The sequence below is a fragment of the Poeciliopsis prolifica genome, unplaced genomic scaffold (assembly GCF_027474105.1).
Source record: "Poeciliopsis prolifica strain line A6 unplaced genomic scaffold, Auburn_PproV2 SCAFFOLD071, whole genome shotgun sequence".
Classification (NCBI taxonomy): domain Eukaryota; kingdom Metazoa; phylum Chordata; class Actinopteri; order Cyprinodontiformes; family Poeciliidae; genus Poeciliopsis; species Poeciliopsis prolifica.
This window is the reverse complement of record NW_026562446.1, coordinates 272,117-560,474: the sequence shown is the minus strand read 5'-3', so window position 1 is coordinate 560,474 and position 288,358 is coordinate 272,117. Positions and strand designations below refer to the sequence as shown.

General features: G+C 40.9%; 10 protein-coding genes, 1 long non-coding RNA gene and 4 pseudogenes across 11 annotated transcripts; 5 read left to right on the top strand and 10 right to left on the bottom strand.

Moving 5' to 3' along the window:
* Positions 1-53,015: 53,015 nt before the first annotated feature.
* LOC129352045 (uncharacterized) lies at positions 53,016-54,019 on the bottom strand. The gene is made up of 3 exons (XR_008604843.1): positions 53,974-54,019; positions 53,227-53,358; positions 53,016-53,092 (listed from the first exon to the last, which is right to left on the bottom strand). It is a non-coding gene; the product is annotated as an uncharacterized LOC129352045 (long non-coding RNA).
* Positions 54,020-57,696: 3,677 nt separating this feature from the next.
* Positions 57,697-58,682, bottom strand: LOC129352027 (lys-63-specific deubiquitinase BRCC36-like). Its single transcript, XM_055020844.1, has one exon. It carries the CDS (start codon positions 58,524-58,526, stop codon positions 57,744-57,746), a length of 783 nt encoding a protein of 260 aa, XP_054876819.1. The 5' UTR covers positions 58,527-58,682; the 3' UTR covers positions 57,697-57,743.
* On the top strand, positions 58,408-62,394 carry LOC129352029 (protein FAM240C-like). Its single transcript, XM_055020845.1, has 3 exons — positions 58,408-58,505; positions 60,625-60,764; positions 62,187-62,394. Exons 2-3 carry the CDS (start codon positions 60,643-60,645, stop codon positions 62,302-62,304), a joined length of 240 nt encoding a protein of 79 aa, XP_054876820.1. The 5' UTR covers positions 58,408-58,505; positions 60,625-60,642; the 3' UTR covers positions 62,305-62,394.
* Positions 62,395-65,630: 3,236 nt separating this feature from the next.
* Positions 65,631-69,568, bottom strand: LOC129352028 (cryptic protein-like; annotated as a pseudogene).
* An 11,876-nt stretch (positions 69,569-81,444) lies between these two features.
* Positions 81,445-87,477, bottom strand: LOC129351988 (uncharacterized). The gene is made up of 5 exons (XM_055020830.1): positions 87,375-87,477; positions 87,144-87,294; positions 83,348-84,070; positions 82,925-83,267; positions 81,445-81,804 (listed from the first exon to the last, which is right to left on the bottom strand). The coding sequence occupies exons 2-5, from the start codon at positions 87,278-87,280 to the stop codon at positions 81,445-81,447; spliced, it is 1,563 nt and encodes a 520-aa protein (XP_054876805.1). The 5' UTR covers positions 87,281-87,294; positions 87,375-87,477.
* Positions 87,478-88,756: 1,279 nt separating this feature from the next.
* Positions 88,757-91,863, top strand: LOC129352023 (dnaJ homolog subfamily C member 25-like). Its single transcript, XM_055020842.1, is given in 6 exon segments — positions 88,757-88,977; positions 88,980-89,062; positions 89,832-89,984; positions 90,169-90,539; positions 90,617-90,716; positions 91,184-91,863. Coding segments are annotated over 6 exon segments (1,050 nt in total). The 5' UTR covers position 88,757; the 3' UTR covers positions 91,307-91,863.
* A 2,832-nt stretch (positions 91,864-94,695) lies between these two features.
* On the top strand, positions 94,696-109,121 carry LOC129352021 (ferrochelatase, mitochondrial-like). Its single transcript, XM_055020841.1, is given in 12 exon segments — positions 94,696-94,959; positions 100,824-100,914; positions 101,865-101,984; positions 102,063-102,211; positions 102,952-103,086; positions 103,170-103,276; positions 103,358-103,456; positions 104,183-104,290; positions 104,959-105,061; positions 105,064-105,122; positions 105,688-105,747; positions 106,904-109,121. Coding segments are annotated over 12 exon segments (1,206 nt in total). The 5' UTR covers positions 94,696-94,922; the 3' UTR covers positions 107,042-109,121.
* A 12,751-nt stretch (positions 109,122-121,872) lies between these two features.
* On the bottom strand, positions 121,873-148,290 carry LOC129352020 (one cut domain family member 2-like). The gene is given in 5 exon segments (XM_055020840.1): positions 121,873-122,003; positions 122,006-122,254; positions 147,093-147,878; positions 147,881-148,021; positions 148,024-148,290. Coding segments are annotated over 5 exon segments (1,323 nt in total). The 5' UTR covers positions 148,133-148,290; the 3' UTR covers positions 121,873-121,965.
* A 4,744-nt stretch (positions 148,291-153,034) lies between these two features.
* LOC129352035 (sia-alpha-2,3-Gal-beta-1,4-GlcNAc-R:alpha 2,8-sialyltransferase-like) lies at positions 153,035-161,197 on the bottom strand (annotated as a pseudogene).
* A 21,011-nt stretch (positions 161,198-182,208) lies between these two features.
* LOC129352031 (WD repeat-containing protein 7-like) lies at positions 182,209-238,318 on the bottom strand. The gene is given in 37 exon segments (XM_055020847.1): positions 182,209-185,131; positions 186,051-186,155; positions 190,632-190,731; positions 191,452-191,534; positions 191,610-191,759; positions 191,837-191,954; positions 196,407-196,593; positions 201,707-201,786; positions 201,788-201,932; positions 211,473-211,554; positions 213,865-213,905; positions 215,993-216,116; positions 216,622-216,740; positions 223,501-223,598; positions 225,722-225,918; positions 226,099-226,392; positions 226,490-226,723; positions 229,450-229,539; positions 229,541-229,573; positions 229,575-229,669; position 230,168; positions 230,795-230,989; positions 231,252-231,472; positions 231,705-231,837; positions 231,920-231,946; positions 231,948-232,036; positions 232,553-232,700; positions 234,680-234,729; positions 234,732-234,781; positions 234,853-234,998; positions 235,399-235,521; positions 235,669-235,742; positions 235,823-235,997; positions 236,295-236,373; positions 236,449-236,555; positions 237,143-237,305; positions 238,176-238,318. Coding segments are annotated over 36 exon segments (4,356 nt in total). The 5' UTR covers positions 237,302-237,305; positions 238,176-238,318; the 3' UTR covers positions 182,209-184,927.
* A 1,216-nt stretch (positions 238,319-239,534) lies between these two features.
* On the top strand, positions 239,535-249,128 carry LOC129352032 (TATA box-binding protein-associated factor RNA polymerase I subunit C-like; annotated as a pseudogene).
* An 870-nt stretch (positions 249,129-249,998) lies between these two features.
* Positions 249,999-257,930, bottom strand: LOC129352025 (cyclin-G2-like). Its single transcript, XM_055020843.1, has 8 exons — positions 257,571-257,930; positions 255,433-255,570; positions 255,222-255,359; positions 254,219-254,469; positions 253,392-253,470; positions 253,212-253,310; positions 252,329-252,528; positions 249,999-250,890 (listed from the first exon to the last, which is right to left on the bottom strand). The coding sequence occupies exons 2-8, from the start codon at positions 255,535-255,537 to the stop codon at positions 250,770-250,772; spliced, it is 993 nt and encodes a 330-aa protein (XP_054876818.1). The 5' UTR covers positions 255,538-255,570; positions 257,571-257,930; the 3' UTR covers positions 249,999-250,769.
* Positions 257,931-260,380: 2,450 nt separating this feature from the next.
* Positions 260,381-266,958, top strand: LOC129352052 (cyclin-I-like). The gene is made up of 9 exons (XM_055020854.1): positions 260,381-260,540; positions 263,515-263,649; positions 263,974-264,048; positions 264,186-264,326; positions 265,036-265,161; positions 265,236-265,337; positions 265,845-265,980; positions 266,275-266,423; positions 266,787-266,958. The coding sequence occupies exons 1-9, from the start codon at positions 260,427-260,429 to the stop codon at positions 266,949-266,951; spliced, it is 1,143 nt and encodes a 380-aa protein (XP_054876829.1). The 5' UTR covers positions 260,381-260,426; the 3' UTR covers positions 266,952-266,958.
* A 5,129-nt stretch (positions 266,959-272,087) lies between these two features.
* Positions 272,088-275,779, bottom strand: LOC129351979 (uncharacterized). The gene is made up of 5 exons (XM_055020825.1): positions 275,039-275,779; positions 274,129-274,353; positions 273,456-273,793; positions 272,963-273,150; positions 272,088-272,428 (listed from the first exon to the last, which is right to left on the bottom strand). Exons 1-5 carry the CDS (start codon positions 275,442-275,444, stop codon positions 272,191-272,193), a joined length of 1,395 nt encoding a protein of 464 aa, XP_054876800.1. The 5' UTR covers positions 275,445-275,779; the 3' UTR covers positions 272,088-272,190.
* A 3,604-nt stretch (positions 275,780-279,383) lies between these two features.
* LOC129352048 (protein Shroom3-like) overlaps positions 279,384-288,358 on the bottom strand; it is a 36,265-nt pseudogene continuing 27,290 nt past the window's right edge.

Sequence of the window (288,358 nt, the reverse complement as noted above, 5' to 3'; positions counted from 1 at the left end):
CTGGGTTCTGGTTCTGGTTCTGGTTTGAGTCTCTGATGGATCCTGACAGAAACATGATGATTAAAACTAATCAGCAAAGAGGAGCAGCAGCAGCTTCATCACCACGTCTGTTCTGGCCTGATATAGTGAACGCTGTGTGAAAAGGGCTGTGGACAGTTAGAGATGGTGACCTCACCTCTGACCTTTGCTCTGGCTCTCATCTTCCCCACACAGAGTGGTTTTAGAGGGAGGGACTCCCTCCTCTCTGTCCTCACACTGATCCATGCTGAATCCACATCAGCTCACACACACTTTCTAGCTTCACCTGCAGAGGAAACACACATCATTCATCTGCACATCAACTCTGATCATCCTTTACATCATTAGTGCTGGAAAAAGATCAGCTGCTCCTCCTCTGATTGGCTCTTCTTCTCTGCTTCATGTCACTATAAAAGTGTGGCTTTTCTTGTTTTATTTGAAAAATAATTATAATTTAAATAAGCCAGCTAGACTGAAATTGTTTTTGGTGCAGTAAGTATTTCATTTTCAGGCAGAAATGTTCTGAAAGATCAGCTTACAGTTGATGCATTGAGAATGTATAAAGCTGGTAGTGTGCACAAATCACACCTCTGCTGCCTCATGCACTGTTGTGTTGCATCTCTGAAGTTTACCTCGGGTGGTTTGCGTATCACACTTTCACTCAAACTGGACACAGTTGACTGTGTGGACATTTATATTAGTCTCCTCTGAGGATTCATGCTTCTTTCTAGAATTATTCATTAAGGTATGAGGAAAGTTTAAATGCCACCACCTTGCGAAGCAGAGCAAAGGTGATGCATGTTGGCCATGCAGTGAGAATGATACATCTTTTGAACAAAGCATTATGTTCGGCCGTGTTGATATGTGTGCACTGACATTTTCTTTGGTGACAAAGTTTATGTACACTTAACAAAAATGTAAACACCCCTTGTCAAACGTGAGTTTTATGAACATTTGGGTAATGCAATATATAGAGAAACTCAAAATATATTTTCAGTAATTACTGATCTTCATATCAGCATTGATAACATTGTGGTTTGGTCATTTGTAGTGGATTGATAGTCCTTTGAATATGAGGGGTCAGGTTGAGGAATTTGATTTTGACCTAGTAGGCTTCTAGCAGGCGGTATTTGTGAACAAACAGCTCAAACTTATAGAGTAATGTCAGAGCATCAGATTGTTGATAACAAAATAATAACAAAACATTTTAACTATGACGATTGTTCTTTGTACTTTTACACAGTAAACTTGTCAGATCCTTGATATCTAAAATGTAAATGTTAAGCAATTTAAAATCTTTGATTTTATCAATGCTGAAACAAAACTCATTTAACAACATTGACATTTTCAACAAACAAATGTTACATTTCTATATCTGTGGTCTGTGTTAAAATGTTAGCACTTAAGCGGTTCCTGAAGGCCTGGGGGCCATAAGTAGCTGCTTAGTTCATTTATGCATCACGCCTGCTCTCAATGTGATCAGTGTGACGTCATCACCACTGACCGCTGACTTAATTTGGTAATGCAGAGAATTGACATTAATTTTAATTGTATTTTCTATTTGTTGTTTTTAAGACTCTTTAATTGTGGGTTCAAGTCTTGGGATGTCATATCAGTGTGAGGTGAATGCAGTCAGAGAGGCAGAGGAGGCTGCAATCAGCTGCTGTACGTCTTTCAGTCCACTAGATGGAGACATGGAGCAACATTTTCATACACTGACTGAATATTAGGGGCTATTTTAGTTCACATATATTAATTTCTACAAGTAGATTATCTTCACCATCAGAGGTTAACTTTTTAATGTGTTTAAATCAAACATTTGTTTACAATATTTTATTTTGAAAGTACGCAACAGGAAACCAGCTAAAGTTAATGGTGGATACTGGACTTTGATACCAGAAAACAAAATCATAAATCAGTATTTTTGGAGAAGAAAACAAATAAACAAATAATAAGCTGTTCATCCTGTTGTTCCAGTTTCCAGTTCATCAGTAATTTAACAGCCCTGTAGATCAGCCTTCAAACAGCAGAGACATTGAACTTTGAGCTGAGATCAGAAGTGAACCTGTTCTCCAAAAACAATCAGGAACGTTCATGGAGACAAAGGTTGAGTAGGAAACAAAGAAAACTTACAGTTTGTTCAGATGATCCAAAGAGTTGAAGAAAAGTATCCGAACAACAAACTGAGACACAACAATCGGACTGAGGTCGCCCACTTTCAGTCATGTTCAAACAGGAAGTAAATGTAATGCTACATAATTGATGACATCACAGCTCACCTGGTTTGTAGTTCTTTCAGAGCAACATAATCAGAAAGTGGAATGTCTACAGTGAAATCAGGCAGGTTGATAAAATCTTCATGAGGAAGGAGAAAAGTATTTAATAGAGTTCAATTAAATCTAGCTTTTACTTTCCAGTCAAACTCTTTCCAGATTTGGTTTCGAATCCCTTTATGGCACAAAAATGCACAGAAGATAACTCCACTCCATGTTTTATCAATCTCCAGTTCAATCCAGTAAATTGATGATATTAGATTTCCAAACAATTGGATTGATTTTCCTTCCTGAATGTGTGTGTGTGTGTGTGTGTGTGTGTGTGTGTGTGTGTGTGTGTGTGTGTGTGTGTGTGTGTGTGTACATCTACACTGCACATACAGTAGCAGAATGTGGTACTATTCACAGCAGCATATAAAGACTGTAGTAGAAGTTAAAATCAACAGTTTCCTATTGCTCCCTTTCAAAATAAAAATTGTTAAAATGTGTGATTCAGTCAGATTATTAAATAGTTAATCTTTTCCACATGTAGAGTTTAATGATTGTGAACTTAAATACTTCCTGTTCAGGTTGAATCAGTGAATGTAAATGTTTCTCCATGTCTCCATCTAGTGGACTGATAGTAGAAGTGCAGCAGCTGATGGCAGCTTCCTCTGCTAATTTCTTTTTTAGCTGCTGTTGCCAACAACAACATGGCTCAGTTTAATGCGCCATTTCTGAACCATGTTGGAGAAAGAAGAGAGGAAAATATTCTGCTTCTCTGACCTAAAGAACAGGCCTTCTGATGGTTGTCATTTTATTATCAATTTGCTCAGAAAAAGTTCATATTTTAGTAAAGACCGTCACCGGTTCTGTAAGAAGGAATGGACCAGAACTCCAGCAATGAATCATGAGAACCTTGTGGAAGGAAACCAGAACATTTGACCCAAATTAGACTGAAGGAGATTCTGACCAAACCTGAGGATATGGAAGCAAACCTCTGAATATTAAGTTATGAAACTGTCTCCAATTTATACTTTATATAATTATTCTCTTTCTTATTTCTGAATCATGATTTATTTCACATTCCTGCATATAGTTTACTTAAGACATCAAAATATACAAATAATATGAATTATAATTTACTAGAAGTTACCTGTGGAAAACCACAAGGGTCAGAACTGGATCCTAAACTTTTATGACTTTACATAAATGATTTATGCAATGAATCTAATTTGTTAACATTTACTTTATTTGCTGATTCATTATTTTGATCTGGTCAGTTTGGAGCAGCAACAGTTTAATGGAAGGAGAATTACAAATATTAATGATGTGACAAAAATAGATTAACACTAAATTATGGGAACATTTTTAACATTTAGTAACAATAAAATAAAAAAAGTGAAAGTGCAAACTTTAAAATGTTATGATTTAGTAGAGATCAGAAGAACATTATTTACTAAGTCTATAATAAACTCCTTTCATGGTGTAAAGAGACATTATTATATGAAGGAAACAAAATATAAACTAATAGGAAATGATTTATTTAGGATGAATATTAAAAATTGTAGTTCAGTTAGAGGGATAGTTTGCAATAATTTAGAGAACGATCATTCAGTTCATTCAGACAGTGGAACAGATTGATGCTTTTCTCTGCAGACTCTTCTCATTGATCTCTCTTTAAAATATTTGCTAAACAAATAAAATAAGAATTTTTATGTTTTTGTGAGCTTGTCTACAAACTTAAGCCCACTTCACACTACACGATTTCTGGGACCTATTTTGCCCTCAAGACAATCTTAGAACGTTCTGAGTTCTAAGATTGTCGCTCCCGACAATCGTAACCGATCATCCTGTAGTGTGTTACGACTGATCGGGTCCAGTCGGTGGAATGTTGGGACCACTTTCATCTAAAATGGGGGATATTGAATGTGTTTAATCATCTTGGTTCATTCATCGCAATCTGTGGTGTTCCCCCGACTTTTTTTTAAATAAAAGATAATTATAAAATTATTGCACAGAGTACATCTGGTTGAGAAGCGCATTCCAATCTTTGGTTGAAATGGTGCATTTGATTTTATTCTGCAGTCATAAAACAATTTTAAACAATATAATAAGTTTCAATTAAAGGAGCTGGAATAGGCTACGTTAAGCTTTCGCGGCCAGTTGGGGGGGAAAGGAGACTCCCATTTGATTTTCTAAAAACGAATATGCAGGAAATGCTTTCTTCTACTTTAAGCTGCTCTGATGGTTCAGTCATTCTGTTTTCTGAAACAAGGTACAGTATATGCATAGATTCTACAACAACATAAACACAGCAAAAAATTATAAAACCATACGTGTTGAAATTGAATTTTAAATTAGCACAATAGTACACAGGCTAATCTTTACTTAAGACAAACTTAGATAAAGATCCAAACTAAAACAACTGGCCACTCTAAAAGTTTTACATGAATTGTATAGGGAGGATCTTAAAGAAAGACAGACTGAGACTTCCTTAAATCTCTTTAGACAGAGAGTCTGTCTGCCAGACAATTAACAAATTCCTTAGCGTGGTTCAAAAGTTCACTAGGATCTTAAAACTTTTTATAAATGATTTTATCTATATTAGAATTAAATATATTTATTTAAGCATGTTTTGAATTAGTTACTTCTTAGATCCAAACTTATAGTCATTATTTAGCATTACATTTTGTGCAAGCTTGGTTAAAAATACAAACTACTTTCTTGTGGAATCATTTGAGGCAGAAAACTAAAACAGACAGAGGTCGTAAATTTAGCTCAGGGAGAGTTGCAGGAGATGCCTGGTACGGCAAAGACCCAGTTTGACAATCCATATATCTGCCTTTGGGGCTCTTTAGCAAGAGGTAATAAATTAACATTAAGACAGCCCACACAAAGGAGAAATGTATATATTTAAATGAGGAGAATACACATTCGTATAAAATGCTTTCTTTTACATCAGAAGTCCGAATCTCTTTGTGCTGAGTGAGAGTTTGCCAGAAGATGCATCTTTTGTTTGTGTTTGTATTTCCTTTTTACTCAGTTAATTGTTTCTGTTTTGTCATGTCTTGGACTTTTGATGATCTAGGTGAGATGCTTATTGTAATATTCTTCTTGCATTGATGTTCTCTGGATAAAACTCTAGATATCTGAAGTCTGACGTCGTATGATTGTTCTTTCTCCCTGCACACGTATACAGATACAAGAATTCGGGACAAGAGGAATAAATAAACGAGCTAAATCAATTTAATTCCTCTTTTTAAATCTTAACAATACGTAAACGGTAATGATTAATTAAATGACAAAACTGAAAACATTAAAAACAGTATTTTTATGAAAAAAAGAAAAAAAACTCACGTCCATGTTGTGATGCAACAAATATAATCCTTGCTCACGATCTCTCCAGTTCTTAATCAAAAGCTTTGATTTTTGGTTACATCTTTTTTGGGTTAACATAAGTCCGCAAACTAAAGTTTCCACTTCAACGTTGTTGTCCATGTTTGTTTGTTTACTCTAAATTCAGCTGTGGTAGCGCAGAATTTTAATTTGAAGGGATTTCGTATCTGGAATTAGAATATCTCCGAGTGAAACCTCACACTCTACGATCGAAGCCGTTACACCTACGATTTTACATCGGCTAGTGTGTGATCTCTCTCTCACGTTTTCAGAATTGACAGACTTTTCTAAAATCGTGTCGTGTGAACCGGGCTTTAGCTGGAAATCCTTGAAGATGAATGAAATCATTTCAAAACTGTTTATTGTATTTAATCAGTTTTTCTTCATCAAATATTAAAATCAGTTTGTTGATCTGAAACATTTCAGGTGGACAAAAAGGCAAAAGAAAATACTTGTCACAGCACTTTATGTTTCAGGTCCAAAGAAATCAAGCGGTCCCATTTGGATTTAGAACACAATGTTCTGTTTAAGGTGTGACTGGAGTCCAGTTGTTCAGGGTTTCTGGATGAATCCAGAATCTTCTGGATCAAACAAACCAGACGCTCAGATCTTCTCATCTGGAACATCTGGGAGAGATTCTGACTGAAACTACAGACATCCGGATCAATGAGGATCTGAGATCTGAGAACATTATGAAGCATTTTAATCATCCTGTCTCTGTTTGGTGGACAGTGGAGAAAAAGAAGCAGAAAAAAGCTGAACTAAAAACTGGAACATGATGGAAACCAGAACTTTCTGATCTCAGATCTGGAAAACAAAGTTTAACTGAGAGATTACTGAAGCTTGGTGTTCAGTTGAAAAATATGTATATCATTTTAATTATTAGAACATTTGAAATGTTGACCACACAGAAATTAAAATAAAAAAATTAAATTAGATATTTTCAGCTAAATTATATTGATAAAAATATCAATATGATTTAGCTGTGGTCTTAAAAATGTCATGTGGTGCAACCATAATTTATCTGAAAATAAAGTATTTTCTATGATTTATTAAAAAAATTATATGTTTATATTCAAACCAGTTTTTAATTTTCTTTGTATTTTTCTGACAATTATGACAGTTTTCCCCAAAAAATGAATCAGTTTCATTTATAATTGTCTTATATTTTCTTCATCATTTCATCAAAGTGTGTTTAAAATAAATAATCAACATTCACTTGAAGATACTTAATTAGTGATTAATATTTCTGCTCCAGAAATTAGATATTCCATTTTTAGTTCAATACTTTTTAATTGGTTTCACTAAGTGATTTATATAATAAATGTCGGCCAGTAAATGGGTCAAAATCCTTTAAATAAATAAAAATATCATTACATCCAGTAACAGTACATTACAATAAACACAAATCAAACTCACCAATTTAATTCACATAAAAATTAATGCAGTATCAACTTTGTAACAAACATTTCAATCAGATCCTCATAAAATCAGAATGTTCAGTTGATTGATTTGATTTTCTGAACTTTTTAAAGTTTTAATTAAAAAACTTAATAAAAACAGAAATGTTCAATCTCCCAACTGTAAGTACAATAATGACAATATAATAATTCAGTTTACTTTAATTATTCGAAGCAGAACCAAGTATGATCAATAATGTAATCAATAATCAATAATGTAATGTAATAATGTAATCATTCACAAGTTCCCCAAATGTTGCTTCTTTCAAAACAGAAAAGATTTCAATGAACTCTAAACCATCATATTACTCCTGGGTAGCGACGCTCCCATCAGGGTTTTTCCTGCCGGTTCTGATCACCATGAGGTCTGATCAGTGCTGATCACAGATATCGATCACATGGATTGGCTGTTAATGTTTTGCTTTAGAGCCATAAAATCACCTAATTTAGACAAAAACATGTTCAATACTTGCAGCTCATGGCTGATTGTTCTGGTTCTGATGGGTTGGTTCTGACCCAGTAGAGTAATTCAGCAGAACACAGGGAGGAAGCAGAGGAAGTCCATTTGTTCTCTCAGATTATCTCATGTTAGGACATAGAGAAAGTTACATTAAAACTGTTTTAAATCTTCCTACTCAGTACAGCATAGCGGTGGACCAACAAAGAATTATTGGGTTAGGATTAGTAGGGTTAGGATTAGGATTAGGGTTAGGGTTAGGGTTAGGTTGGGGTTAGGATTATGAAGATTTTTTTATTTAACCATTTATACCTTTTTTATACATTAAAAGATACAAAACCAGATAATTAAATCACTTGTTAGAATATATTTACAAAATTACAGGGTGAGTCTTTCTTCATGACTCTTTAAGGCAGGGGTCACCTACCTTTTTGAGACTGGGAGCTACTTCACATGAAGGGCTACTTGTTTGATATAGTCTTTATATATATATAATAATACTGCCTGATCATATTAATGTCAGGACCACTAACAATAGTTATCAGTAGTAATTTACCATGGCAGCTATAATTAATTGCTATTATGTGATCAGAAGTTTTTCGCTCACAGAGTTTTGAGTTTGATTCCCTTTTGGAGTTTTTCTTTGTGATTCTGAACTGGCCACAAGTGACTGAAATAAACCAAAGCAAACTGATGGATTGTTGCAGTAACACCTGCAGTTGTACAGCACTGAGTACCTTGAAATTTTCCTTTGAATAAAAAAAAGAAGAGTTATAGTTTTATTATCTAACCATCTGTTCTATTAGCAAAATTGTGGAAAATAAAATATCTGTTGTGTCAAAACATATTATACACACACAGCTGTCAGTCTGAGGATTGAGGTGGGGAACCCCAAAGCCTCAGTCTTATTGGTCAGTTTGCTTTTATTTATTTCATGGCTTTGCGTTTTTCTGCAAGCTAAAAATGAACGAGTTGGGTTTGAACCTCCGTTGTTCTACGTTCAGCCTGAGATTCTGACAGTCTGTGCGGTTCTGGCGGATCGCCGGTTTATTCGCTTTTTCGTGGTTTCGCGAACCGAACAGCTGACGGGTCACCCGCTGGCTGACACCAGCAGATGTGGGAAAAATAAAGGTCCGACACAAAACTATCACTGAACCTGAACGGCAAGAGCACAAGCACCTCTCCAATGCGCAAAAATCAACACAAGCCTAAACCAAGAGCAGCGGACTTTTTCCCAGACGATGCTAAATAATAAAGACATGGAAGCGAAGCCTCCCATCACAGAAAGAGGAGGGTGTTGATTCCCAGATGTGCGCTACGAATAAGATGTTTTCGCATAATTATTTATTATTCACAATTTTGTTAATAGTAAACAGGATTAAATTATAAAAACTCCAGAAGTTATTCTTCTCTTTCTTCACTTAAAGGAAAATGTCAAGGTACGCAGAGTGCAGCTGCAGGCGCTGCTGCGCTCCGGCAGTTTCCTGCAGGCACCTGCATGTATTTCTGAACATTAACATCAGGAAAGAGTTTTATACATAAAGCAATTTATTTTAAATGTTTTTATCATTTCCCTCTTTTGAACTCTAAATATAAACAAACATCATTACTTCAATGTAAAACCATTTAATTAAATTATTTTTGGTAGTTCTTCCTAATGATAATGGCTATTTTTAGAAGTGGCTCCGCGGGCACCAGGTTGGTGACCCCTGTTTTAAGGAATTTTAAGCTCGGCGTTTTTATCCATCTTGTTATTAATCGGTGAAATAAGTTGGAGGAGAGACGTTTGGTTCCTGTTGCAGCTCAGTGTTAATCTGTTTAATCTGAGAGATTAGCTCCAGTCTAACACTGCAGTGAGGATTAAAAGCAGCCAGACAAGGTGAGGGACGGAGGAGAGGTCACCATCAGGAAGTTTGAACCTCTGCAACAAACTGCATTTTAATCACAACCAGCTGCTGATTTTACTGTGTTTTGGGATTTCCAATGAAATCCTTTATTTTCCACTTTGGGTGGAATCAGGTGTGGCCCACGTTGGCGCTGTGGCGGGTCGTATCCATGTTGATTTATTCTCAGCTAATAACAGGTTTACTTTCTGTTATCAGATGTAAAATATAGCAGAGATGCAGGGATCAGACCTTTTCTGTCCAGCATCGATCTCCAGTTTTCATTCTGCTCTGATCTTCCAGTTCCTGGGATTTTTTCTCCAAAGAGAAAAATGTTCTGCAGGTTCTGTGTTTCAGGTAGAAGTTCTGAATGAGACAGAAAATATTAAGATTTTCCTTCTTTATGCTTCAAACCATTGACCTCTGACCTTCATGAGATGGTAATGTGTTACTTTAACTAGGACTTTCCGAAAGGCAGAGTTGATGAAAAAAATTATTTTAATGCAAATATTTAAATTAAAACAGGAAAAGAACAGAATGAGCAGCAAATGAACCAAATGCAGAAGAAAAATGTTTTTATGCAAATTTACAAAAGGAAGATTTAATATTCAAATCTGACATGTTGAGAAAAATAGGAGCCGATAGAAACAAAAAATGATCAGATTGAGAAAAACTGATTAATATTTCAATGAAATCTGATAAATGAAAGGAAAAAATAAGAGAAACAACATCTTGATATTCAGAGTGAAATTTTGAATGGGGAAAAAAACTTAAAAACATGAGGATCCTGGAATAATCCAACCCATTCTCACTCCCGACTAATTATATAGACACTTTTCCTCAGCGTTACATGTTGACGCTTCAGGTACCCCCTTCACATCAATAACTGACGAGAAGGGTTCTGTCACTGAATGCTAACCCTAACCCTAACCATAAGCAGTACAGCGTTCAATTGGAGGACCCTTCTCATCAATTATTGACGCAAAGGGGTACCCAAACCATCAACATGTGACACTGAGGGAAAGCATCAATATATGACAAGTCAAGAGTGAGAATGTATTGAATAATCCCAGCTTCCATCTTTAAAGGACTGGAAGAAGAAAAAGTTTCCAAGGACTCAATCAGAATCGTTTCAACAAGAAATAGATTGTAGAGACTGAACTATCTGTTCAACAGTGAGAGAGTTTCTCTAACAGGAGGAAAAACTTTAGACTCTTTAGATTCAACTCAACACAGAAACGCTGAAGAACCAGAACTGAACCGGAACCCAAATCCAGGAATCAGAGGTTCAGTGAATGTGGTGTTGAAGGTGTGGAGGAGGATCAGTGAGTCAGAGGAGACTCTGTAGAAGGACAGAATGCCAGCAGGACAGTCCACATACACTGCTACTCTGTTAGAGTCAGAGGAGGAGGAGAGACGAGTTTGTCTGTAATTGTGACTGACAGAGTAACCATCATCAGAGCATCTCAGACTCCAGGAATGATCATTCCATCCAAACAAAGAGTCTCCACTGATTCCTTTCCTCCTGATTCTTCTGTAACTCACTGATATATTAACTGTTCCTCTCCACTCAACCTCCCAGTAACAGCGACCAGTCAGACCAGTTCTACACAGCAGCTGAGGAAGATCAAATCTGTCTAGATGATAAGGATATGACTGAAACTCCTCCACACGTGTCACCTTCCTGTTGTCTTCAGACAGTTTGAGTTTTCTGTTCACTGTGTTTGTGTCGATGGTGAGTTGACAGGAATCTGATGGAGAACAAACACAATCCAGCTGCAGTTATTGATCATTTATTGACACTTTGACTCCTGAATGAGTGATGTGACAGTTTGAAGATGGTTGAATGTGAGCTGCTTTGTTGTCATGAATCAGATGAAAAACACACTTACATTTCCTCAGACCTGGAGTCAAGAATCGGCCTCCAGCAGGCTCCACCCTGAAAGGAGGAGGGGGTCAGACCATCAGTCTCTTTCAGCAGCAAACATGGACATTACATGTCTCTCAGACACTGTTAGAATTGTACATAATGTCCCATAAAAATAATCATTTTAGGAAGCAGTAATCATGCCAAATTGGAATCATTTGTTGTGGAAACATTTGAATGAGGTCACATCTGCTAGTCGTATTGTTATATGTTTCGTATTCTTGTATGGTTCCATCATGATAATGCTATGTGGGATTACATGTACAAGGTTGTAAGTTGTTTCCCATGGCTGCATGGGAGCCATGACTGTTTCCCATGCTTAGGATCATTTATCTTTGTATAAAACTTATGTGTAGTCTTTGCCTGGCGGAGTTTTGCATCAAGACTTGCTTCATTACTGATTGGTTGTGTACAATTCATGAATAAACCTGATTGAGTGATTTTTCCTGAACAGTGCTTGGAAATACTGCTTTTTCCATGACACATCAAATATTGTAGATCATAATGGAAATCTAACTAAACTAGTTTAATAGTCAGAGTCCCTATTAAATTAGTAAACCCATCCCACTCTTAAATTTTCTTTTGAGCCGTTCTTGGTCAGGAGAATATTTAAAAAACTGGGTAATGATCTCTGCCTCCAGATGAGGGGTCTAAATAACTAAATGTTTCCCAGCAGACTGACTAAAGACATTTCTCCCTCTTCCTCCTCTATCAGACCTTCTCTGCTCCTGCAGCAGGTTCCTCCATACCTGAGAGCTTCCAGTCTCCAGTGTGGATCCTTCAGTCCAGCCGACAGCAGCTTCACTCCTGAGTCTCCTGGATGATTGTAGCTCAGGTCCAACTCTTTCAGATGGGAGGGGTTGGAGGTCAGAGCTGAGGCCATAGAAGCACAGCCTTCCTCTGAGAGCAAACAGCCTGATAAGCTGCAGACACACAATTCATCACATGATGAGAAAATGAGAAGATTGAGGTAGAAACCAAGGTCTGAACGGACGGATGGCCCAGAGTTACCTGAGAGTTTCCAGGTTGCAGTTTGGACTCTTCAGTCCAGCAGAGAGAAGCTTCACTCCTGAATCCTGCAGGTTGTTGTTACTCAGGTCCAGTTCTCTGAGACTGGAGGACTGGGAGCTGAGAACTGAGGACAGAGCTTCACAGCTTCTCTCTGAGAGGTTACAGTAACTCAGTCTGAGGAGACAAGGAGGAAAATTAAACAACTGCTCAAAATTGATGTTCTTTCAGATCAACAATGTTTTTATTTGACTGACGAGGCACAATTCTATTTTACAAAAACTGTGTATTTGTTGTGAACTGGTTCATTCTATAGTATGAACCAGTATTAAAGGACAGAACTACAGGTAACAAGGAAGTTGGAAAGAGAATTATAAAATTTTACAATTAACTTTACTAATCCAATTTCAATTTTGACATGAGGTGGAAGAGTTATGCTGCTTGAATATGTAGCATTCTGTTGAGCTGATGAAGGAAGAGCATTTCTTATTTGCATACAACCAACCCTGGTTGTACACTTTGACAATGGACCAATATATAAACTGAAACATGATTAGCAGATTTTCATCGATCAAAAATAACTGCAATAACTATCTGTGTCCTTACAGAGCTTTGTTGGAGGCTTTAACCACTGGCAGCAGCCTCAGAAGAACCTCCTCTGAAGCAGAGTATTTCTTCAGGTCAAACACATCCAGATCTTTTCCTGATGACACTAAGATGAAACCCAGAGCTGACCACTGAGCAGGAGACAGTTTATCTGTGGAGAGACTTCCTGAACTCAGAGACTGTTGGATCTCCTCCACTAGAGAACGATCATTCAGTTCATTCAGACAGTGGAACAGATTGATGCTTTTCTCTGCAGACACATTCTCACTGATCTTCTTCTTGATGTACTGAACTGTTTTCTGAATGGCCTTTGAGCTACTTCCTGTCTTTGACAGCAGACCTTGTAGGAGTCTCTGATTGGTCTGTAGTGAAAGTCCCAGGAGGAACGGAGGAACAAGTCCAGGTGTCCATTTGGACTCTGTAAGGCCTGGTCAACAGCTCTCTGATGGAGAGACTTTAGTTTAGGTTTATTAAATAATGAAGATTTCTTAGATGTTTGTGTTTTTTCCATCAGGTTGACTCCAGAGTTGATGAAGGTCAGATGAACATGAAGAGCAGCCAGAAACTCCTGAACACTCAGATGGACGAAGCAGAACACCTTGTCCTGGTACAGACCTCTCTCCTCTTTAAAGATCTGTGTGAACACTCCTGAGTACACTGAGGCTGCTCTGATATCGATGCCACACTCTGTCAGGTCTGATTCATAGAAGATCAGGATTCCTTTCTGCAGCTGATCAAAAGCCAGTTTTCCCAGAGACTTGATCATCGTCCTACTGGTTCGACTCCAGTGTGGATCTGTTTCAACTCCTCCATCATACTTGACCTTCTTCACTTTGGTCTGAACCACCAGGAAGTGGATGTACATCTCAGTCAGGGTTCTGGGCAGCTCTCCTCCCTCTCTGGTCTCCAACACATCCTCCAGAACTGTAGCAGTGATCCAGCAGAAGACTGGGATGTGGCACATGATGTGGAGGCTTCGTGATGTCTTCATGTGGGAGATGATCCTGCTGGCCTGTTCCTCATCTCTGAATCTCTTCCTGAAGTACTCCTCCTTCTGAGGGTCATCGAACCCTCTGACCTCTGTCACCATGCCAACACACTGAGGAGGGATCTGATTGGCTGCTGCAGGTCGTGTGGTTATCCAGAGGAGAGCAGAGGGAAGCAGTTTCCCCCTGATGAGGTTTGTCAGCAGAACATCCACTGAGGTGGACTCTGAGGCATCAGTCAGGATCTCCTTGTTGTGGAAGTCCAGTGGAAGTCGACTCTCATCCAAGCCATCAAAGATGAACAGAACCTGGAAGTGTTCAAAGCTGCAGATTTCTTTGGTTTCACTAAAGAAATGATGAACAAGTTCCACCAAGCTGAACTTTTTCTCTTTCAGCACATTCAGCTCTCTGAAGGTGAATGGAAATATGAACTGGATGTTCTGGTGGGCTTTGTCTTCAGCCCAGTCCAGAGTGAACTTCTGTGTTAGGACTGTTTTCCCAACGCCAGCCACTCCCTTTGTCATCACTGTTCTGATTGGTTCATCTCTTCCAGGTGGGACTTTAAAGATGTCTTCTTGTCTGATTGTTGTTTCTGGTCTGTGTGGTTTCCTGGATGCTGTTTCAATCTGTCTGACCTCATGTTCATCATTGACCTCTCCAGTCCCTCCCTCTGTGATGTAGAGCTCTGTGTAGATCTGGTTCAGAAGGGTTGGACTTCCTGCTTTAGCAATCCCTCAAACACAGACTGGAACTTCTTCTTCAGAACAGATTTAAGTTGATGTTGACAAACTGCAGCAAAATGTCCTAAATTAACACAATAACAAAAATCATATATGAATGAAAATAATCTTTTGAAATTCATTACATCACTTCGGACATCAGTAAATGTGTAATTTATCCATCTGGTTAAATCTTTTTAGAAATCCTCTTACTGCTCTGCAGACGGTCAGCCAGCTCCTCCTGCTTCATCATCCTCAGGAAGTTCAGTGTGATCTTCGTCACTGCGTCTCTGTTGTTCCTCCTCTGTTCTTCTTCCTCACCTTCCAACACCTCATCATCATCATCTCTCTGACTCTCTGAATGTTCTGGGTAATCTGGACTCAGAACTTTCTGGATCTTCTTCAGCTCATTCTTCACAAAAGTGACAATGTTGTCCTCCAGCAACTGTAACAGAACAATAGATGAAGGAAACATCAGACTGAAATCACTGATCCATTCACCACATGGATGTTGGACACACTGAAAGTCCTCTGGTCTACAAAGTGGAGCATGAAGGTAACTTTGAACAGAACTAATGGAAAAGTAGTTGTTCATTTACAAACCATAAATATGGAGTCCAGCTGTGTTTGATGCTTTTGGGCAGATGGACCACTGGGAACCTCTGAGCTCTGCTGATCCACTCTGTGGAGGAACCAGGAACAATTAGGAAGTCATAAAATATTCATTCATCAATATTCACAGATTGAATCACAGAGATTTCACATTAAAAGTCCTTAATGTAGAAAAACAGACAATCATCTAAGATTTAGAAGATCCTCTGATGGTCCACACCGGCTCAGCTTTGTTGAGTTCCAGCAGATCTCACCAACCTCATTATGAAGCTTTCTTTCCCTGCTGATCTGCTCTCACAATGCACACAGGAACCAAGTCCTGATGGACCAGACTGTTTTACCAAATATTTCACAGTGGGTTGTGGAAATGTGTCCACCATTAGTCTGACATGGAGCCAGGAAGCAGTAGATCATCATCATCATCAGCACCCATGAAGATATGAAGGTGTTGTCAATGGGGTTTAGGTCCAGTGAGGAAGGGCACCACTTCATTATTCTTTCATCTTTAAGGTCTTTCCTGGCTAGACATATAGTGGAGTACTTTGATGCAGGCTATGGAGTATTGTCCTGGATAAAACTCATGGTCTTCTTGAAAGATGCAAACTTGTTCCTGCACCACGTGTGAAGAAACTGTCTTTAAAAATTGGCAGTAGTTTAGGAGTTGATTTTGAGTCCATCTTCTACCAAAAAGGCCCAACTAGCTCATGTTTAATAAAACCAGCCCATACTAGTATCCCACCTCCACCTTGCTGGCATCTCACGTGAAGTGTGGCAGAAGGGAAATTGCCCAAAACGTCCAAGGCAAAGGGGCCTTGACTGGAATTGAGAAATGGTGATTTAGCGTGTTGATTACCTCAGGCCCCACCCTTCCTCATTACACAAATGCACATCAGCTGATATTCAACAATCATTCCATGTATACTGCTAGGAGTTGAAAAATGTTCATAAAATGTTATGGTCAAAACTAAAACTTGCTTAATAATTGTGCACACAGTGTAGATGTAGTGAAGCATTCAGACCAGAGTTAGTTTGTTCAGTTCTGCAATGTTGTCTGAAGCTCAAATATTTTTATTCCAATTATATATTTAAGAAGAAAATGCTGCACCTTTAAACTCATGTAATGAAACAACCCCAAATCACTGGTTATTTGTGATTGTTCAAACTAGAGCTGAGAATAACTGAAACTCTTCATCACTAGAACTGAGGAAGACTTTCAGATAAAATGACAACAAGTTAGGAACAACAAAAGAATGTCCAACTGGTTCATGTGAAATAAGATTAAATCATTATGAATGAGAGGGATTGCACAGTGTAGTTATTCCTGTAACATGGAACAGAGAACCAATCAGAGAGAGCTACAGTACAGACTAATTATTTTACCTTAAGAAGACGAAAGTTTTTAATGATAGCAGCTAATCAAGGAGGCCCAACTCAACCTGATCATATCTGTTAAACATGATGCAGCATCATCCAGGATGCCTTTAACATCTATTCTTTCCACTTTGGTTCACTGTAAATGACTTTGTTTAGCACTTTATCTAGTCCAGAGGACCCCAAAGTGCCTCAGACTACATTCATTCATTGATGGTGGTAAGCTACTGGATAGTAGTGTTGAAATAGAATTTTAAATTAGCACAATAGTACACAGGCTAATCTTTACGTTAAGACAAACTTAGATAAAGATCCAAACTAAAACAACTGGCCACTCTAAAAGTTTTACATGAATTGTATAGGGAGGATCTTAAAGAAAGACAGACTAAGCCTTCCTTAAATCTCTTTAGACAGGGCATCTATCTGCCAGACAATTAACAAATTCCTTAGCGTGGTTCAAAAGTTCACTAGGATCTTAAAACTTTTTATAAATAATTTTATTTATATTAGAATTAAATATATTTCTATAAGCATGTTTTGAATTAGTTACTTCTTAGATCTAAACTTATAGTCATTATTAAGCATTACATTTTCTGCGAGTTTGTTTAAAAAACACCAACTGGTTTCTTGTTGAATCATTTTGAGGCAGAGATAACGTTCCAGATCCACGCCATAAATCAGGGCGCCTAAAGGAGCCTGGTACGAGAAGAGCTGGGTTTTTCAGTGGGTCTCAGAGGTAATAAAATTAACATTTAAGACAGCCCACACAAAGGAAAAAACACACCTCCTAATGCATATATTTAAATGAGGAGAATACACATTCTTATAAAATGGTTTGTTTTAAAGCAGAAGTTGGAATCTCTTTGTGCTGAGTGAGAGTTTCCCAGAAGATGCATCTTTTGTTTCTTTTTCCCTTTTTACTCAGTTAATTGTTTCTGTTTTGTCATGTCTTGTATTTTTTGATAATCTAGGTGAGATGCTCATTGTAACATTCTTCTTGCATTAATTTTCTCTGGATAAAACTCTGGATATCTGAAGTCTGACATCATATGATTGCTCTTTCTCCCTCCACACGTATACAGACACAAGAATTCGGGAAAAAAGAGGAATGAATTAATGAGCTAAATCAAGTTATTCCTCATTTTAATTCTCAACAGTAGCTACAGCTGCCTTTGGGCAGTCTGAAAGAGGGACTGCCAGGCACTGGTGCCACTTTGCCCTGTGACTGGTCCAATCCTCCAACATGTTCCTGCTGATTGATCCTACTGAATAATGACCAGCCTGGTTTAAAGAGCAGAAATATCAGTTTCTGAAACAAACATGTTGGTTTGAGATGACAGAGAGGATTTGATTTGATGGTGCTTCCTTCAGAACCAGATTGTCAATTAAAGATCATCTGGTTTTGAATGAGATCCACATGAGATATTATTTAGATGAACTGTATAAGTTATCGCCAAGTTGAAAATGTTTGAAACTCTGAGATAAACCTGAAATAAAGAAAATAATTAAAACTTTTTTCTATAAGTAATAATCTGTCTGAATTTGTCTTTAAAGAGGTCTGTCGTCAGATTTAAAGATGGATCCAAATATCAACCTAGAAAAGAAATTCACCTCTGCCTTCATGTTAGTGTGTTAATATTAATATTAAAATAAATAAGAATCCATTTCATCTGGGAGAAAATAGTTTGATGGAAAAAAGGATAAAACACACTTAATATTTGTGCTTCAAGAGTCATGTTAATGTAATAATTAATATAACTATGTCCTTATTTGTTTGTTCTTTCGATATATTTTAGAGGTTATAGCCGAAATGTATCTTGATTCTGGTTAAATAGTTTGTTTCCTGTAATTCACCAGCAACATATTTTTTACTTATGGTCTGAATATCTGGTCATGAGACTTTAAACTTTCTCCAAATGATCCGGCTTTTTAATATTTCTTAAGATTTTCCATGACTGTGATTTAAGTTTTATGCAGATTTTTTAATGCTTTCAGGTTTACAATGCAATCCTGTGATGGAATTCTTTAATAGTTGTCTTATACACAAACACACACACATACATACATAGCCCAGTCACAATAAAGCAATCATTTAATCAAATGATAAATGAAAATTATCGACCTCATTTTAATTTATCACTTCTTCCTGCCTTTTTGTCTTATAGAGCAGATGGTTTTTCTGAAAGTTGTCATATGATTGGATGAAAAAAGGCTCAACTCCGGTTCTCTCCACTGACCTCCTCCTTTCCTCATTTCCTTAGTGTAAGGGAGGAGTGAACTATTTCATCAGGTAGTCGGATATGTCCATCTGCTCCATCTAAATCTGATATTTATCGAGGGCAAATATTCTATACAGACTTCATAATCCGTGCTCTTTTGGTTGAATGTAGTTTTTATTCCAACTTTAGTTTCATGTGTTTAATTTTTATTCAAGAACAGTTTTGTTAACGCAGACTGAGACTCCATTTTATATTTGTTTTTATTATTTTGCTTACCAGTTCCAGTGTTAAGTGTTGTTTTGAAAATAAAGTAACAGTAATGATTTATTTTTGGCAAGATGTGCTTGCCTCATTATATCATTATCTTTACATATTAGTTGAAAATGGTCTTCAAACAATATCATTATTTTTATCACAATAATTTTTGATACAATTAATCACACAGCAAAATTTGGTGTTGTGACAGGCCTATACACACATGCAGACACCCACAATCACACACACACATCTACATATGTGTGTGTGTGGTTGTGTGATTATGATTATTTTAACAGGTAAAATAGTACATGACATATTTCTCTTCATTGATCCCCCTGAATAATGTCCAGCCTTGTTTAAAGAGCAGAAAGATCAGTTTCTGAGACAAACATGTTGGTTTAAATGACTGAGAGAAGTTTGGTGATTTAGTGTTGAGTTCTGACATGGAGCAGAACCAGGAGTCCTTTCTACTCTGACCATTCAAGGAGGATCTCATGGAACTTGTGAAGAGGTTTCATTCGTATTAAATGATGTTCCTTTATGTATCATATAAATGTAATGTTTTTGAATCACAGTCAATGTGTTTTTCTGTGCATCTGGAAAAGGTGTGCAAACTAATGAGCCATGATGTGTCTACTGAAGTAAGTTTCCAGGGTTGCTGAACTTCCCCAGACAGTTATTTGGGAACTTGCTGTTTCTCCCGTGGCCTTCCCTGCATGGAGATAAAGTGTTTAGTTTTCACATCTCATAGACATTACAGTGAATGAGCATACAAGGTTTCGTATGTTTTCCTTTGTTTCTTTTGTTTGGTCTTAGAAGATTGAGTCTCCGCCTCGGTAGTAAAGAGAGAGGAATAAAGTAACTATGCGACTCTGGGTTCCTCAGAGCGGATCCTAATTTGTGCCTAATGCAGTTTATTTCTTGATCTCCGTCTGCAGATGTATTAAAGATTGTTTTTGCTCCCTGACTTTTGTCTGGACCTCAGTCTCTGAATTGTGCACTTCACAAACTTCAATCAGAACCAGATAGTCCATTAGAGACCATCTGGTTCTGAAAGATATTAACATGAGCTATTTTTTAGTACAACTGTGGAAATGGTTAATAATATGATATGTTGGATGATGCTTGAACCACAGAGATTAAACTGGATTCATAAAATTAATTCATAAAAGCCTTTTCCTTTCAGCATTACACTGTCTGGAAAATAAATAGCATTACATTTAGACAACAATCTAAATCTAAATCTAAAACTCAAACTCACTTCTGCTTTTTGTAATTGTGTGTTAAATTAATATTGGATGGCCACAATGACAGATATAAACAGAAGTTACAGCAGGTAGAGACATCTCACCTCTCTGATGGTGGCGATCCAGGAGATTTAAAGTCTAAGAGCCCACCCTTTGACCTGTTGCTCTTAAAGGACACACAGCTGGGTTCTGGTTCTGGTTCTGGTTTGAGTCTCTGATGGATCCTGACAGAAACATGATGATTAAAACTTAATCAGCAAAGAGGAGCAGCAGCAGCTTCATCACCACGTCTGTTCTGGCCTGATATAGTGAACGCTGTGTGAAAAGGGCTGTGGACAGTTAGAGATGGTGACCTCACCTCTGACCTTTGCTCTGGCTCTCATCTTCCCCACACAGAGTGGTTTTAGAGGGAGGGACTCCCTCCTCTCTGTCCTCACACTGATCCATGCTGCTGAATCCACATCAGCTCACACACACTTTCTAGCTTCACCTGCAGAGGAAACACACATCATTCATCTGCACATCAACTCTGATCATCCTTTACATCATTAGTGCTGGAAAAAGATCAGCTGCTCCTCCTCTGATTGGCTCTTCTTCTCTGCTTCATATCAGTGTCAGGTGAATGCAGTCAGACAGCAGAGAGGCAGAGGAAGCTGCCATCAGCTGCTGCACTTCTACTATCAGTCCACTAGATGGAGACATGATGTGCAAACCACTTCAACAAATTCAAACGCACAACATTAGTAATGGAGCACAATTACAACTTACAAAAACACAACAACATGAACAAAACGGAAAGAGTATATCTCAGTTGGAGACCTGAGAAATCGCTGATTGGATGACACTGCTTTTGAACCAGAAGTTATTGCTTGGTAACTTCCGGTCGGCCCGTTGTTGTGATACTCTATTGCATCCACCATACTGAAAGTGGCTTATCTGCCAGCAAGCTAATACAAATAGATGGACTGAACTTTGTAAATAAACTTTGCCGTTCTGCAAAGTATTTTAAGATAATGAATGTCACTGAAACAATCTCTCACACTATTATAGGAATGACATTAAGGACATTTGTCTCAATGATCCAGACGGCACAGATGAGCAGAGGAAACGTCTCACATTGGTAGTAACTGGACTCGACTTGAAGACACCAACAGAATAGACAGCTTCAACAAGGACCCGACAAAGACACAGAGACACATATGATATTAAATACACAGTAATCAGGGAATGAGACACACCTGGGAACAATCAAGGGGAAGACAGGAGACTCAGAAGACACAGAAACCTAAAATAAACACAGAAAAAACTTTAATTGCAACAATTCTATAATTCAATGTGCATTTGCTACTTCAAGATATGAATAAAAAACTTAACTACAATAACATTTTCAGGCATTTTATTGTAAAGACAAACTTTGATACTGGTTGTCAAACTTTAGTTACATATTTTCACTTTAAAATAATATTTTATGTCCAATATGCTATCAGCAGCAGTGTGAAAAAATCTAACAAGCTAAATTATTTTTTATTTCTTTATATAAACTGTCATAATACACGAATACTTCAAATTGAGATATTTCACTTAAAATATGCAAAAATGTAAAAAAAAAGTGTACAGTACATTACAAATGTATTTATATTACACTGGCAACACAGAGACAGGCAGGGGTTCAGCCTACTGAACCCCTGCCAAACTGGTCCCAGTTTGGTGACTGGGCCTTCTGAGACATCTGGCTAGCCACAGGCTAAAGCTAATGATAACAATCTAGCCACAGGCTAAAGCTAATGATAACAATCTAGCCACAGGCTAAAGCTAATGATAACAATCTAGCCACAGGCTAAAGCTAATGATAATAATCTAGCCACAGGCTAAAGCTAATGATAACAATCTAGCCACAAGCTAAAGCTAATGATAACAATCTAGCCACAGGCTAAAGCTAATGATGATAATCTAGCCACAGGCTAAAGCTAATGATAACAATCTAGCCACAGGCTAAAGCTAATGATAACAATCTAGCCAAAGGCTAAAGCTAATGATAATAATCTAGCCACAGGCTAAAGCTAATGATGATAATCTAGCCACAGGCTAAAGCTAATGATAACAATCTAGCCACAAGCAAAAGCTAATGATAACAATCTAGCCACAGGCTAAAGCTAATGATAACAATCTAGCCACAAGCTAAAGCTTATGATAACAATCTAGCCACAAGCTAAAGCTAATGATAACAATCTAGCCACAGGCTAAAGCTAATGATAACAATCAAGCCACAGGCTAAAGCTAATGATAATAATCTAGCTACAGGCTAAAGCTAATGATAACAATCTAGCCACAAGCTAAAGCTAATGATAATAATCTAGCCATAGGCTAAAGCTAATGATAACAATCTAGCCACAGGCTAAAGCTAATGATAACAATCTAGCCACAGGCTAAAACTTATAATAACAAGCTAGCCACAAGCTAAAGCTAATGATAACAATCTAGCCACAGGCTAAAGCTAATGATAACAATCTAGCCACAGGCTAAAGCTAATGATAATAATCTAGCTACAGGCTAAAGCTAATGATAACAATCTAGCTACAGGGTAAAGCTAATGATAATAATCTAGCTACAGGCTAAAGCTAATGATAATAATCTAGCCATAGGCTAAAGCTAATGATAACAATCTAGCCACAGGCTAAAGCTAATGATAACAATCTAGCCACAGGCTAAAGCTAATGATAACAATCTAGCCACAGGCTAAAACTTATGATAATAAGCTAGCCACAAGCTAAAGCTAATGATAACAATGATCTAACAGTCTAATAGAAAATACATCCCTGATTCTCCAACCTGATTCAAACAAAATAATAGTGTTAGCATGTATCAAATGTTATTAAGGTGTAATAGCAACTCAAATGAATATATCCAAACATCTATCATTAATACAGAAGGAAAAATAAACATTTGAATATAAATGAAAGTATTTCAATGAATTATAAAATGTTCCTCTCCCCAGTGGAATGAGTAACAAAAGGAAAAAGGAAATTAATAACTTAATATTTATAATAGTCCTGGAGAAGCCTGAACAAAAGAAGAAGAAAGTAAGGTGGAGCTGGAGGACCAAACTACTTATAGCAGACAGAGGAACACAAGAAGAGTCAAGTGTAAATGGAGAAATACATTAAAGAAAACATTTTGTGAAAATATACAACTATTAATAGAGACCCAATTATCCCTGTGCTGACTGGTTTATGTACTTTCAGTCTGTTATATCAAATAAATGATTTTAATCTACACAAATTGTAAGAAACAAATTACAGACAAAAAGTTACCATGTTTGATCATAAGAGCAACTTGTCTTGCAAACTTCTAGGTAACCATGGCAGCAATAAACAAATAAACAAAAGCTCCCATTGCAGGTTTCTCGTTGCCTCCCCCTCTTCAGAAAAACAACACAGCATAAAAAACTTAGCTAAGAATCAGAGCAGTTGACTGGGCCAGTTTAGTTACAAAGGTAATATCAGGAAGTTTGTTTCACCACTAAATGCACAGAACTGGTCACAAAGTCAAGAAATTCTGCTCCTAAATTTACATTATTATTATTATTATGTTGAATTCTTACCTGTGAAAGGTAAAAGCAGTGGGTCCACATTGTGCTGTAAAACCGTTGAAATGAATCTTTGCAGCATGTTCTCTCCACTGCCACTTTCAAGATGGCGGCGATGTAAGTAGGACTCAGCATATTCATATTAATGCCTATTGTCCAATCAACAATTTCTCAGGTCTCACACTGGGACACACCTCTCCCGTTTTGTTAATGTAACATTTTTGTAATTTTTTTCCCCAACAGGACATTTGAATCCCTGGGGAAGTGGAAGACTGAATTTTTGATAACAGGATTTCTCTTTTTTAGACTTGCCAGTTCTCTGGTATATCATACAATTCAGAAAACATTGGCAGCTGTTCTGCCCATTGACATGCTGCCTGTCTCATATAAGGAAATGCCTTGCTGTGAATAATCAGACTCAGATGCTGTGTGAGCAGAACCACAAACAAGAACTGGTTCTTACTGAGAGGAACAGTTCAGTTGCAGTTCCTGAACCCTAATGGCAGGAGGAACAGACATTGGAGAATTTACAAGCTCAGCTCAGCAGGACTGATCATAAGTTTGGTATTGAGGTGAATCAGTGAGAACAATTATTGTAATCTGAGTCTGGCTCCCCACTGAGATGCTGGTTCCCTTCCCTCATCCTCCCTCAGAATAACCCAGGTTGCTGCCTTGCTCACTGACCTCACACCAACTCATTTCTCCCTCATTTCTCTCTCTCCAATATGACATGTCCTGTTTATTATATTGACACCAAGTTGCTTTTCAAATGCAGAGGTTTTTTGCAACCTCACACTGAATCCTTAGACAGTTAGAACATCAGTCTTCAGAAACAAATGAACAGCAACATAAATCTTTTAAAGCTTGATAATAGTATTTTCTACCATCATAATGTTAAAAATAATAATAGTACATGACTGAATACCAAAATGATTCACATCATTTTATTTCAGGAAGGGAAAAAAGACCAAAACATGCAGACAAGATGATGTAATGACTGATAAACACTTTGGTTTCTGATGGGTTTGAGGCAACAGGCTGAACTAAGAGCAGCAGGTCACTGGCAGAGGATAAACTGTCATGTAACATATTTGCTTTTGCTTTGGTGAAACCAAATCAAGGTTTAATTAAGGCAGAATATCTGATAAATCATGGATTAATCTTCTGTCCTTATTTTGGGAAACAACTCAAAGTTTGAATCCAGGAAACATGAAGTAATTTATTCAGAGAAAAACCAAAGAAACATCAGCTGTTCATCACTAATCTAATAATCCTGAAGATTAAACTTTAAAAGGAAGAGAGATGAAACTTTGACCAGAAATCAAAAGTGGATCTTTTCTAAAAAACACGAGAGAGAAAAAACAAATAAGAAAATCAAAGTTCAATTAGAAAAAACATAAAACTTACAGTTTGATCAAATGATCCAAAGAGTTGATGAAGAATATATGAACAACAGTCTGACTCTAAAACTGAAAGTAAATGTGAGGGATGTGGTGGGACTGATGACATCACAACTCACATGATTTTTAGTTTCTTCTTTCAGAGCAGCAGAAAATCTGCAGTGAAATTAGAGACATGTTGATAAAACCTTCATGAGGAAAAGAGAAGTTCTGATGAAAATGTTTCATGATGGAATCATGAGGAGAAAAAAGTCCAGAGAAAAATAACAGCTGATTCCTGCAGAAGAACTGAACTGATTATAAATACAAACAGAAAATAATCAGAAAGATCCAACAAAATAATCAGTAGTTATTTCTGAATCATGATTCGTTTCATAATCCTGGGTAAAAGTTACTCAAAACATCAAAATATACAAATAATATGAATTATAATTTACTAGAAGTTACCAGTGGAAAACCACAAGGGTCAGAACTGGATCCTAAACTTTATTACTTTACATAAATGATTTATGCAATGAATCTAATTTGTTAACATTTACTTTATTTTCTGATTCATTATTTTGATCTGGTCAGTTTGGAGCAGCAACAGTTTAATGGAAGGAGAATTACAAATATTAAAGAATGTGACAAAAATAGATTAACATTAAATTATGGCAGCATTTTAATATTTAGTGAAAAGAAAATAAATAAATGAAAGTGCAAACTTTAAAATGTTATGATTTAGTAGAGATCAGAACAACATTGATTATTTACAAAGTCCATAATAAACTTCATGGTGTAAAGAAACATTGTTAGAAATGAAAGAAAAAAACTAAATTAATAAAAAATGAATTATTTAGGATTAATATTAAAACAATTCTAGTTTAGTTAGGGATTTCTAGTTTGCAATAATTGAGTGAAAAGATTAAAGTGTTTTTGTCTCTTTAAAATATTTGCTGAACAAATAAAATAAAGTTTATAATGTTTTTGTGAGTTTATCTACAAACTTAGCTGGAAATCTCAGATCTGGAAATCAAATTTAACCGAGACTTTACTGAAGCTTGATGTTCAGTTGGTCCAAATCTGAAGTTGATCCAAATCAGTCTGATGCTGCAACAGAAGTCAGAGTCATCAATGGATCAGAACCAGAACCAGAACCAGAACCAGGCCTGTGTGTTCTGTGCAGTGAGAGACTGGTGTATTCAGTGTTTCTGGGATTTGAACCCTCATCCATTTTACTTGTATGTCAGCGGTGGAGCAGGAAGAGGAAAATCCCAGCTGATTAAATGTATTGATCTGAAGCAAGCACTGCTCTGGATCATCAGATCCATCAGTCGCCTCTTCTACTGATGGAGAGGAGGCTGACATATCAGACCAAACTGTCATGTTGACGTCATTTACAGGAACAGCAGCTTTTTCTATCAATGGCTGTTTGTTACATTCACTGCTCAAACTACCCAGGAGTCTAAAACCTCCATTCAACCACTTGATACTCAACTAGATGAAGTCAGATTTCAGCTTTTAGATGCTGAAATTGTTGCTACTGATGATATTTCAGTGTTTCAAAACCTCTTTCTGCTGATGTGGATGCAAGACAGAATGAAAAGGAAATCACTGAGATTTTGGAGGAAAATCTGTTTCAGGGTCGTTGATGTATCAGGATTTCCATCAGGGGACATTAAACATGTTAGAATATGTTTATCCATTGCAATTATTAGAGCATTTGAAATGTTGTGCACACAGAAATTATAATTAAATTATAAAATGAGATGTTTTCAGAGGTAAATATCAATATTATTTGGCTGTTGTCTTAAAAATGTCATGTGGTGCAACCATGATTTCTCTGAAAGTATTTTTAAAAATGTATGTTTAATTTGATTTTAGGTGTTTAAAAACAAATAAAGTTTTTAATTGTCTTTGTATTTTTCTGACAATTATGACAGTTTTTCCCCAAAAATGAACCAGTTCCATTATATAATTGTCTTTATTTGTTTAGGTTCTGTGTTTAATTCTGAGTTTCTGTGTCCTGAGTCTCCTCGTTGTCCTGTCTTCCCCTTGATTGTTCCCAGGTGTGTCTTGTTCCCTTCATTACCCTCAGTGTATTTAGTCCCTCCTGTGTCCTTTGTTCCTGGTCGGGTCCTCGTTGTATTCTTGTCATTGTCTGCCGTCATTTGTGTGTTTCCGCCTGAAAGACCAGTTGCTACCGGTGTGAGCCCTGGCTTCCGCTCAGCCGTGCTGCATGGCCGCGGACTAAGTGTGTTGACTGTTTTTGTGGACTTTTTGTTATTAGATTACACCTTTCATTACACCTGGGTCTCCAGCGTCTGCCTCACCACCACCAACTCATGACAATATTTTTCTTCATCATTTCATCAAACTGTGTTTAAGATAAATAATCACCAGTCACTTAAAGATACTTTATTAGAGATTAATATTTCTGCTCCAGAAATTAGATATTCCATTTACTCCTCCTTCAATACATTTACTTATTTATTAGTCGCAACAAATGATTGATATAATAAATGTCGGCAAGTAAAACGGGTCAAAATCCTTTATAAATAAAAATATTATTACATCCAGTAACAGTACATTACAATATTCACAAATTAAACACAATTAATTAACATAAAAATTAATGCAGTATCAACTTTGTAACAAACATTTCAATCAGATCCTCATAAAATCAGAATGTTCAGTTGATTGATTTGATTTTCTGAACTTTCTAAAGTTTTATTTTAAAAACTTAATAAAAACAGAAATTTCCAACCCCAATGTAAGAACAATAATGACAATAGAATAATTCAGTTTAATGTAATTATTTTAAGCAGAACTAAGTATGATCAATAATGTAATCAATAATCAATAATGTAATCAATAATCAATAATGTAATCAATAATCAATAATGTCATTATTCACAAGTTCCCCAAATGTTGCTTCTTTCAAAACAGAAAAGATTTCAATGAACTTCTAAACCATCATATTACTCCTGGGTAGAGACGCTCCCATCAGGGTTTTTCCTGCCGGTTCTGATCACCATGAGGTCCGATCACTGCCGATCACAGATATCGATCACAGATATCGATCACAGATATTGATCACATGGATTGGCTGTTAATGTTTCGCTTTAGGTAGAAATGCTACTATGTGATCTGGCAAAATGGAGCCATAAAATCACCTAATTAGAGAAAAACATGTTCAATACTTGCAGCTCATGGCTGATTGTTCTGGTTCTGATGGGTTGGTTCTGACCCAGTAGAGTAATTCAGCAGAACACAGAGAGGAGACAGAGGAAGTCCATTTGTTCTCTCAGATTATCTCATGTTAGGACATAGAGAAAGTTACATTAATACTGTTTTAAAGTTTCCTCCTCAGTATCATGTAGCGGTGGACCAACAAAAAATTATTGGGGTTAGGGTTAGTAGGGTTAGGGTTAATCATGTTAAAAATTGGCTCATTATGAAGATTTTTCATTTAAACATTTACGACTTTTTTATACAGTTTTATACATTAGAACGGCGGTTTTCAAAGTGTGAGGCGCGCCTTCCCTAGGGGGCGCCAGACCAGTTTAGGGGAGGCGCGGTGCGAGGGAAAAAATAAATCGGAGAAGAAGCTATCTGCTTGCGGTCTACTGATGTGAGAGAAAAAATGGACACATTTTTAGTAAACGTGTTCATCTCCTTCATTTCAACCTATCTCTGTGAATGTGGGTTTTCTGCACTCGCAATGATAAAAAGCAAATCCCGGTCAAGGCTGCTGGTTGAAGTTGATCTGCGGTTATACCGCTCCACAGTGCAACTCCGCATTAACCGGACTTGCGCATCAAAAACACAAGCACATTGTTCCCACTAAAACGAAGGTGAGCTGAACAGTAATGTTGACAATTTAGTTAAAATCATAAATAAAATGAGTTACACATGATTCAGGACCGTGATAGAAAAGAAAGGGAGCGCATAGCGTGCGTAAATGTTTGTTCTTTTGTATGCCTCCGCTCTTTCATACTGCACGCTCTTTTAGCTCGAGATAAATTGTTTGTTTAAATTGTTTAGATGAGCCACAAAACGAGCTCCACAATTTTGCAACTGTTTAGGTTTTTGATTTATTTTTTAAATTTCAAGTAAATGTGCAACATTTACAGATGTGTTCCAAAGATCTGATAAAAATGTTTTTGTTAGATGTGAAAACACTGTTGGTATCTCAAACATTAAACTCAGAATCTCAGATGTAACGTTTGTTTGAAAAACGGTTGAAAAATGAGTTTGGGGTTGTTCTTCTCAGTAGAAAAATGAAAAAAGGGCATATTTACCATCCAAAGGCCCTGATAAAATACTTAAAATGGGAGGAAATGTTTTAAAATGTTCATGTGTTAAATTTCATTCAGATAAAGTGTCATTTTAAAAGATGAGATGGTTCTAAACTAAAAGCAATCAGAAGGTGTTTTATAGTGGCATTTGTTTGTGTGTGGGTTGATTATTGAGGGGGTCACAGCAGACATTGTGCTCCTTGGAGGGGGGGCTCAACCTTTCATACTTTGGGTTGAATCAGGTGTGGCCCACGTTGGTGCTGTGGTTGTATCCATGTTTATTTATTCTCAGCTAAAAACAGGTTTACTTTTTGTTATCAGATGTGAAATATAGCAGAGATGCAGCGATCAGACCTTTTCTGTCCAACACTGATCTCCAGTTTTCATTCTGCTCTGATCTTCCAGTTTCTGGGATTTTTTCTCCAAAGAGAAAAATGTTCTGCAGGTTCTGAGTTTCAGGTAGATTTAATATTCAAATCTGACATGTTGAGAAAAATAGGAGCTGATAGAAACAGAAAATGATCAGATTGAGAAAAACCGATCAATATTTCAATACATATAATGAACGAAAAGAAAAAATAAGAGAAACAACATCTTGATATTTAGTGTGAAGATTTGACGGGAAACAAAGAGAAAAACATGAGGATCCTGGAATAATCCTGGAATAATCCCAGCTTCCATCTTTAAAGGACTGGAAGAAGAAAAAGTTTCCAAGAACTCAATCAGAATCTTTTCACCAAGAAATAGATTGTAGAGACTGAACTATCTGTTCAACAGTGAGAGAGTTTCTCTGACAGGAGGAAAAACTTTAGACTCAAATCAGCTCAGAAACACTGAAGAACCAGAACTGGGCTTCCAGACCCCAAATCCAGGAATCACAGGTTTAGTGAATGTGGTGTTGAAGGTGTGGAGGAGGATCAGTGAGTCAGAGGAGACTCTGTAGAAGGACAGAATGCCAGCAGGACAGTCCACATACACTGCTACTCTGTTAGAGTCAGAGGAGGAGGAGAGACGAGTTTCTATGCTATTGTGCCAGACAGAGTAACCACCAACATCAGAGCAGTTCAGACTCCAGGAATGATCATTCCCTCCAAACCAACAGTCTGTACTGTCTCCTTTCCTTCTGATTCTTCTGTAACTCACTGATATATTAACATATCCTCTCCACTCAACCTCCCAGTAACAGCGACCAGTCAGACCAGTTCTACACAGCAGCTGAGCATAGTAATCAAATCTGTCTGGATGATCAGGATATGATTGAAACTCCTTCATACATGTCACCTTCCTGTTGTCTTCAGACAGTTGGAGGTTTCTGCTCACTGTGTTTGTGTCGATGGTGAGTTGACAGGAATCTGATGGAGAGAACAAACACAATCCAGCTGCAGTTATTGATCATTTATTGACACTTTGACTCCTGAATGAGTGATGTGACAGTTTGAAGATGGTTGAATGTGAGCTGCTTTGTTGTCATGAATCAGATGAAAAACACACTTACATCTCCATGGACCTGGAGTCAAGAATCGGCCTCCAGCAGGCTCCACCCTGAAAGGAGGAGGGGGGTCAGACCATCAGTGTCTTTCAGCAGCAAACATGGACATTACATGTCTCTCAGACACACATTGTCCTCCACTGAGACAGGAACAGTCCAACATCTGGATTGCAAACTGCAGTGGATGTAGGAAGGACAGTTGGTGCTGCTGCAGCACAACTCATTTCTCCAAACACAAGAAAAGCTCCAACAGAGAGGAGAAAGGAAATCCCTCAGTAACAACCTGAAGAAACTCACTGAAGCCTAAAAGGACATCAGGAAACTAAGGAAACATTTCTGGAAGCTCCACCTGATTTAATAATCAGCATTAAAATACAATCAATCTAAACTCTGATCAACACCTGGATACCTGATCCATCCACACTCCCACACACAGATGAAGGAATGAAACACTAAACAGCCCTGCTGCTGAAAACCTGCTGTGGCCTCACTGTAATATCCAGAAATACAAACATTACAAAGGAGAAGCTGCATCACATTCAACAAAGATTCAAACTAAATGTTTCCCAGCAGACTGACTAAAGACGTTTCTCCCTCTTCCTCCTCTATCAGACCTTCTCTGCTCCTGCAGCAGGTTCCTCCATACCTGAGAGCTTCCAGTCTCCAGTGTGGATTCTTCAGTCCAGCCGACAGCAGCTTCACTCCTGAGTCTCCTGGATGATTGTAGCTCAGGTCCAACTCTTTCAGATGGGAGGGGTTGGAGGTCAGAGCTGAGGCCAGAGAAGCACAGCCTTCCTCTGAGACCAAACAGCCTGATAAGCTGCAGACACACAATTCATCACGATGAGAAAATGAGAACATTGAGGTAGAAACCAAGGTCTGAACGGACAGACGGACGGACGGACGGACGGGAGGCCCAGAGTTACCTGAGAGTTTTCAGGTTGCAGTTTGGACTCTTCAGTCCAGCAGAGAGAAGCTTCACTCCTGAATCTTGCAGGTTGTTGTTACTCAGGTCCAGTTCTCTGAGACTGGAGGACTGGGAGCTGAGAACTGAGGACAGAGCTTCACAGCTTCTCTCTGAGAGGTTACAGCCACTCAGTCTGAGGAGACAGGGAGAAAAATATGGTATTAAACAATTCTGCAAAATTTATGTTCTTTCATATCAACAATGTTTGTTTTGGACAGAGAAGGAACTGTCTTATTTTACACAACTTTTGTCTTTTTGTGAACTGGTTTATTTTGTAGTTGGGCCTCCAACCTTAAAGGGCCGAACTACAGGCAACAATTAGGTTGGAAAGATCATTATAAAATTCTACAATGAATTGCATTAATCTCATTTCAATTTTAACAAAAAGTGGAGGATTTTTTTCTGATAGAATATGTAACACTATGTCCAGCTGATGAAGGAAGTTTGTTTCTTTTTGTGCATCTCCCCCCCACGGGACACTTTGAAGAGACAACGCACCAATATATAAATTGAAATATGAATATTCACTTAATAATTAGCAAGATTTATATCAATCTGATTATTTGGATGAATATGACCCATCCAAATGGGTTGTATTTGAATGCAGTAACAATGTATGTCCTTACAGAGCTTTGTTGGAGGCTTTAACCACTGGCAGCAGCCTCAGAAGAACCTCCTCTGAAGCAGAGTATTTCTTCAGGTCAAACACATCCAGATCTTTTCCTGATGACACTAAGATGAAACCCAGAGCTGACCACTGAGCAGGAGACAGTTTATATTTTGAGAGACTTCCTGAACTCAGAGACCATTTGATCTCGTTAACTAGAGAACGATCATTCAGTTCATTCAGACAGTGGAACAGATTGATGCTTTTCTCTGCAGACACATTCTCACTGATCTTCTCCTTGATGTACTGAACTGTTTCCTGATTTGTCTGTGAGCTACTTCCTGTCTGTGTCAGCAGACCTTGTAGGAGTCTCTGATTGGTCTGCAGTGAAAGTCCCAGGAGGAAACGGAGGAACAAGTCCAGATGTCCATTTGGACTCTGTAAGGCCTGGTCAACAGCTCTCTGATGGAGAGACTTTAGGTCAGATTTATTAAGTAATGAAGATGTATTAGATGTTTGTTTTTCTTCCATCAGGTTGACTCCAGAGTTGATGAAGGTCAGATGAACATGAAGAGCAGCCAGAAACTCCTGAACACTCAGATGGACGAAGCAGAACACCTTGTCCTGGTACAGACCTCTATCCTCTTTAAAGATCTGTGTGAACACTCCTGAGTACATTGAGGCTGCTCTGATATCGATGCCACACTCTGTCAGGTCTGATTCATAGAAGATCAGGTTTCCTTTCTGCAGCTGATCAAAAGCCAGTTTTCCCAGAGACTCAATCATCTTCCTGCTCTCTGGACTCCAGTGTGGATCTGTTTCAGCTCCTCCATCATACTTGACCTTCTTCACTTTGGTCTGAACCACCAGGAAGTGGATGTACATCTCAGTCAGGGTTCTGGGCAGCTCTCCTCCCTCTCTGGTCTCCAACACATCCTCCAGAACTGTAGCAGTGATCCAGCAGAAGACTGGGATGTGGCACATGATGTGGAGGCTTCGTGATGTCTTCATGTGGGAGATGATCCTGCTGGCCTGCTCCTCATCTCTGAATCTCTTCCTGAAGTACTCCTCCTTCTGAGGGTCATTGAACCCTCTGACCTCTGTCACCATGCCAACACACTGAGGAGGGATCTGATTGGCTGCTGCAGGTCGTGTGGTTATCCAGAGGAGAGCAGAGGGAAGCAGTTTCCCCCTGATGAGGTTTGTCAGCAGAACATCCACTGAGGTGGACTCTGTAGCATCAGTCAGGATCTCCTTGTTGTGGAAGTCCAGTGGAAGTCGACTCTCATCCAAGCCATCAAAGATGAACAGAACCTGGAAGTGTTCAAAGCTGCAGATTTCTTTGGTTTCACTAAAGAAATGATGAACAAGTTCCACCAAGCTGAACTTTTTCTCTTTCAGCACATTCAGCTCTCTGAAGGTGAATGGAAATATGAACTGGATGTTCTGGTGGGCTTTGTCTTCAGCCCAGTCCAGAGTGAACTTCTGTGTTAGGACTGTTTTCCCAATGCCAGCCACTCCCTTTGTCATCACTGTTCTGATTGGTTGATCTCTTCCAGGTGGGACTTTAAAGATGTCTTCTTGTCTGATTGTTGTTTCTGGTCTGTGTGGTTTCCTGGATGCTGTTTCAATCTGTCTGACCTCATGTTCATCATTGACCTCTCCAGTCCCTCCCTCTGTGATGTAGAGCTCTGTGTAGATCTGGTTCAGAAGGGTTGGACTTCCTGCTTTAGCAATCCCCTCAAATACAGACTGGAACTTCTTCTTCAGGCCAGATTTAAGTTTATGTTGACAAACTGCAGCAAAATATCCTATATTAACACAATAACAAAAATCATATATGAAAGAAAATAATCTTTTGAAATTTATTACATCACTTCGGACATCAGTAAATGTGTAATTTAGCTATCAGATTAAATCTTTGTAGAAATCCTCTTACTGAGCTGCAGACACTCAGCCAGCTCCTCCTGCTTCATCCTCCTCAGGAAGTTCAGTGTGATCTTCATCACTGCCTCTCTGCTGCTCCTCCTCTGCTCTTCATCATCACCTTCCAACACCTCATCATCTCTCTCACTCTCTGAATGTTCTGGGTAATCTGGACTCAGAACTTTCTGGATCTTCTTCAGTTCTTTCTTCACAAAAGCGACAATGTTTTCCTCCAGCAGCTGGAACAGAATAATAGATGAAGGAAACATCAGACTGAAAACATGGAGCCAAACACCTGTTGGATGTTGGACAGACTGACAGTCCTCTGGTCTACAAAGTGCAGCATGAAGGTAACTTTGAACAGAACTCAGGGAAAAGTAGTTGTACATTTACAGACCATAAATATGGAGTCCAGTTCTGTTTGATGCTTTTGGGCAAATGAACCACTGGGAACCTCTGAGCTCTGCTGATCCACTCTATGGAGGAACCAGGAACAATTAGGAAGTCTGGAAATATTCATTCATTAATATTCACAGATTGAATCACCAAGATTTCACATTAAAAGTCCTTAATATAGAAAAACAGACAATCATCTAAGATTTAGAAGATCCTCTGATGGTCCACACCGGCTCAGCTTTGTTGCGTTCCAGCAGATCTCACCAACCTCATTATGAAGCTTTCTTTCCCTGCTGATCTACTCTCACAATGCACACAGGAACCAAGTCCTGATGGACCACACTGTTTTACCAAGTATTTCACTGTGGGTTGTGGAAATGTGTCCACCATTAGTCTGACATGGAGTCAGGAAGCAGCAGATCATCATCATCATCAACAATGGGGTTTAGGTCCAGTGAGGAAGGGCACCACTTCATTATTCTTTCATCTTTAAGGCCTTTCCTGGCTAGACACATAGTGGAGTACTTTGAGGCGCATTATGGAGTATTGTCCTGGTTAAAACTCATGGTCTTCTTGAAAGATGCAAACTTGTTCCTGCACCACTGTGTGAAGAAACTGTCTTTTAAAAACTGGTAGTAGGTTTAGGAGTTGATTTTGTGTCTATCTTCAACCTGGAAAGATCCAACTCGCTCATCTTTAATAAAACCAGCCCATACTAGTATCCCACCTCCACCTTGCTGGCATCTCACGTGAAGTGTGGCAGAAGGGAAATTGCCCAAAACGTCCAAGGCAAGGGGGCCTTGACTGGAATTGAAAAACGGTGATTTAGCGTGTTGATTACCTCAGGCCCCACCCTTCCTCATTACACAAATGCACATTAGCTGATATTCAACAATCATTCCATGTATACTGCTAGGAGTTGAAAAATGTCCATAAAAATGTTATGGTCAAAACTAAAACTTGCTTAATAATTGTGCACACAGTGTAGATGTAGTGAAGCATTCAGACCAGAGTTAGTTTGTTCAGTTCTGCAATGTTGTCTGAAGCTCAAATATTTTTATTCCAATTATATATTTAAGAAGAAAATGCTGCACCTTTAAACTCATGTAATGAAACAACCCCAAATCACTGGTTATTTGTGATTGTTCCAACTAGAGCTGAGAATAACTGAAACTCTTCATCACTACAACTGAGGAAGACTTTCAGATAAAATGACAAGTTAGGAACAACAAAAGAATGTCCAACTGGTTTCATGTGAAATAAGATTAAATCATCATGAATGAGAGGGATTGCACAGTGTAGTTATTCCTGTAACATGGAACAGAGAACCAATCAGAGAGAGCTACAGTACAGACTAATTATTTTACCTGAAGAAGATGAAAGTGTTTAATGATACCGATTAATCAAGGAGGTCCAACTCAACCTGATCATATCTGTTAAACATGATGCAGCATCACCAGGATGCCTTTAACAACATCTATTCTTTCCACTTTGGTTCACTGTAAATGACTTTGTTTAGCACTTTATCTAGTCCAGAGGACCCCAAAGTGCCTCAGACTACATTCATTCATTGATGGTGGTAAGCTACTGGATAGTAGCTACAGCTGCCCTTGGGCAGTCTGAAAGAAGAGGGACTGCCATGCACTGGTGCCACTTTGCCCTGTGACTGGTCCAATCCTCCAACATGTTCCTGATGGTTGATCCTCCTGAATAATGTCCAGCCTTGGTTTATAGAGCAGAGAAATCAGTTTCTGAAACAAATATGTTGGTTTAAATGACTGAGAGAAGTTTGGTGATTTAGTGTTGAGTTCTGACATGGAGCAGAACCAGGAGTCCTTTCTACTCTGACCATCCAAGGAGGATCTGATCAGAACCAGATGGTCCATTACAGACCATCTGATTCTGAAAGATATCAACATGAGCTGTTTTTTAGTACAACTGTAGAAATGGTTAATAATCTGATATGTTGGATAATGTTTAAACCACAGAAATTAAACTGGATTCATAAAATTAATTCATAAAAGCTTTTTTCTTTCAGCATTACGCTTATTCAGATAACATTTATATTTAGACAACAATCTAAATATAAATCTAAAACTCAAACTCACTTTTTCTTTTTTAATTGTGTGTTAAATTAATACTGGATGGTCACAATGACAAACATAAACTGAACAGTAGTTAGAAACATCTCACCTCTCAGATGGTGGAGATCCAGGAGATTTAAATTCAGTGATAATATCCTTTGACCTGTTACTCTGAATGGACTCACAGCTGGGTTCTGGTTCTGGTTCTGGTTCTGGTTTGAGTCTCTGATGGATCCTGACAGAAACATGATGATTAAAACTTAATCAGCAAAGAGGAGCAGCAGCAGCTTCATCACCACGTCTGTTCTGGCCTGATATAGTGAACGCTGTGTGAAAAGGGCTGTGGACAGTTAGAGATGGTGACCTCACCTCTGACCTTTGCTCTGGCTCTCATCTTCCCCACACAGAGTGGTTTTAGAGGGAGGGACTCCCTCCTCTCTGTCCTCACACTGATCCATGCTGCTGAATCCACATCAGCTCACACACACTTTCTAGCTTCACCTGCAGAGGAAACACACATCATTCATCTGCACATCAACTCTGATCATCCTTTACATCATTAGTGCTGGAAAAAGATCAGCTGCTCCTCCTCTGATTGGCTCTTCTTCTCTGCTTCATATCAGTGTCAGGTGAATGCAGTCAGACAGCAGAGAGGCAGAGGAAGCTGCCATCAGCTGCTGCACTTCTACTATCAGTCCACTAGATGGAGACATGATGTGCAAACCACTTCAACAAATTCAATCGCACAACATTAGTAAAGGAGCACAATTACAACTTACAAAAACACAACAACATTAACAAAACGGAAAGAGTATATCTCAGTTGGAGACCTGAGAAATCGCTGATTGGATGACACTGCTTTTGAACCAGATGTTATTGCTTGATAACTTCCAGTCGGCCCGTTGTTGTGGTACTCTATTGCATCCACCATACTGAAAGTGGCTTATCTGCCAGCAAGCTAATACAAATAGATGGACTGAACTTTGTAAATAAACTTTGCCGTTCTGCAAAGTATTTTAAGATAATGAATGTCACTGAAACAATCTCTCACACTATTATAGGAATGACATTAAGGACATTTGTCTCAATGATCCAGACAGCACAGATGAGCAGAGGAAACGTCTCCTATTGGTAGTAACTGGACTCGACCTGAAGACACCAACAGAATAGAAAGTTTCCACAAGGACCCGACAAAGACACAGAGACACATATGATATTAAATACACAGTAATCAGGGAATGAGACACACCTGGGAACAATCAAGGGGAAGACAGGAGACCAAGAAGACACAGAAACCTAAAATAAACACAGAAAAAACTTTAATTGCAACAATTCTATAATTCAATGTGCAATTGCTACTTCAAGATATGAATAAAAACTTAACTACAATAACATTTTCAGGCATTTTATTGTAAAGACAAACTTTGATACTGGTTGTCAAACTTTAGTTACATATTTTCACTTTAAAATAATATTTTATGTCCAATATGCTATCAGCAGCAGTGTGAAAAAAATCTAACAGGCTAAATTGTTTTTAATTTCTTTATATAAACTGTCATAATACACAAATACTTCAAATTGAGATATTTCACTTAAAATATACAAAAATGTAAAAAAAAAAAGTGTAGAGTACATTACAAATGTATTTATATTACACTGGCGACTGGACCTTCTGAGACATCTGGCTAGCCACAGGCTAAAGCTAATGATAACAATCTAGTCACAGGCTAAAGCTAATGATAACAATCTAGCCACAGGCTAAAGCTAATGATAACAATCTAGCCACAAGCTAAAGCTAATAATAACAATCTAGCCACAGGCTAAAGCTAATGATAACAATCTAGCCACAGGCTAAATCTAATGATAACAATCTAGCCACAGGCTAAAGCTAATGATAACGATCTAGCCACAGGCTAAAGCTAATGATAACAATCTAGCCACAGGCTAAAGCTAATGATAATAATCTAGCCACAGGCTAAATCTAATGATAACAATCTAGCCACAGGCTAAAGCTAATGATAACAATCTAGCCACAGGCTAAAGCTAATGATAACAATCTAGCCACAGGCTAAAGCTAATGATAACAATCTAGCCACAAGCTAAAGCTAATGATAACAATCTAGCCACAGGCTAAAGCTAATGATAACAATCTAGCCACATGCTAAATCTAATGATAACAATCTAGCCTCAAGCTAAAGCTAATGATAACAATCTAGCCACAGGCTAAAGCTAATGATAACGATCTAGCCATAGGCTAAAGCTAATGATAACAATCTAGCCACAGGCTAAAGCTAATAATAACAATGATTTAACAGTCTAATAGAAAATACATCCCTGATTCTCCAACCTGATTCAAACAAAATAGTAGTGTTAGCATGTATCAAATGTTATTAAGGTGTAATAGCAACTCAAATGAATATATCCAAACATCTATCATTAATACAGAAGGAAAAATAAACATTTGAATATAAATAAAAGGATTTCAATGAATTATAAAACGTTCCTCTCCCCAGTGGAATGAGTAACAAAAGGGAAAAGGAAATTAATAACTTAATAATTATAATAGTCCTGGAGGAGCCTGAACAAAAGAAGAAGAAAGTAAGGTGGAGCTGGAGGACCAAACTACTTATAGCACACAGAGGAACACAAGAAGAGTGAAGTGTAAATGGAGAAATACATTAAAGAAAACATTTTGTGAAAATATACAACTATTAATAGAGACCCAATTATCCCTGTGCTGACTGGTTTATGTACTTTCAGTCTGTTATATCAAATAAATGATTTTAATCTACACAAATTGTAAGAAACAAATTACAGACAAAAAGTTACCATGTTTGATCATAAACAGCAACTTGTCTTGCAAACTTCTAGGTAACGATGGCAGCAATAAACAAATAAACAAAAGCTCCCATTGCAGGTTTCTCATTGCCCCCCTCTTCAGAAAAAAAACACAGCATAAAAAACTTAGCTAAGAATCAGAGCAGTTGACTGGGCCAATTTAGTTACAAAGGTAATATCAGGAAGTTTGTTTCACCACTAAATGCACAGAACTGGTCACAAAGTCAAGAAATTCTGCTCCTAAATTTACATTATTATTATTATTATCTTGAATTCTTACCTGTGAAAGGTAAAAGCAGTGGGTCCACTTTGTGCTGTAAAACCGTTGAAATGAATCTTTGCAGCATGTTCTCTCCACTGCCACTTTCAAGATGGCGGCAATGTAAGTAGGACTCAGTATATTCATATTAATGCCTATTGTCCAATCAACGATTTCTCAGGTCTCACACTGGGACACACCTCTCCCGTTTTGTTAATGTAACATTTTTGTAATTTTTTTCCCCAACAGGACATTTGAATCCCTGGGGGAAGTGGAAGACTGAATTTTTGATAACAGAATTTCTCTTTTTTAGACTTGCCAGTTCTCTGGTATATCATGAAATTCAGAAAACATTGGGCTGTTCTGCCCATTGACAGGCTGCCTGTCTCATATAAGGAAATGCCTTGCTGTGAATAATCAGACTCAGATGCTGCGTGAGCAGAACCACAAACAAGAACTGGTTCTTACTGAGAGGAACAGTTCAGTTGCAGTTCCTGAACCCTAATGGCAGGAGGAACAGACATTGGAGAATTTACAAGCTCAGCTCAGCACAACTGATCATAAGTTTGGTATTGAGGTGAATCAGTGAGAACAATTATTGTAATCTGAGTCTGACTCCCCACTGAGATGCTGGTTCCCTTCCCTCATCCTCCCTCAGAATAACCCAGGTTGCTGCCTTGCTCACTGACCTCACACCAACTCATTTCTCCCTCATTTCTCCCTCTCCAATATAACATGTCCTGTTTATTATATTGTCAACAAGTTGCTTTTCATATGCAGAGGTTTTTTGCAACCTCACACTGAATCCTTAGACAGTTAGAACAGCAGTCTTCAGAAACAAATGAACAGTAACATAAATCTTTTTAAGCTTGATAATAGTATTTTCTACCATCATAATGTTAAAATAATAATAGTACATGACTGAATACCAATATGAATTCACAGCATTTTTTTTCAGGAAGGGAAAAAAGACCAAAACATGCAGACAAGATGATGTAATGACTGATAAACACTTTGGTTTCTGATGGGTTTGAGGCAACAGGATGAACTAAGAGCAGCAGGTCACTGGCAGAGGATAAACTGTCATGTAACATATTTGCTTTTGCTTTGGTGAAACCAAATCAAGGTTTAATTAAGGCAGAATATCTGATAAATCATGGATTAATCTTCTGTCCTTATTTTGGGAAACAACTCAAAGTTTGAATCCAGGAAACATGAAGTAATTTATTCAGAGAAAAACCAAAGAAACATCAGCTGTTCACTAATCTAATAATCCTGAAGATTAAACTTTAAAAGGAAGAGAGATGAAACTTTGACCAGAAATCAGAAGTAGATGTTTTCTAAAAAATAGAGCAAAAACAAAGAAGACAGTTCCTAAAGTCAAAGTTCAATTAGGAAAAAACATAAAACTTACAGTTTGATCAAATGATCCAAAGAGTTGATGAAGAATATATGAACAACAGTCTGACTCTAAAACTGAAAGTAAATGTGAGGGATGTGGTGGGACTGATGACATCACAACTCACATGATTTTTAGTTTCTTCTTTCAGAGCAGCAGAAAATCTGCAGTGAAATTAGAGACATGTTGATAAAACCTTCATGAGGAAAAGAGAAGTTCTGATAAAAATGTTTCATGATGGAATCATGAGGAGAAAAAAGTCCAGAGAAAAATAACAGCTGATTCCTGCAGAAGAACTGAACTGACTATAAATACAAACTGGAAATAATCAGAAAGATCCAACAAAATAATCAGTAGTTATTTCTGAATCATGATTCATTTCATAATCCTGGGTAAAAGTTACTCAAGACATCAAAATATACAAATAATATGAATTATGTGACATGTTAGGTTTTAGCTTTCTGACCCACATGCAGAAACCACACGTCTCTTAGAAAAAAAGTGAGTATTTTTCAACAGGACACACAATATATCAATCCGCAGGACTTCAGTGAGGGGGTGAGAATGACTCGACCAGGTGGGCCTGAAATGAGAAGCGGTTTAGACGGCTGGGAGTGAACGGATAGATTTGAGAGGGAAGTGGAACGGGCTTACTTCACGGTGGTTTGCTGTAGCGTGGGGGAGGTGCCAGGATTCTGAGTGGAGGGTAGTTCGGCGGTCCGAAGGTGAGTGCGAGGAGGGGGTGTTCGGAGAACCGGAGGCTTGCAGGAGTGAAGCTGCGGCGGGGAGAGCAACGGAGCAGGCAGGCTGGTGCTCGCAGGAGAATTCACGAGCGGAGAGACAAAAAAACCCTAGAAGCGGCAAAAATACAAAGGTCAGGTAACTTCTGGTAAGCTCAAACACTATTCTTAAGCAACATGCAACGACAGGAGACGACCAGAGTGACTACCGATGAACGTAATCATCTAGCACTGAAGGAAGGATCTGCCGCTCCTAAATCCCCCGCACGCTCTGATGAGGCAGATGACTTCCACCTGTGCAGACTCCTCCGGCTCCTCACCAAGATCCTCTCTGGACGAGATGTGACACTCGCACTCACACACATGCACTCACACAGAAACCCTGACATTATGATTTACTAGAAGTTACCTGTAGAAAACCACAAGGGTCAGAACTGGATCCTAAACTTTTATTACTTTACATAAATAATTTATGCAATGAATCTAATTTGTTAACATTTACTTTATTTTCTGATTCATTATTTTGATCTGGTCAGTTTGGAGCAGCAACAGTTTAATGGAAGGAGAATTACAAATATTAATGATGTGACAAAAATAGATTAACACTAAATTATAGAAACATTTTAATATTTAGGAACAAGAAAATAAATAAATGAAAGTGCAAACTTTAAAATGTTATGATTTAGTAGAGATCAGAACAACATTGATTATTTACAAAGTCTATAATAAACTTTCATGGTGTGAAGAAACATTGTTAGAAATGAAAGAAACTATAAATTAATAAAAAATGATTTATTTAGGATGAATATTAAACAATTGTAGTTCAGTTAGAGGGATTTCTAGTGTGTAATAATTAATGAGGAGTTTAAAGTTTTTTTTCTCTTTAAAATATTTGCTAAACAAATAAAATAAAGTTTATGATGTTTTTCTGAGTTTATCTACAAACTTAGCTGGAAATCTCAGATCTGGAAATCAAATTTTGACCAAGACTTTACTGAAGCTTGATGTTCAGTTGGTCCAAATTTGAAGTTGATCCAAATCAGTCTGATGCTGTAACAGAAGTCAGAGTCATCAGGGAACAGCCTTCAATTGGTCCAGCTGTGTTACACACAATGGATCAGAACCGGAACCAGAACCAGGCCTGTGTGTTCTGTGCAGTAAGAGACTGGTGTATTCAGTGTTTCTGGGATTTGAACCCTCATCCATTTTACTTGTATGTCAGCAATGGAGCAGGAAGAGGAAAATCCCAGCTGATTAAATGTATTGATCTGAAGCAAGCACTGCTCTGGATCATCAGATCCATCAGTCGCCTCTTCTACTGATGGAGAGGAGGCTGACATATCAGACCAAACTGTCATGTTGACGTCATTTACAGGAACAGCAGCTTTTTCTATCAATGGCTGTTTGTTACATTCACTGCTCAAACTACCCAGGAGTCTAAAACCTCCATTCAACCACTTGATACTCAACCAGATGAAGTCAGATTTCAGCTTTTAGATGCTGAAATTGTTGCTACTGATGATATTTCAGTGTTTCAAAACCTCTTTCTGCTGATGTGGATGCAAGACAGAAAGAAAAGGAAATCACTGAGATTTTGGAGGAAAATCTGTTTCAGGGTCGTTGATGTATCAGGATTTCCATCAGGGGAAATTAAACATGTTAGAATATGTTTATCAATTGCAATTATTAGAATATTTGAAATGTTGAGCACACAGAAATTATAATTAAACATTAAAATGAGGTGTGTTCAGAGGTTTTTTATCCACATGATTTGGCTGTGGCATTAAAAATGTCATGTGGTGCAACTGTGATTTATCTTAGAATGAAATATTTTCCATGATTTATGAAACATTTTTGATTGTTTTTAAACATCTTATATAAAATTAAACTAAGGTTTTCAATTTTATTTGTATTTTTTTGACAACAATGACATTTTTTTTTCATCACCATTTTATCAAACAGTGTTAAAAATAAACACCAGTCACTTGAAGAAACTGTATTAGTGATTAATAAATTAGATATTACATTTTTATTTCAATACATTTACTTTTTAAGCAAACGGGTCAAAATCCTTTAAAAAATAAAAATATTATTACATCCAGTAACAGTACATTACAATAAACACAAATTAAACTCACCAATTTAATTCACATAAAAATTAATGCAGTATCAACTTTGTAACAAACATTTCAATCAAATCCTCATAAAATCAGAATGTTCAGTTGATTGATTTGATTTTCTGAACTTTTTACAGTTTTATTTTAAAAACTTAATAAAAACAGAAATATTCAATCTCCCAAATGTAAGTACAATAATGACAACAGAATAATTCAGTTTAATGTGATTATCTGAAGCAGAACCAAGTAAAATCAATAATGTAATCAATAATCAATACTGTAATCGTTCACAAGTTCCCCAAATGTTGCTTCTTTCAAAATGGAAACGATTTCAATGAACTCTAAACCATCATATTACTCCTGGGTAGAGACGCTCCCATCAGGGTTTTTCCTGCCGGTTCTGATCACCATGAGGTCCGATCACTGCCGATCACAGATATCGATCACATGGATTGGCTGTTAATGTTTCGCTTAGGTAGAATGCTACTATGTGATCTGGCAAAATGGAGCCATAAAATCACTAATTAGAGAAAAACATGTTCAATACTTGCAGCTCATGGCTGATTGTTCTGGTTCTGATGGGTTGTTCTGACCCAGTAGAGTAATTCAGCAGAACACAGAGGAAGCAGAGGAAGTCCATTGTTCTCTCAGATTATCTCGTGTTAGGACATAGATAAAGTTACATTAAAACTGTTTTAAAGTTTCCTACTCAGTATCATGTACGGTGGACCAAAAAGAATTATTGGGTTAGGATTAGTAGGGTTAGGATTAGGATTAGGATTAGGGTTAGGCTTAGGATTAGGGTTAGGATTAGTAGGGTTAGGATTAGTAGGGTTAGGGTTAATCATGTTAAAAATTGGCTCATTATGAAGATTTTTCATTTAAACATTTATACCTTTTCATACATTAACAGATACAAAAACAGATAATTAAATCACTCGTTAGAATATATTTACAACATTTTTTCCATCTATTTTAAGCTTTCTAACATCTTTCCTGCAGTTACAGGGTGAGTCTTTCTCGTGACTCTTTAAGGAATGAGAAGCTCAATGTTTTATCAACCTTGTTATTAATCAGTGAAATAAGTTGCAACCAGCTGCTGATTTTACTGTGTTTTGGGATTAAATCCTTTATTTTCCACTTTGGGTTGAATCAGTGTGGCCCCAGTTGGTGCTGTGGCAGGTTCATATCCATGTTGATTTATTCTCAGCTAAAAAACAGGTTTACTTTTTGTTATCAGATGTAAAATATAGCAGAGATGCAGCGATCAGACCTTTTCTGTCCAACACTGATCTCCAGTTTTCATTCTGCTCCGATCTTCCAGTTCCTGGGATTTTTTCTTCAAAGAGAAAAATATTCTGCAGGTTCTGAGTTTCAGGTAGAAGTTCTGAATATTAAGATTTTCCCACTTATGCTTCTAAGCATTGACCTCTGACCTTCATGGGATGGGAATGTTTTACTTTAATTAGGACTCTATGAAGGCTGAAAAGTATTTCTTTAAAGAAATATATAAATTTGAACAAAATACAGATTAGAATGAGCAGCATTGAACCAAATGCAGAAGAAAAAAGTGTTTATGTTTCACTAATGAAAGTAAAGAATAGCTGCCAGCTACTATAACAGAGATTTAACATTTGAATTTTGTGAGTGTAGAAAATTAAGCTAACAGAAACATTTCAATAAAATCTGACGAATGAATGAAAGGACATAAAAAGTGGAAACAATTTTCTGACAGTCAGTTTGAAGCTGTGAGTGGAAAAGAAAATCAAATCTGGATCCTGGAATAATCCCAATTTCCATCTTTAAAGGACGGGAAAAAAAAAGTTTCCAAGAACTCAATCAAATCGTTTCACCATGAAATAGATTGTAGAGACTGAACTATCTGTTCAACAGTGAGAGAGTTTCTCTGACAGGAGGAAAAAACTTTAGACTCAAATCAGCTCAGAACCACTGAGAGGAACCAGAACTGGCTTCCAGACCCCAAATCCAGGAATCGAGGTTCAGTGAATGTGGTGTTGAGGTGTGGAGGAGGATCAGTGAGTCAGAGGAGACTCTGTAGAAGGACAGAATGCCAGCAGACAGTCCACATACACTGCTACTCTGTTAGAGTCATAGGAGGAGGAGAGACGAGTTTCTATGTTATTGTGCCAGACAGAGTTAACCATAACGATCAGAGCATCTCAGACTCCAGGAATGATCATTATATCCAAACCACAGTCTCCACTGAATCCTTTCCTCCTGATTTTTCTGTAACTCACTGATATATAAACTTCTCCTCTCCACTCACCTCCCAGTAACAGCGACCAGTCAGACCAGTTCTACACAGCAGCTGATACCAATCATCAAATGATCTGGATGATCAGGATATGACTGAAGCTCCTCCACACGTGTCACCTTCCTGTTGTCTTCAGACAGTTTGAGGTCTCTGCTCACTGTGTTTGTGTCGATGGTGAGTTGACAGGAATCTGATGGAGAACAAACACAATCCGCTGCAGTTATTGATCATTTATTGACACTTTGACTCCTGAATGAGTGATGTGACAGTTTGAGATGGTTGAATGTGAGCTGCTTTGTTGTCATGAATCAGATGAAAAACACACTTACATTTCCTCAGACCTGGAGTCAAGAATCGGCGTCCAGCAGGCTCCACCCTGAAAGGAGGAGGGGGTCAGACCATCAGTCTCTTTCAGCAGCAAACATGGACATTACATGTCTCTCAGACACACATTGTCCTCCACTGAGACAGGAACAGTCCAACATCTGGATTGCAAACTGCAGTGGATGTAGGAAGGACAGTTGGTGCTGCTGCAGCACAACTCATTTCTCCAAACACAGGAAAAGCTCCAACAGAGAGGAAAGGAAATCCCTCAGTAACAACCTGAAGAAACTCACTGAAGCCTAAAAGGACATCAGGAAACTAAGGAAACATTTCTGGAAGCTCCACCTGATTTAATAATCAGCATTAAAATACAATCAATCTAAACTCTGATCAACACCTGGATACCTGATCCATCCACACTGAAAGTTGTGAGTTTTGTTTAAAATCTAAAGTTCTTTATTTTTCTCTCCCAGAACTTTAAACATCCATCTGAACAACATGGAGTTACTTTTCTTCTCATCTTTGCTTTTTGGGGCTGATTGGTCTGTAGCTCCATCAAATATTGTTTTAAAGTCTTTCTGCCATCAGTAGATCATCATGGAATATAACTGAACTTCTTTATTCATTTAGTCTGAGTCTCTATTAAACTATTAAACCATCCCACTCTTTAATTTTCCTTGTGATCCGTTCTTAGTCTGGAGAATATTCCAGAAAACTGGTGATGATCTCTGCCTCCAGATGAGGCGTCTGAATATTTAATTATCAAACTAACTATTCAGCTTCAAACTAAATGTTTCCCAGCAGACTGACTAAAGACATTTCTCCTCTTCCTCCTCTATCAGACCTTCTCTGCTCCTGCAGCAGGTTCCTCCATACCTGAGAGCTTCCAGTCTCCAGTGTGGATCCTTCAGTCCAGCCGACAGCAGCTTCACTCCTGAGTCTCCTGGATGATTGTAGCTCAGGTCCAACTCTTTCAGATGGGAGGGGTTGGAGGTCAGAGCTGAGGCCAGAGAAGCACAGCCTTCCTCTGAGACCAAACAGCCTGATAAGCTGCAGACACACAATTCATCACATGATGAGAAAATGAGAACATTGAGGTAGAGACCAAGATCTGAACTGATGGATGGATTTGTAACATGTGGAATCAATAATAAAGCAAACCACTGCTAGTGTGTAATTATGTTTCTTTTTGCACCTTAGATTCATCAATTTGTCAATAGCCCAGAGTTACCTGAGAGTTTCCAGGTTGCAGTTTGGACTCTTCAGTCCAGCAGAGAGAAGCTTCACTCCTGAATCCTGCAGGTTGTTGTTACTCAGGTCCAGTTCTCTGAGACTGGAGGACTGGGAGCTGAGAACTGAGGACAGAGCTTCACAGCTTCTCTCTGAGAGGTTACAGACACTCAGTCTGAGGAGACAGGGAGGACAATATGTCATTAAATAATTCGACAAAATTTAATTTTTTTCCAATCAACAATGTTTTTCTTAGACAAAGAAGGAACTATCTTATTCTAAATCACAAAGCTCTGGATTTAAGAGAAATGTGAGCACTTTTGAGAGCCACTGAATGAAGCCAAATCCCATTCATCTACTGGATGGATGGCAATCTTCTGAGTAGGAGCTTATAAATACTGATCTGAAACCAGTTTATTGATTTGGGAAATTAAGCTTTTTATGCCTGAAAAAAATTACAGGTATGTTGACATGTAACACACGTATTACATGTCAACAAATGATTCATTTTATAGTTGGACCTCCAACATTAAAGGACAGAACTACAGGCAACAAGGAGGTTGTAAAAGACAATTATAAAATGACACAATTATCTATATTAATCCAATTCCAATTTTAACATAAAGATGAATTTTGCTGCTTTAATATTCAACATTCTGTCCAGCTGCTGAAGGAAGTGTGTTTCTCTTTGCTCATCCACCCACAGTAGGACGCTTTGAAGAGACAATGCACCAATGTATAAACAGAAACATGAATAAATATTATAATATAAATCATCATTAGCAGATTTCTGTCTATCAAAAAAACAGTAACAATCTTTATCCTTACAGAGCTTGTTGGAGGCTTTAACCACTGGCAGCAGCCTCAGAAGAACCTCCTCTGAAGCAGAGTATTTCTTCAGGTCAAACACATCCAGATCTTTTCCTGATGACACTAAGATGAAACCCAGAGCTGACCACTGAGCAGGAGACAGTTTATCTGTGGAGAGACTTCCTGAACTCAGAGACTGTTGGATCTCCTCCACTAGAGAACGATCATTCAGTTCATTCAGACAGTGGAACAGATTGATGCTTTTCTCTGCAGACACATTCTCACTGATCTTCTTCTTGATGTACTGAACTGTTTCATGATTGTTCTGTGATCTACTTCCTGTCTTTGTCAACAGACCTTGTAGGAGTCTCTGATTGGTCTGCAGTGAAAGTCCCAGGAGGAGCGAAGGAACAAGTCCAGGTGTCCATTTGGACTCTGTAAGGCCTGGTCAACAGCTTTCTGATGGAGATAATTTATATTTGATTTATTAAAAAATGAAGATTTCTTAGATCTTTGTGTTTCTTTCATCAGGTTGACTCCAGAGTTGATGAAGGTCAGATGAACATGAAGAGCAGCCAGAAACTCCTGAACACTCAGATGGATGAAGCAGAAAACCTTGTCCTGGTACAGACCTCTCTCCTCTATAAAGATCTGTGTGAACACTCCTGAGTACATTGAGGCTGCTCTGATATCGATGCCACACTCTGTCAGGTCTGATTCATAGAAGATCAGGTTTCCTTTCTGCAGCTGATCAAAAGCCAGTTTTCCCAGAAACTTGATCATCTTCCTGCTCTCTGGACTCCAGTGTGGATCTGTTTCATCTCCTCCATCATACTTGACCTTCTTCACTTTGGTCTGAACCACCAGGAAGTGGATGTACATCTCAGTCAGGGTTCTGGGCAGCTCTCCTCCCTCTCTGGTCTCCAACACATCCTCCAGAACTGTAGCAGTGATCCAGCAGAAGACTGGGATGTGGCACATGATGTGGAGGCTTCGTGATGTCTTCATGTGGGAGATGATCCTGCTGGCCTGTTCCTCATCTCTGAATCTCTTCCTGAAGTACTCCTCCTTCTGAGGGTCATTGAACCCTCTGACCTCTGTCACCATGCCAACACACTGAGGAGGGATCTGATTGGCTGCTGCAGGTCGTGTGGTTATCCCAGAGGAGAGCAGAGGGAAGCAGTTTCCCCTGATGAGGTTTGTCAGCAGAACATCCACTGAGGTGGACTCTGTAGCATCAGTCAGGATCTCCTTGTTGTGGAAGTCCAGTGGAAGTCGACTCTCATCCAAGCCATCAAAGATGAACAGAACCTGGAAGTGTTCAAAGCTGCAGATTTCTTTGGTTTCAGTAAAGAAGTGATGAACAAGTTCCACCAAGCTGAACTTTTTCTCTTTCAGCACATTCAGCTCTCTGAAGGTGAATGGAAATATGAACTGGATGTTCTGGTGGGCTTTGTCTTCAGCCAGTCCAGAGTGAACTTCTGTGTTAGGACTGTTTTCCCAATGCCAGCCACTCCCTTTGTCATCACTGTTCTGATTGGTTGATCTCTTCCAGGTGGGACTTTAAAGATGTCTTCTTGTCTGATTGTTGTTTCTGGTCTGTGTGGTTTCCTGGATGCTGTTTCAATCTGTCTGACCTCATGTTCATCATTGACCTCTCCAGTCCCTCCCTCTGTGATGTAGAGCTCTGTGTAGATCTGGTTCAGAAGGGTTGGACTTCCTGCTTTAGCAATCCCCTCAAACACAGACTGGAACTTCTTCTTCAGACCAGATTTAAGTTGATGTTGACAAACTGCAGCATGATGTTCTAAGTAAACATAAAAAGTAAAATCAGCATAGAAAACAAATCTTCTTTTTAAATTAATTTGAATCAATGTAATTCTGCCTTTTAGACAATAATAAATGTGTGATTTTTCCATAAGATTAAATCTTTTCAGAAATCCTCTCACTCTGCAGACGGTCAGCCAGCTCCTCCTGCTTCATCCTCCTCAGGAAGTTCAATGTGATCTTCATCACTGCCTCTTTGCTGCTCCTCCTCTGCTCTTCATCATCGCCTTCCATTATCTCATCACCATCTTCCCACTGAGTCTGTGAGCATTGTGGGTCATCTGGACTCAGAACTTTCTGGATCTTTTTTAGCTCGGTCTTCACAAAAGCGACAATGTTTTCCTCCAGCAGCTGGAACAGAATAATAGATGAAGGAAACATCAGAGTGAAATCATGGAGCCAAACACCAGATGGATGTTGGACAGACTGACAGTCCTATGGTCTACAAAGTGCAGCATGGAGATGAAAGTGAACAGAACTCATGGAAAAGTATTTGTTGTTAATTTACAGACCATAAATATGGAGTCCAGCTGTGTTTGATGGTGCTGGACAGATGGACCCCTGGGAACCTCTGAGCTCTGCTGGTCCACTCTGTGGAGGAACCAGGAACAATTAGGAAGACAGAAATATTCATCCAGCAGTTTTCAGTTGGTAAAGCAGAAAAACATCACATGAACATAACAAAAAGAAGTTATAAAGAGTAAGATGAACTACAAGGATGAAGACCAGTAATACCAAAACCACCCAGTAGACATTGTAAGAAGTTGATGATGAACCTGGACTTCAAACAGTGCACACAATCATTAGATCTGATGCTGGTGGAGACAGTTTTCCAAAGGTTGGGGACAGTAGTAGATCTACCCAAACTGACTGAAACCTGCTGGCCTCAGGTTTACAACCAGCTTCTGACTGAGAAACCAGTAACCTGCTCCCAGTGTCAGAATCTCACTGAGGAAGAAACTGCACCAGGCTTTCTATGACATTTCTGATGTATACTTCTGTAAAAAAAAAAAACAGAGCCAATAAGGCTTAAGTTACAATTTCTATGTCTTCGTGTCTTGAGGTAGAGCTCAGCCAGCCGGTGAGAGAAAAGTAGATCTTGGTCTCAGAAAGTTTGAGCACCACAGCAATAAACAGATTTGAAATAGAACCATTTTAGACTGAACAGGTTGTAGAATTACAGCATTAGAAACATCTCACCTCTCTGATGGTGAAGCTCCAGGAGATTTAAAGGTAATGATCTCATCCTTTGACCTGTTGCTTTTAAAGGACACACAGCTGGGTCCTGATTCTGGTTCTGGTTTGAGTCTCTGATGGATCCTGATAGAAAAACTCTTATTAAAAATCTTCTGTGGAATAGATTATTTTTTATCTACTTTTTATCTAGATCATCAACCAGATTTTTTTAATGATTCCATCACAACAGGTCCAATCCTCCGTGTTCCTGATCATTGATCTCCTGAACAATGTTCTCCTGAAGGAGGATATTATTCAGGAGCAGATATATTCATTGTTAAAGAGCAGAAAGATCAGTTTCTGAGACAAACATGGTGGTTTAAATGACTGAGAGAAGTTTGGTGATTTAGTGTTGAGTTCTGACATGGAGCAGAACCAGGAGTCCTTTCTACTCTGACCATCCAAGGACAACCTGATGGAGCTTCAATCAGAACCAGATGGTCCATTAGAGACCATCTGATTCTAAAAGATATCCACATGAGATATTTGTAGCTTAACTGTGGAAATGGTTAATAATTCACTATGTTGGATACTGTTTGAACCACAGAGATGAAACTGGATTCATAAAATTAATTCATAAAAGCCTTTTTTCTTTCAGCATTACTGTGTCTGGAAAATAAATTACATTATATTTAGACAATAATCCAAATATCAAACTAGAAATTAAATCCACTTCTGCCTTTTGTGTTTGTGTGTTAAATGAATATTGGATGGTCACAATGAAAGAACAATTACATCATTAGAAACATCTCACCTCTCTGATGGTGGAGATCCAGAAGATTTAAAGTCAATGAAATCACCCATTGACCTGTCGCTCTTCAAGGACACACAGCTGGGTTCTGGTTCTGGTTCTGGTTCTGGTTTGAGTCTCTGATGGATCCTGACAGAAACATGATGATTAAAACTTAATCAGCAAAGAGGAGCAGCAGCAGCTTCATCACCACGTCTGTTCTGGCCTGATATAGTGAACGCTGTGTGAAAATGGCTGTGGACAGTTAGAGATGGTGACCTCACCTCTGACCTTTGCTCTGGCTCTCATCTTCCCCACACAGAGTGGTTTTAGAGGGAGGGACTCCCTCCTCTCTGTCCTCACACTGATCCATGCTGCTGAATCCACATCAGCTCACACACACTTTCTAGCTTCACCTGCAGAGGAAACACACATCATTCATCTGCACATCAACTCTGATCATCCTTTACATCATTAGTGCTGGAAAAAGATCAGCTGCTCCTCCTCTGATTGGCTCTTCTTCTCTGCTTCATATCAGTGTCAGGTGAATGCAGTCAGACAGCAGAGAGGCAGAGGAAGCTGCCATCAGCTGCTGCACTTCTACTATCAGTCCACTAGATGGAGACATGGAGCAACATTTACATTCACTGATTCAACCTGAACAACAGGAAATATTTTATTCCATATTTATTGAACTACCAGCTCCATCAAAGATTAACTATCTTAAAATCTGACTGAATTTAACACATTTTAAAAATAATATTTTTTTTTAAGCTGTTTTGTTTAACTTTAATAGTGAAAACCAGAATTTGAATCCAGGAAATAAAAACATAAAACAGTTTGTTCAGAGAAGATCATTCAGCTCTTCATCAATTTGTTGGATTCTAGTTTATCATTAATCTAATAATCCCTTAGATTAAACAGCAGAGATTAAACTTTGGGTTCTAGTCACTAGTTTTCTGTTCTCCAAACATCAAAGAAAAAAATAAGAAACAAACATTAAAGTTCCTGAAGAAACAAAGAAAACTTACAGTTTGTTCAAATGATCCAAACAGCTGAAGAAGAAAATCTGAACAATAGAGACTCAACAGAACCGCAGTAGAACCAAACTGGTACCACAACTGAGTTTAAACTGAAAGTGTTATGAGGAGAAATGAACCCAAACTGGTTTAACTGGTCAGACTGACTGGGAGTCAGAGGAAAGTTTACTGCTGACGACTGAAGACATGAATTCTTCTCACAACGCCCAATTTAAACACAAACACTCTGTTGCTGTTATTTTAGTGATCCAGGTTCTGTTCAGCTCTTATGGAACCAGAACCTGTTTGAACTTGGTACCAACTGGAATCTTCAATGGTGGGAAATTTATCTTCCTCTTGAGGTGAAACTACAACCTGCAGGATGTCTGATAATTAAACCCAGATTAAGTTTTTAAATGATCCAAACATGTCAGTGATTATATAAAGTGATCAGAACCAGAACCAGTTCTGAGGTTTCATTCATCAGGATGTGAATTAAACATCATCTGTTCCTCTGCAGCTTTTGAAATGAACTCAATGCAACAGCAGTAAACATTATATTGAATCATAATTTATTAAAATGAATCAGAACCAAAGTGCTGAAGCAGTGAGTAAAAAACTAAGTCCAACATTTCTGCTTCCACAGCAGGTCAAAGGTCAACAGTAAAACTGCTGGTCAGATTTAAATCTGTATGTTAATTATTTTCATCCCTTTGACACTAAATATAAATTAGTTTATAGTTTAATGCAATTATGGCATGAAAAACACATAAAAACAAGAATCTATTAAAATATAAACTAAGAGAAAATAATCTGAAAACTGAAACAAAGGAACAAACTCAACTGTATCCTTAATATCACAACACGACTGCTGCTGAAACCACACAGAAAAGTACCGTCTCCTAGCAACCTCTCAGCCAATAGAATCCAAGTGTTACATTGGATTTTATAACATTGGATTATAGAGATTATAGACGGGTTAGAAGGAAACTCATTGTGTGTCTGATGAATCTGTCTAGATAGAGATTCTGTCTATTCTAACAATATAGGAACAATCTAGATAGATGTTAGAAAACCCATAAAGCTGATAAAAATCAACATCTATTCTTTTGATAGAATCCTGTGACTCTTTAAAGTTTAACTAACCTCTGAAATCTAAACCAACTCATTGCAAATATTCTGTTCCAAGATGGATCAGAAAATGATTCACAGGCAGGAAGAGAGTTTTGCAAAGATTTGATTCAAGGAGAGAAAAGTTTTGATCATAAGAAAAAAGGTTTGAGAAAAAACTGTGAATATTTGAAAGAGAGCAGAAGTTTTGAGTTCAAGCATTAAATGTTTTTAGAGGAAAGACACGACTTCCTGCTTTCAAACTGATAATTATGGCAGAAATATTCCTCCATAGCCTGGAACAGAATGTCCCTGAGTCATAACATTCAGACTGGATGAACCGGTCGCTGGTTTTGCTTTTATTTCCTTGTTTCTTCTTTTCTCCTCAGCTGTCATGTCAGGTGAACAGCCAGTAGGTGGCGCTAGAGTCACCTGATCTGTTTCCAAGCAGTCAGAGTGTAGAAGTTGAGAGCTGGAGAAGTTTCCTCCTGTTGCTGCAGCAGCAGAGATGTTCTGCTTCATGGACTAAATCAGGTTGGAAAGAGGAGAGATCTTTACTGAGCTGCAGGATAAAAGCTGCTGAAACATTTCAACTCTTTCTGGAAACTAATGAGACAGAAAAACAATGGATGTTTTTACCATCCAGACCTTTAGAACCAGTTCAGCTCAATAATTCAGTTGTATCTGTGGAAGATGAACAGATTTGATGTGAAATGATGAAATTCTTCTTTTCCATCTGATGTTCCAGCAGATCTGTAGAAAATGGAGCTGCAGCTCTCAGATATTTCATGTTTTCTATCAATGAATCCACTGATTAGCTCCAACTCCTCCAGAAGAAGCTTAGCATCTTTTTCATAATCCTGCAGATGCTTCTTTGTTTTTTGTTGTCTTGGCATGCATTATTTGTGTCTTTCTGTCCTTTCTGCTGCAGCAAAGATGATGGAATGGTCTTAGTAGGAAAGGTTTTGGGGGGCAGGGTGATCTGTCTAAGGCCCCATATTACCTTGGACCGGCCCTGGATGACTCCCCCCCCACCCCCATGTCAGTCCACTGATGCTTTGGGGACTTTTTGATTCATTTAATTGTGGCATGTTTGGCTTTATGCTGCAGTTCTAATTATTGCTCCAATATTTTCTCTGATGATATTTTTAGGTAACTAAAATGCTTTGGGCCGAATCTTCCTTTAACACTTGAGGTTCTGCAGTAATTTCTATTGACAGCTGAACCTGCAGCCCAGATCCGTCAGCAGCTGCTTACCGCCATTAAACATTTGATCATTAAGTTTTCCCCAAACTTTTATTTTAGTTTTACTGTGTTTTTCCACTTGTAGACCCGGTTAAATTAGGGACCAAAATTCCAACATTTGTTATATTTTCAGGCCTTTTAAATACAACACATCTGGAAAGTTTTCATATTGATTTACTTTTTCCACATTTTGCTATTTTACAGCCTTATGTCAAATAAAGCCCAGGCGTAAATTCAAGCTGGGAGACAAAACACAGCTGATCCCCATCACTCACAACAAGCCGCAGCCAACCAGGATCGACGCCTCGCTAAGCCGGTCCCTTTAAGGAGCCTAGTCACCGGGTGTCTGCCTGCTCGTCAGCCGTGCTTCATCCCGTCTCCTCCCCATCTCCACCTTCAGCCTGACGAACATCCTCCAGGCCCACTCTTTGTTCCTCCTCCAAGGCTCCGCTCCATCACCAGGATTCGGACCAGGGGCAAAGACTAGTGAGCTTCGCCGGACTCATCATCCACCCTCGGCGATCCTCAGCTCACTAGTCTTCTGCCGGGTTCGAATGCCAAAGAACTTGTTCATTAAAATCTTCTAACTGCTTCTTTTCTCTGTGTGAGTCGATACAGATTGAAATTGTAATTGTACAATATTCTACACACAAATACCACAATATGAAAAAAGTAAATATTCTAAGACTAAAGTCATAATTCAGTGGAGAAAAAATATATAATTCTGAGAAAGAATTTCCGAGATTATTTTAAATCTTGAGAATTCAGAGAAAAAAGGTCAGAAATTAGTAAAGAGTCATAGAAAAAAATTCTGAAATTAAATTCAGAAAAGTTGTGGTATTTAAGTTAGAATTCTAAATTTCAAAAGTAATTTCAGCTTTTTAAACTGTAGAAATTTTCAGATTAATCAAACAGCAAAAGAAAAGTTCCACAAATTTTCAAAATATTTTTCAGAGCTCAGAAATTTTTTTTCCCAGAAAATTTTCAAGATTAATCTCAAAATGTTTTGTCTCAACATTTTTGGAGTTCAAAAATTTCCACATTTTTCTTAGAACATTTCTCGCTAAATATTGTCTTGCAAATTTTCGAGCTCAGAAATTTTCGATTTTTTTTCTAGAAATTGTCTGAGCTTTTTCTGGCTGTTGTTACTTTTCAAACCGAAAAATGTCTGTTTCTTTCGAGACCAGTTCTGAAATAATTCTCAAAATTTCCTCGTTTTTTTTGCATAAATTTACCCTTTTTATGACCTGTATATTCATCGTAGGTGAGCAAAGACTTTTGCACAAGCCAGTTTAACCTTAAATCTTTTTATTTACAGAACAGTACATGTTTTCAGGAACAACAACATAAAGAGGTTCGAGTCCTGCCTGAAAAGCGGCAGACCCCAGCACCATGATGAGCCCATTATCGGACAGCCGTCCCCCGGCTCACAGCTCACCCAGCTCCCGCTGCAGCCGCTCCTTCTCCCGCTGGAGCTCCGCGATGCTCTGGTGGTTCTGCTGGAGCCGGTCCTCCAGCCACTGCAGCAGCGGCCCGCTGACGGCGGACATCTGGCTGCACAGGTTCTTGGTGAACACCGAGCCGTTGTGGATCTTGGTGACCGGGTCCAGGTGGGACAGCCCGTGGATCCGGCGGTACGTGTCCTGCTCCTCCTGGCACAGGATCCGCGGCAGCTCCACGGCGGACTCCAGGCACGCCTTCCCGATGGCCTCGCGCGGCACCACGTGTACGGGGATTTCCACTCGCTCGTACTCGGAGCCCTTCTGCGCCTGCGCGGACTGGAAGCAGGTGTAGAGGACGCGGCCGGTTCTGGTGTTCTTGTCCTCGATGAAGCAGGAGAAGATGAGCCCCACGAAGCACTGGTCCAGCATCTGGTACATGGCCTGCGTCCGCACGTCGACGTGGGACGGCCACACGGTGATGTGCGGGTGGGAGTGGTACCAGCCCACCACCCGCATCGGCCGGCCGGTGGAGTCCGCCAGCCGCTCCGCCTCGGTGGAGGCGGCGGACAGCTGCTCCGGGGAGATCTCCACCCGGTCCTTCCGCTTGTCGGAGCGGCGGAGGATGATGACCGAGTGGATGTGGACGATGCGGGACGCCTCCACCTCCCCGATGCATAACCCCATCACCTCCTCCTTCTCGGTGCTCAGCGCGTGGTTCATGCAGACCAGGAAGGCGTCGGACTCCAGGTGAACCGCGCTGACGGCCATTTTCAACCCAAAACTCGAGTTTCTGTCGCCAAGAAGAGAGGAAAACAAAGTAACGCCAAGACGCGCTCACTTCCGGGTTCCTCTACTTCGTTTCAGCTCGCTGTGCTTCAGCGCCCCCCGGTGGCCCAGAATGGCTCTGCAGTGACGTCATCAAAGTTTAAATATTTAATAAAACTGAAAATAAATACAGAATTTTTTTATATCATCGAGCATTCCTCATTCACAAAATATATAAAATACGTAGAATTGTGGAAAAACAAACTAAATTGAACTTTTTATTTTAAGTTTTTAATTAACAGAAGATGGAAAATTCCCCACATTTATCATTTATATAAATAACAAACCTAAAACAGAGACATATAAAACAAAAATCCAACTAAGGTGTTTATTTACATTTTAATTTCATAATTTAACATTTAAAATATCTCATATATACAGGGAAAAAATCAATGAAGTCATTGGTTTGCTTCATAATGTGCTTCATTACAGGAACAAGAAATATTTTAATCAATCTTGAAATAATTCTAGTTTTTAAAATTAAATCAAAGCATTTAACTGAGGCACATTTAACGTAATAAGTTATTTATTGTAATTTGTCACTGTATATATGACTCATCTACATATTATCAACTACAGACATATTTATTTTTAACTTTCATGACTTAATTAACCAGATTAAATAACTGAAATCTGAAAAGTGTGGCATGCATTTAGCCCTTTATTTTGATGCCCATAAATGAAATTCAGTGATTTATGGGCGACCACCTCCTAAATGTTTTTGAAAATCAAACATTTCCAGCAACAATAAAATAAATGAGAGTTTTCATGTTTTCGTGTTGCTGCTTGTTTCTTGACCTCTGGTCCCGACAAGGTGACCAATCAGGGTGAGAGGGTCTGACTGTGGCTCAGATAAACACCGCTAGGCTGGGCTATGCTGGGACTGTTAAGACCTCTGAAGCTGCCGTTCCGCTCAGCAATGCGAGGGTGATAATCCTTCCTCTGACCCATGAGCAAAACAGAGAAAATCTGAAGAAACTTTACTTTTAACGCCGGGCGGCATGTTTTTATGTTTGTTCCATCATCATGTAACATGTTTCCAACCTAATGAAACAAGGTGAAGTTTTTAAAAGATGATGTTTGAGTTTGGAGGAGAAACCAGTGAATCCAACAGCTGAAAGTTTTGTTTCTTCATTTGTTTTTCAGCTTCAGCATAATGTTTAAAAAGTTAAAGTTCAGGAGGATGACATTACAAATACATCACAATTTTTAAAAAGGTGAAAAAAAAACAAAAATTCAGGCAGTGGCGCCTTCAAGAGGGGGAGATGAGGGGCCCTGGGCCCCCAAGCAGCTCATACAAAGGCTCACCTGCTTCAATCAAGACACAAATATAAAACTCAGTAAATACATAAAGACATAAAAAAAATATATATATATTTCCTTGTGTATTATTATTATTATTATTTATTTTTCTGTTCTGCCACTAAAATTCTATTGTTATTTCTTTACAATAAACTTACAAACAAGCTACATCAATGAGAAGTTTAAAAATGGACCAATTATTTTATTTACTTTATTTATTTTCTATTCTGTCACTTAAATTTCAACTTATTTTTTGTTGGTCAAAAGCTTATAAACAAACTTTCTGCGTCGATTCAAAGTTTAAAAATCACCTAATATTTATTTATTTTTAATATTCCTGATGTGATCAGAACACTGAATGTTTTCTGGGAGTTTTGGGCCAGAGTGGGACCCAACATGTGATTTCAAGACTATATTTTCTGTATTTAACAGCTTTTAGTGTAATTGATCAGATCAATAACAGAAGCACAGCATTGATTAGGCATAACTGTGGGAAGGAGACATAAAACCCACTGAATAAAACTCAGCAGTTAAAATCCCAGCAGATGTTTTACTGAAATCCAGCCAAAAGCACGACTTTAAAGAAAAGAGTCAGATAAAGTCAATAAGAAGGAAGAGAGAGAGGAAGAGGAGGAGGAGTTACAGGAGATGAAGAGCTCTGCAGAAAGAAACCAAAGCTGCCAGAAATCGGTCAGCTCGTCCTCACTGGATTTGTGGATCTTTGTCGGTTCTCCCGCAGCCTTCCTGTTTCCAGGCGATGAGCGCGGCTCGGATCCATGACAAGCAGAAGCTGCGATGGTTCTGGGAGGAGAGGATCGTCCAGCACAGCCGGCAGATGGACCAGGAGGAGAACCGCATGCGGAGCAGCGCCCTGACACGGTCAGAGGACGTTAACGCTGCGAGTCAAAGGTTTTATCCAGGACGAGTCTGACTGATGCCAACAACAGGTCTTAGTTAAAAACGACGTCCTGCTGAAAGACAGCAAAACATTTTACAACTAAACCAACAATACAAGGAGCCATCAGAAACTTAAACAGCAGCTTCCATCAGATTTAAAGGTTTTATTCTTCCTTGAACAAGTCAGACAAAATCACTGCTTAATAATTCTCAGATAATGAGATTTTCTGCTCCTGTTTAGGGCATCTGTCTCTTTAAATCCAAATTAGCTGCTGCCAGCCACGCCCACCAAATTCAAGCTTACACATCTTTGAAAAGCAGAAGTGTAGCCTCCTGCACAACCAACAAGAATCAAGCAAGTGGCTTATGGATGGAACATCAACAACAAAACAGTTGAGTTTTCCAGCAGCCATTGTACAAACATGCTGGAGCTCCGCTTGGGTTGCTTGGTAACGGGGCTGGGTTGGATGTCGTTGCTAGGTAACGGGGATGGGTTGGATGGCGTTGCTAGGTAACAGGGATGGGTTGGATGGCGTTGCTAGGTAACGGGGATGGGTTGGATGGCGTTGCTAGGCGTTATTACACTAAGCAGTTTTATTTGTACTGTTTCAGGAGTGAAATAATGGATTTACTGTGTTAGCATCTTGGCACTAGCATGCTAGTTACCTTGCTAGCTTAGCAGCTAACTGGTTGTTCATAGCAGCGGCCATCACTTTTCTATACAAACATGTTTAAATAAAAACCTGAAATAAAAAAGTCATTTAAAATAACAAGTTTTGTTTATTGTTATTAAGTTATTATGGGATGGATTTGAGATTTCTCTCTCTGTTTCTGAACTTTGCTTTAGTTTCATGGACGAACTGCTCGCCCTGGTGTCAGACAGGAAGGGAACTAAAAATAACCTTTATTAGCCAGGGATCCAGAGACGGACGGGTTCATTAAATGCCTCGGCCGTGTTGGCAGCTTGTTTGTCTGTCATCGCGTCGTTGCCTGAGAATGTTGATTAGAGGCGGCGCGGCCGCAGGTTTGAATCCCGGAGATCAGCAAGACAATCACTTAATTAATCCCTCAGTCAACACGGCTTTCCTCTTTCCACAACAAGAGACGTCCTGCTGCAACGACCCGGGGTCAACTCTGCAGGACAGAGCGAGAAAAACACAAAAGCAGCAAATTTTCCACTACATATTGTTATAAAAACACTTTAAAAATTACATTTATTAGCCAAATCACTAAGCAACACAATTAGCAAGCTAGTGGAAATGTACCTGCTTCCTTTTGAATATGTTTTATTTTCCATCCATATGATCCAGTAAATGGACGGATTCCTGCTTTTGCAGAACAATAACTGTCTGTCTGACCTTCCTGACCTTCCTGACCTCCAGGTTGTCTTTCTCTCCTCTTCAGGCTCAGGGAGCAGTGGCTGCTGCGCCTCAACCTGAGGAACCAGCACCAGCAGCACTTCTTCGAGGAGAGGAGACAGAGACTGCAGAAAGCGTCTCAGTTTCTCCAAAGGATCAATTAACCAACAGATCAACTGATTCCATGGAAACGTCTGAATCTTTGACAGCAGAAAGAGAAAAGATCAAATAAAAAGTACTGACATCAAAACTTCTGTCATTTTCCAGTCTTTTTATTTGTTCCTACATGTAAAACTCAAATCCACTTTATGAAATATTTAAAATAAACAGAAATTAATTATTTAAAAGTTTCTCAAACAATAACTTTATTCATGCAGCACATTTCCAAAGTTATCCAGCAAAACGAAACGTTCAGAATGATCAATTATTATCTAGTGACATGAATCTTAATGTTAAAACTGATAATAAAGTCAGAATGTTATTAAAGCTGAATTTAATTTTATGTGATGAAAAACTGCATTCATCCTAAACAAAGTCCTGATGTTATGAGCAGTGACTGACATCATGGGAGGTTTTGCTCAGGAAGAAATGCATGATGGGAAGCAAACTGTCAGACTGGGTGTGTGCAGCTGAATGGAGACCAGAGGACTGGACTAGTTCCTGGAGTTTATTTATCTTCCTGCTTCTTCTCTGGAGAGAAATGAATCCTTGTTCCAATCAGTGGAATCCAAGTAAACAATGTTTTACTTGCTGTGACAAAAAGCAGTCAATGAAATTCAACCTTAAATAATTGTCAATGTGGTACAAACTTCTCTTTACAATAAAGTTGAACTGGAAACCAGTGAGGTGGAAAGAATTGCTGTTTTCTGACGCTGCGACGCATCATTCTTCAGAAAACTATGAATAAAATCTTAACTGGGTTTATTGGCAGATATTTACTCTGGTCCTGTATAGTCGGTCTAGTCAAAGTACTGCATAGAGAAAAATGGCCGATTACAAGAGTATTCAACATGAGCTTTTCAGGGATTGTCCTGTAGATGTCAGCAGAGAGCTGATGAGATCAAATCTCATCTTTAGATATTTTTACAGAAGCTTTGGGGAAATTTGACCAGGTTGTTTATTTTATGGAGAATTTTCTTTAAATCTTTTATCATTTTTATCTAAATTAAAATGTCATCTTTTTGTATCTTTACCCCTGTGTTACATGTACTTTTGTAAATGCTTAATAATTTTACTTTTGCATATGTTTCCTTATTTCTGACTAGTTTTAAAACTGCAAAGCTTTTCAAACACAATTGATGTTAGTTTAAGTAATTAAAGGGTTAAAATGATTCATGATGAATTCAGTTTAATTTACAGCAATTTGTTGAGAAACTGTTTGTTTTATATTTTCTGTGTTTTCACATGCATCCCTTTTCTTTGGCAGAAACAGTCAGATGTTTTCTGAGCAGTTTTTCTGTCTTCCTGGCAGGAGGAGACGCAGGAAGTCGTTTTAAATTCCTCCTCATTCACGTCTCCATTCATCTGTTTTAAATCCACTTTCTTCAATCCGCTGCAGCTTCTTCTCTCCTCTGCTGCAGTTTGAGTCTCTGGTGCAAAAACACGGCTGGACGTCTGACCTGCTGACAAACTGAAGCTAAAATCACGTTAACAGCTTTTCATCGACTTCTTCCACTCAGACGGTGAAGCGTTTTTAATTAACTTGTTATTTGGAGTCGGCTGGGTGACAATGGGGAGATTACACTCTGATTACTCTGGGATTAAGAGTAGAAAACCTTCCTGATCATCTCCTCATCCCGACATTAGTTCCTGGTATGGGTGATTTTTGTTGAGGTTAAAGTCAATCAAGAATAAAGTTGAATTTTTGGATATTATTTTGGTGGAAATAAGAGATTAAAGTTAGTTTCATTAACCCCAAAGAACTAATTATAAGTTACATTCAGGCTAACCTGCTGCTACACCAACAAGGTACTTAGCAGGTGCTAATGCTAAAGTGCTAACTTCAATTAAAATTTTATCTGCCCTTGAAACTCTGCAAAGCTGGAGCACCAGTTTAATTTTGATGTTCAGGGTTCGGGTTCATATCTTCTCTATTGTTTGCTTTACTTTATGTTTCAAATTTTGATTCAGGAAAAAAAACTGTTTTCACCCACTTCAAAATAAGAGCATGAATATAAACATCAGCGATTCTTAGCAGTAAGTCAAACCTTTAACACAGATGTTGAACTTTATTCAGCTGAAAGTGAATAAATTGCTGCAGAATTTATTTAGGGGAAGCAAAGTTCACTAAACAAAAACGTTAGCTTAGCTTTTAGCCAAATGCTGCAGCTTTATGTGCTTGAATACCAAAATATTGATACAAAATAAACAAAAAATTAAATGGGAACATTTAGGTTTTCACAAGACATATTTTATTTAAATTAAATAGACGCTCTGAATCACATTGTTTTCTTATTTTAGTGAAATGAAGCTGCAGATGAAAGTAAAAGTGACTAAAACGAAACAACAGATGAGACCTTCACTGACTAATGACTGGATGCTCCGGATTTTATTTACAGCCTCAAGTTAACAGATTAAAATCACATACATGCCACACTTTACTGCAATTTTTTATTATTCTCCACCATGAACCAAAACACATTGAATTTTATGGCTAATTAATTGAAATAAACCTGAAAAGGTTGTTTTTATTTTTATTCTTTTTAACCATTGGGAGTTTCAGAAAACCAGGCAACGGACTGCAGAGCAGCTCCTGTTTGTTTTAGATAAGAAAGCAGCAGATAATCAAATCCAAGCTCATCAATAAACTGCAGATAAGAGGCAGGAGAGAACGGCTCCCCTCTGGAAATACCTGCAGATAACAGAGAGGCTGGAAACTGCAGAACCGCCGAAAACAAAACCCTGAGCATCAGCAGCATCAATAAAGCTTTAATTAAACAAACCAGGTGAAAGACAAAACGTCACATCGGATCAGTTTGGAACGAGAATCAGGAAGGATTTTCTTTCACAAAGAAAAAATAAAAATGACTTTGAAACATTTTTTATAAAAATCATATATACAGCTTCCTTCATTTCATTTATACTGAAGAGTATTAGACCCACCGAACAAAAACTTTGATCCGTTTTGAGAACTTTGACTTTAATGTCACATGAATGTCAAGAAAAGAAGCCAGAAGTCAACATGAAAATTCTGAGCCACAATTTTGGGAAAAAAAAATTAAGAAAAAAAAAACATTTTTGGATTTTAATTCTCAGAATTCTGAGAACAAAAGTCACAATTTTGCAAAATTAACTTAAAAGTTCCAGAAATTTTAAAGATTTGTTAAAAATTCTCAGAATTCATAATTCTGAGGGGGGGGGAAAGTCAGAATTTGAGGAAAATGTTAAAATTTTGAGAAAAAAAAAACCAAAAAGTGATTTTAAGAAAAAAGTAAAATCTGAAAAAAAAAAGTTATAATTATGAGGTAAAAACATCTAATTTCTGAGATTTTTTTTATAGTGGCACTAATCTTCTTCCATACATTTAGATCTTTCAGACAAACAGGCTTTACTTTGGAAGAACTCTTAAAATAAATACTGCAGCATCATCAGTTTTATTATCCACGTCGGTTTGGAGCCGATTAGAGAATAAAGTCCGGTGGCGTCAGAAGACCAGGAGCACAGGAAGTAGCAGCAGCAGAGACAGGAAACAGCTGGGAGGAGTCAACCTGACCGCCGCCGAGTGATACCAACGAACCTCTTCATCCGAGTCATCTGGGAGAAAATGAAACAGTCATTAAATTCACGTCTTCAGAGCCATTTAATGTATTTTAAGCTGTTATCTTGTTCTTTCACTTTCTCTAAACTTAGCTTCCCTTATCTCATCTTTCAGCTGCTCTTAAAGAGACACGATTATCTCCAGGCAGGACAAGGAAAACGGTCACTCTCTGCACTCTGCAGCTCGTTTATTTTTGGAAAAACGACACAAGTGAGTGACTGTGTTGACTTCAGATAAAGTACGACCGTTTGCCTTGTCTCTTCTTTAGCTCCAAGAAGAAGATTTAACCTTCAGGATGAAACTCAGAGCAACACATGAATTATCACATGAATTATCACATGAATTATCACATGAATTATCACATGAATTATCACATGAATTATCACATGAATTAGGATGGAGAAAGTTTTACATTATCTGCTGGATGTTTGATACAAACTTTAGTTAAGATATTTCTTTCCAAAAATGTTCTAAGTCTTTATTTAATCATAAATATTTGTGACTTTTCCTCATTTTGAACATGAATGAATGAATGAATGAATGAATGAATTTTTAGGAGAAAAATACAAAAGTAGATTATTTCAGCATGTGTAAGAAGTTGCATCTTTAGACAGTATTTCTAACAAGCTTTAAAATCATAATAACTTTTGGCATCATTTGATTCTCATACAATGCTAACGTTAGCAGTAGCATGTTTGGTGGGACCAGATCAGTTCGGGTCGGTTCTGGTTCAGTTCTGCTGACAAATAAAACAATTTAAGAGGAAATTCAACATATAAACTTTTGACATTTTGCTTTAAAGAACAAAGTTTTGGAACGTCAAACAAAGATCAAACTTGTGTTTCTTTTCTTTTCTGGTTTCAACAAACATCCCAAACTCAACGTCAGAGTTTCTGCTCTAAGGTTTGATTGTTCAGGAGTTTAGCAGGAAACTGTTTGGGGGAGAAAAGGCTTGAACTGTAAATGAGAAGGTGGAGCAAATTCATTCAGCCGCATTTACACTCAGAAGGATTTTTTTTGTTTTGGGAGAAACGTGTGACCTGTGGGTGTTGATTGCTCTTCCACACCTTTGAGATCACAAAACCTTTCAGGGATTAACTGAACCACATGAAGAATTAAAACTAGAATAAAACTCTTGTCTCAAAAAGACTCCCAGATTTAACATTTTATATTGAATAAGGACAGATTCTAGCTGCTAAACGTTCTCACCGCAGTCCTGGTGGAAAACGTGAGGGAAGCAATGCAAGACGCCGTAGAAACAGCGGCAGTAGGAACAGCCTTTCTGGACCCACTCACCATGAGGAACAACGCCACATCGTCTGCAAACAGACAAACCCAAAAACTGGAAAAACTGGCAAAAGAGCCACAGCGAGAAACTGTGGATCAGAACTAAGTGAATGGAAATGTTAATGTTGCTGAAAACACAGGAAACCACCGGGCGGTTTACCTGAGTCGGGTGTCGTACTCGCAACTCCTCCCGGTGAAGAATGGAGGGCAGGCGCAGAGCTGCCCAGGATGCAGGTTCCTCCGTTTTTGCAGCAGCTGCGGCTCTGATCAGCGCCTTAAAAACATTTCAATCATTTCAAACATCAACCTGATCCTCCGTTTCCATCGGCCTCAGAAACAACATTTTCCTTCAAGATGTCAGACTTTCTTCTTTGGTCTATATAATTTTGTTTTTTCCATTCAGAACCAGAGTTTCACATATTGGACAGGTAAATATTAGTGATAGATAAAAAATGTTAATTAAAAATGAGCAAAAGTTAGAAAAAGGTTTTACTCCTCCTCTAGCTTATATTCTGGAAAACAGAAAACAATGATCTGAATCTGAATTTTTACAGATTCCACATCTGATCTTTTGTGTTTAACAAACTGTTATCGTCTCATTTTCCTCGTTTTGTTAACAGATTTGAGTTTTTTTGAGTTTGAACATGAAGAGGAATCCTCCTCAGATCGACTCTGCAGGTTTTCAGTTTGGATCTGCTGTCCAGCTGCTGCAGCTCCTCTCTGTGAAATAAACCAGAGTCTGCAGCTGCATTCCAGCAGCACTCCTCCGCTCCACACCAGTAAACACCAGAGTCTCAGCAAACATCTGAAAATAACAGGAAAACACTAAAACTCAACATCCAGACCCTCAAGAAACCTTTGACTCGAATTCCTGCTGCAGAAACGTTGATTCAGTTACACGTGTTCACCGTTTGAGTTCGATTTATTCACTCCTGTGTGTGTGTGTGTGTGTGTGTGTGTGTGTGTGTGTGTGTGTGTGTGTGTGTGTGTGTGTGTGTGTGTGTGTGTGTGTGTGTGTGTGTGTGTGTGTGTGTGTAGGCGTACTGCTGGTGAGGCCGATGAAGGGCATCACGGCGCTGGCGTCTCGGTGTTTACGGTCTCCGCTGTTTGGAGAATTCACCTGGGTAAACTGGGACAGAAACTCCTGGGAGGACTGGGAGGACTGGGAGGACTGGGAGGACTGGGAGGACTGGGAGGACTGGGCCACCAGAGGAGGAGGAGGAGATGAGGAAGATGGTGCAGCAGTAGTAGAGGAGGAGGAGTGGAGGATTCCCTCAGAGCCTAAAAGAAATAAAAAGTCAGGTTTGAGTAAATAATTGTGCGTCCAATTTGAAATTCAGAATAAATAAATAAAAACATTTAATAATCAGCAGGAAAATCTGATTTAATGGTCAAAATGTTTCTGATTCAGGGACAAATCAGTGACTTCACTCTGAAATGTGAACTGACAGCCACATTTTCCCACATTTTCTCACTTTCCTGATGACTGTTTCAGAACAAAGTCCCACTTTTACATCTGACTGATGTGCAAATGAGGAGAAACCAGCAGCTACTGGAGCCAAACCGGCTCCAAACCAGTTAAACCACAGCCTGACCAAAGAGGAGAAACAGCTGAATTTACATTGTTTAACAGTAAGAAACAATTTAAAGGTTTTTTTCTGATCAGCAAATTACATGGAGGAAAAACTTCATGATGCGTTCAAGTACATCTAGAAAATGTACGACTACATGCACAGCTTTAGGATAAAACTTATGTTTTAAAGATAAACTTTAACTGATTATTACAGAAGAAGATTAGGGTCACTGGGAAAAAACAAATCTAACTTTAATCTCAGATTTGTTTATTCTATGTGAACATTTGTGAAAATCCAAATAAATAATAAAATATTCTCATATGTGTTGATAAAACATGAAAATAATCATGAAACTTTTTCTTTCTGTTACTGGATTTGTAAAGTGGGATTTTATTTCTAACTTCATCCAAACTGAAATTTATTTGTTAAGTTTGAGTTTTAAGATCAGATTTGTCTGATATAAAAAAAATCTAATTCTGAGGGGAAAAGGCCAAAATTTAGAGACTAAAATCATTCCTTCATGTTTTACTGTCCCTCATCCCCTTTTGCTCGGAATATTCTGAACGTTGTGGAAAATTTAAGATTAATTTACAGTTTTCCGAGGTGCATTTGAACGCATCATGAAATGATCGCCTCTAATAAACATCGTGGATTAAACCAACCTGAGGGAGAAACAAACTGGAGGCTCCAGAAAACAGCGAGCAGGAGCCTGAAGAAACAGAAACAGGATTAAAATCATTAAAATGGACAAAAACAAGAAAATTTAACTTTTAGTTTTTCACAACTCACCTCAAATTCTGCATTTTTAATTTAAAATATCCAAGTTCCAACTCCAACAGTTTTAATATATATAAATATAATAATTTATCCGTAAATATTCTCAAAGTTCCCTGAAAAATAAAAATGATCAAATCAGTAAATCCAGGATTAAATCTGAGCTCCAGGTTTTCTCTGCCTCACTTGTGAACATCTGATCAGATCCTGGTTCAAACCTCATCCTGCTTTCTGCTCTCCAGGTGATTCCCATTCAGGAAGTGGGCGGGGCTCCGGAAGCCACGCCTCCTTTCTGACCGCTGCAGGTCGGAACCAATCAGAACCAACCAGAACCAAAAGTCCAAATTCTGCAGCTTCAGACTGAAAAGGTTTTAATCCTGAAAACAAATATAGGATTTATTTGTTTATTCCTGCATATTTAAAGTAACTTTAAAACAGTTTGTTTATGTAAAAATTAACTACAGTTAATTCAACAAGGAGTTAATTTAATTTTGACTTTAATTTCTCTATGAAGGGAAAATGTTCAACAGCTTGTTAAATAAAGCTTAAAAATAAAACTTAATAAAATAATTAAGTTTAAATTAGATTAAAACTGGAAAAAAGGAGAAATTTTTATGTTTTGCTGCCACAAAAATAGCATATGTCTTTATCTTTATATTATTTTTTTGTATTTTATTGCCATTTTATTATCAGTTTATCAAACATAACTTTACTTATTGTGATCGTTGTGAAGCACTGAGTTTGTTGTCGATGTGTGATATAAATACATTTGATTTGGAAAATTTGTTTTATATGTTTCCATTCTAAAACGCCTTTTCAACTAATTTTCAGTCCAACATTTCTACAATTTCAGAGGAAAGAGTAACTTCTGATGAATCATTCTGTTATAAAAAGATCAAAATGTTTAGAAATAACATTCTTAAAAATAGAAATAATTTGTTAAAATTTACTATTCAAAGCAGTGAAGCTGGTGTCCCTCAGGGTTGTGTTTTTGGCCTCATCCACATGGAAACACAGCCCAACCTCTAATCTGACCTTTAACCCCAAACGCATATTAAATAACAACCAAAATGGATGATGACACGTTCATCTTGTAGTTCATTAATTTTCTAATTGCTTGTGACAATCAACTCAACTCTGATTTGCTGAAATCTAATTTTGTTTTGTCGTTCATGCTGATCATTAATCAATCAGATTTCTGTGTGAACTAATATGCAGAAGAAGAACGTTGATGTGGAACAGCAGCGCTCAGGACGTAATAATGGATCAATTTTAATGTTCTTGAGCAACAGGAGACAAAAATATTGTTTCAAAATCATAATAAGACAGTAGAAAGAGAAAACATGACTAATAGATTCATCCAGTTTTACTGTCTGTCGTCTTCTGGTGCAGAATTACGACGCACGTCTTTCGATGTTTGTGATGTAAAATTGGATAAAACTAAAGATTTTTTGGGTATTCCAACTATTTTCTTATCGCTTCTCTGGTGATAGAAGTCTGACTTTGTAACTGTCTCTATGTTGCTCTGAAGGTTCAGCTCTGAGTTCATTCAGATTCCAGGCCTGATTGCTGGTTTCCAGCTGTACTAACTGTCTCTAGATCATTGTTCTGTAGATACAAAGATAATAACTTCAGTTTTGTTTCTGCTAAACCTGAAGGAAGTTCCACTTCAAAACTTTCAAGAATTTTAAGCTCCTCTTTTTAACAAATAGGATAAATAACAACAAAAGAATAAGAAGTCAATAAAAAATGAACTGATTTTGTAACTGTCTTTCTGTGACTGAAGGTTCAGGAAGCCGTTAAATCATGTAAAGCTGCGGCTCCCTGCCTGGTTTCTCCCTCTGAGGGCCAGATGGAGGTGGAAATGGGCGTTTTGTCGTCACAAAGCAGTCTGAGCTGATGCTAATACGCAGCTGGGCGAGGAGCAGCAGGAGGGACGACCCGATGGGAACCCAGCAGGACGTCTGGTCCCAAAGCAGGAGGCAGGAAGACCTGCTGCAGGACTACCTGCTGCAGGACGAGAGGAAGACGCATTCAACTGCAACAGGATCAGCAGGAGTCATGCAAAGAGTCCTGCAAGCTAACGGCAGCGGCTCATTAAAACTAACTGATATTTATGTCACGTTTTACCACTTTTAGCCTTTAAGATGCCGTTTTTGAGTTTATCTTTCATTTCAAATGAAAAATAGACAGATAAATCAGATTAATAGATAAAAACCTAATTATGGATCCAGAATCAAACCTTTAGCTCTGAATGTGACATTTCTCTGTTATTCACAGGAAGTTATAGAATAAATCTCTTAAACTTCAAGGTTTACGGAGTTGCCTCGTCATATTTGGTTCTGTTTATCTGAATTAAATTGTATTTAAGATTAAAACATTTGATGTAATTAAATGAAAAAACATGAGTCATGTTTTAACTCCACCTGGATCTGAACTGGGAAGCTGCTGTTTGTTTAGTGGGACGTAATGACGCAGTTCCACCACTAGAGGGAGATGTTCCCCAAACATTCAACTCTTCTCTCCTTCTTTACCGTTTCCTGTTTTTCTGTTTGTTTTTGGATGATTTGCAAGGCGCTGACATCCACCAGAGCTGCATAAGGATGAGTAAAATGAACAACGATTCAATTTATTATTTAAAATTTATTAAATATTTCTGATGTACAATTTACATTTTTGTACAAATATTAACAGACAGTTTTAACTTTTGCTTTCTAATCTACATGTTATTTTCCTGGAACTTACATGTTACTTTCACAGAGAAACTTAAATTTCCAAAGTCTCCTGGTAGGTGAAGCTAAAGTCTTTGAGTCAGAAAGGCTACGCTAGCTTCAGGCTACTTTAACAAAACATGGAGAATTTCCTCATATTTCCTCTAAAGAATTTACAGATGATGTTTCTGGAACTTGCAGGTTGTTTATTTATCTTAAAGTGATCAATGCTCTTCATAAACCGTCCAGTGTTAGCCGTAAAGGTTTGTTTTCCTCTGTCGTCCTCGGGGTCCTGACCTTTGAACTCAGGTTACTTCACCAGAATTCACAGAATAGTTTCCTGAGACGTGTGCAGTTTAGCATCTGTAAAATACTATGTAGCTGTAGCTTTTTTTTTTTGTTAGCAGAGCTAATGTTTATGTAGCTAACGCTTCAGCTAGCGGTGAACGGCTGCTGGGAAGCATCTTGTAGGATCCAGGAAAGTTTTGGTTGTTTTTATTTTTACAGCTAAAAATGGTTAAAAAAAAACCTGAAATGAGATCAAAGTTTATTAAAATGTCTCAGTTCATAATGTTTGATCACATTTCAGCTTTCATCCTCCTCTTCATCTTCCTCCTCCTCTTCATCTTCCTCATGTCCGCCGTTAGCTGTGTTCATTTTCCAGCTCAGAGCCCACTTCCTGTTTGTTGTTTCGTCCACTTCCTGGATGGCGTCCCGGCGGCTCCGGTGCTCCTGGGAGAAGCTCATCACTTCGTCTTCGTCCGTCTTCCTCCGGCGGCAGATTCTCCAGGACTCCTTCCAGGCCCGCCACTCCTCTCCCTCCTCTTCCTCTTCCTCGGCGTCGTCTTCGTTGTCGGCTCCTCCGCGGTGAGCGACGGCGACCATCCAGGAGCGCCGCCACGAGGAGAAGGAGGCGTTCAGCTTGTGGAACTGCAGGTGAAGCGGAGCGTCGGGTTTGCTTTTCACTCGTTTCTGCTTCTTCTTCTTCGTCTGTTTTAGAACGCCGCTCTTCTTCTCTTGCTCTTCATGCTCCTCCTCTTCCTCCGCTTGTTTCTCAGCTTTTCCCTCCACAGGATTTTCTTCTTCATCAGTTTCTCCGTCTTCCTCACCTTCATCTTTGTTTTTGTTGATTTCTTCCTCCTCCATCTTACTGTCCTCTTCATCATCTTCCCCCTCGTCTTCCTCAGAGCTCTCCTGCTCTTCCTCATCCTCCTCTTCCTCATTGTTCTCCTCATCTTCGCAGCGTCTTTGTTTGGTTTCCATCTTCATCCTGTGAATGTTTCCATCTTCATCCTCATCGTTATTTTCATCTTTCAGCTTTTCGTTTTCTTCTGTCTCTTCTTCCTCCTCTTCATCATCCTCTTCCTCATCATCTTCATCATCCTCTACAATGTCCTTCTTCTCCTCTTCCTCCTTCTTTTCTGTTTTTCTCTCCTTTTCTCTCTCCTCCTCTTCATCTTCTACATCCAGGCTATCATCATCCTCATCTTCCTCCTTCTCCTCTTTGTTTCTCTGTCCTTCATCTTTAACCTCTTCCTCTTCCTCTTGTTTTCTGTTCATTTCTTCCTGCTCTTCCTCTTCTTCTTCATCATCGTCTTCTAAATCCGGGTTCTCTTCATCCTCCTCTTCCTCTTCCAGGTTTACATCTTCATCCTTTTCTTTTTCTTTTTCCTTCTCTCGTTCTTCGCCCTCTTCATCTGCATCTTCATAGTCTTCCTCTGTTTCCTCTTCCTCCTCTTCATCTCCTTTACTTTTGCCGCTTCCTTCATCAAACTCCAGAAACTCCTCCTCTTCATCATCTTCTTCTTTGTCTTTTCCCAACTTTGTTTCATTCTTTTCCTCCTTCTCGGCTTTTTCTGCTCTGTTGATTTCCTTCCTTTCTTCCTCATCTTCAGCATCCTCCTCTTCCTCATCTTCAGCATCCTCCTCTTCCTCATCTTCAGCATCCTCCTCCTCCTCATCTTCAGCATCCTCCTTCCTTTGCTCTACTGCATCTTGACTTTTCGTTTTTGATTTGCCGTTTTCTTGCATTTCTTCCTCTTTATTGGCTCCACTGTCTTCCTCTTCTTCCTCATTCTCATCTTCAGCATCTTCCTCATCCTCATCTTCAGCATTCTTCTTCTTCAGCTCAGTTACTGGATCTTGACTTTCTGTTTCTTTTGTTTTGGCATTTTCATGTCTTTCTTCATCATTGGTCTGATTTTCCTCCTCTTCCTCATCTTCAGCATCCTCCTCTTCCTCATCTTCAGCATCCTCCTCTTCCTCATCTTCAGCATCCTCCTCTTCCTCATCTTCAGCATCCTCCTCTTCCTCCTCTTCTTCATCCTTCTTGCTCTGCTCGGTTTTAAGCTTTTGACTTTCGGTTTTGTTTGTTTTGCCGTTTTCTTCCTCTTCCTCATAAATTTCCTCTTCATCCTTCGTCCTGTCAGCTGATTCGTTGTCCTCCTCCTCTTCCTCATCTGCACTGTCACATTTTTCTTCCTCCTCCTTCATCACTCTGACACTCTTAAGTTTCTCCTCTTCCTCAGCTTCACTCTCCTCATCGATTCCTCTCTCCGTTTCCTTTTCACCATTTTCCTTCTCATCTTCTTCATCTTCATCTTCCTCCTCTTCATCTAGACCCTCATCCTCCTCTTCCTCTTTTTCCTCGACCTTGTTCTTGTTGAAGTTTTGGAACTTGTTTGTCCTGTTCTCCTCCTCCTCTTCATCCTCCTCTTCTTCCTCCATTCCTTCATCCTCCTCTTCCTCCTCTTCCTCAGTTCCTTCTCCTTCCTCCCGCTCTTCGTCGTCCTCCGGTCTTTTCTGTCCTTTTGGAGCCTTCCAGGCCTCCGTCCAGTCGCTCAGACCAGACCGGTCCAGATCGGACAACAGGAAAACGTTTATGGCTCTCCGTCTCCTGGACATCTGCTTGGTGTGGTGATGGGCGGACGAGACGGACGGCTGACGCCACCTGAGGGGAAACCAGAGGTCAGTCATCCATCCATCATCCATCCATCCATCCGTTCATCCATCATCCATCCATCCATCCATCATCCATCCATCAATCCATCCATCCATCCATCCATCCATCATCCATCCATCCATCCATCCATCATCCATCATCCATCCATCCATCCATCCATCCATCCATCATCCATCCATCCATCCATCCATCCATCCATCCATCCATCCATCCATCCATCCATCCATCCATCATCCATCCATCCATCCATCCGTTCATCCATCATCCATCCATCCATCATCCATCCATCATCCATCCATCCATCATCCATCCATCATCCATCCATCCATCCATCCATCCATCCATCCATCCATCCATCCATCCATCCTCGTGGTCTCATGACATGCTAGGTGTCAACATGGTTAAATTTAGCTCTTAGCATTAGCTTTTGCTAAATGTTAAGTTGCTATAGCACTTTAGCGTTAGAAGAACCAGTGCTAATTATTAGCGCCTTAGGGTTAACCAGCTAACTTTGTGGTTTGAGGTAAAGGGATCGTTTTGATGAACCTCCCAGAGGTTCTGCTGCTGTTGAGGCTGAACCCACCTGAGCTCCTGCTGGGGCCTCCAGCAGGAGCTCCAGCTCTTCTGCCGCTCTTCGTATTCCTCAGGCAGAGCTGCAGCCAGCAGGCAGGATTTGCTCCATCCGGGCATCAGCCAGTCGCTCATTTCCACTGTGAACGTGGCGGGCCCGTCCGTTGGATCTTCTTCTGCTGAGAGCCTCCATGAATCCTCCCAGCCTTCAGGCTCGTCCTAGTTAAAGACCAGAACACAGATTTTCTTTGGTCAGTCAGATTTGGAGCTGAAACTCTGGAGACCAACGACCCCACCTCATCCAGCTGCTCTTGAATGAGCTCAAACTTATCGGCCTTGTCGCTCGGCTCCTGTTTGGTAGCTTTCCCATCCGCAGTCCCAGTTCTTCTTCTGCTGCCTGAAGGGAAAGTTCATGATCTTCCATGTTCCGGCCCAGGAAGGAAGACCATATTCTCCTATTGCCACTTTGCTGACCAGCGTCCTTTCAAACAGAGTGTCCCACTCAAAGTCTCTGTCCTCTGATTGCTCTGACTGAGCCGGGCTTTTCGCCTGGAAACCAGGAAAACATTCAGAGAAAACATTTTGTTTTGGTTGATTTTATGTCTAAGATTCAACCATTTTCTCAAGTCCCATTTATAACAACAATCAAACCCGACATATTAGAGAGGGAAGCTGAAAATCTACATTTGACCTTTATTGTGACATTTGACCTCTCAAAGAACAATAAGTTCCACAATGGCACAGTGGTGGACACAGCTAACTAAACCTTTAGCTTTGCTAACTCTTAAAGTGCTACACCAGCGCCATGTTTAGCAGAAGCTAATGCTAAAACAATAAAACAACACTGTAGTTACTCTAACCTAATGTTAAAGGCATACAATAATATACCTAATGAATAATAGTGGAAGCTAATGCTAATGTGCTATACAAACACATTATTCAGTGGAAGCTAATGCTACAGCGCTATACTAACAGATTTAGCGGAAGCTAACCAAACTTCAACACAGATGTTGAACTTTGTCCAACTGAAAGTTAACAAAATAGCCAATAAATTAGTGCTTTGGAATGTAGGGGAAGCTAAGTGTGCTAAATGTTCTCAAAGTTAGCAAAAAGCTCTAAACAAACATTTGCTCTGCTATTAGCGCATTAGCAGGAGTGTGCCATCTGTCCATCCTCACCTGCTTCCAGGAAAGACTCCAACTAGAAACCGGACCCGTCCCGTCCGGGTCCAGTCCACACGTCTGTGATTTGTACTTCCTGTTCCTGGGACACTCTAAGGTCATCAGCAGGGTCCTCCTCTCTTTGGCCTCTCTGGCCTTCAGGTAAAGGTACTTTGGTGGCTTCAGGCTCATCCAGGACTCCCTCCAGCACAACCCAAACACGTCCACTTCCACTTTGCGTTTTTGCCTGTGACGTTTCGGGGGAAGACCTCCTGGGGGGCGGCGGTGGCGGCGGAGGCTCCGCTTGACCTTTGGAGGTGGAGGAACGATTTTGAATTTGATTTTAGGCTTTTTCTTCGTCATCTGTCCGGGTCGTCGCCCTCCTGAAGTCGGAAATCTCGTCCTTCAGCTGGTCTCCGTTGGACCAGTGGTAGGTCCACTTTGAGAAAAGACTGGAGAAAAGAAAAACAATCTGTTTGATTAAATATGAAAAACTTGTTTTACATGAACTGAGAAAACAGAATTGTCTTACATTTCAATCAGTCAATTACATACGGAGGTCTGGTCCTGACAAAACTGCCCATAGTAATAATAATAATTACGTACTTAACATTTCAAATGTTGCCTCCAACACATAAAATATACACAACTTACTTGATATTTTAGTCAGACAAATGTATATTTATTGTTTTTTTACTGTTTTATTTAGTTGTGAAGGAATAAATGTTTTGATCTTTACACTTTAACGGAGCTTTTCCGTTTCCATTCAGCCTCCTGTTTGCACTGGTCTGCCTCGTTCTGGGCTATTTTCTCCCACTGGTCTCTCAGTCGGCCGTTGCTGAACGATCTCTTCTCTTCCTTTTTGGACAACATTGTTTCCTAGGAGAAACATACAGATTTATTATCTCTGTGAAACAACATTAAAAAGTCATTCTTAACAACAATACAAAAGAAATAGAAAAATTATAGTAAAATAAATACAATCCAGGCTTGTGTATTAGTCTGGTTTTTGATTTTGATTTATTTATTTCTATATTTTTTAGATAATTTTGGCAGGATCACTCCTCCGTACAGTTAGTTCCAGGAACAACATGTCACAAGTTATTTGCTCAGAGAATGAAAACAACAAGCAGCAGCTCTAAAATTAAACTTTGCCCGGCAACAAGAACCTCCAAACTGAGGAATATGGAGATAAACACAGATATTAAATCAACTCAGATATTAAATCATATTCTGCACATCAACACAACAACTCTGATGCTCAAATGTATGACTTTATATACCGTAACTGGAGATTTGTAAATATGGAAAATGTTTAGTTTGTTATGTGAAAATGGAAGAGCTGCAGTCAAAGGTTTTTAAAGAACGGCTAATTTTAAAACTAGCATCAGAAACTTCGACCGTCTGGAGGATTTACTTTGCATTTCAGCCTCATCCGTTTTAATAAACGCTGTAAAATTAGAGGATGACTTCAGGGATCCTCGACCAGCTGCTGTCTGAGACGCTTCCCAAAAAAACCCAAACATGTTTCACAGAGCCGATGATTTAATTAAATCTCTAATGCAGAATATTAAAGATCTGCAAGTTGGTTTGTCTGGCAGTTCTCCATAGTAAAGGGAAAATAAGGAGGAAAAAAAAACAACTCAAATTCTTCTGCTCTCACCGAACGCACACCCGTTGCCATGGAAACCGGCTGACATCAGCTCCACTAGCCGACAGAATAAACTCAAACATTTCCCACTCGGACAGAAGATTCAGTCCGTCACCATTTATGATTTCAGGATCAATGTTTATTTTCTGATTTTTAATAATCACCTGAAAATGAGCGGTGATTGATTAGCTAGTGATTGATTAGCTAGTGATTGATTAGCTAGTAATTGATTAGCTAGTGATTGATTAGCTAGTGATTGATTAGCTAGTGATTGATTAGCTAGTGATTGATTAGCTGGTGATTGATTAGCTAGTGAGCACCAACCAGCAGGAACAAAAAATGTCTCAGTTTGACACATTTTCTGGTCCAACTTCAGACTAACAAACGTTTGTTGATCTGAAGTTAAACTGTCTCTGTTTTCAGCTCTCAGTGTTTTTCTGGAGCCTGAAACCATTAGTGCCAAAATGTCAACATGCAAAACTAGAATCCCACAGAACAAACTAAAAACATCACATGTTGTAAGATAAGCAAACATAAATAAGAAATTCTGGCCTGTTTCTCTGAATCCGTCCTGTTTCTTCTTCCTCTCCGGCTCCGCTGATCGTCTTCTCGACGCTCCTTCAGCTTGAAGTTTTGACTCTCTGTCCTGGATAACGAGCCGGCTTCCCTCCTCCTATTTTTACATCACAACACATCCAGGGCTGCGTCTCTAAATTTAGAGCCGGGCCAGCGGGAACAGACAAGGATTAGATGAAAAACACATTAGTGAAATGAATCTTTATTCAACAGGTGCAACAAACCGGGCAGCTGCAGAAATACGACAAAGATGAGACTTTAAAGGCTGCAGGAGCAGAGACATAAAAATAGAAACAACAGTCATTTAAAGCTGCTCTGTTCTCGACAGGTTGGTGATAAATGATGGACAGATGCACAAATTTGATATAAAATAACCAATTTGGTGTTTATTTAACGTTATATTTTTAGTTACTGGAATAAAAAACACAAATTATGCAAAATGTCTAAAATGCAGCTTCAGCAAATTTTGGGTTTAAAACAAGAAAACAACTGAAACTGATAGTTTTTCTTTTCTCTTGTTTTTTTCTGTCTTTTAAAATTATGAATTTATCTTGTTTTTATATTTATTAATTTATTTTATTTATGTTTTTTGTCTGTGCTTCTATTTATTGATATAATTACTTTTGTTTTTTATTGATTTTATTTTAATTCATTTTTTGTAGTTTTCATTTATCTATACTTTTATTTTTTTATGTATTTTTATTTTAAATAATTTCTTTAGGTTTTTGTTGCATTTATTTAGTTTCTTTTCATTTTTAATACCTTGAAAGGTGTCACTTTAAATAATTATTAAGTTTATAATGTAAATATTAAGTAGAAATATTCAAATTAATGCAGAATTTTACAAATGAATTTCTTTTTATGCACGCTAGCATGAGCACAGTATAACAGCTAGCCGCAACAGGAAGTTAGAAAAGCAGCAGTTTCAAACTCCAGTGAACTTGGGATTATTTATCACGTCCATTTAAGCCAATAAGGAAAACAGGAGCAGATTTTACCGTTTTCATTGGTTAAACATTGAGTTTTATTTAATAAATGTTTGAAAACCTAAACTATGTCTCCTCATGTATGATCAGAACCTTTGTGTGTGTGTGTGTGTGTGTGTGTGTGTGTGTGTGTGTGTGTGTGTGTGTGTGTGTGTGTGTGTGAGCATGCGGTCTGAGCATGCTCAGTAGCTGTGTCTCCGTCACATAACGAGACGCTCAGATCATTTTGCTGCTGATGTCATGTGAACTGCCAGATCTATTTTTAGCTCAACTACATGGCATTTTTAGGTTTCCATACGTTTGCTGTCAAATGTATGGAGCTTTACCAGAACATGGATTTGTTTGGGTGTTTTTCCAGATCATGTTGGATTTACTTTATAAATTGTTAAAATAGTTTGTTTTAAATTGACCAAGTTCAACAGGATGTCACAAATCTTTACACATATAATCATTTTAATACAGTTGTTGCTCTACTTATTCCTGTTCTTTGTCCATCTTTTAATTTATTTTGTTTCCAGGTGAATATAAAATACATTTTAATTTTACTTCTGTTGCCACTAGATGTCACTGTTGTATAATTTGGTCTAGAAATTCACTCAGTTATTATTTGATACTTATAAATGACACCAGAGCCACAACACTTTGACAAATATATATCAGTGAAATAAAAAAAGGACTGGAGCTTCATCTAAAAAATATCTATATATTTATGCTGACAAGTACAGATTTAATCCTTACTTTCAAGGATTAAATGTATTTTTTAAATCCAGAATAAATTGAAGTTATTTGTGGCTTTTTTATTTTGCAACAAAACAAAAAGATTTGTTTATATTTATCAAGCTAATGAAGGGCACTAATGATTCATGTCTTACCAGATGTGTCCACTAGATGGAGTCAGTGAATCTTCTGTTTGGTTTGTCAGGTTGGAAACTCCTGCAGTGACAGGCTGAATAAAGACAAGATACTGTTTGTTTTACTCCTTTATTCAGGAGACTTCAGCATTTCATTCACCTTCATCATCAGACAGTCCTGTGTACATTTCTCTTTCTCAAACTGTTTTAATATTTTCACATTAAAACTACACCCATCTTTTCTTCATAAGATCATTATCCCTTTTCTTCTTCGCCTTTTTGTCATAAATAGCAATTTAAAACTATACTGTTCTGATTTATTTGCCTGAAACATGCCTTCCATCCACACTGTCCTGCGCTATCAAACACATTCCTAGTTTATGGCCCAAATGCAGATCCTTGGGTTCAACAAAGTGACTAATTTCTTGAAGCGATTGTTTTCGTTTCAGTACAGTGGAAGGAGGAACTTCCAGGATTCATCCCAACCAGATATTGGCTTGAAGCTCATCTGTTTTTTCAGGTTTTCAGGACGGACAAAGAATCTCCAAGACTCTCCCCATTCCTCCAGGAATTTCTTATAGACGCTGTCGTCAGGCGGGAGCTTCCTGTTAGAACCGCTGCCTTTCTTGGGACGAGGTTGGGTTTTACCCAGGAGGTGGCATCCTGCCCACTTCCTCTCAGATTGTTTCTCCTTCTCCATCCCAGATACCAGTTGCTTCTTCATTTTGATCTTTGTTGGTAAAATCACTCTTTGATCACTGAGTTCTTTGGATCTACCTTTGGTATTAAGCTGGTTGTTGGGTTTCTGCAGGAACCGGTAGGAATTTGCCCAAAGTGTGGCAGAAGCAAACACTTTGTTTAGGTCAGATTTATTTTATTTATGTTTTGCATCTTGTTTATGCTTGACCATAAAACCTGGTAGTAACCAGGGTTCTGGGAAGACTCAATCCAGGGCTGATCCAGTTGGGGCTTTGGGTTGGCAAGTCTGAAAGATCTTCCCCACTTACATCCACACTCACTCAGACTGGGATGTTGCTGCTGAGTTGAACTACTTTTGCTCGATTGATTGCTTAAAAGTGATTTGGTGCTCCATGAGGAGCTCCACTCTTTCTCAGGGTATCTTTGGCCAAATATCTTGTTGTCAAAGGAGCGATCATTTTAGCTTTCACCCCTTCTGAGGACAGAATGCTTTTTGGGCGTTGGATCTCAGTGGATTCATCCACCCACTTGTCTGTAGATACTAGTCCAGTCCAGTGTGGTGTGTGGTAGATAGACCACTTCCAGGATTCCCTCCACTGAACAAAAGACGGTTTGTCGTGTCTCATCTCTGTTTCTGTGACCATCCAGGCATCTTGCCAATCTGACATGGACTTGGTATGACTTTCCTGTTGTCTTGAGTTATCAGGAACATTCAACTTCCCTTTGGCGACTTGACCTTTGGCTTGTACAGGTTCTGATCGATGCTGGTACCTTGAGAACTTCCAGGATTCTCCCCAAACCCGTTCACTTGTTGGACCATTTTTAGGAAATTTCTCCACTGAAATCTCACTCTGGTGCCTCTCCCAGTTCACCCGGACTTGAGTTGAGGTGGACCAACCCTGTTGCCACAGCTCAGGGTTCTGATTCAGAGGCCGGCACATAAACTTCCAGGAGTCTTTCCACTCTGAGGCTTTGGGCTTTGAATCTTCCCCTTTCTCAGACTCTCTGAAAGGCTTCACAGGATCCGGCTTGTACCTTCTCTTTTCCTGTCTCATTCTGTGTTTTATTATCTTCCAGGAATCCCTCCATTCAGAAGGTGGAAGTATTTTCTGCAGGTGCTTCAGAAGCAATATCTTTGACTCAGGGAGTTCCCTCCTTGTGTGATGTATCACATCACGTCTTAGTTGCTCGTACCTTGGATCTACTTTCTCTGTTGAGTAATTGACCTGAGGGATCTTTTCCACCTTTTGAGTCTCAACATCTATCTTCGGCGGTGAGGCTTTGAGAACTTTATCTATCTCAGCACAAGGTTTTGAGTTGTTCTTTGGTATCTCCCATGACTTGCTCCAGTCGCCCATCGCCTCAAATTTATTGCAGAACTGAAGGTCTCTCTTACGAGTTGCAGAGGTGATTTTGTAAAAACCGTCTCTCTCCAGGCTGTGATCGTCAAAGCCGTGATGCTGGTTCTGAGAGGAACTCTGTTTGTTGAAGACGCCGGCTGCTGTTCTCCATGAACTGGCCCATTCTGGACTGAGCGGTTTCTGATGGCGAGGAAGCTTGAAGCTGTTGCTGCCATGATGGTTGAGAAGCCGCCAACATTCCTCCCATTCTGGGTTTATTTCTCTTCCCACATCTTTGTTGTCATCAACCGTTGCTTGCAGTAAACCTTCGCTGCCTGGCTTGGTGGACGTCCAGGAATCACTCCACTCTGATGAACACAAGATTCATTCTGGTGCTGGGTTTCCACCAGTGAAGTGAAGAATCCATGTTTATAGGCTTTCTCTTCATCTTCAGCGGAATCTTTCTTGATTTTCTCAAATCTTTTCCAGGATGTTTGCCATTCGTCAGCAGGCAGATTCAGGTCTAGCTCCTGTGGTTCCACCATCTTGTAAAAGGCTTTTCTCCAGAGATGATAGCTTTGTGGATCCACCAGCTTGGGCTCGTTTGGCCAAGGCTTACCTTCTTCAGCTCGAGGTTGATAGGGAGCAAACATCCAGGACTGCCCCCAGTCTGGACTTGCGCCCTCTGCTGGTGACGGTAAGGACTTGTTGAACTTCCAAGCCTTGCCCCACACCAGAGATGATGGCTGAGTTTTGGTGATTGACATGAGAAGCTGAAGTTTGTTGAAACTCTTGTCTTGCACCTTTTTGTCCTTGAGATTTGGGGCTTGAGCAGAAAAGCTTCTTGCCGGGACTGCTGGTCTGCCAACGGGACCCAAACCTCTGCCAAGAGGAACTCCCTGAGGAACCAGCGGTTGCTTGCTCTTCCAGATGTTGTCGTCTGGTTGGATATCGGAAGGTGCAACTTTCCTCTCCACTCTTTTGTATTTGCCCATCTTGGCAGTCATACGATCTGCCCAGTCCTTGTTGATGCTGTGCAAACAAAAAAAAGAACAAAAGGAAAAAAAGTTAATGAACACAGCTCGCCATTATTTATTTATTTTGTCTTGACATATAAAAACCTGCAGTTCAAACTTTTTGATCCTAACATAAATTTAAAAGTGCTTTAGTTCTTGATTAGAGGATTTCTTCAGAAATGTTTCACACTTCATTGAGCATTTTGGACACGTCTAAGACATTTTGACTGTTTATTGGTCATTTTAAAAATAATTGCAACCATGTGTTCCAGAAAATCTGTGCGGTGTGGAGATAATTCTGGATTTTTTGTTCTGGAGTAAATTTGGTTGCTCTGTTTCTATCCAGGCCTGTGATGATGAAAACCTTGAGGTGAAGTTACTGAGGGGGAAAGTGATGCTGCCATCTGGCAGCTCTTAAATAACACAACAATGTTTTTATTTATAGAAAACCTGTTATGTCCTGCTGCTAGGAGATCAAACTACATCGGCTGCACTTAAAAAATAAAATCACAATTAGTGTACATTATTTACCCTGAAGGTTTTAGTTCAACAAACAAATGATTGGTGTTTTTCTTTGTTGTTGTTTTTGAATATTTCAGATTTGCTACTGAGGAAAAAATGAAAACTGAAAATAAAGTTGGATGTTTTTTCCTGTTTTGTCATAAATTGTTGAATAATTAATGAGTAACTTTATTTGTTGTTTCATTGGAATCTTCTGAGATTCAAAACAAAATTGAATCTCAAAATTTTCAACTGTTTTCCCCCCCAAAATTTCTGAGATTAATCTAACAATTTGTTTTTTTCTTGCAGATTTTAAACTTCTGGAGCTCAGAAATGTTCTGGGAAAAGCACCGTTCCTGCTTTCTCTCTGCTCTGAGTCAAACCAACCAAACTGTTAGAGCAACCTGTTCCCCTCCTGGCCTGTGGGGGCGCTGCACCAAGATCCACTGAAGGAAACGACATGAAAACCTCTGAAGACACTGAGCAACTTTCTTCTTCACAAAACAGAAACAAATGGAGGCGTCAGATTTTAGAGGGGTTAGGATTTCTCTTTTTGTCTTTGGCTAAAAACCAGGAGTCATTTCTGCTGCTGGCGCTAGATCAGCTCGTTTGTTACGGTTGTATTTACCCAGAATGCTCTGCCCTGTTGTCCACTTCCTGCTTTTGGAGCGATCTCTGGTCTGCTTGGTGTTCACACATGCATTCAAACTGAACCAGAGTTCACTTCAACCCTAACCAGACCGATGCTTGGGTTTGATTTTTTGGTTCTAATAAGGAAATGTTTGACTGAAAGCATGAAACACACATTCCCTGCAGAGTGGATCATAAATCACTGTCACTCTCCCTGAGTATTCATTTCAGCTCCCGCTAAATCTGTTGGGCTCTTCAAGCGGCTCTGGAAGTCGAGACATGGCATGCGGTCTTGGACCGGTACCTTTTGTGGAGATTTGTTGGCAAAGCTAACTGGTGACCTTTGCTGCTCTGGTGGGTCAAGTTTCCTGCTCTGGACGTCGTCGTTTCTCCATCATCATGATGTTTCTGAGAAGTTAATTCTTACAGAATAATTTAATAAATTCCTCTTTAAAGCACAAGGATGTTCACACGTAATAAAACATTAAATCTGTGGTTACAGCTGTGACTGTGTGACTGATCTCTGACTTAGACTGGATGAAGAGTAGCTGGCATTAAAATGAACCTGAGTTCACTGAGACCGAGATATTAATAAATATATGACAACCCAACTAGTAAAGCAAGAAATACAAAATAATTAAAACATTTCATACAAATGCAGCAACTAAAGCAGAAACATGGTTGAAGGAAAGTGACTTGTTTCTGTTTTTGCTCTATTTATGTTGAGTTTAAAACAACATTTTTGCTCTGAAAACCTTTTCAAACCATTTTTGATTTCTGGTATTTTCCTTCCAGACACACAGATCTTCCTGTAACTCTGAGCTTTTCTGACCATAACAGTTCATTTCTGTTTGCCTTCCAGTTCAGTGACCCAAATGCAAGACGAACTGCGAAACGTAAATAAATCCCATTGTTTTTCTGCATCATTTGTTTTTTGTTTATCCAAATTTGCATAATTAATAATTATTTTTCAACGTCTTTCATCTTTTTCTATGAATTCAGACCTGATGGCTTTTCAGAACCTTTCATTTAAAGCTTTGTTGGAATTTTTCCTGCATCTCAGACTTTAGTCTTTAAGATGTGTTTTCAGATTTTGTTTTTTGTAGATTTTAATTAGAAAATGAGGTCAAATGAGGTCAGTTTCTCTTTCAAACAAAAAACCCAAAATTGATAAAATCTTCACCAAACAAGTAACTAACTAAATAATATCTTTATGTAGGTTAAAAAAATTATTAGTTTCTTTTCATTTTTATGAATGTTAAGTAATTATTAACCTAAAAGTGTCTTATATTTTGCATTAAAGTCATTTCAGTTTCACTAAGATATTAATAATTGAAACATTTTGTGTTTTTTCAGTGCTCTGAAAGTTCGGAGCCCTTTGGGAATCTGTTGAGTTTCAGGAATCTCTTCAAAATAACTTTTTTAGCTTTAAGAATTTGTGCATCGGATTTAAGGAACAGAGTGAAACTGGGTTTAAGAGAGCAACTAAAGTAGAAAGAAAACCTTCAAACTTTAGAATCTTCAAAACTTCGATTTCCTGACTGTTTTTGTGAAATTGTTTCAGGGGAAAAATCAAACATCAGAGTGAATTCAAACTGCAAAACTTTATCTGGAGATGGAAACTGGGTTTTGAAAATCTGAAGACCAAACCCAGTCAGGAATCTGTTCATAACCTCTAAATTAGCATCAATTTAAGATTTACTCTGAAAACAAACTTCATGCCAGGAGAAAGTGAGCTGCAGTTTCTGCAGGATGAAACTTCAGCCTCTGGTTTTGATTTGGGATCTAAAATGTCAAACAGTTTGGATGTTTGGACGTCTCTCGGGTGACTGCAGGACTTTCTGTCCCGTTTGTTCAGATTAAAACAGATTCGTCCCGGTTGGGTTCGGTTTCATCTCAACGGCTGCAGTTTGTCTAAAACTGACAGTAGAAGTTTGATGAATGTTTGGTTTTCTCACGCGGGCAGCGCGCTCCTCTCCAGCCGCTCCTGCTCCAGGAGCATCCTCTGTCCGAACTCCCTCATCCGGATCTCCCAGACGTTCCTCATGATGGAGGCGTCGCATCCCACCACCTCCGGGTTCTTCTCGCTCGACATCTTCAGCCTGGTTCCTGCAGGAAGCAAAGCCACAGAGCCGTTAGCGTCTCCATCGCTCAGCCTGCATTGGATTATAGTGAAATCTGAATGAGACCTCCTGCAGAGACGCAGCTTCACCGGCGATAATCTGAGTGGAGACGCTGCTGACAGCTCTGCTGATTTGTACCGACGCTCTGGGAGCCAATAACCACCTGATGGATGTGAGGGGCTGCACCAGCTAAAAATAACACCCTGCCCCGACTACAGCATTCGCTTTTTACACTCAGCCTCCATCAGCACTTTTTCAACAGGGTTGATGTTCTCCAGCTTCCTCCTCCCATAAATCTGTGTTTGCAGTTTAAATATTCATTTCTGTCAACGTTTTGACCAAAAACTGCAGCTAAAAACTAGAGAAATCTTCCTGTATTGGATGCAAAATGGTCAAAAACAACTAAAGTTCAACTAAATCTGCTAAGAATGACGGTGAATTGTAGATAGAAAAATAGAGAAAAAACTGAAATTTTCTAGAAAAAATTTGGAAACTTCTGAGTTTTAAAAGTCAAACGTTTGCTATAAACTTTCTAAAAATAACTTATTTTGTAAAGTGTAAAAATTTAAACCTTTTAAAAATGTCCATGTTTTTTCTGCAACATTTTTCAGGTTACTCTCATTTAGACCTCAAAGTTGTTTTCTGTCTACAATGTAACTAAAATGCCTGGAATCATTCATGACACATTTTGTGGAATCTGGATTTTTATCACAAATTTTCAACCTTTGAAGCTCAGAAATTTCTTGGAAAAAATGTGAGATTAAGTTTTTTTTTTCTAGAATTTTATTGGCCAGCAGGTGGCATATTTGTATGCAACGTCATCACTTGGGCCAGGAATCAAAGATCTTCTATTGAAGGCAGATGTGTGATTAATACACCTGAACTGCAGCGGATGTATCGGTGAGTTCTGGTTGACCAGAGTCTAAAACTTGTCTAGATTAAACAAGAGCGATGCTAGTAAGCGGAAAAGATTGTAATAAATTTGTATCAACTAAAATATAAATGAAACGCATAGGTACAGATTAAATAAGCCAAAGAAAAAGTTTTCTGTCTTTACATTTTCTCCATTATAAAATATAAAGTTTTATTTTTCATTAAAACATTTTATAAAGTCATCCAGGTGTTACATTTATTACAGGATGTTGTTTCTTTACAGTTCGTCTTGGTGTTATTTTACCACAAACATCTTAATAAATGGAAAATAAATCACTTATGAAAATATTTTCCCTTTTTAATCAAAGCCATAAAATGTTAAACTCCAACATTTTGCAAGAGAAACGCGAGAAACAGGTCATAAACATCTGAAAATGATAAGAAAACGTCATTAACAGCTCCACCCTGAACGTTTATTTTGATCGGAGTCAGCATTCTTTCCGGCGCTCTAGTGACGTCAGCAGAATGCGCCGGCGCTGGGAGCTCCGTGTCTGAGCAGCAGCAGCAGCGGGAGACATGGCGCTGTTCCCGGAGCGGAGCCGCGGCACCGTGAGCGGCCTGTGGCGGCTCGCGGTGCTCCTGCTCGCCGTGTCGTCGCTGCCCGCCGCCACGGCGCTGCTGGAGGGGCTCTACTGCGGGACGGAGGTCTGCTACGACGTGCTGGGAGTCTCCCGGGAGGCCTCCAAGGCGGAGATCGCGAGGGCTTACCGGCAGCTGGCCCGCCGGTACCACCCGGACCGTACCGGCCCGAGGAGCCCGGAGAGGAGGAGAACGCTCACTCCAAGTTCCTGCTGATCGCGACGGCTTATGAGACACTGAAGGCGAGTCATGGCGCTGTTTACTCTCATTCAAAAACTTTATGGAAATGTAGCTGCGATGAGGAAGGATCTCCTGTAGCAGTCCGTGTTGCAGCGAATCACAAGAAGCCTCTGACTGAAGACACTCAGGATTGTCCTGAATGTTCTGGGTTTTCGAAGAGCTTTTCTTTGCTCCATCATCTCCAGAGGCTCTTATCTACTGTGGAGTGTTGAGGGCCAAACTAAGAAAAATAAAATGATACTTAAAAGAATGAAGTCATACAAAAATAGTCAAAATAATATACAAATAAAGTCATAATTAGAGAATAAAGTCTTAGGATTTTGAGAAAGTTGTACAAGACTGAATTTGAAATAAAGTTTCAAATTATTTCAACTTTATTTTCATACAAATTCTTGTAATACAAAGACTTTATTCTTGTAATATTATGACTTTATTGTCATTATTTTTATATTGTGTATACGAAGACTTAAGGTCTGGACTTTGACTAGACCATCCGGATCCTGCAGATCTGCTGCTGCGTTTGGATTTATGGTTAAAATTTCCAGATTTTCTCTCTTTTTTCAAAAATGAATTTTTCTGATTTACAGAAAAGTTCATTTCTGACTCAGATATTAGCCACATCATCACCGTCCTCCGCCGTGCTTTACAGTTGGTACAAATATCTCTTAAACCGCCATCTTGGTTTCAGAGGAGCGTTTTCCTGTTCTAACCTTCCCAGCCAGTCTCTGGTATCAAATCATTTTGATCCTGATTGGTTTGTTCCGTCTGCAGGATGAAGACTCGCGGCGCGACTACGACTACATGCTGGACCACCCTGAGGAATACTACCAGCACTACTACGCCTACTACCGCCGCCGCCTCGCCCCCAAAGTCGACGTCCGGATCGTCATCCTCGTCACCATCTGCGCCATCTCTGCCGTCCAGGTAGGAGCACCGCTGCCCCCTTCTGGCTGGAGCTTATAACTAAATAAAATCACCTTAAACAAGAGTCTAGATGTAGATCCACATAGATCCGTGGGTCTGAAGTGTTCTGGTTCTGGATGTGAAACGTTTCCTCCAGCTTCTTCCTGGCCCAGTATAACCAGTATAACCAGTGTCTGCTCTCCAGTACGTCAGCTGGTGCAGCAGCTACAACAAGGCCATCAACTACCTGGTGACCGTCCCAAAGTACCGGATCCAGGCCACCGAGATCGCCAAGCAGCAGGGCCTGCTCAGCCGCACCAAGGAGAAGGGCAAGAACCGGCGCTCCAAGGATGAGATCCGCGAGCAGGAAGAGGAAGTGATCCGTGACATCATCAAGAACAAGATCGACATCAAGGGCGGCTACCAGAAGCCGAACCTGTCGGACATCCTGCTGTGCCAGATGGCGCTGTTCCCCTTCTACCTGAGCCGCTACGTGGCGTGGTACGCCCGCTGGGTGTACCGCTTCACCGTCTGCCGGGAGGACTACGGCGAGGAGGAGAAGCTCTACCTCATCAGGTCAGTGGCGGCCGGCGCCGCCCCGCGCCGCTCGGGTTCCGGCTGAGGTTTTGACGGCCCGGTTCTGCTCTCATCAGGAGGAACATGAAGCTGTCGCAGGCCCAGTTCGACAGTCTGGAGGAAAACGCCAAGCAGACGTTCCTGGAGAAGCAGCTGTGGGTCAGAGAAAACTACGAGGTACGAGGCCCCTTTAAGAACTCTGGGCCAATCAGAGGCCACTTCCTGTTTCTGAAGGTTTAAAAAGAATAAAACTGACACTTTGACTCCCAAACTGTTATAACTTCTGATTCAAAGCCAGATTTATATTTATATTTTTAAAACAATAAAATTATGAGAATAATGTTATAATAATAGAAAAAGGTTTTGTTATGGTAATAAATAATAAAGATGTAAAATCACTAGAATAAATTACTAATGATAGAAGAAAAGTAATATGAGAATAACTATTATAATACAAATAAAGTTTTTCTGTACGTTTTAATTCTTATATTATTGTTGAACGACATTTTGTCGTAACTTTACGACTTTATTTACGTAGTTTTTGTTTCCTTCGCCGGGTTGTGAGTTTTATATTTCACTGATCAGAGCCTGGTTCTGAAGCTCCTTCCTGTTATCCAGCCTCTGATTCTCTCCGTTTCCTCCAGGCGTACAGGAAGGAGCGCGAGGAGGAGATGAAGGCCAAGCTGGCGACCGACCCCAAGATGAAGCGGTACCGCCGCTGGATGAAGAACGAAGGCCCGGGTCGGCTGACCTTCGCAGACGACTGACGGCGGCGCCGCCCGTCCAGAACCAACACGCCTGCCTCAGCGCCTGCCTCAGCACCGGCTCAACGCCCGACCGGCCCGGCCCGGTGCCGGCGCCGGCGGACTCCAGCCCGGCTGTTTGCAGCCGTTGCTACAGATATTTTCTACAGACGCGCCTCAGAGTGACTGAATAAACTGCGAGCTGCAGCTTGATGTATTTCTCATTCTAACATTTTTACCCATTAAAAGAAACAGATCAAGTTTATATTTAAGGTTAAAAAATCTTTGTGATAATTATTTCCTCCACATTCAGCCTTTGCAGCCTGAAATATAAAAATAAGTGTCCTTTAAAAAGGCAGCAACAAATAAACTCCTGCTGCTGATGAAGCTGTTAAAGAGATGAATGTTTTCTTGCCTGCAGCGTCCCGACGGTTCGGTGCTGCAGCGTCCGACGGTTCGGTGCTGCAGCGTCCCGACGGTTCGGTGCTGCAGCGTCCGACGGTTCGGTGCTGCAGCGTCCCGACGGTTCGATGCTGCAGCATCCCGACGGTTCGGTGCTGCAGCGTCCGACGGTTCGGTGCTGCAGCGTCCCGACGGTTCGATGCTGCAGCGTCCGACGGTTCGGTGCTGCAGCGTCCCGACGGTCGGTGCTTCAGAAAAAAAGCTAGACTTCTGGAACCCAGAAATGTTCAGTTTTTTTTTATTGAAATTTTCCTCTTTTTTCTGTCTACGAAACGCTGCCATAGATTTGCTGAAACTTGCACACAGAAAGAGGTTTTGGGTCCCTGTAGGAATGTGTTCCAGTTTCATAACTGAATAAACTTTAATAAAAGCTAAATTTATGATTCTGATTAAAACGTTGAACTAATTTTCTCTTCGGTCTGAGAAACAACAGAAATGATGCGATAAGATCAGATAAAGTGTGAAACTGAAGAGAAGATGATTTTCAGACTCATCCTGGTTCCTCTTTGGCTTCTGCGTCAAATGATCAAACCCTTTGTGTAAAATTATAATCATGTGTATTATGAATTTCATAGGGAGATGAAAAACTGAAATTATTACGACAAACTCGTTTTCACTGTTTTTGCATCTCATTATAACGATGGATGAATAAAAGCAGTTAGAGACGTCAGAGAGTCACTGACTCATGGTGTAAAAGGAACCTGAAAACACGAAGCAGAAACTTTAGCACTGGTTGCATCACAGCTGTCACGTCATGATGATTCTGCTCATAATCTTTCGACCCCAAACTGGTTTCTCACGACCCCCTGGTGGACCCCACCCCACTTTGGGAACCCCAGATTTAAAACAATCCAATTTAAGTAACTCTGGCAGCTATGACAGTATATTAGAGCAAAGTAGATAGAAAAAATAAAGCAGCAGCAACTCAGACATTTCCAAGAAAAACCTTGGAGAAATTTTCTATTTCAAAAGTTGAACATTTTTGAGTATTTTTCTACAGAATTGTTAAATTAATTTCTGCATTTTTGAATATTTTTGACTTTTTTTTCCTGCATACAGTGGTTTAACATGCAGCATACTGCCCCCTAGTGTTGAACATTTGTAAGCATTTCAGTTCGATACCTGAAAAGAGCGGCTCAGAAGACATTTACCTTTAAACAGCTGATGAGTGCCATATATTTAAATAAATTAGTTGGTTGATTGTCTTAAATTGGATCATCTTTGTAGTCATGCAGCTGCAGTTCCTCTGGCGGCCACTAGGGGCCGCTGCAGACTGAACTTCTTAAAGTTGATCATCCAGCACAAAAACAAACAGGTTCTTATGTGAAAACTTCCTTGTTGATGAGCTGCTGGTTTATTTCTGTTCCTCTTTAAGCTTCACTGTAAACGGAAGAAGGAAATAAATCTGAGTCTGAAGGAATGTGGGACAATGAAAGACAAAACCCTGATTTTATCTGCATGAATCAGGAAATAGAAAAAGAAAAACACCAAAAGTTTCCCACATTCACAGTCAAAACAATAATTAAAAGTCACAAATCCTGGAGACTGGCTCTTAAAACAGTTTGATCTTTTCTTACTGTGAACTCCTGCTTTTCTTATTTTGTTTTTAAAGGTCTGTTGAAGAAATTAACCAAATTTTAATGCAAAAGACACATATGGAAATAAACATAACTGAGGTAAAATGTGGGTTTAAAGATGAGTTTATTGAGATTCACACACATATGTAAATTTGTCATTTTCAAAGCAAAGTCCTTTTTATTTTATTTATTTCATATTTAGTCTAATTTAAATCACATTACTCTTATCTATATATTTTTTAATTAATTTCATATTGATTATGATTACATTTGTGTTTACTAATATTTTACACGTTGGAATAGCTTGTCAGCAAATGATCAATTTCATCTTTGGGATTGATAAAGTATAATCAATCTTTATTTTTATTCATATCCTTTATTTGAGTAAGTGGAAACCTATAAATATAAACATTTACTAAATACATGTGTGTAATATTAATTACATTTTTGCTGCTCAGCTCTTAATTTAAACAGTTTTGCATCATGTTTTTTTATATGTTCCTCCAAAATAAAAGTCACTCAAAACTATTTTATTTATTTTAGTTACAAAATCAAACTGCCGAGTTTTAACTCTGATCTTTCTGCCATCAGGCATCAAAGGTTCTGTAATGTGGGCGTGTCTCTCGTGACGTGGGCGTGGTTAAAGGAAGGAGATAAACGTGTATGTGACGCAACACGGATGACCGATGACATCAAGCTAGCCGTTTTAACCAGACGTTAAGGAGGAAAACACATTTCACATTAAAAGCACGACGCTCTTGAAACGATTTCCTCGCTCAACTTTTATCCTGGGAAATTCAGGCATGACAGCAAGTGACAGGCAAGATGGAGCACAAAAATAAAACACAGCTTGTTTTTTACTTTTACACACGTAACCATGGTAACAAGGAGTTGTTTCCACAACTTTAAAGCTCATTAGCTTCTCATAAAGGCTCAAATAATATCTAAGCTACGACAGATTTAATAAGGGGTAGCAGCAGCTAATAAGTTGGATTAGCTGACTTGATAACAACTGATGATGTCATCCAGAATATGTTGCAATATAGTATTATTTCTGCTACCTGGATATTTGGCTGTTAGCATGTAATGACTTCAAAAATAGTTATATGATCCAATAGGGAAATTAAATAAACGTGACTGTCATGCAACAACAGCCTTCAGTCAGAAGCCTCTTCAGATTGGATGCAGGACTGACTGCAACCAAAGTAAAAATATCTATAGTGGAACATATAAAATAGCCACATGGTCTAATAACATCAAAATATATATCTTAAAGTAGCATATTTATACTGCAGTGACATGTATTTCTAAAATATATATTGAATTAGAGGCTAAAAACATAAAATGTAATCAATATATATATAAAATAATATAGTCCTTTACAAGCGTGGTGCTGCACCGCGACCTTATTTTGTGGGTCTGTCACCGGAAGTGAGTTGTTACCAAATGAAACTTGGCGGAAGTCCGCGCCTTCCGCCGGTTGAAGCTGAAGGAATCTGGCTATTCAACTGTCCTGTGGGTGGTTGACACGAGTGGGCTCCACGGCAGGGACAGCGGTCATCTGGAGCGTGTTTGAGCCGGGATTCGGATCCTGCGGCGGGATGGCAGCGCTGGGCAGCGCCGGCCGCTTGTTTCACTGTAAGTATCTGAATGTTCAGAAATGTATCCAAACTAAAACTGCGCTCTGGTGCCTTAAAATTACTTTTAACTCTAATGTCTTTAAACAAAGTGCATTATTATTCCTTTTCTGTTGTTTTAAAGTGTTTTATTTTATTTTATTTGCTTGTCGGGGCTTCTTTTGGACCCTGACATTGACGCTACATGTGAAAGCGTCAAGCTACCAAAAGGAAGATGCAACTTCCGGTCGGGAGGTTTTCAAAAACACTAAACCGTGACTTCTAAGCGCTTTTACACGTTTTATTACGGTACGAGAACTTATTATAATAACCAGAATCTCGCTATTTAATATTTAAAACATGTAAAACATGTTTGCTCTTGTCATCAACCATTCTGTGTATTTTAAATGATGTTAGAAATATCTCAAGATGCTCTTGCTTCTGGTTTCCGGTGCTGATTTTCTCTATCTTGACAAAATTTCCAGCCTTAATTGTGTGTTTCAGTTTAACGTCTCCGTTACATAATGATCTTATCCCCCATTTAGCCTCAGTAAGCCGCTCCGTGAACGCATCATGGTTCTGTTCGGGCGCCTTTAAGGCGGGAAGCGAAGCGACAAGCCAGCACGTTACACGTCGTTACAAAACTGCAGACTTTCACACTTGCGTAACCTTACACGCTCTCCCCCTGGCGGCCAAGCCGCAGTACTGCAGCCCATGAAAGTTGCAGCTGTTTTGAAAGTTTAAATGTTGTTTTAAAACTATGTTTGCTTTTCTTATTACTTATTATCTTCTGTATGGGATTACAGAAATAATGGCACGAGAAAAAGATGTTACCTCGAGATAAAATTACTTATTTTCTTGGTGCTCAAAAGCAAAAGTACCTGACTCTGATTCCTTAGAGCTCCCTCCAATTGTTTCTAAAGTCTGAGGTTAGATAACAGACATTATCTTTCCACCTGTCTTCCTCCAGAATGCATCTGGCCCCCAGCACTACAAAGCAGGACAGTATCTGTCCCGATCACGAAAAGAAACCGTACAAAAAACAGAAACACAGCGTTCTGAAGTCAGACATCAGATCCATCCTTGCATAAAGGATCCAGAATCTCAGGAACTCACTCAAAGTGGCTCCTTTAAATATTCAATTAACACCAAAATTAATGACTTAATCTCTCAGCAGAATATTGATGTTATGTTCCTGACAGAAACATGGATGATGACGATACAGAAACAGCTGTACTAATCCAACCAGAGCCGCAATATTAAATGTTTTTAAGTGGCAACGGAAAACATAAAAATACGAGAGGATTGGCTTCTGTACTTAAGAATGTCATAAATTGTAACAAAATCTTTTTGGGTCGTTCTGGGTGTTGAGTTGAACGAACTCTTGACACTAAGTTTATATCAAACTCCAACAAAACGTCTTTGCTGATTTTAATGAACTTGTATCTTCATATGCATTGATTATGATTGTTTAATAATTGTCAGTGATTTTAACATTCATATTGGCAAAGACAGAAGGCCAAAGAAACAATGTGATTGGTTAATATGTTGGTCTAATTCAACATATCAACCAATCAAGGACAAAAACTGGACCTGGTTATTCAGTCAGGGTGTGAATATTTCTAATGTTTCTGTAACTGTCAGATCATTTCCTGATGTCTTTGAAAGCACCATCAACATCGACTCACTTGACCAAAAAGCTACGATCACAAAATGTTCTCACAGCCAAGAGTGCAGAAACAGTTCACCTAATCTCCTCTTCCTCCCCATCCTGGAATGATGTAGATAAGTTTCAGATATCATTGATTACATCGCCCCATCAAAGTGAAGGTTGTGTCTGGTAGGAAGAAATCTCCATGGAGAAACGCACAAACAGTTGGATCTGCAAGACAACGCTGCTGTAGAGCTGAACGAAAACGCCGTAAAACTCAACCTCACGTTTATTATGACATCTATAAACCAAGACAACGTAACTATCACCCAACACTAAAGCAAGGGAGGCTTTCTATGCAGACGCCATAAACAAAAATATTAAAGGTGGAGATTTATTTGCAACAGTTGACACAAAACTTCCAGTGATGAAACCGCCTGAATTTCAATCTGATGCTGCCTGTAACTAATTAACCAACTTTTATCAGGATAAATTCAAATAATCTGACGTTTAATCTGCGCATCAACACAACATCCAGTACCAGCACCAAACAGAACCAGAACATAACATGAAGAAAACATGACCTACTTTCAACTAATTAACATTAATATCTATCTATCTATCTATCTATCTATCTATCTATCTATCTATCTATCTATCTATCTATCTATCTATCTATCTATCTATCTATCTATCTATCTATCTATCTATCTATCTATCTATCTATCTATCTATATCTATCTATCTATCTATCTATCTATCTATATCTCTATCTATCTATCTATCTATATATATATATACAGTAAACTGATTAAACTGAGCTTTATTTATAGATCAATTAAGATCTTTAAATTATAGCTCTTATTCTATAATCTAATTAAGATCTAATTATAGATCGTAATTAGATTAATTATACATAATCAGTACGTATATACATACAGTATGTATGTATGTATGTATGTATGTGTGTATGTATGTATATTCAGTAAACTGAACTTAGTTGATCTATAATTGATAGATCAATAAAGATCTATACATTATATATATATATATATATATATATATATATATATATATATATATATATATATATATATATATATATATATATATATATATGTACTAATTATAGAATAAGATCTAGAATCTAGAGATCTTTATATATATATACACACATATATATACATATATATTATATATATATGTATGTACTAATTATAGAATAAGATCTAAAATCTAGAGATATTTATATATGTATATACACACATATATATACATATATATTTATATATATATGTATGTACCAATTATGGAATAAGATCTAGAATCTAGAGATCTTTATATATATATATATACACACATATATATATACATATATATTTATATATATATATATGTATATATGTACTAATTATAGAATAAGATCTAGAATCTAGAGATATTTATATATATCTATACACACATATATACATATATATTTATATATATATATATGTATGTATGTACTAATTATAGAATAAGATCTAGAATCTAGAGATATTTATATATATATATATATATATATATATATATACACACATATATACATATATATTTATATATATATGTATGTACTAATTATAGTATAAGATCTAAAATCTAGAGATATTTATATATGTATATACACACATATATATACATATATATTTATATATATATGTATGTACCAATTATGGAATAAGATCTAGAATCTAGAGATCTTTATATATATATATATACACACATATATATACATATATATTTATATATATATATGTATGTACCAATTATGGAATAAGATCTAGAATCTAGAGATCTTTATATATATATATATACACACATATATATATACATATATATTATATATATATATGTATGTACCAATTATGGAATAAGATCTAGAATCTAGAGATCTTTATATATATATATATACACACATATATATATACATATATATTTATATATATGTATGTACTAATTATAGTATAAGATCTAAAATCTAGAGATATTTATATATGTATATACACACATATATATACATATATATTTATATATATATATGTATGTACCAATTATGGAATAAGATCTAGAATCTAGAGATCTTTATATATATATATATACACACATATATATACATATATATTTATATATATATATATGTATATATGTACTAATTATAGAATAAGATCTAGAATCTAGAGATATTTATATATATCTATACACACATATATATACATATATTTATATATATATATGTATGTATGTACTAATTATAGAATAAGATCTAGAATCTAGAGATATTTATATATATCTATACACACATATATACATATATATTTATATATATATATATGTATGTATGTACTAATTATAGAATAAGATCTAGAATCTAGAGATATTTTATATATATATATACACACATATATATACATATATATTATATATATATATGTATGTATGTACTAATTATAGAATAAGATCTAGAATCTAGAGATATTTATATATATATATATACACACATATATATACATATATATTATATATATATATATGTATGTATGTACTAATTATAGAATAAGATCTAGAATCTAGAGATATTTATATATGTATGTACCAATTATGGAATAAGATCTAGAATTTAGAGATCTTTATTGATATATAATATATATATATATATATATATATATATATATATATATATATATATATACATACACTATATGTATATATATATGTATATATATATATATATATATATATTATATACATATATATATATATATACATATACATATACACGTCTATATATGTATATATATAAATTCTAATAAAATATAAAATTTATACATAAAACATAAAATTCCAGTATGTTTACGACACACCTAAATAGTATGTTTATCCATATTTTATGAGTAAAATAAACCTGTAAAAGCTAAATTTAATTCTGAGGTGTTTTGATGAGGCCAACATTTAAATGCAAGAGCTCGATCTTCTTGTTCATCATATTTTATCGAGTCCAAGCTCTTCAGGTGTGGAAATGCCAAGTTTATATATATATATATGTGTACATGTATAGATATATATACACATATATATATAAACAGACTGTTCCTAGTTTGTTCATTCATCTACCCCTCCAGGGCAGTTTTGTCTTTTCGGAAAGCTCTGTTAACAGGCGATAAAGTCTTTCCTTTTCTTTTGTGGGTGACCTACATCTCCTGGGGCCTTTTTTCTTTTGGGGACTGTTCACAAACTGTTCCCCAAGTCTTTTCTTATCCTCGGAGTGAACTGCCCCGTCCGGGGTAGTTCTGTTTTTGCTGACAGTTTTACCTGCTGGGTCTCTACAGCCACTCCTTCTAGTCAATCCTCTGGATCGTGTTCGATCAGAAACTCTGTGGGATGCACCGTTGATCGATGCTGGAAAGGAACGTCGTGAAATCGTAGCCAAAGTTTTGCGGTTTGCCTCAGAAATGTCTTCCCCAGCCGGGTCAACAACTGGACATCCGTCCCAGAAGAGATCTCTCTCTTCATCCTGGGTCGGCTCTCTGTGAGTGATAAAATCATCTGGGTCGTTTCCAGAAAAGTCCAATAGTTTCCTCATTCCCGTCGTCACCAGATAACCGAGTCCAAAACCGACGGGGAAAATCAGCGGATACGGCATCTTGAAAACACAAAATCTGGATCCCAAGGAAGCGTTTGGACTCTGACTGATGTGTTGAGGTTCTACCCTTCAAAGCCTCAGAACGTCTTTGATGTGCTGTGATGCACATGATGTCACCTATGACCTCATCACTGTAGTTCTGGTCTGGCTTCTGATCGCTGCTGTGGAAACGATCCGATCAGTCCTGCCTGAGTCAAACTGAAATAACGACTAGATATTTAATATTTTTTTCATTTTTTAACATGAAGACATCAGCAGTAGAGTTCTACCTTGGTTCTCCGGACCTGCTGCCTATAAATAGTTTTTATTCATTATTATTTTGGTTCTGGCAGGAAATTGTTCAGATTTTATAAACCTTTGCAAAACATTTTCTCTAATCTTTGTTAACTCTCTGTTATCGATCCAATTTATATATTTTATATGACCTTGTTCTGAAATTGTTAATATCATCAGTGATGTAATTTGTTGCATGACTAATATTGGGCTTGATTAAACTCAGATCCTAAAACAAATGAATAGAAAAGCATCACAGGAAGTGTTTTATGCTCTGTTTCAGTTGCAAGGAGCAACGTTGGGTTGACTTTAAGGAGACGATCCACGGCTGCAGCTTTAGCTCACAATGCAGCTCCAGAGACACAGGAGAGCAGGTATCTGACCCTCCACACCTCCAGCTTGAACAAGATTCCAGTTTGAACTTCCTCAGGATTCTAGATGCTCTGAATGCATCCAGAAATATTCTGGACGGTTAGGGTTAGGGTTAGGGTTAGGGTTCATATGCTGATCTGGCAGCAAACATACTTGTTTTATGACTGCTTCCTGTTTCCTGCAGTAAAATGTCTCCAACTCAATGTCAAAACAGAAAGAAAGAGATTGCATCACTTCCTGTTAGCTAATAAGACCTCAAGTTTGTTTCATTAGTTCTCTTAGGAACATAAAACTGTACCAGAGTTTCACCAGGTTATTGGATGAATTGAAGGATTTATTGATGGTCGGACAGATAGTTTGATTGTTGGTTGGTTGGATGGATGGATGGATGGATGGATGGATGGATGGATGGATGGATGGATGGATGGATGGATAAATGGATGGATGGATGGATGGATGGATGGATGGATGGATGGATAAATGGATGGATGGATGGATGGATGGATGGATGGATGGATAAATGGATGGATGGATGGATGGATGGATGGATGGATAAATGGATGGATGGATGGATGGATGGATGGATGGATGGATGGATGGATGGATGGATGGATGGATGGACGGATGGATGGATTGTTGGATGGATGGATTGTTGGATGGATGGATGGATGGATGGATGGATGGATGGATGGATGGATGGATGGATGGATGGATGGATGGATTGTTGGATGGACGGACGGATGGATGGATGGATGGATTGTTGGATGGAGGGATGGATTGTTGGATGGATTGTTGGATGGATGGATGGACGGATGGATGGATTGTTGGATGGATGGATGGATGGATGGATGGATTGTTGGATGGATGGATGGTTGGATGGATGGATGGATGAGTGGTTTTTGGTTGGATGCACAGTTGGATGAATTGTTCCATCCGTCTCTTCGTCCATCAGGAAGCCTAAAACAGGAATCCTGATGCTGAACATGGGCGGTCCAGAGAAACTGGAAGACGTCCACGACTTCCTGCTGCGGCTCTTCATGGACACCGACCTGATGAAGCTTCCTGTTCAGAAGTGAGCTTCAGCACTTAGCACGTCTCCCTTAGCATCTCCATCGCTTCGCTAGCGTTCTGACCCGCTCTCTGCCTGCAGCAAGCTCGGCCCGTTCATCGCCAAGCGGCGCACGCCGAAGATCCAGGAGCAGTACAGCAAGATCGGCGGCGGATCGCCCATCAAACACTGGACGTCCATGCAGGGCGAGGGCATGGTGAGGCTGCTGGACGACATGAGCCCCGACACAGGTTAGCATCTCTGGAAGCTGTTAGCATCTCTGGAAGCTGTTAGCAACTCTGGAAGCTGTTAGCAACTCTGGAAGCTGTTAGCAAATTTGGAATCAGTTAGAATTTTGTTAGCATTTCTGAAAGTAATTAGCATGTTTAGAAGAGGTTAGCTGTTAGCATCTCTGTAATCGGTTAGCATGGCATCAAGTGGATTGTTAGATCAGGTTAAGTTCCCAGGGGGACAGATTTGTGTGCGACACAGACAGAGGGTTCTGGTACTTCTACAATCAACAGTTTCAACCATTCATTTTGTCCAGTCGGATTAAGACAGACAAGGAGATAAAGAAGCTCCTGTGAAGCGGCTAGCGTCGCTGTTAGCGCTGTCCTCTGATAAGCAAACTGTGCGGGCAGATAGTGAAGGAGTGTCTGTTCACACCCTGAAGCTCTGCTATCTGAACCGCCACAATCAGCAGCTGCTCAGCAGTATCTCTGTTTTCAGACGTTTTTCCTCTCAGTTTTAGTTAAAGATGGAAGTTCAAAGTCAGAAATGAGCGTCTGCACAGAATTACAATAATCTGTTCAGAATAATGACACAGTTCACCTTAAAGAATGTGTTCAGAATGAAGAATCTGTTGAAAGTAACATTCTTTTTAGCTTTAATAATTTTTCAGGGTCAGGAATCTGTTCAAACTAACGACAGACGTTTTGTTGTTAGCTTTCGTTTTTCCTGCTGTGACTCGTGATTTCAAACCTTTTCTCAGCTCCTCACAAGTTCTACATCGGCTTCCGGTACGTGAACCCGCTGACGGAGGATGCCATCGAGGAGATGGAGCGGGACGGCGTGGAGCGAGCCGTGGCCTTCACCCAGTATCCCCAGTACAGCTGCTCCACCACAGGTTGGCGGCGCGTCGGTCGCTCTGGAAACGCGTCCGACTTCGGTTTGTTGCTCAAAGCGATAACGCCTCGTCTCCGCCAACAGGCAGCAGTCTGAACGCCATCTACCGTTACTATCGCAACAGAGGAGACAGGCCAAAGATGCGCTGGAGCGTCATCGACCGCTGGCCCACACACCCCCTGCTGGTGGAGGTTAGAAATGACAACTAATGGAAAATTCAAAATAAAAAAACATGAGAAAATGTTACTAAATGTGATGTTTTGTTTTTTTAGTGTTTTACCGAACACATCAGAAATGAGCTGCTGAAGTTTCCAGACGATAAGAGAGACGATGTTGTCATTTTGTTCTCGGCTCATTCGCTTCCAATGGCTGTAAGTCAAAGACATCTGGCATTTATTGATGATGGTTATTAATTAATCAATTTCATTTGAAGAAGTTCACAGTCGTTTCATGAAAGTCAAAACAGAGACACACAAGAGCTTGAAAACCTACAAAACACCAAGAAACCTTTAAGTTTCAGAAATGGTGCCAGTAATTTGTGCTAAGCTAACATGAACGTTTTGGAAAGTATGTTGGGATGTTCAAGAAAAAACCTCCAGTAAGTTTCTTGAAAGAATATTACTTAATAAGGAAATGTATTTAAAGTATCCTTTAAATGGCACTGAAGGACTTTGGATGTTCCAGTAGCAGCAAAGTCTAAGTCACCAGACTGATGCACAAGTCTGGAAAAGTTCTAGAAAGTTACCCTTTAAAAGTACTTTGTAAAATTCTAGAAAGCAGCTTGAAAACTTTGCTTGAGCAATTTGAAAAAGTAACTAAGTTCTGGACCTTCAGGTTTCAGAAAAATTACTGGTACTTTCTGCAAAAGCAGCGTCGGCATTTTCTGGAACATTCTAGAAAAAATCTGCAAGTTTTAGAAACGAATCTGTAAGATCTGAGAAAGTGACGGTTACGTTTTGGGAAATCTGAAGCTGCATAAAGGCAACCTGTATGTGTTAGAGACACATGATGTTTACTGCAAAAATAAAATAAAAAGTTCTGAAAGAGCAACGTCCAAGTAGTAGAAAGTCCTTCAGACTTCCTGTTTGTCCCTGCAGGTGGTGAACCGCGGCGATCCGTATCCGCAGGAAGTGGGCGCCACGGTGCAGCGGGTGATGGAGCGACTGGGACACTGTAACCCCTACAGACTGGTGTGGCAGTCCAGGGTGGGTCATGAGTTTATTCCACTGCACTGTAAAAAATCACTTCCTCGTATTTATTGAACATTTCCCATCAACCACTTCGTTTCAGGACGGCAGTTTTCAAGATGGCTGCCGATTTTGAACCTTTCAAACAAGTTAATGTCTTATAATGTTTCCCATTTTAATGAACCACCATGTTTTCAACGTTGGTCATTTTATTCTTATTCACTTTAAAGTAACAATATTTAGAAAGATTAGAAACTAAACCCTTTGCTGTTTTTACTGGTTTCATACCAGTTGTCGACTGGAGGAGATGAAGATGTGATTTTACTGGTTATTTTTAAAATGTTGTTTTAGCTTCTGCTTGTTTTGTTTCTTAAAACAATTCGACTTTAATTTGACACCAAACTTATTCATCAAAACTAAACTTTCCATGACAAACATCTTGAAAATATCAGTAAATATGAGTTAAATTGGTCCAAATATGAACAATTTGACAACAGAAAATCTCTAATAAATATTGGTGCAACAATAAATTTTCTTTGGCGACCATCCTAAATATTTCACCAATTAAGGTGAACAGTTTTGCTGAAATCTTAAATCTTTTGCTGCACTATCAATATTTCTCCACAAGATGGCGCCAGATGTTAGCGAGCAGCCAGAGCCGGTGACCATTGGTGGGTTTGTTGCAGGTGGGCCCCATGGCGTGGCTCGGCCCCCAGACCGACGAGGTCATCAAAGGTCTGAGTGAGCGAGGGAAGAAGAACATCCTGCTGGTTCCCATCGCCTTCACCTCCGACACATCGAGACGCTGCATGAGCTGGACATCGAGTACGCTCAGGTGCTGGCCGAAGAGGTGAGGGAAGCCCAGACCGTGACCTTGACCTCTCATAAGGTCACAGTTCAGCAAAATGCTTTCCACAATAAAAGTATCTGATTTCTCTCTCAAATTGAAGCCTGAAGAAATTTCACAGAAAACAATATAGTACAAACATCATCTAATTCAAAAATAATTTATTGATCCAAAATGGAAACTAAATGTTGATGTAACTCATATTAATTAAAATTATTAAAAAATAAATATTTTTCTCTTAAATTGACCCATTTTTGCTGCTTATTAAAAATCCACCTGGACGGTTTTTGGTTTAATGTTTTTTGGTGTCTGGAAAATGAGCCGTTACAGAAACATCCAGATTGTCTCAGCTCATTGCCTAGCAACCCCAGCAGAGTTCCAGCATGTTTGGTCAGCTGGTTTTTTACAATGGCTGCTGGTGTTTTTGGGAAACAGAAAACGATAAATAAAAATGTTCTTTTAGAGAAAACTGGTGCAAACTGAAAATATTTAAATGTATTTTTCCTTCAATCAAAGCGATTCTGCATGAAAACGTGGCTTTCATCAGCTGATGGTTTTCTGTCTGCAGTGTGGAGTGGAGAACATCCGGAGAGCCGAGTCGCTGAACGGAAACCCGCTCTTCATGAAGGTGCCTCCATCATTCTGTCACATTTAGCTTTTTATTTAAAGCTGTTGAGGAAGAAAAAACCAACAAAGCAGCTTTAGTTGTTTCCTGACTGGAATCAAATGCAGCAGGTCCCTGACGCCTGCAGCAGGTCCCTGACGCCTGCAGCGGGTCCCTGACGCCTGCAGCAGGTCCCGGACGCCTGCAGCAGGTCCCGGACGCCTGCAGCAGGTCCCGGACGCCTGCCTGCTCTGCGGTCCGGCGGCGTCCAGCTGCAGCTGCTGCCGTTATTAAGAAGGTCCAGATCAATGGAACCTTTCCAGCTGACTACAGTAGAACTGAACGGCCCGGCTGCTCAGACCCGCTGCGCTCAGAGACTCCTGGCGAGCCTCCGAGTGTCGGCCGGGGAGGAAATCAATATCCAGAGGATGATTAGTTGGTAGTTACTGAAGGATGGTTTCCTTGGTGCACTTTTAGTTTCTTTGTGAGGCGCTGCTGCTGCTGCTGCTGCTGGAAATGAAGAAAAATGTGTTGATCTGGTTCTGCACAGCGAGACGGAGCTCAGACTGCAAACCTGAGCGAGTTTAATCCCTGCAGGGATTATAATCCACTGCATGTCCAAATAATGAGCACTGAGACGATTAATCGTCATTAATCAATTACTGAGATAATCATCAGGTAATTTCATAATCAATAATCATTAAATACTCAGAGCAATAATTCAGGCAAAACTTTAAAAAAATCATTTGTAAATTTTGCTTTAAGTATAAATAAAACTGTAAAAATGTTTAAACCAAAACAGATTTAAAAAAAGAATTTTAATATTTTTCTGTCTAATTATTAATCATGAGATTCAGCTGCAGATCCATCCTTTGACACAAATGACCAAGTTCATTAAAAAGGATCTGATTAATCAATTAATTGATTGATCGATTCTTCAAACTACAGAAACATTTAGAGAACAAACTGACAGAATCTAAAAGGGACTTTAATCTGTTTTAGTTACTTTTAAAATGAAGAAACTTTCCATGAATTCTCGGCTTCATGAAGAGAAAACATCGCGTTGCTGTTTGTCAGGAAGCGTTAATATTCGGACGTAAACCGTTTGTCTTCGGTTTGATGTTCAGCAGCTTGAATATGTAGAAATGTTTTCTGAAAGCGTCTCCGGTTCGGTTTCCAGGCGCTGGCTGACCTGGTCCAGTCCCACCTGAAGTCCAACGCGCCGTGTTCCCGCCAGCTGACGCTGCGCTGCCCGCTCTGCACCAACCCCACCTGCGGCGAGACCAAGGCCTTCTTCGCCAGCCAGAAACTCCCGTAAGGCGCCGCGCCGCCAACAAGCCGGAGACGCTGCAGGCTTTGGGTTCGTCAGCGACCCGGGAGGAGAACAGCAGCAAAATGACTGGATTCTGTTGCAAGTTCATTTTAAAAATTGATTTCTGGGATTCCCTTTGGTTGACGTCTGTGTAGATAGAGAAACTGACTTTTATTTGTTTGAGTTTATTTTTATTTGAGTCTCCCGTCTCTACATGTTCTTCCCGACTGCAGAAGGATTTAGCTAAAAGCTCCAAACATCCTGCAGGTATTCATCTCAGACCCAGTGTGGACAACAGCTTTTTAGGGAAACTGGAGGAAATCAAAGTAAATTTTCACCAAAAAATGTGGAAATTGTGAGATTAGTCTCAGAAATATTCTAGAGAAACTTGTGAATCTTTTAGCTCCAAAAGTCAAAGATTTGCAAGAAAAAACTCAGGAAAAAAAACAACAAAATTTTCTGAGTTTCCAAAGTCCAACATTTTGACTTCTGTAACTCAGAAATGTTCAAAGTTTTTTGTGGGTAAATTTACTTTTTTCTCTCTATAAACGGCCTTTAAATGCAAGTGTGTAAAAGTGTGGGCTCTAGTTTTTGTGCTCTTTATGAGCATTGTGCCTTTTATACACTGGATCCACTGGACTGGTGAGTAAAATCCACCCAACGTTTGTTCCTGCTGTGACTTCAACCTTTGACATCAATGTTCTTATTGAGCTGAAAAAACAACTGAAAAGGTTTAGCTAACAGTAAGTTAGCAGACAGTAGGCTAACGTAAAAGTTTAATCAGCTAATTTTGCGTTGTATTTACTTTGCAAGTCAGAGCTAACAGTAAACTAACTGTAAACATTTACCTAACATGCTAACAGAAAACATCTAGCAGACATTAAGCTCACATAAAAAGCTTTTTTTTTAACATTCTCCAAGCTAAAAAGTTTTACTTTGCAGTCAGACTTTGCTAACTGGCAGCTAACAGCTAACATCGCGAAAACTGGAGTTTGGTTTGCCATAAGATAACTAGAGGATTGGTTTAGCTTGGAGAAGGCTAACTGAAAAGCTAACAGTTAGCAAGCTGAAAAACATTTACCTACAAGTTGATTTGCTGAAACAGTTTACATGTATGCAAGTCGACTGAAAATATTTTACCTATCTTCAAACAGTTTAGCTTGTAGTAAACTAATTTGAAAGGCTAATCAATTGGAAAACAGTTAGCTTACTGCTAGCAGAATGCAAAGGCTTAGCATGCATGAGCTAATTAGCTACGTTTGGGTCATTTAAGGAGAATTATGGTCAGATTTTACAGCAGTTATGTGTTTAATGCTTGCTGTAATAATTAGCAACATTTAAGAAAGATGCTAAATGGTTTTAGCAATACCAATTAAGCTAGCATGTGCTACCTTTACTAGAGCTTTCATTGCTTAAAAGTTTATTTTTGGTAAAGATGGAACATTATTCCCAGCTATTTATGATAAATCTCCATGAAGACATATTTTAAATTACTTTCTTGATGCTAATCTACGCACAGAATTGCCTGTTATTGTTCTTCCACTGGATTAAAACGGATCTCATTTTTTATATATATTGAGTTATGTGAGAGTTTTCAGATGTTAGCAAAGATCTTTATGTTGTTAAATGTGTTTTGTTGGATTTTCTTATGTTTTTCATACGAGATTGGATCATTCAGTTGGTAATTATGCTAATCTATGCTAATCTGGGCAAATTCTGACCCGAAGTTACTTATTATAACATTAATAAAATTCTGTGTATTCTTAAAAACTACTTTTTCATTTTAAGATTTAAAGTTGTAGATCTGCTCTGTAAAGTTTTCAGGCCACAAAACAAAGACTAAACTCTATTATGTTTCCTAATTTAACTCTATTGTAGCTTAAAACATGGAATTGTTGCAAAATATAATTTAGTTTGTTTTTTTTCTCTTTGGATTTATTTATTATTGTGTTCAAACCATGTAAATATAGTCCAAGTTAAAAGTTTGAAGCATTTATTTGTTGAAGTAAGCGGTGCTGTATGATGTTACATAGAGACGATGAGGTCTTCCTTCAAATTGACATAAATATCTGTTCCTAAAACAGTCTGGATCTGTGTGTGTTCCTGTCCAACCGTGTCCAAATTTCAACCATCAAACTTACAACAAGATTATTTTGGTCAACAATGTCCAAAAAATGTACATTTTTAACTCTGAATCAACAGCTGGATGGATGGAAACTGACAAAATATTTAGATTTTCTGCTTTTCAAGTAAAAACGCCCGTAGAGGTCAGACGTTGTAAAAAGGAGTGAAATTCATTTTCTACAACAAAACAAGGCAATTTGTGAGAACCTAGAAAAGCAAATTTGCTAGAAAAAAATCAGCTTAATCTTAGAAATTTTCTAGCATATTTCAAAATCGTAGCATATTTTGTGGTGTAATTCCTACGCCAGACGCCCCCTGGTGGCGTGGAGGACTTTTGTGTTTGCAGCTTTTCACACTTTCTGTCTTTTCTCCTTTGCTCCCATGTCTTACGTTTGAAACATTGTTCTGTTGAATGTGTTTTATTTTTTGGAGTTTGCATCACAGTTTAATGCATCTGTCGGCCATTTTACTTTTTGGTGAAATTAAGGCATCTTAAACTGGACTTGTGATGCTTTGAGCTTTTCTAGGATCCTGAGAAGCTTTTCTGGATCAGAACAAACACAGGAACATAAACACAGGAAGCCAACTTTATTTATAAGCACCTTTAAATCAGCAAAATGACAGAAGTCTTATAAAAACATCAACATAAAATATGTTTTACTTATAATCTGCTGATTTTTATTGTGGTTTCTCATATTTGGTATTTCTTTTTTAGTGTTTGATCTCATATCTGTTTTATACAAATTGTCTTTTAAACTAATTTTAAGTAATTTCACACCTTCGTTCTGTTTCCTTCATCATCTCCGTCGTTTTCTGCCAGACTCATCACTTGTTTCCTCCTCTTTCCTCTGCTTTTCTTTTGTCTTCGTTATCTTTTCCTGCCGCTGTCCTCACATCCATTTGTCCTTTTTTCCAATCTTTGACTCATCCTCCCGCTCTGCTGTCCCTCCTCCAGACCTTCCCATTCATTCCTATCTCACCCCCTCCATCCAACCTTTTTTTCCCAGCAGTCCCCTGCGGTGTTGCAATCACCTCTGCTGCTGTTGATTAAGCTGAGAGAGATTGGCTGTCCACGACCCAATAACCCCCGAGGGCGGCCACCCTCCCCCATCTTTATTCGCGGTCCTCCCCCGTATCTGAGCCAGCAACAATCTTTCATTTCATTTTGGTTCTCCTCTCCTCATATCTCTTCATCTCCTGTTCCTTTTTGTCCAAGATTTTCTATCTTTTCCCCTCCCATCCATCTCCTTCTTATTCATTTCCTCGTTCTCCTTCTTCCTGCTGACGGACGCCTGAAATCGTCACGCCGACCCAAACATCAACATCCACATGGTGATTCGGTCACATTAATGATTGTGTTGAATTAAATCCTTAAAAACTCTTAAATTCATTTTAGAAATGTAAAGTGGCCTTAAATACATTAATTACAGGTATTATATTTTCTCAGAGCAGCACTATTTCATCTTAGCTACTGCTAACTAGCTGCTAATATAACCTTGCTAGCTTGCTAAAAGCTAAATATGAGCGTGTATCTCATATGTTGGGTATTTATTCTCACAGGACAAAAAACCTAAATGTTCTGTTATTTTAGACGGTTCAGGCTACGGCTAACTAGCTGCTAATATACCCAAACTAGCCGGCTAGCTAGCTAAAAGCTACATATCTCCGTCCATCGTACATAAAGGACTTTTGTTCTTGCGAGGCTTTTCTGTCAGACAACAGTTTGATTGACTCTTAAATATTTTTAACGTTAGCATTCTGTGAGTTCAGGTGATTGAGGCTACCGCTAACTAGCTGCTAATATACCCTGACTTGCTACCTAGCTGAAAAGTACATATGCAAATACATTTTCATGAATATTAATAAGTTATGGACTTAATACAGGCTCCTGTTTCTTGCTGGTCTGTTTTTTTTTTTCACACTCATCCAAACCTTGAATAATCAAACTGAATAAATGCTTGTTTGTTTCTGCCTTGTGAATTCAGCGCAGCGACGTCGCCGGCTGTGTACCTCTGTGAATGTCCCTTTAAGTGGACATCCGTCCCTCTGGGTGTTGCGTCTTTCGCCAGTAAATTTTGTGGGTTGACCTCTGTGACCTCGATGTATGCTAACGCAAACCGATGCCACATCTGAGCCTCAGTTTGGACCGGCGGCGCTGAAGCGTCTCACCTTTGTGTCCTGATGTCTCTCTCTGAATCAATCCGCCATCTTCTGCCGCGCCTCTTTTCTCTTCTCCCAACATCCAAAACCGTTCTTTTATTTGAAATCTTTAGTGTGAGGGATTCAGGAGGGGGTTGTAGGATGGTGTGTGTGTGTGTGTGTGTGTGTGTGTGTGTGTGTGTGTGTGTGTGTGTGTGTGTGTGTGTGTGTGTGTGTGTGTTTGGGTAACTGCAGGCTGCTGGTAATTGAAAAGCCAGGATACCAGCACCTGCAACCCTCTGACCTCCTATAGAGAGAATAAGCATTGATTTTCCAAAGAAAGGGACGGAGCAGAGAGTCGGGAGAAAGAGAAACTGGAGGAAAAATTACAGAGGAGGAAAAGATAAAGTGTGGAGATGATACAGAATCGGGACAGAAATAAAAATCAAACTGGAAGGAAGAGAGGACGGGTCACAAAGGGCGACGTTTATTTCCTCACCTAAATGTTTGCAGTTATGTTTTCAATCAGGATTTAATTCACTAAGGAAAAACAAACTGAGAAACAGAGACAAAGACCTGTTTGGATAAAATGACAAAACTAATAATCCACCCAGTATTTTATTATCAGTTTTAAGGAATAAGTGACTGAAAACAAGATGAAACGTTCCTTGTAAGTAAGTTTTGGCACTAAGATATTTTAATTAGAAAGTAGATCAAAAATCCTTTGTGAGATTTTTTGCAGTGTTGGTCCAAACACGGTGGTGGCAGTGTGATGGTGAGGGCTCCTGTTAATGAGGACCAACATTTTGCAGCGCTTTCCCACGCTTTACTCCACCTTATCAGACCTGCAGGTAATAGAGACACGATGTCGCCACATTAGCGGCCAGAGAACGGGCTGCTGTTGTGGTAACGGGCCGACGAAGAGGAGCGCGAGGGAAGATGGGACGGAGTGATTAAAAGTGGAGGCGGGGAGGAGCCGGAGGTTAAAGGGGAGAAGTGACAAGGTGGATTGATGGCAGAGAGGGATGCTGGGATGATTACAAGGAGGAACACGGAGGCCATGGAGTCATTAGGACACAAATAAAAACAGACGGATTTACAGAGCCGCTAAAACCAGGAGAGGACAAAATGGTTTCACTTAAAACAAACGGAGGATCAATTGGGAACAATCAGTCAGGATGGAGAACCAACATGGACGACATGCACAGGTTTACCAGCCTGAGGACAGTTAGCAGGAATCTGATCAAAGCAGTCATCCAACAAAATGTCCATCCAACCATCAAAACATGCAACCATCAAAACATGCAACCATCAAAACATCCAACCATCAAAACATCCAACCATCAAAACATCCAACCATCAAAACATGCAACCATCAAAACATCCAACCATCAAAACATGCAACCATCAAAACATGCATCCATCAAAACAAGCAACCATCAAAACATCCTACCATCAAAACATCCAACCATCAAAACATCCTACCATCAAAACATGCAACCATCAAAACATACAACCATCAAAACATGCAACCATCAAAACATCCAACCATCAAAACATGCAACCATCAAAACATTCATCCATCAAAACATCCAACCATCAAAACATGCAACCATCAAAACATGCAACCATCAAAACATGCATCCATCAAAACATCCTACCATCAAAACATGCAACCATCAAAACATGCAACCATCAAAACATCCTACCATCAGAACATGCAACCATCAAAACATGCAACCATCAAAACATCCTACCATCAAAACATCCAACCATCAAAACATGCAACCATCAAAACATCCAACCATCAAAACATCCAACCATCAAAACATGCAACCATCAAAACATCCAACCATCAAAACATCCTACCATCAAAACATGCATCCATCCATCTTTCCATCTTGAGCCTTTGATTTTTCCAAACCAGATAAAACATTTTGATAAAAATAAAACCTTGTTGACTCCCCTCACATCCCTGTAGCGCCCCCTGCTGGTTGCTTCTCTGACCCACCAGAATGAATCAGCAGTAAAACATGTTTGATCTCCAGAGAACAAAGACAGGACTCAGTGTTACATGGATCAGACCATTGTGATTTCTTTATTGATTTTTTTCTTCTTTTATACATAGAGTGGAACATTAATTACCCAAATATCTCCTTCTTGCTTCGTCGCATCGTTTTATTCCACACCACAAGTCTGCAGTCACTTCTCTTTTCTTATTTGAAACCAAATTACAAAACAAAACGTTTTACCTTTGGTCACTGTACAACAAATAGAAAATAAATCTATTAAATAAGAAGAAGAGGAAGAAAGTTAAAAAAACATAAGAAACGACTGGATGAGCTGATGATGTTTCCTGCCACTTTGACCGACCTTTGACCCTCAGCTTTGATGCTGCTGATGTTGAATCAAACTGAGAAATGCACTTTTACCAATGTATTTTAATTAATATTTTTATTTTAATATGATTATTGAGTTTTTTTTTGCCATTTTATCCATTCCTGATTTTATTTTGTACCTGAAACAAACCAAGTTTCATCCATCAGCCTAATTATGATGTTTTTTTATTTTATTTTAGCTACATTGTTTTAATTTAACTATGGTGAAAATTTATCATTAACTAATTTAAGACAACTGGATATTTTTATTTTTATCTGAAAATTTGATATCAGTTTTTTTCACAAATAATTTGGATCCATTGAATTATGTATGGAGCAAAAATGGGGCCAGAAGTTTAAAACTGAAAAAAAACAAAACTTGATTCTGAAACATACTGCTCAACTTTTTTCATACTTTCAAATCTTTTTATTCAGTATCATCAATGTTTTTCAGTTTTAACAATTTTTTCAGACTTTAAAAATTGTTTTGGTGAACAAACTTTATGGACTCAAATTTAGCTCCATAATTCTGATTCCTTAACAAACCAACTTAAATCCTGTTTTTTAATTAATTTCCCCTTAAATTGGTTCCAAACATTCCCTGCTGGGTTTGAGCCTCGTGGTCGTTGGTCACCATTTCAAACGCGGAAAAATATTAGACATGAAATGTTGACCAAAGTTAAATACGGAAGGTTATCAATGAAAATGATTGGTTTTACTGTAATCTGAAGCATGAAATCCTGCAGACCTGATCAACTGTTCAGGTTTGCTCAGTTTGTTTGTTTCATGGAAACAGAAAAATGTCATGAAGTTAATCAGGAAGTTGTTTTGTTGGTGTTTAAGGGCCGAGATGCTGAGTGGAAGACATCTGACTGGAAGTGCTTCGGGTTTTCAGTAGCATTGAGTTAAATAAAAACATCCACAAAATTCTCAAAACACTGAAGAAACATCAAAATATTTCAGTCAGTAAATATGAACAATTCAATTCAAACTGAAGATATTTAGTAAAAACTTGATTTATCTCAGAGATACTCTCACTTTCTGAGTTTTTTCTTCTCTATTTGATCTGATTTTATTTTTCCTTTATGATTTTTGATTTTCCCTAAAGGAAAACAGAAAAAGCAATTTTCAGTTTGATCGGTGGAAAAACGTCCAGCTCTTACATCAGCAGGTCAGAGGTCATGAAAATCTAAAACAAATTTTAGTGAATATTGTTTGACTGGGAAGACAACAGCTTCTCGTAACGATGCACATGCATGAAAACGTCGCTAATAGACGTATATTATGGGATGCTACCATTACAACACAGCAAAATGATTTAGAAAATAACGGAGAAACAGTTAAAAACTGTAACAACCTGATTAAACGATGTTATTCTGTTGGTTTATGGCGGACATATTATCCATCAAAAATAAAAACGATGAATTCGTGTCTCTGTGGCGACAGAGAAAAACATCAAAACAGCAACAAGAAAGAGCGAAGAGTCCAAGCATTTCTCATTTTTGGTTTTAGCGTCATTTCAAACTATTAAAAAAAACACAAATTAAAAATGTATAAAGCTTTTTACCCCACATTTAATTTTTTAGATTAGTTATTTTAAAAAGGAAGAAGAAGTGAATAATTTATGACACAAGCTAATATAACATTGTTTCTAACACTAGTGTCTATGAGGTATATCTGCAATAGTTTGGTAAAAACAGAACGGTCTGCGCTCAAGAATTCGCTCAACGATTCGTTCAACGGTTCGTTCAACGGTTAGCTCAAAGGTTCACTCAATGGTTTGCTCAACGATTCGTTCAACGGTTCGCTCAACGATTCATTCATCGTTTTGCTCAACGGTTCGCTCAACGGTTCGTTGAACGGTTCGCTCAACGTTTCGTTCAACGTTTCGCTCAACGTTTCGTTCAACGTTTCGCTCAACGTTTCGCTCTGGATTTAAAGCTTTCCAACCGATTCAATAAAACAAGAGGAATAAAAACAGGAAACCCTGAACTGGTGCCTGATTTAATGTATTTTCACTCCAATTGTGAGGAACGATGGGAATAAGTGAAGCAGTTAAAATACTGTAGTGTGAACTTTTTAATACATTTTCATATCAAGATTGTCATACTTCTTTGAAAAATCAATCACAGATGATATGAAATGTGTAAAATTATTGCAAAATACCATTTTGTTTTTTTCTTGAAAATGTTTTTTACTTGAAAATGTTTATGTCAAACAGGGAAAAACAAGAGAAATTAAACCAAAGTTAACAAAACTGAGCAAAACTCGACTCTACGGGATAATTTTGCTCTTTTTACCCGTTGGACATCGTGACCTTATTGGCTCATTAAGTGAAGTCTGGCCGACATTTTGGGAAGCAGCAGCTCATCATTAGTGTTGTGAAGGTTTCTGTCTTCTGTCTGCTGCTCTTTACGCTCGGACATAACCAGGATGTCTGGAGCTTTTCTCATGTTGTCGTTGCTGCGCAGCAGGGAGGCGGTTGGCAGGCGGCCATCTTGTTAAAAACTGCTGAAAGAAACCAGGTGGTAATTTTTGTTCTCGTTTAACTACAATGAATCCAGTGAATCTGAAGCTTTTATCTCTTTTTATGCTTGAACTTCCATCTCTTTGCATCATCGTTCATTATAAATACAAACTGGTTCATTTAATCTGTTGTTAACAACTCAAAAATTAGTTTAATAGGATTTTATATCAATAAATTTGTACAAAATCAGTTTATCATTAAATATCTGAAACATAAAAATGTTTTTGGATTGTTGCCTTATTAAAAGAATAATAAACACTTTAAAAAAATTTTATCTGCTGTTTTGACTTGGATCTGGGGGCCAAACAAAATTATTCCAAGGGCCACAAAAGGCCCCGGGCCACAGTTTGAACATCAGCAGAAGGAAAGGCTGATTATTTAAATGAATTTTATATTTTCTACTGCAAGGAAGAAACCAGGATGAATTTGAGTCATAATTTCATGAGTCAACTGGACCAAATGGGATCAGAATAAGTTTCTGATAATAATAAACAAATTAAATATTTGAGCATTTTTATATTTATACTAATTAATTCAAAAATTCCTGTTTGTTCTAATTGATCGGCACCATGTTGAAATGTGAGGCAAACAGAGAAAAGAGGGGAATAAACGTTTGATATTTGTTCTGTTTAGAGTCGCTGAGCGCAGACCGAACCGACGGCGAAACGAAGCTCTGCTTTCTTTGGTTTCATCGGCACAATTAGAGGACAGACGGAGAGAGAGAGAGAGAAAGAGTGAGGTAGCCTCTGCATCTCACTGGAAACGTCTTTTTACACGGACAGCTTCGTCACGGCGCCGCTCCGCTTCCTTCCTGACGAGGAAACAAACCCACAAAGACATCAGCATCCAGATCAACCCCATCAATCCTCCGCCAGCCAGATCCTGGGAATCTGTGCGTTTCCACCAAACCAAGGTTAAAAACAAGGTCATGATTTATAATTTCCAGACTTTTTCCACCTTCAACGCAACTTTTATCCAATTTAACCAAACAAAACTACGTGGAGGTGAAACATTAAAAGGTGCAGCCAGTTTTCCTGAGTTCACACCTGATGTGAATCAAATAAATCCAGATCTGATCCGTCGTCCACCAAAAACCCAAAGGAGAAACTCTGACGATCTGAAACTGTTAAAAACCTGCAAGCTGATCAAATTCTCATAGAATATTTGTTAAACAATAAAGGTCACTTAAAAGGCAGAAAACATCAGGAAATAATTTATCTTCTGCCAGATATTGTTCAAAATATGATTTTATTTGACTTAATTTTTGGTCTTTTAGAAAGAAACGTCATGGCTCCACATGCAGAGTTCGGCCATTAGAGGAGAACATTTCTGATGCTTGTCTGGATTCCTGTTATCTTTGGTGGGTCTGTTTTCACCTGAACTCTACCATCAGTCTGAAAACTCGTTCAACAGTCAGCAGGACGCGGCGACATAAGAACAAAAACTGATGCGGCGCTCATCATTCAGCAGCTTCTCACTTTGTTTCCGTTGCTGACAAAACAAGAATAAAACGAAGCAGAACAAGGAGAAATAAAAGCTAAATGGCGAGAGAGTGAGAGCAAGAGTCGACATTCAGAAGTATGTAAGTCTAATCTGACATTCCTACGTTGTTCTGTCTTTAGATCTAAACATTCATAACACGACGCTTCATTGGCTTTGAAAAGTAAAACTAGCTACCAATAAATTAACAGGCCTGGAAAAAAGCTCTGCATCTTTGATGCAACTAACATTCTTAAATACCCATAAATATTCATCAGAAACCAAAGAATTACAGCTAATTAAATAACATTAAATTATCAAGTACAAAACTAGTGTGTTCTAAAACACATAAATAAATATGGCATCCAACGGAAAGAAAAGGAACAAACAGTGTAAACTTTGGCAAAGCTAACCGTCACCCAGGAGATTTGGCAACAAAATTTGTTCGCTTAAATTACCTCACAATTAAAAACAAATTACATAAAAAAGAAATCACATATTGCAAAAACTTAGGAAGTACAATAGTGTCGTAAATGTAATTGGCAAATAAAGGAGCAGTGAAAACCTCTTTGGGTCGGTTTGTGGTTTACCTTCCTGTTATCTCTCGCTCTCCTTTTTTTTTTCTTTATCTTTTTTAAATTACGCTTGGCAGATTTAGCCGTTATTATTACATCTAGACAGAACTGCAAGTGGGAATGACATGAAAACATGGCCGCCGCCGCCTGGCCCTGATCCGAGCCCCTCGACGGGCAGCGGACAGCAACAGGTTGGGGCCAGGCGGCCGGAGGATTTCTTTGGACTAGAAGCTTCACATACAGAAAAACACAGACAGAAAACTAAGGATAAAGCTATTTGACCGAGATTCAGCAGTTTCTCTCAGCAGTCGGAGATTTGTTGTTATTTTTGGTTTTGTTTGTTGTTGTCGTATAAATGGGTCGGCAGCGAAGCTCCGCCCCCTCAGACTGGAAGATAACGCCAGCTTTCCAGATTATGGACGTCTCCCTTATGTGTGGCTGTCAGCATGTGCTAAAGACATTTATTAAAATACTGTTTTTATTTTTCTTAACTTGTCAACCAAAGAAAGCAGCAGAACTTTTATTTTTTATTTTTATGGACATTGATCGTTCATAGTAACTAAATCAGACTTTTGGCTCATGACCCCAAACTGAAGAAGGTCGTGATGATGGACGCCACTGTCTCGTCATCGAGAGGGATTTATAACGCCATTTATGTAAAAGTTGGATAAAATGCGACATTTTGACCTGATGTGCTCCGATCCAAATCAGAACCACTTGTGAAAGTGGCAAAATTACATTTTATGGGGAGTGAAAACATCAAAATTGGGCCCTTCAAACCCGTCTGAAAAAATCAGATATTGGTCGTATTTGCCTTCCGTACAGATGGAGCCCAATTCGGTTAGAAAACCAAAAGAATTCTGGAAAATTCTGGAGTTTTTTACAGCACATTTTTCACTAATTTGATGGTAATGATGGATTGAAAAGTTTACAGTTTCGTCACCAGGTCATAAGATGAGTCAGAACCATCGTTTGGATTTACCAGAACAATGAAGGCCACAGGTTCTGAAACCTACTGGACACAATCAGAACCGCGTGTGGACGGGGCATTAGTCGGATCCTGGGGGGGTAAAAAGTTTTTAAACAGATATGAGTCACGTTTACCGAAGCCTCACTTAGAAACTCAAAATAAATTGACTTTTGAACCCAGTTCCATGTTTTATCTTAAGAATTCAAAACAGTTTTTTAAAAATAATTTGAGTTTTTTGCTTGTTTTCTTGGTGGTTCTGATCAAATCCTGTCCAGTTTCTGAGTTTTGCTGCTTTCTGCTTCGGTTTGAGATGAAAAGTTAAGAAAATAGAAACTCAATGCGATCAGACTGATAGAGATCCAGCGTTTTTTCTGGCAGTACAGTAAAAAATCTTTGGTATGTCTGTACGTTTCAGATCCACTGGCTGATTTATCAAACATTAATCCCTCCAGTTACAGATTTATGGTGAAAAATTAAAACTGTTATTGTTGATGCTCCTGCAGAATCGTTAAAAGTGCTTCACAGAAAATTAAAGTCGGGTCTTTATCCTGAAACAGAAACTTTCTGCATGATTGAAAGAACAAAGGATTTAATGTCTGATATTCAGGTTTACCTGCTGGAGGGGGCGGAGCTCTGCTGCCGCAGTCAACGGTGAATCTTTGGTTTGTTAGCTGATGAGGTTTCTGTTGTTCTTTAAACCGTTTTTTACTTTGAAAAACTGCATAGGCACACGTTAAAGACACTCTTCAACCGTGAGACACATTAATGTTCTGCCGTTTCGTCGGGCCGGAGGGAAGAAACCCGGTGATGTTTCTTCGCTCCGCCCCGTGTGGTTTTACCCTTTTCAGTCCCAAAGTTGCCTGATGCACCACCAGACACAACAAAAGCTACTTTGCTACTCCAGAGATGTCGTCCTTCCGTCGAACTTTCCTTCGCATCCTCGTTCCTTGACATCGTCGCCACTCTGTTTTTGTTTTTTTTTCCTCCTTTTGTTTTTTTGGTAATAATTCTCATCCAAGTTTATGTTTTTTTCCCATTTGTTGGAACAGTTAGGTGCAGAAAAAGGTTTTCTTTGGTTTCGATTTGTCAATAAATAGAAAAAGTCTCAAGTGTCCATTTTTTATCTTAAAATGTTCTTAAAGCCTTTGGCTGCCTCTGACCAGGCCCAGATCTCCAGCCGGGTTCTGGAACGGAGCAGGGGCTGCTGACTGACGCCTTTGCTTTGCTTTGGTTTCATTTTTTGGTTTCATAGCTTGAGTGAAGATGATTGATGAGGTGATGGCGGATGGACAGACTTCTGAAACGGGTTTTGTGTTGGTATTTAAATCAGCTTTTCAAACGATTTGGACCGATCTGCTGAATTTATGGCTGACGAACATTTAAATGACTTATTTGCGTCTTTGGGAGACATTTCCTGGTTTCCACTGAGCCTCCGGAAGGACGGACCGGCCAGGCATCGTCTTTAGATTGTCCTCTTTAACTATTACAAAGGCCCTGATCCGCCTGGCCGGTCCGTCCTCCGCCGGGTCCAGTTGGTCCACCGTGTGTTCTGGTTCGGTTTTATTCTGTTTTTCTTTGTGGTGGCAGACAAAATCTTACAAAAATATCTCTAGTCTGCAGTTGGAAACCATTCATCAGAGTCTGGTCAGTCTTGCCTCAGAACGGCCACCAAGGGCTAATCAATAAATTACTCAATAAGTTAAAGTTTAATTCTGCGCTGTGATTGGTGGAAGGAGCTGCCATCACTTCCCTGAATGAGAAGCCGGGGTAAGCTAGCGTTAGCGTTAGCATGCGGTTAGCGGGGAGCTCGTTGTGACTGTACAGTTTTGTCTCTGGACGCGTTTGAGGACTTCGCCGTGTTTTTTCGTGACGCGCACCGAATGGACTTCAGCCACTGTTTAGAAAATAAATGGCATCCTGAGTTTTCTAAGATGCGAAGCCCACTCGGGTCGCCGCCGGCTCCGGTTCTATTGCAAAGAAAATGTGCTTCAAGATTGTGCTCACTCATGTAGTTTATAGTCTAAGGGTTCTGGTAGGGTTCTGATGAGGCTCGAGCTGAGCGCTGTTGGGTCGACCGATGAATGTTTGTGCTTGCATATTTCGGCACCACCTTCTTTAGAGAGTCAAATCTTTGAATTTGGGTGAAACTATCGTCCTTTCCCTTTGTCTATCTTTGGTTTGCTGAAAATAAAAACGCCTCAGCGACACAAACTGTCTATTGCTTGAACCGTTGAACTGAAACCCAACTCCTGATTGGACCTTTGAGGAGAATTTCCACAGAAAATGTCCCAGAGCATCTGTCACATTCTGCAGTCATAAAGCTTTCCTTGGTTTGGTGTTTGGTTGTTTCCTAGCTTATATTGCATAATAGAAAACACACATTGTCTTCTAGTCTTTGGTTTTTGGGCTAGAGTGTCAGCCTGGAGGAGACATCAGCAGTGGACAGTTGAAGTCTATGATTCAGAGGGTTTTCCCTCCATCGTGAGGTTTTGTATGTTTTTAATGAGTTTACCCTCCAGCTTTCTTTACGTCTAGGATAAATTAGCAGAAGGTGATTTGGCGACAAGTCGTGGCAGTGAGCAGCCCCTCTCTCTGTTTGTACCCTCAAGGAAAGGAAAGAAAGAAAATGGTGTAAAAAGTTTCAGTTTCGCTTCAACCGGACGAAACCTTGACCCCCCCGACCGGTCTGTCCCGGTTTGTCCCGGTTTGTCCCCGTATCTCCGTTTCTCCGTCTTCTATCATGCTTTGGTACAAGTGCTGGACGCCGAGGACTGGGGCCGGGGCTGGCGCCGTCGTCTGTCCATTTGTCCAGGCTCCGGCGGCGGGCGTTCATGAAGAAGTTGCTGACTGTGGTGAGTTCGAGGCCCAGCTGCTGCGAGATGGTGAGCTGCATCTCTTTGGACGGCCGCTTGTTCTCCTTGAAGATGGCCAGCAGGGTGCGCCGCTGCAGGTCGGTGAAGACCAGCCGCGACTTCTTTGGTGTGTTGTTGCGATCCTTCCCCGTGTCCTGCTCCTTCCGCTTGCATGCTGGGAAAAAACACAGGGCAGGAAATCGGGTTTGGGAAAGAGGAAATATTGAAGTTACTGTTTGTTAGGATTTTGATATGTTTAAATATTTGTTATTCAGTCTCTTAAAAACAAATTCCTGCATTTATTCGCCTTAAGTTCTTTGAAGAATAAAATGTTTGAGTTTGTTGCACAATTTCCAACAAAATTACAGAAATTCATGCAAAACTAAAACATTCTCACAATTTTACTTCAAATTTACTTCAAATGTCTCAATAATGTGAAAATTTATAAATGTATGAATATGTTGGGTTTTTTAGCATTTGTTGTACATTAGTTTGAGAAATTAAAATAATTATTTAATTTTTTCAACAATTTGGTAATTTCTGAGATTCAAAAGTTGAAGATTTGCAAGAAAAATATAAGAAACTGTCAGATTTTTAAAAGTCAGAAATGTTTCTGAGTCTTCTGGCAGAATTTCTTCTTTTCTTTTTTTCCAAATTTGTCACATAAAAAAACTGAATTGCTTTCATTTAATTGAAGAGCTGCAGGTTGTAAAGTTTTAAAATAAGTAAAATGAGGTAAAGTTTTGCAGTGAACAGCAGAAAGTTGTTCAGAGCAGATAAAGCCACATTAACGCCTCCTGCAGGAGGTCTGGGTGCGTTTGATTTGATTACCTCCATGAATTAAGTATGCAAGAGTCGGAGCCCGGCTGATCAATACGAATCCGGTTAAAGACTCGGTAACAGAACTGTTATGTAAGGGGAAGCTACCCTCACTGTAAACACACACACACACACACACACACACACACACACACACACACACACACACACACCGCTGCGCTGCTGTGTCAGTTCATCACATCTGCATCACCTCTGTCGGTTTTATTTGGAAGATGATCCTGTTTTTCTGAGCCGAGGTGAACGAAGGGGCGTTTAAAGCTGTTAGTTCCTGATAAAAGCAGACGGTGGCGCTGTTGATCTCTGGGTATAAATGAATCTGTTTGGAAGACAAATGATGGTGATTGAACTCTAGAAACAATGAACCATAATCCCAGTAGGAATCTGTTAATGTTCAACCAGCTTCCCCTCCTATGAATCTGTTTCCTCATAATGTGTAACGTTTTATTATTCTCTGATCAATGTCTTTACTGTCCTATAAATCCCAGGATTCCTTTCTCAGCCCGCCTCGGTGGACTCGGCTTCCCGGTTATCGCCGTTGATATGAGCGTCAGGAACATCGTGTACCTCAGTCCAAAAATCAGTTTGTTTAGTTTTTGTTGGGTTTAGCTGTGACTCAGTGCTGGACCGGACGGATCCAGGAAACAGATCCAGGAAAATGGATCCAGGAAAACAGATCCAGGAAACGGATCCAGGAAACGGATCCAGGAAAACAGATCCAGGAAACGAATCCAGGAAACGGATCCAGGAAACAGATCCAGGAAAACAGATCCAGGAAAACGGATCCAGGAAACGGATCCAGGAAAACGGATCCAGGAAAACAGATCCAGGAAACGAATCCAGGAAACGGATCCAGGAAACGGATCCAGGAAACGGATCTAGGAAAACAGCCCCGCAGGCGTCACCAGACAGAAACACCAAAACTTAGACGTCAGTCACTGGACAAACACATGATTTGAACCCCAACGACAGATGAATAATCTGCAGTATTATAACCTTAATCTGTACAACCGAACGTTACTACTGACAGAAATGACAAAGACGACAGGAAGTAGTAGGAGGATGATGACGCATAGCAACACATTAATGACTATATTGAGAGAAATAATAATGTTGTTTTGAGACCATTTTCATGCCATATGGTACAGGAATAAATCCTCAAAGATCAATAATTCTAATGAATATTTAACTCTGGAACTGGAACAAGTAAAATGAATCAAAGCGTCTTTGGAAACAAAACTGTCCTATAAAAGCTCCAAACTGAAGAGTTTTTGGAAGAAAGAAAGAAAATTCAAAGAACAATAAATCATATTATAATTTCACATGCGGTTAATTGATTAATTGTAACCGATCGCATTAAACTTATTTACATGCAGTTTTATTTCTGAACCCAGAGGTGAAGCCAACGACCCGATTGGGCGTTTCTCCCCCAGTCTGGGTTACAGTGAGGATCAAACACACGACTGTATCCTTCAGGAGGGGTTTTCTGCTCTGAGGGGGGTTGTTCTTTAAATCGATGGGGCTGAATCGATGCGGCAGGGATCCTCTGCCTTTCATCAGCTCCGGGTTGGAGACGCCGTCAGCCGGTCGCTGACGGCGTCTCCAACACATCAGCAGGAAACACCAACTCAACACTTTCTGCTGTTTTCTCTCAGCTGCTTCGTCACATGGAGGTTTTCTGTCTCCTATTAGAGGCAATAAACCTTAAAGAGGATAAAATGATGAACAAAATATCCTCAGAGACGATGTGCGTCCAACAGGCTTCATCTACAGAAATCCATCAACCTCTAAATGAGAAACAGATCATTTAACAGCTGAAGCACCAAACATGCCTTAGTTAGCATTAATAGCATTAGCACTGAAGCTAATGTTTATGTCACTAGGCAGCTAACGTGCCAGGTAGCATTGTGGCTAGCTAGTTCAGCTTCCCACGATGCATTTCCTTTGAATGTTTTAAATATCTACTGCAGAAAAAATGTGTGAATAATCTGGATTCACAGAAGAATTTATGACAAGTTTCATCTCATTATGACGCGACAAGCTGGTTCTCTGAAAATGGAAAACTTTCCAAAACCCGATCCAGAAACTGTCTCTGATGAATCAGCGGGATGAAGATTCGATCCTCAAAAAGAAACTTTCTGCGTTTTGTTCCAACAGAAATGAAAACTTTCTTCATTTGATCCACATCAACCGATTCATTTTCCATCATCCAACCAAACAAAACATGATTTCATCATCATCATCATCACCATCATCATCATCATCAACATCATCATCACCATCATCATCACCATCATCATCATCACCATCATCATCATCACCATCATCACCACCATCATCACCATCATCATCATCACCATCATCATCATCACCATCATCATCAACATCATCATCAACATCACCATCATCACCATCATCATCATCATCACCATCACCACCATCATCATCACCACCATCATCATCATCATCACCATCATCATCATCATCATCACCATCATCATCATCATCACCATCATCACCATCATCATCATCACCACCATCACCATCATCATCATCACCATCATCACCATCATCATCATCACCACCATCATCACCATCATCATCATCACCATCATCATCATCATCATCACCATCATCATCATCATCACCATCATCACCACCATCATCACCATCATCATCATCACCATCATCACCATCATCATCATCATCATCATCATCACCATCATCATCATCATCACCATCATCATCACCATCATCATCATCACCACCATCATCACCACATCATCATCACCATCATCATCACCATCATCACCATCATCATCACCATCATCATCACCATCATCACCATCATCACCATCATCATCACCATCATCATCATCACCATCATCACTATCATCATCATCACCATCATCATCACCATCATCATCACCATCATCATCATCATCATCACCACCATCATCATCATCACCATCATCATCATCATCACCATCATCACCATCATCATCACCATCATCATCATCACCATCATCATCATCACCATCATCACCATCATCATCACCATCATCACCATCATCACCATCATCACCATCATCATCATCATCATCATCACCATCATCATCATCATCATCATCACCATCATCATCACCATCATCACCATCATCATCATCATCATCACCATCATCATCATCATCACCATCATCACCATCATCATCATCACCATCATCATCATCATCACCATCATCACCATCATCATCATCACCATCATCATCACCATCATCATCATCACCATCATCACCATCATCATCACCATCATCATCACCATCATCATCATCACCATCATCACCATCATCATCACCATCATCATCATCACCATCATCATCATCATCATCTCTTTCCCATCTGCTGCAGTAAAACTGCTGAGTCTCCATTAAATCATCAAAGTTTCTTTCATCAGTTCAGTTTCTCACGTCTGTTTGCATCAGTGGAAAAGGGGAGGTCAAGTGCTCCAATCTGCTCCTCTGTTCTACTTTAAAAGCGTTTTCTGCTCTTCACATGAATGAAACTGAGTATTTGGTCTGAAGAGCCAGCGCTGCCGCTCTCAGCCGCTCTTCACTGGATGAACCAGACGATTGGACCGTCAACAGAAATGGAGTCCAGCGTTTCAGTGGTGGAGAAAACGGCTCCTTTCAACACTTTTGATCTTTCTCTGATTGCTCTTCAGGACTTTTTGAACTGGAAACACTGATTTGTGCCATGATGACAGAAAAGCTCGGTCCACACATTAATCTATGAAAAGTAAAACATTTTAATGTGCTTTGGCTTTTCATCCACACTAAAACTCAGAGAATCAATATTTATAAAAACTAAAGTGGAGATTGAAGAAAACTTTGGAGATTTTCAGATAATCTGCCAATATTTCCACATAAATGCAGAATTTCCAATGTGTCCGAATAGTTTTACATTCTAAAACGTTCTTTAAAAGAAGTTAAACATACAAATGAACATCCTGGTATTTAACTCCTAACAGGAAGAGGTGATTGTCCTGCAGCTCTCTGATTGGTTCTGAGCTCACCTGCAGAACTTGGTACAGGAAGTCGACGTTCAAACCGGCTGATTTAATTTTCATCTAATTTCCTCAACAGTTCAGCAGAAACAGTGAACTGTAATTAATTACGGCGTCCTTCAGGGTTGTAAGTTTGACCCACTTTTTTTTCTTAAACTTTCTCTCTTTGATCGGTAAAATGAGACAATCATTTCTAAATCTGCAAAGACACTGATTGCACATATTGTTCAACATTTTTAATTATTATAATTAAACTGTTTCTGCTCAGTTCCAGTATTTTCCCGTGAAAACCAATCGGCAAAACAAAAACGCAGTTATTTGATCAGCGACGTGTTGAACAACGAGCTCAGATTCTGCATCTATCAACCATCATGGATGTCAGTTTTATCATTGAGCCAAAACATAATCATGTTCTCCTCATGTAAAGCCTCCATGCTGCGTTTCGGTGTTAAAGGTCGTGTTACAGGAGTTAAGTTCATTATTAAAAGTTGAAACAGGAAGTGAGTGAGTCAGTGAGCCTTGGTTTCATCTTACAGCTGGAGGGAGAGGAACTCGGTGGAGTCATTACAGCCTGTTTTTATCCTCACCACAAAGATGGATTACAGCTTCGACACGACGGCCTCCGTCTCCGCGGACGAGTCAGACGGACGACGACCCAGAACCAGAACCGAAAAAACTGGAAAAACTGAACCGGAAACTCATTTTACCCCAAAAACCTGAATAATGCATCTAATGTGGTTTTTATGCCATCCGGCCTGAATTCATGTCAACAACTCAACGATAAAACCAGACTGACGAAAAGTAGAATCATAAAAATGATCCAGAGATGAAATCCAAACATTTCATTTAAGAAATGAAATGAGAAAAAAGTCAAATAAAATTTAAATCATGAGAATTAATTTGAAATAATGAGAATTTTTGGAATATATTTTAATTTTTTTTAGCTTTTCCTTAAAACTCCATCACTGCATTTCACTCAAATACCTTTAAACCTCATTCTACTTGGCTCTCCAGTAGCAGTCAGTGCTGCAGTGCATCTAAAGAAGCCTCTGACTGAAGACTATCACGACATGCTAGCAGCTCAACGTTCAGACAGCAGAGTAACTCGTCCTGGACGACACCATCAGCTTTGCTAATCCACCTCCTTTGCTTTTGCCGCTTCTCCTTAAATCTCGCCCAGCTGCTGTCAGCCATCTTGTTACTCCTGGCATGAAGCTAACAACTTAGCATTAGAAATGAGGAGATAAATATTTTTCCAGTCTGCCTTGCTGGTTTTTCCTTTTGATTTAAATCCGTCTCCATTATCCCAGCATCTCTCCTTCCTCCTCCATCATCTTCATCATCGTCTCCTCCAACATTCCCAGCGTCTCTCCTTCCCTCTGTGTCTTTATTGCACCATTACCACTTAAGCCCTGGTATCCATTACACAGAGGGCACATAAGTGCAGGGTAAGTAATAGTCGCCCTTCAAACGTACACTCCACTGCTTGGCGCCGCAGCTTTGGATGCCGCAGCGCTCCGTTTGGGTCCGGTCGTTAATCAGCTCGTTAATGGCGGCGACTTTTTCACGACCGCTGGCCGTCGCTTCGTTCCGACGTCTCCTCTCTATAATTCACCCCAAAGATTTAATGCACAAGTTTCAATTTGTTTGGAGTTTTTTCTCCCGATCGCAGCAGGTCGAAAATTTACATACACCCCAACTGAAACGAGACGACGTTGCCCACAGCATGATACTGCCACCACTGTGGTCTGTTGGAGTTTCTTTCCACAGAAACTGAGTTTGAGTTTTAGTTCAAATTGTTTTTCATTCAGTGGAACAAAATCCAGATTTTATGAACAGAAAGAAATACTTTGTAATAAAATGACTCAAAGGTCAGCGTAATAAAAATACTTTTCAAAAAAAGTCACTCAAGTAAACTGGGTTACGACCCAGTTCTGCCAATAATCAATAACCCGATATTGATGTCTGGAGAAACGTTTGTTGGTGAAACAAGACAAACATGAAGTGGTTGGACCAAAATGAGCAGAACGTTTGAGAAACTTGGTGTTCCAACAGAACACAGATCAGAAACACATCAGAACCGGTTCTGGATGGGTTCTTAAGCAGAAGTTAAGGTTCTGGAAGAAACATCCAACAGACTGTCAGGAACATTCATGCATCATGTTCTAGGTAATTAATCAAAGCTGCTTTCATTTATATATCAGATAAATGTAAACAACCTGTTTTGATGAAATCTTTACAAATTTGGTTTTAGATTAAATGAGTTGACAGCTTTCCCTACATGAACAGTAAACGTTTGTTTCTGCTCAAAGCTTTGAGTCGAGAGCGAAACCTTCATCCTGATGCGGCGCGTCGGCCTGGCGAACGCTGCACTCAGACACACACCAATATTAGCACTTAGCAATCAGCACCGTGTGTGTGTGTGTGTGTGTGTGTGTGTGTGTGTGTGTGTGTGTGTGTGTGTGTGTGTGTGTGTGTGTGTGTGTGTGTGTGTGTGTGGTCATACTTAATGCACCACCATGCTTTCGTCCTCCTGATTTGAGAAGATAACCGGAAATGGAGCAACAAACTGAAGCCACTTTGTTTCTGGTTGATTCTCCTTCAGAGTCGTTTGGATCAGCAGAATTAAAGTCCAATAAAAACAATAATTCATTTAAACGTTAAATATTCCAGTTCTTCTTCATGTTGCTGCAGAAACACGTCCTGCTGCTTCACATGAATATGAAACATTAATTCTGATCTCAGAATGCTAATCCGCTAACAGGGAAGCTAATTTTATTTGCTTAGCGCTTTTGCTAACATTGTGAACATTTCGTAGAAATGAATATTTCTGGATGTGAATTGTAATGTCAAAATGAAACTGCTGCTTTTAAGGGCAGATTGAATTTGAATTGCATTGCTCTTCTAACATTAGCTTCTGCTAAAGCACCATGTTGGTGTGGTACACTAGCATTAGCCTCCACTAAATAACATGCTGCGCATTAGCATTAGCTTTTAATAAATGTCCTGTTGCCAGCACTGTAGCGTTAGCAGAACTGATTATTTTAACTTTTAACTGTTGCTGAAATACAATGATTTGATGGCAACTCAGCCGTCCCACAGCATGATGCTTCCCCTACCATGAATCTTTCAATTTGGCTCCAAACTTCTTGACACTGCAGCAAATTTAAACTCAATACTGTAGATTTTTATAACCTGGTTTTGAACACAGAAAACTATGAGATAATTTAAGAAAACCTGAAATAAAATGAATAAATTGATATTTCAGCTGATGTAACAGAACAAAGAGGGTGTGTGTGTGTGTGTGTGTGTGTGTGTGTGTGTGTGTGTGTGTGTGTGTGTGTGTGTGTGTGTGTGTGTGTATGTGTGTGTGTGTGTGTGTGTGTGTGTGTGTGTGTGTGTGTGTGTGTGTGTGTGTGTGTGTGTGTGTTGGGGACCTTTGTCCAGTGAAGTCACTCCAGGCCGTGTGGACATAAAGATCATACACTGATAAACCATCTCTGCACACACACACACACACACACACACACACACACACACACACACGCTCAGTAATGTATCTCAGCTTGTTTACCAGGGCAAACGCGTTGACCAATCACAGCCACTGCAGGCTCAGTGATGTCATCGAGCCTATGAGGAAATGGCCTCAGAGGAGGTTTGATGTCATCCGCCTCCCTCAGTTTCCATGTTTTTCTGTTTTCTGTCCTCCAGCTCAGTGTTCGTCCATTTAACAAACATTTAGACTGATTATTTTTATTACTAAATTTTACTCATTTTAAAACAACTAATAATTCAGTTAATGGGGACATTCTGTTTAGATCTCAATCATTTTTGCTTTGTTCAATTTTTATTGTGCTTTAATTTCATAATAAAGAGCAAAAGATACAATTATTGTATGTTTATGTTGGTAATTATGGCAGAGCTGCATGTTTAGACAACTGACTACACTGAACAGCTGAAGAGTTTCAATTATTTTGCTTTTTGATGATGTCAGAATAAACACCTGGTTTTATTTAGGAGCCAAACTATATTCAAAACTTTAAAAAGATTGCAAAAATATTCAGTTTGCAGCATTTTAACACCAGATTTTTGTTAGAATTTTATGTGACAGAACAAAAAAATATGATTTTCTGCTTATAGATAATGAAAACATGGCATTAAAAAATTTTATATTACATCAGACTAAATAAAAAAATATTTTATGGGTTGGAGAGCAGAAAATCATATTTTCTGCTAGCAGTTAGTGAAAATATACAATAAAAAAATTAATATTGAATGAAAAAAAGCTATTTTTTTCTCCCAACAGAGATGTGGGCTCAGTGAGAAGTAGCTATGTTTAATGCCTGGCTAAAAGTTTTTTTTTTATTATTTCCCTTCATCAGAAAAAGGAAGATGGCCGCCGAGGAAAAGTCCTGCAGAAACTTTCATCTGGGCTGGAAAAGCAAACATCTCTGTGGAGGTTCAGAGAAAACATTCAGTAACTTTTAACCTGCTGACTGTTGACAGTCAGGATAACGCTCTGTTTGGACACGCCACACACACACACACACACACACACACACACACACACACACACACACACACACACACACACACACACACACACACACACACACACACACACACACACACACACACACACACACACACACACACACACGCACAAAGCCAGACTAATAGCTGATGAGTTAACGACTTTGTTTCTTATCAGCGGCGGTTTTTGGAAACCAGAAGCCGTGGAGTCTCTGGGCGTTCTGCTTCGTCAGAAAACACAGTCCAGGATCAATAAGTCGTATCGTAACGTGATTGATCCGAAGGAGCTCGTTGGGCTATAAACGGACATCCTGGCAAACCGCTCACCGCCGTGTTTGTCTCCCAACGATCCGTGGAAGCTGATCCGAGTCGATCGGGTTTCCTGCTTCCCCCGCGACACGAAGCAGGAGAGAAAACACAAAATAAAGGATCAAACTGGTCATATTTTCTGTTTCCTCCACTCTGAACTTCATGAACACAGATTTATGGCTGAAAAGACTCACTGAATTAATTGTGATTAATCAAATTAATCATGATTAATCGCTTATTTCAGTATTAGTTCACTTATTTAGTAATTGATTAATCAGAAACCGGAGTAAACGGATCCAAAAAAATAAGTAATTTGCTGAATAAACCAAAACAGTCAGAGCAGTAATTTAGCCAAAACTGCACAAAAAATCTAGAAATTTTACATTGAAGATGAAAGTAATCGATTAATCGTTAAGTGTGAATACAAACCCAAACAAACAGTCAAGAGCAGTAATCAAGCTAAAGCTGCACTAACCTTACAGAGTGAACAGGTGAAAAGCTTTTCCCAGACCAGTTGAATTCATAACAAATCCTCTGAATTTATTTGCCGGTTTTTCCTCCCAACTGGATCCCCGACCCGCTCCTGCTAAACCTGTCTCCATTAAAGGCTGTAATATCTGCAATTGGATCTCATCCAATATGAAACGTAACCCAATAACAGACAGATTCGGCCTAATGAATCCAGTTATGTGGAGCAATCAAATCGAGGAGGATTCCCTTCAAACCCATCCGCCTGATACGCATCAAAATGGCTGCTTTTTAATGCTTTTACTGACAAATCTGGAGGAGGTGAGCAACACACAGGAGCCACCGTCTGACCTCTGGAAACTCATTTTCTGTCTCTGGATATTTGGGTTTTACTTTTCCAGATAAAATCTGCTAGAACCTCCGTTGTTATTGTTTAATATCGATTTATTGGAATTCTGAGCTCCAGAATCGAGGACAATGAGGTGAATCCTGGAGGAGTTTGATTTGGGTCATTTACATGTCTGAGCATGCTCAGTAGGACAGACGTCTGCTAAATGAAACCATGAAGGAGAAATCCCTCATATCAGCTAAAAGCACGGTGGCAGAGGAGTGATTACTGGGGAAATCTAAAGGTACGGAAAGCCATTTCAACATAAAATCAGCTTTGTCTGACTGTAATTATAGCTAAAAGTGGGCTTTAACTAGCCTGAATGATCATTTAACGACCTCTGATGCTTCCATGATCAGTTCTAACATCTATACAAAACATCTATGCAATTAAACAATGGTTCATCTTTGAAAAGCAAAAGTGCACAACTAACAAGAATGCAGCAAATGGTTTCTGGCTTGTAAGTCAACAACAAAACATTCGTCTTTTCCAGCAGCCATTTTCCAGCAGATACAGCGGTAAACCAGCTGACCAAATGTGCTGGAGCTCAGGTTAGGTTGCTAGGTAACAGTTTGCTGCTGATTTGTGACGTTACATTCAAGAAGTTCAGTTTCCATAAAAAACCTGAATGTATTGAGAGAAACTGGTTGAGTTTTTTGAAGCATTTTTGTTGTTTTTAGATGCAGAAGAAACACGAATGTTATTTAATTAAACGCTGTTAATTAAATAACTAAAGGTGAGGAGCAGGAGATTTATTTTTAACCAGTTGAAGCTTTCTATGTCTTTAATATAAAATGTTTATATTTTTGTACAGATTTTTATTAATTACTGCTCTGAATATGTTGTTCTTCTGGTAAATTGTCTTTTTTTCTGTTTACTTCAGTTAATAATTAGTTACAAAATGAGTTGACAATTATTTCAATAAGTGATTAGTCACGATTAATCACGATTAATCACGATTAATCATGATTAATCGATTCAGCCCTAATTTACCTGTGTTAATATTAGATGTTTTTAGGTGAAGTTTGACTTTTGAAACTGTTTGTTGTTCTTGAATCATTTTATTTGTAAAAAAAGCAGAAGATTAAAAGCATTTCAGAATTTAAGACGAGTCAATGTCACATTATAAATGCATATGAGGATAATTATGTATATTTTATGAACTTAACCAGATTAATGTGAGCTATAGGAAGCATTGCAACAATAAAGTTGCATTAATTTATGAGAGGACAAACTTTTAAGATGCCATAAAAGCTGCAGAGTGGATCCTTCCTTCCATGATGCGTTCAAATGCAGCTCGTCTCTCTTTTTTTTTTTTTGCTTTCGTTGTCGTCCATCACTCCCCCCCTCATCCCCCCGTCTCTTCCAGGAACCGGTCTGGATCAGGTTCCTGCAGATCAATGGAGATCTGGGTCCGCACCGTTTACCTTATCGCTGCCAGTATTAATGCTCTTTTAATCTGCTCGGGATTACAGCCATCGATCCACGTCATCTATCTGCCCCAATGCTGCCTCACACACACACACACACACACACACACACACACACACACACACACACACACACACACCACACAACACACACACACTTCAGGGAAAACGCAGTGTGAACGGAGAGCAGGAAGAACGACAAACACGTGTTTCTGTTCGATATCTGAGTGTAAACGACTTCATCGACTCCAGAGATGAATCATAAACACTGAGAAAGAAAATAAATAATATCTGATATTTACTCTAGTTTGCTTTCTAATTAAATGATTAAATTAAATCAAGTAAAATACAAATATTTAACATATAAAAAAGAAATTTAAAAACTAACTCTAAAGTTAGTTTAAATAAATTATCATAAATAAAATTAAGAAAATAAAAACAAGTCATTTAAAATTACATAATCAAATATAATCAACTTAAAAAAATAACAAAAAATCTAAAAATGTAATTGAGTAAAAATTTATTTAAAACTAAAATATGTAACATTAGAATTTAAAAAAGTAAATAAAAATGCAATATTTTGAAAATATTAAAAACATTAAAGCAAATTAATTCTTGAAATTGTAATTAATAGAATTTAAAAATCAATTTAGAAACAAAATAATGAAAATAAAATAAATTCACAAAAAATATTTGAAATATAATTAAGAAAAGCTCTAAATAAAAATTATAAATTTTGTGATGAATAAAAATTAAACATTACGTCTTAGGGAAGAAACTTGTGCTGCAGCTTTAATGCAGGATGAATAGAAAATGTGTAAATTAATATAATACACAGTAAATATGACATACATAGAAACAAAAAGGAAAAACTATTCTTGGGAATTTAAAATATCAACTGGATAAAATTATTAAAAATAATTATAAAGAGTTTCTTGCTTTATTTCTGGCAAAATGTGATAAAAATGATGTCAGCTGCGTTTATCAGACTTGATGTCGTCGGTAGAAACTGCATATGATTTCACAGCTGAACTGTGACACTAATAATAATATAATAATAATAATAATGAGTCGAGGAAACGAAACAGAGAAAAGAAACAACAGAAACAAAAATCCGACTGTTTCTCTGCAACATGCTGGAGTTTTAAAATCACTCATTCAAATCAACACAGCTAATTAAATCACACAAGAATAAATAGAAATATCTGATGTTATATATTTCATCTTTATGCCTTTTTTGCATTAATATTTATTTTTCTATCAGCACACCATGTGTTCAGACTTTGTTTCTGTTCCACGTCTTTGTCTACAAAATTTATTGGAGAAAACTGAAAAAATAAATCAAAATCTGAGAAATGTCGACTCACTTTTAGTTGTAACATAATGTATAGTGTTAATTAAATTAGCCAATAAAACAGTCTTTACATTTTATTCTGGGATTTTGCTGACAGGAGTGAAAAATCAGGCATGTTTGGAGCTCCGTAGCTCAGTGGTACTTTTAAACAGACGCTCAGTTTAAACGTTGGACTTTACGCAGCTGGACTGTTTTCACTCAGATCAAACTGGATGTTTTTAGATTTTGACTCTGAATGTGAAAATATTCTGCCGATATTTAAGCTGTTTCCATGGCTGCAGCTTTATCTAAACATGGCTTCATCAAAGCGAAGGTATTTCTGTCTCCTGTCAGCCGGTGTGTCTCTCACCGCCGCCGGACTCACGCGTTTCTGCCGGACCCTCCCAGAAAGCCATGAGGCCCAAACTCCAATTCAGTCTCATTAAAGAGCAACTAAAAGTTAAAACCTTTTTATCCTCACAAATATAATCAATGTTTTCAAAGGAAATAAAAATGAACAACCAGAATCTTCTCACCGTTGGAATATTTCTGATACGGTTTATAGTTTATGTGTTTATTTATTTTTCTCTCCCTCACACAACTTCTGCTGTTTCCAGACAAAAAAACTCAAATCGTCATAGTAACCCTTTAGCTGCATTTTATGACATTTATGACATTAAAACTATTTATTTCAAAATGTTGGGAATCATTTAATGTTACAAGACGGAAAACTGACTGGAGCCCAATTTGATTTAAACTGAAGGCTAATTAAACAAAGTCTGATTTAATCTGGGATCATTTCAGTATTTTTCAGTTCAAACAGAAAACGATGAATAGTTTGAATGAAACAAACAAAGGATTTTTTTATCTTAAAAGGGAAATAAATTTATTTTGGCTAAATGACTGGTTTTCTTTCAGCAATTGTCTCTTTTCTTGTGTCTGAACACTCAAGCTAGTGATGATCAGTTAATCACGATTAATCCGATTAATCCGATTAATCGTTTCAGTCCAAATACGAATGTTTGTCTGACGATGTGAAAAATCAGCAGGCAGAAACGATGAAACGGTAACCTGGCAACAGATGCAGCAGGTCCTGATTTCATCTGGAAAACATTTGAAATGTTTTCAACACAAAGCAGCCGAGCGGATTGGCCGAGCGTTTCCTTCAGACGCCTGTCACGTTTGATTTGACCGCCCTAATAAAGCTGCGACAGAAGCATTTTCTCATCTGAGCCCCGGCCGCTCTGGGCTCTGCAACAGCGCCGCCGCCAACATCACGCCCTAATTGATGTGGACAATCAGGAAGGACAATCACTGCAGCGCTGCTCCCTGCAGAGCTACGAAATATTTCAACTGTTTATCACAGAAACACAATATGATCTGAAAGAGATTATCTGATTTCTACAATACAGATGTGTCTCTTTGCTGCTTTCAATGCATTTTTCAGATGCATTTAATTGAAATAATTTGCATTTCCAACACCAGATGACTCTGGTATATCTCTAATATAAATTTTAAGGCAAATGAATGTTCTACAATTAATCTCAGCGTATTAGAGACTCTGCATTGTCATTTAAATGAAGCAACATGCCAAAAATAAACATTATTGAACTATTAGTAATATATTAGCAGGTTATTTCAGACGTTTGCTGTGATGTTTTTAATCCTGAACTAAAATCATGAGAAGTGAGAGACTAACGTCATGAACCAGTGACTCTGCCCAGCAGAAACTCCGTTTACCGTCCAAACAGCAGGAAGTTGGACTTTACCCGCCTGAACCACCATCTTCATCATCACAGTTTACGTTTTTCTTCCAGTTTCATCACAGAATGTGCAGCTTAGATTTACTCAGAAACTTTCTGACCCAAACTGTTTTCACACCAGTTTCGTCTCCACATGTAGTTTAAACACCAGATGTTTGTTTCCTTCCAGCCGGTTTCAGTCTCACTGCTGCAGGATCTGCAGTTTCCTGTCAGATTCCCTCAAAGTGCCGAGAAAACTCGACCAGCCTCCTGGTTTCTCCTGTTGTGTCCCAGTTTTCTTCACATGGGAACCAGACGGTTTCTTTATCCTCTCGTCTCTCATAAAACACGTCGGACTCGTCAAAATGTCCGGCTGTCAGCAGCAGGAGGTTCTGATTCTGACGATGTTTTCAGTGCAGCTCGTCGTTGGTCCACAGCGACTGTTTGATTTAAATTATTGTTCTTATGGCTGGTGAAGGAAGCTGCTTTATATTGTGCAGCAGTTTTTCCTTTTCATGTTAATCTATTATTATAACAAAACTAACAAGAGGAAACAGAAGTTTCATTGGATGAATAAAAACATCCAAGAAAAAAATTTATAATAAAATGTTTAAAACGTTAAAGTGAAAAGATGTGGCCAAAAAATACTTATGATTAATGAAATGTCCAATGCTCTAAAAAAAAATCTAAAAACATTTATAAGTGTGTATTTTAATAGTTCAAACACCAAATATAATTGATATGCATTAATACGCAGAGCAGAAACAGCAGAAACAGTCTGAGCACAGAAGCTAACATCTACAACTTCCTTCTGCTTTTGAGGGCTGAGCCAATCGGCTCAAACACTGAACTTTATACAGCTATATTATTAATTTGAGATTGTTGTGAGTATAAACAAGAGTCAAATATTAGAAAATTATAACATTTTAGTCCATTTTAATGATGCTACTGAGCAGCGGATCAGTTCCCCCCCACCGATGGATCAGGCACCAAAGCTGCTCCGCCCAGGGCCCACATCCTGTTAACTCCGGCCCTGCTGGCCCAGCAAAGCTTTTAAAATATAAACAATAAATTTCTGTACCAAATTAGAGCTGCTCAAAACATCACATTTCTAAATGTTTCTTACAAAATCAATGTGTGTAAAATTATAACAGTTTTTACTGTTTTTATTGTCCACAGTTGATATTTTTATCCAACCAAGATCAGAAAAAATGCAACATCAATGCTGCAATCATTTTAAAATGTAGCAAAAGTGAAGAGCAGCCAAATGAAGCGAGGCGTTAATTTCAGAACGTGGCTCTGACTGCGCTGCATCACTTCAGGATGTTTACCGACTCATCAGCGGGAATAAAGTTGGACCCAAACTTCGTCACGTCTCACTTGCAGCCTCCGGCGCTGCTATCGACAGGCTGAGACAGAGATAACTGTATCTGTCAAATCTTCTCACACGGACACAAACAAACATCACGAGTCTCCTGAAATCCACTATCACTAATCGATGGCGGCCTGCGCGTGTGCAGGAGGTCAGGGGAGGAACCCTGAAATGGACGCAGGCTCTCATGGTACCTGCTGGTAATCTGCTTCATAAAGCCGAGTCCGGCCTCATTAATAATGCACCGGCGCTGCTGCTACAGGATGCATAAAATGGAAAATATCTCGGTTCCAGATTTGCTGCACAATTTCACCCTAAGTGGATTCTTAAATCTGCTTCTGGTCTGCATTAGAAAGGTCATGTTTACATCTGCAGCAATCCTTCCTGCATAACGTTCCACATGAAAATCATTAATAAAGTCATGAGCGTCCATCGCATCACTGAGGCTCAATGTACATTTACATGATTTATGGTCTTCACTTTGGTCTCAACCGAACCTTTTCTCAAGGACAAGTTTGGTCACAGAGGTTTTATAATTCAGTTTATTTGGTTTTTATTGTTATTTATTTTGAATATTTAAAAGGTTTTTTCAGTTCTGCTGTTAAATGTCTTTCAGAATTTATTGATTTTTCAGATGTTTTTGGAAATTGAAAGTTAAACGATATTATAATTCATCATGATAATTTCTGGGACCATTCAGAAAACATTTTTGTGACAGGCCTACTCATGTATGATGGCTCTTTATTTATTGGAATTAAAATGCAAATCTTTCAAAATCTGGAAATTTGGTTTTTAGCGTCACAATTTAGTTTAATTCTGCCTGTTTTAAAAACAACAACTAATAAATCGACATATAATCTGAACAATCATTCTTTGAGATTCTTTAGAAATGTAGACTGTGGACCATAATATTAGCATTAGCATCTCTGCTGCTACATGTTTTAAGCTTGATTAGCTTTGCTGATGAGCTAACTCCTTTTAGAACAACATGAACGCAACAATAGTGTTTTCCAGCAGTTATGAACCAGAAATTAACTCCCATTGGACAAAAGCTGTGATGTTTTATATAAAAGCATAAAAAGTAATCAATCAACTTTCGGCTTAGCACATTAAAATCCATGTAGCAAAATAATCTAAATGAACGTATTAAAGGCTCAGCTCTACTTTTTACTCCTCATAGAAGTCATAGACCTCAAAATGAGCAGTTATAACCTTGAAGCATCAAAAGTTATCAAAATCTTTTAGCTGCATCAAACCAGGCGGGCGCAGGTTCTCACCATAGGAGAAACAAGCTCACAGCTGAACCAGACATGCGACGCGTCACCACAGATCAGCACGTTCAAACGGTCATCTAGTGACGTCACTTTAGCTCCACCCACTAAGAACAGGAAGTGACGTGTTTCGATGGGGGAAGTCCTGCTTTTACACTCAAACTCGTGTTTCTGGTGACAAGAACGTTTGATTCCAAATCACACATTTATGAACCGATTTTCTGACAACTTGTGAGGTCAAAGTTCATTAAACATTCACTTCTTTTTTTGGGAAATTAATATTTTAATGTTAAAAGTGAAATAATTTGCCAGTGGACCAAGAAACTTTTCACCAATATTAAGGAATTGCTTTGAAACAACCTTCCATATGTTGCTGAAAAGTTACTTGTAAGTTAGTTTTGTATTATTTGAAGTTTACTAAGATGCTTACACAATAAGACAAACTTATCTGGAAAAATGTGGCATTTTTGCAGCAAGTTTACTTACATGAAATATGCTAGGAAGAGTCAAAGTTAGAACACTGTCCTGTCAAACATGGTGGCGGCAGCATCATGCTACGGGTCGGTTTGGTTCTAGTGCTTTGGAAAATATTAATACAGTAGAGCAGAAAAGGCCAAAAACCTCTAAATCCTTTAATATCACCTCAGATAACAACAATGACTCCAAACTCATCCAGGATTTATGGATTGAAAGTTGGATCAGAACCAAAACCAACCGATTCTAATTAACTCAGAGCCAAACGTTGACATTTCAAGACATTTTGTGGAGAAACAAGTTTTATCTTGATGATGATAATTAAGTTCAGGCTTTCTGTCATTTTTCACTGGTCTTCAAAGGCAAAGCGTCCAAACAATGGACTCCTCCTTTCCGTCTCCCTCCCTCCATCTTGCCTGGTTAACCCGGCTGCGAGGTGAAGAAGAAGTGAAGTGAGCAGACCGAGGCGGGTCATGCTGAGATTCCCATCAATAATTCATCGGGCCGCTGCTGCCTCTGCTCTTGTGTTCAATTCCCCTACGACCACATAATACCTCCTCCCCCCTCGCCGAAGGAGAGCGAAGGGAGACCGGTCCGAGGAAGGAAATGGAGAAAGAAAAGGCTTGGAAACGAGATGGAAGCAGGAGGAGATGCTCAAACTGTTTCAGGTTGCAGCTGCATGCTAAGCTAGCTAAATGAGAGGAAATTAGCTTTGAGATCCACAAATACTGTAACATGCTGATGCCTTTTAGCACTGAAATCACCAAAACGTCCAGGATTTATGTTTCTGTTTGCTAGAATCATTAATTTCCTGTTTTGTTTATTTTCTCAAGTCCAAACTCTGAGCTAACAGACCTGCTTCGTTAGGATCCCATCAAAAATGAGAAAAGATTATCATCAAAGCAAATAAATTAATTCTGCAACTTTTCTTATGATTTTTATAGCAGTTTGACTCATTTAACTGCAAATAATGAGGCAGAGAAGCGTAATAAATCTAATAGAAACTCCTATGTTATCGTTTAATGCATACAGTATTTTTTTTAACTCATTGGAAGATATTATGGGTTTTGAATTAAGTTAGCATCAATATTTGCATCAGAAAACATCAAGACAACGTAAAACAACTGATTTTCTGTCAGTGGCTCATAAACTCACTTCTCACTTCCTTCTCCTACTACTCTCCAATTTGCATTATTTCAACTGTTTTTTTATTTTTTTATTTCTGTCCATAGAAGCTAAACCTGGTCTGGCCTTCAGTCTTAATGACATAATGCCAACAACTAAACTTCCTTCCTTTTCTCCCGTCACCATAATCATTATTATTTTTGCTTTTCAGCTGGAAACGAATCAAATATTTAATCACAACCATGTTCAGAGATAATCAGCAAAAATGATGACAAAAAATGTTTCTTTTTTCATGGTTTTAGAAACACAGTAAATGTCCTGGGGTCAGGAACCAAACCTCTGACATGTGGAGAACCAATTAAAATTTTAGGTAAATTACGACATTATTGAATAAAAAACAAAGAAGAAAATCCTCTTAAAAGTCTCATATTAGCAAATAATCCATTAATTTGCTGCATGATTTGTTTTTCTATGAATAAATAGAATAGTAATTAAGTTGGATGTTAAAAAATAACAAATTAGAGAGAAGAATTAAATGTAATCGGTTTCCAGTTCCCTGCGATGCTGCAGTCCTTGTCTCCTGGTCTGGGGAAAATTTGCTTCATCTATTCTCTCAGATTCACTGCCCTGACCTTTGACCTCAGCTCTATTGGGTGCTTGTAGCTTTGCTGATGTAAGAATTGCTCCCTTTGTTCTGACAGTCACTGTAAAAAATACCTGTGAGGCTGAAGGAGCTTAATTTGATATTTTTACAGAATTAAAGATGAAAACAAACGTGCATATTTTTAAAATGTTGAAAATGACAGAGAACTATTGTTTAAACACTTTTAACATAGAATTACATTATTTTAAAAACTGATTGGCAAAACAACTGGAGTCAGTCATAAATACTCGACTTATTATAACTAGGATAAATTCCATTATTGGTAATAAACATTACTGAAATGTTGAACTTTAGCCGTTCATGTTAGCATAACATTTCAATGTTCAGGTGTTAATGATGGCTTCTGTTTATTAAACAATAAAGGTTTATTTTGGCTCAACAGTTTTGAATCTTTTACGTCTCATTTTAGTAGAGACGGGTTAGGGTTGGGGTTAGGGTTGGGGTTGGGGTTGGGGTTAGGGTTGGGGTTGGGTTAGGGTTGGGGTTGGGGTTAGGGTTGGGGTTGGGGTTAGGGTTGGGGTTGGGTTGGGGTTGGGTTGGGGTTAGGGGTGAGTGTTTGGAGCAAACATCTAACTTCATTAGCTTTCATATTCAGTTATTTTTCTTAGTGAAGACGTTTTATTCATTCTGTAATTGTTGTCAACTATTGTTTGAATCAACTGAAAGGTTCAAATTAGCTGGTTATCACTGTTAGCAACCACTGATTATTAGCTAGTGGTTGTTAGCAACCACTGATTATTAGCTAGAAGCCTTTACGTATTTATTAGATTATATTAGCAAAACAGTTTTAATGTTTCATTCTTTGTGTTAGCTAAAGAGTTTTTGAGATTCAGTTGGTTATTTTAGAAAAACAGTTCTGGATGTTATCTACTGTATACTTTTAGAAAAAGACTTTCAGATATTAAATTATTTATGTTAGTAGAAAAGTAATGGGTGTTTATCTGTTAGCTAAATATTTTTGGGTGTTTATTTGTGTCAGCAAAACAGAGACAGATGTCAACCTTTACAGTTTAGCCAAAGAGTTTGGAAAGTTGGTTTGCAGAACAACTATGATATTAAGTGGGTTAGCTTGGAGTTTTAATTGTTATTATTGGAGTTTGTTCACATTATTCATTATTGTTCACATTATTAATTATTAGCATTTGAAACTGTTTCAGACGTTCCGTTAGCTAAAATCGTTTGGATGTTTCCACATTCGCTGAAAGGTTTGGACTGTTCCACTCTTTGTTTTGGATGAACAGTTATGTCATGTTGGCTGCTATTTATTTTTACCGAGAAAGTTTATGATCGATGGTTGTCCTGAATATAGTTTTGAAAGTTCAGTTCTTCATATCAGTTTTATTGGTCATCTTAGCTAAATATATCTAGATGCTAACCTTGTTAGCTCTGGAGCTACAGATCTGTATTGCTAGCAAAATAATTTTGATTTTCAGAAGTTTAACTCTTCCTGTTTCCTGACATGTTAAAGGAATTTAATTGTTCAGCTAAAGACAAATTTTGGTTTTCAAACGCTTTATGCTAACATCAGTCAGAGTCCGATGAGTCAGTTTCTGTTTTTCTGTAACTTTCTGGTTTAGACAAGATTAGCTTGAAGGTTAAAGAGCATTTCAGCTGCAAAAGACGATTTATTAGTTTCTAAATCTTGTGAAGAGAATCTGTTCTCAGTGAGGAGAAGAACCTTGAAGTGAGCAAATGACTCCAACTGATCGGTTCCAGCACATTTTACAACCCGGCCGGACGGGAGGCGGCTGCAGCCTCCCTCCGCCTCCCGCTCCTTCGCTCCTGTCATTTCCTGTGAACCTGCCTGATGAAGCAGCTGTCTGGAAAATCAAAGAACCGCCTTAATGAAATCACAGTCAGATTCTGCAGAGATAATCTGATCCGGGTCATCGGCCCACTTATCAGAACCGGGAAAACTTCAGCACTAATTTCTGATGCATTCTTAAAGAGCAGCAGCAACTGATACAGTAATAAACCAACAGTTAGTTTCCCTTCTGGAGAAATGTCATACATTACATAACAATACGGGCAGACATTTTAAATTTCACGTGATCAGATATGATCATAATTCCAGCAAACTGTAAAATTAGACGTAATTTTGGGAAAACATTGACTTTACTCCTATTTTAAAAAGACAGATTTAAACAGAAATGTTTCTATTTCTACAGCATTTATGTAGCAAAGATGCAGGTGAATAGTTGAAAATACTTCAAAATAAAAGAGAAAAATTTAATTTTCTCAACAATCAGAAGCTTTAATTAGCAAATTATAAAATATTTACTGAGCTTTTCATGCAAATTTGCTGTAATTTACAACTATTAGGTATTTTTTCACAAACTGTTACGCAATCAAATAATTATTAGGCTAATTTTACTGATTTAATTCATTACATTTATATTGGTCACATTTGATATTTAAGCTTTTGTTTATTTTAAAGAGGAATAAAGAAAACATTTAAGGAACATTTAAAACCTGATATATTTACATTCTAAACATAAAACATAAAATGTTTTTAAAATCACTTGTTTTGTAATTAAGCTCTATTTTTAGCTAAAATTCATTATTTTTCAGATTCTTTCCTCCTCAGAACTGGACTGTTTGTCAAAAGAAGAAAATAACGAGTTGAGCTCGACAGTCTGAGGAAATATTGACATGAACTGAGCAGATAAAATGCTGCTGAGGCCAACAGAGATAAAGAAGGACGACTGTGATTCGCTGCACATGTTGCCAAACATCCCAAAGTTCAGGCTGTGATTGTGAAACGACCCAAAACAAAAACAGGTTGCAACACAAAAATATTATAATTAAACCCTGAAATTAATAATTCACGTGAAAGAAGCGTAAAGCAGAGCAGAATGTATTTTATGTAAAGTTTTTACGCTGCAGCAGCTGAAATTATTGAATTATGTATTTTATAAAGAAGCTTATTTTCATTTTATTCAGATTTAGCCATAATGTTTTGAAATACGTGTTTAGTCAAAATACAAACACATTTTCTTCCTCAACAAATCTGAAATACATTAGAATAATAAATGCAGATTTTTTTAAATTAAAGTTTATATAATGTCACAATAATTTTACTCCTGAAGAAAGCTGCTAAAATCAGTTCGTAAAACAAAAATGTAAATTAATTGATTTAGAGCTAAATAAAAAAGAAAAATAACCAAATAATATTCTGTATTTTTTAAAACAATATAATGAGGCATTTTAGGCATAAATAAAAGTCTAAAATATGACAACAACCAGAGCGTTTTCACATTAATAATAATAATAATAATAATAATAATAATAAATAATAATGAGGTTAGAGCCACCGAATGAGACGAAACAAACAGAAATGCTCCAGTTTTGCTCCAATCTGCCCACAAATCAATCAATACAGCGAACAGCCGGAGCCGGAGAGGTTCTGCAGACAATAGAGGACTGGACTCAAACCGGGTTTTCCTCACTAGAGGGGGCAGCAGACCCACCAACACATCCTCACAATCAGCAAATCCAACAGCAAATATTCCTCCAGCTCATAAAACTGAACACATTTCATTAACACAACAGTCCTCCTCATTTTAATTCTTCATTTGTTTTCATTTCATTCATTTAACTGAATATTGGAGGTAAATTTTATTATTTTTCTGTTTTCGGCTCGCAGGGAGGAGGAAACCTGGAGCGTCAGAGCGGGAAGAGAGGGCTGATGGAGGGAATCCCACCACCTTGTCATTTCCTATCGATCCGGGTTTGTTATTGATCAATAATGGTAATCAAAACACCAGTGATCCCGAATAATCATCCACTCAGACGAGGAGGGCAGAGGAAACCAAAACAAAGCCGCTCAGTGTGGGAATTTTCTACGTTTCCTCCCAACCAGGAAATCAATAACAATAAATCAGAAAATCTAACATTAAATCGTCTTTTTAATATTTTTAACTAGACCTGATTCCAAATAATTATTTTTATTCTGAAGCAGGGTGTACAAACTTTTTGTTAGATGAGCCAAAAGTATTGAGTCAATAAAATTAAAATGCAGCAAATAAAGATTTTTTTGGTAAAGAAAATGGATTTTTATTGACTGTAGAAACAAAACTAAAATAGGATTTTGCAAATTTGAAATATTCAATTGAACACATTTATTTTCTGGATTTCTGTCTTTCTTTCAAAACGTTTGTTACTTTTAGCCAAGAATTTATTTTTACTTAAAAATGAAATAAATCTGATTTGGATGCAGCAAATTAGGCTCTGGACCGAAGTTATTCTTTCTATAAAAGACAAATATTTGTTTCGTATTTAACACCCTGCTGAAATACTGGGAAAAGTAATTATTTGATAAAACGTGATTCACACAAATAAAAAAACTTTTTTTTACAAATAAGTGATTTTTTTGCGGCAGCCAAAAGATGTTTCAAGCAACAACTAAAAAAAACAAAAAACTTTTTTGCCAAATAAAAAAGTTTGTTTGTCAGCCTGAAGGAATTTTAGTAACAAAAAAGAAGAAAAAGAAAAGAAGTAAAAAAAAAAAATAACTATTTTTTGCCAGAAGATGAGTTGAACAATAAATAAAAAACTTTTTTGTCAATAACTCTGTTTTGTTTTATTTGGGGATTTTTTTAGCCAGAGTTGATTTTCGCAAAATTATGTAAATTAAATAACTAATTAATTCCTCTTTTTTGTCAAACGATGCCAAAAAAATTATTCCTGATGAAAAATAACTCGGGCCATTATTTCAACAAGGTGACAATTCATCAATAATCATTTTTATGCTGATTAAAATTGGAAAAAAGTGAATTGAAAAAGTTAATTAACAAATGTATATTTTCTGTTAACTGAAGTCAGGGGGGCAGGATAACTAAATCAATCCTGGGGCCACCAATTGACTTCGGACGCCCCTGTTCTCAGATCCAGAGCCTCCAGCCTCCCCCGGGCTGGAGGCTGGAGGCTCCAGCTCTTCTACTCCATGTTCTCCGGGTTTCTCCGGGTTTCTCCGGGTTCCTCCGGGTTTCTCCGGGTTCCTACCTGCCAACCTGAGCGCCGACATCCGCTGGAACTCGGGCTCCTGCAGCCACTTCCACATCCTCCGGAAGGTCTCCCGGCCGGACTTTAGTTTACTCCAGGGCTTGGGGTTCCGCAGCAGGTCGGACAGCGTCCCCTGGGAGCGGCACAGCACCCGCTGGGCGAAGATGGCCTGCGGGATGCTGTACCGCTTCAGCTCCGCGGTGATCCTCTGCGCCACCTCCTTGGTGTTGATCTCCTCCAGCTGCCCCGACCCGCCGCCCCCCGCCGTCCCCGAGGAGGAGGGCGGCCGCTCCCGCGTGGACGCCAACACCGGCCCGTGCGACGGCGACTGGAGGTGCGGGTGGGGGTGGCCCGGGTGGTGCATGCCGTTCAGGTGCGGCATCATCCCGGCCGGCGGGCCACCGAGGCCTCGGTGCTGGTGGTCGAAGTTCAGCATCTTGTCGTGGGTTGCGTGCGAGCTGGAGCCGTAGTTGTGGAGCCCCTGCTGGGCGCTGTGGATGGAGCCCAGGCCGTTGCCCAGCACCGGGGACAGGCTCTGACCCATCCCGGACATGTGGTCCTTGTACGGGCTGTAGATGTTGTTCATCCCCGGCAGCCCGCGCTCGTCCCGCATCAGGGTGAAGCTGCCGCTGACGTTCCCGGGCAGCCGCTGGTGGTGGTGGTGGTGGTGATGGTGGTGGAACTTGTCGGACACGGTGGAGATGGGCGGCAGCGGCTGCAGCGGGGTCAGGGTGGTGTAGGTGCCGCTCATCCCGGGGGACGCGGCGTCGCACGGGACGCTCATGCGTGGTGCAGCGGCAGCGACAGCTCCGGCCGGTACTCCCCGCTGCCCTCCAGGATCATCCCGGACACCATGGCCGGCCGCGGCGCCAGGTCCTGGTGGATCCGGAGGCCCGAGGAGCCGCCGCTCATCAGCTCCGCGTCAGGGCCACCCCGCCGTGGAGGCTGCCCAGGCCGTCCATTGTCATGTCCGGGTTCATGGCGTACGCGTCCAGGTCCTTGGCCAGGCATCGATAGGCGTTAGTGTAGGCAGTCTTCATTCATCTGTCCTCTCAGTCCATTGGGTCGAGCGGAATCGTGTCTCCTGCTGCTCCGGGATGGGTCAGAACCGGTTCCCTCCTCCTCCTCCTCCGGCGGCTCCAGCTCTTTGTGTGTTTCTGTGGATCAGACGGGCCTGTGCGGCGGCTCCCCCATATCCAGCCCTCTCCTCCTCCGGTGCTGCTCTGCTCCTCGGAGCGGAGCTGTCCGCGGTCCCTACCCGGCTCAACCCACCCTGCTGCGCGGGAGGAGGCGGGGGACGGACCGGGCCGCCGCTCCGGGGAGGCGCAACTGGAATGGCGGCTCCGCGGACCAATCAGAGCCCAGGAGGGAGAGGTGGGGGGCGTGGCCAAACGCGGGTCCGACCAATCAGCGAACTGAAGAGAAGCAGCATTTTACAGCCTGACTTTCCACTGTGGGGCCAATTTAACACAATTTGTGTTCATTTTCACAGAGTGGGTCGTTATGATGGAGTTACTGCCACGATAAGAAACTACAATAAATAACATTAACAGAAGAAAGTCAGAATTTTACAAGAATAAAGTTGTTCAGTTAAGGAATCTGTTCAGTTAAGGAATCTGTTCAGTTTGGGGAATCTGTTCAGTTAAGGAATCTGTTCAGTTTAAATCTGTTTGTCCTAAAATCTGCTCCTCTTTTTCCTTTTCCTCAGATGAATATCTGCATCATTATATTTGTAAATTTTTACATATTTAATTATGCAAAAATTGCAGTTTGCAACATATTTGGCAAATATTATTGGAATATGTGAACTTCATGAATATATCAGTTTAAAAATTATATAAATTCACTGCTTGCAAAATTAGTGCTAAACATTTTAATTATTCAACATATTTACTGGAAATGTCAACTTCAGGAGGTATTAAAATTCTTAGATGAATACTTTTAAAAAGTTATTCAAATTGAAGGCGGTGTGAATTCGACCCGCAGCATTCAGATACTGAACACACCCAGAACCAGCAGAACCAGTAGAACCAGCAGAACCAGCAGAACCAGTAGAACCAGTCCAGACCTCAGCTCTGGCTGGGTCTCACAGTTTCTGTTTCTCGCCTCAAAGTTTCATCAAAATGAGAGAAAAAGTTTCAGAAAATGAACAGAAAACATTCAGTTTCAGCAGATCTTATAGATTTATTAGGATCATTTTGTATATTGATTTAAAAATTGGTTTCTAAGTTATTTATTTATTATTCTTCCTTTAAGTAAAAGATGTTTTATTGGATTCATTTACATTTTCAACATCCTGATTAAAACAACCTGGTTTTCCTTTGGGGTCAAAGGTCATTTCAATCAAAAACATTGTCAGTAAAAATAAATGAGTATTTTTGTTTAATTAAATGTTGGTAAATAGTTTGTTAAAGATGCAGGTGATTTTTGAGGTGATTTATTTGTTTTGCTTTTGAAACATTTCCTGAATTTTACTTTATTTTTTTCCATCTTGATCTGATTTGAAATCCAGACGTTTCTCCTCATATTGTTTTGCAAGAGCAGAGATGAGAGGGTCAGAGGTCAGGTGACCCAGCATGCACCATGTGACCTCTGTCCAATCTGACCCAGATTCTGATCCCAGAAATATTCCCAGATTACAAGAAGTGGGAACGATAATCTGGATGTTTTTTTAACATAGAAAGTTTTATTGAACAGTTGAGATTTTTAAAAGCGGCTGATCAGACGGTGATGAAGAGGAGCGGATGACGAAGGTCTGCATTGAACTGATGACAGGTGAGGTCAAAGCTGCGGTTTGGGGTCCCCTGAAGGGACTTTGGACCCAGGAATGTCCTGATTTGGCGCCACATGGACGCCGTCCGTCCATCTGGAAGACTAAAGGTTGAGAAACGTGGAGGAATCGTTGCTGCGGCTGATAAAGAGACAAACGTCCAGGATGACGTCCTGCGTCCTCTGATCTGTCCTCTGGTCGGACAGACGCAGGACGCCGAGTCCAACTGGGCTGGAGGACAAAAAAAATCATCTTTTATTCTGTTTTTTGTTGCTGTCTTTATTTCTTTCTGTCTCTATTTCTTGTCCTCTCTGTGCTTCAGCTGGTTTTTCTTCCTCTGCGACTTTCAGGGTGTAAAACTCCCTCCAGGTCCTCAGAGTTTCACCTTCCTGCCACTTCGGCCACCAGAGTCACATTCTCTGAATCTCTTCTCCAACAGATCTCCAGAATAACCTTCGCCAACTTTTAAAAAGTCGTTTTACCGACATAAAAATCTAAGAAAAGAGAAATTATAGAAACACAGAAGCTGAACAAACTTATGTTTGAGTTTATTGAGTGATTAAATGATTAATACAGAGTAGATATAGTTTATTTCAAGTATTTGATGAATTGAAACATTTTTAAACTACAGTGTTTGTGTGATGTCTAATTGTACCTCTACTGTATAGTTAATCTGAATGACATAATGATTTGATGCAGCTGCTGTTTCATCCAAAATGCAAAAAAATACATTCTACTGAAACACAAATATGTTTGAAAATATAATTATGTTGCAAAATTATATTTCCCTTTTTCAGCAAGATTGAAACAATCTTTTTTGTCAAAGACACATTTCTAGTCATGTTTATTTTTGTTTACAAACAAAAGCAGAAAAATAAATGAAGGCAAAAAGCAGAAAATGCAGCTAAGCTTACAAAAATAGACCCAGTTTGGGTGACTTCACTCAAACATGGCAGCACATATAAAAACACGCAGAAAACACGGCATCCTCACCTGCAAGGAAAATTAGCATGTTGCATTCAATCATTCACATTTAATGACCCTAAGGTTCATCCCGCGTTTAAAGGGCTGATAAAAATTAAAACAATAACAAACAACAAGGTTTTAAATCAGAATCAGTCTTTGATAACAGTAACTGACTGAAAATGTTAGTAAAAGAAGCAGTGGGGCTCCAAGAAAATGTAAGTACAGGTGGCTAAATATATAAAATGTCTTTCTTTTAATAAACTCTTAATTTTGTTTAAAATCATATGCATTTATTTATTGGGTTTTGCTTGATGAAAATGTATTTTTTAACAATTTTTTAGCACCAATATTTTTTAGGAGGGGGCCATGGTCCCTCTGAGCCCCCCTCTAAAGGTCGCCACTGCTGAAAGCAACAACAGAAAAAAAAACCATTCTGCTTAAATACAGTCAGAAAAACCTGAGAATGCACATCCACAACATTTCCACCAACTTTCCAATTTATCCTGTAAATAAATGGATCAAAAATGACCCAAACCATTTTAATTAGCCTGATTTAGCTCATAGATGATAACATGACAAAATGTAAGGAGAATTATGTGTTTCCCATCACTGAGTCATAGACAGTGACAAATTGTGGCTTTAATTCTTGAAGTGCTTTCATTTTCCACCGACTCCCATTGTAAATTAATGCTTGGCATAAAGTTATTTTCTCCATCGTTCTGTTCCAGTTAGCATCATTATTGGTAGATTCCTGCTTTATTGTTGCGTTTTAGACGCGATACGGCCTGTCCAGTGTGAACATCCAGCACCAGCGCAGGAGGTAGAGTGTTCTGTATGCAACGGAGCGGAAAGCCGGGGTGGAGGTCAGGCTGACGGATGGATTCAACATTTGTGCAGTCGCTCGCCCGTTGTTGCTGTCTCCTTGTAGATTTATAATCTAACAGCAACACTTGTTAGCCTTGGATTCAGCAGATTTACAGGTGCACAACATAACAGCAGCCAATTTATATTTCAGTCACGTAAGATAAAAAAAAAAAAAAGAATTACTCCAAAGTTTTAAACATGCATCAAAACAGTTCTGTCAATTTGTCAAGGAGTTTAATGATAAAGATCAAAATCAGGTAAATTAATGGGCTTCTGGAAGCTAATGGTTTGCAGCTGTTTTTTAAGCTAACATTTGACTATCACCTAATTTTAAAACATAAATATTTGTTTAATGTAATCACTAGATCTAAGCAAAAACTCTGATTTAGTGAACAGAAAAAAGCAGCTAGCAATGGCACTAGCTAACAAACATTAGCATTCTCAAAGAAACCATAACAAATATGTTTTTTATTATTATTTATTGGGATTTAATACTTGTTTATAACAGTATCATAAAAGTAAAAAACTAATTGTTAGCAATGGTAGCTTGTTACTTTTTATTCTAGCCAACCAACATTAGCGTCGTAGGCCTGCTAGCTAACCAGGAGAAAATGATTAAATATAATCTAAATTTAAATATTAGTTTTTCAGAAAACTAAAACCAAATGTCCAGCCAGCAGCATGAAACTGGCTACAGAGTTGGAAAACAGATGAGTGTCTCCCTAACAACCAAAATGGCAGCTAACTGCTATTAGCTTTTGGCACTAGCTTCTGGACATTAGACATTATTTACGGCAGCTATTAGTAAATCTTTGAATGTAATTTTTGGATTATTGAAGGTAATGGGCTTAAATTATGACGTGTTTAAAAAAAGGCCACTTAGCACAGCTAGCATAAAATAGCAACTCTCAGAATTTTAGCAATCTAAAGCTGCTAACAAACCATCAGAAAATGTTTGACAATAGAAATGTGTTTTTGTGGAACTTGGCCTGAGTAAAAGTTTTTAAAGAATCAGAAAGCAGATTATTGTCACGCTAAATAAAAATGGCAGTTTAGCTGTTATCAGCTAGCATTTTGTGGAGTTTTGTTTTCAGTTTTATTTTCACAACAACACTTCTGGTGTTGAGTTGCTTTGTTTCCCATTTTAACTCCTCGTCTGTTTCCAGTCTATTAACTGGTTTTGCATTTGTTGCGACGCTTTCGGCATCTGATGTCGTCATCAGAGCCCTGACGTTTTAATGACGTCTTGATTTTTTCCAAAGCTCTCATTTTGGATGCTAACTAAGTCCACACATGTTTTCTGCACACCTAAGATAATATTGACGATCAAAAGTTGGAAATGCACTTTCAGATTTTATATATAGCAAATAAAACTAACAGAAGTGCAGAAAAAATAAAACTTGATCAATCTTTCATTTAAACATTAGAAAGCAAAAACTTCAGTGAATTGGATTGTTGCTGTTTGGAGATCAGATTCTTCCCAAAAGCTGCAGCCATTTCCTCACCTGAGAGAAGCTGGCAGCCCATCTTCTTCGAATCTAACAAAATTGGTGTCAGTTTGTGCTACGTTTGTGCAGCAAAAATTTTCTTTTGTGCTGCTGTCTTGTCAACGATGTTAATAAATGCTTCCAGAGGTCATCAAAGGTCAACCAGCTCCAAATATTCACAAAATCAAACAAAATTGGTGTCAATCAACCCTGCTGCATTTGTGCTGCAGCAAATTTAATTTGTGTTGCTATGGCTTTAAAGATATATCAGAAAGTTTAAAGGTCAGAAGGTCAACCAGTCCAGCCACATTAACCAACAAAATTGGTGTCAAATGTTTGTGCAGCAAAGATTTTCATTGCTATTTTCTAAGCAAAAGCAGCACAAAAAAATGAAGCACAAAGTACAAAGTACAATGTTAACACCAGTTTTGTTGGATTTAAGCTGGTTGACCTTCTGAACTTTGAACTTTTATTAATGTCTTTCAAGCAAAAGCAGAGCAAAGAAAATATTCCTGCATCACAAAAGTTTGACAATAATTTTGACTGAATTTGTACCAGGATTCCAGTTAGCCTCTGTAAACTTTTTAATGCTTTTAAAATGCTAGCAGCACAAATGCAGCACAAAGGCCTGACGCTAATTTTATTGTTTTTGGTCGGCTTCCCCCACATCCTTTACGTCTTACGGCCCTGATTTTGCTTTCGCTCTGAATGACTCCAGGTCCGGTCCTCGCTGTAGTTTGGCCGTCGTTTGGCCGTTAGCTGTGCTGGTTAGCAGGATGAATCCAGCCGCTAAGCGCAGTGCGACAGGCTGAGCTTCAGCAGACCTTCGCTGTGCATCTTGTAGAGCAGCTTGAACTCGGCCGGCAGCTGGTGGGACTCCTGCCACTTGGTGGTGAACTTGGTGCCCTTCTTGTCGTAGTAATGGTACGGCAGCTCCTTCCCCGTGTTGGGGTCCCAGCCGAAGGGCCAGAACCCGTACAGGTGGATCTGGTCGCACATGGAGGACGCCAGCGTGTACATCAGGATCCCCGTGCTCAGGCGCTTCGGAGACAACTGCTTGGTTTTCCAGTATCTGCAGAGAAAAGAACAGCAAAGATCTATTTGGAAATGATGGATTTCCTTAATTTTGCTTGGTTGGTGGCAGGCAGAAGGCGGGGCTGATCCAGACTCATCCTGTAAGAACCGCCACTGACTAACAAGGTGAGAAGAGTAAAAAACTCTCTTCTTGTCCTGGTTCTGCCTCTCAGAGGGGGAGACTCTCCACAGCGTCCCGGACAAAAGCGTCCAGGAGTTGTGGATCTGCTGGAAGTGCTAATTCTCCCACTGCAGGTGGATTTAATGGGATTGCTAAAGATTAGGTTACTGTTACAAGCTGCCTACTTATCTGAGACACCATTAAGCGCCGGACTTAAATCCCCCTCCACAGTTACAGCCGCCTTTCATTCCCTTCGTTAAATAGCCGCTTCCTCATAATCCGGCTTTGCAGGCTAAAGCTCCTCTTTGCTGTAAACATAAAGCGAAGCTGCAGCAAGTTAGCTTCTGGAAACCACTAAAAAACAGGATCTGGACACCGAAACGTGGTTTTATTTCACAATCTGGAGGCTTCATGCACCTGGCAAAAGTATTTACACCCCTAAGCTGCTCAATATATCATGTGAATATCAGCAACAAACAGCTATGGATGAAATGGAGTGGTCTAGACAAAGTCCAGAGCTAAAACTGATCGAAATTGATGCATTAGACGCTCCATCAGCAGATGAACTAAACTTTGCTCACCTGCATCTAAAAGCTGAGTTTTTCCTGATGAAATGAGTCTTACTTGTTGATGTACTGCATGATGTTTCCAGGCCAGGCCAACTGGACCTTCAACTGGCCGCGATGTTCCACGAAGAAGTCCACCAGCGTCCTGGTGACCGTGGCCGACGTGTGGAAGAAGAACGCCGGGATCCACAGGATGGCTCTGTCCAGCTTCTTCAGGCTCAGGAAAAAGTTGTTCCTGTCCTGCACAGTCAGCAGATTATTGTAGTATTTCTCCAGATGCTGGGGTTAAAGGTCGTCATGTTGGTCCGACGCCCAACGTCCTTCTTAAAAATCTCCGTTGGCGCGAAGTTGCATCGGAGGACAAAGTCGTATTTTTCGATCTGGGCCCCGCAGCGCGAGCCGGTCAGGATGCCGCTGTTCCCGATGACGGCGCAGACGTTGTAGCGCTTGTTGAGGACGGGCGAAACCTCCGGCAGGAGCGACCGGAAGTTCTCGCCGATGGAGTAGACATACTTGTGGCTGGAATAGTCAAAGTGCATCAGCTGGCCGACTTTGACGGAGTCCCGGGTCAAGGTGAAGTTACGGGGGACGTCGATGTGTTGAGAAATCTCCGTCCTGCAAGACGGTTCAGAGAAGCTCTTAGTGGAAAAGTCTGATTATTTTAAATAAATCAACAAAACTCTCTTCTAAATGCTGTTTTATATAAGGTGTCATCATGTTGTGAAAGTACAATAAAAGTTAGATAATCTGGAAACATGAATCTCCTCCCTGAGCTACGTCTAAACAAATGACCAAAACCAACCAATCAGAGACAGGAGGCGGGTCTTTGCGCTGTTAACCAACCCTGTAAACGCGCTGTTAAATGTGGTGATGAAAAAATAACTCAACATTACAGAAAAATCGTTTATCTGCTGTCATTTGTTGCACTGCTCATTAGCTTTAGAATTCACAACATGCTGTACTAATGGGACGTGATTGACAGCGCTAAGCCCCGCCTCCTGGCTCTGATTGGTTGTTTCTAGTTAGTACTAAAATATCTCCCTGGTTCAAACACAACATATTTTCCTCCTCCACTTAGAGTTTACCTGTCAGGTTACCTGCTTATATTTCTTAAAGAGCCAAAGCCAATCAGAGCCAGAGGCGGTCCTTAGCGCTGTCAATCATCCTCATAAATGTGCTGTTAATTGTGCTAACAACTTAACGGTGCAGAACTGTTTATCTGCCATCATCAGTGGCCATGCTAACTAGCTTTAAAGCTACTGACAAGGAATGATTGAGAGCGCTAGGCCCGCCTCCTGGCTCTGATTGGTTGTTCTTGGTTAACACTGAGAAAAGACAGAGGAGCTACATTTTTTTCACAGATGTCTCAATAATTTAAAAAACTTTTTTTTATAAAACTTACAAACTGCAACTTTAAATAAACATGTTTAATAAAATATTTCCACGTCTTTTTGTAAAACGTCCCAGTTTTCAGTAACTTTGGGTAATTTTCTGCTTCAGCTGCTGTTTGCTCTACATCCTGAAGCCGTTTGCACTGAAAGCCTGTCAGGCTGTTGCCGTACCTCAGCTGTGAGAAAGCTGTGCTGTTGTACCTCCATTTAGAGGCGTTCTGCAGATCCTCGGTCAGAGCGCTGGACAGAGGAAGGAAATCTGGATCCAGGTACTTGGCAGCTGGGAGCTGCAGAGCAAACCAGTTGATTAACTGGGTTTTCCTGCAGCAGCGTTTCCAGTTCAACGGGTTTTCAGAAGCAGTTCAGCTCGTCTGCATGCAGACGCATCGGAAATGTAAAACAAATCAGTTTTTAAATGTCTTATAAAAATAACTGCTTCAAGTTGAGATTAATTTAAGCAATAATCAGACAGGTCCATCATTTAAACCAATATGGAGTCTTAATGTAAAAAAAAAAATGTCTAAACTATTTTTTAAATGTTTCTTCAACAAAACTCAATATTTTATTTTTTTTTTTTTGATAATTATATATTTAGCTGTCAAGGCAACAAAAAACAAGTTTGATTAAATAAACAGCCAAATAAACAGCAGGGAAACTAATTTCAAACACAGATTATAAAACATTTTTTTCTGCTCCAGTTAATCTTTACACTGTAAAAACACAAAATCTTAACAACTATTTGTGTCTAGTTTTTAAGCAAATATTTTTAGCACACATGAAATAACATAAAATCAACTTAAGAGTAACTTTATCCTCTGCTAAAATGTTACTTTTAATTGATTTTTTTCTTATTTGCATTAAAACTAGATAAAAATATTTGGTGAGATTTTGTGTTTTTGCAGTGCAGCTCAGTAAAACCTGTCTGATTACCTGCTTATATCTCTTAAAGGGCCAGAAACACATTGACATCTGGATTAAACTAGAATAAAAAGTTGAATTTTGACACAATGAGACGTAAAATTTTTATTTATTTGTTGGTTATCAGAATATTGGAGCTGAATTGCTTCTAAAAACTGCAGCAACAAAATGGTTCAGAAAACCAGATGCATTCAAATCATTTTCATTTACGCTGCCGGCTCAGTGTAAATGCAGACTCTCAGTCTCTTTTCTGTATCTGGAAGATTCTTATTTATTCAAAGCGCAAATAACTTCAAAGTTGAGCTTAGAAGTTAGTAAGAAAGCCAAAAAGTTGCAGCAACGTTGCCCATCTTAACAAGTTGTTAGCAGAGAATCCAAACATTGGATAAAATATTATATTTTTCAGCTTTTACTGATTTTAATCATTTCTTTTTTTACTTTAAATGTTTTTCCAAATATTTAAAATTCTCTTGTTAAGATGAACAGTTTTTGTAGTAAAAGAAAGTAAACATAAATTCTCCTTCAATCATTTCTCTACATGAGGAAATATACTCAATTAGTAACTGGTGTAATATTTATTTTTTATAGATTTATAATGTAGCTGATTTTTCATCAATACAATTTTTTATTGAAATATAAATGTTTAAAATATAAAAAAATGGTTTTTATTTTTACTTTGATGACAATAAAAACCTGGAACTGCTACGTTAGCTAGCTTTACCATTTTTCCGCCTTTTTCACCAACTTTCTTCTGAGTTTCTTTGAAAAAACAACTTTAGTTATACAAAACAAAACATCTGCAAAAATCTGCATAATAAAGTGTAAAATTGAACAACAAACTATAATGCTGACATGTAAAAAACTATGTTTGTGTTTTCCCGCCTTTTTCTTAAGCGCAGTCAGTTAGCATTAGCATGTTAGCATCTTCATAAGCACTGGGAAAGGTTAAAAAACTAGTTCAAAACTGCTACAATAGCTATGCTAAAGCTAACTTAAGAAACTAAAACCCTGTTTAATAACTCCAAAAAACCAAATCTGGATCCTTGATTACAATATGAAAATAATCACATGTCAAATTAGAGCAACAAGAAGTTAAAAGGATGTTCAGTAACCGGGTCATTCATGTCGGCAAACAGATTATTTCAGGCAGAAGGAAGCAGTGCTGAATCAGAAACAGCTTAAGATACTAAAAATACTCATTTATAGCTCAATTTGTTGTTTTTGTATTTAATGTCAAAGGTTTATAAAAGTGTCTTTTTTGCCTTTTCTTTTACTAACCAACTTTTTGTCATGAAAACAATATTTTTAATCTCTTTCCATTGATGCTGTTCCAAAATCAACACTAAAAGTTGCCAAGGCAAAGTCAGCGTCTTTGGCTCAACTTTGCTTTGTCTCATCTGTGAAACAAAGTTGTTGCAGTCGGCTGCAGATTTATTTGTTTTGTTTTGTTTTCCAGCCAAACGGAGCTGAAGCAAAAGCTGCTGGTTGTAGTTAGACGGGTAGAAAACATCGCTCTGTATTCACCTCAGGTCAGGTTTACGAGGCGGCCTCTCGCTGCAGCAAAGAGGTAAAAAAACAACAACAATACAAAAACATCTGACTTCTCAGCTTTAAACCGACACCAGAGGCTCTAACATCACATTGGAGCTGAACATGCAGCTGACGCAATAATGAAATAATAATGATGAAAATAATCAGGCTGCTTGGAAGGAAAATCTACAGAAAGTCAGATATTTTGCACAGTGCTGTCATTTAAATATAGAGTTGCTAATCTGAGTGACAGAAAAGAGACTTAGCAAAAAAGGTCAGAGGTCAAACACAACTAGTGATGAGAAAATTCGTTAGATATTAACATAAAGTGCATAAAAATATTCAGTCCTAGGAAGTTTTACGTCATCAATGATTTTATAAATCTATCAAGAAAAATAACATTGCTAAAGTGAAATGCCGACATATTTAGCATAAGCTAATGCTAAAGTGCATTTCCAACATATTTAGGGAAACTCAATGCTAAATCGCTAAAGTCGTGTTTAGAGAAACTAATGCTAAGGATAAATGTATTAAAAAGTTAGCAAAAATGTCAAAACGCATTAGTCGAAATATTAGCTTATCTATTAGCATATTAGCGTATGGTGCCCTATGTCTCATTCTAGTAACTTAAACATAAAGTTCCTCAGTAGCAACATTTGACACTTGACATGCTAACTCTAGCATGTTGTTAGTGCATCCAACCAGAACCTGTGCTATGCTAATGCCCCACCCGTCTCGCACTCTGAACCTAGACAGTTGGTTTCAGACGAACCGACTCGGACCGTAACGAGTTTAATTGGATGAGTTAACATTGTGAAATACAGCAACGTTCATATTCTCCCCAGAGGAATCGTTAAAAGCTGTTAGGAGCTGCAGAGGAAAGTCAATAACACCGAAACACTGATGCACAGTTCAGAGCAGAAGCTTTACAGCCTGACAGCTTCACAGCTTCCCTCACCTCTTCCTGTCTGCTTCCAATTTTATTTTCAATATTTTAGATGAAACTATGAAAAATGGATGAGCTTACACTGTTCTGGCGGAAACTGTCACCAACATCTAAAATACATAACATTAGCAGAAGCTAATGCTAAAGCGCTATACCAACGCGATATGTAGCAGAAGCTAATGCTAATGCCATGTTGGCTCCCTTTGCGCAATAACTTTAAAATGATCAGTGTTCAGTTTTACTTCTCTAAACGGTGATTATTAGCTTTAACAGAATACTTTGTTTTCAAACTAAAACTTTATTTAGTAAGAGAGCAACATATTTAACTTTAACAGGAGGTTAGCTTGTTAACTTTATATTTAGTTAACAAGCTAATATTTAGCTCCAACTACATATTTGTTTGAAACTAAATGTTAAACTTGCTAACTATATCATAATTAAAGCTACATATTTAGCCTGCTAATGAGTTAGCTAGCTTGCTAACTGTTTTTGTTTTAGCTAAATTAGCTTTAGTGCTAAATTTTGAACTTGGTATGTAAATATTTACATTGAAGCCATTGCAGCTTGTTAGCTAAATGTGTTTAAAGCTAAATATTTCTCTCTCAGTAAATATTAAACTAGATATAGTAAATATTTCACTTCCTGCCTGTCAGGAAAATCAGTTTCTATTTGAGGCTTTTTGGGTCCAACTGGCAGGAAGTGAGGGATGGATTAAGATTCTGCAGACTGAGGATCTGTGACATGATGAGTCAGGTTTGGCTTTTCAGAGCCAATGGAAACAGAGCAGGCCTCATCAGAACCTCATCAGAACCTCCTCTGGACTCACCGGAACCCCGTGTGGAACATGTACATCCTGGGGCCTCCGTTGGCCCCGAACCGCGGGGATCCGGGCAGGAAGTCCTTCTTGATGGACACGTAGCTGATGAGCGACAGGATGAGCAGCGCCACGCTGAAGATGATGAGCCCCAGCGCGCTGGCGACGCGCACCATCCTGCCGCGCCGCGGGCAGCCGCCGTCCCGGGCCGCAGCCTCAGCGAGCGGCCGTAGCGCGGCGCGCAGCGCGGACAACCAGGCGCGTCGCATCGGCGCGCCGCATCTGCGCACCGCGTCTGCGGCGGAGCGAAAGGCGGCTGTCAGAGGTCCATGTGGGGCGGAGGGAGGAGGCTCAGGGTGGTGTTACCTCACAGGCCGCGCTGGAGACCCGCAGCTTCACCGCCTGTCTGAATGCGTGACGCGTTCACGGCCCGCTCCTCCTGCAGGCTGCAAAGCAGAGCAGAAGCTGGACGGTTTCCCGGCATCCATGGCGGCTCAGATCCGACTCATCGTCCTCCTGCAAGGCGCCGAGAGCAGAGAGGCAGCGAGAAGATGGATGCTGCTCTGCATCTGCATCCTCCGCGTCGGTCTCCTTCCTCCTGCTGCTCCTCCTCCTCCTCCTCTTCCTCCTCCTGATGCTGCTGGTTCAGGCTGATTAATTAAACTGCTGTCGCTTTAAGGAGAAGCTGCTCCTGTAAGGCTGTAATCAAATAAACAAGCAGCAGCGGCAGCAACGTCCGAGGCGGAGCTTCAGGAGAGAGAGGACAGGCAGCCAAACGTCTCCAGACACCGAATTAACCCACAGCACCTGAACGCAGCGCGAAGCGCCGCAAAATCAGGCAGCAGCGCAAAAACTGCGTCACATCACTTCAGCAAAAACCCATCACATTTATTTACTTACATTTCTATTCAGGCTTTTCTACATTTTTTTCTCCTGCTTGAGATTATTTTTCATTTTTAGAGCAGATGGATCATCCAGCATCGAAATGACCTCATTTGACCCCAGAATGTTTCCCACATCATCACCTCTCCACCACCGTGCTCTGCTGCATCAGCAAGACCTCAATGTCAGATACATAATTAGTTAAACATTTAGCTATGATGCTGAATATTTAGCTTCCTATTAACCTGGATAAATATTTAGATACAAACTGATTTGAGTCAAATCTTAAACTAAATATTACGTTTGTTTAACTTGCAAGCTAAATGTTTATCTAACTAAACGAGCTTCATACTTACTTAAAACTAAATAAATTTTGATAGCAACTTAAACATGTGGTTTCAGCAGAATATTTAGTTTGGCAAACTAAATATCTAGTTTTCTAATTGAATATTTGATCTTTTGCAGGTGAAATAAACCAAATTATTATTGTTGTTTTTGAGCCTGATGCTGACGGGTCAATCTGTGAGTTTGATCACCTGCTGCATATTTTCCCATGATTCTCTGGGAAGTCTTTAAACTTTCACTCAGTTTTTCTCTTGGTTTGATGAATAATAAAGTTCAGAACAAACTGAGCAGACGCATCATTTCCTTCACTCCGGCGCCTGGAGATGAAACCCAGGAAATAACTGTTGCCTTTAGCCTGGGAGCCAAACTGGGATAAAGAGAATAAATGAGACAGGCTGATGGGAAAGCACACACACACACACACACACACACACACACACACACACACACACACACACACACACACACACAGTGTGAGTGATGTACAGGCGGCTCCGTCCTCCATCACTCCGGTGGACATAAAGCGCCACATCCTGCCGTTTCCTCTCACAGCTCATCTCCAGCCTCGGTTCGCAGGCGGCCATGATGAATCACGAGACGCGGACGCCGGATTGGTCAGCCTGACCTTGAACATTCAGCTTCGTTAAAACCGGATAATAAATACCCGCCGGACCAGAACCAGTTATTTTTAGCAGCTTTCTGTCCGTCTGCAGCTTCAAAAGCTAAATGAGAGACAGAAACTAAAACTAAACCTCAGACGCTCTGATGTTTCTGTTCAGGTCATTTCTGTGAATCCAAACACATTTTCACTCAAATAAATAAAAATCTGACTTTCCAAACTGAAAACCACAAAATATCAGAGAGAACTTTAATAATGCAAACATGTTTAAAACGCTTAAAGACAAAACTAAGTGAAAAATACAGGAGCTCATATCTCATCAATAATTCCTTAACACTGATTGTAAAACTACTAGTTAAGTGTCAACTAGTAGTTTGAATATGAGCTCCAAGGTAACTAAAGAGTTAGTTAGAAATAGATCATATTCAGTGCTAAGAACTGAATATTAGCTGAGATTTAAATATTTTGGAGCTAAATAATTAGATATTGAGCTGGTAAATATTTAGCCAATTTAGCTACTCAATATTTCACTTGAAGCTAAATATATTTGATCTTTTGTCTCTGAAAGCCATCGCCTTCTGCAGACGTCTTCGGTTTATGTTTTGCTGTTTATTGTTGGTTTATTATTTTCCTCACATCCTTTTGTAAGCCTGTCTGTCCTTCATTTATCTGGGAAATCAGAACCTGCTGCTGGTTTCTCTCCTGACTGTAAACAGAATCGATTGGTTGGCCATTGATCCGATCCGTGATGACGACCTGAAAAAGGACGGAGATCAGAGCATCATCGCAAAACCTGCTTCATGTCTGGAGCAGAGACTCAGAACGACGGTCAAAACGCCGAAGATGCTGAAATTATAAAACAAATAACCTAAAAATGTGGACATTTTTATCTTTACTGAATTATTTATTGTTTCCTTAATGGCAATAATAAATAACTGATCAATAATCATGAAGTTTGAGTTTTATTTTTACTACTATATTCAATATACGGTCAGATTTTTTAAAGTTTAAAATAAGAAACTTTTATGTTTCTTTAGTAACAAATTGCTGCATCCTTGGTGCACAAAGTGACGTCATCACAGAACCAGAACCAAAACGGATCCAAACTGTTTCATCATTTTAAATTCCTGCTGCTTTATGCATCATTTGTATCGTCACTTATTTTAAATGTTTCTTATGCTCAAACAACACGCAATAAAAAAGACAAATATTGGCCAATATTGATATTTGTACCGATATATCGTGGATCGATAGTAAAAGTTTACAGATATTTTGACGTCTAAAAGCCGTTCTTATGGGAAACTTTAAATAAATTAAACCTTTAGTGGAAATTATTGATGAGAAGAATCCAAAACTTTAGGACTAATTAAAGAAATAAACTAGCAGTAGTTTGGTTTTCTTCAGGTTATGCCCAACATTTCTCTTTCATAAATGGTCTAGTCCAATCAAATGGTTGATAAATCATGTGGATGTGAATGTGGGTTCCTCTGAAGAGCCGCCGAAGCCTGAAGGCTTAATAGAGATTTATTAATCATCTTCAGAGGAAATGATCTGTAAAAATGACGATCGATATCTACAACTCACTGACTGGGCAGGTTGATCATTGTTTCAACTGGATCCCAGTTTGACACTGGTTTCTGACCGACGGCTGATATCTCTGTTTGCTTTTGGACAATGGCTCCAGGATGATCGATACAGAAACAATGGAGCAGGAAACTGAGTCATAGTTTCATATTCTGGGAATTTAGTTCATGAATTTTGAACATTTATGAGAGATTTGACTTTTAATGAGACACAAAACGCCTGAGCTGCTTTTATTCTGATTCATGTTCAGGGGAGAATTTGATTTTATCTTTTTAATAAAAAGATAATTGCTGCTTGCTAATGTTAGCTAGCAGCTAACCTTAGCTAGGAGCTAACATTAGCTCCTAGCTCCTAGCTCTCCTTCTCTTCCTCCTCTTTTTCCTCCTCCTCTTCCTCCTCCTCTTCCTCTTCTTCCTCCTCCTCCTCCTCTTCCTCGCGGCCCCCTGCTGGTAGGCAGTAACCTGTAGAGATGATGATCTATTGATTTCTGCTCCAGGGATGTTTGACAAGCAGGCAGGTTTGAGCTTCACTTGTTCAGAAATTAGCGGCGTTAACCAGACGGAGGTCGACTCCGTGACTTCCTGCTTCGCCGCCGTCCGGCTCTGGAATCCGGAGCGACGTTCCCGTTTGATCCTTTCTGCAGCAGGAGGAGGAAAACTGCTGATCGGAATCAATAAAACGATCGATGTGGACAGACAGACGTAGGAATGTCCTGCTTCAGTTCCACAGTTTTATTAATCAGTGCTGATCAGATCTGAAGGTTTGGACTTTGACTAGGCCATTGCATCTCTTTAAAGGGGCAGTTTATGTAAAACTGTCTTTAAAATTATATTCCCTCATTACAAACATAAACGATGTTTTTCATGCATATTTGAAGACTTTTTTAATCTCCATGGCAACCATTCAGCTGTACAAAACATCTGGGTGGACTTAGCCCCGCCTTCAGGGCACAGCTCCTTCAGACTAGCCAGCAGCAATTAGCAAACAGCTCATTCTCAGAGTAAAAACGTTGTTAAAGGGTTAATAGAGGAGCCATGTTGGGATGACTTCCTGGAGGCGGAGCCTCAGGAAGAACAGAAGCTTCTTAAAGAGACACAGGCCCAATTTGAAGGTCAGGTCATATTTGATCCATGTAGCATTTTTACAACAACTAATTTAATTCTGCTATGAAATATGTAATACCGTCCCTTTAATTATTCTTTTCTTTTGGAGTTTCCTCCAGAAACTTCAACCATCGGACACAAACATAATTGTAGATTTTAGTAAAACATGTAAATATTTTCAGTAAAAGTTCCAATAACAGCACTGATCAGTTGGACCCCCGGTTCTAAACTTTTCAGGTGAAAATCGTCTCGTCAGCCATTTTAAAGGCGTCTTAAAGGGCTGAGTGCTGACGGCTGCATGTTTTCACCACATGTCAGCCTGTAAATCAGCTCATCAGCACAGCAGGCGGACATGTTGGGTTTCTGAACATGTGTCTGCGTACGCACCCTCTAACTAAATGGACGGCTCTAATCACCTCAGAGGGAAGAACCTCTCCCCCCGACCGCCGCCTCTTAACGGATCCTAACGGCCCCCAGCGCTCGGCCGTTTCCTACTGAGAAATGAAATACACCACTAATGGTTTATCACAAACACGGCTAATGCTTTACGCAGACCTCTTACCATTAATAAATGATGACTTGTAAAAGGGGGAAGGGGAGCAGTGAAAGCTGGCGGACCCTAAGAGGCTCGACGTTGGATCGGTGTCAGAAATTAAACAGAAAAAGGAACTTTGGGTTTGTCTCATTTTGTAACAACCAGGCGGTTAAACGCAGCGATTGGTTAAAACCGAAGATCAATCAGGATATCAGAAACTGAACGTTTAGTTTCTGAGTTTATTCAACCAGAGCAACTGATGGATGAAATACAGGAAATACATGATGATGAGCTGAAATCAGGTTTCTGACATAAACTGAGGAAAGTTTAGGATTCAGGAGGGAAAAGAAACTGAAATACTTTGATTGTTCCGCATTTCACCAGCAGAGATCAGAAAGTGGATTAAAAATCATCTACCATCCTATTCATCCTCTCATTCATCCACTCATCCTCTCATTCATCCACTCATTCATCCTCTCATTCACCCTCTCGTTCATCCATTCATCCTCTCATTCTTCCACTCATCCTCTCATTCATCCTCTCATTCACCCTCTCATTCACCTCTCGTTCATCCTCTCATTCACCCTCTCATTCATCCATTCATCCTCTCATTCTTCCACTCATCCTCTCATTCATCCACTCATTCATCCATTCATCCTCTCATTCACCCTCTCATTCACCTCTCGTTCATCCTCTCATTCACCCTCTCATTCATCCATTCATCCTCTCATTCATCCACTCATCCTCTCATTCATCCTCTCATCCTCCCATTCATCCTCTCATTCATCCACTTATCCTCTCATTCATCCACTCATTCATCCATTCACCCTCTTATTCATCCATTCATCCTCTCATTCATCCACTCATTTATCCATTCATCCTTTCATCCTCTCATTCATCCTCTCATTCATCCACTTATCCTCTCATTCATCCTCTCATTCATCCATTCATCCTCTCATTCATCCATTCATCCTCTCATTCTTCCACTCATTCATCCATTCACCCTCTCATTCATCCATTCATCCTCTCATTCATCCACTTATCCTCTCATTCATCCACTCATTCATCCATTCACCCTCTCATTCATCCTCTCATTCGTCCATTCATCCTCTCATTCATCCATTCATCCACTCATTCATCCATTCATCCTCTCATTCATCCACTCATCCTCTCATTCATCCTCTCATTCTTCCACTCATTCATCCATTCACCCTCTCATTCATCCATTCATCCTCTCATTCATCCATTCATCCACTCATTCATCCTCTTTATTTCCAGATGTTTTTTTTTTCCTCTCATTTTCTTATTTTTCATTTCATTTCTTTCTCTCCAGCTGCAGCTGATCGTCCTGTAAAGATTTTCTACCCGCTGATCTGATCCAGTGAAACTGGTGAACTCATAGTGGTTCTGTTCTGGTACCGGTACCGACCCGCTCCCCGGTGTCCTCATTAACCCGTCCTCCAGGCCGCCGTCCATCTCTGCTCTGCTGTAATAACATCCTGGCCCCGTCGCATCGTTTAACTTTTTTAATTAAAAGAGACGCCGCTCTATTAACCCGGGTCGTCTCGGTGTCATTTGTCCCGTTTGGCGGCGGACCTCTGGGACCGGGCCGGCGGCGCGGCCCCCGCTGCCGCGGCAGCAGGCGCGAGGCGTCGGGTGAGTTATGGCGCCGGCATGAAGAGGCCAAATCATAAGTTTCTGCCTCGTCCTGCTGCTGATCTGTGAGGACGGAGATGAAGGGAGACAGCTGCATGAGGAAAGGCTGCAGGGGTCGCGACCTCTACCTGTCTCCGTCCCTCTGCGGCTGCAGCTCTGACTCTTCTCTGCTTTTGTTCTTAGTTATGAATTATTTTGTGGGAATTTATTTTAAATGACGCTGTAAATGTTAAGATTTGGTGAAACGTCTCAGTTTCACTTCTGGCGTCATGGAAGCTGCTTTTTGATCCGTTTTCATTTAAACAGAACCGAGACTCAGTCCTGAAACGTTTCATTTGTTTAATAATCTGGGACTGAATGAGAGATTAGCTGCAGGAGTTTGGAGTGAAATGATGCTTCGTCTCTTCATTCAGCAAAATGTTACAGGACAAAAAACTGTTTTCACTTCACAGTCTGGATTCTCTTCATCCTCACGTTTTCCCACCTGATAGGAAAACAAGAAGCTTTCTGATATAATGGCTCAAACAGAACCAAACCAAACCAAACAGAACCGAACAGAACCGAGGTTTGCAGTCGGACCAGTTTTCTTTCTTCGATTCGTCTCCAGACTCTGAACCAATACATTTGTTCTCTGATTCAGGGAACTCCAGTCGCTGTTTTGCTCTGCAGACATCAGCTGTTCATCCTGAATTTTTTCTCCTCAAACATTTTAACGTCTCGTTTCCCAGAGAACAAGCAAAAAGCAGCTGCCATCATTTTAAATAAATCCACGTTCTGCTTTGCATTTATGATAAATCTGCTTCCTGTCAGATTGGGGATGAATCCTGGATGATCTGCAGGATTTAAACGCGTCACCTCTCTGCTCCCTGCAGGCGTGATGCATCACCATGACTTCACCATCCTGTGCTGTAATGAAGGTCACCTTGCTTTGGACAAACCACCTGCAGACAAGCAGCTCATTCCTGATGATGAACCAGTAGATCCATCTCCAACGTTTAAGGGTCAAACTGGGAACAAAGAAACAAAACACAGAAAGGAAAACCAGCTTCCAATCTATCTATCTATCTATCTATCTATCTATCTATCTATCTATCTATCTATCTATCTATCTATCTATCTATCTATCTATCTATCTATCTATCTATCTATCTATCTATCTATCTATCTATCTATCTATCTATCTATCTATCTATCTATCTATCTATCTATCTATCTATCTATCTATCTATCTATCTATCTATCTATCTATCTATCTATCATCCATCCATCCATCCATCCATCCATCCTCCATCCATCCATCCATCCATCCATCCATCCATCCATCCATCCATCCATCCATCCATCCATCCATCTATCTATCTATCTATCTATCTATCTATCTATCTATCTATCTATCTATCTATCTATCTATCTATCTATCTATCAGTTGAACTGAAGGTCTCCTGTTTGCTGTTTGGCCTCCAGGCCAGCAGGGGGCCCCGAAGATTCCTCAAAATCTGCTAAACAGACAAATGAGAGTTTGATTTACTAATTCAGTTGGAATTAAAGTAAATTGTAAAGAAATTTTGGACGTTTCACTGCAATGTTTCCCATAACGACAAGAAGCCGACAGGGTTTGAACCGGAGTGTGTGTGTGTGTGTGTGTGTGTGTGTGTGTGTGTGTGTGTGTGTGTGTGTGTGTGTGTGTGTGTGTGTGTGTGTGTGTGATGTGCTGAAAACAATCGATCAGTAGTTTGCTGTGGCCTCTCGCCAGCGGCTCCAACACTCTGCTCTGTTCTCATCAATACTTCCATTCAGCCGGCCTCGGGGCCCCGGGCCCCCCACGGTTAGCACGTTTATTTTTAGAGCCGCCTCTCCGCCCCGATTGGACGGCTCAGAGAGCAGCTCAGGGGTCTGTGCTTTGTTTATACACAACAGGAAGGAAATCCACTGGACCGCATCAGGGCCACCACAAAATAATTGAATTAAGTTCCAAATTTCATCTCAGAATTTGGATTTTTTATCAATTTATCTCAAAATCCAATTAAATAACCAAACATTCTGAGGTCTACGTCAATTACGACAGCAAATTAGATAGAAAAAAGGACTTATTTCTATAAAATAAACCCAGAAATATTTAGATTCGTTTCAGAAATATTCTAGAAAAAATAAGAAAATTGTCTCAACTCAAGATGTTGTAAATTTGTGAGGAAAAAATACCAAAATTTTTACATTAATCTCAGAAATCTTCTGAGCTTCAAGTGTGAAAAATGATCACCAAAAAATTTTAATCAAAGAAATTATCTAGAAAAACAAAGAAAATATTTTACATTTTGAGAAAAATTCTGAAATGTATTAATAAAAAACTTTGACATTTTGATATTCATCACTAAAAAGAGAAGAAAAAAAATAATTAAAACAATTCTAAAAAAAGAAACATGGACATTTCTGAGCTTGTAAAATTGAACACTTTTGACTTTTGAAATTAGAAAATGTCCAAGTTTTTTATAGGAAATATGTAAAATTTCTGAAATTTACTTCTTTTTTAATCTGATAGATTAATCTAAATCTCCGACAATTAAATATGAAATCAATCACATAACTATTTATTTTTTGCTGTAGATTTATAAACCTTCACTTTTCCAAACTGAAAGTCTGTCCCACATTTATTTAAAAGATTTAAAATAAATTTATTTCCTTCTCCCATCAAAGACTCAACATTTCTCTCTTATAACTGACTGATTTATCCGAGTCGCTGCTGCTCGTCTTTTTCCGCTGCTAAACTTTCCAGCTCCTAATTTCTGTCACACGGCTGCATCAGGACATTAGCCGTCAACTGGAGCTTGATTAATTAGAGCTTAATTGGTTGTCATGTCACCGACCAATGAGGCGACGGCACCCTGGGGGCCGGGTGAGACAGAGGACAGCAGGGAAGGAAAAGACAGAGAGGAAAAATGTCCAAGAGACGACTTTCAGTTTTAATGTTCGCTCCACGTTTTCAGATCCTCAGTGATTCATGGGACAAAACTGGCTTGAAAACCAGGAAAAACAAGAAAATAATCAACGAGGAACGTTTGAAAAGAAAATTCTTTGCTAGATAAACTTCGAGATTTTGATCTCAGAAAATTTCAAGAAGAAACCAGAAAATTTATGAATTTGAAAAATATCTGAAATTTTGAGCTTCAACTGAAAAATTTTCTAGAAGCAAAGAGAAAATTTCTGAGTTTCAAAGTGAGAAAATGTCCACTTTTTGAAATTCAGCCAATCAGGCAAAGACGTGACTCGATGCGTCGTGATGGCGTCTGCAGGTCGCTAGCTTTAGCGGCTAATTGTTAGCATCCAGTCGTTTCCAGTTTATTCGATGAATCTCTATAAACGCCATGAAGCCGATTGAAGACAATAAAGCAACACAAAGAGCTTCGGCTTTGGGTTGAGTTCGTGTCGATGTTTTGGTCCTTGATCAGGTTTTTATGCCCATAATGAAAGTTTCCCTGCAGGGAAGCATGAAGCCCATTGGACTGAATTGTTCTTCTCTCAGATCTCTGGCTGCCAGCACAGACCGACAGGCCCTTAATAAAAAGGCTGTTTGTTAGTCTATCAGCGCTCAACCTGCAGTCAATGAGACCGTGAACGGAGCAGAGCGGACAGAGACAAACGGTCCGAGTCCAAGACGGGAGTCTGGAGCGTCTGTCCGGTCCGGTTCGGACCAGAACCACGACGAGTTCAACACCTTGCCTTGAAAATTATTTTCTGATTAACGCAAAATGTCTCTTTTGTGTAAAAGTTCAATTGTTTATCTTTATAAAGGACTGAAGGACTGAAGGCCAGAAACAAAACACAAAAACATCTGGATGCAGAAAAACTGCAAACCTGATTTTATGCACTGTAAAACATGAAAGATCTGCTAAAACAAACAAACATGATCGCCTTGTTCACTTTATTAGCACGAGCTACAGCTAATGGTTAACACCTTTAGCTGGAGCTAAACAGAAGTTAAAACAGAAGATAATAAATGTATGTTTAAAGTGTCATTGTTTATCTTCAACTTTTGCTGGATAGAGCTAGCTATGTAGCATCTAGCATGCATCATATACCCATAATGCATTGCAGCATAATATTTTATTTAAATTTATAAAACTTAACCTGCAGTATTTTTTATTACATCTAAAAAAAAACAATTTCTCAAATAAATTGCGTTATAAATAATCGTGTCTCCGTTTATTATCAGAGGTCACTGAGGTCAAATCTGCTGTGACTTCCTCTGATGCTCAAAAACAGGTTCGACAGAAAACAGGATTACATCTCCAAGCTTGTAAAATTCCATTTCATGGCTTTTTATAACATTTTCTTTTGCAAGGAATAAAATGAAACGTCTGCCAGCAGAAGCAGGATTTCCAGAAAACACCTGAGGGTGAAATTCCTGACGCAACAATGTTTTCTGTTGCTTCATTCAACAGGAGATTCAGACGAGTGATTCTGAAAACTTCTGTCTGGTTGGTCAATGCGATGAAGTTACATCACTGACCTTGAAGGAAGCACTGAATTCACTGACTGACACTGAGGGAAAGACGACAGAATCAACTCCATGTTACACTGAAAATGTTCACAACGAAGCCACCAGATCATAGTTAAAATCATTTTTCAGCCTCTGTTCTTAACAATTATGATAGCAGCAAACAAAAGAGAGAAAAGTGAAGATGTTTTGTTTCCCAGGTGACAGAAGACTGACTTTGTAACTGTCTTTATGTGTTTCTGAAAGTCCAAGTTCATCACATCTGGAATTTTCCTCTTTAGGTCCAAAGATAATAAATTCATTTCAGCTCATTGACAAAAGAGTTTTAATGATTTTTCAAAACTTTTTGAAAACATAAAAAATAACAAAACACTGTAAAAATCAAAGATTTAGCTGTGAATTTAACCCCTAATCCAACACGTTTCCCATCGATTCAGAGCTTCGCTGCGGGTTTTTGGAGTGAAACTGGGAGAACTGGGAGGTTTAAGATGAGGTGTGGGATCAGGAACATTAGGGGCTGGAAGCCAAATCCCTGCAAGACTTTGTCTCATAATTAATAAATGAAAGATGTTGTTAGTGCATCTGATCAATAGAGTTGTTAGGCAGAGGAGCGATTGATCGACCAGGGGATGAAGGATGGAGGGAATCTGCTGTTCGCTCTGTGGCTCTTTCAAATTTTCACCCTCATTGAGGACAAAGGAGCCTCCTGAGCCTCATCACCGCTGATAGACACTTAGCACCGACCTGACCTTAATAGGAGGGAGGAGGAGGGAAGGAAAGGAGGGAAGGAAGGAAGGAGAGGAGACAGTTTTCATTAAATTCATCTCATTGAGGCCTTTAGAGCTTCAGTTCATTGTGAGTGAAATAATATTGGAAACTTTTAAATGTTACACTTTATCAAATATAATCAAAAATAATCATAGAATATTGTAATAAAGACTAAAATTAATCAATATTATTATTGATCAGCTTCAATCAGCCGTCAACATCTGATCAATAGTTTGGAAATTGGTGTTTTAGAATTTTCCAAGAGTATAATTTGGTAAAGAAAAACTAAAATGCTGAATTAAAACCGTACATCTGCTATTAGCGAAGTGACTCTTACTGTGAGAAGTCTGCTGGACTGAATCAAGAGCAGGACTGAAGCTTCCTGTCTGTTAGCCTGCTGCTAATGTTCGTCATCCTTCTGGACATAACAGTTTGTTAAACATCAACAGCTTAGACATTTAATGTTTTCTGAACAGAATCGTATCTGGGTCTCAGAGACAAACCCGGTTCTGGTTCTGGTCACTGCCCAGCGTCCGCGGGCCTTAGTGGGTCAGAGAGAAAAGACTCAGCAGTGGTTCTGTGTTTGTCCATTAACAGATAATAGCAGCTCTGTTTCCCCATTATCACTAATGGATACAACTCTCTGGACTCACACACACACACACACACCCACACACACACACACACACACACACACACACACACACACACACACACACACACACACACACACACACCGTCTGCTGGGACCATTACTTACTCTCTCATTCCCATGCTGTCAAAATTAGACATGCAACATGACAAACACACACACACACACACACACACACACACACACACACACACACACACACACACACACACACACACACACACACACACACACACACACAGTCTCTCTAAAAGTCTCAGCGGACAGGAAGTGAGGCGTTAGGCCCAACCAGGAAGTGTTTCCTGTGGCAACCGGGCCGAAGCGAGTCTGATGTGATGCTGCAGTCGAGGGAATCCAAAGTGCCTGTTGACTGTTTTAATTGTTTTCTCACCTCCATCAATTCTTCCTTCGTTTTCGCTGCAACCTTTTCTTTTCATCCCTTCTTCTTCATGTTCCTCCGTTTCCGGCGTTCAGGTTGTTTTATTTCCAGGGTTCGACTGAAGCTCATATCTGACGCCTGATTGGTTTCCAGCAGGACCAGAGCCGGTCATTCAGCCGCCGCCCGCTGGGAAATGAACAATAATTTAGTATTTGTTGACACGTTTCTCTTTATTTGGTGGAGAGAAAGTAAAAAAACAACAGATTGAACTGAGATTAACAGAAAACAATAAAGATTTAGAGCCACAAAAAGTCACTGGCAGGAATGAGGCTCCATCTGTACTGGATAATATTTTTATACCTTCATTAACATCAAAGTTTTAAACTAAATATTTAACATCACCTAATATTTAGTCATTAAGATAAATACTTAATTTACTAAGTAAATCTTTAGTTTCAAATAAATATGTAGTTATCAAGCTTTAGGCTAAGTCAACGTTTATCTCTGATTTAAATATTTAGTTTGTGAAACAAAACTAAATATATTTAGATCACCAACTAAAGATTTAGTTCTGAATTAAATATTTTTTTAGTATATCATATTTTGCATGCTAAGTCAGCACTGACTCTAAACTAAATATTTAGTGTAGGCTTAATCTTCAAACTAAATATTTAGTTTGCTAATCAAATATTCAATTTGAAGCTGAATATTTCCTGGGACCAAATATTTAGATCCAGCAGATAAACAATTAGCTAATTATTTAGTTAGATTATTATTATGATCAGAACTAAATATTTAGTTCTGATCATAATATTTAATTAGCTAAGCAAAACTAAATATATTTATATTACCAACTAAATATTTTGCTCCTGACAGAATTTAGTTTTTTCTCATTAATATTTTATGTCCAAACTAAATATTTTGCTTGCTAACTGTATATTGAGTTTGAGGCTAAATGTTTAATTAACAGTTTGTTAAATATTTAGTTAAAACCTGCACACTAAATATTTAACTCCAAATTAAATTTTTCTTGACTAAATATACAGATGAAGCTAAATAGTGATCTTACTAAATATTTAGTTTGAAACTTTGATATTAATAAATGAATGAATATAAAATGATGAAACTGTAATCTTTATTGTTTTATCTTAAATTGAGGCTAAATAATTAAAATTATTGCTGTTAGTTTACGACTGCGTAACTTTACAAACGTAAAAATAAAACTTGTGAATATTTTTCTCAGGATGATTTTACTTTGTTTTTTTTGGGGGGGTCTAATATGAAAGAAAACAAATATTTTTCCCCGCGCATCACCGTTTACACTGGAAAATGGCCTAGTCAAAACCTGGACCTGCCCTGCTGCCTCTCTCCCTCTTCCAGTTCACTGCTTCTTTCGCTCCAATCAATGCAATATTAATGAGCCACAGCCCAGCCTCTCTCTGTGGTTGCATCACTCTGCACTACACACACACACACACACACACACACACACACACACACACACACACACACACACACACACACACACACACACACACACACACACACACACACACACACTCCTGTGTGTTTCCATGAGGTTAATGTGGGTTCATGTGTGAGCGCCCCCCCCTGGCTGAAGGACAGCCCTCAGGCCAGAGCTCTGCCTGTCAAGGTCACCAACAAACATCGTTTTCATCCAGCAGAGAAGCGACTTTTTCACCGGCAGAAAGAAACAGAAACAAAACCAGAGAGTCGAGTTTCTGTCCAACTGTGAAACGTCTGCAGACAAACAGGCTGAGCTAACGGCTAAGCTAACAGGAGCAAACACAAGAATGATGAAAACTACAAAACAAACAGGAGCAAAACAACAAAAACCAGAGCTAATAAAATCCTCCTCCACTAGGGGGCGTCTGGAGCAGGTAAGGATTCCTGAGTAAATAAATGCTGCAAACAGAAACATCTACAATCCAAGACAATAGAAGGAAAAACGTTTAATTAACAAAAGATGCAACAGACACAATCAGAAAAAATAAATAAATAAAAAGAAGCATTAAAAGGGAAAACTCAGGCCACATATGAGAATTCCTCCACACCACTAGGGGGCTCTCCGCTCCCCGCTCCGGGTTCCGGGCCCCTGGCTCCGGGCTCCGGGCCGATCGATCTTCTCTCTCCCACCAATCAGTCGCCTTAACCAGCCGCTGCAGCCGCCGGTCACAACTCGCCTTCCTGCGCGGCGCCAGATTTAACAGACCTGAGGAATCAGCGATGGAGGAGATTTAGTGTCATATTGTGACAGCCGCTGCGTTTGTTTGTTTGTTTCTCAGACGTGGAGCAATCAGAGAATCAGATTTTACATTTAGCTTTTAGTTGGGGAAGATAAACATCTGCTGCGTTTCTATCTGAGTTTAAATTACAGGATGACGGTGACCGCTGGTGCTGCGCTAAAAGGGCGCCAGAATTATGGCGTTTTCTGCATTTAATAGGTGTTGTTTGTAAATGTGTAAATGATGTGATTCATAAAGGAAAAACTGGGTGTTCATTTTGTTGTCATGTTTTTATCTCATTCATTGGGTTACGAATGAAAACTAAACAAAACATTTAGATAGCAAGCAAAATATTTAGTTTGTAAGCTAAAATATTCACAGATTTTTCTGCAAGTGAATTTGCATATTATAGCAAAATATTGACATCTGGGCTGAACATGTAACTTACTGACTAAATGTCACTGAGGCTAAATATCTAGCTTAGTTTGTGAGCTAAATTTGTTGAATCAAATTATTTAGTTAGTTGGAGCTAATAGCTACTCATCAGTGCAGCTCGGAGCTGAATGTTTGTGTCTGAGCTGGTTGTTTCTCTGCAGACGGGCAGCTGTCAGTCATCTGAGATGTGATTATGAGCTGCAGCTCTGAGCGGAAGCTGCGCCGCAAAACCAATTCATGTCTCATCAGCAGCTCATAAACAGCCCATCGATATCCGGGCCGTTCACAACAAGCCGGCGCTGTTAGGAGCCGCGCATTGATGCACGAAGGTATCAAATATTTATTATCAAGGAGCTCTTAGTTTGGAAACATGATCAATCGTTAAACCCTCTGGTGTTCAGATCAGGACGTTAAGAACAGAATCAGAGGCAGCGAGAGACCAGAGGAGGAATCGACCTGAGTTTACTAACAGAGAAGAAGAAGAACGAGAGGAGGAGGAGGAGAAGGAGGGAGAGAGAGAGGGATGGATGGATGGACGGTTGGATGGATGGATGGATGGATGGATGGATGGATGGATGATGGATGGATGGATGGACGGTTGGATGGATGGATGGATGGATGGATGGATGGATGGATGGATGGATGGATGGATGGATGGATGGATATGATCGGTTGGATGACTGGATGGTTGGATGGTTGGTTGGATGACCAGATGGTTGGATGGTTGGTTGGATGTTTAATCCGGTAATAAATAAGTTGGAAGCTGCAGTTCCCCTGCCGGCCTGCGGTGTCGCTGTTTCCCGACATTCTAATTCTGGTTTCTGCTCTTTTCTTTCTCTCTTCATTAATTTCCTCTTAAACTTAAACTCGCTGTGATCTGAGCAGATAAATCTTCTGTTTTTTGATCTCCTCTTCACTCTTTGTGCCTCGTTTATGTTTTCTTCGATTCTTTTTGAGGATTAAGGAGAAACGTTGGAGGCTGACAGGCCGCTCTGGGAGAAACACCAGAAGAAGAGACGACGTCTTAAAACCGTTAGTGAAAGTAAAGATCTCAACCTGAAGGAAGGAAATCTCTGCAGGAGGAATATTTAAAACAATTTAACTGCTTTTAATGGAATCAGGAGTTTTATTGCTGGCAGCCATTTTGCCTTCATCCAACTATTTTATTTCTGTTTTTAGATTTCAAAATAAAGTGAAATAAAAAAAGGTAAATCATTTCCAACGTGATAAAAAGAAAACCAGATTTCAGTAAAAAAAATCAATTGAGATGAAGCTCAGCAGCGCTAACGTAGCTTTAGCTTCTCAGATCGAAAACAAACTGAACGAAAACCTGAAACTTCTTTAAATTAGACCTGAAAACATAAAGGTCAAAGGTCAGTCAGAATTTGGAAAAGTCAGAATTATCTTTTTCAGTGACCCGAATCCTCTTTTGCAGCTTTAATATAACTTTGTTCACTTATTTTAATGATTTATTATTATTATTATTATTATTATTATTGGAGCCTTGGAACAAAATGTGTCTCAGTGTTTCACACACAAACCTGCTTTTTCTATTGAGCTGAAATAATTAAATATTCTTCATGTTTTTCTTTAAAGCTCCTCTGTTTGACCCAAAGATCTCAGCATTTAAACGACGGTTTCTCCTGTAATAAATCCATTTTCAGCCTAAGCTGACATGTTGGTGGAAGAGGAGACGCAGTCGGTTCTTCCTGAGCAGCTGCTCCACTTCCCATTGGTTTCTGACGGAGGGAATAATTAAATCCTGGTTCCTCTGCAGGATCAGAATCGGTTTTTGTGCCGTTCGATGGAGGAAAGCCTTCGCATCAACTGATGAAAGGAATTAAGAGAAGCAGATTAGAAGAAACTGGGTCTAAATTTGCTGCATAAGTAATTTTTGATCAATATGTAACGGTAAAAGTTTGCTCTGGAGGCGCTGAACGCTGCAAAAAGTGACGTGCAGCAAGGCTTTAATTATGTGCTTTAAAGTCAAATTATTTTGGTTTATATGGAGAGAAATCAGGGAAGTTGCAGTTTGCAGACATTTCCTCTCCACAGCATTACAATCAGATCGGGATCTGGACTTTGACTAGGCCCTATGTTACCCTAACATTGTCAAACCTCCAGTTCGGTTCTGGCCAAATTGAGTGCGTTTCCATTGGCAGGGTGTTCCTCCCCATGTGGGCGGAGCCATGTCTGATGATGTCATCCTGCCTGTGTTCCATCAGTGACAATTTCTGCAAAATCTGTCTGTGAATTTTTTCATTCTGAGGTTACGGTAAAAACACAATGTTACCCTTGGCCATTAAACGACCGTACATCTTTGAAAAGCAGAAGTGGAGCCTCCTGCCCAACCAACAAGAATGCAGTGAGTGGTACTCAAAGATTGAAACCGAGTTTGAATTTATTTATACTGTTTATAAGGCTGATAGGAGCTAGGCTACAACTAGCTCTAAGCCTGTGGCTTGTTTATTGTTGTCATAGCAACTGCCTACCAAGATGGCTGCCAGTTACAAAGTCTCCTTCATGGTGACATCATGAGAATTAAGTAAAACCAAAACAAACCCAGCAGCTGGAATCACAAAAATGTGAAAAAAGATCATTTAAAATCGTAGCTTCACTTTTATTCTTTAGCTCTTGACCTTTGACTTTTGCCTGGATGAACCCCTGAAACTCGGCCGGAAACTTCTTTCAGTGTGTTTGTTGCTCTCAGCGCTGGATCCGAACACAGAATCCCAGAAATCCCAGAAATCCCGGCGTCTTAGCCGCCGTTAGTCATCCTGATCCCGCTCTAAGCCGCAGCGCCGCGTTGAAGCCGGTTTGATAATTGAACAGTGAAGCAGGAGCGTTTACGTTCTGACAGCGCTGTGTTCTTAAAGTCGGGGGTCGGGGCCCCCGCTCGGCGCGGCCCCCGCTCCATCAAAGCCCATCTGGGGATTTCGGCCCGGTTTAAATTCCCACCTGAGGGACTGAAAGTTTCTGACACCATGTCGATATTTTCTCTCTCCAGCTGCTCTTAACTACCCTCCAACTCTTCACCCTCCTCTTCCTCGCCAACTTTAAAAACAAACTCCAGCTTGTCGGCGCTAAGCGCACACGTTGTCCCGGTTTTGATCTCCATTCGCTCTGCGCTTAACATCGACTTTCCTTCTTCTTTTAGTTTAAATGCTGAAGCCGGAGGACTTTGTCCCGTGTTCAATGAGCTTTCGCAGGATTAAAGGAAACTTAGAGGAACTTAGCAGGTTGGAGGCTTTGATGCAGAAGCTGCTGCTGCTGCTGGGAGAGATGAAGGAATGAACTTTAAACTGCAGGGATGAAGGAGCCAGTGGGAAACGCTCCGTTTAAATATGAAACATTAAAATGAAAGTTTAACATCTCAGGTTTCTGTTTCTGCCTTCAGGGCCTTTTATATCCATCTGACATAAAAACATTTCTGTTGTTCCCATAATGCTTAGTTAACTCTTTTCTAAATGACCAGCTTTAAATTAAATTCCAAATGATTAAATTTTCAACCTTATAAATCATTAATGAATACATAGTAACTTGCAAACTGAACTGTTTTTCTGCCAAACTAACTAGACTGATGAACTAGCTACTTAGTTAGCTAAGCACATTTAAATATGACCAATTCGCCATTAATGGAGTCTAGTTAGCATGTTAAATTTATAGAGTTTAGCAATCTGGGTAAAAAAAATTAACTTTGTAGCAGTTTGGTTAACTAGCTAGATTGCTGAGCTAACTATTTATCTGGCAAATAAATTAAACCATGATAAATTCAACATTGTTGGAGTGTAGTTAGCATGCTACAATTATTGTTTAGTTGTAAAGCTAGCTATCAAGCTAAAAACATGTAGCAAAATGGCTACCAAGCCAGATTTCTGAGTTTGTTAAGTTTGTTGGTAGCTAGCTACCAACAAACTGGAAAAGTTTAAACAAAATATCTGAACAGAGGATCCTGAATCAATATGAGTGAAAACATAAAAAATGTTCAGACCCGTTTGGAAAGATTAACTGTAACTGGGTCGTATCAGTCAGAATAGTTGTGACTAAACGTTTGCAGTTTTTCTCACATCCAGCTGTGAGATCGTATTGATCTGAATCAACGGCGGCTCTTTGCTTAATCTGATCGTATCTGAGAGGAAAAGCAACTTTTTGGGAACATCAATAATGGAGAAACACAGAAAACAAACAAGTCAGAAAATGAGTCAAACAACCTGAAACCAGAGGAAAACGAGACGCTGAAGCATAAAGTTTGAGATTTGATGAAAATTTATGGTTGAATACAAAATGGTGAGAAAATATTTACACCTTTACAAATTCCTAAATATTCATCCCTCCTTCATAAAGTCGAATGATGAACTTCTGCTGTACTTTCCCCCCAAACCAATCAGCAGATCCCACTAATTGCTCCGACCTTTGACCTCTTGCTTCGTTTTTCTCACCTGGTCTGTATTTTTCATTTCTCGGTTTTCCTGCAGGATCTCCTCCGTCTGCCTTTAATCAGTTTCCAGTCTCGACCCCCATCAGGTTATCGATCGTATTGATCAGCTGCAGCTCAACATTTTTCTCATCATTTCTTGTCAGACGATTTCAAAACAACCTGTGGACCTTTGAAGAGTTTGATGTGGAGAAGTTTCCAGCAGTTTGCTCTCGTTTCAGGTGCGACGTTACCCTGAATAAACCCAAAACTTTAACTCTTCTCAGAAACTAAACTTAGACGAAAAAAGAAGCCTCTAAATTAACACAACCTGCTTGAAAAGGTTATAATTTTACACAAAGATAAACTCAAAAATACTTCAAATTAATAAAAAAAATATTTTTTTTTATTTGTGACTCAGCGCAAAGAAAAGTAGCTTTTAGCTTTCCAAAAAGAAATCAAAAGGTCTGCAACAAAACAAAACCATTTTATAGCTTCTTAACGTATTAAATCCAATTGAGGATAAAACTTTACAGCCGTTTGATGTCCGGGATTCACCTTTAATGATGCTGAAATCCAGACTAAATTGTTGAAAGATTAATGAAAAAGACCAAAGGTCTGAGTTTCATTAAAATAATCTGAATTATTCCTGAACTGATCGGATCAATTCTGTCCAGGGTTTGGAAGGAGGAATGTGATTAAAGTGTCAGGTATGTGAGTAATTAACCGTTATTCAGGCATTCTGTTTTAACTTTCATAATAAAATATTAAAACTGGAAAAAAAAAATCAAAGTACGTGAAATCTTTGACTGTTTCTGCTTTTTATCCATAACAAGCAACAAAAGAAAATGAAATCTGTGAATACAAGATGAAATTAGCCCATCTATCCATAGATGTCACTTTATTTGTACTTTTATTTTATCTTTTAACTTGTTCATAACATTTAAACCTGTTCCCCTCCTCGCCTGCGGGGGTGCTGCATCAAGAACCACTGAAGTAAAGAACACAAACATCTTTACTTCCTTCTTCACCAAATAGAAACAAAAATGGAGTAGCATCATGTTTTAGCAACTCTAGGATTTTTCTTTGATTAAAAAAAATTACAAGCTGTTTTTCTCATTAGCGCTAGGCTAACAGTAGTTTTGGTTGCATTTACCCAGAATGACCTGCGTTGCAGTTCACTTCCTGCTTTTGGAGCGGTCGCCGGTCCACTTGGCGTTCACATTTGCAGCAGAGTTCAATCCAGCGACTGGAAAATCCAAATACTGCTTTTAAGTTTCTCCACAAGGTGCCTGTTTGCTAGGCCTCCAATCTTCTGCTTTCAGCAGGCAGCATTTCTCCTGACAGGATGAAACACCACAAAAATATCTGGTGAAATTTGACTCCATCTCTCTGTTAGTTCTGAGCAGACATCTTGTTCTGAACCGTCCAGTTACAAACTCCAACTAAAAGATTAAACTTTAAAAACCTGAACTACTGATCAACTAAACCAAAACAAGTCGTGAAATTTTATCTGATCTTCTGCTGCAGCTGAAATGTGAAGAAATGGAGACAAACTGTAGTTTTAATCTACGTCTTTATTAAACATCAATTCACGTTTGAATACGACACATTGATCAGATTTCAGCAGCTGTGGAGCGAAGCTCACATCCATGCATCACTTCACACGACACCAACACCGACCGACTGCAAACAAACCAACCAGCTGACAGAATCATCATTTTCTGGAAATAATATGTGAGGAAAGCAGAAGTTTGGTTTGTAGTTTTCTTCTGGGTTTTTCCGCTCCGATGCTCTGATCCTTACTTACTCTCTGCCTCCCGTATTTTTCTCACCCGTCTTCCCCCGAGACGCGCAGCAAACATATTTCCTCAAACTGTGAAGAGAGTGCTGCAGAGAGGGAGAGATTAAGATCTCAGAGCTGTCAGGTCGCCTCAGAAATCCCTCCGATCAGAAGCTGCACCGCTTTTTCCTCTTTAAGGAGAAGAAGAAGCTGTGAAAAGCTTTGACACGCTGCGGTTTACAGGTGGAGCGCCACAGAAACGGCTTTCTACATACAACTCTATAGATCTACATGTAGATAGTTTCCTCTGAACGAAACTAAAAGCTTGACGACGTTTTACAGCAGGAAGAAAAACATTCAATAAAAACTTTAACACAAAGAATCAAAACAAAGAAAAAAATGTTTTAAATTGTGCAAATATCCAAGTTTTTACCAGATAATCATGTAACAGGTTGAAGTTGATTTACAAAATGTTTTAAACAAACATCGAGTTTTTCTGCAGTGAATTTTTACCTGAAATCATCTGAAAAGATTTTCTGGTCATTTACTGGAGGAAAGTTTGACTTTTCACAACATTTTGGGTCAAAGTTTCACTTTTTACAGAAAAACTTCAGCAGTTTAATAAAAGAAAAAAGAAAAAATAGGAGAAATTTGAAAGCTGGAAACATTCAGTTCAGTAATGATAACTAAAATCTGAATTGATTGAAACTTTTATTGGTTTTTCTGAACTCAGATTTTGGTACCAACAGAAGTTCTAGTGAACTATTAAAGCAGCGGTCTGAAACGTTTCAGAACAGATACAGGAAGTAAATCTTTTCTCTTATTGTATAACTGAAGAATCAAGTGTCATTATCGATATTTACTCCTTGTTTCAAATATCCAAATCCACATTTGAGAATCCAACATGGCCGCCTTGCACATAAAGCCAACAGGTCACTTCTACCAACTCAACTCTTTCTCTGCACAACCTGCTTCATGCTAGTCATGTTGCTAGCAGCTAGCCGACCCTGCAGATGTCTGATCTGAGATTTCATGTCATCAGGCTCAAATCTTTACCATCAGGCGTACCGCTGGTGGGCCGTGCACCACAGCTTGAGAACCAGGACTTTAAAGTGTATCAAGGAGAGAAAGAAAATAAAAGCTTTAAATCTGGAAGTCTTAAGAAACGAGAAACTTTTTCTGGACAGTTTTACGTGAAAAAAGTTAAAAGTAAAAAAGTTTAATCCAAATAAATTTAACATAAATAAAGTCCAAAATAAAGAGACAAAACATTTTGATTTCCATCGGTTCTCCGTCCTTCAGTCAGTTTATGATTTAAATAAAAATCTTTTTCACTGCGGAAGCGAGAAGCGCGACAAACGGGACGAGACGTTCACTGCAGCCACGGAAACGGCAGCTCTGTGATTTCAGCAGGAAGAGGATCAATAATCTGGCATGAACACGAGATTAAACAGAAACCCAACTCAGATTAGCATGAACACGAGATTAAACAGAAACCCAACTCAGATTAGAATAAAAGTCACTTCAGGTTTCACTTTCTGGCTGCAGCGTCTCAACTGGAACCGTGACTGAACACATCATTAAAGTGTGTTTAATGATGAAACACACACACACACACACCACACACACACACACACACACACACACACACACACACACACACACACACACACACACACACACACAGGAACAGATCCAGAATGTCGACAGTTTTATGGTGAGAAACTTTGATCAGAACAGAAACTAAATAAAAACTTTAAATAAACAGCAGCAAATAAATAAACATGATCAACTGTAGCGGATAAAACAGGAGCCAAACCTGGATCTGAGTTTGGGTTTGGACCTCCAGATGCTCCTACGGAAGACGATTAGTGCCAATGAAAAAAAAAATTTCTCATAGTTCCTGATGGAGCATAGATAGAAAATTAAAAGAGAAATATTTGCTGAAATTTAGATTATAGATTAAATTTCCTATAATAACAGGAAATGTTCACTTTTGGTGAAAGTGCAAAACTTTCACTAGAGGTAATAATATAATGAGCTCCAGTCCAAAACAGAAACAAGCATCTGGACAAAATATGTATCAATAATAATGTCATGTTTGATCATGTGTCAAGATATCGAGGATGAAAATGTTTTACAGAATCAGAATAAATTCAGAATTTGGTGAAAAAATTCAGAATTTTGAGGAAAAGTCGTATACTTGGGTAAAAATTCAGAACTTTGAATAAATTTGAGAAAAAAAGTAATTGAGAAAAAAATTCAGAATTTTGAGAAAATTAAAGAATTTTGCTTTTTTCTCAGAATTACATCTTAAACTTCCTGAAACGATCCTGAGAAAAAAGTCAGAATTCCTGTTTTTTGGCACTAATTGTCTTCCGTAGACCTGCACTACGTTCAGAAATGTATTTGTTTCGTTTTCATCAGAACCATCAGTAGAATCCGTGTCCGGTCCCAAACCGTGGCTCAGGTCCGGGTCGGTGGGCTCGGCCCGATCACACCATGAAGCGATGCTCCTTGCCGTCGTGGGCCATCAGGATGACGTTGCGGTTGGAGGTCCAGATGAGGCGGGCCAGCTTCAGGTGGTTCTGGGAGCCGGGCGAGGCGGGCTGGACCGGAGGAACCTGGTAGGTCTTGATGCAGCGCAGCTGCGGCGCCGAGTTCAGCATCCCGATGCTGCCGAGCAGGCTGGTGTTCATCTGGGAACCGACAGCAAACCGTCACCTCTCAGAACCTTCCAGAACCTTCTGAACCTCACAGAACCTCTCAGAACCTTCTGAACGTCTCAGAACCTTCTGAACGTCTCAGAACCTTCCAGAACCTCTCAGAACCTTCTGAACCTCACAGAACCTCTCAGAACTTTCTACCAGTAGATGTTACATGACTTTCTGTGTTTTCTGGACTCAACATGAAATAAATTTTAAACCTTTAAATCCTTTAAATTAACCGGATGAAAAGAACCAGAACCAGAGCTAATCATGGTTAGTTCTGGTTCTACTATACAAAGTGGGAATGGAGCCGATTCCAGTTTGGATCTCCAATTTATACCCAGTACGATCTGTGGAACCAGCAAGAGGCTGAAACTGGACCAGTCCAGATTCTGAAAGAAAAAAACATGGAGGAGAAACTAGACGCCCCCCATCTACACCCCCCACACACACACCCACACCCCCCCACACCCCCCCCCACACACACCCACACCTACACACACAAATACCCCAAACACACCGACAAAGCGTCTGCCTGCTAATTACCACAGCAGCCGTCCTGCCGGCGCTCGCAGTGGTTTATGCTTACAGTAATGCCATTACTCTGCGTGTGTGTGTGTGTGTGTGTGTGTGTGTGTGTGTGTGTGTGTGTGTGTGTGTGTGTGTGTGTGTGTGTGTGTGTGGGGCATAGGGAGCCATGTCAGAGGTCGTAAAGACCTTTCATTTAAAACAACAGTTCTGGGAAGAGCAGGGAGGCGTTTCTGTTTATCAGTCACACGTGTTGCGGCTCGTCCAGGAAATGATCCGCTCAACGTTTCACTTATTAAAGCTTTGAAGACAAATGAAAATATTACCCAGCATTTCTGTCTGCAGCGAATAAATCTGACAAAATGTGAGAATGAAACGGTACCTGCCAGAAGCAGATGTGGCTGTCCGCGTTGGAGTAGGTGGCCAGGTACCGGCCGTCAGGCGCGAACGACACCGCCGTTATTGGACCTTTGTGGCCGTGGATGTTCTGCAGAGGAGACAGGAGACCTTTCAGAATAAAAGCCTGGGAAGGAAGACTGGACAAACATGACTTTCCTTCATTGTAGATGTTGCACGGTTTCCTCATGTCATCATGCCAGCATCACGATAACGGCGCTAGCATCACGATGTCGGCGCTAGCATCACGATAACGGCGCTAGCATCACGATAACGGCGCTAGCATCACGATATCGGCGCTAGCATCACGATAACGGCGCTAGCATCACGATATCGGCGCTAGCATCACGATAACAGCGCTAGCATCACGATAACGGCGCTAGCATCACGATAACGGCGCTAGCATCACGATAACAGCGCTAGCATCACGATAACGGCGCTAGCATCACGATAACGGCGCTAGCATCACGATAACAGCGCTAGCATCACGATAACGCTAGCATCATGATAACGGCGCTAGCATCATGATAACAACGCTAGCATCACAATAACGGCGCTAGCATCACGATATCGGCGCTAGCATCACGATAACGGCGCTAGTATCACAATAACGGCGCTAGCATTATGATGACGGCGCTAGCATCATGATAACAACGCTAGCATCATGATAACGGCGCTAGCATCATGATATCGGCGCTAGCATCATGATATCGGCGCTAGCATCATGATAACGGCGCTAGCATCACGATATCGGCGCTAGCATCATGATAACAACGCTAGCATCATGATAACGGCGCTAGCATCATGATAACAACGCTAGCATCATGATAACGGCGCTAGCATCATGATAACAACGCTAGCATCATGATAACGGCGCTAGCATCATGATAACGGCGCTAGCATCATGATAACAGCGCTAGCATTTTGATAATCTTGAAAATGCTGAGTGAAATCAAGCGGTTCTGCTGCAGGTGTTGCCCAGGTTTGGGTTTCCTGGAGAACCGGGCCCCGCCAGATTGTTGCTTCTGGGCCAACAGATGCCTCCAGAACTCTGGGGACCGGATCCGGCCGCCGCGCTGCGCGTAACGCAATAACCGCTCCCACCAGCTGCAGGACGCGTAACGCAATAAAAGCTCCTGCGACTGGGATTACAGACGCTCACCTCCAGATGAGATTAACGGCGCGTCGCAGCAGGGGAACCAGCGCCTCAAATAATAACCAGAAAATCAGAAAGCTCATATTTTCATCCCTGCTTTTATTAGAGGAAACCTGGTTAGATTCCAGCAGAGGGACGGAGTCCTGCTGGATCCTGGAGGGAAACGGAACCAGAACCCATTCCTGAACCGGACCAGGATCAACTGAAGGACACAGAACCTCCCAGAGCAGCGGGTCGGAACCATGAGAGGAAACCAGTTACCGACCAAGAGGAAACAGATCCTGGTCTGGGAGTCGATTCAAAAAGATCCATTTGATCCCATTAGTTTTCTCTAAAATCTAAAGTCATGCTGGTCACTTAAATTGTGGATTTAATGCACATTTTAGTTTAAATATAAACTGATGGATTTTGATACAGAATAAAACAATTTTATTTAAATTATTTTTTAGGCTGAATCTCAAAAGTTGGATTAAAGAAATTGTTTTTTAATCATAAATTGTTTCTGAATTGATTTGGATCTGCAGCAGCGATAAAGTGTTTCTTTATCCTTACCCTGACTGATACTTTGTTTCACCGGCTTTTCTTTGATAAAGTCGGTCAGGAACAACAACAACAGAAATGTATGAAAGAAAACCAGACAAAGATCCTTACATGTTAAAATGTCTCTAGAATACAGATAAATGTTTTAATATTCTATTATTTTTGCTGAAATAAAAGAGAAAATAAATTTTCTCTCAGAGGATCTGATGAAATTTTGATGCTTTCATATCTGATGATCTGAGTGGGTCAGTGTGTCACAGTGGGCTGCCCACCCGTCCAACCAGCCAATCAGAGCGCAGCGCAGGAAAACCACTTCCTGTTCGCTCATCACACTGCAGAGACTGATCACAGTCGCTGCCAATCAGCTATCGCTACTCGACCTGCTGGTCAACATGCTAGCGATAGCCCTCATGCTAACATTAGCATTAGAGCTAAAGTATTTACTTGAATCTGAATGTATGAGCCACACTTAGCATTCTGAGAGCAGTAAGTCATGGAGTGCACTGGAAAATATCTTAGTAGACGTAACAAAAACAAATTACTTATTAGCAACACTTATGAGCGTGTTTTAAGTCAATCATTCCTTAAAACTGTATTAATCTACTAGTACTTTTGATCAATATTAAGCAATTATTGACTTAAACAAGCTTCCATATGTTGCCTCAAAGTTACCTATGATATTTTAAGTGTAGTAAGATATTTGCATTGATGCTAATTTCCAGCTGGATTCCAACCGACATGAACAATTTGGCAGAAATGTTGTGGTTAGTATTTATTTTGCAGGTTTAGGACGCATTCTGAGCGTCTGATGAAGGATTCAGGACTACAGTAAGACAACATGGAGGAGGTTTTCTGGAGGCTGCAGCCATGAATAAAAGAACAAACTGCCACCATTGTGATGCTAATCTTGAGTTTGTGTCATCAGGAGAAAGGTGATTCTCCAGGTCGCGGCTCCGCGGCGCTGCCGGATGACAGGATGCACAAAGCGTCCCAGAAAGAAACAGATGCAGCAGAGAGGGGAGAGATGTGGGCGCCGCTCTCTTTGTGTTCAATTAGCGGAGTGGGCAGAGTCTGTTAAAAAGGCAGAGTGGGCAGCTGGACAGAAACACACAGCCAGGAACGCAGCTGACAAAGAGCTGTTCACGGAGGCTGATCAAAGCCGCGGCAGATGGTCCTGCAGCGAGCCGCTACGCTACAGTTGGAAACGCTCCGGCTGAGCGGGATTAGCAGCACAAACTCATCTTCTTCTTCTTCATCATGACTGTTAGAAAACCCGATCGGACCGGACCGGTTCTGATCCCTCTGATGAATCCGACTGGGTTAAGAATAAACACAAACTTCTTTAAAGGTTTTGGTTTCTGAACTGGAGTTCTGCGGAGACATTATTAGCAGTCAGTGTCTTTCCATCTGAGCAGCTGCAGCTTTAACTCACTGAAAACAACTGCTGATGTGAAAGATTTCATCACGCGTCTATAGGAGGATATTTGTGTTTAAGCCTTTCTGGTACTGAGTCATTGCCAGAACTTATCATTTTGGAAAATGAGAAGTTTCTGGAACTTAAAACTGGAAAACTTCAGGAGCAGCTTTTAAAAAAAATCTTCTTTAAATTGTATGCTTAGCATTAGCTTTTGCTAAACACCATGATGGTGTACTGCGACAGCGTTAGCTTAAAAGCTTAGCTGAAGTAGCTAATAACTGAATATTGTGTTGGTGTAGCATTCTAGCATTAGCTTCTGGTCAATACGATGTTGGTACAGCAGTTTAGCGTTTGGGGAACTAATGGTTAAGTTTACTAGTATTTTAAGATTAGCGCTGCTAACGTTTCAGTTAGCGATTGGTAAAGTTTGCTAACTTCACAGCGAGAGAAAAACCTTTGAACCTTTTCTCTGTTTTTCTTGTCTAAAATCAGATCCACTGCTTTCAACACCAGCCAGGAAATCATCCTGCCGTTTCTACTGAAGACATTATTCAAAGCACCAAGAAGCAGCAGAATCAATAAGATTCAGAATTAATAAAACCTTAAAGATTTTGAACTCTATTAATCAAGACGAGAGCTTTCTGCTTCGCTTGAAATAAAACACTTGTAACACACAGTTCCCGCAGGTCCATTGTCTATTAAATGTTAATTAGTGGAAATACCACACAGAAGTGTTTCCCAGCCTTTACACACACACACACACACACACACACACACACACACACACACACACGCACACACACACGCACACACAGTGAATCAAAAGAGATGTGGGCTGAATCGGGCCATGCTGTTTTCAGATATAAATGACCCCCTCCACCAGACTAGACTGCTCAGGTTACTGAAAATCAATACGCAGCAAATTACCAACAAACACACACACACACACACACACACACACACACACACACACACACACACACACACACACACACACACACACACACACACACACACACACACACACACACACACACACACACACACACACACACACACACACCGACAGGGAAAACACACAAACAAGGAACAGCTCACAAACTGCGTCTCTCACACACAATCAAACAGGAACATGATTAACAGAGTCACTGCTTTGTCATTAATCAATTAGTGGGAAGTTAAACTGTTCTCCTCGTTTCTTTGCTTCTCAGAGCCGCTGAGCGAATCTTTCATTTTAAAGAACGGAGAGTTTTATTGGAGAAACATGAAAACAGGTAAAAAGGGAGGAAGAGATGGAGGGCAGGGTGAGGGGCGCAGTGTGGTGAAGAGGAAGAAGGAGCAGGTTGGGTTCCCGACCCAGAAACCTTGCTGCATAAACCCCGCCCCCTGATCTCTGACCACTTCCTGCCTGGTAACTGGATGGATGGATGGACGGACGCTTGTCGAGCTCCTACCTGACATTTTCCCGTGCGAACGTCGTAGAGCGCCACCGATCCTTGGCGCGCTCCGACGGCGATGCGATGGCTGCGGTCGCAGTAACCCACCATGTAGAACCTGAGCAGCAGCGACAACAACGTTTCAGACAATCAACACCAAAAAGTCTTAAACCAACGTTTCAGACTTTTTAAGACTTAACAACAATGTTTAAGAGTATTAAATGTTTTTAAAGACTTTGCACAACATTTAAAACCTGGACAAATACACAAAAAAAGAAAATGGCCCAACGGCGAAGACAAAATGCGATAAAATGACACTTTTCCAATAATAAACATCAAATGCTAGCCAGCTAGCGGGCAATGGTATGTTAGCAGCTGGTTAGCGGTAGCAGCAACTGCCTCAGGTCACAGAGTTCAGGAGTTCAGGGATTAGGTTTGCAGGCGTCCCAAAAGTTTGCCTGCAAACATAATCCCTATCTACATGAGATTAAATAGATTAAATTTTCCTGCAACAACAAAATTCAAGACATATTTAAGGCCAACTTAAATTTTTTAAATGATTTTAAGACATTCTAAATTTTAATTTCTTAATTTAAGACATTTTAAGGCATTACCTTTAGCTTGACAAATTTAAGACATTTTTAAGATGTGTGCACAGCCTGATGACCGCTGACCCCAGTACACCACAGATCAGAACCAAGACACGCTCACAGACACAATCAAACATATTGACCTGCTTCCTGCAACAAACCCTAGTGTGAAGTGACCTCTGACCTCTGCCAGTGGTCAGACACTCCATCAGTTCACGGCGACTGATCACATCAATACACAGACTCACTTGCAGATGGCGGGAAAACACTCCTGCAGTCCTTTCTTCTTCACCAGAGAGCCTTCGATGCAGTACATGATGATGTCCATCACCTGGAACCAGAGGAACCGTCATCAGAACCACGAGACCCGGCGGACCCACAGCGCCAGAGCTCTGGTTCTGCTCACCTCGACCAGCAGGTCCACCACGTCTCCGGGCATCTTCTCGATCAGGATGTCGACGACCCGGAGGATCTCGGCCTTGGCCCGGGCCAGCGTGGTGGTGTGGACGTTCTGCTGGGACTGGGAGTTGGCCTGGGCCGCGTTGTGCCGTTGGACCTGGAGGAAACCGACCGGACTCACTCAGAACATCGGGAACGAAACGGACCCGCTGCTGTCGGAGGTTCTGGACTCACCTCGCGGGCGATGGTGGTGATGAAGGCCGGCGGCCGGGCGGTGGCGATGAGGGACAGGGCGTGGCGGGCGGAGCGCGCCGCGTCGGCGGGGGGGTTGAGGGGCAGACCCATGGTGACGCTGAGGAGACAAACACTGGATCAGAACATCCAGAACCCAAAACTCTACTCCTGCAACACGGATCAAACAAAAGGCCCGGGGGCCAAATCCGGTCCGCCATCGTTTCTTAATCGGTCCTTCAGAGAAACGCATCGAAACTCTCTGGATACCCAGCAACAACCCGCTGAGTACCTCACTTTTTCTACTGCCTCTGATTGACGTGAAGGTGACGTTTCACATTTACTGTCGTACAGAAGTGCAAATATTTCTAACTTTATTGCAAATATTAAACACAAAATCTATGATTTTAATTTCAAAAGAATGAAATCCTGAAATAACTGAACAACATAAAAAGTTCAGTAGATCTCATTGAAAACAGACACAGCTATTTATTAAACTTTTTACAGTTTTTATAAATACATTCTGGCCCTTTAAGAAGCCTCATGATTTTGATTTAAATGATATTCAGAGCCAAACTGTTGCACACTGGTTGATTCAGAGAAGGATTGAGACGCTGAGCCGCTTCAGGAGGAGAAGAAGAAGAAAGGTTGAGCTTCGCTAATATATGGAGTGAAGAGATTAACAGCAGCTTATAATGTCAGGGCCGAGTCAATGGGAGCCATTCAGCAGGCGACAGCATAATGGACTCCCACAATGTAACAGGCAGCAGGCGCACACACACACACACACACACACACACAGCTGAACACACACCCCTCACACACACAGGAAGTGACATCTCGCCACAGCCGCTAATTACCGCCGCTAATATATCGGCAATTTATCAGCAGAACTGAGCTTTTCATTTGGCGGTAATTGGAAACAGTCGCAGCGATGATGTGATGCTGAGCGAACGGAGGCGCCAAGATTAATGAGCCGAACGTGGGCAGAAAAATCCAGATTAACACCAGAGAGAAGGGATTCTGATTACGACACAGAAATATGATCAAAATACATAAAATGACTTCCTGACAGGCTCATAATTCATATTTACATTTCAAAAGGTTAATCTTGATGTCATGATTTGAGGCAAGTGAGAAAAACAGAAAATAATGAAGAGATGATTAGCTGTAAAAATTCTGACAAAATTAAAGATTTCTTTCATTACGCAAAAAGATCCAATCTAAGTAAAATAAATGTTATTTCAGATAATTAAATCACTAAAATGCAGTCAGAAAAGTTAATTTAACAGAAACATGTTCAAAGTTCAGTTCAAGGAGAATAAAAATAAATTTATTCATGTTTATAGTTCATTTATATGAGACTAAACTCCCATAATGCACCAGTTCAATGACAGTTGGATAAAGTGTCATGACAGTTTTGAAAACAATTGGATACGATTCAGTTCCACATATGGAAGTGTTAAAAATGTGATGCGACTCGCAGCATTATGAAATGTAAACTAATTTTATCAGTTTTTGTTTTAAATATCAGAAATTCTGCCAAGCTGATGCCGTGACGTTTCCTCCTTTAATCAGTTTTGACTCAACGCTGTTTTTTTAAAATTTTTTTAGACGAAACCTGAAACTGCTGCTGCGCCAATTACGCTGCAGGCTGTTGCTAGGCTACCAATGAGCAAGATGGCTGATGCCACTAACCTAGCGTAGCTAGCTGTGAGAGGTTTAGCGGCTAAAGCGTTTCCTCTGCCTACATCTCCCAGAATGCTGTGCGACTCTGGATTGGAGGAATATTCTATCAGCTGTAGTATTTATTGATGTTGGTCTTTTGTGATATATATATAGTTATTGATTTATTGTCCGGCCGTGTGTTATATAAATGATAAAGTCTGATATCTTCAGAACGTTTGAGCCTCTGCAATCCGGCGCCGTTCTGAACCGCTGCAGCTCTGAATCGGACCGTGACTCTGGCTGAAACGCTCCGTCTGTGCTGAACTCTCAGCTTTCTGCAGAGACTCCAGCATGTGTGAACCTGGCAACATGGCTACGTTCACAGCCAATAGCGCGCTGACATTACCCAGTCGATACAGAGTCGCACAGATATTGATTTCTGACTGGGAGGGAGGAGAGAACAACCCAGTCACATGACAGGGAGCCACCGCTGTAAAGAACTGGCATTGTGTGTGTGTGTGTGTGTGTGTGTGTGTGTGTGTGTGTGTGTGTGTGTGTGTGTGTGTGTGTGTGTGTGTGTGTGTGTGTGTGTGTGTTTAGGCACTGACTGACCGACTTACTGATTGGTTCCCCCAGTCGGGTGCAGATGGACGAACCGGTTGGTTTGCCAGCAGGCTCACAGATTGATTTACTGGAAGGTTTCTGAACCGACTGCTGAGCTGCAGTTTGACTCAACAAACCGGATCATAACAGAAAACCTCTGAAGAGACGATTTGAATGATTCAAATAACCGTCGTTAGTCTGAGCAGGTCTGTTAGCGCGCAGTTTGGTAGTCTGAACACAGAGCCAGGGTGGAAAGACATGAGGAAACAGAAGGTCATCTCTGCACTGCGTGGAGATAATATCAGTAATACTTCCTGCAGAAATCCTGCCAGCTCATGAAAACCACTGAAGGATTTTTCTTTTCCACTTTCATTTTTAGCATCATAAACAAAAACATTTTTTCATTTTTAAAACGTGTTTTGAGATCTGAGAGAGCGTCCTGAAACCTCTGAAGGTTTTTACATATTCAGGTGAGATTTTTAATCTCTGGAAGCTTTTAAAAGTCTTTTCCCGTTGGAAAGGGATTAACACACACACACACACACACACACACACACACACACACACACACACACACACACACACACACACACACACACACACACACACACACACACACACACACACATACACACACAGTAAAAATGTTTCAGACAACAGAAGATGGAAAAATCCAGAAATGATCAGGTTGCTTTGGCAGCTCCTTCCTTTCATAAATGAAACCATCATTTAAAAACAGATTTTTTTAAACTTCCTGTTGCATCATAATAACCAAATCAGCAGGAAAAACTCCAATAATAAAACATTTAGTTGTTTTAAAGGTAACAATAAAATCTGTCAGCTTGTGCAGGTGATGGGGAACTGACTGCTACTGCTGCGCCTGTTATTGTGTCATGAAGAATAAATAAAGTTTATTAGGTTACATCTGGTAATGTTGTTGCAGCAAAACGCTACAGACGGCGGCATTAGGACCAGCAGTAATGGCTTCACTGGCTGGAAGATTAATGGCGTCTGAAAGGAGCTTCTGTAAATAAATACATTATTTTAAAAGGTCATAAGTCAAAAGAACGACAATAAAAACGCGTCTGCGATGAACCGAGGCATTCTGCCTGCTGGGATTTCAACCCACAACTGTCTGAAGGCGGCAGCAGTCAGAACGGGACAGACAGCGTTACATCATCATAATGTCCTCCAATCAGATTACAGCAGCGCCTCCATAACTCAGAGAGTCGGCTCTGGAACGGCCGGCAGCTTTAACGGGATCAGAATCAGCCAATCAGATCAGCGCAGTGATCAATTATACAATTAAACGGATCAGCAAAGGCCCGCCAGAACTCAGAGGAACTTTATTCATTTTGTCACGTTTTGGGTAATTTAGATGTTTGATCTGATAATCAATCCGATTCAGGCAGGAAGGAGCAGGAACGCACCTCAACCTGCAGGAAAAATAAATATCTGAAAAGTGTGGTGTGCCTCTGTTTTCAGCTTTTGTCGTTGTTTACATTGCAACTTGCAACATCTGCTTCTTGTGGTGCAGAATTATGACCAATCAATGACGTGAAAGTCAGAAAAAATGCAACATGAACATTGAGACTGCAGAATATTGTCAAAGAGAAACAAATCAGATAATGCTAAAGCACTACATTAGCAAAAGCTAATGCTATAGCGCTAAATTCAACCATATTGAGTTGCTATAACAGAATATTGTCAACAATGTCTGTTGACCAAAACATCAACAGACATTGAATTATATTCAACTGAAATTTTACAGGACATTCAGGTAAATAAGAGCTTCAGTATTTATCTAAAAAAATTATTTTAGGGGAAGCTAAGCTAGCTAATTCTTTTCAAAGTTAGGCAAATGCTGACATAAAAAATGATCTGTTATTATAGTGGAAGTGAAAAGTGGTTTAAGAGAAATAAAGACGAACTGAAGTCATGAATCTCATGAACTGAACACTGATGAAAATCTACAGAAATTATTTTTTATTTTTTATAAACAGGAGCAACATTTTGCCTTTACATTGTATTTTCCAGCAGTAAGAAGCTTAAAATCAGAAGCAGCTGATCTGTTGAAGTTCAGCCTCCAGTCCCACATCAGATCAGATGTTTGATTGGTTCTCAGTTCTGGCATGAAGCAGGTCACCGTAGCATTGATTTAACTAAGGTGTGTGTGTGTGTGTGTGTGTGTGTGTGTGTGTGTGTGTGTGTGTGTGTGTGTGTGTGTGTGTGTGTGTGTGTGTGTGTGTGTCTGTCTGTGTGTGTGTGTGTGTGTGTGTGTGTGTGTGCGTGGGTGACTCACTTCGCCAGCTGCTTCTCTGCGTCGGCACACAGCTCCAGCAGCCCCATGAGCACCGCTGACACGTCCATGTACGGCTCCCAGACGGTGAAGCCGCGGCCGATCAGATCGATGGCGGTGCGGCGGATGGTGCTGTGGGCGGGGAGTTTGGGGCTGGGGGGCTGCAGCAGCAGGAAGGTCAGCGCCTTACCTGAAAACACAACCACAGCAAAGTGATTCGCAGCTCAACTTTCCCCAAAGTCCAGGAGAATCTCAGCGGTTTGGAGTTGGAGTTATGAAGAGCAGCAGACTGAGGTCACATGTCAGAACCAACATGTCCGCCACATCGCTGTAAAAACATCATAAACACAGGATGGGTTCCAGAGACGTTTTCATCCGCAGGGATCCAACCAGTCTCCTGCTTAGCATTGTTTTAAACACACCAAACCCACAGGGGGCGCTGTAGCAAGGCTGAAAACCGCCAGCCAATCAGAATGCTTCAAATAAACCACAACTTCCTGTTAGGAATCAAACATGGCGGCAGGACGATCGTGTGTACGTTGAGTTACTCATTAAGTTGTTGATAGGTAACGAAAGAGGGCGGTTCTGGATCATAATCAGTGAATCGAATGTTGTTATTGATTTATTGTCCAGTTAATGAAGAGGTTTGACATGTTTTAGTCGTGACCATCAGAACGAAGCCTCATCTGTGACGACGTTGCTTTTAAACTGAACGATGGTTCACAAATAAAATCCTCTTCCTGTAAGGAATGAGACGGTGAGGAGGAGACGGCTGCTGCTGCTGCTCCTGCTGCTGCTGCAGCAGCTGCTGCTGCTCCTGCTGCGCAGTCTGAGACGGGAGGTCACTTCATAGCTGACCTGACATTTGAGCCAGACTCTGTGGGGACAGGCTGACCATTAAGGAGTCCAGAAAACACCGCCGCCCCTCAGAACACGCTCGCTTCCCCACAGACAAACACCCACAGCCCACATGAGCTTCACCTGCAGGATCCTCTTTAAGCCAGGAAATGCTTCGCTGATCAATACCGAGTCTTCTCTTTAAATGCAAATACAGAAAGTCGCGTTATGAAGAAACATGGAATAAAGCAGCAATGATTTACTTTAGTTATGATCCTGCAGTGACTCTAAAGGTCGTCGCTTCTCCAGAGACGCACAGCTAATAACATCAGCCGGATCTCCTGGCATTTCATCCCCCAGTCCTCCTTAAATGGCAATCCAGTCCCTCCTTATTGGTTTATTTCTGCACCCAGGCGGCTGAAACATTCAGCTGCAGGCCGTTACTGCAGCTGCACTGACAGACAAACCAGAAACGATCAGCAGCTTTTAAAAACCTTTCACCTCCACGGAGCATGGGCCGTGTTAACGACTCATCAAAGGTTTAATTTTACCTCATTTTGCACTTATTGGGTTTCCATAGATCAGTGATGGCAGCCAGGGCGGCCATCTTGTTTCACAACTTCTATTAATTAGACTTTTTTTTACGAAGCCCGTCTTGATGAATTTTGCTGCATGATAAATTGTCCCAGTAATTATTGCAACAACAATAAAATAGTTTTTTTCGATAATTTTCAAGTAACATCTTGGTAATAAAGCAGTAAACTTTAATTCTGAAAATGAAAAGGAACAATATAATAATTAAAAAAACAATAAAATAGATTATGAATAAAAAAATAATCACAAAGGAAATTAGAACGTTCCCAATCATCCTGCTGGTGCAGAATCTTTGTGTTTCATTTTTAAAATTGTTAATTAAAATAAATTGTCATGTTTTTCAGAGAAATTCCCTCCAATCTGCACCAAACTGATCCGATGCATAAATCTGCCTCGTCTTAATGAGTTGTTGGTGGCAGTAAACCGGCCTCATCACCAGACGCAGCGTGATTAAAGAGAGGAGGGAAGGCAGGAAGGCAGAGAGAAGTGAGTGTGAAATAGTGACAGATTAGTGACGTCTAAAATTTAGCAGCCTGAAACGAGCGCTAACAGGCTTTGTGCTTCCTTTCCCCAGCTGCCCTCTCCCTCTTTATCTGCCTGCGTTTGAGCCTAAATGAGAGCTGAAGGTAAATCAATGCGGAGACTTGGTTAGTGGATGAAAGCTGGATGAGACCGGCTGCAGAGAGACGGGAAAACACCAAACCGCCAGACTAACAGCATCACATCCGAATGACGAGTCACATAAGATAACAATTTAAAAAATAATAATTTAGGTTAAAAATAAGTTCAGGAATAACATGGTGACTGTTTGAAAACAGAGGAGTGTGACAAACAAGAGTAGCAGGAATATTTAATGTAGCATGTAAGCAACGTTCATTTCAGGACTTTAAACGCTTTAAATGATCTCAATTTAATTATGTTAGCTGGACTTTTTTTAAATTATCTTTGAGTAGCTATTAGCTTCACTATTTGTTACTCTTAGCTTGACTCTCGGTAGCTGTTAGCTATTTTTTATTATCTTATGGTAGCTGTTAGCTTGATCTATTGCTAGCTTGTTAGCTTTACTCTGGGTAGCTGCAAAACATTAGCGGTTAGACTCAGTGTTTTTACCTGAGTTAACGGCAGAGTCTGTAATCATTCAGTTTAAGAAGTCCTGATCATTCACGACCTTCTTTAGAAATGTAGCAGCTGACATTAGCGCTAGCTGCTACATGTTTACCATTGACACGCTATTTTAGGCTGAATGGTTTTGGTGATAAGCTAACTGCTTTTAGCACAAAAACAGTGTTTTTCATCGTCCAATCGGATTGTTTTAATTATCCTCCAATGGGCCGAGAGGAGCAGCTTCATCTGCTTGTGCTTCAGAAATACGGTTGTACCAGAAACACAAAACAAAGGTTCCAGCTTAGGATGTTTTAAAAAGTGATTCTTACTTAAACTCTGAGTAATTAATGAATTGAAATCAACATCTTAACATCCAGGCCTCAAAAATCAAGATCCATCCGAACATGGCCAACGAAGTTTCAAATTAAAAGCGTTTTATTTGACTTCCTGCTTTTAATCGCTGCCTTTCCAATACTGCGAAGTGAAACTCAATTTCCAATCAGCTCTCATGAATGTTTGAAAATGCCACAGTTTGCAGCAAACAGCCTCCGGAGGGGCTCCAGGTTTCCTGACATTTACCTGTGAGCAGAGACTAAACTCTGACGTGCAGTTTGTCCCTCTCACCGCCCAGCGCTCCTCCTGCTGTCATCCGTCCATCCTTCCTCTCCTCCGCTCCATCTCCCCAACATTTCCCCCTCTCATTCTGTGAAAACATCAATCTCTGCCCTGCTGTATGGACTACTGTACCCTGCCTTTCACTGGGCAGACAGCTCTCATTCATCACAGCCTGCGCCGTTCGCCAGCAACACCAACAACAGCGATCCATCTTTCAATTTCATAACTGGAGAGAGGAGGGAAGAAAACAGGCAAACAGACGGAGAGGAAGGTATGGAGAGAGAGAGAGAGGACACAACATGTTTTTAATCATCCTTTAGGGTGTCTGGGCTTTAAAGGCATCCTGTGTTTTCTTTATGGTGCGCTGAAAACAGGCCTCAAAGACAGAAAACTGACAATTCCTCTGAATCCAAAACTAAAGCACAAAGCAGGGGGTAATAATCAACAATTATTCCTAATTTCAAGGCTGGAGAAATTTCTAATTCTTCAGTATCTATAAGGATTCTGCTGGAAGATGGAGGGCGTCTGTAAATCTCAGTGTTGAGTGACCTTTGTGCCCTCAGGCGCCGCTGCTCTAGAAACCCTCATCTCTCTCGGATCAATACGTCCACACGGACTCAGGAGACCTTGGAAAACCAGCGTCATCAGCAGAGGCGGCTGCTGCATCCAGAAACCAGAAAACACACAAAACAAGAAGGACTCTGCAGGCCAGAAACCGCCCGGCGTGACGGAGGGGGAGGAAGGCAACGGCTGCTGGTCTCCCACAGTCCCGCCTCTTCCCAGTAAGGAATCTGGAACTGGAACAAAATCTTCACTTCTGTGATTCAACCATAACATCTGAGCTGTTTTTCTGGTGACAGAAAGCATTAAGCTGCAGCTTTAGCCTTCAGCTAGAGTTGCTTGTCGTTACCAGCTAGCTACAGCAACGTCAGAGCGCAAAAATCAATCTTTGATTTAATCTATTGCTTTTGATGGCGAGAGCGCACGCCCAATTCAAATCAATACGAAGGTATCAATCAAAATTAAAAGCAAAACCTGCCACACGCAGCAGTCACTACGCGCTCACCTTGGAGGGAAACATCGCCACGCCGGCGGCACGAAGCAAATAATCAAACTTTGCTTACAGGGTTCGATTATATCAGGTTTTTATTTCCATTTATAGTCTGGTTATTATATTTTATCTTGTATCTTTAAAATATTGTGTTTTTGGACGAAGAGCTCACCTCTAGAAACACGACTTCATGGTTTGATTAAAGCTCCATTAAACCATCAAATAAAACTGTTTAAAGTCCTCAGCACAGTGAGGCACCAGGAACCATTCACAGGAAGAACCTGGACCTGCTTTCATATCGTCAGTTTGGGAGAAAGAGTCAAAGCGTCAAGAATCAGGAAATGATTCAAACCGTGTGACTCTCCGCCTGCAGTTTCCCCGTCAGAGGAAGTGAGTTCACTGACTCCACACAGGTGATCTGGATGCCGGCTTCACGCTCCACAGCCTATCAGTGGGAGCGCAGGTCCTGTCGCCGGGCGGACGCCCGAGGCAGCCTATCAGAGCTCGGGAGCAGCGGGACGGAAGAGCGGCCTTACTTAGTGCAGGTTTGATGCCCGCCGAGGCGCGGCGCGGCGGTGTGCGGCGCGGCGGTGTGCGAGGAATCAGAGCAGAGCTCCTTAAGGTGTCAGGCCTGGCAGGTGAAAATCAATCCCTTCTCTCTGCTTACCGCTAATCCAGCACTGAAGTTTGCAGCTTGTGAGCTGAGGAGTTATGAGTTTGGAAAACCTGAACCACTGCAGCTGTTTCAACAAAAAACTAAAAAAATAATTAATAAACGATAATAATGATGATGTGCATGTCTATAATATTTATAAATGATCGAAGACTCTTGAAAATGTTTTACGACTGTGTGTCACATTAAAGGAGAGTTAACTGCAGGAATCATTTACTTCCTGTTTCCTGCTTTATGTTTTGTGTCCAACCATCACAAACATAAAATGTGTTTTATTAAAGTTAGAAGCTCAGAAACACTTCAGGCAGGTAGAGTAGAGGATGTGTGATGCTGTGGGAACTGAGCTGAAGTACATGAAGTTATGAACTGTATCCTGGGACTTTTTAGATAAAAACCAGGTGACCTTTGACCCAGAGGTTTCGTACTCACAGGTGTGTCTGGCGAGTGAGTAGTTGGACGAGCCGCCGCTCGTCGATCCGAAGCCTTCCGGCACCGCTCCTCCGGGTCGAGCGCACCGAACCTTTGGGCGGTTCGATCTCGGCGCCGAACTCGGCTCCGATGACGCCCAGCAGGACGATGGCGGTGGCCTGCTTCCGCCGCTCCTCGTACGAGTTGGAGATCTTCTTGGCGTTTGGCGGGAGGTTGGACAGGCAGCCTGGCGGAGAAACGGAAACGGTTCACAGGTTTCCTCTGCAGAGTCAATCTCACGACCAACAACCGAATCTCAACGCTTTGGATCCTTAATCCTGATTTTACGAGAGAAACTCAACTGACGACAAACTTGAACTACTTTACTGAGAAAAGCAGAGCTAGCATGAGCTGTTACTTCTTCTTTTCGACAGTTTTTAACCAGAACGAACCGTTCTGACGTTTCCGTAGAGACTTACTCACTTGCTCTTTGGTCGCCTAGCAACTCTCATTCTTTGGTCGCCTAGCAACCCTCATTCTTTGGTCGCCTAGCAACCCTCATTCTTTGGTCGCCTAGCAACAACCTGTGGAGTAACTTTTGCAGCAGCAGATTAAAGTTTAGCCACTGAGCATCATTACTGCTTAAAACTAAAAGACAACAGAACTGGATAAAACTGGATAAAACAGGATAAAACAGGAAGGTGACGTCACCAGATTGGTGGTATTTCAGATATTTAGACAAAAATCTCGTCAATAATTTTTATATCAACTGAAATAAAATGCTTCTGTTTTTTGGGCCATGTGGAAGGATCTGTGGAAGGAAGGAGGAAATGCACGCGGTGCCTCGTGGTTTTCAGGCGATGAAGCTGAAGGGGATCCCGTCCTCCAGCCTGAAGACTCTCTGGGTTCCCTGAGACTAAAGACGACGTCCAGAACTAAACACCAACCAGAGGAACCAGACAAGACAAAGAGCCGAGCCCTTCCTGCTGCACGGCGGCCGCTGCTGCAGGTTTCCTGGCGTCTAAAGATGGCGTCAGGATAAAGGGAGACTTTTTTCCACCTTTTCATTTCTTTCTTTTGACGCTGGAAAAGCTGCAGCTGGCCTGTGAGTCTCCAGTGAGCTGATAACAAGTGAGCGGCACACTTCTTTTGTCCCGGCATTAATCACCACACAGGCACACGCCTCATTGTGGCTCTGAAAGCCTTTAGTCACACTGGGAACGCATTGAAACGCCCAGACGGCCATGTTCACAAACTCCTGCCGGGGCTGGGCGCGTGCGGCCGCTTTGTGAGGGAGGGAGCGCCTCTCCATTGTGTCCGCCGAGGCGACCCCGGAATAACCTCCTTTGTACGGGCGCGTGCGGTGGGGCCTGCTCGGCGGGGGGCCGAGGCGGTGCGCGGGCCGTCAATGTGTGTTGCACAGTGGGAGATAAGAGCTGGGGACACACTGCGGATCAAAAGACCAATGAGCAGCGCATAGAAAGCGGCGCGTGTGGATGAGCGACGCTCCGCCGCTAGAGAGTTACACAGAACTCACTTCCGAAAGGTGGAAAGACCTTCAACACCTGGGAGTTCAGGGAGAAACGGCTCAGACACAACCAGACTGCGACTGCAGCGCCGCCAAATTATCTAGAATTTAACAATGCAAAGGGTTAAAAACCTGCAAAGGATTTGAATTTTTATTTTCCTTCAGACTTGCAACAAACATGGCCTTCATCTTACTGATCCATCTAGAGGACTGGCTGTGATCAGGACAGATATTTCCTGGCTGTAGCTCTCCCAGCTGAAGCCACCAAGCGTTCGGCTGTGGGAGATGTTATCGTCCCACACGGAGCCGAACGAAGCGCCGTCAGACGCCCATTTGATCCCAAAACAGCTGACTGTGCAAACACATCCGAGAAGCATCCCAGGTGGAATGAAATCCAAGATGGATTCCAGTTAAAAGCATCCGCCTGGACAGACGCACAGAGCCAGAGGAGCGACCCGCCGCTCAGGCCCATCAGCGCCGGCCTCCATGGAGCTTCATATATTATTTTTCCCGTTTTTTGCTCATTTTTCAGACGCGCTCCCTGCCCACATATTTCCATACCGCTGCTCTTCATAATGAGATTGCTAAAAGCCAGCTGTCATTTGGAAGGCCCAGCAGTTGATAAATGGATTACATATGGCATCTCTGGGCCAGACCGGGCCAGTAGATAACAGAATTACAGATGGACTCCCAGCCAGAATCCCTAAAAAGTTCAGATTTACAGAGAAAGTGAGGAATAAAGACAGCAAAGACTGAAGGGCTTCTGACCGACCGACTCAAACTGCAGAGCGAATCGCAGACCGAGTTCTTTACGATGTTCGGATGCAGTTAAAGTTGAAGAGACGCCAGAGAGAAAAAGATCAGGAGCTGCATTTCCAAATTCCATGGTGTTCTGTTCGAAAAATGGGATTACGAACATAATTTTGCTTAATTGAAACAAGGCAATTGTGAAAAAAACTTCTTTTTGCACAAAATTAATGGTTTGCAAAACTGCAATGGAAACATTTTTCTTACTTCTTGCAACAAATTTCATATTTTGCAAAAATTGTGTATTTTGCACAACTAAAATCTTTTTTTTTTTACATTCTGCGATTAAATTGCCGTTTTGCCACACTTTTCAGATCACACGAGTCGTATGATCAAAAACCGGATGTTACTACTGACGGAGACGACAAAGACAGGAAGTGACTGGAGGATGACGGCGCTGCACGTTTTAAAACAACTTACAGCCTGAAGAAACTTATTCACATGATTTTAATTAAGTTTCCTAATTAATGGGGGAAAAAAATCACAATTGCAAAATTATCTTTGATCCAGGAAGTTGAAATCCTTTGGGGCAACTGATCACGATCCAGGCAGCTGGTGCAGATTTAATAACAAAATGTTTACTTATGCAACAGAAAGTATTCATCCAGGTCTTTGCTCTGATTTAATAGTTAAAGGAGACAAGAAAAGCCAGTTAAAATGCAAACATTTTAGTTAAATAACCGGTCAAAAATAAAGCAATAAATAAAAAACAAAGTCGGGTTTTTGTTCTTTCAATCTGATGCCGAATCATTTTGTCGCCTCTAATCGTCTGAGACAAACTTAAATTTGAAGTTTTCCAGCGGAGCTTCAGCGGCCGGTTGGTTTCCGCCGGTCCGAACTCTGCTCCGCGGAGCCACTAATTGATTTTTGAAGCCAATCGATCGGCTTCCTTCGCGACCAGCAGATCTATTATAATGACATTGCATCTAAATCCTATTTGTGGGCCAACCTACTCCAAAACATAACCCAATAAAGTAAAGAGGAGGACAGAGGAGCGCCCCTCCGCACTCGCCTCCGCTCGGCTAAATCTTCATAAAAACGAGAAATGGAGCGGGATAAAAAGGAATTCTGGCAGAAATGAGATTATCCATAAAGGAAGGAATGTATTAAAGGAAAGGCGGAGCGCCGTAATGCAGCAACCTGTGGAGCCCAGCCGGCCGGATGGACAAATTAAAGACATCTCATAAAAGCAACTGAAATGTCACTCAGCAGATAAAACTGTGACCTTTAAGACAAAGTTTTACTCCGCCAATAAAATTAATAATTCACATCAACATTGTTTTAAAGAGCACTTTATATTTCGGTTTATTTTCCCTCGGCTTTTGTTCTGATCCGATTCGGAAACCAAGATGTCTGCAGAAACGTCTCAAAGACGAAACGAAAAGAAATGATGAGGAGAGACAGAAAATACAGAAAACTGTCAAAATCAAGGAGGAAGAAAAGATGGACGAACAGAGAAGGAATGAGATTAAAACTCATAAAATCATCAGATCAGCTATGACGGGTCATAAAACACGACATCGATGGAGCATCGAGACGTTCATGAGTCATTTCACCAAGTCAACCAAGTCTTTGGGCGAAAGGAGAAGTCAAGTTTTGTTTCTGGGAGAAAGACAAAGTCAAGACAAAAGTCTTTAAAGGGTAAGTCCAACCAAGTCTCAAGACTCTGGGAACCAAGTCCAACCAAGTCTCAAAACTCTGGGAACAAGTCCAACCAAGACTCAACTCTCTGGGAACCAAGTCCAACCAAGTCTCAAAACTCTGGGAACAAGTCCAACCAAGACTCAACTCTCTGGGAACAAGTCCAACCAAGTCTCAACTCTCTGAGAACCAAGTCCAACCAAGTCTCAAGACTCTGGGAACCAAGTCCAACCAAGACTCAACTCTCTGGGAACAAGTCCAACCAAGTCTCAAGACTCTGGGAACCAAGTCCAACAAAGTCTCAAGACTCTGGGAACCAAGTCCAACCAAGTCTCAACTCTCTGAAAACCAAGTCCAACAAAGTCTCAAGACTCTGGGAACCAAGTCCAACCAAGACTCAACTCTCTGGGAACAAGTCCAACCAAGTCTCAAGACTCTGGGAACCAAGTCCAACCAAGACTCAACTCTCTGAGAACCAAGTCCAACCAAGTCTCAACTCTCTGAGAACCAAGTCCAACAAAGTCTCAGGACTCTGGGAACAAGTCCAACCAAGTCTCAAAACTCTGGGAACAAGTCCAACCAAGACTCAACTCTCTGGGAACCAAGTCCAACCAAGTCTCAAAACTCTGGGAACAAGTCCAACCAAGACTCAACTCTCTGGGAACAAGTCCAACCAAGTCTCAACTCTCTGAGAACCAAGTCCAACCAAGTCTCAAGACTCTGGGAACCAAGTCCAACCAAGACTCAACTCTCTGGGAACAAGTCCAACCAAGTCTCAAGACTCTGAGAACCAAGTCCAACCAAGTCTCAACTCTCTGAGAACCAAGTCCAACCAAGTCTCAAGACTCTGAGAACCAAGTCCAACAAAGTCTCAAGACTCTGGGAACCAAGTCCAACCAAGACTCAACTCTCTGGGAACAAGTCCAACCAAGTCTCAAGACTCTGGGAACCAAGTCCAACCAAGTCTCAACTCTCTGAGAACCAAGTCCAACCAAGTCTCAAGACTCTGAGAACCAAGTCCAACAAGTCTCAAGACTCTGGGAACAAGTCCAACCAAGACTCAACTCTCTGGAACAAGTCCAAGCAAGTCTCAACTCTCTGGGAACAAGTCCAACCAAGACTCAAGTCCATGGCTCAAACCTCTATTGACTGAAAACCATTTCCTGGTCCAATCCACGATAAAAATCCAAACCTGCCCCATTTGCCTCCAGATCTAAACTATTATTTGATAATAATAATAATATAGTCCTTAAATCCATTACTGTTCATAAATAACTGTGTGAAGGATTCATTTCATGTGACAGGATTCTCAATCTTTCTATCAGAATCTTGTTCCCAGTTTTCAGCTCGGTGTTTGAAGCCGTCATACATTTTTATTTTCTACCCAACGGTGAATATTAAATATTCACCGTCTGAATTTCATCCCTGCCAGGAGACATTTTGAATGTTTTCCTTGATCTGAAGTTTTGTTTGCTGCTTTACCCATGAAGCCCAGACTTAACTCTGAGATAAAGAGAGTTGAGGGCAATCAAACCGACAACCTTCCCTCTGCTCCCTCCTACAAAGGCAACCCCAGCAGCTTCCCATCATGCTCTGCTTCCATTGGTAATCAATGGGAGACTGGTAAAAACCCGATCACCGGGGACCGATGGAGGGGATCAATAGCAGCACAGAAATTATGTGAGAAAGTGCAAGAAGGAAAACGCTGCAGGAGGAGAGACAACTTTGAGAGAAATGTTTAATAAATGTGAATAAATATTCCAGCCTTCCCAGCTGAAGGAAAGCGTTGAGTAAGACGAAGGACGGCTGGCGGCGCCTGGGGAAAGGAACCATGTCCTTACTGTAAATGTCAGGAGACTGAAAATCTGGGGAAATAATTGAAAACACAATTAAGTTGATAAAGAAAAAAGATTTGAGTCCTGAAACGGTGGCTGCCCTTCCAACGGGCCGAGTCCAGCTGAAGGTTAAGTGTATTTTACCATCTTAAGACACAGACAGAGCAGCTATCTGCGCCCAGCGTGAACGCCGGGCTTCAATTAGACCGCATGGAGGCAGGCGGGGGAGGGGGTCCGTCCTCACCAGAAACCACAAGACAAACTGAATTCAAGTTCAGAAGGACGAGGAAACAGACCAACTTTCTCTTCTGAGCAAGCAGAGAGTCAAACTTTTCATCCAAACACTTTAATCCACATTAAATATTTCAGATTATTTTGGTGGATGTTTGTGTTGGTTAATCAGCTGCTTCTGGTGGTTCAACTAACCATCATTTGGTTAGTTGGTTTCAGTTATTTAGTCGATGGGTTGGTCAGTTTGGTTCTGTTTGGTTCAGGTTAGTTACTTTGATCCATTGGTTTAGTTTGAAAAGCTGGTTGGTTACGTAGCATTTGATTGGCTGAGGTTTTGTTTTAGTTTTTTTAAGCCTGGCATTTTGGTTTGGTTGAATTAGTTAAGTTTGGTCAGTTGGTTGGGTTTAGTTCAGTTGGTTGATTGGTTGGTTTACTGCTTACTGTTTATAATTAGTTGTGGCTTTTTGTGCTCATGTATTTAATGGTGAAAGCTATGAGGAATTAATTGTTTTCAATCCAAATCAACAAAAGCTGAGGTCACATCGTTAATTGGGTTAAGTGTAGAGAGAACCTGGTGTCACATGCACAAAACCCAAAAATGAAGAAATTTGTGTTAATTTTTTCTAAAACTGCAAAAGATTATTACTTGAGACCAAAACAAAATCTTCTTTGAGTCAAGAAATTACATACAAAAATGTACTAACATTGATACCAACTTGATATCAATATTATCAATATTTTGGATCGATCTGCTCACCTCTGGTATTTCTAGAAAACTGCTGCAGCACGACTCCAGTTTGTTTCTCAGAGATGCATTCCTCCACATTACCAGTATTTAGAGAGGAGCTTCTTGCTGTAATAAAATAATATTCCCATCCTGCAGCTGCGTCCCGTTCTGGGGACACCCAGGAACAATCATCGGAAACAATCAGAGCCCTCAGAGTCGCGGCTCCCGACATTTATCTCCACAGGAGCTCAATCTGTTCTGAGGAGAAACGCGATCTGACCCGGCCGACCCCCCCAGGCCGGGGGATTAGATTAGACGGGGAGCGTGGCGTTTCAGCTAACCAAATCACACCGGGCTAATGACACCGTGAGGTGAGGCCTGCCTGACCTTTGACCTCTGACCTCAATCGCTGGGGAAGACAGAGGAGAGACACGAAGGGACAAAGATGGCGGAGAGGAGGAAAGACAGTAGAAAGAAATCCCAGCAGATTTTAGCGGCTAAAATAAAATGTAGTGGAAAAACATGGAAAGCTGAAAGTTTCACTGAGCAACCAGGAACCAGAAGGAAACAAAAATGGCTCCCAGCTCAGTGGAAGTGGGTTCGTTTAGTGGGAAGGTGGTTGGGACCTTTGACCTTGGAGAGGTCGACCTCTCCATCAGAGGAGTCCCAGTTAGCAGAGCCAGGATTCCCACTAGTGGGAACCACCAACACTGCTCTTCATCCAACAATCATAAAGGAAATCATAATAATAATTACAGTTATTAACTGAATGAGACGCATTTTAAAGTACGACTTCAAAATATATGAATATTCAAAGAAATATTCCCCCAAACTCTCCTGCTAAATCACATAAATAAGCATTAAAGTGGAAAAATTAAGTGTTGTCTCTTTAAGAAGCTTCTGTTCTTTCTGAAACTCCGCCTCCAGGAAGTCACCAGGGCCTGCTTGTCTGTGGCTCCTGATGCATGTGGCCCCAGTTCAGGTGTTTGAATTCGATAGAAACATTCTAGTTCTTTAAATATTCACAATTAGTGTAAAAGCATCAAAATCAAATCTTCTAAAAATAGAAAATGTTGGTAACAACACCAATTATTTCTTTAAATATCATTACTTGTTGCACTGTTCTGCACCCAGACCTGCTTTGAATTAATTTGCTGAACTTGGCTAAATATAGGAAGTGTTTTTAAAGAACATTATTGTCAGAATAGATCTAATTTTGTTCATTTTTTCCAACAGATGTCTAGAAAATTTGCAACATTTCTTTTAATAAGGCAAAGAGAAATAATTTAGACTTCCCTTTCCAACTACAAAGCTAAATGTGTAATTGTTGTTCAGTCGGACGTATTTAGCTGTGAAGCTAAATACAAACCCAGAGTTCTGGTAATTAATGGTTTGTGATTTAGAAAAAGTGAAATTCATTTTCTAATGTGTCTCTTCCCTTATAGATGGGATGTTTCTCAGCAATAAGTCCTGCCCATACAGTCTGTGTGTGTGTGTGTGTGTGTGTGTGTGTGTGTGTGTGTGTGTGTGTGAGCGTGATGTGGATCCTAATAACATCCCTTGACACTGTTAGAGACATAATTACAGCACACACACACACACACACACACACACACACACACACACACACACACACACACACACACACACACACACACACACACACACACACAGTCAGGTCCAGGTGTGTGTGTCTCTGAGGTTTTGCAGCTGTGGCACCGAGCAACAAATGTCATCACATCCTGAACTCTGTGTGTGTGTGTGTGTGTGTGTGTGTGTGTGTGTGTGTGTGTGTGTGTGTGTGTGTGTGTGTGTGTGTGTGTGTGTGTGTGTGACAGCGACGGGGAGACAACACATTGATGAGATGAGTCTATCGCCGTGGAAACAGCCTGAAGCCAGGTGATTGCGCGGCTGTCTCAGGTCTGTCCTTTCGTCTTTGTGTCTTTGAAGGTTTCCCTCCTTTGTCTCGTCGAGCGACTTTTAAAACTCGCTCGCGTCTCAGGAGGCGAAACGCTGCAGGTGATTTGTCGGCATGCAAAGTGAAGCACGGTGGTGGTGGCATGATGACACGGCTATATAATGAAGTCAGTAAATGTTCAGCAATATTATCGGACACAGACAGACCCATTTTCAGCTCAAGAGTTCTGGTCACTAATATTCCACAGCAGCATAAATCGGGCGACACGGTGAGTAAACGCTCAGGTTAAAAGGTGAAAGTGGAGCCTGTGTATTCAGAGAAATGGAGTGGAAGGTGTGTGTTTCCACCTGTGGTGCAGGTGTCGGCCGTTTCTCACCTCCCCTCTGTGTAGCTGTGGGACGGGCGACCGATAAACGGCTTTTAACACCATTCAGGTTCACTGGAATTCAGAGTGGCACCGATGCAGAAACACTTACTGCGTTTGGCTTAAATACAGACTCAGCAGAGCAAATCGCCTGAGTTCAAGCTGCCCAGAGGTGATAAACAAGATCTCTGGGTTCCTCAGGCCTGCAGCCTGCAGTCTGGGAGAAACAAGCTTCAGCTTGGCACCAAAACACCAGCAGAGGGAAGATATGAACACTTCACTTCCTCTGCTTCAGTCTTTCCTTACATCTTCAAACTGATTCCAGATGGAAGAACAGAAAAAGTTCTGGGTTATCAGAAAATGAAAAATGTCATCCAAACTGATCAGTTAGCTTTCAATAACCACAAACATCACAAGTTATGGGATAAAACTTTCATTTTTCGCTAGAAAAGGAAAAAAGTCCATTAACAGTAATTATTTTAGCTTTTTGTTTAGTTTATTTCAGGCCACTTGGATCAGTTAGGAGTTACTTTTTGTTCAGATGAACAAGCTCAGTGTTGTTTAGCTCAGTTTGTACATGTTAGCTTAGTTTAGCTCCAAGTAGCATAGCTTAGCATAGGTTAGTTTAGTTTTATCTCTTCCTGATTTACATCATCTGATTTTAGTTTTATTTTGGTAATTCTCATATCTGGTATATGAACCAGGCTGTTGTGTTTTGTGGTTTTGTCACCAGTACCTGCTGTGATGTCATCGTCGGTCACGTCCAGCTCCTCCTCTGGAGCCTTGGTTTCCACTGGCTGAGCCTCTGGAGGGGGCGGCTTGAGGCGGGGTCTCTGTTGCTGTTCCAGCTGTGGAAATTGAGCCGACAACCTTTGGTTAGGACATAAAAGCAGCAGGTGTTGTTGCAGGCAGCAGGGCGGCAGCGCTGCCTGCCTGTGTGTGTGTGAGGAAAACCTCATCAGGTTGCCTCATTAAAAGGCTAACTGCTCTGGTTAAGCAGCTAATAAAGGTTTATTGGGCTTCCCTGTTATCCAGAGAATAAATGACAGAATTATCTTCGCATTGCCAATTAAGAGCGGATTTTAATTAGCAGCTGAAGTTAATGAATGATAACGCTCTAATGAACGGAGCGGCTAAAGGTAACAGAGTCAACATCGCTCTAATCCGTGGGGAAACACACACACACACACACACACACACACACACACACACACACTCACAGATAAATGAGCGCAAACACTCCGCTCAACACACTGATTTCTGTTTCCTGCACAAATTTAAGAAAGCAAGGAGGAAAAAGACATCAGTAACTAAAACATCACAAACAATTTCATACTGCTGGCTTCATTAGAGCAATAAAACACTTCTAATTACAGTGTGTGTAATTACACTGATAAATCCTGGTTAACTCAGAGCTTCATGTTCCAATTAACCTGCTGAGACTCTGCAGACAGCTCAGTAACGACACACACACACACTCTGACAGAAGACCAATACGCCGCCTGATTGTTGATTATTCGTCTGGAACATTAAAGTGATAAAAACTTAATTGGACTTAATTAAAACATAACGGATGCTGGGCTGTAGCTGAACAGAAGGAAAACTGTTTCCACCGGGGAAACTCAGCAGAAAGGTCCGATTCTAACGAGGCTCTAATTAACCGGGCAGAACAAGAACATGACTAGATATTCGGCCGTTTTCACACTGATGGTCCGGTAGACTCGGCTCCATTTGGGATCCAACATTTGTTTCATTTTCTGCTGAGTCAAACCAACCAAACTATTTGAAAACCCAGTTCCCCTCCTCGCCTGAGGGGGCGCTGCACCAAGAACCACTGAAGGGAATGACATGAAAAAGACACTGAGCGCATCTTCCTTCTTCACCAAATGGAAACTGAAATGGAGTCGTCAGATTTTTTTGTCAGAAAAACTGGAGCCATTTCTCCCGTCAGCGCTAAGCTAGCATGTCTGTTTTGGTTGTGTTTACCCAGGATGCTTTGCACTATAGTCCACTTCCTGACTAGAGTTCACATTCACACCTCCACAAATGAACTAGAGTTGGATTAAAGTGAATTAAACTGGGCTGGTGGGATTATTTTAAATTGCTAACTTCACACCCAATGTGTCAAAAGCAAACATATTTATTATTTTTTACATGTCAGAAAACATGGACAGTAATGTTCGGGTATTTGGACGCTGGTATTTTTTAAAATATTTTTACAGCTTCGTTTGAAAACATTTTACAGAGAAACATCATGTGAGAATTAAATTAAGCAGTGGTCCAATAATAATTTAATTAATTACTGTTTTCATTCATTTCATGATGTCTCAGATTCAGTTTTTGTTATTTTTACTTAAATTTTCCCAAATCTTTTCCTCCGTAAAGTAACAGCGTTGAGCCTCAAACAGAATCACCTGCAGAAAGACTTTCATGTTTTGTTTTTCTCCTTTTTTTGTTCCAAATGATTTATTTTTCATTTCACAGGGACTGTGAAATGAAAAGGATGTGGGAGCGGAGCGAGCCGCGGGCCCGCTGCGCTTTAAAAACATCAAGAAGTGAATGTTTTAAACAGCAGACAGGAGGAGGAGGTCCAGGAGGTTAACAAGGCATGCTGGGAGCAATGTGTCATGGCTGACATGACAAGCTTGACCTTGGAGCACGCCATCACGCCCCACCCTCCCACTTATCCTGCATCCCTCCTCCGCCTCCCCCCCGTTTCACCCTGATGAAACCGACGCTGCAGCCTGTCCTGAAAAGCTGCAGTTCAAAACTCCAGTTAGCCGTTAGCAAGGAAAACAAACCTTTACTGCCACAGACAGGAACAAACCCAGAATTACTGTTTTGAAATCAACTTCTAAATCACCATGAGTGGTGGTAAACTGAAGCATGGTGGTGGCAGCATCATGCTGTGGGGATAGATGTGGAAGAAAACCAGGCTGGAGATGATGATGTTTGTATGAGAAAGATTAAGTGGAGGAAAAACTGTAAATGTTAATTTACCAACAGTTTTAATTTATGTAGCTAAACGTGATGACAGCAAAAGCTCGTCGTAGCGTTTGCTCACGTTATTAGAAAGGTTTTCAGTTTATGTTAGACGGTGAGGAAACGCCGCCGAGCCGAGGAGCAACGGCGGCAGCGACTTCTCTGGCAGACAGCAGGCAGAGCCCGGCTGACCTTTCAGCTCTCCGGGAGGCGTTTGAAGGGACAGAACACAAAGGACTGTCGGGTCGGTAGGAACCGGCCCGTTAGCGGCGCCTGCAACATGGCGGCCGTGGCTAATTAGCCACAGCAGGCTGGAAGCACGAAGAGGCGGCTAATCGAACAGAACCGCTGCTTGATCCGGAGCGCTGAGCGTAACCTGGAAGCTGCAGCACAGATGCTGCAGAAAATAATACAAGCAGCAGAGGAGGAGTCCAGGCTGCAGGGTCAAAGGTCACTCACACAGGAAGACATTGACGGGCACCCAGAGACCCTTACATTCATGTCCATCCTATGAACAAAACTCCCAAGAGGCGACTGGCCTGTGAGGACGAATCAGGAGCCAAACTGAGAAAAACTTCATCAACCAGAAACCACTTCCTTTTCTGCAGCTGCTGCAGCGCCACCCGGGCTCCGCTGGACACATGAAGGAACTGCAAGTGGATGAACTAAATCTAGAACTAAATGAACTAAAACTAGAACTAAATGAACGAGAACTAAATGAGTGATTAGAACTAGAACAGATAGAAGTTTGGTCTGAAAAATGTCTTTTTCTTTCTGTATGTAAATTTCTGGTTTCAGCTGTAAAAGTTTCATTGATTCATGTTGGGTTCTGTATTGGGCCAACTGGACCCGTTTCTCATCTCAAATTCAACTGAATGATCAAAACATTTTATAAAACCTCCTGACCAGAACCAGACCCAGACCAGAACCAGAACCACCCAGAACCAGAACCAGAACCAGAACCAGAACCAGACTGCTGCAGTGGTTCTGTATCCCTCCGGTCAACCTGGATACTTTTGGACCTCTCCAGAGCCCTCCATGACCTCTAGAACCCTCGGACGTCTCCAGAACCCTCCGGACGTCTCCAGAACCCTCCGGACCTCTCCAGAACGCTCCGGACCGCTCCAGAACCCTCCGGACCTCTCCAGAACGCTCCGGACCGCTCCAGAACGCTCCAGAACGCTCCGGACCTCTCCAGAACCCTCCGGACCGCTCCAGAACCCTCCGGACCGCTCCAGAACCCTCCGGACCTCTCCAGAACCCTCCATCCCCTCTAGAACGCTCCGGACCTCTCCAGAACGCCGGACCGCTCCAGAACCCTCCGGACCGCTCCAGAACCCTCCGGACCGCTCCAGAACCCTCCGGACCTCTCCAGAACGCTCCGGACCTCTCCAGAACCCTCCGGACCGCTCCAGAACCCTGCTGGGATTTTTCCGGGTCTCCACCGGCAGCCGGAGTCGTCTTACGGCCCGGCCTGCTCCGGGGATCGGATTCGGTGACCCTTTGACCTCTCTCCATCTCCATCGCCCTCCCCCCCCCCCTGCGGTCCTGCTGCGGTAACACAACACTGACCGGTGCCCGTTGCTACGGCAACCGTTCCCCGAGAGACTCCCAGCATCCTCTGCAACCGCGGCTCCTGCGCTCAGACGAATGCAGCATTTCAGGAGGCGGCTTCTAGTAAAGCAAGGTGCAGATTCACCTTTCTTCCCATCAGCAGGTCTAACTATAGCCAGCGGAGCGACGCCAGGGAACAGAGCGACGGCCGCTTCCTGCGCCGCAGCAGCCAATCAGCAGCAGGGAGGCAGCGACATCATCAGAAACACGAGACAAGCAGCAGAAATTCAACTGCGTGGTGGCGACGAATTCACCTTTATACTGCTGTCCACCGTGACTTTAAATTGTTTTTTATGTCTGATTGATTCATAGAAACCAAATAAAGCTTCATCTGAGGAAGGTCAGAACCCAGACCGGGTCAGAACCAGAACCGCATCATTAAACCTTCATCGGGGTTTGACATGTCCACTAAAAAATCCACTGGAGGATACAGATTTATACTTCACATCCAGCTGTCACAGCTCTCCGTCCTTCTGACACAGTTTGTAAAAAATAAACAACAATAAATTCACAGAACATCTATCTAAAAGAGCTTTTATTTTGAAAACCGAGGAACAAAAGTAGCCAAAACCAAGATGGAGGACAGAAAATCAGTGTCTCCAGAACCTGAGCTGTCGCCCTGTAAAACCTTCGTCCTCCTAAAGTCAGGATGAGACTTACGGGAGCTGACCGTGTCCACGTACTGGGGCAGGTACGGAGCCCAGGCATCGATGGTGTCCTTCCGACCGGACTGCCCGATCCGCCTCAGCTCGGCCAGGAGCAGAGCCTGCGCCGCTTCCCGGACCTAAACAAATGAAACGGGTCAGAACAATATTCAATCATCCACACAAAGAATGGATGTGAAGGAACCAAATAAATATGGGAAATGGTATTTTCTATCGCGGCAACCTTTCCTAACATTGTTCATGTTCACCATCGTAACTTTATGGTAGTATGAGATTGCAGGCAGCTTGTCTGACACATTATTTATCTCATACGGGTCGATCCCAGCAGCAGCCATTTGGTTGATGTACATTTTTCTGGCACATTGGTCCAGAGTGTTTGTCTTTCTTTTCGTGGATCTTGAAGCCATGGTTCATCCATGCTTTACCTACCAAGATGGCGGCGGATCACTTTAAGTTCAGACTTGTGGGAACAAAGTATTCCAGAATCAAACTGGGTTGTCAACATGGCAATCGTCCCAAACATAACAGCAAATCTTTAACAGAATGACTGAGTGAGAAGTGAATTGATGCTCCAGTCAAAGGCCAGACTCCCTGTTTCAGGAAGCCATGCAGCTCTCTGCGTACCTCCAGACATCGGTCCTGCCATCTTCTCGCCAGCATCTCCAGCAGAGGCGGTCTGTACTTGTCCAGGCCGAGGAGGTCCGGCAGCATCACGCAGTGCATGGCGGCCAGCTGGCTCCACCCTGCACACAAAGACGCCAAAGATCAGCAAAATCCACCCAACCCAGGCTCAGACGTGCCGATCTACAAGCGTCACTGCTGCCACATGAAAACGCCGCTTCGCCATCGTTTAGCAGCGACAGATCCCAGATGAAATGGATCAATGTTTCTCAAACTTTTTCAGGCTCAGGATCCTTTAACCACAGGTGTTAAACTCCGGTCCTGCAGGGCCGCTGTGCTGCAGGCTTTAGATGAGCCACAGGCACAAAACACTGGAATGAAACGGCTTCATTACCTCCTCCCTGTGTGGATCAGTTCTCCAGAGCCTTAATCACCTAATTATTCAGATGTGGCGCAGCAGAGCCACATCGAAAGGTCGCAGGACAGCGACACTACAGGGCTGGAGTTTGACTCCCTGACTTTAGCCATTTAGCAAAAACACGCAGATCACCTCACTCAAAATTAGCTGGTCTGTAACACAAACACGAATGAAAATATTCACCTCTTAATGCAGTTATTGTTGTTTTTAGGCTGGTTGTCAAAACCAGAAACATGTCTATTCAGGGCATTTTTAGTTATTTACAGATTCTGAAAGTAGTTGCTCTTTACTACCAAGTGTGTGCATTAATAACATTTAGAGATATTTGTAATTAAGAAGCACAATAAAGGAAAATAGACTGGAGTTGAGTCTGCACCATTAAATATGAAATTATCCATCAATTTCAAATGGTTGTATTTAATTATGTTAACCATTTTAAATAAATAGGTGTTGATGTGTGGCCAGAGCATTGTAAGCAAAAAGTTGTAAAAATGAAAGCACAGTTCTCACTAACTGAGACTCAAAAGAATCGATCAATGGTGAACGATTCATTAAACTCTCAGCAGGTATGATTTAGTTTCCTCCGATTATATTATCAATCCTGGCATTGTTTTCTTTACACCGGTATCATCAGATCTCCCATTTACCCATTATTGTTTTAACAGTCCTTTGGTAAGCTAGCTGTGTGGGTCGCAGTTCGCACTAACGTCACGGCAAATAAATACCACTAGGGGGCGTCCGGGAGCACAGTTTGAGAAAGCCTGGTTTAGAGTTTTAATATAACAGCAGTGACACACACACACACACACACACACACCACACACACACACACACACACACACACACACACACACACACACACACACACACACACACACACACACAGTCTTCACATGACTTCAGTCGTCTCAGTTAGAACAAACTCATCATTTCTGCTCACCACAGTGTCTGATGGCGTTAAAACAGCTCAACAACAACAGAGATACATCAGCGTGAGGTAAACCACACACCATACTTTGGTTCAAACAAATGAATTTAAATTTACAGATGTGAAACAACGAGAAAACCCGGAAGGTTTTCTGAAGAAACGACACACAGATGTGACCCAGTTAACGGACGAAAGAAAACATTTAAAAATGTCTCTGCGTCGCCTCACATCAGGCTGCGTCGGTCTGAGACAAAAACATTCATATTTTAGACCAAAATATGCACCAAGCTTTCCATCCAGGGGACGGGAACAGACTAAAACATCCGTCGATGCTTCACCTGGTCCACATATATCAGCTCAATATATGGCTTCCACTACGTGTGAGGGATGGAGGGAAGATGGCTTTAAAGCAGGAAAGAATTTCAGGGAAAATTTCTTTACCAGTTTCCATCTTTGAACTTACCTTTTCCAACGAGACAAACAGAGAAAACTAGAAATATTAGAACAGTTCTGAGAAAAATCCAGGGCCAAAATGCCACAACCCAACAAATTTACTTTTCATGCAAATGAATTGAAAATAAAACTTTAATAAATACACTAAATAACTTAAATACTTTAAAGACACAAAACTATAAGGTAAAAATCTTTTATATTACATATTTCTTTTGTCCACCCTAAAATAATTTTAATTGAAAACAATAATTTACCTAAATTTAAATGTATGCTTTCCGTATTATTAATGTATTTTATAAATTATTGAAACATAAAAGTAATTTTATATGCATTCTGTTATTAACAGTATTTTATTAGTGATATGTATAAATTATTTTTATTTGTTGACCTTTTTGTTTATTGAATCGTGGCACTTTTGGCTCTTAGCAGTGAGATTTAACTGATTTATTCTCAATTTAATCCAAAGATAAAATATAAAATACGGTGAAAGTTTCAGGTATATTTTCATTTTTCCAAATCAAACTTTAAGAAATTTTGCTTAAAAAATAACGATGAGTAAATCCAGCATTAAGTTGCAAGAAGCAACAATTATAATGTTATTTTATTTTAATATGTTGGGATTTAAAATCAGAAGAAATGAATCAGTCAATCTATAATTAACCAGTTTCACTGTCCTGCAGAAACTTTACATGTTTTCTTCTATTTCAAGCAGAAAAAGAGACTAAAACTCAGGAAAATACAAACTAATTTTGTCTAAATATATCATTACCAATAGATATTTCTTAATATATCTTACTTTTTATATTAGACAAAAATAATTCCAAAAAAATGTAGTCACAATAATGTTAATTTTATTAATTTAATAGTTTCAACATAAGTCCAACAATTTCTCTAATTTATTCCCACACAATAAGATGATAAAGTTTATGTTTTCTGCAGGGCAGCGGCCATTTTCTCGTTATACTGTGGTGGATGTTAAACGCTTCAGAAATAGTTTTAGGTACAAGCAAAGAATGAGTCTGTGAGCATGCTTGCTGTTCCCATGACCAATAAATATTCTGACAAACTCGGCTTTTGCCACGCTAGCTGGAAATTAAAGTTCAACAAGCTTGGAAAAGGCACTTCAAGGCCCCAGATGCAAACAACAAGCGTTTAAGAAATATGCAAGCACATTCCTAGTGTAAATAAAAGGGCTCAATGATAAAACCAACATCCTGTAGGAACACTGGGAAGAAAAGGATGAGTTTGACATCAGGTTAAAAGTGTTTGCACCAAAGTTCATTTAGAGTCAAACCTGAAAAAATTAAATAAAAGCATCAGTTATCATTCAGCCTTTCACCAGTTTCAAACAAAATACAGTCTCAGATGAGCTGCTGGTGAAAATGACGGCGCTGCTGAGCCCTGCTGAACTTTATTTCTTACATTTTAGGCTCAGATTGTGTTGCAGTTTTAATGGCGACCCATTCCCCTCTTCTAGCTAAAGACATGACTGAAATAGCAAGCATACAAACAGCACAGAGAGACTGAAACATCAGGACTGAAAGAAAAGACAAGGAGGGACTCCACAACACTGCAAACAAGAAGACAAACAGCAAGATGTCAGGACAGCAGCAGTCAGTGCGCTCTCAAACCCACCAGCGCTGCCCTACATGCATTTCTATCTGAAAAGTCAAACTGTTGGCTGATGACATTCTGCTTGTTTCCAAATTTAGAAAACACAAGTTACAGGTTCATAAAACGCAGATTTAAAGTATTTCTAAACTGATGTGATTAGATAGTAATAAATAAACTCTTCCTACGATTCTGTTACATTTCCAGTGTAGTTTGTCAACTGTGCAAAAGTCTTGGGTCATGAGTATATTTGGGTGGTAACTAACTACATTTAATCAATTACACTTACTTGAGTAGGGATTTTGAAATAAAAATACTTTTAAGAGTGTTATTACATTTTTCTCTTGAGTAAAATTTCAAACTGCAATGGAAACACTTGATCAACAACCGGATGTTAGCACGATGAAGACAACGATAGAAAGAGGTATGACGATGATTTTGTAATGTCTAGTTTGAACAATCTTATTTGTGATTTAAATTTATTTCTTTTTTAATGGAAACAAAGCAATAGCAAAAGTAACAATTTTCTTTACATTAATGGAATATAATCAAAGTAATGGAAACAGTCAGAAAATTATGGGTTTGCTTGACGTTAATCCATTCAATGACAGTATTAATTTTAGTGTAAAATATCCTGCATGATGATATAAATGGAAAAGTAAAGAATTCATCCTTTAGATTTTAATACTGACTGGTTAAACATTTAGATTAAAATCTTTTAACAAAAGGATGAAAGACTCAAGACTTTTGCACAAAATTTTATACTTCAGAAATCCAAACAGGCCTGGTTCAGAAAGTGACATGAAATTCCCCGAAGTGTTTTGAAGCATCCGAGTTTTAAAACTGCAGCGTGACTGATCTGAGAGCGAACTGAGACCAACAGAGACATGAAGACATTTTCAACCCAAAACAAGGACAAAGACTGGAGCTATAGACCTGAGGTGAAGAGCAGACACTGTGGGGGAAACAAGACTGATGCAAGAAAGGAGAAACAAGGTAGGCAGATTGGAAAGGAACAGAGAAGAAGAGCGAGGAAGCAAAGACGTATGAAGCACAGAGAGGAAACCCAACGGAGAGGAGAGGCAGAGGGAATGGAGGCTTTCTGCAGAAAGCATGGATACAGCTGCAAACTTTCCCTAAGCGGCACCCGTCACATCAGTCTGTACCTTCGTTGACTGAGGGGATGTTATGAGAGCCAGGGGCCCCCTGAGGGTGTCCCCCAGGGGCCCAGGCAGCGGCAGCAGCAGTGCTGGCAGCTTGGAAAGGAAGACAGGGAGAGAAAATAGTCGAGAAGAAAAGAAAAAGGTTAGAAATATGACAGAAAAGCTGCCAGAGGAGGAAGGAAGTCAGGAAAACAAAACAGGAAGTGAATTAAAATCGACATTCAGACAGACAGGAAGTACAGGAAGCTATTAGCTTCAGTTAGCTATTAGCTTCAGTTAGCTATTAGCTTCAGTTAGCTATTAGCTTCAGTTAGTAATGTAACCCAATATTTGCTGATTTTCCACCAGTCCAGCTGGGTTTCTAAGCTCTTGGCTAGCTTTTATTAAAAATCTGCTAATCATAATCAATATTTACAGCATAAAGGTAAAACTAAACACTTCACTCACTAAAAACCAGTTATTAGTGTTTAAACTGCAACTAAAACAAGATGGCTGCTGCTGCCCCCTGCTTCCAACAGGAAACAGTCATCTGAAATATATATTTAGTTTCTGAGTTTATTAATAAAACTTGAGCTAAAACAAAAAGTTTGTAAATAATCTAATTACTCCTGGGTCAAATTGCTGAAATTTTAATGAATAGAAAATGTAATTTTCTGCTTGTTAAACCATAAATTAACAAATTTTAAGATTTATTTAGTTCTGTTTCAAAGTGGGCAAATAGTTTTTCATGGCACTATTCATTCATAAAAAAAGCAAAAATAAATGTATTATTTATTCTGGTAAATGTGTGTTTATCCGTTTAAATGGGAGAACTTGATAGGTTATAATACTCTGTAAAATGTCTGATATTTGTTTACATGTTGGTCTAAAGATATGAGTAAAAGTCAAAGTGGGGAGAAAAAAAATCACTCATCAACATTGTAGCATCATGTTTTAGCTCAGATAATTGGACTCTGGTAAAATGTTTTGGTTCTGATCTGTGCAGGAAACCAGGAGCTAAAGTGCAGAAAATCTCCCCATTGTTCCCATTGAGGAAAAGCGGGACGGGACTGGGACTGTGTGTGTTCCTGCTGCAGTACATCAGAGGGGCCTCCTGGCTCTATTTCCATGTGAAAGGAGCCGCAGCGCGGGGGCAGCGGGTCGGGCCGGGCCGGGCCGGGCCGAGCCTCAATAGGCGTGTGGTATGAATAAGTCCGCACGCTTGTCATGCTTGGCCTCAATTAAGGCGGGACAATAGCAGGGAAGCCCCGCCTCCACAGCGTCCAGGGGTGTGTGTGTGTGTGTGTGTGTGTGTGTGTGTGTGTGTGTGTGTGTGTGTGTGTGTGTGTGTGTGTGTGAGGAGTGGGCAGATGGTGGCAGCTGGTTAAAACCTCCCCTACAGTGAGGCGCAGCAGCTTCACCTTCCTGCTTCATCTGCAGCCACAACGTTTCGTTTAATCGGCCGAAATGAATTAAAAACGTTTCATTTGTCTGAATAAACGGCCTAAACAAAGCCCAGGTCAGGGGGAGCGAAGAATGTTTTCAGGCTGTGTGGGTTAGATGTGAGCAGTTAGTATCCAACCTGGTTCACTTTCATCCCTTCATACGTTCATTTCACCACCATGAACAGGCAGCTTGGTACCTGCAGACTCATCATTATTCCACCTCGTCTCACTTTTACATTGGTTCTGATCCAGTCGGACCAGGTGACCACTTTTAAAATACTTAAATTGGTTGGTTTGGTTTAGTTGGAAAATTTGCCAAAATTTGCTTCCAGCCTCCAGTAAATGTATTTATGCCTTTTTTCTCAGTTTAATGTTTTTCTTGGTTGGAAAACCTTCAAAAGACAAAAAAGTTGGTTGTTCTTTAAAATAACATTTACTTTAGTAGATATTTTACCCAAAAATCTGTCATGTAACTTTAGCTGCACTGGGTCTTAATTAGCTGGACTGCAGTTTTCAGTTGACATGGAACCAAAAGAAAAACATTTAAACGCTATGAAAACGTCTTGGTTCCTGATTTCTACTCCACAGGCAGGTAAAATACATGAACGACTTATTTTGTGGTGATGGGTCATGAAACCATTAGAGCAATTGACCCGCTAGAACTTCATTCGATGATTTTCACCAAAGTGGCAAAAGGTCGGAGCACCTCTGGTCTAGAGGGCCGCTATGGACGCCCAGGTGGGCCGGATTTGGCCCTCGAACCTTGAATATGACACGTCTCTGCGGGGTTAACCGCCGGTGGGCTGCATTATAAACCCCACCCGCCCCTCGCCTGGCAGGGCCTCAGGGGCGACCTCAGCAAGCGCCCCCTCCTTTTGTAGTTACCTTGTTTGATCTGGGCCTGTAGCGCCGGGTTGGAGGGCTGGGGGGCGGCGGCGGGCGTCCTCCGAGGAGACTCCGGGGTTCCTCCTGGTCTGGGGGGTCTGGGGGGGGCAACAAAGAGGAGCCATCAAATATTAACGAGGCGGGGGGCAGAGACAGGAAAACAAGCCCATCCACAGCAAACAGCAAGAGGGAGGTCTCACTCTGACTCATTCTGCTCTCCTCGAGCTCGCTTCAGGTGTGTGTGTGTGTGTGTGTGTGTGTGTGTGTGTGTGTGTGTGTGTGTGTGTGTGTGTGTGTGTGTGTGTGTGTGTGTGTGTTGGGCTCCAGCCTATTGAATTTTGGGTGCAGTCCTCCCTGAACAGACTGGAGGCGCCGAACTTTCACAGAGACACAAACACTTCCAATACAAGGATCGATGGCACAGTCGGTTGCTAGGCCACAGATCACTGCCAGCGAGAGGAAGAAGAAGAAGAAGAAGAAGAAGAAGAAGAAGAAACGCAGAAACTTCAGAGACGGGACAGAAACAACGGTCTGGGACGGCCCTCCAAAGGTTAAAGGTCACGCTGCAACTCCTACTCACAAACCAGACGTCTGGTTATAACTGACAGGTCCTCAGCTTTGACTAGGCTGTTCTAACCCAGGATGAATTTGCGTGGATCTAAACCATTGGTGTCCAACCTGTGGCTCCCGGGCCGCAGGCGGCTCTTTGGACCTTCCACATCGGATCAGTTAATATTTTAAATTCAGCTGGGAAAATAACAAATGTAAGTTTTAACAGTTTTCCATAGAATAAACGTCACTGGATAAAAGTGACGTTTATTTTAACTTTTTTTAATTTCTCATCAGTTGGAAAACTTGCCAAAATTTTCCATCACCTAAAGATTAAAATTTACGTTTCTTCTTTTTCAGTAATGTTTAATGTTTTTTTTCATATAAGAACCTTACAAAAAAAATGTTGGGTATTTAAAAATAACTTTAATTTTAGTGGATATTTTTCCACACGTTGTGTTTTGTTAAAGGGAAATGTAACATCAGAGGCTTTTATTTAACTGGACTAAAGCCAAAAAGCACAACTTTGAAATCCCAAAAAGAAGCAGATTTTGTTGAAATGAGGAAAGTTTAAGCTCTATGAATGCTTCCTTCAGGCCTGCCAGGCTCCAGACTTCGGATGCGTTTAGTTTTCCTCACACAGATCTGTGGAAATAAGCTGAAAGTTTCCACCTTCCTGTGAAGTCTCTTCCTCTGCAGCGGCTCCCGCCTTATAAAAGTCAAAGAGGAATCTTCACTTCCAACACTCCAAACAGGCACTGGTGAATATTTGACCGTGTTTGGCTTTTTGGCTTTTTCATGTTCCCCATTTCAGATTGATGAGGCTCCTGTCTGTGTGTTCGACAGGGTTTTAGTATTTCATCATCACCTGAAGCTTTGCTTGGCTACAACTCGCCGCCTCCGTCTTCTCCAGATAATGATCAACAGCAGCTCTGAGCCGCCCGACGTCGGCTGCTTCCGGGAGGCTGAAACGTTTCACTGGCAGTCGGTAATGACAACATAGTCAAAGTTTGCCCAATTAACAAGGAGCACGAGTTGAAATGTTGAGCGTTAATTTCAGTGAAGAACGTCTTCGGGAGCTGCTTCTGATCAGACCCCAACACATCAACGCTTTGCTAACAGCCTGAAGGACAAACTGGCCTGAAGGACAAACTGGCCTGAAGGACAAACTGGCCGTCGTCCACGATGCAGGGAACCAGCGACAGACCAAGAAGAAGAAAGTTGAAGAATGAAGTTGATGAAGAAAGAAGACTGGAAAGTTAGATCCCAAACTGGACAGTAGATCCCAGTAGATCCCAGTCTGGCTGATCCATTCTCTGCTCACTGAGTTTCAGGATTCGGCTGGTTGATGAAATGTTGTGATGCTGTTGGAGCAGCGAGATTGCAGCGTCGCTCTTAAATCTTTCACAGCTCAGAACAATCAGCTCTCACGCACACGCACACACGCACGGACGGACACACACACACACACACACACACACACACACACACACACACACACACACACACACACACACACACACACACACACACAGGGTTTATTGTCTGTGTGAAAAATGTGAGGCTGTTCTTTCAGTCCAGCTCGTTTGGACTCCTGCATCAGGAGTTTGTTTGTTAGTTTTTGTTGAACATGATGGTGTTTCTGGGTAAAGTTTGGTGGAAGGCTGACTACCTGGCCGGGGCTTTCTTCATGTGCTCGCCTACGAAGGTGGCGTTGGTCATGCCCATCAGCGTGTTGGCCAGAGAAATGGCCGACAGCAGGTGCTGCGTGGTCACGGCCCGGGACACGCCGTACGTCCCCTTCCCCACGATGTCGGACAGACTCAGCTTCAGGCCGGTGGCCAGCGACAGCTGGCGCAGCAAAGACTCCTGGGAAATACAGGGAAACTTTTATCTGTTTACAACAAACAAAGGATGTCAGAAAGGAATCCTAAACCATAATTATCTTTAAAAAATATTGGAGGATTAGTGGATGGATGGTTAAATGCTTGGATGGACAGACAGACGGATGGACAGACGGTTGGACGGTCGGTCCAGGTGCGGTCCTACCTTGAAGGTGGGCAGCATGAGGGACATGTGTCCTCCCCGGGAGATCAGGCCGAAGGAGATGGGGCAGTGCGGTCTGAGCATGCCCAGTCGCTCCAGGCAGATGCCGTCCAGCTGCTCGTTGAGGCCCCAGGCGTGCAGGCAGGACATGAACAGCTTGGCCGTGTCCATGGTCAGGTTGTACTCCAGCAGACTCAGAGACTTGGACTTCTCCTCGCGCCTCCTCATCTCCTCTTCCTCCTCCTCGTCTTCGTCCAGCAGGTGCTCTTTGATCGTCTCCTTCATCGTCTCCTTCACCTGGAGACAGCAGAGGTTCGTCGGCAGAGAGTAGGACTGACAGGCTGCAGCCCCGATGCGTTCAGGAACCTCGGACCCCCGCGGGTCGTCCACGCACCTGTTTGAAGATTTTGTTGGCCAGGAAGGAGCCGCCCTTGTCGGCGCCCGCCTGGCTCTTCTGCAGCGTCTCGGGGGAGACCAGCGTCGGGTTCGGACGCTGCGCCTCCTCCGTCAGCAGCTGGATGATCAGCGCCTCCACGTCAAAGAACAGAACGTGCATGTCGGGGTCCGTCAGGTTGGTCTTCATCGCCTGGACCACCAGGGCATTGTGGGAGTATTTGGGCAAATTACCCTGAAGGAGGAAGGAAGAAAACTTAAAACTTAGCAAACTGGAGCGTTTCAGTCAGAGCAATTTTTAAACTCATTTGATCAGGTTCCATCTGTAGTAAACTCTGACATTAGCATATTTGTGGCCTGCCATTGTAAATATGCTAATTATAGCCCACATTTTAATTTAAGCAAACATTAGCATTTTTGCTCATTTCAGTTTATACGCTGCTGTGTGTAAATGGATGGAGTGTGTCACTGCAGGCCAACATGCTGACTAACATCTGGATTAACCAGCTGAGCATCTGCAGGATATTCTGGCTAATAATGAACATGTGAAGCTTTGCTGCTGGTGTGAGTCTTCAGTTTGCCTCAGCGCTTCATATTTGCACCAGTTTTTAGCTTCGTAGAAACAGATTCAATAACAGCAAAGATTCTCCCAGAGTAACAACACAGAATGGATGCTGGTTTTAGTTCAATTATATTTTAGTTATTTAACAGAACTGTAAGCTGGTAAACGTGCTGCCACCCTGAATTTGTTTCCAGATTAAAGTCAGAGTGTTTGCTGTGGATGAACTCTCAGATTCACTCACATTACCAACATTTTCCTTCTTTTACTAACATGTTTGTGCCTCAGCCTCATTTTCTGTCAGAACTCTGGTGGAGAAACAGTGCCATCTACAGGCAGAAGGCCACATTACAACCAGCATGTTCTGCAGATCACAAAAACATTCATAACATTTCTGAAAAAACAAAGTTTGATATTTTTGGAAAGTAGAAGGATATGAAGAAATTTCCAAATTGAGGCGAATTAGGAGGATTTAATCTGTAAACATCAACATTAAGTTTATTTTAAACTGATTTTTATTGCAGCAGCTCGTCTGAAGTGAGTTTAAATCAAATGGAAAGGTGGAAGAGCTGCTCTCAGGCCGAGGCTGACTTATTCTAGCTGCCGGGAAGTTGATCTAAAGGTCATCGTCCTGCAGGGCCCTTCAGGCAAACGGCGCACACACACACACCCACACACACACACACACACACACACACACACCACACACACACACACACACACACACACACACACACACACACACACACACACACACACGCTCAGTACAGACCTCACAAAGGAAGCTCATGCTGTAAACTGCTGACCTGCCCGGTTTTCTCTCCAGTTTAAACTTAAATGAGAAAATGAAAAGTCCCAGTGATCAGCTGACTGACAGGCTGCAGCCCGATGCGTTCAGGAACCGTTCCAACGGTGGGGAAATCTGATTTAAATCAGTCCAATTTTTCATCAGAGCACCAGAACCACTAACATGTAAACATTAAGAGTCCATTGTTCTGGCCTTGAATTCAGACATTATTCTGGTTTTTATCCATTTCTGTTCTTTTTTTAAATCAAAATTTTTAAAATTCACAAGAATTTTTATTGATTTCAAAGTAGTTGAATGAATAATTTACTGACTTTAAATCAGACTACATTGTTACACTTTAGGGTATTTATGATTGCCTTAATTATTTATTTTGGATTTTCCTTGATTTAAAGTTAGAAGTTCATGTACACTGAGATTGCCAGACCTTTAACAAACTGCGAATACTTTGTGAGTTTCTGATCATTCACAAAATCCGTAAACAGAATACAACTGGATTTAAAGGCAACACTTATCTGAAGATTTAAAAGTTTGTATGATGTGAACAGATTCACTAATTAAGTAACGGAAAGATGATAAAGTAATAAATAGGAGGGAGCCGAGTTCTGAGCCCTGGGGAACACCAGAGGAAACAGACGAATGTTGGGAAGAATAGGATTTACTGAGGACAGCTAACAGATGAGAGTAGCTAAAAGTTACTGATTAGCTGTAAGCAGGAGATCATTTGTGGTTTTTATTGGAGCGTTTCAGTGATTTGCGCCAAATATGGAGTGAAAATAAAGCGTCTGTTCCTGTTTCTGCCGGCGCCGTCGACCCGTGAGGACAAAGTGAAAGTCACAGCCAGAGCTCAAAACAAGAGCTGAGCAGAAATCAAACACCAGCCGGCTGGAATCGCTTCGGCTTCACCGCCTGATATTTACGGTCATTATCCTTCATTACCCACAGTGGGGGATAAACACACACACACACACACACACACACACACACACACACACACACCACACACACACACAACACACACACACACACACACACACACACACTGGGGATAATGGCTGGTTCTGAGTTGATATGAGGAAGGAGGCAGAAAAGGGCGATGAGCGTCAAATGGAGGGAGGATTGCAGGTTTCTGGGTTTTCAGCTGTGATTACGGCGGAACAACAACATGAAGGTTAGGCGAAGAAACGTCTGATCCACTTCCTGAGGGAACCAGTAAAAGTCAAACAGCAGCTCAACTAAACGCTCTTCACAACACTAAATAATTCATGGCGCTTGTTTTCCGCTCTGGGATCCCCCGTGTGGGCGGAGTGGCCTCTGTCAGGACAGGTCAGACCCGCCGAGTTTGACGGAGAAACTTCAGATCTGAAAACAGCTGGAAACACCGAACAGGCGAGAGAGAAAGAAGACCAACAGAACCGGAACCAGGAGATCTGGTTCTGGTATCTGATAGGCCAGGTTGATACACAGACCAGAACCGCCAAACCAGAATGAATTTGATCGCTGGTGATGCATCAGGACAGACCAGAGGGTCTTGGGCCCACGCGCCCCCCGGTCCCCCCACGCTCCCCCACCGGGCTGGTTGGTGACATCACCAGGCGTTACCTTGTGGCGTGTCAGCAGCCAGCAGGTTGGTTGCCAGCGTCTGCAGTTTGTGCTGCGCCATGTTCTTGAGCGCCGCCAGGCTGCGGGCGCGTCATGGCCTGCTTCAGGTTGACGCGCGGAGTGGCTCAGGGCGTCGACGGTGGCGGGGGCGAGCTCGTCGCAGGCGTTCAGGATCTCCACCGCCGTGATTCCCATCACGCAGCGATCCAGAGCTCCTGGAAGCACAAACAGGAAGTTCAGGGAGAGCTGCTGATTTAAATCCCTAACAGATAACAGGAAGGCCTGGCTGCCTGAAACCAGATGGACAGATTTATCTTTCTACCAAAAACTGGATGATAAAACTAAGAGTAAAGTCATGAAATTGAGATACAGATAATTTTAGGTTTAACACATAATTATCTAGTGCAACATATTAAATCACTAAACTTCCTTTATCAGTCCATTATATATTTTGGTTCCTATCAACAGTAGTAATAATATTGTGCAGGTCAAACCAGCAGATCTTTCAGCTCCTTTGGTGTAACTCGGTATTTTCCATCTCTGGCTGCATGCAGAGATGTTTATGGAAACATCATCACAGCAGCGTTCTGCAGTCAGTCACTGAATCAGGTATTGAACGAGTGTTTATGTGATGAAGGAGCCGTCAGCCGCGCCCCCATTACCTGTCCAACGCCTCACCACTTCCACACCTCCTTTAATTCACACTTAGCTACCCTGCAGCCGCCCAGCAGAGCAGCAGCTCATCAGGCTGATGTTTCTCCAGTCCGACCGACCCAGATCCCCAGCCTGCATCCACCACAGCTGAGCCAGAGACCAGGACTCATAATGTATGAGAAAAACATCTGAACACAGCAGTGAACGGCTCGGCGGTGAACGGCTCGGCGGTGAACGGCTCGGCGGTGAACGGCTCAGCAGGCCCCAGAACCAGACTGGAGCAGCTGTGGTCCAGTAGTTACAGAAATTATTCCCCCATGAACGTTTTCACAAAATGAAAAATCAGCAACATTTGGCTTTTTGACCCAACAAAAAAGACTTTAATATTGAAGAGAAAACTGATACAAAATACTGGCAAAAATATTTAAAATAAGTGAAATTCTCGCATTATGATGATTTATTATGACATTCTCATAACCTTACAAACACTATGTGTAATGTTAGAAATAATTTATTCTCATATTATGACTTTACTCTCAAATAGTTACAACTTCATTCTCTGCTTATTGCCACTCAGTTTTCTAATTAACCAGCGAATCTCAACCTGATGATTCTGAGACGTTTTATTCTTGAGTTGTTTTTAAACTGACGCCCCGATGGCCCAGATTCTCCCGGTCGGGTCTCACCTGTATCATCTGCCAGACGTAGACGGAGCCGTCGGAGCATCCCACCACCAGGTAGTCGTCGGCCGGACGCCACTTGATGACCTGGATGGGGAAGAGGTGCCGGGACGCCAGCATGATGCACTTCCTCTCCCGCAGGCTGAGCAGGCCGACGGAGTGGTCGCTGGCCACGGAGCAAACGCAGTGCTGCACGCGGGTCTGCAGGGAGGAAAACGTACCCGTCTGAGCTCAAACCGCGACTGAACAGAGGCTAGCAGAGATCCCCGTCAGAATAAATGATTCATAGGCAGAGAACCTGGAGAATGTGTCACATTTTGACACGATTAATCGATTAATCATCAGAATAATCGATTAATCGTCAGAATAATCGATAGCTAAACGAGTCGTTGGCTGCAGACTAGTTGGTGGTAACACATGGAGACAGACAGGAGGACGGCTGACAAAGACGTCTCCGTCTTACGCTGCAGTTTTCCGGCGGGACGATCAGCTGGCTGATTTCCCCTCCATGGACGCAGAAGATGTGCTTCATCTCTCCGGTGAAAATGTCCCAGACGATGACGGAGAAGTCCACTCCTCCGGACACCAGGGAGCGCTGGTCGTAGCGGGGCGACACCTGGTACGGGTAGAGGACGCAGGTCACCTTGTTCCGGTGACCCCGCAGCGTCCGGTGGGGCGGCCAGCCTGCAGGACGGAAACCAGCCGAGAGGCAACGGAGGGAGAGGAAGCAAACACAAATCACCACATAAAACTTTCACTAAATTAAATGACTGTTTTTGCATTGCTTTGGTGTGGAACGCTTTAAATCAAGGGGTGTTCAAATGTGTTGTGGCGGCCATTTTAATCATTTCATTCAGACTGAAGGTACAGAAACATGTCCATGTGTTTCACGATAGTAAACCATCATCATCCTCACCCCTGCGCAGCATGTGCTCCCCCTGCAGCAGCTGCACGATGGCCGTCTGCGTGGCGGGGACCAGGACGATGCTGCCGTCCTCCCGGCCGCACACCAGCCGGCCCTGAGACGGGATGTAGACGCTGGCCGTAACCTGGGCAACAAAACGGCAAAACGTGACCCAACCAAACAGAAACAAGCAGGTTTTCATTCTGCTTCTGTTCATTCCTGTGAACCTTGATGGGTTGTTGCTTGCTGGGCAGGGACGCTCAGCTGGTCGATGATCCCAGAAGAGACGGGCGTCAGCTTATCGAACGCCTCCTGCAGGCTGATGGAGGACGACATCTGCAGCTCTGCAACAGAACATCATCATTAAACACTTAACCCAATTAATACACAGTTCATGAGAAAACCTGCTGCTGTGCTCTACTACAGTCAGCAGTAGTGACATCATCTGTCCACCAGATGTCACTCATGTGCAGCAGCTTTCATATAAAAGCTCATTGGAAGCAGTTTATAGAAAAATAAATTATACCAGAGAGACATTTATATTCAGCTTAATTCATATGGTATTTTGTTTATTGTTTTTATTTAATTAACCTTTTAAAAGGATCATTTCCACCTGTTGAAATTAATTTATAAAGTTTTATCTTCACCCTGTTCAGATTTATGTTATTTAACCAATAAAATGTTTATTTTCTTATTTAAAAGGGAACAAAAACATTTATTTGAAAATTTTATGTATTTCTATGTGGCACTTTTAAAATATTAATAAATTGACTAATTGTTGGAATGATCGCTTAATCGTCAGAATAATCCATTAATCAATTGGTAAAATAACTGCAGCGCAGCGTCAGACTGCTGGTCACCTGCCGGCGTTGCGGTCGGCTGCGGCGGCGTGGCGTCCGGGACGCTCCACAGCGACAGGCGGCCGGCCGAGTCTCCCTGGATCAGCAGCTTGTGGAACGGCTCCCGGCGGCCGAAGAAGAACCGGGTCACCGGGGGGCAGATGAGGAGCTGAGGGGGGAACGGATCAGAGGCGTGACGCAGACAGGAAGCGGAGAGCGCGGCCGCTGCGGCGCCTCGTTCTTCCTCATGTGAGCCGGAAGGTGGGAAACAGAAACATCAATCAACAGCCAACGTCACACCTGGACAGGCCGGAGTCCAAATCCCAGAAACGCCAGAAAAAAAACTAAATCATTTCTTATGGATCCATCGGCAGCTTGAACTGGACCGCTGACCTGAAACCCGGTTCTGACTGAACGGACGAAACAGGAGAGAGGAGGAGGAGGAGAGACGATCAGGACGCCGAGAACCACCAGGCGACAAACCACCGCCACACTGAAGTATTCACACCCCGGCTGCTTCCCCACTAACTTCAACACTTTATCAGGATTTTATGACACAAAGTGGAAAAATGATGATGAATGATCAACATTTACTGAAAATGTAAAAACTGTGACCTTCATAGTCAGAATGAGACTTAAAATTTAAATTAAGACGTTTTAATTCTGCAAAATCTGAGCCAAAGGGAAGCATGTCCTGCCAGACACACCGTCCTCACACTGAAGCACGGTGGTGGCAGAATCATGCCGTGGGGGTGCCTTTCTTCTGCTAGAGACTGCAGAAAAACCAACCTATACCTGCAGCTAGAGATAACAGGAGATGGCCTAGTCAAAGCCCAAACCTTGATGCTCAGAAATGTTTTCTGTCCAGTTTAACAGTTTGAGACGTTTGATGAGCAGAAATGTCAGTTTGACCTGAAGAAGCATGGACGAGTTCACAGGGTGTGAAAACTTTTAAAGCCACAGCAGCTCCAGACATCAGGGGGGAAAAGTTCTGCTCACCAGGACAGGAGGGAAGAAACACGGAGGCCGATCAGCAGCAGGCAGCTGAGAAGAAACTGAAAATAAAAACAGCTGCAGCAGCAACGGCAGATTCAGACAATCCGGCCGAAACTCGCCGCAGGCTTTCAGGGAGAGACGCCATTTTAGACGGATTTTAACTGGAAGTCCTCGACGTTTTAAACACTTCATCTAGTTCATCTGCAAGCGTATCTGGTTCCAGTTCTAGTTCTAATCATTTTACTTCAACTGCTTGTCCAAGTTCCTCAATTTCTATTAGCCAATTTCTTTAGCTGATTTCTGCAGCTCAGTCTTCTTCTTGTTGCCTGCTGCTGATGCTAAGCGTGTTGTGGGCTTACAGGCGCCTCTAGAGGCCGGAGTTGGTAAAGCTGCAGTGGGGTGTAGAGCTCTGGGGCGAAGCCACTGGGACGGAGGCATATGACCTCCACCTCCTGCTCCTCCTGCTCACCTTCGTCCCTCTGGGAGGAGGTGAGGGTCGGTTTATATGGGAGGGGTGGCAGCAATCAGAGAACAGGAAATAAAAGAAACATAAAAACAAAACAACAGACAAAACGTAAACAAAAGTAAATTATAACATTCAGGACAAACAGGAAGTCTAACAGAAAGCCTAAAACATTGAAACAACAGATGAAAAGCAGCGAACATTTCTGCTCCCATGCTGCTTCATTCGGGTCTAACATGAACATCAGCTGGTTTGATCCGCGTGTCTGAAACGAGCCCAGAACAGAAATACGGCAGAAAGCGCCGCGTTAGCCGGGATGTTGGGCCGGATTACAAACCCACCAAGGAAACAGATCATTATTATTCCTTCAATTCAAGATCAAACTGACTTAAAACCGTTCAGCTGCCTCCATGAACCAGCAGTTAGCTGCAAGGCCAGTAAGTCTGCGCCATAGTTTCCACTTTTTAAGGTTTGGAATATAATCAAATTAATTTCAGAAGATGAAAAATATTCTTTGTTTACTGCTGACAAACAGAAACAGAAACAAACTGAACACGTACCAAACTGAGACCCCAGGTCATGACCAGGTGTTTTACAGAAACAAAATGGCCGCCTCAGTCCACAGAAAACCCGTGGGACTTGAAGAGATCAGAACCGGAGAGACGGGCTCTGAAAGGATGAACTCTGACCTGTTTGTCTGAGCGCTCGGCGATGCTGTAGATCAGCGGGGGATCGATCCTTCCTTGGTTCGCCCAACGTCGCTGCGGAAATGTTCGCTGGCGGACTGGCAGCTGAGAACCAGACAGAGCGTCAACCCAAACGGGTCAGAGACGTTTCTCCAGCCGCAGGCGTTGGGCTTTACCTGGCCGGCAGCTTGTAGATGTAGCTGCAGCCGTCTTCGGTCCAGATGATGACTTTATCCGCAGAGATGAACTCACCGCCGGTCCAGGACTGGTCGCTGTCGCTGGGAACGGAGCAGAGCAGAGAGTAGTCTCCTGCATCGAACACCTGGGAGACAGAAAGAAACGTTATGAAACTGACAGGACGAGTGAAAGAGACAGACAGAGGAAAAGAGACAAAGACAAAAAGGCAGAGAAAAGAATTACAGACAGGAGAAATAGAAACAACACGATAGACAGACAAAAAGAAAGAGATGAAAAGGCAAAGAAAGACAAATAAAGGCAGAAAGAATCACAGATAAAATAGAAAGAGACAAAAAGACAGAAAATTACAAAGAAAGAAATGAAGACAGTCAAAAGAGACAAAAGGTAGGGAAATAAAGACAAGAAGACAGAAAGACGAGAGATAGAAAGAAAAAGGAATAAAATAAAGACAAAAAAGGAAAGACAGACAAAGAGAAAAAATGGAGAAGAAAGAAAAAGGCGGACAGACGGACGGAGTGTCGTACCCTCCAGTACTTGGAGCAGACCACCAGCAAGCTGCTCTGGGTGAAGCTGCAGAACGAGATGCTCTGGCAGCCCTGGCAGTAGTAGATGGGCTTGGACTCTTCCTCAAAGACCGGGTCCAGATCCTGAACCAGGAAACGGACCAGAGGCTCAGATCAGAGTGTGTGTGTGTGTGTGTGTGTGTGTGTGTGTGTGTGTGTGTGTGTGTGTGTGTGTGTGTGTGTGTGTGTGTGTGTGTGTGTGTGTGTGTGTGATCGCCTGCAGCAACAAACCTGCATCTTGCTGACCTCAGCTGTTATCATCCACACCTTCAAAATCCCCGTCACTGATACTGCCACCACGTGTCCTCTGAGGAGCAAATCAGGTTTTATCAGGACGGCGTGTTTGAGCTGCTAGCATAAAGCGGTCACCGTCAGGTAAACGCACCTTGGGTCCGATGGGAGCGGATGATGCTCATGGAGCTGATCCAATCAGGAGAGATCTTAGAGACCAGAGAGTAGAGCACCTCCAGGCTGGTGGCGTCAACCACAAGGATCTCTGGGTAATGGCCGTTACACAGCAGGCGGCCCTCCTTCAGCGTACCGATGGTGAACTGGTAGAACTGAGGGAGGAGAGAGAGACAGAAACAGGAAGATAAAGAAAGAGAAAAAAGGAAAGAAGACAGAAAAACAGACAAAAAGAAGGAAAGAGAACAAAAGTTAAACAAAACTACAAAACCTAACATGAAAATTAAAAATATTCTCCTACAGAAATGACTGAATCGTATCGACTTCTGGAAAAATAACACATATTTCTTCTTAATAAATGTTATGTTAAACGCTGAGGAAGAACCTGACGTTTAGCTCATGAGTGAACTTCCTGTCTGCACCTGATCCCACCAGGTGAGTCTGTGTCTCACCTGAATCCCGGTGTGAGCGCAGGCCAGCTTGGTGAACTCGATACAGCGCCCGTCGTTTACGTCCCACAGACACATCTCCCTGGAAACAGAAACATCAGAAACATGAGGTCCAGCTGGGCTTCAGGACAGTCAGAGTGCATGCGGTGGAACCGACCCGCTCTCCGAGGCGCTGACGATGTACTGCTTGTCGCTGCTGGCGCTGGCTTTGGACAGGCAGGTGACGGAGGCCGTGTGGCCGAACAGCATCGCTCTGGGACAGATCTGGAGGCAGAAACCGACCAATCAGAGGAGAGGACAGAAAATATGCTTCTGCTTTTACATTTTTAAATATTAAAATAATTGGCTGATGATGGATCACTTGTGTTTGTGACTGAAATAAAATTTCAAAAACAATTTAAAAAAAAACAGAAAAGGCACAATAGCAAAAAATATTATCAATTTTTTTCAAAAAGGGAAGATTTTAATATTAAAGGACGAATAATGAATAACCAAAGAGAAAAAGGGCAACAAGAAATTAAGAAAAATGGCAAGAAATAATAAAAATTTTATAAAAAAAGAAAAATATTTTGTGTTAAAGTACAAAAAAAGTAAAAATAATAATCAAACACTAAAAGGCCAAAAAAGCCAAAAACTAGTTTAAATAAAAAATAAACAAAAAAAGGAAAAGATTGTAATATTAAAGCACAAAAAGAGAGAAAAAACAAGTAACAAAAGGTTTCAACTAAGAAAATATGTTTAAAGAAAGATCTGAAAAATTAAAATAAATGGTTATTAAAACAGAATAAAGTCCAAGCAACAGGAAGCAGGAAGCAGTGAACAGGAAGCAGGAAGCAGTGCGCCCTCCCCACCTGCAGCTCGGGCGTCATGTCCCACAGGCAGATCTGACCGTCATGGCAGCCGGTGATGATGGTGCTGAAGTCGTCCATCACCAGTAAGCTGCTGATGCAGTGGGTGGGCGCCGTGCGGCCCCACAGCACGATGGGCAGCACCAGGTTGTTCCCCGACATGATGCTGACAAACAAACATGAGAAGAAGCCATTTTATCACAAACCTGCTGCTACAGAACCAGACCGACCCGAACAGACAGAACCGCTTTGTCTCCACATTTAGGTTGAACAATTATTACCTCTAGTTCTGGATGCTCTTAATCTTTTTTTCTTCTTGACATGTAAACTATGCAAAAACTACCTGGACGTAGCAGATTAGCTTCTGAGAAGCTCAAATAAAACCTGAACTCTGACCCCAAATCCCAGAGGAGGTGAACAGGAGGAGACTCCCCTACTCCAACATCCCTTTAAAGACCAGATAGACTTAAAGAGGAGGAGCAAAAGCAAAAGAGGTTGATCAGATTGGTGTGATTTCATGAGTTAAGCATTTCATTCATTTTAGGATAAATAAAGTATTTCGAAGTGAATTGTATTGAAATCTCGCAGCTTTGCAGCATCAGACTCACTTAAAATGTGTCCAAAACATGAAATTATGCAGAAATAAAACTCTTAAAAACAGTGATCAATATAAATGTGGTGCTTCACTGCTTTAGTATGAAGTTAAGAGGATTTCATTTCTGCAGCCATGAAGGAACAGCAGGACAGAATCAGCATCAGCTGAATGCACAGCTGGTTGTTTACAGCCAAATATAGACCAACAAGCTAACGCCTCAATTTAAACCCAAACATTTTACAGCCTGAAATTAAACAACAGACACATATACAAGATATACTCACAAGTAACAGATAATTAACCCAGCAGCTAACTGTCCCTAATCATCGGACGTTAGAGGACAGAGTTAGCGCTCTCACTTCCGCTTTAGCGACGCTACCAGCTAGCGGCTAACTGCTAGCGCCTAGCAAAACATTCCGATACAAAACGGCAGAGACGCACCAGACGCTGACGTCCTACTGGGGCAGGTCCGACAGGCCGACGGCCTCACGAAAACGGTTCCTCCTGCAGCCAATTCAGACCAAACAGACGCCGTTATTCTGCGCCGCTTCTGTAGCTGGTCCGACCGACAAACAGACCGGACGGGTCAGCTGATCAGCTACATCCGGTCACTCACCAAAATAAAATAAAATAAAATGTACCCATTGTATCAGACAGAAAGTCAATTTACCAAATATGAGCAACTAATCATCAATCAACCAATCATAGAGATTCACACTTAAGGAAAAAATACACTAAAAAATTAGTAGAGACTCAAATGGAAGAACAAAATGAATTTTGCATAAAAGGGGAACCATTAAGAATTTACTCTTTGTACTGTGTGAAAAAAACCTGCTCTAATTAAAAGACGTAATTGTCACACACTAAAACCAATTCTGAAATAGCATATAGAAATTATACCGAAAGAAACTTAAGTCGTGATTTTGAAATGCCGAGTCACAATTAAAGTGCAAAATCTCAAAATTATGTCTGAATTGGGATCAACCAGCTTCAGTGTAAGAACCAGAACCTTTTGGAGGAACATATTGGATACAAGCAGGGCTGAAAGAAGGGGAGTTTGGTTGGGTCCTGAGAACCTCTGAAAGATTTAACTGGGCAGGCAGAACCTGCTGGAGACGAAGGCTTTAATGGAAAAATCAATGGGTCCACTAATCAGCCGTGAATGATTAATTTATCAAGAACAATGTGAAACACGTCTTAATCAGTTAATAAAGAGCTTTTTCCCATTTCACATTGTTTCTGGACTGTTGGTGTTTTGTTAGAGCAGCGAAGGTTTTGAGTCGATCATGAAATGACAACTGAGGCCTGCAGGTCCTCTGACTCACTGTCAACAGGTTCCTAACTTTATTAAAGAACAGCAACAACAAACCTACAAAATGTTCAAGTTCATGACCAAACAAACACAATAATCTCAGTAATTACTGATTCAACAAGGTGCTGCGCAATTCTTTCGTTTCCTGATCTGCTACCAAAATAAGGGAGCAGATCAGGAATGAACTAATCAATCACAGCCATGTGGGAAATACAGCTTCAATTCAAGACCTACCAGCAAAAAGATAATCAACTCCTGAGGAATTTACATATAAGGCGGGTTAATTATATATTAATTAAGTAATTATTGTTATTATTGTATAGTATTCCGTATGATGCAGCTCTACTTGCTTTCGTCAAATATTAATTCATGCCATTGCATCTGATAACTGATTTATTTGTTTTATTTTGTTTTTCATAAATGGGACTTTTGTTGTTGTACTTCCTGCAGGAAACCGGAAGTGGTTGCTGTTGTTTCTTCTCCTGACTTCCGCCCAGCCAGCCGGAGCAGCAACACGTGTTGAGCGGCTCGCAGTGGAAGTTTCTGATTATTGGGTTTAATTTGTGAGTCTTTTCTCCTGCGTACCGTCCGGTCCACAGTCTGAGCTGCAGGGTCCAGCTGGTACATGCGGGTCCGGCTGTTTGCGGCGGGTAAACCGAAGCCCCATCGGAACCAGCTGCTGCCGGGTCACCTCCACATGTCTGGACTTGTTCTTACTGTCGGGCTCACGGACCTGGATCGTTCAGGATGATGGATTATCAGTTTCCGCAGCAGCTTTTCCCCTCGTTTTTCAGCTGCGAGCCGCCGAACCGGGTCCAGAGACACGATGCCGGAGGATGGGGCTGCTACCACGGAGCCTTGCCGCAGGTGGGTTCTGGGCTCACCTGTCCAGGTTCGGCTGATGACGTTCAATACGCCATGCTGCGTTCACCGACAGGCAGGGAATTTAAAACTTTGGCTTTGATAAAATCAATAGTTGTTACAAAATCACACAATCATTTATTTTAGTAATGGATTATAAAGTGAAACATTCAACAGGTTTTAATGTAACATCTTCATCTGTTTTATACAATTTATAATGCTTTACAAACGGACAAATAATCTATTTCTTTCTTTAAAAGAAATTGTTATTATTATATATATATATATATATTATTCAAAGAAAATATGAAAATAAACACTTTATTATTTGTTTACTAGAAATTATTCAGAGAATCTGAAACTATACTATATATATATATATATATATATATATATATATATATATATCCTCCTGAGACCCAGAGAAAAAAAATGTTTTTGAATTTCTTTTTTTTTTACACTACATGACTCTTAGGAGTGAAAAAACATCACTACAATTAAAAAAATGTCAAAACATGTTTTTATTTATTTTTTAGAGTATGTCCTTTGGAGAGGACATCGGGACTCTCTTGTGGCAAATATGAACACATTTCGAGGCATACATTGACCTCTGAACTCTGACAAATCTTTAGTGCTGTAAATTTCAAAGAGCTACATCATTTAAGCCAGTTCAGATTTCCAGGCACCTCATTCAACTTAACAAAAGCAAGCTGATTAGTGTAGTTTAATCAGGTGTGTTGGTTCTGTTTTGGTTTGTGGTAGTCCATAAAGCAGTTCTTCTTCTTTGAGATGCAGGGGTACATGTTGCTTTTGATGCACTTTTGTAGGTTTTTCCAGTGCACCCTTCTGCTCTGCACCTGGAAGTATTCGGATTGTCCATCATCTTTGGCAAATGGACAGCTCCATACTTTCTCACTTCCTGATCTGGCTGGGGCCTCCTTCTCTTCTGTGATGGAACATACTCCTCATCATTTCGACATCAGATTCAATTGGATTGGGTTGGCCTGAGTGCCCCTGGGCAATCAGTTCCTCACCTAAGAGCAGTTTGAAGTCATGGTATTAGAGAGTTTTCTTCATAGGTTGTGCCAAAGCTTGGCTGTCTTCCTTATACTGTAACCAGGAGTTGGTGATGGCCAGATCGAAGAAGTGTAGGATTGTGCATACAGTCTACAGGCAGGAATCCTAAGAGACAGACAAATACGTTAAATAATTATGTCCTCTAAAAGTGATAGTTCATCCAAAAAATACTCTAATCTGTCTAAGCTTATCTACTCTGGTCTCAGAAACCTACGTGTTAGTTTTGGTCCAAAGTGCGACGGGCCCTTGCATCCTCAACTTCACTCTCCTCTTCCTCACTTGATGCCTCATCCTGAACTCCCGACCTCAAAATCACCGTCATTCTGTCCTTCTTGGTCCTCCTCATCTGACAAATCTATGTCTGAGTCTCCATCAGTATTCCTGTTTAGGATTTTCTCTGCCTCAGTCAGTGAGCTGACTTCTATTAAAACAGGTTAAAAAATAAAAAGCAAATCCTGATGTCCTCTATGGAGGACACACATAAACAGGTTATGTTTTATGCCAACAAATAATTAAACTGCTCTGAAATTCACCTAACTATTCCTTAGATGTTCATTTACTAGAAGCAATCTGAATATTAAACTCACAAATCTCATAATTAGAAAATAATACTTACCTTTCTTCTTTTGATAAAATGTGCTCACAGGGATGGCAGGCAATTTGAAGAATCAGGAAAAAAATTTCTGAAAAGCCCCACCCCCACACATGTCATATCATTGGAGAGCCCAGGATGTCCTCTCTAAGGACCAACAGGATTTAACACAGTGGCATGTATGGTTTCAGAATTATGAACAAAAAACCTATGTACTCCACAGAGGACAAAAATGCATTGCTGGGTCTCAGGAGGATATATATATATATATACATTTGTTTTAAACAAATGATCTTTGAGTCTCTATAATCCAGTCAATGATTGATCTATTACTAAATTAGCTGATGGTCAATAATCAATTAGTGATGATTACTGAGAGTCTTTGGCCTCAGTTTGGTGATGATGAGCTGATGCGGCTCTGGTTCCAGGGCGGCAGCGGCTCTCTGTCCAGCTGGGCGTTCACGTCCAAGCGGCGGGTCGGAGGGGAGGTCTGGCGCCAGACGGAGCCGGTTCCGGTTCCCCTGCTATCACCCAGGAAAGGTGAGCCGGTTCTGATCCAGAAAACATCCAGAGTCAGCGCTCTGTTATTTTATTTCCCATCGTCTCTGCGTGAAGCATTTATGATCTCTAATAGCGGCGTAGAGCCGTAATAAGTAGCTGTTTGATGCTTTGTGTTTTTCCTGCAGCGTTCCAGGATCTGGTGACGCCTCCTGAGCCGCTGGACTTCTTAAAACACGTGAGAAACATTTTAATAAACCGATCAGATATTAACAGCCAATTTCAGCTGATGATTATCTAAACTAACACTGAGCAGTTATAGTAAAATATAACAAAATATAACAAAAGATGACAGAAAATATTTTTATAAACTGTTTATCATAATTCCTTCTGCATGTTGTAAACAGAGTATTGACCACAAAATGTTTTTAATTGTTTAATTATGAAAATATCGTCATAATGTTAACAAAGGAAAGACACTAATCACCAGAACAATGTCTAAAAAATGGAAAAATAAACTATTTTTAATGAGAAACATAAAAAATATTTGCTTATTTTTTAAACTTATTTTAAAGATTTCCAACATTCCTCATTTAATTTTTTTGTTCATTTTTCATGTTGGAGTTTTTATAAAATTCCTGATACCACAAATTTACTCTTGTATCATTTAGACTTTATTGCAATAATTAATGCAAAGATATTCTTAGCTCAGTGCTAATACTTCGTCATACAGTTAACCACCTGAGTTCAAACAAATACAAGATAAACAAGATGGCCGACTTAAGTCTGAAGTTGAAGGAATTTTTCAAAAAGCAAAATTTGATTAATTCATAAAATGAAATTATTTGACTGTGACAGTAGAATTGATGCTGTCAATGACCAGAAAAAGATCCGAATTGTTTAAGTGGAAAGTTTTTGACCCAATTCCTCTGAAATAAATTTAAAAAAAAGGCTCAGAGTGTAAAGAAACGGCTTCCTGCTCCTTCGTCCAGATGCACAACTTCTTCATGGATCACGGCCCGGACGCCTTCGGCTGCATGAGCGAGATCCTGGGCGAAAACTTCCACTTCCAGAAAGCCAGGGAGAAGAAGGTGAGTCTCAGCCCAACCTGCGGCCGACGCCTCAGATTAAAGCTTCAGATTAAAGCTTCAGATTGAAGCTTCAGATTAAAGCTTCAGATTGAAGCTTCAGATTAAAGCTTCAGATTCAAGCTTCAGATTAAAGCTTCAGATTAAAGCTTCAGATTCAAGCTTCAGATTGAAGCTTCAGATTAAAGCTTCAGATTAAAGCTTCAGATTAAAGCTTCAGATTGAAGCTTCAGATTGAAGCTTCAGATTAAAGCTTCAGATTGAAGCTTCAGATTAAAGCTTCAGATTGAAGCTTCAGATTAAAGCTTCAGATTAAAGCTTCAGATTAAAGCGGTTAATCTGCTGCTGTTTTGCAGAAATATTGGAAAGATTCGATCAACATGTGGAGGATGAAGAGTTTCACCAACCAGCTGAAGTTCAACATGTGAGCAGAAAACCAACCTGATGGACTCAAAACAAACTGCAGAGAAAACCTGGTTCTGCTAGAGAGCAGAAGATTTGATCTGTTAGATGACGCGGTAAAAACCAAATGTTTTGGAATGAACCGATCTAAACATGAAGGCCGATATCAAAATAGCCACTTCATCCAATGTTTGCTGATATTTTTGTTAAAAAATAGTTTAAAATTTCATAATAAGTATATTAGAAATATAATCGTCTGATGTTGATGCATATTTATTGATGTTTTGGTCATGATTTGTTTTGCCTCCAGCTGTCCCATGGCGTACCGGTCCAGGAGACTGGAGCGGTACGCCGGCCTGCTGTGGGACGTGGTCCACGACGTCCCGCCGGAGCTGCTGGGCTCGCTGCTGTACGAGGAGCTGACCGAGCAGAGGGAGCGCATGCAGTTCTCCGAGGCGGCCACCGGGGGCGCTCTGGCCTTCGTCCCGTTCTCACAGAGCGAGGGCTGCCTGCTGTACCCCGGGGGCCCGGGAATGGACCGCCTCAGTATCCTGCTCTGCTCCTTGGGGTCAAAGTTCAGGTCTTATTTGAGCTTTTGAGATGGTTAGAAAGTTGCCATGGTGACGCATCACAGGGGTCCAAAAGGAAAATAAAAAAAAAATTTTTCCAGTTGCGTAAACAACTGGAAACAGTAACTGGAAACAGCGTAAACAGTAGGGAAACAAACTGGAACCGGCGTTGTTCTTAACGCAGTACCTCAGACTTCCACAGGGTGGTGCTGGAACGCGACGGCGCCGCCTGCGTGGACGCCGCCGGGCGGAAGCCGGTCAGCTTCCAGCTGACGGCGCCGGTCCGACAGATCAGCTGCGGCTCGCGCTTCGGCGACAGTACGGCGTTTTCCGGCAGGCTTGGCGACGCGCCCGGCGGTTCGGCTGAACATTTCCTGTCGCCCCGCAGGCTGCGTCGCCGTGCGCTCCGACCACGTCTGCGGCGTCTGGGGGACGGGGGAGCAGAAGGAGCCGCGCCTGCTGCAGGCGGTCGGCACCAGAGCCGCTGCCAGCTGCGTCAGCGTCAGGTAGGGCCGGCGCCGCAGAACCAGAGTCAGTAGAATATTCTACATGCTGATCTCCTGTTTCCTCAGTCCGCACATTCTGGGTGAAGTTCTGGTGGCGAGCGAGAGCGGAGCGGCGACCCTGTGGACGGTCGGCCGAGGGAGGAACAAGCCGACCTGCAGGTCGGGTCCAAGCGCCTGCAGGAGTCACAGCGTCTCCTCCTGTCCCTCCTCAGGATGCAGACGATCCGGACGGAGGAGAGCAACTTGTACTTCAACGCCAAGTCGTCATGGCGCTGGTGCGAATTCTCGCCCACCCACGAGTGATGGTGTACGCCGACCGGACGGGGCGGAGCTCACAGACTTCAGGGCGAAGGTGGGACGATATTAACGCTGAATTCACAATTTAAATCCAATCATTTGTCCATCGGCCTCCATTTTGCTGCTATGCTGTCGCCATGGAGACTGTGCATGTGTGGAAAAAACCCAACGAAGAGGAAAAGGCAGAAATGAGAAACATTCAGCCATATTTAAACATTTTGACGTTTTGCTGTTTTCACTGTTGGTAAAATTGCATAAACTGGATTTATGAAAATCACTTTTCTTAACTGAAACTGAAGTGAGTTTTGAAAACTTGTTTTGATTTAGGATGAAATGTTTCAGCTGCATTGAAATTATTTCATTGACCCTCCAATGGAAAAATGCCAGACGTTGCTACTGGCGGAAACAACAAAGAAGACGTCAGGAAGTGGCTGCCTGGTTTTTAACGACTTGTGAACAAACTTAACAACTATTTTAATTGTGTTTCTAATTGAGCTGAAACACAGCAGTTATGATACTGTGATTATCGAGCCGGTTCTGGATCGCTGCTCTCTGTCCTCCAGCTGGACTCGAACCCGGGTTACACTCTGTTCCGGATCAGCAGCACCTCAGACTGCCACAGCGGAGAGCGCCTCCTGCTGGTCAGATTCCTGGGAGACGTTCACCCCTTTCACCACCTCCTCACCACGCAAGTGAGTCTCTTGGTTCTGCCCGTTTTGTCCCAGCGCTCCAGATGGACCTGAACTTCCTGTCCGTCTCTGCGCAGCACTCGGCCTACATCATGGACGAGCGCTTCCCCTGCGTCCCCATGCTGAAGTGGGACCACATGATGGAGGCTCCGCCCCTTTTCTGCCACGTGGCTCCGGGCTCCGGAACCACCAAGGTTCTGCTTGGGTCGCAGTCCTCCCAGGAGATCACTCTGCTGCAGTACTCTGGTGAGTCAGCAGGGGGCAGCAGCAGGTCCTGCTGCATTTATTGGTTTTGGAAACTTTTTGTTTTCTGGCTGATCTGATTGGACACCAGGCTTGTTTCCAATTCCCTGAATTTTACATTTAATTTTAAAATCTCTTTTCTTCATTCTGGTTGTTTAGTTTAAATAAATTAAAACTAAACAACCTATTTTGTTATTTTGTTGTCTGTTTTTGGATTACTTCTGAATCTGATCCTGCAGAAAACAGATTTTATTTTGCTGAAATCGTCCCAGATATCAGATGTGTGGAGCGATGTTACTGTTTTTATCCATGATGTTTCTCCTCCTCCTCCTCCAGGAGGCGCTGCAGAGGCCTGCTGCAGCCACGGTTCTCCTCAGGTTCTGCTCCGACCCAGAGACAGTCTGGCTCTGCTCCCGGTCCAGATCCCCCACAGTCAGCAGAACGCCGCGCACAGACTGGCTTCACCGGCTGCAGGTCAGCTCCGCCCCCAGAGGGCGCCAGCGCCGAGTCTCCCTCCTTCAACACATTTCCATCGTGATTCCAGGCCTGACGTGTTTCCAGAAGACGTCCGTCTCCACGGCGACCATGGTCGTCCTCCAGCTGACGGCGGCGGGGGACGTCTTCTACCAGATCCTGGAGCGGGACGACGGAAAACCTGGAGCGCCAGAGACCGGAGCGCCGGAGACCGGAGCGCCGGAGACCGGAGCGCCGGAGACCGGAGCGCCGGAGACCGGAGCGTCTGAGACCGGAGCGTCTGAGACCGGAGCGCCGGAGACCGGAGCGCCGGAGACCGGAGCGTCGGAGACCGGAGCGTCTGAGACCGGAGCGCCGGAGACCGGAGCGCCGGAGACCGGAGCGCCGGAGACCGGAGCGTCTGAGAGCGGAGCGCCGGAGACCGGAGCGTCTGAGACCGGAGCGCCTGAGACCGGAGCGCCGGAGACCGGAGCGCCGGAGACCGGAGCGTCTGAGACCGGAGCGTCTGAGACCGGAGCGCCGGAGACCGGAGCGCCGGAGACCGGAGTTGGATCCCCGCTGCTGGTCGCTGAACGTCCAGCGATGAGGACATCGTCATGCCGACGCAGGCTCCCAACACTTGCATGTTTGTCCCAGAAACGCCGGACGGGAACCGGAGTTCGGATCGGTACGCCTGATAAATGAAAACTTAAAACAAACTCAATAATTTCCTTGGTATAAATAATGATTTATCAATTTTGTCTTTCAAACTCTTTCAGTTTGTTGTTTTGGTCTCAACTAAATTCTTATTCTGAAGGTTTCAGAACTTTATGATTCATTTTAGTTTTTGTTTCTGTTGTTTTCCTTATTTTGGATATTTAAAGTTCACTGGTACACTTTAAAGTTTATTGATCTGTGAATGATCTGTATTGATCTTTGATGTTTGTTTTCCTGCCAGGCCTCCGGATCAGATCCCGGCGTTCGTCGCTGTTGATAACGAAGCGGATCGGTCGGCTCGCTCGGTGCTGAGCGGCGCCACGCGTCTCGCCTGGAGGCGCTGGCTGCAGAAGCTGAGGAGACAGGAGAGGAAACCCGGCGCTCCGCCGCACCTCGCGGTCCAAACCGTAGGACTACTGAGCGTTCTGGAGCCCGGCGCCGCCGCCAGCCGCATGCAGATGGCGCTGCAGCAGGACCTGCAGCGCTGCATGCGGACGCGGTCGCTGCTGCTGAACAGCGACCTGGACCCGGTTCCGGTGCCGCCGCTGGTGAACGCCAAGGCGTGGCACACCTGCTGAGCCACCACCCTGACAACGGCGTGGCGCGGCGGCCAGGAGGCGTGGCGGGAGTGGTGGCAGGAGGAGCGGGGGGAGAACCGGGCCTGGAGGAAGGAGGCGCTGAGGAGGAAGAGGAGGAGGGAGAAGGAGGCGCAGCGCGCCGCGGGGCGCCACCTGCAGCTCAGCGGCAGCTTCACCTCCTCCGTCAGCTACCAGACGGACCTGGACGACCTCTCCGGCTGGTCCTCGGGGGCCAGCGGCCCGCTGACCGACAGCCAGCGCAGCAGGCCTCTGGGCCAGCTGGCCGCCTTCCTGGAGGACCGGGACGACTCGCCGGCGCCGCCGGACCATCTCGATCCGCCCAGCAGAACTCCAGAGCCACAACCAGCCAATCAGAGGAGCAGGAATCTGGCCGACCAATCACTGAGCTCTCTGTGGGAAACACAGGTGGGATTGATGAGGCGTTAATTTATTCATGTTAGACAAAAACATCAGTTTGTCCATGTATATGATCGGCTTCTCATCCAATCATCACCAATAACTAATCAATAAACACATAAACTGCTTTTATAAGCATCTTCATACCTCAATCTAGAAATGATTAATCGTGATTAATCAATTATTCAAACAATCTTCAACTAATTTAATAATTAATTAATAGTTGTCTCCAGTATTCAGACTCATAAAAAGATGGAAAAACGACAAGCTTAAAACAGGAATGAAGCTAAAACTACAATAAATGATCAATTAATCGACTAATCGTGTTCACTGAAGCATTGCTTCACATTCTGGGGGATAAATTGTATTATTTTTATTTAAAATGAATTTAATTTGTTTTTTTGCATCTTTAATGTTTTTCTAATATTGTCTGAAAGAAATGCAGAATGTGATCATTTATTTAATCAATTAATCATCCAACTAATCAATAGTATAATAAATGTAATGTAAATGTAATAAAAGTAATCTATTCATCCACCAGAGTGGATTTTTTTTGTGTTAACTATTGGCTAGCAGTCTATTTTATTGATTGATTGATTGATTGATTGATTGATTTTACATCTGAGCTCGTTAGCGTAGCGCGCTGCACAGCAGACGTTTTCCTGTAATGACCGGAAAGCCTGCAGGGTCGCGTTTTTGTCAGCAGGGGGCAGATTAACCCAACCAGGAGAATGGCTGATTGGACCACACTGTGACATCACTTCCTGTCTCTTGTCTCCTCAGGATGATCCTCCTCTTCATCCCGCCCCTCCTCCTCCTCTCAGTGGCCCAGCTTCTCCTCTCTGACGCCCTCCAAGGCGTCACAGAGCCAGCGGGGGGCGCCGCAGGCGTCCCAGCCCAAGAAGAAGAAATCCCGGATGGGATTCTGATCCCAGGATTGGATCGTTGTGACTGTGTTGGTGGAACAGGAAGCAGGAAGTGACCCGGCGGAGGACGGAACCGAAGTCTGGTAGGACTCTGTGGATGTTTGGTGCTAAAAACTAAACGAGGATTTAAAAGTCGCTTGAAAAACAAACATTTGCACAGAGAAGCAGGAAGTGAAAGACGTTTATAACCGGCTGGTTTTATCCACCGTCATTTACAAAATAAATAAAACTGAGCGTGAAGAACCAGACTCCGAATTCGTCTCTCCAGATCCTGAAAATCAAACTTTCTGAACAGAAACGGATTTTAAATCTTCCATGAGGCTGAAGATGGAAAACTGCTGAGTCGATCGTTTCGTTGATTAAAAATAGAAAACATTTAAATCGCAACTTTTGTACGATTAATTGATTAATCATCAGAATAATTGATTACTAAAATAATTTCAATAATTCCAAGTAAATCAATATTCTCATCCAAACGGAATTAAAATCAGGTTTTACTCAACAGATTGTAATATTTTGATATTAAACAGTAAAATTCAACAAAATTATCAGCTGCTGCTGAAAAATTGGAAAAAGATCTCGTCGTCAAAAGGAGATGAAAATGTAATTTTATCAAGAAAATGAATAGTTGCCAGAAAAAGAGCTAAAAATTATATTAAATCTTAAAAATTATCATAAAGTTTCCACAACAAATTACATTACTCTCTCAAGTTATTGATAAAAACTCAGATCATCAAACTGATCCTGAGGAAATGCCAGTGATTGATTAATCAAATATTAAATTAATTATTCTCATTGAGTTTAAAAAAACATTCAAGATTGTTTTGATTTAACCTTTAAGCTTTTTTTTTGTACACATTAAAAGATGCAAATTAAATAATTCAGCTCCGTTTAAATAAGAAAATAATTGTTTTTTTTCCAAACTGCAATAAGATCAGATTTTTTTTTACCCTCCAGATTTCAAATTTGAAGAATTAAGAAAATTTAACTGGATGTTTAGAGATTTGAGGCTGTAAAAATGAAAACAGCAGGCAGTGGATTAAAAATAGCCTTTTTTTTAATAAGGTTTTTCTTTTTCAGGACATGTGACAAAAACAGAATAAATAACTTACTATCTACAGAACTATTAACAGATTTTTTTTGTACACCATTTACAGTTTTACAGGTTTTTCTATAAACATTTTTCACTTTTTTTGACACATTCTGCATTATTTAGACTGAAACAACATCCTCACCTTCAAACTGAGCTAAGCTACATCATAGCAGGTTCACACGTCCACATGTTCGCTAAACACACGTCCACATGTTCGCTAAACACACGTCCACATGTTCGCTAAACACACGTCCACATGTTCGCTAAACACACGTCCACATGTTCGCTAAACACACGTCCTCCTTCTAACACGTTACAAACAAAAACTGTGCAAATTAAAGTTGGAAACAGAAAGAAAAAGCAGCAGCTTTCTGTGGATTCACTGTTTTCAGCTGATATTTGGGATTAAACACAAACAAAACGACTCCGTCTGCTGCTTCGACCTTCTGCGCTCCAGAAAAACAGTCACATGTTAATAACAGTCAAAAGGAAAACAGACATTCTGTGGGACAAACGTTTGGCAAATAGTCTTTGTTGCAGCCCGGTCTGCTGACTCAGCACCGAGGCTTGACCAGGACGCCGTCGCATCCTGGAATGTGACGCCGCTACAGGCTAAAGCTAGCAGCTTGTGCGCCGCTCCGCCGGCGGCAGAGCGTTAAACGAAGACGGCAGGACGTGAAGGGGACTGAGAGACGGCCAGGGGAGTGGGCGGGGCCTTCAGGCGGCGAGGAACTGGCGGTGGAGGTGCAGCGGGAAGAAGGGGCCTTCGGCGTCGCTGCCCAGAGAGCTGCAGAGAGACTCGTCTCCTGAGCTCATCACGTCTTCACCAGAGTCCTCACTGTGGACGAGAAGACGGGAAAAACGTCAAACGTCTCCAGATGCAACCACAACCTTACGTCTCTCAACATTTGATTTGAAACGATTAATCACGATTAATGGAAACCGTAGCCAGGATGTGGTGACATGAGATCAAGAACCTTAAGTTGCTTCGTTTTTCACCTGAAATTATATTTCAAACTAAATATTGAGTTTCTCTGCCAATAATCCAGAGACGTCATGTTTATTCTTCCTTTGCTTCAAAGAAAACTCAGATTTCCAGGTTTTCTGTGGGGCAGAATGTGGACCGACATGTTTTTGATTTAGAAACAAAAACTGAGCTGGAACCGGTTCTGCAGGGGAGGCGACGGATCAGCTGCTGCTCTTGGTTAAACATCAACACACTGAGCTCCTTTGGGTTTCTTCCTCTTGACTCAGAGTTACATAAACCGTGACGCGCCCCCCCCCCCCCCCTCTGCTGATTGTGATGTAATGAAACCGTCACTGAGGACGTGACCAGATACGGCGCCGCGTTGTGACACATCGGAAAGCCGAGCGTTGATGCACATTTTGTTGCCTCAGAGACGATTATTCCTGTAAATGTGACGCGATTCGACTTTTACTCAATAATGCTGATGGTAAATACGGCGTTGCCTAGGAGACGATGCAGGGGCGTGGCCGCCTCCCTTCCAGGTGAAATACCTGAGAAGTTTGTGAGGCGTGTTTAGCTGTTGCAACGCGTCGCTGGAACGTTTCACTCACAGCTTTTATTTTGATTCCAGTTTCAGGGCGTGTTTGTTTCAGGTCTGCTTGCAGATTATTGTTTTAGTAATCGAGTAATCTATCAATTATTCTGACGATTAATCGATTAAATCAGTTTCTTTTTAACCAGAATATAATTACTGCTTAAAATACATTTATTTTAAAAGTGCAGAAACAGATTAAATTTAAAAATTAAAAACTCATTTTATTGAGGTCATGAGTGAACTTTGAACTTTAAATTCCTTGAACTGAAGTTTGAAGATTTTATTTTTTCGTGAATCAGGTATTTTTGATTTATGTTTTTATGTATTGCTCTTCTTGAACAACAAGCAACAGAACGGATTGGGAAGATATTAAAACAAAAGTTAAAAATGGGGGAAATTCCACTGAAAACCAGCAGAGAGAACAGAAATGAAATGTAGTTTAGTTTGGGCTGATTAACCGGGCTTTATTCGGTTCTGACTCGACGTTTACAGTCTTTTGTTTTTTCTCTTAATTCAATATTTCCTGTTGATGCGTTTCAGCATCGAGGACGAAGCTGTTCCTGTGACACTGACTCCGTTTTGCGGGTTTCGGACCGAGCCGTCTCCCTCCATAGCGGCTAATAGCAGTTAGCATTCGTTAGCGGCTCACGCATAGCCATCCGGGCTGAGCCCAGCGCGCGGACAGTGGCCCAGTCAAAGCCTGGTTTCTCTCACCTCTCGCTCTCGTCCCAGCGGCCCTCGGGGATGGTGGGCAGCTCCGGCACGCTGCGGTGGCTGTGCAGGTTCTGCGCGGTCCGCCGGGACACGATCCACTGCAGCTTCCGGTGGTTGGGCTTACTGCATTTGGGCGAGGCGTAGTCCGACAGGCAGCGGGCCACGGCATCGCTCCACAGCTGCAGCTCCGCGTCGGGAATCTGAAACCGAGACAGCGGGTCAAACGGCGGGTCAAAGCCCAGGCTTTCCTGAAGAGCCGTAAACAGAAACGGGCCGTTTTGCTCGGGTCGGCGGGTTAAAACCCGAGCTGCAGCTCAGAGCCTGCAGGCCGACCTGCTGCTGCTGCAGGCCGACCTGCTGCTGCTGCAGGACGACCTGCTGCTGCTGCAGGCCGACCTGCTGCTGCTGCAGGACGACCTGCTGCTGCTGCAGGCCGACCTGCTGCTGCTGCAGGCCGACCTGCTGCTGCTGCAGGCCGACCTGCTGCTGCAGGCCGACCTGCTGCTGCTGCAGGCCGACCCGCTGCTGCTGCAGGACGGGATTCTGGGAATTTCAGAGACAGAAAGTTTCTCTCTGTTCCTGGAAACTGAACTCTGCAGCTGCGTCTTCATCTGCTGCAGACGTTTCCACTTCAACGTCACATAAACGTCATTTATGATATTATTACTGTCCTTATGTTTTAGTTTCCTGCTGTAGAACACGATCACATTACGTTTTGTAATGTTTGCTGACTGAACACATTTAACAAAAAATAAATCCCCCAATTTAAACGTCAAATATAAGACCATCAATAAGTCCCTGATCCATGGAAACGTCCCGGTGGGCCCGGTTCTGGACCCGGTGGGCCCGGTTCTGGACCCGGTGGGCCCGGTTCTGGACGTACCTTCAGGTGTCTCTGGATGTGGAAGGCGATCTCCAGCATGTCCTCCGACTGGATGCTCTTCATCTCCTGCCTGAGGAGAGCCAGGGCCAGGACGGACGGCTGCAGGGACAGACGGGCCGGATCAGAACCTCTGTGCGCTCAGACCCGGAGGGGCTCGGCGGAACCGACGGCTCGTCTTACCTTTGCTCCGGAGAAGGCGATCTGGCACAGACAGGCTTTCAGCTGAGCTTCCAGCTTCTCCAGGCTCAGCGTCTCCTTCCTGTTCACACAGAAACAACCAAACTGAGTCACGACGCTTTTCTGCTGCTAAAAACAAGATTTCTGCATCTAAAGACGCAGAAAAGTTCAGCCAGATCAGCACAACGCTGCAGGATGAATTTCCCAAAAACTTGAATCACTAATTCTCCTTCTTTTAACATGTGTTGTTCTAATAAACCGTCAACATTTAACAGCCCAGTTCAGGTTAAAATGTTCAGCAGAATTTAAAGTTTGATCTTCCTGAATATGTTCTTCCCTCACAGTATTATCATTTCATCATGATAACTTCTGAACAGACCCGACTTTTGGAGGTGAAATTCCTGTAATAAACCGACTCCAGAAGAAATCTGGACATTTTTATGTTTCTTCTCAGGTAATCTGTCAACAAGCTGACAGTGTAATCCAGCTGCTCTGAACTTTGTGTTCAACCTCTGCAGTCTGGAAGCAGGCGCGTTGCGTAAGCGGCTGCAGACGGCCTTATCAGCGCCGGCTGCCCTACTTTACCCTCTGCAGCAAACATGGAGCAGCTCTGACCCGAACCCGGCACAGCAAAGAGCCTTTATGGAGGCTGAAGCTGATTGGATCCTAATTCTGACTTAATCATTTGACCTTTTAACGTATTTCTAATATTGCAGACGAAGGCTGAAGTGACTAAATGAAAAATGTGCAGGATGTGACCGTTTTCCCATTTGATTAATCGTCAGGATAGCTGCTGACTGAAACGCTTGTGTTTGCGGTCTGCGCCTCACCTGTAGGTGGCGTGCGTGAGCGTGATCTGGTGGTACAGCTGCAGGAAGGTTAAGGCGGTCACGGCTTTGGATTTGAAGCCCAGCTTCTCGGCGACGATCTTCTCCATGCGGCCGAGGTCGGACACGGTGAAGCGGCACTGGCCGATGCGGATGAGCTCGTCGGCCGGCGTCAGGTCGCACTCCTCCTCCGTCACTCTGGCCGCCAGGTGGAGGCAGCTGAGGCTGACGCAGGACAGGTGTTTGGGCTGGACCTGAGCAACATTCCAGAAAAATTGTTTCACCAGGGGAAACACCATTACTAATTCAAGATGGCTGCCGTGGTTGCCAAGGAAAATACATGTTCTTAATTTGAGAAAATTTATCACAGATGATTATTATCTTGCGCTTCCTTTTTCTAATGGACAGTTTTCAAAATGGCCGCCGTGGTTGTAGTAAAAAATATGTTTGAACCAAAATCAGCAGGTTATTGTGAGTGATGGGCACAGCTAGCCAAAACGTTCACAGGTAGCTAATTCACTTAGCAAGAATCTTTGCTATGCTAATCATAAGCATAAAAGAATCAGAGGAAGCTAACGCTAAACACAGTATAAAAACGAACTGAAAGCTAACACTAAACCATAAAACAATTATCAGAAGCTAACATTAAATTGCTAAACGCATTAAAAAACTATCGGAAGCTAAAGCTAACCAGTAAGACAATTGTCACAGGTCTTCATCTCCTTCCAGTTTTTAGTTACTTAGAGACTCATAAACTGCAAAGTTTTGCTACATATTATTTTAAAGTTTTATGAACAGGGCGACCAACGTCAAACCTCTTTTGTTCATCCAAGTCTTGGAAATTAAGATTTCATGACAATAATTAGCCAAACAGGGTCACAAAATGGCCGCCACTCTGAAATTCAAGTGGCTAATATAAAAAACACGCGACAAGAGGAGTGAGCACGCTAATGCTAATGCTTGTATCCGCAGTTTATAGATTTTCCCAGTAAGTTTTTGGTCGTACCCTCATCATGGCCAGGAATCTGTCCAGCAGGCTGACGGCCTGGACGAAGCTCTGGGTACTGTAGCCGAAGAAGCTGGTCAGGCTCCACAGATCCTCCACGGTCACGTCCCGGCTCCTGGCTGTGATCTGTTCACCGCTCTGGGGAGCAAAGACAGTTTAGAGACTCACAGCAGAGTTTTTCTGGACTTTAGCGGACGGACGCGTTTCTCACCTGCTGGGCAGAAACGATGAGGTTCAGTCCCGTCTCTTTGGGCAGGAAATTCACCTCCTGCTCATAATTCACCCTCAGCTCCTTCATCAGCCGCACGGCATCCATGTTCACGGTTTGTTTTCCACCACAGTTCAGAAACTGCAAGAAAAAGCGAAGATCATTTAGCCTTTAGCCTAGCATAGTAGGCTAAAGGTAGCTTCCCTGCACATATTAGAAAAAGCTTTCAAAAGAGTCCCATTTATCATATGGTTTATCATTTATTATGACAATTTTAATTTATCAGTCATGATAAATCCTAAATAGTGATGTGTAAAAGCCATTGAAACGATCTGTACTATTTTTTTTTTGTTCTAAGGAAGTGTCAATAAATTTGAAAATATGATTAAATGCTGTTACTGTTTGCTGTTTATTGGTACTAATCACACTTCTTTGTGTGACTGGATTAGAAACAGGAATGTTTTTCTACAACAGTATTTGTTTGTGGGGCTACAATTTCTGAAAATCAGTCATAATATGAGCTAAAAAATTTTATAAATTATTTTTTATTGTTATTACAATAGTACATTAAAATATGATGTTTAAAATGTAAGTGCATATCGTCACACCGAGTTTCATAATTGGTGATTTCTCCTGCTTTTATGATGTAAAACTGGGTTTCTAAAAACAAAAAAGCACTCCGCACTTTTCAGATAAACTATTTCTGACCTCCTCGTAACGCTCTCGGTTCGGGTCGATCCCGGTTTGTGTTCCGGGGCTGCGCTGTGATGTAACCTGTCAGTGATCGGCCTCTTGGCCCGGGCAGGGTGCCCGAACCCGTCAGGGAGCCCGAACCCGGCAGGGAGCCCGAACCCGGCAGGGAGCCCGAACCCGGCCCACTTCCCCCAGCTGGACCCGGGATCCGGTGTCAGGTTCCCTCCGGCGGACGCCTTCAGTCTGACCCACAAACTCAAACCTTCGGTTTTAAACGTTTTTCCCTCCGATTTAACCAGCAAACACCGCGTTTAAACCAGAACCCGCCGGGTTCGGGTCGCTGGAATGGACCGTTACCGTCAAACTGAGCCGAACCGTTTTAAATCCTGTGGTCGGAGCGGGGGGAGGGGAACCGCTGCTACACAAACAGCCACATCCCGTCAGTCCAGCACAGACACACACTGCGCTTCTGCAGCTTCACTTTTTACAGAAATGTGACAGAAAATGCGCAAAAATGTCCAAAATGTTTGGAGATTCCGGATGAGCGGCGCTGAAGTTGGCTTCCGGTTCGGTCACGTAAACATACAAAGTGAAAAGGAGATTTCAGTTTTTTCAACAAGATTCAAGATTTACTGGCTGAAAATTCAGAAAAATGTGATATAATGAGATATTTTCAATTCTATTCATGACTGATAACAGATCAGTTTATTCTGTGGTGGTCCAGGAAACGTTCATTTTTTAAAATTTTCTGCTAACAAAACCATAAAAAGTAGAAAATTGCATCGTAATTTAATATTTCGCAAGTTGAACGTTTGTAATTTTTGTGCTTTTATCTAACAGCGAAATAACAGAGTTCAGATTAAGAGGAATCAATGTTTAAAATTAATTTATTAATATGCATTTCGCAGGCATGTTTCACAGGTTTTAAATAGTTTTTTAAGGAGCATAAATTTAATTTAAAGCAGATTAAAGTGATCTGGATCTGGTTCAGCTTTTAGAGAAAATAAAACTGTTTTTGTTTACACACAAACACGACGAACATTTAACGGCTCGGTTTTAAATGTTGTTTTTGAGGCTTGTTTCTATTCATCATAAGCTAATCGATCAGCTTCACATTTTAAACTCCAGCTGATATAAAAAATAAAATGCTCCAGATTTGTAAAAAGCTTCGGAATAGCCCTTTACTGAGGCTCTGAATCGGACACCATCTTCGTCGTCTTTCCGGAGTAATTTTCTGTTATGGGAATAACAGCTTGATAACGGTTGAACATCATTCATATATTAATATTATCGGTAACATGTCTGTAGCTAAAAGACCATTGTTGGCTGTCTGTTCTTCCTGGGGGGATTTCTTAGCTGAAACCGAATCTAAGCGGAATATTTCCCCGAAACAACTCGGTGTCAGAACGAGTTAAAAGCTGGGAAACACTTTAAAATGGTTCTCCTACCTGTTATTGCTGGTTAAAGCCACATATCTGTCGTCTGTTGTCGTTTATTCCTTCCAGTTTACTCCCCTCTTCTCCTCCTCCTTTTTCTTTCCTCTCTTTGTTGATGTTCAGACTAGCCCCGCCCACATATCCTAGCAAAACCGCAACAACCAATCACAGCCTTGGTTGGCGTTAGCAACCGCCTCCTTCTAAGGGCTAATCGCATAAATCAACGGTTGCAACGACGATTTTACCAACTTCTTTCACTTTACTTCGACCTAATATATCCATATAGATCCTCTAGGTGTATCATCTGTTGAGATATATTAAGAATGGCTGAAATCTAAAAGCTCTTCGGCGAGACGCACCCCCCTGTGACTGACTTTTCCATTAGCCAATCAGCAACCGGCAGCTTGTTGTGTTCAAATAGTCCGCCCAAAATTCTACATTCTGATTGGTCTAGGGAAACCAATGCTCCTGACGTAATAAGGCCATTACGTAGTTGTATTTGACAGCCTTTTAACAACTGTTATCAACCAAACTTGGTATTAAATCTAAAAACAATGTCTGTAATCATAAAAGAGACTTACTGTCTTCTGTAGGACTCTGATGAAGATGATTTATGTAAAAATAGGTCATTAGTTCATGGTTAAAACGTTAGAAGAGCCTTACAGGCTAATTAAAGTGAAACACACACCCTTTTTTTTTTGTTTTAATTGTTTTTATAATTATTTTCTTGCATCACGAGTACTTAGGTCTGTTTTTGTTCCATAAATACTATTAGGGAACAAAAAAAGTACTTTTCCATCATACTAAACTGCGAACATTTATGTACATATTTGTTCTTTTTATCTCCTCTAAGTCTATATTTAGTGTCAGTAAAAGGTAAAATCCTTGTTTGTACAAATGAAACGCCTTATTTACAGTGGAATCGTTGCATAACAATACACTGCAAAACACAAGGTGCGATTGTTTCTCGCGTTAGCTCCGGCCGGAGGTGGGCGGGGTTTCATCCGCTCCACCTCTCTCCTCCCAGTCCCCTCCTCGGAAGTAGACGTCCCGTCTATATTCCCGTTCTATTTTTTATATATTTATATATCAACCCCTCTACCCTCAAACTCACAATGGACGATTAAACCGCAGCACGGTCCTCGATTCCACCGTCTTTCTTCCTGCTTGGATCGAGAGACCGGATGAAACCCAACTGTGGTTTTCTCCGCTTCGCAGGGGAGTAAGACGGCTCCGTCTACTTCCTGGCGCTGACTCAGGCATTTAAATGTCCCTGTGTTGTTGTTAGTGTTTATTATGGCATACAGAAACTAATCGCTTTTATTTCACCCAAACGGGAAGCTCTGAGTCCGTTTCCAGTACATATTTAAACCTTAAATCTGCTCTTTGTGTCCGTGATGAGCTGCTAGCTGCGCTGTGAAATTAGCTGCGTTCCAGAAAGTAGTCTGTTTCATTTTCAGATGCACCTGCAGACTGAGATCTGGAAATTTCCCTCATTTCTGCCCCACCTTCCAGGTGTTTTCCAACCTGTCAGCAGCCCCGGTTGTTTCTGCAGCTCTGTGTAAAATTAGCTACTAAAATCATTACGTTTTATGGACAAAATCCAATCCTATTGACAAATTATCGATCCAAAGATACTATAGGATGACTTAGATCAAGTCTTGGGATGGTCTAGTCAAAGTCGAGATCTAAATTCTGAAAATAGAGCTTTCTATCCAGTCTGACTGAGCTTAGATGTTTTTTGCAATAATTAACATTTTTCAGCTGCATGTCAGCAAAAACTGATTTAAAGTATTGATCCGTGTCTTTATGCAAATGTTAGTTAAAACAGCAGCAGGTAAATTTAAGTTTTGATAGCAAAATTTGAACAATAATTTTACAAATTACCATATTTTTGTTCAGCTGCGATAGTGTCAGATGTTGAAACGTGTCGGATTTTCAAAAGCTGAATTTCTTACATTGAAATGTGGAAGAAAAAATTTAAAAATCTCAGAAATTCAATATTTAAACGTTTTAGATTTTGCCCTACAACTTCAGAAATCTTTCATAATTAATGTTTTACCCCATTTTGCTGGTTAATATATTACTTTTATTAGATATTTAGGTCCAGATTATCATAAAATTTGATATGTTTGCCAGTAAAAACTAATTTTTGAGTTACAAAAGCATAGCCTTACATTTTCAAGTTTGATTTAAAGGTGCACTGATTACAATTTTCTGTCTGATCATCAATCTTTAAAGATCCTGACTTGGCAATTCCTATTTGGACAGAAACCATTAAGAGCAAATGGGGACAGTGTCTGATTTTAGACTTTTATGGAGGAAGATCGATTAGCTTCACATGTAAATATCGGCAGATCGGCAATTTTACAAAATTAATGTGGCAGTATTATGTAGTGTCATTTTATACACAATGAGCTAACTGTTACCTTTGATGGTTTTAAAAGTGCTACGTGTAACAAGTATGACTTAAAATATATTTAATTAGTAATGTAACGCCTTAAAACTGGGCTTCTGTCTTTTTAAGAAACTCCTGCTCTCTGAAACTCTGCCTTTATTAACCCTTTGACAAAGCGTCTTTTACCACTGTCGCTCTGAGAAGCAGCTCCTATAATGAGCTCAGCAGGTCTTTGCTAATTGCTTCTGGCTAGTCTGAAGGAGCTGGGTTTAGAAGGCGGGGCTAGGTCCACCCAGGCGTTTTGAACGCATGAGCATAAAAACACACGTTGTGTTTACGTGAAGCTGATCTGTGTGTCATCATGGCGTGTGTGTGCGTGTGCGTGCGTGCGTGTGTGTGTGTGTGTGTGTGTGTGTGTGCGCAGGTAGCTGTATCCAGTGGGGAGGTCGGCTCGACCCGGGGAGGCCAGAATGAAGTTCGCCCAACCCTGGGGACGCCAGAGGCTGTCTTTTCTCCTGGAGAAGGCCGCCTCTAGGGAAGCCCAGACGTGGAAAAGCTACGTGGCCAAGAAGCCCACCTCCCAGGTCAGGACGGCGCCACTGCAGAAACTCCCAACACGTTTCTAGAGCAAATGTCTCCAGAAATAAGGCAAAACTAACTTACAAGTTAGTTTTCAGCAAGAAATCGGAGCTTGTTTTATTTAAAAACGAGACATTGTTACCACATTATTAGTGAAATAATCTGATTTCTTCATTAATATTTAGGAATTATTGACTTTATTTCTTGCTGGAAAGTTGCTTGTAAGTTAGTTTTCTTCTTTCAGGTGTTTTAACACAAAAACTGTTGAAGTAACAATAGCAGGACTTCAATATATTTTTAATAAGAAATTACTCAAGTAAAGAAGTATTTGGTAAAAAAGTGATTCTATTACTGAATAACTGATCAAATATTTAAAAATTACATCATCAGATGAACCAAAATATAAAGTTAAGTAGAAATGTGAGTATTTTAAGGACCAAAATGACAATAATTTATAAAAGTAACAATAAATAAGGCAATAACTTTAACACTTGAAGTTATTTCAGGGTGTGTGTTATTTTTCATTTATTGGGAAGAAAATCCAGAAATTTTGCTCCAGTAAGAGCAGAAATACTTCATAATAAAAGTACCCAAAGTACAGTGTAGTAAAAATATTCCTAACAGTTCGTTTATTTCAAAAACTGAATTTATTTTAAATTTGGTTTCTGACTGGGGGGAAATCCGCCGTCAGAGATTTCCCACTGTGGAAACTGGATGTTTCTGGCTTCATTCTGGATTTTTACGTCACTGATTTCAGTTGGTTTTTAGGGGAAAACCTGAACGACGTCAAAAACAAACTCATTTCTGCTTTTTCTTCCCTTTCAGTTATGAAACGGCAAAAAGTGGGAGGCGTTGACTCTCTCTCTCATATACATGCAGATACATCCATATGCAGGTCAAAGTCGACTTTGGTCAAAGTTTCTGTTTGTTGTTTTTGACTGAAGGAGAAATGCAGACAGCGGCGGCCATGTTGGAGCAGCAGTCAGTTTTGTGTTCATAAATTTAACTTTATTAACTTTTGCAGAGGCACCAAACCTCCAGGTTCTGAATAACACATTAAAACATTAGAGTTAGCTGCTACATCTTTAGCATTGATATGCTATTTTGGGCTAGCATAGCTTCGCTGATAGGCTAACTCCTTTTAGCAGAACTTGGAACACACCAGAAGTCTTTTCTGGCGACCAATCAGATCATTTTCAGAAGCAGAAATTAAAACCCAGCGGACAGAGCGAAGCTTTTCCCATCGCTGCTGTTAGCGGACGTCGTCTGTGCGTCAGATTTACGGGCGTACCAGAAACGCGCAAATACAAATGTTCCACCCAAAACTTTTACAAAATACAAAAGAAAATTAAATTATTTGTGTTAAATTTTTAATGTGTTAATTAATTAAAATTAATGTGTTAAAATGTTTCCCTGGAGTTTAATAATTAACAGACATAATGAATTTGTCAATTTATTTGGATCCAGAAATGGAGGAGAGGTGAGAGGGAATCATTTTATTTTTCTTCTGTCTCTGTCATGTTTTCTTGTATTTTATTTCGACTTGAGTTTTAGTCATTCTGTTTGTGCAGCTCGGTCCAGTCAATAGCTGCTGTTTCTTTTAAATAGATTTGGTTTAGGAATCGAAAGCAAAACAAACCAACATTCCAACCCAGTTTCTAATTATTAAATGCCATAAATACCATCCATTCATTCACCGGTTTATAAAAAACCAACCAACCACAGAGAATTTTATCCTTAAAAATGTGTTTTATTTTGTTTCCTCGCGTCTCCTTGAGTGACGTGTTTCCAAAGCGTGAGGTTAATGTTGCGAAGCGATTGTTAAACTGTTGACAAATTGTTCGGTTGCTCCGGTCACGTGAGTCTGGGTGGCGTTTCGACTCAGCGTTTCACAAAAGACACAAATAAAACCTGCTGCTGTGACACACATTCAGGAAGCAGCAGAAAGACTGAGTCAGAACCAACCAGCTGACAGGGTGTGTGTGTGTGTGTGTGTGTGTGTGTGTGTGTGTGTGTGTGTGTGTGTGTGTGTGTGTGCTGCAGCACGATCAGCTGGTCTCACCCTGTTGGCGCTTCGTCACCTGTTTGTTTGAGACGTGTTGTCAGATCCTGGACACGCCTTAATTCAGCTGCTGGTGCAAAACACAGTCACTAAATTCAAACTTCTTCCCCTGTGGTTTGTTTGGTTTTAGCTGCTCAAAAAATAAAAATACAATCTGAATATCCTTGAAAGATACTAACATAAAAGGCCTTCAGTGTGACTTTAAGAAAACAAAAGAACATTTTCTAACTTTTTCGTTCTCAACTGTTTTTTCGGCCAAATTTTCAGCATTTTTTGATTTGTGACTCAACGGCCGAACAAAATCATTTCAAGGTACCACAAATGGCCCCTGAGCCACACTTTGAACACCCGTGTTTTTCCAGATCTCGCTCTTCGCTTCACTTTGTTTACATCCATTAATAAAGAAAGCGAAGCTTCATTTGACCTTATGACCCCACAGAGAGGCTTCTTCCTGGTGCTTGAAATCCTTACAAGTTCTTGAAAATCCTTGAATTGAGTTTTTAAGGTTTGGAAAGAGCTTCTTATTCAGACTAAAAGATCTTATCTAACATTTGATTAAAAACGTTACTTACAGTTGAAATCAGACATTTTTATACATCTGTTAAACAATAAAACTTTATTCTTTTTAAGTTAAATCTAAACTTTTATTGTTCAGTAAATTTAGTCCAATTATTTCCATTTGCAAAATGTCTGAAAACCTGAAGAGAACATTTATTTTAATTTTGAACATTTACTGTTAACTTTTAATTTGCTTTTATTTTATATGTTAAGTCAAATGTTGAAATCATTTTGTTTTGTTAAATTTCTGGTTTTACCATAAAAATACTTTAATAATAACTCTAATCGCACTTCCTGTAAAATAGTTTCAAAGCTTTTGAAGTGGCCGTTGTGATGGTGACCCGTTTTCCCGCTCTCAGGATGCAGACGTCTCCCCGGCGCAGCGGGACGAGGCGGTGCGCTGGCTGACGGAGCTCCACGGCCGGCTGCAGCTCTACCCGGAGACCCTGGTGTTAGCCGTTAGCATCCTGGACCGCTTCCTGGCTCCCATCAAGGTACCGAGACAACAACCTGGTTCTGGTTCTGGTTCTGGTTCTGGTTCTGGTTCTGCCACCTGACACAGGCATCAACGTCTAATCAAAACAATATCACCCATAACTAATCTGTTTTAGCAATTCAGCACAAAATCAAAACTTTTTTCCTTCCACTCAACTTTTCTGTTGACTCAGTGAAAGAAAACAAACTGGATGTTTAAAGCAGAAACTTTTCCATGTTATGAAACATTAAACTCTGAATACATAACAACTGACAATTCTGATTTTACCAGGGCTGGTTTCATGTGTTTTTCATCGATCAATCGATTGATTATTTGTTCTCAGGCCCGTCCAAAGTACCTGCGCTGCATCGCCGTCGCCTGCTTCTTCCTGGCTGCCAAGACCTGCGAGGAGGACGAGGTAAACGCCGCCTTGAGCCAGCGCCGCCGCAGGACCCTCAGGGAGAGGCTCACCGTGTGTGTGTGTGTGTGTGTGTGTGTGTGTGTGTGTGTGTGTGTGTGTGTGTGTGTGTGTGTGTGTGTGTGTGTGTGTGTCAGTGTGTTCCCTCTCTGAAGGAGCTGGTTGCCTGCAGTAACTGCGGCTGCTCTCCGTCAGAGATCCTGAGGATGGAGAGACTCATCCTGGACAAACTGGACTGGGACCTGCACACCGCCACCGCGCTGGACTTCCTGCACATCGTACGCGTCTGACACACACACACACACACACACACACACACACACACACACACACACACACACTTAGAGCTAAAACGATTAATTGATTATCGTTACTAATCTTATTGATGCAGAGGAAAATTAAATCTGACTTTTCTTAACATTAAAAGCAGAAAAATGTTTGAAATCTGATTTCAGTAACGATTCATAAAAAGATTAAATTGCGATTCAGTTTTAGTTGTTCTCGTTAATCACATCTTGTTATCTAAATTCTAATCAGATAGAAATGAATCCATTTCATTTTGATTAATCTGTTCACTAAATCAATATTGTTGCAGTTCAGGCAGCAAAATGTAAAAATGAATTTAATTTATTTTTTATCATATTGCATAAAAATACTTGAGCAGTTAAATGAAAAAAATCTTTGTTTACGTCTGAATAACTGATTATTCAGTTAATCACTGATTAATCGTCTGAATAATTGATCACTAGAATAAATTTCATCCTTTGGTTTCTTTAAACTAAAAGTTTTTTCAGTCTCTGAAAATCAAAAATAGTTTATTGAAGGGAAGTTAAAGTTGTTGTGACTCAAATTATTCAGTTTATATGTCATAGATTAAAGTAGATGACAGACATTGATCCTCGTTTTGATCCATGGAGTCGTTTCTGAATCGGCTCAGCAGTGCCACCTGGTGGCAGGAAGTGTGAACAGCTGTGATTTGTGCCTCAGTTCCACGCGATGGCGACGTCGTCTCGCTCCGGCTTCCTGGACTCCGTCGGGTTGAACCGCTCCCAGCACCTCGGCCTCCTCACCCGCCGCCTCTACGCCTGCCTGGCTGACCACGCCCTCATGCAGGTGGGCCGCCGCCGCCGCACCGCCGCTTCCTGTTTGTGCGGCTGGTTTCTGACTGGCTGTGATCTGATCTGCAGCTGAGGGGATCCATGCTGGCCCTGGCCCTCATCAGCCTGGAGCTGGAGACCTGCTGTCCTGATTGGCTGCCGCTCACCATCAACCTGCTGAGGAAGGCTCAGGTGAGTCCAGACAGGACAGGCGGAAAGGTCAAAGGTTAAACCTTTATCGGGTTTCACCTGGAAGATAAATGGACTCAACCAGAACCAGAACCCGGTCCCAGGTTCTGAATCAGAAACCATGGAGATTAATTTCAGATGTTTGGATCAATTTGGAGGAAATAAGTAAAAAAAGATTTTATTCCCTAAAATGTTAAATATATGTTAATAAATCTCTTTCCTCACTTGTCCTCTACTATTCTCTCTCTCTCTCTCTCTCTCTCTCTCTCTTTTTCTCTCTCTCTCTCTCTCTCTGTCTCTTTTTCTCTCTCTCTCTCTCTCCCTCCCTCCATCTTCTCCTCTATCAGTTTCATCTGTTTAGCTGCCTCTCAATGTGCCTGACTAAAATCATTCCCATCTCAGTCTGAATCCTCCAATCAGAGCCGTCGTCATTAAATCTCGCCGCTGTGAACCCGCCTGCATCACCGTGGTGACCAGGTGTAACTCTTCCTCTCCGCTCCTCTTCCTCAGGCGGACAGCTCGGCGCTGATCCGCAGCAGAGAGCTGGTGTCACGCAGCCTGTCCACCCCCAGAGCTTCCCTGCCTCCCAACACCGTTTACATCTTCCACCCCCTGCAGCTCGCCGCCCCGACCCGCCGCCCGCCGGGTAGGTTCCCTCCAGAACCGGCCGGGTCCAGAGGAACCGCCAGAACCAGCCAGGAAAACTGGCTTACAGCCACAAGTAGCACGATGTCTGGAAAAAATACAAATATTTATTCAGACGATGAACTAAATATTTGGTCTAATCTATTATTTAGTTTATTAACAGATTAACTGATTATTTTGACTCTTTTGTGTCTTTTATGGCCACAATAAATCATTTCAGCTCTGATTCTTTACATGATGCGGTGAAAGTTGCAGAGGGAGTGAATGTGGTTCTTCTTGGTCTGCTCTGATCCAGGGACCATGGAGACGTCCAGGGACCAACCCGACCCGACGGCGGCGGCGGCGGCGGCCGGAGAGGAGAGCAAAGCTCCGCCCCCTTCGCCAAAACACCTGAAGCAGCTGCAGAAAGTGACGCTGCGCTGCAAGGCCTCCACCAAGCGCAAGGTGAGGCGTGGAGCCGCGACCGCCGCCACGATAAAGATCCACTCTCCTTCAAACCGTTGTGCTGCAAAATGTTCCGTTTGTGCTGCTGTCATTCTGAAGATGCTAAAAAGCTAAAAAAATAATTTAAGTTAATCTGCATCGATAATCCCTGCTGACCTGGATTCTTTTTTATCTGAAAAAATAAAAAATGTTGCTGCACAAATAATGGACACTTAATGAGCAATAATTCATTAGATTTGTAAATGTGGACTAGTTGACCTTTGACCTCTGGAAACATCTGCAAAATGATGGCAGCACAAACGTTTCACTGCGGTTAAAACGCGCCGCAGCATCAGAGCCTCACTGACCTCCGCCCGCCTCCAGGTGGAGCAGATGGACGTGGACGATTTCTACGACGGCATCAAGCGCCTCTACAACGAAGACGTCACCGCCGCCGTCCACGAGGGGGCGCCGCCCGCAGCGGGGGGCGGGGCTTACGGCGGCGGCTCCTCCCCCTGCCCTCCTCTGCAGCCGGTCGGCGCCTCGTAAAAAACGGATCCGTTCAGCTGGAACTGAGCGCAGCTCCCATCAGCCCCTGCAGCTGGAAAACAGAGCAAAAAAAAACTAAACATCCAAAACGTAAAAAAAAATCTGCTTCTGATGTAATTATTCTGTTTGTTTCACACAAAAAATATTTAAACATGAAACTTCCTGAAACACCTGAACGCGTCGCTGAAGCTTTCACCTGATCCAGTTTTCCTGTCTGCATGTTTCCTCCTTTCTGTGGTTCCTAAAATGCGACGACTCAGAGAAACTCGGTGCCATTTCTTCATGTTACATTTAAAAAGCTTCCAGCTGCCAAAAGCCGGTTTTGTTTCTTCGGTTTGTCACCTTGAAGCGAATGCATGAGAAACGTTTCGTTGCTTTGAGGCCGTTTGGTTTTTCTGAACAAACCCGACCAGCGATTCTCCGGTCATCATGGAAGCTGCTGCTCCTCTGGACAGACGTCCGTTTCTCCTGGACAGACGTCCGTTTCTCCTGGACAGACGTTCACAGAGACGATATTCTCTCCCGTTTTAACTTTGTTGAGATGATTTTTCCTCAGTGTAAAAAGCTCTGTTGTTGCTGCTGCAGCTGCTGCTGCTGCTGCTGCTTCAGGACCCTGATCACTAAATAAAGACCTACAACCAGAGTCCTGCTCTCCTGCTGCCTCATTCGGACCTAAATAGACCAAACGTAACATTACAGGTAACGTTAGAGCAAAATCACAGGAAGAGTCCAGCTTCATGTTGGTCCATTTAAAATGGAAGGAGCTGTTACACCTGAAACAGCCACCAGAGGGCGCATGTTCCAACCACCTGAAGCATGGAGGTGGACGTGTCATGGCTTGGGGATGCAGGACCAGAGCGTCTCTAATCTGACGCTGAAAAATTATCCATAACACACCAGTAGGTTCACCATTGGCCTAGTCAAAGCCCAGCTCAGTCTGAGTCTTGAACCTTCTTACTGAAGGTATTTCAGTAAAGTCAAACTTTTTCCCTTTCCAGAAAGCATTATTTTGTTTAATGAATAACTCTTAAGATGTTTATTTGCAGTTAAATCATTTTCTCACCCAGAAACGTATAAAAAAAATGAATTTTGAAAGATTGTATTTTTTCACAACTGCAGCTTCGTGTCTCCACAGCAGCAGAAAGAAAACTAGATAAACGATTCAAAAATACATTTCTGCTGATGGTTATTTTTTTATTTAGCACTTTAGCATTTTTGATAACTTTGAATTTTTCAGTATAAATTCAAAAACACTCATTTATTTTCTGTTTTCTAAACTTTCAGTTGATTGAAATTCAAATTTTGTGTTGATAATTTGATTATAAGATTTATATTCATGCTCTTCTATTGTACAATACAAGATTTGCAAAATAAGAGTTAGAAAAACTGTAAATCTAAAAGCGTTGGTGAACGGTCTATTCAAAGTAAATTCGCTTCCTGATGCCAAACCATTTAGGTAGAAATGGAAAAGCAACTTTGGGTTAATGTAGCTGTAATAAGATGATATGTTGACAAACCAACATGGCTAAGTTTAGCCCTGTAGCATTTCCATTTACTGAAAACAAATGTTGGTGTAGCGCCTTAGCTAGTTTCTGCTAAGTATGCTGGTAAAGTGCTTAGCATTAGCTACTGCTAAATACCATGGCGGTAAAGCAATTTTGTTTTAACCTCTTATAAGCTAAGCTGGTGTAGCGTTTTAGTGTTAGCTAGTGCTAAATAAAGTGTTAGGGTTATGGGTAGTTTTAGGATTAGCCTATGCTAAATAGTGAAATGTTACACCAACATTGAATTTAGCATTAGCTGAATTAGTTATACATTTAGCATTGTGTAACAATGTCAAGTTAAAATGTGTAACATTTTAACTTTAGCTTCTGCTAAATACAATGTTGTGTGTTTAGCAGAAGCTAATGTTTGTTTAGCGTTTTAAAGCTTTTATTCATGGTGAGTCCTTTATGATAGCGCAACTAGGCTTTTAGCCTTTCAGTGAGCTCTTTAGCCTTTCAGCTAGACTTTTAGCCTCTTAGCCTTTCAGCTGGCCTTTTAGCTTTTCGGCTAGCTTTTCAGCTAGCCTTTTAGCCTTTCAGCTAGCCTTATAGCCTTTCAGCTAGCCTTTAGCCTTTCAACCAGCTATTTAGCCTTTGAGCTAGGCTTTTAGCCTCTTAGCCTTTCAGCGAGCCTTTTAACCTTTCAGCTAGCCTTTTAGCCTTTCAGCTAGCCTATTAGCCTTCTAGCTAGCTGTGCCTCCCACTGTGTTTTGCGTCATGTTATGTTGTGACTGTTTTCCTCTCTTGGATGAAATCAGTCGGATCTTTAGCCGTTTTTGTTCAGGTGTTTGTCGGAGACTTTCAGCCTGCGGTTTTTCTAACAAGTTCATCCCTCAGAGAATCTCAGCAGCGCAGAGGAAAATAAAGATATGAATGAAATGACTGAACTACAAGGTTCAGAAAAGAAATAAAATATTTTTATTATTTCATCCAGATCCAGTTCAATCCGACCAGAACCGTTTGGGTTGCTAATGTGACAAGGAAAAGACTGGACAGTTTTATAATCTTTAGTGTTTTGGACTTTGGCTGCTTGTTTCATCGTTTTCAGCCTCCAGTGATTCATTCTGGTTTTAAAACGTTGTTAAAGTCGGAGGAGGAACCAGAAACTTCCTGCTTGCTGCGTTTGTTCCTCTCTGCCCACGTTTTCAGTCCCAGTGAGATTTTTAAGAGATTCTTCTCATTGTTTGAATTTCACAGAAGTTTCCATGTTTTCTGCAGTTTTCAGTTTGTTTTTGCTTCTCCATGACTTGCAGAGTCTCGTTGACAGCAGAAAGTAAAACCTGAGAGTCGTTTTCCTCCGTTTGGTTTCTGTCCTCCTTGTTTTTCTGTTTCTGTTCCAGGAATTTGATGCTCTTATCAGAAAAGCTGCAAATCTTCATGCATTCCAGTCGAAATCTAATCTGAAGTCTGTTTATCCTGCAGAAAGAATTTCATATTTTCAAAGTGTTTTTTTCTTAGTGATGGATTAAAAACTGGGTTTTGTTTTGACAGAATCTATCTGACCAGTTATTTCAGCAGAATCACATCACGATTCTTCAGGCCTGAACCTAAAAACAGAACTTTCTGACTGATTTGTGTTTCGCATGTTGGTGTCAAACAGGTTTCTGAGCAAACAGCCGGCAGGTTGTCGGTACCAAACCCAACAGGTTGTCGGTACCAGACCCAACATGCAGGATGACACATCGGGGCGGAGACGGCAAACTGGAGAGCCAGGCTGTTTTATGAACACAGACTCAAATATTTATTTGAAATTACATTCAATTTAGTTTGTTGATAATGTGGTACACTAGTGGAAAAAATAAGTACAATTGTGATTAAATGTTTTATTGGGCTGATAGTTGCTACTGGGCTTTATGTTTTTATCGTTTTATTTATTTATTTTTTTGTTTGGCCATGTGACAAAGAAAACAAAAGATAATATGATTTTCTCTGGTTTCTAAAAGCCAGAATCCTGAATATTGGCTGAAATTCTCAATCGGTTCATTCCTGGAGTAAAAATAAATTGATCAATAAACATCATATTTCAGCAGAAATCATGTTTTTCTCAACAAAAACAGCAAATTGTGACTGATTATGATGAACTTTGTGTTTTAAATTAAAACTCCCATGAAATACCAAATTAAACATAAATATTCTTTTTATTTGCAGACCAGGAATTGAACCTACAACTCTCTGGATGTTGCAGTTTTATACTAAACAGAGGATCAGGAAGTTTTTTCATTTATAAAAATCAAAGTTTTGTCCAATTTAGCAGAAATGCCAACAGATCGAGACGCATCATTTCCTGTTGGGTTTCCACAACAAAAATATTAAATTTACACAAATTTCACATATTTCTGACTCGTTTACATATATTTTTATGTGGAGAGATCATTTCAATAACTTCCAGCAAATAGCATAGAGCAAGCGCTCCTTCAAAATAAAAGCACATAAGTAAAAGTTTGGCCACATTTAGATTTTTTCAAAAATAAACAAAACCATTTTAAAACCCAACAGATATTAATTTCTCTCTCTGAATTGAAAGGGACATGAAATATGTTTTTATTATTTATGTATAAAATCAGAGCTGAAACCTGAGATCAAGACGACGGGGGATTTTCCTCCCACATCAGACCGAAACATGGAAGGTGAAACCGTCCTTTGTGTTCAGCCGCTGCAGAAACTAAATGTTACAGTTAGGAAGGGGCGGAGCCTCCAGACCGAGACAAACAAATCAACAGACAGATGAATTCAAGAAACATATTCCAGATGATTCTGGATTCATTTAATGAAAACTTAGTCAGTTCCAGGGGAAATACAATAATATATAAAAAAGCATAAAAAACAAGTTTTGTGACAAAATCATTGATAGCTTAAGAATGCATGGAAAATTAAGTGGAAGGAAAAAATAGGAAATCCAGTAAAAGGCCCAAACCTTTACATTGGCACCGTGATATTAAAGTTTATGATTTAAAATGTTTCTTTAATGGGATTTTTATTTCATTATACATTAAAGTTTAATTATGTTAAAGTAAACTATAAAGTTTAATTTATAGGATTTAGTTTTTTCTATTTTGTACATAATTTCATGACTTAGCCATGTTAGCTGAATCTAGCATGTTGGAAAACATTAACTAACTTTAATAAACATAAGCTAAGAGGCTAATAGCATAAATGCTATCAATGTCATGTTAATACTCCAATAACATTTTTATCTGTTTCTTTAATGTATGTTCATAATTTTATAGCAAAAACATTTTCATGTCTTTTTCTGCGTTTAATCATCAGGATCAAACGTTAATTGGATTTTCGTCAGTTATTGTCATGTTTCCATTGATTAGAGAAGAATTTTAATAAAGTCCAAACATCAACAGGCTTTTTAGAGCCTGGATGTTAAACTGCTAATATTAGCTTCAGTAAGAAACAGTGGAAATAAAAGTTGTGCCCGTTTGGCTGCCTGCGTTCGGGGCGGCAGGCAGGAACACGTCTGTAACAGCAGGGCGGCTCAGCAAACCGGTTCTGGTTCTGGTTCTGCTAAAACCGATGCAGCGATTTGTGCTTCAGCAGCGCAGCGATGGACGACGACCTGCTGACCTTCACCATGGCGCTCAGCGTCTGCGGCCTCTGGCCGGAGGAGGCCGAGGAGAAGTGGTGGCGCAGGTGGCGCTTCTGCTTGGGCGGCTTCGGGCCCGGGTCGACGTTCTCGGGGCCGCGGGTCAGCGCGGCCTTCGGCGGCGCCGCCAGCAGCTGCAGGATGTCGGGGATCGGTCGCTCAGGTACTGCCAGGCCTTCTTCCCCGCCGTGTCCCTCACCTTCACGTCGGCGTTGAACTTCTTCACCAGCAGCTGGATGACGTTCTTGTGGTTGTGCATGGCGGCGATGTGGAGGGGAGTCTGACCCGCCGTCGACCTGGCGTTCACATCGAAGCTCAGGCCTTTCTGCTGCACGCCGTACCTGAAAGCAGAAAACATTTATAGGAAAAACAAGAAAATGTTTCACTTTGAAAATTTTTTATTCTGCTAGAAAAAAAAAGCATTTTCAAATTAATCTCCAAAATTTTCTAGAAAAAACTAAAAAATTTCTGACTTTGAAAAGTAAATATTTCCCAGAAAAAATTCTGAAATTTTCTGGAAAAAAATTAAAATTTTTCAGCGTGAAAAGTTGGAAATTTACTTGAAATTTTTGACAGAAATTTGACAGAAAGTTTGAGAGCAATCTCTGAAATTCTCTAAAAAAAAATTTATTAGCTAGAAAAGAAAATCTGAAATTGAGATGAAACAGATAATTTAATGAAAATGTTCAGAATGATTTTTAAAACCCTCTAATGATCTAAATAATCTATAGAATAATTGATTCTAACAGCTGCAGCTCGATGGCTGAGGAAATATTTCTAACGTTGCATTAGCATGCTGACGCTGAGCCAAGCCAGATTCCAGCGTCAAACTGAAAGCGGCTGCAGGACGCAGGCGTCCCGGCCTGTCGACTCACCCCAGGGTGTTGATCACTCGGTGGTCGCCATGTTTGGCCATCCAGTGCAGAACCGTGAAGCCGGAGATGAAGTCCTGCCGGTTGAGCAGCGAGGAGTCGGACCTGAACAGAGCGTAGATGTCGGGCCAGGCACCCGCCGCTGCCTTCACCATCCAGTGGTGCTCCTGGGGCTCCAGAGGAACCGCAGACTGTTGGCAACAGTCACATCCAGACTGTTAGCATCAACAAGGCAACGAGCCATAAAGACTCGACAAGAAAACTTTATATGAAGTGGAAAAATAAAGGTTAAATACGACCCAGAATGCCCTGCTCTGTACTCCACTTTCTGCTTTTGGAGCAGTCTATGGTCCGCTTGGCGTTCACATATGCCTTCAAACTGAACCAGGGTTCACTTCAGCTGGACCCAGACTGAGGTTGGCGTTTTGGGTCTGAACTGGACTAAGCAGGCAAACGAACAGGACTTGGATTAAAGCATATCCAGTGTTAGTCTGACCTTTCCAGCGTTGTGGGAGTGAAAGCTCTTCCTGGATTCCTTCCTCCCGCCCTCTGAGGCGTTGGGGCTGGGGCATCGCGGCGGCGTGGTGGAAGACGACAGCGACGAGGAGGACAGGTGGTGGGGAAGACTCAGCGAGGACGAGATCCGGTGCAGCCGTTCCAGTCTGGCGTCCTCCGGTCCTCCACCGGCTTCCTCCTGGTCCAGGTCGGTTCCCAAGCTGCGGCAAATCCGGTTCCTCAGCCGGCTGCTCATCCGCCGAGCCGCCGGCGAGCGGAGCTTCACCCGAGGCGAGTCGATGGAGCTGCTGCTCGACTTCATGTCATCGTAGAGATCATCTACAAGACAGGAAACTTTAGCTTCACTAAACCAAACAGACCTGCAGGGTTTAGATGAGCCACAGACTCATTGCCTCTGATCTGCAGAACCTGAATGACCCAATTATTCTACAGGTGGTGCAGCAGAGGCTCAGCTAAAGGTTTCAGGACACCGGGCCTCCAGGCACCCCTGCACCAAACACATTAAAACTATAGCAGAAGCTAAAGCTAAGCATAAAAAAATCTATCCCAACATAAAGCTAGCCACTCAAACACATTGTAGAAGTAGCAGAAGCTAACGCTAATCTGCCAAACACATTAAATTTAAGACAACAATGACGGGTCTCAACTCGGACCTGTGGACTGATTGAGGGACGACCCTCTGGACGCAAACTGCTGGTTGTCATTCAGATGGTCGCTGGACAGGAACGGCTGCAACTTTCCACTGGGAGGCGACTCGTCGTCGCAGAGATTCCCCATCGACTGATGGAACGGCATTTTCAGGTTGGAGCGACGGGCCGGAGGCTCCGGCTTGGTTCTGTTGGACTCCTGCAGAACTTCCAGAGAAGCCGCAGGTTCATCTGTTCATGGACGACACAAACAGTTCAACGGATCACTGAATATGTCAGGAAAACCTTTCGCATAAATCGGCACAGACGTTTCAACTGTTTGAATAAAAACATTAGCCAGTGAAAATTCAAAATGGCCACCATGGTGTCAAAGAAAGTTTATTTTTGAACTAAATTTGCCCATCAATGAATGTTTCTGGTGTCAAATCATCCATTAAATCATCCTGACAAAAGATGGCTGCCAAAGAAAATGTATTTCAGAACTAAAATCTCAAATTATATATATATGTATATATATATAAATCATATGTACAATGCATAATTTATCAGTAGTTTTTGGCAGTGGTTGGCACAGCTAACCAAAACGTTCGGCTCACAATATAAGAATTGTAGCTGTGCTAATGCTAAATCACCAAACATTAAGCTAACACTCCACTGCTAAGCACATTAAAAAATCCAAGCAGAAGCTAATGCTAAACTGCTAAACATATTTTTAAATATTAGCAGACACCATGCTAAACACATAACATTCATCCAAGTCATGGCAATAACGGCGGCCATCTTGAAAAATGGTTGTTATCCTGAAATTAAAGTGGCTAATAGGAAACAGCAGTTTTTTGTTTGTATTCACATATATTATTTTACAGTAACATGCAGAACTAAAATAAGTCAAATGAAGAAGAAGGCTCTGCTGGACCTGCTCTGAAGGTTCTGGAGGACCCGGACGGAGGCCAGTCGCTGACCGATGACCTCACAGCCGACGATGACCTCACAGCCGACGGCAGGTCGAAGACGTCGCTCTGGCTGGACGACAGCCTCTGGTTCCGTTTGGGCCCGACTGGTTGAGAGGTCTGAGCAGCAGGTCTGTCATGGTGGCGTTCCATGGTGAATTCTGCTTCCAGAGGCAGACTGCGTCTCATGGAATCCACAGGTCCAGGTCCAGGTCCAGGTCCAGGTCCAGGTCTGGACCTGGACTCTGAGGGGAATCGAGATGCCAGAAGTTCAACGTCTGAGTTCTGGATGTAGATCTGAGGAACCTTATTCCCTGAGGAAGAGGAGGGAGGAACCGCGGGGTCTATGACACTCGGTGAGGAGGCAGACATGGCCCTCGCCACGTCACTGAGAGGGGCGTTCAGGGCCCGCTGACCTCCTGCTGAGCCACGTCTGATCTGGACATCCTCCTCTTCTTTGTCGTCATCCTGAGAAACGGCTGATCTGTAGCTCTGCCTGTATCTGAGGTGGCGGGCCGGAACCTGATGGAGCTGAGGAGCGGGTTCATGTCCTCCAACGGGTTCTGGGTCCTGAGGAGGACTCTGCTGTCCTTTGGGGGATTCAGGAACGGATCCTGGAAGGAGATTTTCTGTTCCCTACGTAGTTCTGGACTTTTGGGAATCTGCTGTCCATGGAGAGGTTCCAGATTCTGGGGGACCTGCTGTCCTTTAAGAGGTTCTGGGATTCCAGTATTCTGGACTCTGGACCGCTGTCCTTAAGAGGTTCTAGATTTTGGGGGACCTGCCGTCCTTAAGAGGTTCAGATTCTGGGGGACCTGCTGTCCTTTAAGAGGTTCTGGTATTTTCTGATGTACCTATGTAGTTCTGGACTCTGGACCCGCTGTCCCTTAAGAGGTTCTAGATTTTGGGGGACCTGCTGTCTCTGGAAAGGTTCCAGATTTTGGGGCACCTGCAGTCCCTGGAGAGGTTCTGGGTTCTTCTCATGTACCCTATGTAGATCTGGACTCTTTGGGTTCCACTGTCCCTTAAGAGGTTCTTGACCCTGGTGGACCTGCTGTCCCTTAAGAGGTTCTTGACCCTGGTGGACCTGCTGTCCCTTAAGAGGTTCTTGACCCTGGTGGACCTGCTGTCCCTTAGGAGGTTCTGGATTCTGGTGGACCTGCTGTCCCTTAAGAGGTTCTTGACCCTGGTGGACCTGCTGTCCCTTAGGAGGTTCTGGATTCTGGTGGACCTGCTGTCTTCTGAGAGGTTCTATGTTCCTCTCAGGTTCTGGGGGACCTGCTGTCAAAAGACACTCTGGATTCTGGGGGATTTGCTGCCCACTGAGGTATTCAGGTATTGGATCCTGATAAGGAATCTTCTGTCCTCTGTGTAAATCTGGATTGGAATCTGGAAAATAGATTCCCCGTCCTCTGATATGTTCTGGAACAGGGTCGTAAGACATTTGCTGTCCCCTAAGAGGTTCTAGATTCTGGGGGATCTGATGTTCACAGAGATATTCTGGAATGGGATGCTGATAAAAGATGTTTTGGGCTTCTGGGACAGGATCCTCAAAAGAAATGTCCCGTCCCCCAAGGTGTTCTGGTATCTGTTGAGGAGCCCGTTGTACCCTGAGAGGTTCTGGATTCTGGGGGACCTGCTGTCCCCTGCGAAGTTCTATATTTTGGGGAATCTGATGCCCACTGAGGTATTCTGGAATGGGATCTTGATTATAGACGTTCTGACCTCTGAAGGCTTCTGGGACAGGGTCTTGATAAGAAATCTCCTGTCCCCTGCGGTGTTCTGTTATCTGCGGGACATGATGAGGAATCCAATGTCCTCTGAGTGGTTCTGGATTTTGAAGGACCTGATAAGGAATCCGTTGTCCCCTGAATGGTTCTAGATTCTGGGGGACCTGCTGTCCACTGAGATATTCAGGAAATGGATCCTGATGAGGAATCTCCCATCCCCTGAGGTGTTCTGGATTTTGAGGGGCCTGATAAAAGCTCTGCTGTCCTCTCGGTGGTTGAGATGTGGGAGGTTGAGAACCTCTCAGAGGAACTCTGCTGGGGTCCTGATAAAACACATTCTTTCCTCTGATGGGTTCTGGGACACGACTAATCACATATCCTCTTGGATCCTGGTGTGGGGGATCCCATCTTCTGTTGGGGGCTGGGAAATGACTTTGATGAGGGACCTGCTGTCCCCTAACGGGTCCTGGAAACTGGTCCTGATAGTTACCAACATGTCCTCTGAAGGGTTCAGCGATGCGGTTCTGATGAGAGGTCTTCTGTCCTCTGACGGGATCTGGGGCGTGGTCCTGACGGCTGACGATACATCCTTTATTGGGTTCCGAGATGGTTCCCTGATTTGGGGGATCCCACCTTTCACCGGGGTCTGGGGCGTGGTCCTGACGGCCGACGATGTGTCCTCTGACGGGCTCAGGAACGGTTCCCTGATGGGGTTTGTCCATTCTTCTGGACGGCATATGGGGGGTGTCTTGTTGCCTTCCAGTGGGTCTGGGTGTGAAAACATGTCCTCCAACAGGTTGGTAGTCCTGTCCTCTGATTGGCTGTGGACAGCGGTTCTGATGGGGGGCTTCCTGTCCTCTGATTGGCTGTGGAATGAAACTTTCTTCAGGCATTTCCTGCCATCTGATTGGCTCAGGGATGAAGTCCTGATGTCTCTCAGCTGGACCAGGAGCAGAATCCAGCCGGTTCGGTTCCTGAGTTCTGCTCTGATAAGGAATCTCTGAAAGTTCTGGGGCCCGGTTTCGTACCTGGACGGGTTCTGGACTCGGGTCTTCCCTCTGTGTCTCCACTGCGATTCCAGCTGCAGGCAGGGCGGATTCCGCTCGGCGTCTCCGACCGGACCCGGTTCGGCCGAGTCTCTGCCCGAACCGTGCACATATCCCCGGTACCGCTTCCTGAGGATCACGGTGGAAACCCCGTCGATCTTCGACACGGTTGCCACGGAGTTGACGAAACTCTTGAAGCGGTCTCGGTTCCCGACGTTGTCCGGATTGTCCCGAAGGAAGGGCAGAAAGTGGGCCAGCAGTTCGGTGTTCTTCGCCGACCCGCCGCAGCGCTGCAGGAAAACCAGAACCTCGTCCTGAGTGAAGTCTGTAGCCATGCTGGTTCCGTCCAGGTTCTGCTCGGCTCAAAGGTCGGGCTGCTGTTTCTGTCAGCGGGTCTAAGCCCCGCCCACCGCAGGAATTTAACCACAAACTCACCTGCTGCGTTCCAGCAGGTGACCCGGATGTCCAGCAGACTCACCTGGTTGATCAAACACAGGATTTTATTAAGAAAAAGAAACATTTGATCAATATTAAATTGATCAGAAAATGGATCAATTCAAAGCTCATTTTTTTCTTTCTGCCACATTAAAGTTTGTTTCTGTTCTGATTTCTATGGAGTGCTGACAGTGCCACAACGTGAATATTATTTACACACTAACTTCATCATCAGCTTGTGAAATAACACTGTTTATATCAGTAATCTATTAGATACATGGATTAGTTTTCAGTCATAAAATATACATTTGTATTTAATATTTATGTTGTGAAATATCATGTTCCTTTCAAAATAAAAGAAAAATCATATTTGATTCATGTTTTACAATAGAAACTGTTTAAAGTCAGAATTTTTCACAGAATGTTGACGTTGCCCGACATCAGTGAAGCTCTCATGTTTTTCCAAAATCAAACTTTGAGTTTTTTTCAAACTTCACTGAATAATTTTCACCCTGGAGTCTAAAATATTCAGACGTTCAGTTTTCATTTAAACTGCGTTCATAGTAAAAACTTCATGTCCACAGAAACACTGAATGCATCAAAACTGAAGTATTTTCTCTGGTTTCTGTTCAATCAGAACAAAGAAACCTGAAACATTTCAACATTTTCCTTCTTTAAAGCCTCACATCTCCAACATTAAACAGCAGAAACAAAATGGACACATTGACCCAGCAGAAGCTGCTGAAGGTCAAAGTTCAGGAGATTTTATGATACAAGCTTTAATTTTCAGTTTGTTTGGAGTTTAAATTTAGGTTTCGTGGCTCTGCTGGATCCAAACTCACCATTTTATGATTTTATAAGAATCTACATCACTTACTTCAGACAACATTTCAATAAAGATCAGATTATATTCAGATCATACTGTTTGAGCCCGGGGTGTCCAAACTGTGGTCCCGGGGCCGTTTGTGGCCCTTGGGTTGATTTTCTGCGGCCAATCAAAAATGATTCAAATTTGTCCCGTTGTGCAGGCAGAGCTTTCATTTGTAATCAGGGTAAAAATTGTGATTTTATAACCGAAAAGTAAATGAAACATAAACAGATGAGCTGAAAAAGTGCTTTTATTGAACAAAACTTCAGGCGGAGATTAAATAAGGAGTCGTGTTTCTGAAACTCATTTCACAGCTGGAGGAAAACGGAGGAGTTTCAACAAGTCAGTTGCGCCTCCTGCTGGTTTTCTGAGATTTTCTAGATTGTGGAAAAAATCCTCTTGGAGGTGAAGGAACTTCTGTGTCCAGGTTTCCTGTTGTATAAAATTAAATATCTTTGGGAACCATTTTATAATTCCTCTTGTTTTATTTACTTCAGAACGGACCAGAATTTGCTTACAGGTGATGATAAAACATTTAAAACATGCCAGTGTGAGACGGTGAAGGTTAAAAAGCTGGGAGGTTTTGTCTCTTCCCGGTTTTCCGGCCGGTTTTCCGGCGGGTTTTCCGGCCGGTTTGCGAGCGTTCAGCCATGAAGCCGTTGGGAACTGGAAACAGTGGTCCGACTGCTACAAAGTGCAATGAGCTGCGTTCAGAAAGAGCGGCGGCGGCGTTACGGTGCTGATGTCAGACGCTCCTCAATGTGCGTTAAGGTGAAACATGTGAGTCCTTCGGGTTTCGGGGCGGTCCGTTTTCCTGGAGGCTGGCTTACCTGTGCGGGAGCAGAGCGCGGTTTTACGGACGCCTTTGCTGGAAAACGTGGCTGAAGGTTCGATTCTTTGCAGACGACTCTGTTCTGTCTTTGGACCTTGTTTTGTCCGGTCCTAAGAACGAACGGACCTGTTCAGGTCCCTGAAAGCACCGTTTGGGTTGTTTAAGGACAGTCGGATAAAAAACTAGATATGGACGTGTGGATCTATCTTGTTACATCACAGTGATGTCACAGCGGTGGACCTGATGGAGTGGGCGGGGCTTAGCGGCAGGCTTGGCGGCAGGCTCTCGGCGAGTCGCGCCAGCTGCTCCTCCCGCTGCCGGATGAGGTCATCGAGCTGGCGCTGGCGAATCAGGAGCGAGGGTTTGGCGCTGACGAAGCGGCGGTAGTCGTGGAGTTGTTCTTCGGTGAGGTAGCCGGTCAGGATGGCGGTGACGACGCGCTGCCGCCGGTCCAGGTTCTCCTTCAGGTCCCGCGCGTCTTCGGTTTGACGCAGGAGCAGCGAACGCTTGTGATGAAGGGAGTCCTGAGGAAGAGGAGGAGCAGAGAAGTATCTGTTAGCTCATGTCTTTGAGCTGTGGACCGGCCGGCCACACATTACATGCGTGGACAGCTTGCCGTACGTCTCACCCTCTCCTCAGCAGCGTCTTCAGTCAAACCTCCGTCTCTGTCCAGGGAAAGCAGAGACTTGTCCACCCGGGTCAGGCGGCTGCACAGAGACAGCAGCAGGTTGACGATCCTCTCCAGGTCTCCTGCAGACAACGGCGATGATCAGCTGATGACTGGACCCCGCTCTGACCTTTGACCTGTCCCTGCTTGTTGCCTACCTGTGAACCTGCTGTATTTCTCCTTCTCATTGGCTTTCAGCTGCTGCTGGATCAGCGCCTCCATGCCGGCGCCCGCAGCCTGGTGGCGCCGCTGCTCCTCCGCCAGAGCTGCCTTCTCCCGCCGCATCGCCGCCACGCAGCGCCGCAGGGCCTCACACAGCTCCCCCTGGTGGACAGGAGGACAAACATCACATCGTTTTAAATAAAAACTCTCGGGAAAAGTAAGTGCACCCTGTGGTTTGTTCAGCTCTTGGTGTTTAAATTGTGTGCTGAGGATTGTATCTCTATATTTCTGAGCAATATTTTGATATTTTTGTGTAAATATTTATGTTAATTCTTCCATTTTGGGCCTAAAATCATCTCAATGCTGCCCTGTATGGGCAGCATTGAGAGTTTAATTAACAGCTGAGTTTTCCTGTTGATAAATTAAAATAACTTTACGAAGAAACTTTTCCAGAGGATTATTTGATGTTTTAGTTGCTGTTGCTGGACAGCGAGGCGTTTACCTTCCTGGCGTTGACGTCGCTCTCGTCGTCATCGACGTCCGTCTCCTTCGTTTGGGCCGAACTCTGATCACCGACACCGACCTGCATCCTGCAGAGGAGAAATAAACGCGTCAATAACCCACAAAATGATCTCAGTTTATACATAAGAACAAAAGTAATTTAGATTTTCTGTTTCCACACAACTGCAGGTTCTTTTCTGCTAAAGTTATAGATATTTTATTTGACAAAAAATGAAAGATTTTTACCCCTGAAGACAGAAAATAAAATGAAAAATTAAATATAACCTGAAATTAAAGAAATTAATTAAAATTATCTAATAAATAATTGATTATTCAAAAAAATATTTTAATACAAAACAAAGTGTGAAACATTTATTCAAAAACCAAAGAAATATCTCATAAAGTAATGTTCTCACTGCTGTTTTTATATTTAATTGCTGATTACATAACTATGGATGCATTTATTTGTTTATTTACAATATAATATTAATATGGATCAGATCTGTGCAGTTCTCCTGTGTGGCCACTAGGTGTCAGTGTTGACCAGCCCTCCGGTTGAACTCGCTGTTAAAAGAGACAAACTGAGTTTTTTAGCTCTGATCTGGGGTCATTTCAAGGTCAAACTGCGTCACCGAGCCTGAAAATGTTGAAGGAAACTCTGAGTTTGGTTTTAAGGAGGATATTGAGCTGCTGGGAAACGATAATCAGGTTATCCTGGTCTTTCCTGCTGATGCCGCCTCAGACAAGCCAAGACAAACAGGCGGTGACCTCCAGGTCACCAGGCCGCCTGCGGAGCGTCGTCGCTGTATCCTCACGCTGCACTTACAACGAGAGAAGAAGGTTTCATCTCCTTCAACCTCTGATTGGGAAGCAGTAAATGAAATGTGACATTCCTTCTCTGAACACCGAGTTCATTACAAACAAACTTTTTTAAATTAAAAACAAACTTCACGTCTCAGACTCTTCAGGCGGCCATGTTGTTCTCCTTCCACTTCTTCACCAGCTGATAGGACCAGAAACTGTCGGCAGTTTGGAGATAAATGTTTCCTTTTTCCAAAACCCGACTAAAATTAGATCAGAACTAAACTCTCAGGAACAGCTAGTTTTATTTTGAAAGTCTGAGTTAAACCATTTCTTTAACTCGTTTAAGACTTTTTTTAACCTTTACTTGAAGTAAAACTTCAGTTTACATATTTTAACTCTTAGTTTAAAGTGTGGTTATTAGTTTTATTTTGAAAGTTGAAACGTCTATTTCACTGTTTCATCTTTTATTTTGAAGATTATCAAACAGTTTTTAGTTTAAAGTGTAATTTTAGCTTTATTTTAAAACTTCAGATGAATATGTTTAAGTTAACTTTATTTTGAAAATCTAATTTAAAACTTCTCTTTTAAATATTTACGTTTATATTTGAGGAACGCACATTAACTATGTTAAAAATCCAAATTAAAACCTCTCTTTAAAATATTTACACTCTTAATTTGAAATGCAATATTAACTTTACTTTGAAATTCCGGTTTAAAACTTCAGTTGAAAATCTTTAAGTTAATTTTTAAAAATTATTTACATTAACTTTATTTTGAAAGTTACAGCAAAATTTTTTAATTTTAAATGTTTAAACTCTTATTTGAGGTATACACACTAGCTTTATTTTGAAAGTCAAATTTAAACCCTCTGTTTAAAACCATTTTATCTCCTCCAGGTGAAAACATTGCAGTTAATAGCTAATTGTATTAATAATAAACCAATTTAGAGTTATATAATATATATTTATTTTTTATTGCTCAGTAAATGATTCATTAATGCAGATTGAAGCTGTAGAACTGGTTCAGATAATATTCAGAAAGCAAGCGAGTGTAGGTTACCTTTGACCCGGAGGTGAACTCCCCGGCGCTCCACCGTTTGAAAAGATTTCCTCCATCAGCTTCATGGTGCATTTCGCCTCCCCAGGTGTCCAGCAGGGGCGCCAGAGAGGGATCCTGCAACACCTGAGCACCAGAAGTAGATGATTTACATCCAGTGACTCGTTTCCTCTGTCACATATTCAGGGCCAAATTGTTTCATATCCATCTCCTGACTTATACTTTAAACTACAATCACTCTTCCACTCGCTCTGAGGCGATTAGCGCCAATTAGCTGGAGTTTTGTTAAATTAGTCACTTTAAAGGGAGTCAAGATCAGACTTTTAAACCCTAGAAACTGCACCAGCTGTCAATGCTGGTGGTGGAAGAAGAAGAAGAAGAAAGATTTCAAGTTCTTCATCTCCCCAAACCAACAGCGACTGTTAGAGTTCCAGTTGGAATCGGTTCCATTAAGGTCCAAACTGTGTCTGGGTCTTAAATGACTCTGAACTCTGAAGCTGATTGTGCAGAGATGAACTATTGGTGATTTTATCTGTTCTGATCCAGTTTGTTTGGCCTGTGGAGTCGAACTACGAACCAGCTGCTGAGTCAGCGCCTCCACCCTCAGCTCTTCGGGTGACTTCTCCTCCTGGGAAGCGGCTGGTACTGGAAGACGGAGACGTCCTCGTTGGACGGCTGCGGCTTTAGTGGAGGAGCGGACTGAGCAGATGACGTCCAGATGGGAGCCGAGTTGCTCAAGGTTTCTGGATTAGAGCTGAAAACAGAGATGATCAGGAACTTTGACGTTTTCATGATAAATCTGGATTCAGGAAGGATTGGAAACCAACCTTTGTAACGACTGAAGATCTGCCTCCATCTCAGCCGGAGGTGGAGGAGGAGGAGGAAGTCCTCCATGATGTTCGTCTCTTTAATGGGTGGAGTGAGAGGAGGAGGAGGAGGAGGAGGGTTGGTGAGGAAGACGTCGTCAAACTCCTGAAGGTTTCCTGTTGACGTCTGCGGCGGCTGTTGCTCAAAGGAGCCGCAGAGGCTGGATTCAGAGATCCTCAGAGAGGACAGGTGTGGATGGACGGACTGATGGGAGGAAGTGGAGCTGCCACTGGTCTTCCTGCATGGTGGCGCTGCTGATGTGACTGGTGGAACTGGTGGAACTGGTTTGGTATTTTCAGCCAAAATGTCTCCAGTCAACTCCAAGCTTGAGGTTCTGCCTCGTGTCCGTCCTCTGCGGTTCCGTCGCCGGGCTGCGGATTCCCGGGAAGGTGATGGCGTCCAGGTTGGCCTGGCTCAGCGTCTCGCTGGACGTCCACTCGGCGGCGCCGCCGTCCTGCCGGTTCCCCGGAGAGGAGAAGGGCGAGGGGAGGCCGACGGAGGCCGCCAGGGTGGAGCTGCTGTAGGCCCGGAGACGTTCGCCGTTCCTCTGGCGCTCTCTACGACTGACGGGAGTGTGAGAGACGTCTAAGACCAGAGGACAGAAAGAGTGAAACTTCAGAGGAAAACATTAAAACGAGAACAAAGAAGATTCAGCAAAATATAATGTTGGGACTGAAGATTTCTAAAAGACTTTTTATAATTAAAGATGGAGACAATTGGATGTAAACTTCAATATGGATGGTTGGATGTTTGGTTGGATGGTTGGATGTTTGGTTGGATGGTTGGATGTTTGGTTGGATGGTTGGATGTTTGGTTGGATGGTTGGATGTTTGGTTGGATGGTTGGATGTTTGGTTGGATGGTTGGATGTTTTGGTTGGATGTTTGGTTGGATGTTTGGTTGGATGGTTGGATGTTTGGTTGGATGGTTGGATGTTTGGTTGGATGGTTGGATGTTTGGTTGGATGTCTGGTTGGATGGTTGGATGTCTGGTTGGATGTTTGGTTGGATGGTTGGATGTTTGGTTGGATGTCTGGTTGGATGGTTGGATGTTTGGTTGGATGTCTGGTTGGATGGTTGGATGTCTGGTTGGATGGTTGGATGTCTGGTTGGATGTTTGGTTGGATGGTTGGATGTCTCACCTTGTGGACACGGTGTCGGTCGGTTGTCGTTGAACCGGTTTGACTCTGTTGATCTGTGAATGTCTGCAGGTCTGACAGACACAAAAAGACAAATAAGTAAAAAATAAAAACAAATTGAAATGTTAATTATTTTACATCTTTAAATATAAAATCAGTCCAACTGGAATCTGATTTGTTTGCATATAGTTAGATTTTAAAACATTTTTTATAAAACATTAGATTAGCTAATGTAAACATGTTTTGGTCGCCTTCATTTAAATTTTTTTACTGAATTGAACTCACCGAATCCCACAGCACATCTACATGTTACAGTTTTTTCATAGTCAAGCTAGCATGACTGAGCTACTTCGGTTCTATTTGCTATTTTTTTTTTCTTAATTAAAACTTTTTCCTGACCTTGTTATCGAAGCCTAACTAGCAAATCAAACTCTCTAGAATCCAGTCAGATAGTGAAAATGCTTGATTATGAAATCTCGACTGTCTGCAGACACTGCGTATAGAAATGGCTGGAGCTGCGGTTTGTGTCGTTGTGTGAGAGCAGATTAGCCGTACCGGTCTGCAGCCAGCACATCGTCCAGATTCACAGAAGGAGACGTCGAAACTCTTGATGTCCCCTGAATTAAGTTCTGAAACACACAAAGGTCTGTCACTTTTCCGACTCCAGGAACCGCCGCGTCGTTGTCGAAGTTCTGATTACCTGGCTGAGCTGGTCTGCGGTCGGGGACGAGCGAGAGCGAATGTGTTGAGGCGAGTTTTTTTTTCCAGACGTTCCAGCAGATCCTCAGCAGAGGCCGACCTCCCGGTCCTGTGGACCGACCCGACCCGCTGCAGCGCCTCGTTGACCTTCGTAGAGAGTCTGGGTTTGTACTGAGGCTCAGCGATCTGCCGGTCTTGACTTCTGTTCGAGTCTCTGGTACCGGACTGACTGTGTCTGCTGATTCGGGCTTCAGGGTTCAGATCTTGACTGATTTGGAGATCAAGACTGGAGCTGGAAGAAGAAAAACCATGAAGAAAAGAAAAGTTCATGGAGCCAAGATGGACTGGGTCAGAGATCGGTTACCCAGGGATGGGCTGAGCTGGAGGTCTGGGTGTCGTCACTCTGCCCGGGTAGAAAAGGTTGGACTGGAGGCTCCAACGGTCCGATCCGAGAGCCGGGACGCCCCTATCCGGACCAGGGTCCTGAAGGGAAAGCATGCTGGAGGTGGACGAGAGACTGTAGGTGTCTGTCCAACAAGAGAAGCCAAAAATGTCATCAGGACAAAACTGTCATGTCATTCAGAACCAAACTGGACCGTGAGCTGCCCTGACCTGAGTGGTATCCCTGCTCAGGGTGGAAGTAAGTGCTGTGAGGTCTCGACCCAGTCCTGTGCCCCGCCCCGTCCCTCCTGATCCCTCGCTTCCTCTCCATGTACTCAACCAGAGCGTCTTGGCGGAGTTGGCGCAGGTCCGGTCTCGACGCCGAGCCCTGAGAGACGTGGCTCGCCGCGAGCTCAAACATCTTCCGACGGTCTGCTACGCTCGTTTCTGGAAGAACAGCAGGGATCAGACAACCAACAGTAAAACCCGTCGCTACATATTGTTTATAAACAATAAAAATAAATAAATTCTTACCTATAAATTCTAAAGTGCTAATTGGCTGTTTTGTAAATTTCAATAATAAATATTATGGTGTGTCATAGACACATGATAATAATTAGCATGTTAGCTTCTGCTAAACACCATGCTGGTATTTAGTCTTAGTGCGTGTTTCTGATTAGCGCTTTAGCAGCTTAGCCTGCTGGGTAGCGCTGGCTAACGAGGCGTCGCGGTGTGAGATGTTTTACCTCCTCCTCGCCGGAAGAGGGCAGCGGTTTCTGGATCAGAAACTCCCACTTCGTTCATGTTCTCTGGTTCGGAGTACGAACGTTTCTTCTGGTCGGACGTCAGTCGTTTGCGGCCGCAGATCCTGGCCGGAGCCGGCGGCCCGACCGGAGGGACGCTGGGGAGCGGCGGCGGGCTCTGGCCCCCGCTGTCGGGGCTGACCGCATGCCTCTCCCTCGGGGTGTGAGGGGAGGTGACTGGTGCCATGATGACCCCCTGCGGTTTGGGCTTCGTTTTGGGCCTTTTTTCTCCAGTGAGTTGTACTTAGCAGGGTTGGGGAACGGCTGAGGACCGGAGGCGACAGGAGGCGGAGAGCTGAGGTCTCTCTGTCTGAATGAAGCAGAGCGAAGGGCAGCAGGTTGGGCGTCTGTCACAGAGTCTCTGTTAGATCTGATTGGAGGAGAAACAAACATCAGGACAAGGGCAGACATGTTGGAGGGCCGACCTCTGGGAGGGCTCTGACCTCTGGGAGGGCTCTGACCTCTGGGAGGGCTCTGACCTGTCCTGCAGGGGGTCGGCTGTCTCCTGGGGTTCAGGTCCGTAAGGACAGTTCCTGTTGACGTCTCCGTCCAGCTGGAAGCTGCTGCGGCTTCTCTGCAGCGCTGAGACGGGATCGGCTGGAAGCCTGAAGACCAAACACAAAGTATTTAACAGCCTTTTGTAAGAGACACAGCACAACACAGCAGGGCAAAAAGACAATCGTTTTACTCGTTATGGACAAGCTAAACGATTCTCTGAGGTACATTAGCTACTGCTGCTATCAGCTAAGCTAACACAGTGGTGTTAGCGTAGCTAAATTAAACTCCTGTCAGAGTTGGTGTTTTGGTCGCCTTTACCGAATCAGAACTCACCGAATCCTGCAGCACATCTACATGTTACAGTTGTCATAGTCAAGCTAGCATAACTGAGCTACTTCCTTCTCCCTCACTATTTTTTTTGTAATTAAAACTTTTTCCTCATCATGTTATCTAAGGTTATCTGTGATTATCTTATTGTTGACGATTAGTAGCAAAGCACTGCGTCCATTTTTCATTTACATAATAACATACATTTAGGATTAAAGTGTCATATTGATAGCTTAGCAGCTAAAACCAATGCTAGTCATCGTTAGCTAGCAGGTGGATGTTGCTCATCGTCCATAGAAACATTTGGAATTAAAAGAATGAATATAATTTGAGTTCAATAGAAGAAAGAAGCAGGAATCAGTCAGAGTTTCTCATCATCCAACATCTGGGCTAAATATTCATACTGGATGTATAAAACATTAGAAAGTCAAGTTTGGGAAGACAAAGCTGAATGCTATTTGAATCAGCCAATC

Excerpts from the sequence above, each read along its gene's own strand:
- LOC129352029 (XM_055020845.1), top strand. The coding sequence starts at position 60,643 with ATGAGCGCGGCTCGGATCCATGACAAGCAGAAGCTGCGATGGTTCTGG. Across the intron at positions 60,765-62,186 it reads CGGAGCAGCGCCCTGACACG|GCTCAGGGAGCAGTGGCTGC; the intron begins GTCAGAGGACGT and ends TCTCCTCTTCAG.
- LOC129351988 (XM_055020830.1), bottom strand. The coding sequence starts at position 87,280 with ATGTCGAGCGAGAAGAACCCGGAGGTGGTGGGATGCGACGCCTCCATC. Across the intron at positions 84,071-87,143 it reads GAGAGGAGCGCGCTGCCCGC|CATCAACAAGGACTGGGCAG; the intron begins GTGAGAAAACCA and ends TTGTTTGCACAG. Across the intron at positions 81,805-82,924 it reads AGGTGGAAAAGATCCCTCAG|AAACCCAACAACCAGCTTAA; the intron begins GTCAATTACTCA and ends CGGTTCCTGCAG.
- LOC129352027 (XM_055020844.1), bottom strand. The coding sequence starts at position 58,526 with ATGGCCGTCAGCGCGGTTCACCTGGAGTCCGACGCCTTCCTGGTCTGC.
- LOC129352052 (XM_055020854.1), top strand. The coding sequence starts at position 260,427 with ATGAAGTTCGCCCAACCCTGGGGACGCCAGAGGCTGTCTTTTCTCCTG. Across the intron at positions 264,327-265,035 it reads CGCTGGACTTCCTGCACATC|TTCCACGCGATGGCGACGTC; the intron begins GTACGCGTCTGA and ends TTTGTGCCTCAG. Across the intron at positions 266,424-266,786 it reads AGGCCTCCACCAAGCGCAAG|GTGGAGCAGATGGACGTGGA; the intron begins GTGAGGCGTGGA and ends GCCCGCCTCCAG.
- LOC129351979 (XM_055020825.1), bottom strand. The coding sequence starts at position 275,444 with ATGTCTGCCTCCTCACCGAGTGTCATAGACCCCGCGGTTCCTCCCTCC. Across the intron at positions 274,354-275,038 it reads CTCCAGAACCTTCAGAGCAG|ATGAACCTGCGGCTTCTCTG; the intron begins GTCCAGCAGAGC and ends GTCCATGAACAG. Across the intron at positions 272,429-272,962 it reads CGAGTGATCAACACCCTGGG|GTACGGCGTGCAGCAGAAAG; the intron begins GTGAGTCGACAG and ends TTCTGCTTTCAG.
- LOC129352025 (XM_055020843.1), bottom strand. The coding sequence starts at position 255,537 with ATGGATGCCGTGCGGCTGATGAAGGAGCTGAGGGTGAATTATGAGCAG. Across the intron at positions 255,360-255,432 it reads TCATCGTTTCTGCCCAGCAG|AGCGGTGAACAGATCACAGC; the intron begins GTGAGAAACGCG and ends TTTGCTCCCCAG. Across the intron at positions 250,891-252,328 it reads CGCTGGGACGAGAGCGAGAG|TGAGGACTCTGGTGAAGACG; the intron begins GTGAGAGAAACC and ends TCTCGTCCACAG.